This window comes from Lissotriton vulgaris, unplaced genomic scaffold, assembly GCF_964263255.1.
Source record: "Lissotriton vulgaris unplaced genomic scaffold, aLisVul1.2 SCAFFOLD_686, whole genome shotgun sequence".
In the NCBI taxonomy this organism is placed as follows: Eukaryota; Metazoa; Chordata; class Amphibia; order Caudata; family Salamandridae; genus Lissotriton; species Lissotriton vulgaris.
Genome location: NW_028249207.1, coordinates 281,807 through 525,599, shown reverse-complemented (window position 1 = coordinate 525,599; position 243,793 = coordinate 281,807). Strand labels below are relative to the sequence as shown.

Here is a 243,793-nt window from a genome sequence, read left to right as displayed (position 1 = left end):
GCTAGATGTATACATTAATTAGAGAAGTGGAGAGAAGAAAACAACATTTTTACACATCATAGCATTAGACCAGAAAGTACTGTAATTCATCATCAAAATTCAAACCCCTCTCCACCGCATGAACCCTCATTATCCAACGTGCTTCTCGTTGTCTTAATTTAAGTTCACGATTTCCACCCCTTGTATCTATCGGTACCATCTCTATGCCATGAAAGGACATAGTCAGATGTTCCGTTTGTGCCGGGCAATCCATAGCATGTACTGCTATTGGAACTCTGTTGTCCCTGTTTTTAAGGCCTCTGAAATGTTCACGGACTCGGTCTTTCAATTTCCTAATGGTACTCCCAATATAGATCTTCCCACACTTACATAAGATGGCATATATAACAAAGGTGGGTGTACAATCAATGTGGTTCTTAATGTGGTAAATACCGGAGTCATTGTAGTTAAAGGATTTGGTGCCATGTATTGACATTTTGCACATACTACAGTTCCCGCATCTGTAGGAACCCTTGTTAAGAGTATGTAGCCATGATGTTTTCCGGATATTTTTAGGGTAACTAGGACTAATCACGTTTCCAATCGTCGTGCCTCTGCGATAAGTAATGGATGGATGGGGCAGTATATGTTCTTTTAATGAGGGATCAGAAGTTAACATGAACCAATATTTTTTTTAAATACCATAGATTTGTGTGGACCAAATGTTATACCTAGTAACAAATGTAACCGGGTTTTTAGCTCCAGTAGGTTTTGATTTTGTTTGGAGGGTTTCAGTTCTCTTTAGTTTAAGTGCCCTGTTTTTAGCTCTGCTGATTATATCCTGTTTATAACCCCTGGATAGAAATCTATTTTCAATATCATTGGCACATATTGTAAATTCCGTGTCCTCACTGCAATTGCGGCAAGCCCTGTAAAATTCGCCGTAAGGGATTAAATTAATATGTGACTTGGGATGTGCACTACTGCCGTGTAACACAGCATTACATGAAGTTTCTTTTCTAAAAAGTTTACTGCAAAGTTTGCCATTATGTACATAACATTTAAGATCAAGAAAAGTTATTTCAGAGCAGCTGTAGTTAATGGTAAAAGTCATGTTATATGAATTGTTGTTCATATAGTCAAAAAAGTTCAAAAGTTGAGTCTCACTGCCTGTCCAAATAAATAGAAGGTCATCAATATATCTTCCATAATAGTTCATATATTCGTGCCACACGGCACCACCAGGGCCCCAGATATGCGTTGTTTCCATCCACCCCATATAGAGGCATGCGAAAGACGGCGCAAATCTAGAAGCCATGGCTACTCCGCATTTTTGGCGGTACCATTTATCATTAAAGGAAGACGTTATTTTCCAAAATCATTCTAGACATAGTAACATGTTTGTGTGGTCCAATAATTCGACTGGTCTTTTGTATAAAAAGTATTCCAATCCTGAAATACCCATCTCATGTCCAATGTTGGTATATAGTTGTGAGGCATCCATAGTAACCATTAACATTTCTGACTCAATTAAAATCATTGAATACTTTTAGTACATCCTTCGTATCTTTAATATAAGAGGCAAGGCTGGTGACATAGGGGCGTAAAAAGATGTCTACGAACTCTGATAATTTTCAGTAGGCCCCCCAATACCAGATACTATGGGTCTTCCGGGTGGATAAGTAGTATCCTTATGCACCTTTGGTAAGGTGTATAGACATGGGGAAACGTGGGCGGTCCACTGTTAAATATTTTTATTGATTATCCGTTAAAGTCTCATGATGACAAAATTTCAGATAGTCATTAATTTTTGTGACAATTGCAAAGATGGGATTAGAGGGTAATTCAGTATACCAAGCTTGGTTATTTAGTTGATTCAAAATTTCCTGATTATAGTTGGATTTATGCATTAAGACAACATTTCCTCCCTTGTCAGCTTCTTTAACTATAAGGGAGGGATCCTCTGCCAAAGTTTTGAGGGCTGATCTTTCACCTATCGTTAGATTATTCCTATAGGGAGAAATTTTTGATGTAGGAATAATTAATGACTATCTGAAATTTTGTCATCATGAGACTTTGTTAACGGATAATGAATACATACATCCCATAGTATCTGGGATTGGGGGGGCCTACTGAAAAATTATCAGAGTTCGTAGACATCTTTTTACGCCCATATGTCATCAGCCATACCTCTTATATTAAAGATACGAAGGATGTACTAAATGTATTCAATGATTTTAATTGAGAGTCAGAAATGTTAATGGTTACTATGGATGTCTCACAACTTTATACCAACATTGGACATGAGATGGGTATTTCAGGATTGGAATACTTTTTATACAAAAGACCAGTCGAATTATTGGACCACACAAACATGTTACTGACCATGTCTAGAATGATTTTGGAAAATAACGTCTTCCTTTTTAATGATAAATGGTACCGCCAAAAATGCGGAGTAGCCATGGGTTCTAGATTTGCGCCGTCTTTCGCATGCCTCTATATGGGGTGGATGGAAACGACGCATATCGGGGGCCCTGGTGGTGCCGTGTGGCACGAATATATCAACTATTATGGAAGATATATTGATGACCTATTTCTTTGGACAGGCAGTGAGACTCACTTTTGAACTTTCTTGACTATAAGAACAACAATTCATATAACATGACTTTTACCATTAACTACAGCTGCTCCGAAATAACTTTTCTTGATCTTAAACTTTATGTACATAATGGCAAACTTTGCAGTAAACTTTTTAGAAAAGAAACTTCATGTAATGCTGTGTTACACGGCAGTAGTGCACATTCCAAGTCACAAATTAATTCAATAACTTACGGCGAATTTTACAGGGCTCGCCACAAATGCAGTGAGGACACGGAATTTACAATATGAACCAATGATATTGAAAATAGATTTCTATCCAGGGGTTAAAAACAGGATATAATCAGCAGAGCTAAAAACAGGGCACTTAAACTAAAGAGAACTGAAACCCTCCAAACAAAATCAAAACCTACTGGAGCTAAGAACCCGGTTAGATTTGTTACTAGTTATAACATATGGTCCACACATATCTATGGTATTTAAAAAAACATATTGGTTCATGTTAACTTCTGATCCCTCATTAAAAGAACATATACTGCCCCATCCATCCATTACTTATCGCAAAGGCACGACGATTGGAAACATGATTAGTCCTAGTTACCCTAAAAATACCCGGAAAACATCATGGCTACATACTCTTAACAAGGGTTCCTACAGATGCGGCAACTGTAGTATGTGCAGAATGTCAATACATGGCACCAAATCCTTTAACTAGAATGACTCCATTTTTTACCACATTAAGACCCACATTGATTGTACAACCACCTATGTTATATATGCCCTCTTATGTAAGTGTGGGAAGGTCTATATTGGGAGTACCATTAGGAAATTGAAAGACCGAGTCAGTGAACATTTCAGAGGCCTTAAAAACAGGGACAACAGAGTTCCAATAGCAGAACATGCTATGGATTGCCCGGCACAAACGGAACATCTGACTATGTCCTTTCATGGCATAGAGATGGTACCGATAGATACAAGGGGTGGAAATCGTGAACTTAAATCAAGACAACGAGAAGCACGTTGGATAAGGAGGGTTCGTGCGGTGGAGAGGGGTTTGAATTTTGATGATGAATAACAGTACTTTCTGGTCTAATTCTATGATGTGTAAAAATGTTGTTTTCTTCTCTCCACTTCTCTAATTAATGTATACATCTAGCAACATCACCATATGATGAATCTGTGAACTGTTGGGATGTTTGCTGAATGTTAAACTAATCATCAGCAAGTATATACATATATTTTTCCAAAATGATGTTGACAAATTATTAAATTTTCTCATTTGGATGTGCTTTTAATATTATCAAATATGAACTTATATGACCGATTTATATGTGATTATCCTTTCTAGTTTTTGAAACCTTCTGTTTTCTGTTCACCTTACTAATACTGTTCTATATATTTTTTTCCTATCTTACTTTAGATATTTTTATTAGAAATTAACTCTTGTCCTTGATATTAAATCCTGTCGTGATGGTTGAATCAGGACTATACACCCACAGATTGTGTTTCTGCCTTACTGACAAGCAGATGACTTGTTTATATATGATCGGGACCTACTTGTCCATGTTCGCTAACTAGTGCTAATGTGCCTTGATGGTAAAAACTACTTTGTTTTTAACATATTTCGGGTGATACAGTTATGAGCAACGTATGGATTGATACAAATGACCTTGCATCTAATTAGGTAATCTCCTGATATAATATGCGGTTGTACTTTCTATTACGATGTCTGTCTGAACCGTTTCATGTAATTTTTGACCACTGCGAAATGGCGGCGTTTTCTACTACGCTTTTAGAAGTCCTTCTTTAGTTACCCTTTAAGCGCATTTCGTTGTTAAAGAGCTGCACAACATGGCGCTGTTGCTGCACGCCGCTTAATACCGGAACACTGTCTTATGTCTCTGCACTCGGAGGTATGTTTTGTTCAGAACAACGTGTGTGACCTTTTTTATCGGTTATAAGCAAAGATTATTATATGTTAGTACCGGTGGGGGCCGATGTACTTTGGTTTTTGGACGAGGCAACTGATTTGGATCTTGGAACTTTCATTATGTTTATTGCGAGTAAACAGTATTTAGGACCTATAATCGGTACTCTTCTTATGTCGGATTGCATGGACAGAGGCTTTAAATTTATGACACAACCTGTTAAGTTTATCATTACTCGGTGGAAATGATATTTTCCCCTTGAGGATAACTATTGACAGTGAATATGTTTCTACTTTGGTTTTCAGGACAAGAGTGTACTTGTAAATTTTTCACCAGAGTGATTTGGACACGGCTTATTCAACATTACGAACTTGGCTTTTGGAAATGATATACTTATGAGCTTGGAAAACTTTTGAAAGGAGTGAGTGTGACATACATTCGTTACTGATATTTGGGTACTTTAATGACGGTCCGTTATTATGTTTAGTTATCTCAGCACTCCAGGACTTAATTTTTGTCTTGGAGGGTCTCACTTATATGTTAAACAGTGACCTTCTAAATCTTTAATTTCAGCATATGAGTTGTTGCTGACTATGGACTAAAGTATTCCTCTTATTATCTCTACGGAACTTCTCCTTTTTGAATTACATGGTGAGCGATTTTAAATATACGCTGTCCTTATATATTAGTTTGGCTTATATACTATCTCATCACTATCAGATGAGTGACAACGGTTTCGGTTCTGTTATTGACGCACTACTATTCCGGTTCGGTGTCATCACTTATGTTTTGGGTGATTGGTTGTCGTGTATCTATTTCTACAACTTTACACCATTCTGCTCATGTCCCTTGTAGACTAACACACTCTCACTTTATATCACTATGGTCTATTGACTACAGCACTATCTTTTTTTCGGGTTTCTTGCACTGCCCTCTACCCCACTTCTTTTATTCTTGGTTTATCTAATTTTTAAAGGTTGTTGTAAATACTTCTAATGTATATAATGACTAAATAGCGAATACAGTTGCAATCTCTCTGTAAATTGATATAATATATGTGTTAGCATTGGAGGATCAATTTTGCAAAGACCCCTCCTTTTCTGTTTTAAGTCACTACAGCTAGCAAAGCTTTAACTGTAAATCTGACGCCACTTTGTTTCATTTAGGATTATGATTTACATGCTGTTTTTGTGATATAATTCAAGTGGAATGGAATTATGATCATATTTATTGTAACATTTACAGCCCAGACGAAGTCTTTGGTCTTACGACCCAGACGAAACACGTGTTGGCAGCGGTTGTTTACCTCTTTATTGGTGAAGATTGGATTCTATTGAAAATGACAATAAATGAAGAATAATGAAGATAATTTGAAATCTTGGACTCAACATTTGTCTTTTGATATTGATGAACTTTTTTAGCTCAGGATTTATTGTTTATCGGATAACTTTACATTTGTGGCCTGTCTCAAGTCGCATTGTTTGATTCTGGCAGGGTGACCGGAATCTAATCCTTTGAGCTTACCAGATATTGTATTTTACTACTAGTATTTCCTCTCAGCGCAAATTACCCTCATTCACCTGTTCTCTTTGTTGTAAAACAATTCTAGCTAATGAGAGAACACAGCGGCTACTTCTTTCCTCTCCTGGCTAAACTGGGTCACCTTCTTGAGAGGCGAAGATAACATCTCCCTGCAAAATTCCCCTTGGATTGTGCGCAATGCATCTATTTGGATGGAGCAAATGCAGAGAAATGAGGTCTAGGACCCTGCCAGGAGGGTGAAGAGAAGAGGTGAAGGCGGGACTGCAGGACCAAGTGAGCAACACGAGGAGGTTAAACCGGTCACTGGCACTGCTGCTCACCAAGGAAGAGGTTGAGTGAGGAATCCAGAGTGGCGCTGACAGGTAGCCTTGAAGCAAAGCCAGAAAACCATGCAGAGACTCAGTCACTCCAAGAGAGAGGACACTGAATTCCTGACTGTCCCGGTTCATGGAGAGGCTATGGCTACTGGCAGGTATTAGTGTCATGGTGGAGAATTTTGGAATGGGCACACAGGGGATTAAATAGGGCACATATGACTGCATGAGCCAGGGGACGGAGTTGTGGTGGGCAATCCAGTACACGTGGTGAGCATATAGCAGTTTCATTTTGGACCACTAATGTAACCACAGAAGGAGGGATATGGGTGAACGAAACCTAGTTAGCATTCCTCTTAAGTGATAACTCCCAATTGCTTTTTCTGTCGTGGAAACCTGAAGGAAGACTCTCCTGGTGGGTAGGATGAATGGAGAGGCCCTGAGAGAGCAGGAGGTGGATAGTTACGAGGATCTATAACGCTCCAGTTATATTACATGACACATTTTGATGAAATTGAAAAATAAATACTGATTAACTTAAAAACATGGGCAATATCAAGACACATAGCTCTTTTCTTCTGTACCAAACGAGGTCCGGTCATGTATATCCTGTGAAGGATTTTGAGCTGCACCGATCTATAGCTGGATTTTTGAAAGAAGGTGGAATTCTTGCCTATGGCAGCTGAAAAGAGGTTCTGATCTAACAGGTCCCTATGCTCAAATGGTAAAACATTCTGTTAAGGAAAATAAACACCACCCGCTTAGTTTGAGAATAAAGTGGGAGGTGTAAGAACTATGGACTCAGTAAGAAATACATATAGTGCATTATTGGCTCAATAAAGGAGAAACGTGTTGTACAGTGATATTGGCAATAGTGACATAAGACTATTAACATCATGCACATGAACTCTGTTAGACAATTAACATGTTCTGTAGTTATCCAATACCACATGCAAATGACTTGAAACAAATACTACATTAGATGAACTTGAAATGAAACACGGAGACTTAATTTTTTCAACTCTGGTTTCTTTACTTTAAGACACGAAGCTACTGACATTTAAAGGACTCACAAAATGTAGTTCGCTCCGTGTCCGCTAAAATGTATTCAACAGAATGTGCTTTACATTGTATTTACAGCAGCAACGCTGTTTTTAATTACAGTAATAGGTTATAAACAGTGCTCTAGAACTCCCTGCTGTGCATAGGATTCCTAAAGAATTACTCTCTATTGCAGTATGCTTGCCAGCCAAAAGTGCAGTCGGTTATAGCACCTGTAATTTCATAAAAGCTATGCTTTCTATCTCTGGATGCACCTGGAACTCAAGCTTGCCCAGCTAGTGGTTATATGTTGGACCCACTTTTTGAAAGACAAATTCGGATCTCACACAGAATAATGCTATTTTAGGAACATTACGTATTTACTCTAATATGTAATAAATATCAGACATGTAATGCATCAATGTAATTTTCTCACTAGAAAGTAGAAACTGTGGCAACCTGAGAACAAGAATGATTTCTGTAATCCAACTTGCACTGCCTTTTCTCCTTCCGACATTTTCAAAAAGTGTCAAGAAATCCTGGAACCCGTCATACTGAAATGAGTCTTCATCCACTAGGGATGGTGCAGACGGAGCTGCGCTGCCAGGTCCTCTGTGCACTGCAGTCCTATGATGGAAAGGTATGCGACCTGAGTGACGTCCAGTTGCTAAAATGTTTTCAAGCATTTCATCCCTCATCTTTGTGTTTGAATTTCCCCACACTGCCCAAACACTAGGCATATACAAAGGAAGTAATTGTTTGTAGCTAAGGGCATAATTTAGGAACAAGGCTGTGCAATACTGGCCTCTTCTGTGGATGGTGATAAAAGTGTTAACTGTTGAGATAAGTTGGAAGGTTCATTATTGGCTCAGGATTTCGACCCGAATCAAAGTACTAGCCAATGCAGTAATCTCGACAATTCACTTAATTTTGGTTTTTATTTGGATATTTTTCAGAATTATTTACATGGTGACTATGTACACTCTGGTGTGGCTCCACTTTGGTGGACCTACAATGGGTATCTCTTGATTTAACTTTTTCAGTTTACTTATACCGATGTCAGTTTTAAGATAGGACTTGGGGCCACCAAGCCTCATGTTAAAGTTTATTCTGCTGTCAAAAATAGTTATGGTTGTCAGCCATTTGAGCCCAGAGTTAAAGTGCAAATGGAAATTATAAGGGGGAAACACAGGCTAATTAAGAAAGTAATTTAGCCTTTGAGTTTTATTTTTGTGCCCATTAAGTATCAGAGGAGCCATCACGAGAAACCAATAGCGAAAGGAAATAGCTGCACCAAAATGCAGTAGGAATGTCTGTTCTAATTAAAAATGGTGATGTTCCGTTAATGACCATCTCTGAGTCAGTCGCATTATAACCATGCAGAAAACCTTTCTTAAATCGGCCATGGTTTGGAAGAGGCTGATAAATCAGTCTTATAGCAAGGGTGGTGGACACAAGAAAAACCTTCCATTTACAGGTCCTGGGTCTAGAACAAAAGTTTAACATTGATGAGGAATAGTGAATTCTTACACGTACACAGTGGATTCTAAGATACCATGCTGGATCCATGCACATCAAACTGTGCAGGGAAAAGCGAAGAGAACATGCAAAGTCTGTTGCATCATAGAAGGTGGGTCTGTGAACACACTGAAAAGTCTGACAGTCACAAACTTGTGCCAATTTCAGATATTCCATAAAAAAGAGGTAGCATTCTACTTGTTATCTTATAACATCACATAAAAACATTAAAGTAGACTTCCCTAACAGTACTCTAACTAAAATGAAGTACTGGAGTTGCATTCAAGAAAGAAATCCAAAAATGCTGTCAGGCAGTAATTTGCCAGCCCAATTCTAAATAAGCAGCACACTATACAGCGATTGCAAAGTACTAAATCAGGCTTAATGCATCAAGCAATAGAGTTCTTTGAAAGTGTGTTCATTTGTGTGAGATTTTACAGAATGAGGGACTTCAAAATTGGCTCTTTTTTGTGCAATTATATATTAACAGCCTATTTAGAAATTGCAGGTGGGGATTCAAATGTGTTTCAATATGCCCACCTTCGCACAGCTGGATGGAGTCCGTCGCCATAGGTTCAGTTGGGCTCTATGAGGAGAATTCATATTCTAAAAGCACTAGCTCCTTTCAGCACTTGGTAGACATATAACCATGCTTATTTTATGCTTGAAAGAAAGTACAAGTGGATATTGAGGGACCCAGAATGTCACTTCGTATTTTAAAAATACCATGGAAATAATATATGGGCTCTGCAATTGTTAAAACACAACTGAGTGCAGTTCCTATTAAATTGGAAGCTAACGAGAAATGTCTGCTAGCAGGCCATGGTTTGTATTTTATGTTCCTAATTAAATTAAACATGTGAAACAAATGTTCTAGGGTGGTTCCCTTTTTGGACATTTTAACAAGCAAATGTAGGATATGTGTTTTGCTAATAAGTCTACGATTTTATATCTATTTGTATTAAGACATTATTTTCTAGCAAAATTACCACCGTAGCTCTTTATCTAGGTGATCTGGCCCACTTACTTCTACAAACTTTGAACATAGGTAACTTATCCTAAGTTTTCATACAATGAATATAACACAGCTGTTTGTGATTGGTCATTTATAGATGCTTGATACATAATTATCAGCCAAAAGACTCAATAATAATACCATGCAAGATGTACACTGGGAAACCTTTGTTCAGTTCATCACAATAGTGAGCGAATTTCAAATGCACAGATGAAAACAGGTTAAAATCAAAATCAGGCTGGTGAAAACTTATCTATATTTGATGAGCTGAAAGCTAAAAAGTAGCACCACCGTCTGATAAAATGACAGGCTGAAAAAAAATCTTTCCTATTTCATAGCACATTTAAGATAAAGAACATGGGTCTGTGGACGAAAAGTAGCAAACCTCAGGGATTAATTTAATAACCTATAATAAGTAAACGATGAGGCATTCTAATAAAATATTCAACACAATAAACCATCTGTATGTAACTTGTTATAGATTATGATTATTCTACAATGCTAGTCATTTCTGGCATTGTAATGAAAAGCATACATTATATATGACCTGCCTAACAATATTTTCGTATTTGAAGATTTTAAAATAAAGAAAGAAACCACCCGCCATTCTATTAAAAACACTGAAACAGAAAATCAGTTTGATAAATCAGTTTTTTGATGTTTTTAATTTCCTGCGAAAGTAGTCGGGCGCGGCCTCAAAGAGCCAGTCGGCATCCACCAGGCATAGGTCCCTCATATAGCACTTGGAGGTGTGCAGCAGCTCATTGTAGACAACGCAGGCTGGCTTGCAGTGGAACAGGACCGAGGAGGGGTGGATGGCTACCGGCTGATGGGTATCGATAGTGGCATATGTGCCATCGGGCTGCAGCTCTGCTGTGTTCATGAAAAGGCCATGCGCCAAACACTGGCGGATATTTCCAGTATCTGTCCGGGATGACTCTATTGGCATTGAAAGCTGTCAAAATACACAAGGTAAAACAGAGATGACCAACAAGCAAGTAAGACTACACAATACTTTTTAATAATCCCAATAGTCACATTACACTGGACCAAGAGGATTTGCCTCACCTCCCGGTTTTGAGTTAACACACAACATAGTTTTGTGAAATTCAATAAAACAGGAAGGGATACTTTTGTAGAATACTTTAGTACACTCGTGATGCAGTAGTCTGCATGTCCGTACATGTATGTAATTCTAGTGCTTTTAACCCAGCACTTACACAGACATATTAAATTGGTTATAAAAAAGGGATTACATTACAAAACAAATATACTTCATAGTATACACCGAATGAATGCAAGTGCTCCCCATCTACGCCTCGCTGCTCTTCTGCTAGCTGCAGCACCTTCGTCTGGTGTTTACTAGGCTTTCTCTGGTACTATGTGGAGAATCTGCAGTGACCCGATTCAGTTAGAAGGGGGTCCTCTGAGCTGAAGAGCTGGTCAGAGTGCTGGCTTAAGCTGCATTGGACTGAGTGAATACAGCACATGATCCGTGAAAGGCTTGAATGGAATGTCCGAGGTTATGACATGAACAACCTGTTTACCAAATCTGGTGAGATCTCTTCTATATTCTCTCCGTGGGCCAATCAGGGGATCAATCCCTGGAAAGCTTCAGTTTGTAGTCTGGCAACTTCCATGACTAGAAGGTGGAAAGGCAAAATCGATGGGGTCTAATCATAGTACTCCAGCAGTAGGATTTTACATGCTCTTAAATACCTTAATGAATTGGTCCAAAACGTCTAACACGGGAATAAAACGGGAATATCCATACACAGTTAGTATAAGCAGAAATAGCTGTGTACTCTTTGAAGTCGTACTACAAGGGAGTTGGTTGTTTTGGGGCTGATTCACAATGGCATGAAAGAGTGTGCAAAAGAGTAGCCCTGTAGTATTGCTTCCAGTACTCAAATGCTTATTTATGTGAACCAGACCTCAAATTTTAAGTTTAAGTTATTTTATACAAGTATTCACTGCATACATAAAACAAACCAGAAATAATAAACTCTCCACCAACATTCAATTACTTACAATACATTTGGCTTTATACCACATGCAACCAATAGAAAACTACAACCTATACTATCCAACGGTCTACACCCTTGAGACCTCTCCAGTGGGTAAACAACCATAAAGGAGGAAAAAGGAAAATGTAACTACTTGTGCAAAACCATTTTCCTCTGGTGATCCACCTTCAGATGCACTGGACACCCAGGAGAAGCCTAACCTTAATGTTGAGTCCCTTTTAATGTACAGTAAGGAATATTTCCTTATTAATGTTTCATGGCTCAAGCCTGGGAAGACTGGGATGCAGAGATCACTATTCGTGACAGTTTTCTGGTGAATCACTAACCATAGAATCAAGACCATAATTTCCGAGTATGTCAGCTCAACCATCGTTCGGCCCCTACTGCCCTTTCTAGACTTTGGCCCCCTTCTAAGCCCTCTTTTCTAAGGTGCCTGGTCTCATCACTCGCTGCCTTCAGTCACTATGCAAGCACTTTCTCCATTACCTATTGGAGTTGGTCAGCAGGAATCTCGGGTGGAACACCCAGGTACCTCTGAGACCTTATGCCCCTCTGCAAATTGTCAAATGTTTCCATCCTGGCTCCCAATATATTCAGGTATCAATTTATTTTAAAAAAGAGTTCAGAAATGCTTTGTTCCATCTTTGTATAAGCTCCTTACAAACCAATACAAAATTCTGCCCATTCCTGCGGCTACTTTTCAGTAACCTTAACAACCTCTAAAATAGATTCAGTTTTTCTGAAGTGGCGACTGGGTTCTCCGGTGATCCTCAGCTAACACTATTTGACCACTTCGACCTGGGCTGGGGGATTGGGTGCAGTGGTGCTTGGTGGTGTCGGGTATATGGGGGTCTTAAGTCCTCACGGTTCCCAGGGTGCATGCATGATGCAGGGGAGCAGCTCTGCTACTCCACAGGTGTTCCTTGAATCTTTATTGAAGGCACGCCATCGGAAATATTTCACCATCCTCTCAGGTTTTGGAGGCACGGCAGTTTGCAGGATGTAGTCGACTTTGGCGCAAATAGACGGGGAACAGCAAACAGACAGGTAGGGCTAGTGCCAAGCCAGTTGCTCTTCTTCGGTCTTTGCTTTTGAAGCTCTTCAGTGTCCTACTTTGTAGGTAATTAGGATCTGCTTTCCTGGTGCCAGTGGCTCCCCTAAATACTGAAATTAGGAGTGTTAGGGGAGAGTAGGGTAGTAGCCAATAGGCTACCTACCATTGGGGTTACTACACTCCCTATATGACCACTTCCTGGGTGATGTGATCATAACATGTACCTGAATTCCTGATTTTGCCATCACCAAGATGGGTATCTTTGAAAAGCTGCCCCCACTTCAGGTAGCCCACCTTAGGGGTTGCACTCTCCTGAGGGTGGACATGCCTATCTGACTAGCTAATATTCCCGCCTGTCCAGGTGCCAAAGGGCTCTGGACAAAGGGAGTCTGTCGGTTTCTTTTCCAGTGAGAGAAGCCAGATTGCCATACCACAGAAGGTGGGCTCCTTGAAGCTCCCCTCCCTTGGAATGCTAATCCGCTGGTCATTCTGGGTCGGTGGGGGAGTCGGAGGGGGGACAAAGGCCTTCACCCTTGGGGGTCAGAAACCAGTATCTGGTGGCAGGCTGACAAAAAACAAACTATAAGCACGTGAGTAACTGATGGGTTTTTAAGGGGCACTTCTAAGGTTACCTCTGTGTACATGTATTAACATTAAACTGGCATCAGTGTGGGTTTATTATTTTCGAGATGTCCGACACCAAACATCCCTATTTTCAGTAAAGCCATCATGTAGCTGGGGAACCCGTTTGTACCCATAACCAGCATATGCTTTGAAATGGCTCCCCTGTTCACTTGAGCAGGCAGTAATGGAACTGTCCAGCACAGGAGAATATCTGCTCATGCAGGTAAGTCCTAAAATGTAAGACAGGAGGCTACATTATGCATTAATCCTTTAATGCAGCTCACAAACAGCCGCTTACATCACAAAGACTAGAATAAGAACAAAGTGACATCATAGTATCCATAAAAGGCATGTGCCAGGGAAGATCAGCCTCTTTTAAATGCGGCTCTCAAACAGATAAGTTGCCTTTCTTACTGAAGTCTTCCTTATATTTGCTTATCTTCTTTATATTTGCTTATTGATATTGCTTATTGACCATAAGTTTATACCTAATGTTTAGAGCGTATGCCATTAGCCTTTAAGCTTTGTGGAAATTATCTCTACTTATTCTCCTATTATCAGCGTTTCCTATGTTTGCCATACTTAAGTCTTTGAACCCTCTGATGTGGCGTTACCCTCTCCGTAACCCCCCTCCCTAAAGACTTCCAATTTATGGTTGTCTTCCCCTCACCTTCGTGACGCTTGTCTGTATTTTTGTTACTTTTTCCCCCCTCTCGCCCTCATCTCCGCGCCCTGCGTGCTTACGCAATCCTGTCAAGGAAATATACATAATAAATTAATCCCTTACCTTGCGCCTACCTCACGCGATCCTTTTACTCCAAAGGAAATATACATAATAGAGTAATCCCTTGCCTCGCGCCTACCTCGAGCGATCCTTTTGGCCCATTAGCGAGAGCCAGCTGGTTGACGGGAAACTGTCTCCAGCTTAATGCCACTAAGACAGAGGTTATGATTGTAGGAAGGGGAGCGGAACTATGGGGGGATCAATGGTGGCCGCCAGAGTTGGGACCAACTCCAACTCCGGTGTCGGAGCTGAAAAATATGGGGGTCTGGTTGGATGCTGGTCTTACCTTTGTTGGTCACACCAAAAAGACAGCTGCCTGTTGCTTTGGCTTGTTGAGAGGCTTACGACCTGTTCTCAAATTTTTCGATGCCCCAACTAGGCAACTGGTAATCCAGGCCACGGTCATCTCCCGCCTGGATTATGCTAGTTCTCTCCTGGTTGGGGCCAACCAGGTGGAGCTCACCCGCCTGCAACGGGTACAAAATGCTGCGGCCAGAGCGATTGTCGGCCTGCCCAGATTCAGTCCGGTGTCAAGTGTCCTTCGCTCCCTGCACTGGCTTCCAGTGAGGAAGCAAATTCTCTTCAAGGTCCTTTGCCTGACCTTTAAAATCTTGAGAGGTATCGGCCCTGAGATTATGTCCACCTTTCTTTCTTTTTATGTTCCCTCGCGCACTCTCCGCTCTCAAGGCCAGGCTTTGGCTGTGGTTCTCAGATACAGGCTTTGCCGTGTGGGGGGACGTTCCTTCAGCGTCAAAGCTGCAACAACGTGGAACTCTCTGCCGGTTGAAATTCGCCTGTTGGAGAACCTCATGGCGTTCCGGAAAGCCATTAAAACTTTTTTGTTGTAGTCTGCCCCTTAGGTTATGTTTAGGTTCCTGTTATGTTATGTCCTGCCTTGTCAATGCGCCAGGACGCTCCTTAGCTGGAGCAGCTGTGCGCACAATAAAAAACAATAACATAACATAACATACATAATAAAATAATCGTTTGCCTGGCACCTACCTCGCGCTCCCAACAACCGGTGCCTCGCGCGTAGCACATTCATCCCCGCACTAGAGGAATGACCCTCGGCAGCGGCGGCGTCACGCACCCTGCCTCCCAAGGGTCATTCCTCTTTCCTTCGTGGTTCCCTTTCTCGAGCGCGTCAGTTGCTCCAGAAGGCTCCCCTCACCGACGATCAGCTGTTTTTTCGATCGCTTAACCTTGCTAAGGCAAACGGAAAGCCTTTTTTACCTTATTTACACGTGGACCATTCTTGGAAATACATTATATAAAAAATATATAAAAAAAAAAAGGGGGGGCATTTTAAATAGAGAGTACATTTGATTGGAGTCCTTAACTGGTACATTTCATTACTAGAACTCGGATTATATTGATTAACCTATTTTTAGGTCTCGGCTAAAAGACGCGCGTAAGCGCGTCTCCGCCGAGATCTTATGTCAGGGACGATGCTTCCCAGGAGACAGGGTCTGTCGCGCGCTTTGCCTCTCTGGAGGCGATTTCCGCTGGCCACGCGCTCGCGAACGCGCTCAGCTGCTGTCTCCTGGGAAGCAGCTACACCACACGCGCATGCGCAGAAACAGCGACAGACACACACGAGCGCTCATGCACGCACGCACCCACACATACAGCGAACCCAGCGTCGCATGCATACACACACACACACACACGTGCACCGAGCATCCCCCCCCACCCCTCCGTTGTCGCACCCCTCCCCTCCGCCGTCGCACCCCGCCCCCCACCCCTCCGCCGTCGCGCACACACACACGCAGACATACAGGCATTCTCTCCCCCCCCCCCCGCTCCGCTCACCGGTCAAAGGCCCTCCGGACACGCAGACATACAGGCATTCTCTCTCTCTCTCCCCCCCCCCCCCCCCCCGCTCCGCTCACCGGTCAAAGGCCCTCCGACCGCGGGGCTCTCCCTCGGTGCTCCTCCAGGCACTCCGTGGGCGCGGGCTTCACAAAACGGAAGTCCCGCCCCACGATAGGTTTCGTTTTCTCAGTCCCGCCCCACGTTAGGTTTCGCTTGCAGCTCGTTGGGTATAAAAGCTTGTCGATCCAAGTGTGTGTGTATTGCAGATGTTATCCCTTTTTACAACAAACCTTGACCTCACCAGAGATTCGTAATTGTCCAAACATTCCTCTATCTTGGTTAGTTTTTGTGTAATAGGAGATAGCAAGGTAGTTAAAATACTCTCAAATGTCTTCCACTGTTCTAAGTCACAGTTCGAGTTAATACCATTTCCCGCTGCATAATTGGTATCACCATCAACCAAATCGGCATTAATTATAGGACTGCCCTCCTCGGGTGAGACACTGTCACGGGTTTTGTTCGACCTTGCCACTTTTGCTCTACAAGGCTCTACAAGGCCTTTGTGGTCCTCCTCCCCGCTTCCTTTTTACTGCCGGTTCCAGAGTTAATCATTTGGTAGAGGTTTTTTTATTTGGGGATGTGGCAGATGCACGTGTAGAGACGCTGGCTGTAATGTTACTTTGGGTCAGTGGCGATTTTGGGGAATCCTCTAGTGTTCCAAGGGGATATGGAACTTCAACGCCAACCTCAATATTAGTCGATGGTATAATAATGATTACATCTTGATGAGCTGGCGAGCGAGCTGTAGCTATAGTCCCTAGGGAAGATCTCCTATTTAATAACTGGACCAGAGACAACAGATGCTCGGTACAGAGGTCCCCTAAGAATAAACTGATCAAGCGTCCCCACCACGCTGCCACCATGAGAAGTACCTAGGTATTTCCTTTCCTGTTTGCTCATCTTTAATAACTTAAGTGAACTTAAGCCAACTGGTAATGCAGAGTAGTGAGTAGTGAGTGCAGAGTGGTAATGCAGAGTAGTGAGTGCAGAGCAGTGAGTGCAGAGCAGTGAGACCAGAGCAGTGAGACCAGAGCAGTGAGTGTAGAGTAGTGAGTGCAGAGTAGTGAGTGCAGAGTAGTGAGTGCAGAGTAGTGAGTGCAGAGTAGTGAGTGCAGAGTAGTGAGTGCAGAGTAGTGAGTGCAGAGTAGTGAGTGCAGAGTAGTGAGTGCAGAGTAGTGAGTGCAGAGTAGTGAGTGCAGAGTAGTGAGTGCAGAGTAGTGAGTGCAGAGTGCAGAGTAGTGAGTGCAGAGTGCAGAGTAGTGAGTGCAGAGTGCAGAGTAGTGAGTGCAGAGTGCAGAGTAGTGAGTGCAGAGTAGTGAGTGCAGAGTAGTGAGTGCAGAGTAGTGAGTGCAGAGTAGTGAGTGCAGAGTAGTGAGTGCAGAGTAGTGAGTGCAGAGTAGTGAGTGCAGAGTAGTGAGTGCAGAGTAGTGAGTGCAGAGTGCAGAGTAGTGAGTGCAGAGTGCAGAGTAGTGAGTGCAGAGTGCAGAGTAGTGAGTGCAGAGTAGTGAGTGCAGAGTAGTGAGTGCAGAGTAGTGAGTGCAGAGTAGTGAGTGCAGAGTAGTGAGTGCAGAGTAGTGAGTGCAGAGTGCAGAGTAGTGAGTGCAGAGTGCAGAGTAGTGAGTGCAGAGTGCAGAGTAGTGAGTGCAGAGTGCAGAGTAGTGAGTGCAGAGTGCAGAGTAGTGAGTGCAGAGTGCAGAGTAGTGAGTGCAGAGTGCAGAGTAGTGAGTGCAGAGTGCAGAGTAGTGAGTGCAGAGTAGTGAGTGCAGAGTAGTGAGTGCAGAGTGGTGAGTGCAGAGTAGTGAGTGCAGAGTGCAGAGTAGTGAGTGCAGAGTAGTGAGTGCAGAGTAGTGAGTGCAGAGTAGTGAGTGCAGAGTAGTGAGTGCAGAGTAGTGAGTGCAGAGTAGTGAGTGCAGAGTAGTTAGTGCAGAGTAGTTAGTGCAGAGTAGTGAGTGCAGAGTAGTGAGTGCAGAGTAGTGAGTGCAGAGTAGTGAGTGCAGAGTAGTGAGTGCAGAGTAGTGAGTGCAGAGTAGTGAGTGCAGAGTAGTGAGTGCAGAGTAGTGAGTGCAGAGTAGTGAGTGCAGAGTAGTGAGTGCAGAGTAGTGAGTGCAGAGTAGTGAGTGCAGAGTAGTGAGTGCAGAGTGCAGAGTAGTGAGTGCAGAGTGCAGAGTAGTGAGTGCAGAGTGCAGAGTAGTGAGTGCCGAGTGCAGAGTAGTGAGTGCAGAGTAGTGAGTGCAGAGTAGTGAGTGCAGAGTAGTGAGTGCAGAGTAGTGAGTGCAGAGTAGTGAGTGCAGAGTAGTGAGTGCAGAGTAGTGAGTTCAGAGTAGTGAGTGCAGAGTAGTGAGTGCAGAGTGCAGAGTAGTGAGTTCAGAGTAGAGAGTGCAGAGTGCAGAGTAGTGAGTGCAGAGTGCAGAGTAGTGAGTGCAGAGTGCAGAGTAGTGAGTGCAGAGTGCAGAGTAGTGAGTGCAGAGTGCAGAGTAGTGAGTGCAGAGTAGTGAGTGCAGAGTAGTGAGTGCAGAGTAGTGAGTGCAGAGTAGTGAGTGCAGAGTAGTGAGTGCAGAGTAGTGAGTGCAGAGTAGTGAGTGCAGAGTAGTGAGTGCAGAGTAGTGAGTGTGCAGAGTAGTGAGTGTGCAGAGTAGTGAGTGTGCAGAGCAGTGAGTGCAGAGTGGTGTGTGCTGTTGAGTGCAGAGTGGTGTGTATTGGCAATGTAAATGACAATGCCATTTATTTATGATTTAAAGAAAAAAAAGAAATGTCATAAGCAATGCCAATTGCTCTACCTTTAATGATGCCGAGACCATTGCATTGCAAATGCTTGTTTAACATTAGATAACAATCCTTTGTACCACTTTATTCCCTTTATATATTATTATATATCAGACATATATTGGCATTATGTCTGACTTGGAATCTGACGACGCTGTCGCAAGCTCCCCTACCCACACTAGCGATTCTTTTAAGAATTTTCTTAAAAAAGAGATGAGATCATGCATGATTAATACTCTAAAAGAGGTCAGGTCTCGTAAAAGAGCGCTAAGTATTGAAGGCGATACAACACATGATCCTTCCCTATCCAAAGCCACTAAGAGAGTCAAGCACAATCTAGGCACTACTGGTAATATTCCTAACCCAGTTGACATGGGAGGTCCTAGCACCTCACACAGTATGGGAGGCCATAGAGCCTCAAAAGGTGTTGGTGTCCCTTGCGGCACAATAAGGATGGGTGCCCCTGGCGGCACAGTTTTGGGAGGTGCCCTCAGCGGCACAATTAGTGAAAGTGCTTGTGCTGACTCAGACTCCTACTCCGATGTAGAAGAAGTATATGATGAGCCTTATGACGAGTTCGTTTTTGATCTTGACGATAACGACTTGGACGACATGGATCTAAATGCGCTTTCTGAGGCGGACTCCTCCCCTTCCTCTAAAGACGCAATTCTTAACTCTTTAGGTGGAGAAATGTTCTCCCCTAACAACATCTCCCGCCCAAATAGCTCTAAATGGTTCCCTCACGACCATGTCGCTAAGTTTATTACAAAGTGGCTGAGGAATACTCTTGAAAGAGATACACGCAATACCATGCGATCCGAATGCCCGAGACCATGGATTGACGATAAGGTCTGGCAGACCCCTAATCTAGACCCAGACCTAATAAAGTTTTTATTTAAACTGGGAAAGGATCCCAGGAAAGGCCTGGAAAGAGCCCTTGAGGCTTGCCAAGACCGCCTCCTTGATGTCCTCGGCCCACTTACCAGAATCCTTGATTTAGCAGAGGAATCTCATATTTTGAATACTCCCCTTGACATTGGGCTAATAAGAGGTTGGAGCCAGAGGGCGATTGTGCTCCTAGGGAACGCTAATTCCGGTCTTAACATGGAAAGAAGGAAAACTATCCTCAACAGGATTAACCCCAAACTTGGGGACCTCGCTGAAAAAGAGCCCTCCAATAAGCCTAAAGGTCTCCTATTTGGAGAAGATATGATCAAGACAATCGGGAAATATGTCGCCACCTTCACCGCTTTAGATAGGGCCCAGAACAACATGAGAAGAGTCTTTCCAACAAATGTTTTTGGGCGGGCCGGAAGAAGGGGCCGCTCTTCCGGCCCTTCTCATCCGGCAGAGGAAGAGGTGCTACCGGTAGAGGCTTATACCCTTCCAACAAACAATTCTACCCTCAACGAGGACGCGGTTCCCGTGGCAGAGGCTTCTCCTCCCGTGGAGCATCAAACAACAATTCTCAAAGTAAGTGCCCTTTCGTCTCTCTCACCTCCCAGGGTCGGGGGAAGACTCAAACTTTTTTTTTCACGTTTGGAAAAGATTTACTCAGGACCCGTGGGTTCTAGAGACAGTTTGGGGATTCAGGATAGATTTTGTAGACACCCTTACCAGACCACTACACCCAAACCTCTAGACCTTCCTTTAGAACATCTAGCAATCGTCAGGGAGGAGGTTTCCTCTATGCACAAGAAAGGTGCCATTATCGAGGTACCTTGGTCCCAAAAGAAATTTGTAAGTACCCTCTTCTTAGTCGAGAAGAAGGACAAAGGTTGGAAACCGGTGATAAACCTACGGGAGGTAAACAAATACCTCGTTTATCGACACTTCAAGATGGAAGGAATCCATCTTCTCAGGGACCTTCTCCTTCACGGAGATTGGCTGGTCAAATTGGACTTAAAAGACGCCTACTTTACCATCCCTATGGCCGAGGAACATCAACCCTTTCTCCAATTTATTTGGGACGGTCACCTCTTTCAATTTCAGGCTCTCCCTTTCGGTCTCTCATTCGCCCCTTGGTGTTTCACCAAGGTCATGAGAACAATCGTTTCCATTCTGAGAGCAAGAGGTATTAGACTAATTATCTACTTAGACGACATCCTCATCATGTCTCAAACTCATGCACAAGTCTTAGAAGATCTCAAGGTCTCCATGGACCTCATAGAGGACCTTGGCTTCATTATAAACAGGGAAAAATCCATTCTGACGCCCTCAAAATCCCTAGAATTCCTAGGTTTCACTGTGGACACCTCCAGTTGTCTCCTCTTACTTCCCAAAAAGAAAATTGCCAAAATTCGGAGAGAGATCAGGTTTGTTCGGAAACAACAATCTCTCTCTCTCGGAGAATAGGCCAGGCTCCTGGGTCTACTTTCTTCTTCGATCCAAGCTATCTTCCCAGGTCCACTGGATTACCGTGCTCTCCAGAGGGTGAAAGCCAATGCACTTCGTTCCGGTGTTTGGAACGGGGACCATGTTTCTCTAGACCAACAAGCAAAACTGGAACTCTCTTGATGGCTGGACAATTTGGACGCCTGGAATGGAAGGGCTATCTTCGGCTCGACCCCGGACTTTGTTTTGGAGTCAGATGCCAGCCTTCACGGTTGGGGAGCGCGTCTCCTCGACCAAGACACCGGTGGAGTATGGACCCATTCAGAGTCTTCTCACCATATACATTTTTTAGAATTGACTGCTGGTCTCTATGCTCTTATGAGTTACAGACACTCCCTTCAGGGTAGATCTGTCCTTCTGAAGATGGACAACGTTTCTGCAGTCTCTTATATCAACCGACTCGGTGGTACGAGGTCTGCGGACCTATCAAATCTGGCCAAGAAACTCTGGATGTTCTGTCTGGAACACAAGATTGCTTTGAAGGCGGAATATCTCCCAGGGAAATCCAATATCTCCGCGGATTGGAACTCGAGATTCCTTCAAGATTTCAGCGATTGGAAACTAGATGTGACAATTTTCAATTCCCTCAATCACTTCTGGGGTCCTTTCGACGTGGACCTTTTCGTCAGCCGGTTGACCTTCCAACTCCCTCAGTATTTCAGCTGGATGCCAGACCCGGGTGCTCTGGCTGTGAATGCTTTTCTCCAGCCTTGGGCTCCTCTTCGCCCTTACGCATTTCCCCCATTCGCAATGATTCAAAGGGTTCTGCAGAAAGTGAGACAGGAACAGTGCTCTCTTGTCCTGATAACTCCTTTCTGGCCGTCTCAAGCCTGGTTCCCCACAGCTCTGGAACTTTCTTGCGACGTTCCCTTCCTGATTCCCGCAACTCAGGGCCTCCTCTTAAACGCAAACAGAGAAGATCATCACCTGGTTCTTTCAGGGAGTTTGAACCTTCTTGCTTGGAAAGTGTCAGGCAATCTAACCAATTGTCTGGACTTTCGTCATCTGCTCTCACTCTCCTTGGTGAATCATGGGCACCAGGAACCCACTACAGATATAATAACATCTGGAAGAAATGGTCTCGTTGGTGCTTGGAGAGGAACTTGGATCCCGTGGAGGCTCCTATCGTTAACATAGTTAACTTTTTGGTAGAACTCTTCGACAATGGTCTCTCCTATAGATCAATTAATTGCTTTAGATCTGCAATTTCAGCGGGACATTCTCTTGTCAACGGTAAGACGGTAGGTAAGAATGTTATCATTTGTAGAGTACTCAAGAGTATTAGACTTAAAAGGCCTCCTCGCCCTAAATACCAATCTGTTTGGGATGTTAAACTTCTGCTTGACCTTTTTTGTTCATGGCCTGACAATTCTCTCCTTAACAGGAAATGTCTTTCTATTAAGCTTGCCTCTCTTGTTTGTTTAGTTTCTTGTCGCAGAGTTTCAGATGTTAAAGCTCTGGACATCTCCAATAGATGTTATGACATGTTTGGTGTTAAATTTGAAATCTTTAGGAGAACTAAAACCATGTCTGACTTTATCTTCTATCCACGTTTTGATTTTTGCAAAAAACTCTGTGTGGTTGATTGCATGAAGGAATACGACTCCAGGATGTCTAATCTTCGCCCTCCTGATGCAAATCAACTTCTTGTTTCCTATGTCAAACCCTTTAAAACCATCTCATCCTGCTCTATTGCAAGGTGGGTTAAATTGGCTATGAACTTCGCTGGTATTGACCTTTCTAAATTTCAAGCTCATTCACTAAGAAGCGCAATGGCCAGCAAGTCATACTGGTCGGGTGGTAAGTTGGATGCGATCCTTAAGGCTGCTGATTGGTCTAATGCCTCTACCTTTGCCCATCATTATTGTAAACCAATTGAACACGTTTCTGACGTTGTGATTCAAGGATACCAACATGCATAATGTAGCCTCCTGTCTTGTAATGAAATTGCGATTCTCCTATTAACATGACCAGAGAATCTGGATTTCATTAAAGACACGGAGGCTAACATTATCCCTCCCGTCCCTCCCTGGAGGGAAATTGAGGATTGATTTGGTTTACAATGTTTTCAATGTTTCATGCCCTTTTAACCTTATGTTATGCTTTTCTTATTGCTTCTTCTGAAGGTTACTTTGTGCCTTTCTTGATTTGCTTTATTTTCTTCCAGACAATACGAATTGATGAATCTCCATGGATTTTCCAAGGTTGGACAATACTTCGTTCAAGTTTTAAGATGTATTCTTCGTTTGCAGCTTGACCTGTCGTTCGAGGCATTTAAAAGAGGCTGATCTTCCCTGGCACATGCCTTTTATGGATACTATGATGTCACTTTGTTCTTATTCTAGTCTTTGTGATGTAAGCGGCTGTTTGTGAGCTGCATTAAAGGATTAATGCATAATGTTAGCCTCCGTGTCTTTAATGAAATCCAGATTCTCGGGTCATGTTAATAGGAGAATCGCAATTTTGCCATCACCAAGATGGGTATCTTTGAAAAGCTGCCCCCACTTCAGGTAGCCCACCTTAGGGGTTGCACTCTCCTGAGGGTGGACATGCCTATCTGACTAGCTAATATTCCCGCCTGTCCAGGTGCCAAAGGGCTCTGGACAAAGGGAGTCAGTCGGTTTCTTTTCCAGTGAGAGATGCCAGATTGCCATACCACAGGAGGTGGGCTCCTTGAAGTTCCCATGCCTTGGAATGCTAATCCGCTGGTCATTCTGGGTCGGTGGGGGAGTCGGAGGGGGGACAAAGGCCTTCACCCTTGGGGGTCAGAAACTAGTATCTGGTGGCAGGCTGACAAAAAACAAACTATAAGCACGTGAGTAACTGATGGGTTTTTAAGGGGCACTTCTAAGGTTCCCTCTGTGTACATGTATTAACATTAAACTGGCATCAGTGTGGGTTTATTATTTTCGAGATGTCCGACACCAAACATCCCTATTTTCAGTAAAGCCATCATGTAGCTGGGGAACCCGTTTGTACCCATAACCAGCATATGCTTTGAAATGGCTCCCCTGTTCACTTGAGCAGGCAGTAATGGAACTGTCCAGCACAGGAGAATATCTGCTCATGCAGGTAAGTCCTAAAATGTAGTATAGTGCCTTAGGGTTATAAGGCCTGCTGTAGGTGTGGCTTTTCTATACTGCAGTCAGTGTCTGCTGGCATGGCACACAGGTTGTGTGCCATGTTGTATTTTCACTTTTGCCTGCACCAAGACAACACAGTTTTGTAAGATCATAGTGAGGGATCCTTTATGCTGCTGTCCTTGGGGACCCTCTTTAGTACCTCAGGCCCCATGTACCAGGGGTATCCTCAACTATGGACTTACAGAGGGTGCTGAAGGTATTGTCCATTGGGGTACAATCGTACAGTGTTTGGGAAAGAGATCTGGCACTGGGGACCTAGTTAGCAGGAACCCAGTGCACTTCCAGTTGAAACCACATCCTATACCAGGCAAAATGTGAGGGTGACCATGTCGAAAAGAGCACTTCTCTACAGGCAGCTTGACTGGAGGACCGATGCTCATGCTCAACAGCTCGGGATACCAGACTCTGTATTTAATCCGCAGCCACAAGAATAATTTTGAGCCTGGTTGTTACTGATCTTCTTGAGAACTCTGGGCAAAAGTGATATTGGCGGAAAGGTGTACAGGAGCCAGAGCTACACAAGACAAAAAGTGTCAGAGCGAGAGCCGCTATTGAAACTCCAGTGCACAGAACTGCTAGCATTGCGCTTTACCTGCAGGGGCGAACAGATCTAACCAAGGCTCTCCGCACTCTACAAAGAGACCTGGCACCACCCCCGGATGGAGAAGTCATTCGTGAACTGCTAGGCATCAACAGCTAAGTTTGTTTACCTTGGAATTAAGAGATCCTACCAAGTGCTGAGCCAACAGGGAGATGCCCTGCTGTTCCAGCCATGTACAGAGACATAGAACTCCCTGACAAAGGGTCCACTTCTGCACTCAACTTTGCTTGTTGCAGCATAAACACCTGCAATACCCTTCCCTTGATGGAGGTTAGAAAGGCATTCAATGCAAAGTGAATCGCTCAAAGCTCCATCAAGTTTATGTGGAGCCTGGACTCTGCCAGAGATCAGAGCCTTCCGATTTTCACCTCCCCAAAATGGCTACCTGGGCCCAGGAGTAACACATCTGCCAATACAGTCAATTCCGGCTAAGGAAAGGAGAGTGCTCTGCATTTGATCCAAACTTGGTTCGTCAGCCACCACTGCAAATCTGCTGCAGTTCCCTCTGAGATCTGGACCTTGTCGGAAAGACTGCCCCAATGCTGAGGCCATTAGAACTCAAGTCCCACTGCAGAGCAAACATAAACCAGCGAGCAGGTTACACTAGCAGGATGCAGGAGGCTATGAGGCCCAACTGCCTCAGAGTCTGTCTTACAGACACTTAGTATAGAGGTTGAAACATTGGTATCATAGCCTGAATATCCTGGACTCGCTGTTCGTAAGAATAAGTACAAAACTGCCTTGTGCCCAGAACAGCTCCGATGAAAGAGAGCGTCTGAGAGGGAGTCCGGTATGTCTTTGACACATTGATAGTGAACATGAGGGAGTGCAGGACGTACGCCATAGTCTGGAGGTGCGAGACGATTTCCTGGGGTGACCCCATCTTTAACTGCTAATCGTAGAGGTACGGAGAGACTGGAACCCTGGACATCCGCAGGTGTTCTGCAACCAGCGCGATCATCTTGGTGAACATCCAAGTGGCGCTGGTGAGGCCAAAGGAGAGCATAGCAAATTAAAAGTGCTTTTGGCCCAGAGTGAATCACAGTTAACGTCTGTGGGCAGGCAGGACGGGGATGTGAAAGTATACACTTTGCAAGTCTAATACCACCATTCAGTCTCCCGGATCTAGGGCACACAGAACTTGAGTGAGCATGAGCATTTTTAATTTCTCCTATTTGAGGAAGAGATTGAGAAGAAGCAGGTCATGTATAGGACGGAGGCCTTGGTCATTCTTGGGCACCAGAAAGTAGTGGGGATAGCAACCACAACCTACTTTTGATGCTGGCACCCACTCTATAGCTCCCTTGGCCAAGAGAGCAGACATTTCCTGGCAGAATAAGGAATGGTGGTCGTCCGTCAACTGGTCGTAAGTGGTTGGCATAGGTAGAGGGGTAACAAAAAAGGGGATGACTTTAGCCCCTTTGTACAATTTGTAGAATCCAACGGCCTGATGCTATTGACATCCAGGGAAGCAGGTGATGCTGTATCCTCACAAGATACCCGCAATGGTGGAACCGCAAATTAAAGGTGCTTGGAGGATACGACTGCCAGGGGAGTGGTGGACTGCAACGACCTCTCGCTACCGGTCTCAAGTGGTCTGTGGGAAGTGTGTCCTAGGCCACAAAACGTAATGGAAGCTTGCTGGCCGTGGTGGATAGGAGGGTACTGACAGTTCGAAACCCCTTCTGTGGAATGGGAGTGACGAGGGGTCATAGAGAGGATCAAGGATCTGCCCGTAGTTCTGGAGTCCTTTAAAGAGCTTTAGCGATGAGTTAGCCTTCTCTCCGAAGAGTTGGGTGCCATCAAACGGCATGCAAATAACCGATGATTGGACATCAACAGGTAAAATAGTAGTCTTCAGCCATGCATGGCACCGAAGGGCCACCAACAAAGAAAATGCTCTGCCTAGCGAGTCAGTCCTGTCCAGACACAACGAATTGCGAACTTTGTTGCGCCTCTCCTGTTTGTAATAACCTGAGAGAGTATGGCTCTGGCCTCCTTCGAGACCATGGGCAACACTTGTGCAGCTGAGTCCCAGATCGTGTGGGAGTGATGGCCCAAGAATCACAGGGTGTTCAGTGCTGCAGTGCTAAGGTAGCAGAGCACAACATTCTCTTTCTAAGGTATATGACCTCTTGAATTCCTTATCAGGGAACACGCCAGGGTTGATTCTGGAAGTAGAGGATTCCTGGACAACCAAGCTCTCTGGGGTATAGTGCTGGGTGAGGAAACTGGGATCCCCTGGAGCGGGGTGTGGTGGCGGGCAATCGTCCTGTGCACAGGAGCCCCAGTGCAAGGCTTGGACAAGGTCCGAGGAAGATGTCAGTGAAGGCTTTGTTAAAGTAGAGTAAGGGTACAAATGAGGGCAGCCCTCCGCTGAAGCACCTTTTTCAAGACATTATAGTGAAAGTATCGCCGCCTCAGTAGGAGGGGAGACCAGGTCAGTGTCAGGTGAGGTGTCTAACTCACTGGCATCCACCAGATCCTCATACCAGGTGTTTTGGGTATCATCTAATTGATGGCGATATTCATCAGGATAGCCATACCACTCCCCTTCATCCCCTGACCAGGCCTGTCAAAGAAAAAAGGCCCTGGCTCCGACCCGTAAGGCATGGCGCTGGGACTTACATCGCACAGTGTTTGTCCTGCGCCGTGTCGGAGTTAAGGACGAAAGGTATGGCGTCTACGGCGCCCTGGGCGTTGGTACAGGAGAGGGCATCAGAGAATGTCTCAGTCTATCACGCAGGCGAAGCTGTTTTGGATCTAGCGTCGGATCCAAGGGTCTTGAATGACACAGAGAGCGCACCCACCGGAGGGAATCTAGTAGAGGTCACTACCAAACCCATGGGGCCTGTAGGCACTCTGGAGGTGACTTACCTGACGACTGAGATGACAGTTGGTTGAGAATTGTCCAACCGTCAGTTGACCTTCCATGCGACTGAGATCTTGATTGTGGCAGGGTCGCCCGACGTTGGGTGGAAAGGTCCTTGAGGGAGCGTTCCCTCAACACCTTTGGGTGCCTCGGTCAGCAATCCTAGCAGGCCTTCAAATCATGGTATTTCTTGAGGCACCACAGACAGACCAAGTGGGGGTCTGTCACAGACATCTGCTTTTGGCGGGTACTACATGGTTTGAAATCAGATGGTTTCTTGGGGATATCCCGTCACACCAGGAGAAAAAATTCTCTCAAAAAAGTAGTCAACAAAAAGTTTTAAAAAAGCCAGTCAAAAAATGACTGAGGGGTAACTCTTCACGGATCTGTGCTATCTGAAGCGCAACCTATAAAGGTACCGCGTACATCACATGCGGCGCTGACACAAAGCCGAACACCACCAACTATCAGTGGGCAGGGGTATTGTGTGAAAAATCTGCAGATAGAAGTCTTTATCGGATAGAAAGTCTCAACACATCATGTATGATTTGAAGTAATGATCAGATAAAAAACTGTTTATTACCTTTATACAAATGTCCCTGAGTTGAGATCGAACCTCTGACACCAGCATCATATTTCTTCCATTCACAAAGTTCTCTCTGCACCATTCCTGCAGTACAAAGAAATAAAAGCTTTATGGAAAAACAGGAAGTCCTGGTCAATTCACAAAAGTTTTCATTACCATTGCTATTATACACAGCAACAATTTTGCTAAAGGTTTTCCCAGTCATGTTTCCCACTTTAACTCTGCGTTTTCCACAAAGCTATGCAACAATGACACGGGTATCAAAAGATATATTATTTCTATATTTTATGTAGCGTACTGTCAAACATTTCATACTCAACATGCCTGGAGCAATTTTCTGTTGTGAGTCACACACTGGTTTAAGAAATATTTGAGGGGGAAGAAGTGGTGGAGCATTCACCAAACAGACAAAAATGTGCTGAGCTGAGAGAGAAAAGAATTAAAATTAATATAAAATCTTCTGTCCTTTGCGTTTTGAGCTCTGATTGCATGGTTCAACTAGGGCATCAAATGCTGACCTTTTGAAGAGTTCTCTTTTCTCACAGGTATGTGCATCTTAAAAACTAACAACAATAGTTTGCCATGGATAAATGCCACTTGTGAATAATTAGCATCCATGCTCAAATTGAAAAGGTGATTGCAGTCGAGGACAGACAGTCGGAGGGCTTTCCGCCCGACATCCAAATCGGGACCATAGTTTTGAACTGTTTTTAGTGTATTATTTATATGTACATTTTATATTGTTTATTTAAATGTTAAATGAGTTTCTATATTTTAAAACGTTAGCTATACTTTAAGCATATATATCGATATATGTAAATTATATATTTTTTTCAAATATATATCGATATATGTAAATTATATTTTAAGTTTCTTATTTATATACATTTTTATTGTGTCTTTTTTCAGGGTGTTGGGTATTGTAGGGGATTAGAGTAGGTAGTGTATTACATTGTATTAGATCTATTTTCAGATGTTTTTAAAATATAGAAATGTAATTTTGTTATTTATTGTTTAGGTTTTTATAGGATCTAGGGTGGATAGTGTACTAAATTGCTAAAAATGTTACTTATTTAAAATTTTTATGGTTTAACTTTTGCAACCGATTGTTGTAATTCATTTTGGGGATGTTGGTTATTTCGGTGTTTGGGTGGGTGATTTATTAAATTAAATTTTTTAAATGTATTTGATTTAATTTTTATAAAATATAAAATGTAATAATGTAAATTTATGTTCAGGATATTAGGATTTACAAGGGTTTGGGTGAATAGTTTAATAAACTACTTAACTTTTTCTAATTTTGTTTGGTAATTTTAATTTAAGTTATAATTAATTTATTACATGTACTTCATGTTATTAGGTTATTAGGCTGCAGAGGGGGCTTTAGGTGAGTATTGTTTTAAATGCATTTAAATCAATTTCAAAATGTATTATTTTAATATTTACGCAGAATTCCATTTAGTGTTTGTATTTTTGGGAGTAGTTGGATATTTTGGGTGGGTAATTTATTATATTGTATTAATTTAACTTTAAAATTGAAGTTTTAACTTGCTTATTTCTATAATGGTTTATATTGTTTTGGTCGTTGGAAATTATAGTGGTTAGGTGGGTAGTGTAATAACCTGCATCATGTATACATGTACAATTTTTAAATTTAAAAAATATAAAAACTATATGTTGTTTTTTAGGTTAGATGGGCAAGAGGCATGAGTGTTCCACTGGTTTATTAATTATTTGTTTAGGGATAGAAATGGGTATTGCACTGGGTTAGTAATTTTTTTTTTTTAGGGAGCAGGGATGGATGTTGCACCAATTTAATAATTACTTTTTAGGGTGCAAGGATGGGTATTGCACCAGGTTAGTTATTAGGGCAAAAGTATGTATGTCGCATCGCGTTAGTAATTAGCTTTTAGAAAGTAGGGATGGGCTTTGCACCAAGTTACTAATCTGTATTTAGGGCGCAGAAAAGTGTTACATCAGGTTAGTGATTTGTTTTAAGGGTTCAGGGATGGCTAAAGCACTGGTTAGCGACTAGTTTAATGGATATGGGGTGAGTATCATACCGCGTTCGTGATTATTTTTCCAGGCACAACGATAGGTCTTGTTATTTTATATCGATGTTTAGTCCAAGTTTTGATTTTCAATAGTCGTTACTTTTAATGTTAATTTTAAAAGTCAATATTAATTTAGTGTATATTTTTGGTTTAGATATTGTTGTATGATCTTATCTATCTTAGGCGAAATTTGTAGAGCGCACGGACACCATAAGTTTCTTGGCGCTGAGAGAAAGTGTAGAGATTGCAAAGGGCAGGCTAGCCGGGTTTTCAGAAGTTTCCTAAAATTCAGTAAGGAGCAACTTGACTTGACTGACAGGGAAAGAGGATTCCATAGTTTAGGGGCCAGGTGGGCAAACCTGCGGCCGCCAAACTTTTTAAGTTTTACTGTATGGGCGACCAGCAGGTGAAGGTGAGCCGACCGGAGATTGCGCACCGGGCGGTGCTGCGTGATCAATGTTTTGAGGAAATCAGGACTAGTGCAGTGGAGAGCCTTGAAGGTCAGGCAGCCGATCTTGAAGGCCGCCCTTTGTTCAACAGGCAACCAGTGCAGTTTGGGCAGTAGTGGTATAGCTGATTGCCACTTTGGAGTTTTATGGATAAGTCTGGCAGCCTGGTTTTGTACAATTTGAAGACGGCGGAGCAGTGACTGTGGGAGTCCATGGTATAGGGAATTCGAGAAATCGAGGCGGGATAGTACCAAGGAGATCACAACCTGGACCAATGCCGCATGCGGTAGTAGATGGGCTATTTTGTGGATTTTACGCAGTTGGAACATACTGGAGGAGATCAAAGCCCCTACTTGAGCCTTGAGAGAGAGCTCCGCATCAATGACCACCCCTAGGCTCTTCACCGAGCTTGCAGGGGCAGGGGGGGGGCCCAGCTCCTTGGGCCAGAACTGGGGACCCCAGTATGCTGGGCTATTTCCAGGAAGGATAAGCTCCGTTTTCCCTGGGTTTAATTTTAATTGGTTATGGTTCATCCACAGCTGTATGTGGATCATCACCGCTTGAAAGCTTTTAGCAGCATCGGGGGAGTCGAGAGGGAAGATGATCTGCAAATCGTCAGCATAGTTAAACACTGATATCCCACCTCTTGAGCGAGTGGATCAGTGGCCGGAGGTATAAATTGAATAAAAGGGGGGAAAGAGAGGAGCCCTGAGGGACTCTGCAAGTTATGGGTGCCCTGGCCGCCGTGAAAGGGCATAGACGAACGGCTTGTGCTCTGCCAGAGAGGAAAGACTCAATCCAATCAAATGCAGGGCCCTGGATGCCGGCCTGTCCGACACGGTGGCGAAGGATGTTATTGTCCACCGTGTCGAAGGCAGCCGACAAGTCCAGTAGCACGAGGGCCTGAGGTGTCCCTTTGTCAGCATTCCCCCTCAAGGCGTCGAATACTGCCAAGATGACGGCCTCGGAAGAATGGTCCGTCCTAAAGCCGGCTTGATTAGGTTCAAGATAGCAGGAGCTCTCGATGACATTTGAGAGGCATCGGGTAACATGAGCCTCAAGGAGCTTGGACAGGTAGAGCAGGAGAGAGATGGGACGATAATTGGAGGGATCAACAGGATCCGCAACTGGTTTCTTCAACAGGGGCACTAGAATGGCCTCTTTGAAGCAGCTGGGGACCGTGCCAGTGTTGAGGGAAGCATTCAACAAGGGCAGTATACAATCCAGTAGAGTGAGACAGACGTCTGAAGGACTGAAGCAATCATTAGGGGACCCTGATTTGACACGGGCCGCGAGCTCGGCCAGGGAGTTGGGGTTGAGGATAGGGAACTCAGTGAGGGACAGTTGATTGATGGGAGAGGTGTCCGATAGCCTCGCAGAGTTAAGGGGAGGGATGGAGTTCTTGATATTGACTATTTTCTCGATGAAAAAGGAGTTCAGAGCATCGCAGGTCTCTTGTGTTGAAGCATGGGTGGGAAGTGTTCTGTCGTCCGTGGTGAGCTCATTCATGATTTTGAAAATTTCTTTAGATTTGTTATGGGCAAAGAGAATTCTATCAGAGACGTGTATAGATTTTGCCAGGGAGATCGCGCCTTTGTAGTCTTTGCGGGCCGCCACAAAGAGCAATCTATCGGTGTCGGAGTAGTTGCGTCTCCAGATCCGTTCCAGCTGACGCATCTTCAATTTCTGTTCTTTGAGGGCGCTGGAGAACCATCTGTGTGAGTTGCTGTGTCTAGTGCGTGGAAATTTAGTGAAGGGAGCAAACTAGTCACTGGCCATCTTTAGCCAGTTGCAGATGTTGCCTTCCATTGCCTCGACACTGGCGACGATGTCGGTGGTAGGTCGAGTCTTGGCCAGGGCAGCGAGGAAGCCTTGGGTGTCGTAAGAGCTCCATTTGCGTGATGACCCACCTGCCAGGATAGGGTCCTTGACCCTGCCGCTGACAGCAATGGTGGTATCAATTAGATGGTGATCTGACCAGATGCAAGGGGAGATGACTAGACAGGATAATGCTAGCTCGTGAGTCCAGATATGGTCGAGGGTATGACCCTTGATATGAGTGGGCGCGGAGATTTGTTGAACAAGATTAAGACTGGTTAGGGCTTCGAACAGTTCCGTGGCGTGAGCGCCAGCTTTCTCATCGTTAAACCAATAGTTAAAGTCGCCAAAAAGAGCGATTCTGGCATGATGTGTCATTAAATTTGCCAACTGTTCACTCATGGAGATAGGGAACGAGGGCATGGGATGGGGGGGCCGATATAAGAGTATAAGTGTAAGGGCACAGCCTCTGTTTCTAGACTGATGACCAGGTTGTCCACCTCTGGAAGAACAAGAGAAGCAGTGGAGATAAATTTTAATTGTTTCAGTATAATGGCTGCCACCCGCCCCCAGTGTGGCCTGGAGGGCAATCAGCATGGAGGATGTAATAATCTGGGGGAGGGGCCGCCAGGATATCGGGGTGGGAGTCAGTGGTGAGCCATGTCTCTGTAATTAGTAATATATCAGGTTTTTCAGTGGTAAGGAGGATAAAGATGTATAAATGGTGCTTTACCAAGGAGCGTGTGTTCAAGTACATCACACGAACGGATGTCTCACTCCTTACAGGCCCCACAGCATACTTACGGCTGTCAGGAGTGCTAGGTGCCCTACGAGCGATGCCAGCGGAATTAATCTACCTCACTGCACCAGGGGAGAGTGGCAGATGCGTAGTTTGTAGCTGTCTGAGGATGTTTGCTGAATATTAGAGGAGTCGACCAGCATCACTGGCCCCTGGGCCCGGCCTGGCCCGAACGGGCGCAGACGGGCTTGCCTTTGGCATGCCCCCGGCTCGCCCGCTGCGCCCTTCCGCTGCGCTCCCTGTAAGGGGAGACCATTTTGTAGTTGCTGGGGCGGGAGGGGCCGAGCACTAGTCCGCTCGCCTGCTCCACACCCAAGATGGTGGGCGCTAAGAGACCGAACCCCAGGCAGCGCCTAATCGGCTGCGGTGGGGCTGAAGAAGCAGAGACCGGGTAACTGGTCAGGTAGAGGCAGGTCAGTGCTGCGCAAGAGTAACTGACATTTGTACAGATGCCACAAGTTTAAACACGGAGTTGTGTGCAAAACGAAATGATGATATTTTGGATTCAATATTTTTCCTACTTTAATTATAGGATTGTTGGAATAACGTCTGCCTATATTTCGGGTTCGATATTTTTACATTAATCAATAGTACAATCTTATTTTATCTCCATAGACTTCCAGTACAGATAATAGAAAAAATACAAAAGGGAGAAAGAAGGATGAAGAGAACAGAAAAGTTGTGGCAAAGTGACAAAGGAGGAATTGCAAGCGTGAGAAAAAAAAAGGCATGGAGTTCATGGTGGTAGATTAAAGAGGCAATTTAGTAGAATCAAGACTTTGCAGCCCTGATGTTTGGCGTCCTGACCTCTGATAGTGCCGCTCTGGGGTTCCGGAAAAAAACCTCTGGGCTCCCAGCACTTATTCTTTTACATTTTAAGTGCAGGTTTTCATACAACAAAGACTAAAAACAGAAGACCATTCCTTAATTTACAGGTTTAAATTTGACGGAATATATGACACTACTCATTCCTCTAAAGTCCAGTACTAACCTATGTATTTATTTTACTTGTAAAGCATTACCCTATTCATGCTATCCGTGACCAGACCGTTCCATGGGGCACACAAACAATGAAAATGAATGAAATCTCTGGGATAAATACAAGGATAAATCTGCTACAAAGAGAAGACAAATAATCAGATTATTCTGGGGAGCAAGACAGACGTGCTGCAATTAATGTCTAAAGGATAAACATATTTCACTTGAGGAACAAGAGTAAATGACCCAGGTAATGGTAGGAGCAAGCATACTATATATATATATATTTATATACCTTATTTTTGCCAAGAGTTTTGAAAGCTCTGTATATGTTAAGCAGAGTGATGTGATCTCCCTCGCTGGAGATAAACTTCTTCCTGACTGCTTGTACATCATCACGTCGGGAAGGGGGGTTGTGCAGAACATTGTCGACGGACAGCAAGGAGACTATAGTCAGGACCTCCTCCGTGCAGTGAAACTTTGGAGAAAGTAATATAGTCTGAAAAGAAAGGAAAAAGGAAACATATTAAATCTGAAGGTTTAGATATAAAGTCTAATTCCAGAACAACAACCTGAAAATGCAAGGGTCTTTTATACCACATAACTGGTTTAGAATATAATAAATGTGTCTCTTACTTAGGTGGTAGAGCTCGAATATTGCATTTTTTAATATTATTGTCTGTTTTCACATGTAAACAGCCAAGTGCTCCTTTCCTATGCTGTGTCACAGCGGCCTTGTCTTGAAAGGCGGAAACTGGCAGTAAACCTGCGCAGTTCATTTACCGTGACTTTACAGTGGGCGAGTCACCACTGTTGGGGCTCACCCACAGGAAAAAGGTCACATACCAGGTAGTCAAAAAGCAAAACATCCAAGAACATTTGATGGGCAGAACCCACTGCCTTACGGGGAATAATTAACCACTATGCATGGGTATTCTCTGCCTAGTCAGTGATAAATGACGTGGCGGTCTGACCAGATACCTTTCTTGCCAGCTGTCCACTACCCAGACACCTTATGTTGGCAGTCGGCCGCCAGGACCACATACCTCACCCAACCATGAGGCCAACTTTCCCAACAGGGAACCCAGACTCCACTATGAAGCCTGCTGGTTCTAGGCTGGATGCATTTAGGACACTAAAGTCCTATATGGACGGAGCAGAACTAGGCCTACTCTTTACCTGGTTCATGCAACACTAATCAATCAATCAATCAAAGACATTTATAGAGCGCGCTACATACCCGTAGGGTCTCAAGGCGCTTGGGGGAGGGAGGGTGCCGCTACTGCTCGAACAGCCAGGTCTTCAGCTTCTTCCTGAAGGCGAGGTGGTCTTGGGTCAGGCGCAGGTCGGTCGGGAGGGAGTTCCAGGTCTTGGCGGCCAGATAGGAGAAGGACCTTCCTCCTGTAGTCGCTCTTCGGATGCGGGGGACGGCGGCGAGGGCGTGGTTGGCTGATCGGAGGTGGCGTTTGGGAGCGTAGAAGTTGATCCGGCTGTTGAGGTAGCTCGGGCCTTGGTCGTGTAGGGCTTTGTGTGCGTGGGTGAGGAGGCGGAAGGTGATCCTTTTGTTGACGGGGAGCCAGTGGAGGTCTCTCAGATGTCCGGAGATGTGGCTGGTTCGTGGGATGTCGAGGATGAGTCTGGCTGAGGCGTTCTGGATCCGCTGGAGTCTCTTCTGGAGCTTGGCGGTGGTACCGGCGTAGAGGGCGTTGCCGTAGTCCAGTCGGCTAGTGACGAGGGCCTGGGTGACGGTCTTCCTGGTCTCGGTGGGGATCCACCAGAAGATCTTCCGTAGCATGCATAGGATGTTGAAGCACGCCGAGGAGACGTTGTTGACTTGCCTGGTCATGGAGAGGGAGGAGTCCAGGATGAAGCCCAGGTTGCATGCATGGTCTGTCGGTTTGGGTGCGGTGCCCAGGGCGGGAGGCCACCAGGAGTCGTCCCAGGCGGAGGGTGAAGAGCCCAGGATGAGGACCTCCGTCTTGTCAGAGTTCAGTTTCAGGCGGCTGGTCGTCATCCACTCGGCTACCTCTTTCATCCCTTCGTGCAGGTTGGCTCTGGCGGTGGCGGGGTCGTTGGTCAGGGAGAGGATCAGCTGGGTGTCGTCGGCGTAGGAGATTATGCTGAGGTTGTGTTGGCGTGCGATGGCCGCGAGGGGGCTCATGTAGACGTTGAAGAGGGTGGGGCTCAGAGAGGATCCTTGAGGGACGCCGCAGATGACTTCGGAGGCCTCTGACTTGACGGTGGTAGGCGGACTCTCTGTGTTCTTCCGTCGAGGAAGGAGATGATCCATTCCAGCGCCTTGTCCTGGATTCCGACGTTGCTGAGGCGCTGTACTAGGGTGCGGTGGCAGACAGTGTCGAATGCCGCGGAGAGGTCTAGGAGGATGAGGGCCGCTGTTTCTCCGTTGTCCATCAGGGCTCGGATGTCATCGGTGGCGGCGATGAGGGCGGTCTCGGTGCTGTGATTGGCTCGGAAGCCGGACTGTGAGGGGTCGAGGGATCCGTTCGTCTCGAGGAAGGCGGCCATCTGCTTGTTGACGGTCTTCTCGATGACTTTGGCTGGAAACGGGAGGAGCGAGATGGGGCGGTAGTTTTTGAGTTCGGTGGGGTCCGCTGTTGGTTTCTTGAGTAGAGCGTTGAGTTCGGCGTGCTTCCAGCTCTCAGGGAAGGTGGCGGTGTCGAAGGATGAGTTGATGATGTCTCGCAGGTGGGGTGCGATGACAGCGTCGGCCTTGTTGAAGACGTGGTGAGGGCAGGGGTCGGTCGGTGATCCGGAGTGGATGGAGTTCATCGTGCGGACTAAGCCCACCACACATTCTCTGCTAAAGGTCCAGTGCGCCTCAACACTGATGCATTTACACTAGAAAGCTCTAAACCCTATTGTAGCGAGGTGGGGAGGGAGCCGACCCCTGATGACTGGTGGGTCGCTGACGCTGCATCCCTTCCTTCCCTCCAGAGAGACTGGGAGCCCTGGCAGAGCGACGTCGACACTGCTGAAAAGGAGGAAGGTGCCTTTAATTGGGCGTTCTCTGACGAAGACGAGACCACGCCCCCTGATGACGTCCCCGAGTCCGAAATGGTCAAGAGCCAGGAAATCCTCTACTCATCGTGCAACGTCACCCCGGAGGAAGAAGGCAGTCGGAGAGGGGAGAGTGGAGGACGGAGTTCGGATAACGTGAGAAGAGGCGAGGAGTCCCATGAGCGGAGGAGTGAAGGAGAAGACGGTGAGATACAGCCAGGAGGCCAACGTCCCCGCGAAGCGCCGTGCCACACTCCCGATGGAGGAGTGTGGCTTCAGCAGGTACGGCGGCGTTTGTCGGCCTGGGTGGGAAGGAGAGGTTGCCCTCTTGTGTAGATTGTGTATATATTCTTCCCCGTACCCGCGTTCCATTCCTGTGTCCCTTCCCCCCTACGTTCCTACCCTCCCTTCCCTTCCCTTTCCCTTCACACTTCCCTCACGCTGCCCCATCACTGTAGATAGCCTGTAGAGCACTTTTCAGCGGTGTCCCCTGCACTCCGGTCTCCCCCCAAAAGGGCAATCAGTGTTAATACATTGAACTAACGGCGGTCTCTCTTGTTGGTTCTCTTTTGGCTGGATGACGGGAGGTGAGGAGAAGACTCCCGAAGACCTGCCTACGGCCAGCAAGGGTTCCCCACACCAGAACCGGCTAAACCCACCGCAGCCACGGACCAATCCGGATTCGCCAGGGAAAGACTGACCTCTCGCAGCAGAAGTGCCTTGTTAAAAATAAAACCCAGTTTACCCAAGAAAAGTCTCCGGTCTGTCCCTGACCCCAAACCCACGCTACACCTATCTGGCTGGCCTCCCTCTGGAGATTACTCAACCCAATACCTTCTCTTCCGGGTCTCTACATACTGGCGATGCAGACGCCTTTGACGCTCACCCACAGCGCTAACGCTAGGGTCTATAGCGGTCACCACCCTTTCGGGAATACAGTCTTACCTAAAGAAAGTAGTGCCCACTCAACACGTGGTAGCTCCTAGCAGAGAAGCTATTTAAGATAGGCGCCATCTGGCCTGGTTGTGTCACTGAAGGCCAACCTGCCTTCTGCACCTTGCTGGGGGCTGCACCAACCAGCTAAGTCACCTCAAGGGTCCCCAGGGATTAACACAAAGGCAGTACACTTAAAGTGCACCAAGCAGGAGTCTGCTAAGACAGAACTTCGGCACCCTGTCCTTCTGACAGATCAGAGCGTAATTCCTAATAGACGTGGTTTACTGCTCCCGCGCCCCACATCCTGAGTTCTGACCTCACAGGATCACTCAGCCAAACACCAAAATAACACTACTCGAGGGTGTTATTCTTTACTCTCCTTGGGCAGTCACCTATCCTAACCTGACACCTCAGGGTCCACTACTAACCCCCTTTCTAGAATCTAGGGAGTCCACCACCCCCACTCACATCTCCTCAGGGTCAGCCACTTAGCCCACCTAAGGAACCTAGGGGCTACCATCACACCACCTTTTTCGGGAACCATCCTCCTCTGGGCCCACTCCTAGGTAGCTCACCCTCTTCACCATTAAATGGACTGATAGTGGTTTAATATAGGTCTACTTGGCGCCACTTAGTAGGTGTCACAATATGTTTTCTGATGAACTATTCAACGGTGCTAAAAGGTGGAAGGAACCACTTTTATCCCCCCATAAAAACGGCTACTGCCTTCAAACTGCAATGCTCCTTAGCACACGTAAATTACAATAATGCTATATATGCCAGTGTTTCCACCAATTGTCCCAATATAGTAAAGATGAGTTCTTGTGCTTGTAATTCAGTTTCAAATTTATTCCCGTTCACTGGAAACTCTCATACAGCCGACACGTGTTTCGTCGTATATGGGAATGTAACCCACGACTTTTTCAAGGCTGTACAGTTTGAAAAAAGAGAAAAAAACATATCGCCATATGTATATGTACTACTATTCGATAATGGAAAACAAAAAACATAACACATCATCACTTCCTTTGTTAAAAAGAAGTTGCCCACACCGTGATACGATACGATATTGTGGTAAACAGTAGGAACACTGGTGAAAAATCATGAGTTTCAACAAAGTGTCTCATAAAATAGTATACATATAACACAGAATGTACCTCTGTTAATTTCAGAAGGTCTATGAACCTGTTATGAGATGGAGAGACCAAGTGCCACTTATTAATCCTATTTGGACGTGAAGTAGTAGTGATTTCTAGGAAAATACCAACTAGTATTTGACACCCTACACAAAATCCAAAATAAGGGGTGGTGATTCGCTAGATTTAAAAAGGCAGTTTGTGCGCGAGTAAAGTTGTTGCAAGTGTTCAAAAGTCGTGAAATACCTATTTCCAGATCTGTTTTTTCGTTACTGTAAGGGATAACAATGGAAAGTGTACATAAGCAACTCTTATTGTCCTTATTTAAATTCACTTAGTGAGTGATATGGCTAAATCACTTACGTATAATGCGGTGATAATTCCAACCCGCATATGGGTTCTACAGGGGTCATCCGTTGTATTTACTCCTTGTAAATTATTTGTTTAGTTATGGCTCCAGTATCGTCAAGGTGGCTGAAAGGATATCAATATTATAATATCTCAAAATAAAGTCAAAGGGTCTTATAGTGTGCACAGATGCATGTCGATTGTTTAGAGTCGCAGTGATATAGGAGTGCTATTCACTCTTAGAAAGAATCCGTACAATTATAACCTATTTGTTTTTAACGTAACCAAATCTGAATACTAGAGTAGTCTCTAGGCATATTCCAGAGCAGTCTACCTCATGTATTATATTTTATTTATAAATTACCGTGCTCTTATATCTCAATGTTCTTTGTTAATAATAGAACATTACGCGTCATTCAAATATAGAGTCCCAAGTTCCCAGTCTTAGATCGCAGTTATAAGTGTGAAATTATTGTTTTGCGGTTAAAATTGAAAAGTTAACGTTTCTACTATGCCCAGGGTAGAATGCCCCTTTGAGTCCTTAATCGCCTACCTTTCGCCAGTCCAAGTATCCTTTAGGAGTCCCCAGTTCATGAGCAGCGTGTCCGCTCGAGTACAAGTCTATCTGCACGCCGCGTAGTTAAATCTTGATACTTCCGTGTTTCTGCTCATCACTGATTGGGTGGGAGAACATGTGACCTTAGTCCACATGAATGCTGAGTTAGCGGTCTGAGTGGCGGCCATCTTAACGTGTATTAAAAACATCAGATGAAAGTATATAGTCTGGCCGAATCGAGTATGTAACCATTAGTTCGTTGTAAAGTCTAATTATATCTGTCTAAAATGCATATACCTACGACATTATATATTAATTTCGTAATTTACACGTCGAGATTTTGTTTACCATCTCTAATGAAAAACATGTAGATACAGGAGTTATATCAAAGAACGGATTACATATGTTTCTAATAATCCTTAATTCGACATAATTTTGGTTTAAAGACGGCCCGCTTATTCTCTGTCTGTGTTCCAGCCTCGTGAGCAGTATCCCACAGTATCTCGTAAACTGTAGTTAAAGCAGCGGCCATTTTAAAGTGTCTTATTTAAAGAGTTTGTATCCTAATGGGGTTATTAGCATAGTTTTGAATTTGGTAACTATTCCATATTATTTATCCAATCATGATGTAATCGGCAGATATTAAATATAAGAATATTAAACAATGGGTCCTTTTCTGCCCGGGGATATCACTTTTGTCAAAATAGACACACAGCCAACGCGTTTCAGGCACAGGAGCTTCCTCAGGGCTAGAGTGGAATATTTAATTCCACGTTCTTGCGTGTAAATAGGCAATCCTCCACGATTCAGTGTTTATTCTGTGATCCTTGTCATTGTAGCTTTATTGGCGAGTTATCCAATGTTTAGAGGAGGGCTTATGTAAAACTGTCCTGATCTCCAAATATTCCAAGCGGTATGCACCCAAACGTCCGTTTATTCCATATTCTGCAATCTTCACCACGTTCGGCGGAAACGAGCTCGTGTTTTCGGACTTTGGTCGATTATCAGATCGCCGTTTTCGCCTACGTGGTTTTGGCTCTGAACCAGATTGGTCTTTGGAGCCTGATGATTTCAGATCCGAAGCTAATTTCAGCCGACTCGGTCCCAAGTTGGAAGGCTTGACGGTTTATTTCGGTGCCAAGCTGAGAGGTGGGGCGTCGGAAACATTGTCTCTGTGCTGACCGTGGCCAGAAGGCAGAGGTGATGGCGTAGCCTTATGAGTTTTGGAAGAGGATTAAGGGGGCAGGGGCACCCTGTCCTCGAGGCACATCTTCGGACTCCAGCTCTATCTGTAGCTTCCAATTGGACTCTGGAACAAAGAGGACCTCTTCTTCTTCCGCAGAAGCTTCGATCTCTTCTTGGTTGGATTCTTTCAGGAAGATATGCGGAGTGTGTTGGATGCTTTGGTGCTGCAGCTCTTGTCGTAGAGCCCGACCATTGCGTAGAGTCTTCTTGGACCAAAACGACTTACAAGCACTGCAGTCTTCCTCCTGGTGCTCCTGAGAGAGGCACAAATTACAAACCTGATGTAGGTCGGTGCGAGGGTACTTGGCGTGGCACCAAGGACAGAATTGGTGCCAAGGACAGATTTGGAATGTAGTCTGTTCATCGGCAGAAGGCAGGCCCAACGTGGCAAGGCACGACGGCCGCCCATGAGGTTTTCGAGCGAAAATGGAGAGTTTGTGGAGCGATTCAATACGCAGACAACGGCAAAACATGTACGGAAACAATACCGTCGAGGGTAAAGTGGATTGTGTACAGAGGGGAACCCGAAGAACGGTTTTCGAAACGGAGCGCAGCAATACACGTCAGAACCCGATGGTGGAAAAAAACAATCTAACAATTGAGTCGATGCCCATGCACACTATCACCGAAAGGAGAAGGCACCTTACCTTGTGACTGGAAATACTTCTTAGAAGAAAAACACATTACAAACATCCGGAACGAACACTAGATGGCAGGAGTATACAAAGCATATGTATCTACAGCACACATCCCACGAACACACAGTTACAGTCTATGGATTACTGGGTCAGCAAGTATGAATGACTACCACAATTTGTTGCACATCTGGAAAAAAATTATTTAAGACATTCACAAATATTTCAAACAAGTTTGTGCTTCTTTTTCAGGGGTATTCAATGCAACACATTTGGAGTGAATGTGAAAAAGGTTCACAGTGGCCATACTATATTTTAGTTTCAAACCTCCTGCTCCCAAAAATACCATCCAAACTCCTCTATAGTTTTCTTGTGGTCAAATACATGGTATATCTTCTCTGCCCTTTCACACCCAACCCACCCCAATCAAGAGTTGGATGGATCGAATCTCTCAACCATGCCACGAGGCTTATCTTGCGATGCCTCCTCAGTTATACCTCACTCTGCCCCCTTTTTGTAACCAGACTTGCTCAGACCCACCCAACTTCTTCCTTGCCCCTTGACAGACTCTTTCCAGTCTCATCCACCCGCTGTGCTTTCATGTTTTTTAAACTTTGCAGCTTTACCCACTGTTATTTGTCCTCCTTTTATGTCTCTCATCGGTCATGCTTCAACCCATTCATTGTCCCCATACCTCCCACTGCACCAGTCACCTTTCCTCTTGTTCCTCTCTTCATGTTCCCTTACACTCTCAGTGGCCACGATGTCCTAGAAGCACTAACACTTTATAGAGAATGCAGAGAGTGCACAGAAAGCAACATGACAGCGAAGAAGTACTGTGAAGAAGAACTCTCTCCATAGGCCATTGAAACAAATGGAGTGACAAGGCATTATTACAGTCATATGTCTGCAGTAGTAACAACTTCAAGACTTGCTCAATAAAACCATTACCTTTGAGAATCTTGGATCCAAGGGGAACGCTGCCATCTTTCTTCCCAAAGAGGTGAGAAGGATTTGATCCTCCTTCTGTTCCACAGCACCTAACAGGCTCAACTGTTCAATGGCTGCTCGAATGGCATCTGTCACAACGATTAGTCAAAATACTTATTTTGGGTCTAAATAAGACGTTTTTGCAAAATTAAAAATAGAATCCGTAAAGCAGCTTTCATAGTGTGATTCATTTAAAAGAAAAAAAACAACACAAAGTGCGATTCTTTATTGGAGAACACTTTTTTGCAGGTACTTCTGAGAAGTGTTGGCGGCGCCCGGCTAACAACAGAGTCTTTCCATATTATTGAAACATAAACCATGCTGCTGCGTCTACAAGTGCAATAAATCTGACCATCCACTGAACATACTCAGTGAATTGTGCCTCCATTAGTGGAAATGTGTACATAGTCTAATTAATTTAATGTATACCCTCATAATGGATAACTAGGATGAAGAGTAAGTACCTATTCCGTCATTATCATGTGATCTTCACTAACAGTCACTAAAAATTAGACATGCTCATCAGTAGCACATGGGAGTAGGGAAGACAGGAGGACTGGTAAAATAGGTGAAATGTATAAAGATAGTAAACAGCAAATTAAAAAGATCCTGCAGAGAGGTCTAACCACTTGCATATCTGCGTTAAGGCAGCAAACATATGAACTGATGAACATGTGTCTTCCCCAAAAATGTCATTATTTGATCACTACTAAGCAAAGCAACTTGATACTGTTCACCTCAAATTGAACAGCTGCTAGACCAATTCCAAAAGAGACTGGTGGCCTTTTGGTAACATAAGGTGATAGATGAGGTTATCAATATTGTTTGACTAGTGCTAGGCATGTGTTAATAGCAGCCTATTTAAACAGCTGCTTTGTTTTTCTAATAACTTTGGTTCTGATAAGTTATTGCGGAAGGGCTCTTTTCACATCTAGAGTGTAAACTGATCTTTTGGCTAGGAAAGTAAAACGGGAGAAAAGATTTTGATTCATATGAAAGCCCGTTAGAATTGAAATTAGTTTGAAAATGCTTTATTTTGTAAGAATATTTTAGAAAAATATCAATTTACAAGTGTTCTGGAATCCTGCACATAGATGTAGATATTCAAGCATTTATGAAAATGAATGAAGATGCAGGGAAACAGATACAGGCATAGGTAGATAGATATATGTAGTTCAACGACTACATGTTGTTTGCAAAGCAGTGTTCAGGACTAGGTACAGATTTTAGCATGCAGTCAAGAATGCGCTAGTGTACACACACATATATAGCTCAGGAACATGTCTATGCTCAGATACAACAGCTCTAGGATACTATGAAACTTGGATACACATCATAACCAGACCCTTTTTTTAGGTAGTGATATAACCCCACTGCATATCTTAAAGAATAAAGCTACACAATAATCCATGTTCAATAACATTTTTAGATCCAATCAAACCTCACATGAAGCACCATTATAAACACACACCTTCATACCCTCTATCCTTTCATTCGCGCATAAGCTCACCTGGAGATGGTTTGGACATGAAGTCAAACTTGAGTATATTTGGAATTCGTATGGCTAGGAGTTGCAACATCACACTGGCTAGGTTACATCTAAAAAAGGAAGGGCACATTGTAAAATTTCCTTGGAACATTCTTTAAAACAAACAACAACAACAAAAAATAGGACATCATTTTTATCTAGACCCGTTTCTACCATGATAACAATAAAAGATACATTATTCGAATCCTTACAGATAAGAAACTTGTAAATGTATTGAGCCCTACAGATTCCGGGAGACTTTCACTTATCACGGTATGGTGTGCTCATCATGCACATAGGAGTGTTATGATCAATTGATACGGGGGCGAGGCTAGCCGGCCCTGACGGCGGTCGACTGCTGATAGAGCTCCGGAGCCTCCCGGGGAAGTCATCCTGCTGACGGGAGCCTACGGGTGCCTGACCCTGATCAAAAGAGTGGGACATGGTGCTGGCGCTCCTGTGCCTACCTGGCTGGACCCACAACAGATCCTAAGCGGCTGTAGCAGCGTGGGGCCTACTGCGGAGCCCTGTGAGCTGAAGCCGGGAGCTGAATTGCATATGGAGGCTGGGGATCACAAGACCGCCCCTAGGGGAGCGACTATTTGGGTCGGTCACGGGACACCATTTGCAGAGCTTGAACGCTGGTTGGATGACCAGGGAAGATACATTTTGGTGAAGGGCACTCTGGATGTGAATTTGATAGTCTTAGGAAGCATATATGCTCCAAACTACGAACAAGACAGGTGTTTACACAAATTAGGTATGGCACTGACGGAGTGGGTTGGGATGCCCTGGGTGCCCGGGGGGATAGGAATGCAGTTTTAGATTTAGGCCTGGACAGATCACACCCTCCTCTTCAGGCCTCCTGGCGACCAAGTTGACCGACCTTTTTGCTTCCTGGGTGGATGGTTGGACATTGTCGGATACATGGCGAGGTCTGTACCCTACTCACAAGGAATATTCTTTTTATTCCCCCTTGCACAACCTTCAAACTAGGATTGATCGGTTCCTGTGTTCTAGATCTATAGTCACTAGAGTAGGGAGATCGGAATACTTAGCCAAGACCTTTTCTGACCATAGGCCCCTGACACTCACGCTCCTCTGGGGTAGAGTACCAGCCCCGGTACCCACCTGGAGACTCAACCCGCTTCTTCTAGAAGACACCCCCTTTCGCACATCACTGTCTAACACCATCACTGATTATTTCAGGGAAAACTGGAAGTCCGCCTCCTCGAACCTGATTGAATGGGACGCCATGAAGGTAGTAGTCAGAGGGGCGGCGATAGGGTAATTAGTGGGGGCCAGACAAGAGGTACATAGGAAACTTTGTGAGGTAGAGAACCGATTGAAGGTACTTGAACGGGAGGCGGCTCTCGACCCTGAGAGGAGCGGAGAGTTGCGAGTAGCTTATATTGATTACGCGGAGTTGTTAGAAACGTTGCGGAAAATAGATTATAAGGCATACCTACGCCGACAACTCACCGAAGCTGATAAGTCAGGTACACTACTTGCTCAACTAGTACAAGACCAACCAGACCCACCGACCGTAACCAGATCTACACCCAGACAGGCACCCTGGTCCATACACAAGTGTAGATTAACGCGGTGTTCCACGATCATCTTTGAACACTCTATGCGCCCTCCGGCCCGGAGGACTATGTACAGATTGCAGAATTCTTGCAAGATCTTCCCTTCCCGGTTCTACCGGCCGATACACAGAAGGCCATCGATGGCCCTATTACCCAGCACGAGATACGTGCAGCGATCAAGAGCCTCAATCGTAACAGAATGCCTGGCATGGACGGACTCCCTGTGGAGGTTTATCTGACCTACTCGGATATCCTAGTGCCAGTACTGGAGATGGTATATAGAGTCGCATTTGAAGAGGGTCACTTGCCGGAATCCACTAAGCAGGCACTGGTTACATCTATACCTAAGCCTGGCCGAGACCAGCTAGACATGGCTAATTATACACCGCTCTCCTTGCTCTCCACCGAATATAAGATCCTTAGTAAGGCTCTGGCCAATCGTATACAATCCCACTTTCCCACACTCATACATCAAGATCAATGTAGTTTCCTCCCCGGGCGTAGCACATCGCTGAATACGCGTAGACTGCATGCTCTAATGACGGCCACTCCAAGGGAGTTTCCCCGGGCGGGATGTATAGCACTTGTTCTGAAACAAGCATTTGATTCTTTATCCTGGGCATTTATGTTCGAGTCTCTGAAATGCTTCGGCTTCCCAGATACCTTCTTAAATAGGTTTGTTTATTATATACTAATCCCACAACTAGGGTGCGTACGGGCCGACACATCTCGGACTGTTACAAAGTACATAGAGGTACACGACAGGGGTGCTCCCTGTCCCCGATTTTATTCGTCCAGGCCCTTAAACCCCTGGCTCCGGCCCAGCGAAGCAGAGCAGACCGCGAGGGCATCCCTATAGACGGGACGCAACACTTGATATCTGTCTATGCGGACGACATTTTGTTGTACCTGCGTGACTTGATCACACTTTGATGTTTGCCATTTTTGAGAGGTTCGAGCTCGTCAGGCCTAGCGATTAACCCGGAAAAGTCAGTTGTTTTTTTCTTCAGAGAGGCCCCACATTCTTCCCATATATGATTTGGTACATATCCGATTCCGGTGGCCCAGACCACTTTTAAATATCTGGGTATACAAGTGTATAGGTCACCAGAAGACCAAATAAGATGGCAATATCAAATGCGCTATAACACGGCTTCGCAGCAGCGTAGGGTTCTGGACCTCCCCACCCCGGTCAGTTACGGGCAGAATGGCTATTTCCAAAATGATTGTGCTTCCTCCCCTTTTATATTATTTTGTGAATTTACCAGTGATTCTTCCCTAAAATATTTTTAATACACTGAATACTATCCTGAACAACCTTATCTGGGGTACCGGTCGGAGACTGATTAGCCTTCGTAAACTCCAATTGGGGACTAGGTCGGGTGGCTTTGGGGTTCCTGATTTCCGGGGCTACTACTATGCTAGCCAACTCCAGTGGCTTTCTTACTGGGCTGCGGGCAGGAACCTCCACGAGATCGACTTCACAAGAGAACGATTTGACCGAGGAGAGCTCCACTCCATGCGACTGCCCAAGGCCCGGATACCCCCGGACTGCTCCCCATTACTACGTACGGCCTTGTTATGCTGGAGGAAGGCCCTCTCTTATACTTGACACGTCAGACGCTGAGCGAGCGTCACTAGCAAGTAAGCAAAGAATGAAGTAGCTGAATTGAAAGGCAAGCACCAAAAGAGTCCCGGACCGAAGAACGTCCGGCGCCCCTCCCCTCAGCTCGCTACCTCGTCAATTCTTGAAGAATCCTCATACCCGAGTGGCAATTCCTTACAGCAGTGGTCTATGATGCAACACACAGTTTTGGCTACCTCCAGTCCAGGTCCTGGGGAGAACCCGTAAAACTACACTGTGGTTCGAAACGCGTTGACCCCGAGCCTGGGAAAGAGAAGAGGGGTGCCGCTAGGGTTATTAAATATTAATATTAGTACACTTTTCATCCCTTGTAGTGCAACCCCAGAAGTATCAATCTAGTCTCTGGCTCAGTAAGACAGGCAGGCAGTACCAATTAACTGTTTTGTCCGCCTGTCTACTTGTATATAATATGAAGGACTGGTGCCTTGTGATGAAATTATTGGAGTCATTGTACTAGTGTGTATTTGGTGTTTATTCTAACCCACAGTATTGATTTTGTGTATATTGTACATTGGTGTTTTAATGTCTGTATGTGTTCATTATTGTTTGATGACTGTTCTTTTTGACATATGAAATTTTTTTTCTCTAAAAAAAGACAAAAAGACTAAAATAAAATAGTCGTACCACCTAGAATTGTTTGGCTAGGTGTGATAAAATTAAAAAAATAAACCTGTCTGGCTATTTTTTCTGTTAAGTATATTAGAGTGGTCTAGGCCAGTCAGAGATAGGACCCAAACCTTTCCGTTTCCCTCTCTTATACTTCAGCAGTGCCTCCCTAGCGGCGAATATTTCTTTATTAGGCATCCCTACACCACAGGGTAGACTCACGCGACATAAACTTCGCCATTGGAGGGATAGAGGAAGTAGGAGCCTTTTTCGGGGACGAGACCTTACTTGATCACAAATCCTTTATGCAGACTACAGGTACTCCCCCACGACTGCACCTATTACATGCCACAGTAACACATTACTTTAGGACTACATGGGCACCACAAAGGCTCAAACCTACACAGCACAAACTTGTACATTTATTGTACTATATGGGAGCAGGTGGGCATCTTGTGTGCTGGCTATATTCCGGAGTTAGGGAACACACAGCAATCTCGCTTATGACTCTTAGAACACAATGGACGGAAGACTCTGATACTGAACTGACAGATAAGGCATGGCAGCTTATACTAGAGCATCCTAAAAGAGTATCGCGTAATGCCAGGTTCAAATGTATCCAGGCAATGGTGCTCCATAGATCATATCTCACTCCCAAGAAGATACATCGTATGTTCCCGGATCCCCCCCATTGCTGCCCTCGTTGTAAAGGGGATGAAGCGGACTTTCTACACATGATGTGGTCTTGCCCACGGCTGCGGGGCTACTGGGCCGAAGTTTGTCAGGTGCTCAATACTGTGACAGTTGCCGGTTTCGGCCGAAGCCCTACCTTGCCTGGTGGGATTACGTAAAAGGTCAGGGAAACAGAAAGTTAAGTTAAAATTTTTGGACCTTGCTCTCATTTTGGCGATCAGGGTCATAACGATGAGGTGGAAGTCCGCTAGGTCTCCTATGGTGACTAAATGGCAGACAGATCTAGTGCAGTGGGGACGAGCGAAGGGAGCAGCCCTCAGGAGGGAGGAGGAGAGAGGTCACCGGAAACAACCCATAGCGTTAGAGTGGGAAGCCATGCTGTTGGAACTGGAAGTGACAAATGCAAAAAACAACAGGTGATGGACAGAATGCAGAACAATGTCAGTTGGAACTGGAAGGGCTCGACTTGGTCCCATCTCAGGTGACGGGGTCTCAATAATATCCACGATCTAGAGGGTTCTATCTAGAGGTGGGCTCCCGTCTGCACGTAGTGGTGCGAGATATTTGCTCCCATGCTCTACAGACTGACAGCCTACTCTGAGGCAGCTAAATCACTGACAGCAGATCGACCAGGAGTGGGTGGGGATGGGAGGGGGATTGTTGGGGTGGGAGTTTATTAAGTTTCACGATGATAATAGATCTCTGTTATTTGAAGTGTGTTGAATCATCTATTCAATGATAGACCAACATATGTCTAGGACGTTTAACCTACCCTTTAATATGTCTATTTGTAATATGTATGGGGTGAAGATATCCAACTTATACACTGTAAGAGGGAAAAAAATCAAAACAGACAGTTGTGATTGCATATATATGATTATACTTGCAGTCAATAATAAAGAGATTAAAAAAAAAAAAACAATAGGTACACACCAGGGCCCATAGTACAAATTTGGTGCACTGTCCTGCTTCTACAGGTCAGTTCACAATGAATGTGCTGTCCCCAGTGCAGCTGAAACTTGTGTCTGCCATGGTGCAGGGTATTAGTCAAAGGCAGACTGCCAGCTTCAAATAACCAGTCCGTCTTTCACTAATTGTTTGTCTGTACATATAGCAACCTGCATGCTATTGTAGGCGGGTGCACTGAGTGAATGGATTTATATGGTGTGGGCCCAAAGGGGAGAGACAGACAGACAGACAGACAGACAGACACACACACACACACACACACACACACACACACACACACACACACGTAGAAATGGGGCTTCACAAATAAGGTCACTGTGATCTAGAGATTAAAAAACACAAAAGTGTTTTAATACTGCCCTCAACCACAGAAATCTGTGGCATGCTTCATCATAGGGTTGCTAACACACCTCCGCGCAGACCAACGCTGGAGGTGGAGCAATAGCGAGGGGAAGACATAACAACAGATAAAGAAACAGTGCGGGATCAGGGGAAAAAGGTGCAGAGAAGCAATTAAAACTGACAATGGGAAATCCAATAATGCCCTTAATTGATGGCTTCCCTGGTCAGAGTAAAAGGTCATTTTTTTGTGAAGCCCCATTTCTACGTGTGCATGTAGGTTATTGTAAGAGATCAAAGTGGGGCATTTTCCTCCTACCCCTTAACTACTGTGTGTGTTGACCATCCAACATCTGCATCCCCTTTTGCAATACCAAAGTGCCCTGTAACACAAACAGCAGGCGCGTATGCCTGTCACACCTTTGGGCCACTTTTGATAATACACCTCATGGCTACATCCTATATTACACTATCAAAAATAATAACCCGGATCACCGTTTATGATTCACATCAACAGGCAGGAACGATAAAAGGTCTTTTACAGGAGGGCAAACCTTTTATTTCACTTTTATATGCTAAAAGTAAGAAAAGTACTTGTCTAACTAAAACATTAAGATTGCTTAGAAGAAAAGTGAATTTAGCCATATGGATCATCCATGTTTAAATGAGATTTCTACACTTCTTTTTAGAAAATGAAACTTTTAAGTAACATTCTGCAGCCAATTAAAGTTAATCAGGAAACGTATATTAAAAAGGTTTTTGCAGGATTTCATAAAGGCAAGTGTTTCCACATGTTTATTCAATGGATCTAAATGAACTACACGGGAACCACTTGGCAAGCACCGAATTAAAATCGGACCAAATGATGGAATTGGTTTCATTTGTTAAGGTTTATTTTATAACTAAAATGCTCCTGTTTACAAACAGAATACATATGTGTCCTATCCTATTAATTAATATGGTGAGCCAGATGTTTTTGCTTCATTTTCCATTTAAGAAAAATCCTTCACGCCAACTTTTTTTTAAAACATTCTGCATATGATAACGAAGAGAAACCTGTGACAATGTGAAATCTTTCTCACACAGACCACATTCAGTGGCCTTTCCAGGAGTACCCATGGCAGACATAATAGAACCACATACAAGGAAGAAAAGGTTACTTCTCGTAACCCTAATTCATCCGTTTAAAACTAAAAGGAAAGAAACTAAAGCAGAGAGGCAGGCAGAATCTCTAATGCAGCACTGACTAGACCTCTGTTCATTTTGTTACGGTAGGCAAAATGTCCTCATTATTGTTCCTGGCGTTCTAGGGGAGGTGGATGAGTTGGTTATGAATTGTGGACAACTAGATTTACAAACACGTCCTTCTCCTTAAGGGATTTTCTTTAATATCCATACACACTTGTATGGAACAGCAAGTTTCAAGTGGTTAGAAAGCTAAGATAAACAACGAGGAGGAACATGACATATGTTAATTTAAGAGGCTCACTATTGTCTCTCCTTCGGAATCAGAGCCTAGGCAGCCGTATACCATGTATGTTTGCAATTGCTCAAAGTGCTGCTTTCACAGTTTAAACCCAAGCAAGGTGTTTTGCTTTGCAATAAACGATTGCAAAAGAAATTTGCACAGTGGCCACACAGAGGTTAACCCATACATATATCCACCATGACTGTCTGGATTACTGCTTTTCAGACTGCTAAAATCATCATTCTATGGCTACCAGAAAGTGAAAGAATATTTCAGATTCCCTCAACAAGATCCAGTACATCACACCTTCAATCTTGTAGAAATTCTACATAGCAGCCATGTTGTCTGCCTGCACCATGACTGTTGCAAATGTTATTTTAGGAAGAAAGGGACTAAGGGTTAGAAGGATCACCCACAAAACCAACATGATGAAGAGGAAATGCGTTACTTACCTGTAACAGCAGTTATCCAGTATTGGTATCTTTCATAGATTCACATGCCTGAATCATTCCCCGTCGTCGGGGTAGGAGTCCCCGGTAAATAACAATAGTAATGTCACATAGACATATACTTAGTACTAGGCCAGTGGCCTCACATTAGTAGCCTATCTAGGTCCTTATGTAAAAAGGACCAAACTTTGGCCAGGAGCCAATCAGCTACCATCACCCTTCTCACCTTCCTGGAAGGAGCCCTAGTCCCTCAGATTTTCGTAAGCACAGTGCTAAGTAGTACCTACTGAGAGGGAGAAGGTGAGCCCTTCCAGGGGAGGCGGGTGGGTTGCATGTGAATCTATGAAAGATACCAATACTGGATAACTGCTGTTACAGGTAAGTAACGCATTTCTTATCCAGTATTATGGGTATCTTTCATAGATTCACATGCCTGAATCAGAATAGCAAGCAATAATGAGCACATTTCGCATAATACATTCGTAAAGACATAGTAATCTTATCACAAGTTGTTACACAGTTTACATGATACTCACAACCTGATAAGAAATGTGCGATAAATTACCTGGAAGGTGGGATGATAGGAAGAAGGCTCACCACTAATGAAATAGATGACGTAGGACAGCCTGCCCCACTGCTGCATCCTTCATAAGTTCAGAGTCCAAGCAGTAGTGCTTGGTGAACGTATGTGGTGTCTTCCATGTCGCCGCTCTGCAAATGTCGACAATGGATACCCCAGCAAAGAGCGCCAAGGAGGTGGAAACCGCTCTAGTGGAGTGTGCTCGTACTTTTGAAGGCAGAGGGTGGCCCGCCTGTTGGTGACAGAAGGCGATGGCCGCTGAAATCCATCTGGAAATGCTCTGTTTTGTTAAAGCTAAGCCTTTCCTGGGTCTGCTAAATGCAACAAATAATTGGTTGGACTTTCGAAATTGCTCCGTCCTGTGAAGGTAAAATTTGAGACATCGTTTGAGGTCCAATGAGTGAAGAGATCTTTCAGCCGCAGATGATGGATTCGGGAAGAAAGATCGTAGGACAATAGGTTCGTTGAGATGGAAAGAGGACGGAACCTTCGGTATAAACTTAGGGTTAGTCCGTAGAATGACCCTGTCGTTCTTGAACTGGATGAAGGGGTCTTGCACAGAAAAAGCCTGCAGTTCACTCACTCTCCTTGCCGACGTGAGCGCCAGCAATAGAGCTGTCTTCCATGACAAATATTTTAGATCTGCTCTGTGGATTGGCTCAAACGGGTGTTTCATTAGTTGAGTTAGTACCACATTTAGTTGCCATGTAGGTGGAGGTGCTCTAACTGGAGGGAAAGATCTGAATAATCCCTTCAGAAACTGTTTGATTAGTCTGTTGGTCCATAACGAAGCTCCACACGAAGATCGTCTGAACCTGGAGATGGCCGCCAGGTGGACCTTTATTGAAGCGTGTGCCAGTCCAGAATTGGCTAAGTGGAGCAAGTAGGGCAGAATTTGTGCTGGAGTAGAAGTGAACGGATGCAAATTCTGAGCTCTACACCACAAACAGAACCTTTTCCACTTGAGGGAATACGTCTTATTAGTACTTTCAGCCCGAGCCCGGGCTAAGACGACCCTGCATTCCTGTGGAATATCTAAATCCTGGAACTCTCTGAACTCAGGAGCCAAGCTGATAATTTTAGAGATGTTGGATCCGGATGCTGGACTTGTCCCTGGTTCATTGTGAGGAGATGTGGGCATGTCCTGAATAGAATTGGAGGTTCCAGCGATAGAAGGTGTAGCTCCGTATACCAGTGTTGGCGCGGCCACGCTGGGGCTATCAGGATCATGGTACAACTCTCTGCTTTCAGTTTCCGCAGAACCCTGGGGATCAGGGGAAACGGTGGAAAAGCGTAAGCAAAGACGTTGCACCATGTCATCGAAAAGGCATTCCCTAGGGACCTTTTCTGGGGAAGCCAGCTTGCGTAATGTTGGCATTTCGCGTTCACTTTCGTCGCAAAGAGATCCAGGTGAGGTTTGCCCCAACGGGAGAACACCGAGTCGAGCGTCTGCTGGTCGAGCTCCCACTCGTGGCAAAGTGAACGCTGTCTGCTTAGCGAGTCTGCCAGGGTGTTGTCTACTCCTGGGACATACTCTGCCCGCAGAGAAATGTCGTGTTGTACCAGCCAGATCCAGATTTGCTGAGATTCTCGAGACAACGTCCTGGATCGAGTACCCCCCTGCTTGTTCAGGTAGTGCATTGTGGTGGTGTTGTCCGTCCTCACAAGCACTGGGGAGTTCCTGATACGGGGCAGAAATGCTCGAAGTGCCAGGCGCACTGCTCTCAATTCCAGCAGATTGATGTGGAGTTGTTTTTCTGCCACTGACCATTGACCGTGTACTTGCAGTTCCTGTAGGAACGCCCCCCATCCTTCCAGTGAAGCGTCTGTGGTTATCACATGAGGAGAGACTGGGAGAAGAAAAGGGAGACCCTTGTTTAAGTTGTCGCCCAGAAGCCACCATCTCAGAGCTTTCTTCATGACCTGAGTGATCCTGATCCAGTCGTCGAAAGACCCTGTAGATTGGATCCACTGATTTGTTAAGGCTTCCTGTAGAGGCCGCATGTGTAGGCGACAGTGAGGAATGAGAAAAATGTTGGAAGACATCATTCCTAGCAATGATTTGAATAGTCGAACTTTGACTCTCTGCTTGGCCTGAATGTGGACAGCCAGAGTCTTCAGCTTGATCTGACGTTCTCTGGAAGGAAAGGCTTTCTCTTGTTGTGTATCCAACGTTGCTCCCAGGAAATTGAGACGTTGTGACGGTTGGAGAGTTGACTTTTCCTGGTTGAGTGTTAAGCCCAGATTTTTGAATAGATGAAGGCAGGCCGAAGAGGACTTGGCTGCGCCTATCCGAGTCGGAGCTTTGATGAGCCAGTCGTCTAGGTAGGGAAAGACTTGGTGATGATGCTGGCGAAGGTATGCCGCTACTGGTGACAGACACTTCGTGAAGATGCGTGGAGCTGACTTCAGGCCGAATGGTAAAACCCTGAACTGGTAGTGCCTGCCTGCCACTGCAAACCTCAGAAATTGTCGATGACTCTTGTGAATGAGGACATGAAAATAGGCATCCTGGAGGTCTAAGGATACCATATAGTCTTTTGGATTGAGTAGGTGTAATACCTCCTGGAGGGTAACCATACGGAAGGACTGCTTCTTGAGGTATATATTTAGGTTTCTCAGATCCAGTATTGGTCTCCATTGCTTCTTCTCCTTTTTTCTGACCAGGAAGAATCGGGAATAGAATCCTCTCCCCTTCTGACCTCGAGGAACTCTCTCCACTGCTCTTTTCTGGAGCATTAGAGAGAGCTCCTGTTGAAGTAGGCGTAGATTCTTGTGCTGCATAGGACATGGTGGGTTCGGAGGAGGATGTTCCACAAACTCCAAAGTGTGTCCGAAGCGAACTAACTGCAGCACCCAACGATCTGTTGTAATTTGTTTCCAATTGTGAAGGAAGTTGGTAATTTTTCCTCCAACTGCGAATTGTGGAGAAGAGGTGGAGGTATGCTGGAGAAAGCAGTCATTGGCGTCTGTAATTATCCTTCTTTCCTCCTTTCCCTCGAAAGGACGACTTGTTGTAGGAAGCTCGTCCTTGTTGCTGTCTCTGCTGATATTGAGGCTTGTACTGCTGAGAAGAGTTATAAGCGGACTTGTAACCTTGATAGCTGCCCCTATTCTGCTGCCCTCTACCTCTGGATCCTCGAAAGGAATTAGTTTTGTATTGTAGGGTGCCTAAGGCTTTCGCCGTGTCGGTATCCTTCTTAATACCTTGCAGCATATCATCGATATGTTCACCGAAGAGCAGTTCGCCATCAAATGGCATGTCTAGAACTTTGGCTTGCACATCAGGCCGGAATGCTGTGGCTTTTAGCCAGCCCTGGCGTCTCAAAACCGCTGCTCCTGCCAGTTGACGAAATCCTGTGGACGCGATATCTAAGGCCACATCGATCATCTCTGAGGCAGAGCGTTCGCCCTCCAGCAAAATTTTCTTAACCTCTTCTTTCTGGTCTTCTGGGATTGCCTCTAGATATGGAGCTATATCTGCCCATATCTGTCGATTGTAGCGACCTAGTAATGCTAGAGAATTTGCAGCCCTGACTGATAGGGCGGACATAGAAGAAAATCTTTTGCCGATGGCATCAAGTTTTCTCCCCTCTTTATCAGGAGGCGCTGTTATTGCCGCTGACGGGTTGCTAGACTTCTGCTGAGCGGCCTGTGATATAACTGAGTCCGGTTTAGTCTGGCCAGTTAAGCATGCGGGAGCAGTGTCTGGGGCTTTGTACTTCCTTTCAAGTCTAGCCGGCACTGGAATGAGTGAGGAAGGATTTTTCATAATTTTAAGTCCTTGCTCCCATATATAATCGATTACTGGGATGGATCGAACAGATCTTTTGAAGGATTCCTTAAAGTCATGGAGGAAACAGTCCTGCGTTTCCGAAGCTATTTGGATGTTGAATCTCGCAGCCGCTCTCCCTACTATATTATGGAATCCCCCTAAATCTTCAGGGGGAGAATCATCCTGTACTTGCTCTGGGGATGCCGGATCCTGGTTGTTGTTATCATCAGAATCCTCATCATGTATTTCACCTTCCTCATCTTGGACTTCATCATGTCTCACTTCTTCCTCATATTCATCCTCATCAGAAGAAATTTGAGGAGGCAATTTCTCATGCTCAGGATGCACAACCAGCGGAGGTGGTCGCTGGCGACGTTGAGGTGTTGGAGCTTCCTGCTGTGCTGGCACTCCTGAAGCAGGAGCAGAAGACGGAAATCTTTGTTTATAGTCTGAAATCAGAAACTGTAGGTCAGAGACAATTGAAGCCGGGAGGCATACCATAGGCTGAACAGTGGTATGCTGCCGAACTTCTTCTTGAATTGTCACCTCTTCGAGATCTTCACAGTCTGAACTCTCATGAACCTTAATGTTAAGATGAGAGGGACTGGATGCTATGGGAAACATGTTCTCCACGTCAGGGTCTTCTGCCTCCAGAAATTGCGTTGGCAGCAGTTGCTGGACTTTGCTAGGTGAAGTCATCTCTGGTGTCACCATGCATGATGACATCTTAAAATGGGTATAGGAATACTTCAGTGACGGAGAGCCCTTTGATTGTAGATTCATTGTAGCGTCTGATGGAGCGTCTACAATAGTTGACATGTTATCATACATTCTCATCGTCGACTGCATCGACGTCGATGATGTCCTCGTCGACGACAATGCCCTCGTCGACGGCGGCGTCGACACTGCAGAAATCAACGACGACGACGGCTTCGTCGACGGTGTCCTCGTCGACGGGCTCGACGACGATGGAGTCGTCGTCGACGGTGTCGTCGTCGACGGTGTTGTCGTCGACGGTGTCCTCGTCGACGGTGTGCTCGTCGACGGTGTCCTCGTCGACGGTGTCGTCGTCGACGGTGCTGTTGTCGTCGACGGTGCCCTCGTCGACGGAGTCCTCGTCGACGGTGTCGTCGTCGACGGTGTCCTCGTCGACGGAGCCGTCGTCGACGGTGTATTCGTCGTTGACGAGGAAGTCTTCGTCGACGGTCCCGATGTCGACGGTGTCTTCGTCGACGGTGGCTTCGACGACGACGAAGTCCTCGTCGACGATGAACTCGACGATGGTTTCTTCATAGACGCTGGAAGCCTTGTCTTCGTCGACGATGAAGCAGACGTCGACGGGAGCGTCCTCGGCGGTTTTGTGAGAGGAATAACAGAAGGTATTGACCTACCCATCGTCGACGACGTTGTGGCAGTGGAAGCCATGGAGAAAGTAGTCGCCGTGGATGTCGAAATGGAAACTGTTGACATCGTCACAGGCAGGCCAGAAGATACCACCGCAGGCTTTTTGAAGGCTGTCATCTGAAGAGAAGGCTTGACCTTAGGATGACCCTCCACAGATTTCGGCTTCTTGTGAGGAGGCACAGCAGACTGACCTGGAGATGTCTGTCGAGGCCTTTTAGGAGAGGAGTGGAAACTTCTGAAGGAACACTCACTCTCACCTGAGGAGACTTGGTCCTTGTTCCTCAGTTTCTGGAGCCACAGAAGCAGTCGCCCTTCCCTGTCTTTCAATGTCTTGACCGGGAGAGTGCGACAAATCTTACATTCCTTGGCAGAATGCTGAGGATAGAGGCAATACAAACAGTCCTCATGCTTGTCCTCTATGTGTAACCTCATTTTACTACATGAGGCACATGGCCTAAAAAGACCTTTTTTAGGAGTAGTAGACATATTAAATACTAATACTCCTTTTCCAACTGAACTTGAAGAAAAAGTAGTCAAAAAACCAAAGATATAGGAAAAAACCTGAGCAGAGCTCAGTGGAGACTCCTCTGCACGACGTGCGGTAGAAAATCTGAGGGACTAGGGCTCCTTCCAGGAAGGTGAGAAGGGTGATGGTAGCTGATTGGCTCCTGGCCAAAGTTTGGTCCTTTTTACATAAGGACCTAGATAGGCTACTAATGTGAGGCCACTGGCCTAGTACTAAGTATATGTCTATGTGACATTACTATTGTTATTTACCGGGGACTCCTACCCCGACGACGGGGAATGATTCAGGCATGTGAATCTATGAAAGATACCCATAATACTGGATAAATAATACTTCTCCTTTTATGACCTAGAGCCACATGTACCTAGAATTGGTTGCAAAATATAGGTATTTTGAAATTTTGTGATCAGTATTTGTGTCACCAGTGTGGTAATTGATAAACTGACTTGTGTATTAATAGGTTGGTTCGCAAATTACGGATCCCTAGTGGCTCGCAACTCGACCTACCTCATGTATATTAATGAGGTAGATCGAAAATTGTTGAAGTGCTGCCTCAATACTGCACAGCTGTCAAACACAAGCCCAAGAGAGAGATTAAGCAAATCTTTATAGTTTCAATCTTGGCAACAAACCTACCGCATTATTAAAAAATAGGTATTACTCACCTGATGTAAGCAGAGTCGACATGTTTCCATTCATGTATCTTACAAACATCTGGTTCATGCATCTAAGCAAAAAAACATACTTTCTATTCATATCACAGCAGTGCTCTTCAAGGAGCTTCTGTCAGTAACGCTAAGTGAGATAGGAGCACACCATCCTTCTTACTTATATATAAAGACTAAGCTGCTGCCTCCCAAATATCAAGTACAAGAACTACCTTGGCCAAAAACGTTGCACCCATACCACTTGTGGCTAATCTCAAGCATGAAGTAAGCTCATCCTTAGCCAAAGCATAACTGCTTTCTCAAAACCACCAAACAATTGGTTTTCCACCCTTTAATCTTAGCACTAGAGAAGTTTAGTTATCATTTTTGCATCAAGCCTTTGCAGCTATTCATCGTCCTTGGATGGGTGAAGAAACAGAAAAGATGAGGAAAGTGTTATATTGTGACCAATATGGACTGGCGACTATTTTAGGGAGGAACAACCACATTGAGCTCTTGCTTTGCTTATCCTGAAGAAAACTGCAATACATCTTTCACTTCTGCCCACAAAGGATTCAAATCATACCTCAAACAACAGTCTGCATATAAACAGGTGAAAGAAATTTATGATTATCGTGAGAGGTCTCCTCACAGCTAACATTGTGCTTTTAATTAATCAGGCATTGTATAGGTCTTGAGGTTTATCATTTTACAAGAAGTGCCTTTAGCACCCCTGTAAGTCCCTAGTAGATAGTACCCTTTGTTACCTTGGGCAAGGAGACTAAAGAGGGTCCCTGAGGGCTGCAGCGTGTATTGTTCCACCCAAAGGGACCCCTTAGCACACTCATGCAAACTGCCATTGCAGGCTGCGTGACATGGTGCATAGAACAGTGAAGACATGACATGGCACACACCCTAAGTGCCATGCCTGCAGACACTGCATGCAGTACATTTAAGAGACCCTTACAGCAGGCCTTACATCCTTACGGCAGGGTGCATTATACTACATATGTGGACATATCTGCATGAGCAGATATGCTCCGTGATGTCTAAGTCAATCCTTAGATATTACAAGTGAACTGGGAAGCCATTTTAAGTACATGTGCTGGACTATGGTAATTAAGAGTTCCCCAGCTACATGATGGCTTCACTGAAACTAGAGATGTTTGATATCAAACATCTTGTATTAATAAACCCCCACAGATTCCAGCAAATAATCAGCAATCAAAGATTCATACTTCGTATGACAGCCATGACCCGCTGCACCACCTTGTGGTTTTCATTCCTTTGTATCGGATAACGCCGGAATAAGCGGCCCCTCCTCACGCAGGTTCAAGTAATTGCTCCAATTGCGCTGAGTTCCTGCAGCTGAGTAACTACAAAGAACCCTGACAGACTGTCAGCCCTTCACAAATTGCCAGCAATCTCCCTTGGAGTAGAGGAGCCACTCCCCTGCAGTCAGCAGGCATCAATGAAGCAGAGTCGGGTTTAACGTGTTCCCGTTCCCCAGCCAGCCCGCACAGCAGCCCCCCCAGGAAGGGGTACCTGTGCTCCAGAAGGTAAGATCTGTCCTCCCAACTGAGTGAAAGGACACCAGGACCAGTCAGAGAACGACAGCACAAATACCCAGGCTACCGGTACCCTTGCAGCATCAGTGTAAGTCCAGTCAGAAGTTTAAAGGCACCGAGACCGAGCTGCCGCAGAGGGATGTCAGCACTGCAGAGACCCGCTACCAGATTGGCCCAGCTGCCCTAATTTCTGCACCCTCAATGGGCGAGACTGACAACCGCAAGTACCTAGGACGCATACAGCCCAGCCTAACTTGTCACTCTGCACCCAAGAACCTCAGCTTGGGTACCGACAAATCAGCTGTGCCAGGACCCTTGTGACCCGAGCCTCTGGTTGGGAGCTGTTGGGACGTGTCTGCAAGTCCCAGTTCCGCTCTGCAGGCTGTTTCTAGGTGGCCCCTGTTAATTATTAGAGGAAATATTTGCCATTCTTATCACTTAAGAACAATTGGATAAGAATTAAGACAACCACTCTAGGGTTTTACCATGCACGCTAACCACCTGCAGTCTTTGGCGCAGAATACTATGTGAGACTGTACCAACGCAACAACAAGTTACAACAGAATCAAATGCCGTGCTGCATCTGCCATCTAATAGCATTTTCAGGTCTTCCAAAATCGACACCAGAGTGGTCGCAGTACAGTCGACTGGTCTGACATTTACTTGTATATTATCAAGCACTTTGTTGATCTCTAAATGCTTTTTCAATCATCTATCAATATTTTATTCTAATACTTTTGCGACATAAGGTGATTTCAAGATAGGCCTATAGCTTGACAGCTGCAGTAGGTTTGTTGATCATTTTTACAATTAGCAAACTCTGAGCATTCTTCTGTTGTTGGAGGCAGACTGCTGAGCTGATAAACAGATGACACAAATCTGATAGCACAAAGTGGGGCAGGGGTCTAATGGAGAACCAGACTTTATTGGTAGTAGAAAAATTTCACTGTATTAACCTGTAGTCGTTCGAGGCATGATAATATAGAATGTGGTGTAGGGTAGCCATCTAAAAGTGCATCAGTCCATCCTCTCACTGGAAATCAAAATCAAAATATTACTTATCTTTTCATTAACGCCACAAAGGATTCGCTAAGCTCTGTAGTCCAACCTCCCTTTTAGGGAAGGAGGGGAAAAGCAAATCTTACACTACTTTGAAGAATTATTGGTCTGAGTTCTCTGCCGCTAAGATTTTATTAGAGTAAAAAAAACGTTTAATGCCAGCCTGCAAAGTTTTCCTTTTTAGGTCTCGCACCTGCGATACAGAGCGAAAGCCCTGTCGCAGCGCGAGACCTATAGCTGTGGCTCTGCTTACAAGGAGCCAAAAGGGAGACAAGAGATGTGCACGGGCAGCATGCCGGAATTAGATTAGGTCGCGCGCGTGAACATGCGCTCTGATTCCGGCATGCTGTTGACACTCACAATGGGGACACACAGACACACGCAGACACACACATACGCACACACAAGCACACACACAAGCACACACACACACGCAGACACCCCTTCCCCCCCACTCAATGGGCTCTTTCCATTACAGGCTCCGTCACATCACCTGGCACACTCTCTCTGCGAGAGGGCTCCATGCCTCCATCACATGGGCTACAACACGCGGGGCTCCCTCAGCTCATGGGAGCCCCGGACACTGCCGCGCGTTCCATGCCCCAGGCAAAGTTGGCCGCACGCATGCGCAGTGCGTAAGGACTGCGTGTGTGTGTGTTCCTGTGAGGTCGCGCGCTGGTCCGACGTGGTGGGCGTCCCTTGTTTCATGATGGTTAATGAGGTACTATCGTTCTGTGTCCCCAGGAGATTTTCTGAACTAAAACATTACAGCGATGAAATGCAGTCTGTCATATCACACCTCCTGCGAGTCCACGCTGTAAGTATGTCCCTTGTGTGGTGTTATGACAAAGTACAATTGTAGCAGGCAGCGGTCCTTATTTGGAAAGACAGCGCCGCATGCACAACATCTGCGCCATTGTCCCCGGGTTCGGGCGCTGCTGAGAATGACGTCATTCCGTACGGCAGCCAAAGCCGCCCCTTTCCGAGGCGTCGAGGATATGGTGGAACGTTACCAGATGAGGGAAAAGCGTACTAACGACCCGACTTGTATTTTCATGCTGATGCTTTTGCCTTAGCGAAGTGCTTGAGAAGGCGGGCACAGGGCACGCACCACTCTCCTGGTGCTCTTGCATGTTTCGCGAATCACAGCTCTGATCGGAAGCAATAGTTATACTTCCTTGTGCCACTTGTTTCGCGATAATAAACACGCATGTAGAGGGTAATATAGGAGTGTGTGCTGGAACAAAATATTCAGCAGTAAAATTAGTTTGACGGGCGGGTTAATGGCCAACATGTAATTGTGGAGAACATGCACGTGTAATTGTTAATTTATGCACTCACACGTTAATACATGTAAGCTTGTATTAGGTAAAAGTAGAAAGCACCTAGGGGAAATACTGGCATGTTTATTTTCAAGAATATAGATGCTCTAACGTGCATGTGCAGGATCAGTCAATCAGGGATTTGTGAAGTGCACTACTCGCCAGTAAGGGTCTCCAGGCACTGGGGCGGGTGATATTGGGCGAATTTGATTAATCTGTTATCTTTTAGTGAAAAGTAAAATGATCTTCGCGTCATGTATGTTCCCTCCAATTCATATATGTGTATTGGTGACTGGAGAACATACGTATTTGTGTTGGCTGATAGAGGTGTGTACTTGTACATCTGTGTGCTGGGTTATTCGTGCGTGTCTGCTAATATGTAAGTGTGTAGACTGTGAATACAGCTGTCTGTGCTTAAATAATATTTCTGTGCGTGCGAGGCAATGAGGCATGAGTGCGGTGGAAGAATATTAGAGGAGTGGAATTGGCCTAACGGTCAGAGCTGCCCTGCCGACTTGGAAGCTGGAGAACGAGGTCCGGGTCTCTGTGTCGGCTCAACATCCTGGGATTCTGGGCAAATCATTTTAATCTCCCCGTGCTACAAAAAAAAAAAAAAGCATTTGCAATGCAATAGGTCTCGCATTTATGCAAGTTTGAGCTATTGGCATTGTAAATGACAATGCCTTTTATTTTTGTTTGGGTTTTTAAAACCTAAATAAAAGCCATTGTCATTTACAATGCTAATAGCTTAAACTTGTGTAAATGCAAGACCTATTGCATTGCAAATGCTGTTTATAATAAGTTTTCTATTAAAAATGTTAGACATTTCCATCTTCCACTGCATATGTAATTCACCATTTACGTTGAAATGTATTGCACCACCTCTTAAGTCATCAATTCTGTCAGAATACCAAGGAGGAGAAGGATGCTACCTTTTTTGGGATTTTACTTTTACTGGCCCTATCAAATCTAGAGCTTATGTAATCCTTCCATCAACTCTAGTCACAAACTAGGTGATCTCCCCAGTGTGATCCCTACTTTGCATCGGGCGGCTCCACAGGATCTTGGTAAATGAGGCCTGTGTGACCTTTGACCATGAACTAAACAACGCCGTACCCTGTACCATCTAACTTACATTGGTATATTACTATCTTTCGCGATTCGTGATCCACCACTGCAATTGTCGTGCAGTGCCCTCAGAGATCTGAACATGATTGGACAGGTTGCCCTTACGTTGTGCCAACTGGAACTTCAGGTCCCACTGCAGAGCCCGCATATGTCATCAGGCATGTGTCACCAACAGAATGCAGGAGGCCATCAGGCCCAGAAGCCGGAGGGTCATCCTGACCGAAACCCAGGATAGAGGCTGAAAGGTCGGAAGCATAGCCTGAATATCCCGGACTCGCTGTTCGGGAGGATAAACCCGAAACAGCGTCGGATCCGATAAAGGGGAGCTTCTAAGAGGGACTCCGGTGCGACTTCGGTACGTGACAGTGAAACCCAGCAAATGCAGGAGGTCTGCCGTAGTCTGGAGGTGCTTGACGACTGCCTGGGGGGAGCCTGCCTTCAACAACCAGTTGTCGAGGTACGGGAAGACTGGCACCCCTAACCTGTGCAGGTGAGCTGCGACCACCGCCATCACCTTCGTGAACACCCGAGGGGCACTGGTGAGGCCGAAGGAGAGCACAGCAAACTGAAAATGCTTGTGGCCCACCATGAACCGCAGGTAGCGCCGGTGGGCCGGCAGGATGGGGATGTGAAAATAAGCGTCCTGCAAGTCCAATGCTACCATCCAGTCTCCAGGGTCGATGGCAGACAGGACCTGAGCCAGAGTCCGCATTTTGAATTTCTCCTTCCGGAGGAAGCGATTTACGTCCCGGATGTCCAAGATGGGGCGCAGGCCCCCCTTGTCCTTCTTGAGGACCAGAAAGTAGTGGGAATAACAACCACTCCCTATTTCCTGCTCGGGGAACGTACTCTATGGCCTCCTTGGCCAAGAGGGCCGTAACTTCCTGTCGAAGAAGGTCCAAATGATCCCCCGACATACAGTGGCACCGAGGTGGCATGGCTGGAAGGGAGGACTGAAGAGGAAGGGAGTAACCTTTGCAGATTATCTGCAGCACCCAGTGGTCTGATGTAATGTCGCGCCAGTGGTGGAGGTTGTGGCGGGCCCTGCCACCCACCGGCATGGAGTGCTCCCTGAAGCTCGGATTAGGAAGGCTCGGAGGTGGAAGGAGCGGGGGTAGAGGTGGACTGGCCCGCACGCTGGTTCCCAGACCCGCCACTGCGGAAGTCACGGCCACGCTGAGGCTGGGTCTTCACAGGCTTGTTGGAGGAGCGTGCCTGGGTGCCTCTGCACTGTCCATGAAAGGAACGAAACCCAGGAGAGGCAGGGGTCTTCGTAGAGAGACCCCAGAACTTAGCCGTGGCCGTGAGTCCTGAAAACGCTCCAGTCGGCCTTATCGCCAAAGAGGCGGGAGCCATCAAAGGGCATGTCCCTGAGCAAGCCCTGGACATTAGGCGAGAACCCAGTTGAACGCAACCAGGCGCGGCGCAGCAATGCCACAGTCGTGGAAACTGCTCTGCCCAACGTATCAGCTGTGTGTTCAAACCACACCTGATGGCAAACTTAGCCGCAACCTTGCCCTCAGTGATCGCCTGGGAAAGGATAGCCTGGACTTTCTCAGAACACTGAGGCAAGACCTGGGCAACGGAATCTCTCACTGTGTGGAATAACGGCCCAACAACCAGGAGGTGTTAACTGACCGCAGCCCTAAGTTGGCCGAGGAGAACAACCTCTTACCAAACTGTTCTAGCTATTTAGAGTCCTTATCTGGGAGGGCAGTGGGAAAGGCACTCTGCCACGTCGAGGCCTGAATGACCAGGCTCTCAGGCATAGGGTGAGTGGTCAGGAAGGCGGGATCGCCAGGTGCCGGGCGGTGACGCCTGGTGACGTTTGTATCCACCGGAGCCCCGGTGGCTAGCCGCAACCAAGTGCCCAAGAAGACTTCAGTAAGGGCCTCATTGAAAGGAAGCAGAGGCTCCGACTATGTGGACGCCGGCTGGAGCACCTCTGTATGGAGGTTGGTTTTGCGGGCCACCATCGGGAGGTCGAGATTGAGAGCCCCTGCAGCCCAACGGAGCACCATGGTGTAGGAAGCACCATCCTCCATAGTAGGTGGAGGAGAGGCAAAACCCGGGTCAAAAACATCGAGTTCACCCGCGTCTTCCAGGTCGTCCACCCAATCTTGTTCGGAGTCACACTGCCAGGCAAGAGGGTCCTCGGATCCGTCCCCGTCATCGTCAACCTCTGGAGTAGAGGGAGTCTGTCGAAGGGACGAACGGCGTTGTGAACGGCGCCGAGAACGGCGCCAACCAGGCCCGGGCCGGAGTCACCTCCCCATGTGGATCCCAGGCTGGAACAAAATTGTCCTGGAACCAGGGGTGGGGTGGGATAAACGGCACCCAGTGCACCCCCGGGGGTGGATCAAAGGGCAGAGCTGGGGCCGGAAGCGCTGCACCTCGTGGCACCGGAGCTAGCGGCGCAGGATCCTGTGGCATCAGGGCTGGAGCCGCCGGGTCAGCAGGATCTGGACACAGGACCGCGGGCCCGAAGGCACGCCGGTGGGAGCCCAAGGCCTAAAAAGGCGGTCCATGGCAGCAAGATACTCTTGCAGCTGTTCGGGAGACACCAACGGACCCGGGTATAGTGGGTAAGCAGCGGGGCTCCCCGGCATCAGAGGCATAGGGGCGGAGCCCCTGTCCACCCTCGTCCGCCTCGGGGGAGACGTCGGAGAGCGAACACACTTCTTCGACTTCTTTTTATGGTGTCGCTTACCGGAATCCGAAGACTTGGAGCCAGAGGAGCGACGGCTCCTGTCCAGTGAGCGGTCCTGGGAACGACCTCTACACCCGGAGCGGCGGCGTGACGAATGCCGGAACTCCAGCAATTTCCTACGCCGCTCCCGCAAGCCCTTAGGGGCCATGGCTCGACAGTCCCGGGAGTCGTGGTCAATCTCCAGGCAGTAGAGGCAAACATCGTGGGGGTCCACCACCGACATATTACGGCGACTGGCCTCACAGGACTTAAAGCCGGGCATCCTTACTTGAACCAGGAGAAAAATTGGTGGAGACCAGTCTCAAAATAGTAGTCAAAAAGTGACAAAGGTACGTGCTCAATCCGGATCTGCGCTTGCTGGCGCGACAAAAGAAAGAACTGACGTCAGCGCGCATGGGTGGCGCCTAAGTACTCTCCGTGACATTATCTCGGCGCGACGGCGCCAGTGGCGGATGCAGAGAGGCAGTACGCCACCTATGACGCGCAGGGTTACTGCTAAGCAAAACTTTCCGGATCCAGTCTGACGCCTCAGGTTATTCTAAGGTAAGGAATCTATCACTACCGTGTCTCTTTCAGATTCAAAGGATGGAATGCCTAGAGGGCTAAATGAACTGCTCGCAGCTCTAACATATTTATATGATAGGTCAGCTCCTTGCTCGACCATATGCCCAGAGTCTGAAGTTGACCCAGGTGTGCCCCCTGAAGAGATGCATCCGTGATCAGGGATTGTTTTGAGGCTGATGGGTTGGGACTCCCACTAGGATATTCTTCGGCTGAGTCCACCAGACAATGGACCTCTTCGCTGTTTGAGAGAGGAGAATTCGGTCTTCCGAATGTCCAGAGGATTGCTCCTATTTGTCCTCGAGATCCTGCTGCAACGGTCTCATTCCCAATCTGGAGTTAGGTATGAGAAATATGCAAGAGGCCATCGACCCTAGTAGAGATGCCAATTGCCTCACTGAAGGTTTTTGTGCTTGAAGGATGATATTGCATTTATTTCTCATCGATAGCAGTCTCTCCTCCGAAGGAAACACTTTTCATAGGCCGGAGTCCAGGGTAGAGCCCAGATTATGGAGCATTTGAGCGGGCATATGAACTGATTTCTCCATGTTCACATTAAGTCCCAAGCGGTGTAGACATAGGCAGGTGCAATAGTGTTTCTGCACCATGTGAGGAGATGAACCCTTCCACAGCCAGTCGTCAAGGTATGGATACACAAACAGGCCTTGGCGATGTAATGCTGCAGCCACCACTGCCATGTATTTTGTGAATACCCGTGGCGCAGATTTGAATCGAACAGCAAGACTCTGAAAGGGTAATGCTTTGCGCTTACCATGAATCACAGGAACTTGCGGAGCTGTGGAGCAATTGTAATGTGGAACTACGCATCTTGGAGATCTAGCGAACACACCCAATCCCCTTTCTGTAGATGTGGATATATTTGATGGAGCGCCAACATACTAAACTTCTCCTTTCGGATGACCTTGTTCAGAGATTAGAGATCCAGGATTGGTCTGAACTTGTACGCTTGGTCTTTTTTTGGTACAAGGAAATATGTGGAGTAGACTCCTTTTCCCCGTTGAGCAGGAGGGACCAACACTTCCTGACGCAGCAAATCCAGGTGGTGAGGACGTGAACTTACTGCAGGAATGTCTCTTGGAGGTGCGCAGAAACGTAGCGCATACCCATTGAGCAGTATATTTAGCACTCACTCATCTTTGGTTATGTTGCACCACTCTTTTATGCAATTTGAGATACTTCCTCCCACTGGAGTGAGCAACGGTGCTAGAGGAAGAGGAAAGTCATTGCTTGCCTAGAGTTTTGGCTGTGGAGGATTGCTGCTGATGTCCTCCTCAACGACTGCCTTAGATTGCTGCTTCTGCAACCATTGAGGGGTTTGAACGCTCTGATGGTACTTCTGGCGGTTATAAAGCCTGTAGCGACGCCTGAACTCCTTTTTCTTCTCTAGGCCTACAGCCTTCAGTGTATCCAGCTCGGCCTTTATCCTGGCCATCTCCATCATGTCGAAAGATAAACGGAGGAGATTTTTGCCTCTGTGGAGAGCTCCTAGGTGATCTTCTTGTCTGGTCTGTAGACTGAGTAGAAGAGCTTATGGGCGTTGAGAGCACCTGGGGAGATCTCATAACTGAACCAGAGGACTCTCCGCGGTCTTTGGAGACTGGGCGGCATCTTGAGAAATTATGTGATGTCGATGGAGAGTGTCTCGACATCGACAGACTATGTGACACCAGAACTGGTAAACCTTTTAAAAAGGGATCTTCTCTTCGACATAGACCTTCCCTCTTCTTTCGACGTTGAATGTTCTGACGTCGAACATCTGGACCTCACTGACTTTGCCCTCGACGTTGAGCGTCGGAGAGAACCCAACGAAGTGCGAATCAACAGAGAAACCCTTCTCGACATCGTGTCCTTCGACCTCTCAGATCTCCCTCTCGACGCTGAGCACCTAATGGAAGCCTGCGTAGCTGAGATCAGGGCACTTATTGGCGTCGATGGAGACTGCTGCCTCGACGTCAAACGCCGTCTTGTATACTTCACATTGGGTATCGACGTCAAATCCTTCTTCGGCGTCGATGCAGATCAAGACCTCGACGTTGAACGTCGCCTGGTTGACGACAACGGAGGCGTTCGCTTGGACGTTGAATGCCTTGCCTCCGGCGACAGCGAGGCACGTCTCGACATCGACCGGCGCTTGGTTGACAGTAACGGAGACGCTTGCTTCGACGCTGATCACCGATGCACCAGCGGAGCATGTCTTGACGTCGAACGCCGTACTGACAACATCAACAGAGACTTATCTCTCGACACTGGGCGAGCCCGCACCAACTCCTTCAAATCGATCGTCGCTGGGTTTGTCCACGACGGACGATGCAACGTACCTGTTGTCTTTGTCGATGACAGGTGTTCTCGTCTGCGAGCCCGCCGTCGATGGTCTTTTCGTCAACGTTTTCGCTGCCGATGAAGGTATTTTGGGCGCCGAGCTGGCAACTCTTGGGAGTATGATCATTAGGAAAGCAAAGGATACAGATAAGATGGGAGTCAATTTTAGCCTTCTTTTTGCCACACGAAGGGCAAGAGTAAAAAAGTTAGTAGGAACCTACTTCAACAGTAAAAAGACGTCGAAGTAAAAAGCTTTTGACAAAAAAATGAGAAATAATTTCTGACAGAAATCAGAGAAAACTGAGAGCTGAAGTTACCAGGGTCCTGACAGAAGGAGCCGTGAAAGAACAACTTACCTAACTGTCACCCATGAGACATAATGGGAAGCTAGGGTTCCCGGCTGCCTTAAAGGCACGTTGCCAGTTCTAGTTTATGTGGGTTAGCTTTTCAGCTTTCTACACTAATGTTTCTGCAATGCAGCCTATGGGCTGGCAATGTTTTGCATTCCTCTTTGCTTCAATGCACAATAGAAATCATAATCCTGCAGTTTTCAAATGTTTTTCCTTTCTCCCTTCTTTATTGGAATTGTATATATGTGCAAAGGAAATTCTTATAACATTGCTCAGCCTTTAGTGTATGGAAGGCTGCATTGTGTTTATTGTTATATACATATATATGTATTTAGAGCTACATATATGGTTCCAATATATGTTTCATATGTTTCCGGGGTCCCGCGTCTGGGTGGGAATATTCATGAGCTTATGACTATTGATGAGGATCGCCTGAAAGAGAATTACAGTGATACATACATACATGTCTTAGCTGTTCAATCTGTGTTCATTGATTACTGTTCACAGTTGATTGCATTCCAGACAACCCCGTAAAAATGTTGACATGACTTTCATATTCTTTTATTTGGAAGGAGGCTAGTGGGGTGGGGCAGTTTAAAATGCACTGCTATATATTGATACTGATGAAGCCTGAGTAATGGTGCAAAGGTGGTATATTTATTTTAAGGACAAAGGACCCTCACTCCAAGTGGTTGCATGATTCATCACTGGGCTAGCTCCTCGCCCTGGGCCTGGTGTATTTATTCTAGGGTGGGTTCCTCAATGGAAGTTCTTTTTAGAGGAGACTTGTTGACTACCTAGTGTCCATATGGAAATGTATACAAATCCCTGTCCTAGTGCGCTATCCTATTAATCTCCATAAGTTGCAATAGGATGGAGGTGGGGCTTTACCAGTTCAAAATTACCTAAAGATAGACCACAATTTCACCCTAAGGCGACTTGTCTGGGCCGCTCACATTTAGTCTAAATTTAGTCCAGTTTTTGGAGTCCCTATGAGGAAAATCATTAGTAGCCCAATTGTCAAAGTTACCATAGTCTTCCATTCACTGATAAGGTCTAGTGAACTCTAATAAACACTCTTGATACCAAACACCACTCAAAATTGTGCATTTGTTTGTTGGGCTAAAGTGTTCAGCCAGTGGTTCATGAATGCAGTCTGTCCCTCTTTTTGACAGTTTTTAAAATTTTAAGACAGGTCTTTGGCAATTTCTGTGGAAGTTTTGAGGCTGCATCCCCAAATCAAGGGGGCATCACAGGACCTGTTGCCAGTATCTTAATCATCAGATCTAGCTCAGTTGGTGTAATCTACTATTGCTTCTTTTGCAAATGCAGTATTTTTTGGCAACTGGCAACCAAGTTGCCTGGAATGGCATGGAACCACTATCTGGTCTAGCTGTTAGTATGTATCTTTCTAGAATTCTCCATCACAATAGTTCGTTCATGCCTACCAGAGACTGAAGTAATTTTAAATATGTATTAAATGGCTTTACAAAAAACATCAATTTAAGAAGAAAGTGAGCAAGATGAATTGAAAGCTCATGGAAACTGCAGCTTTTTGAGACTAGGTCTTGGCTCACATGAAAGCTTGAATCATCTGGCACGGGGAAACGATACATATGATTATCATGCTCTGCTAAAGAACCCAAAAGTCTTGTAGAGGAAGGCTGGCATCTCTCCATCTTGTGTTTTCTATACCTTCTTTTTAATGGTTAGACGAAGATCGCTACCTGGAAGCTTTCCTCTTCTAACAGGATCTAGATTTGCCCCATGATGGTGATGTGGACTTCGATCCCTTCTGATTTGCTTATGCTAAAATAATTTACTTACTTACTCGCATTCTATCTTGTGTGGTTTTGAGTGCATAAACATTAACTTACCACAAAGGAGGAGAAGTGTCCCCCCAAACCACCACATACAAAAAGAATGAAACTTGAACATAATGTATTTTTTATTTTTTAATTCATACGGATATGTGCTATTACAGTAAAGAAAATGCTACTTACCAGTATGCATCTGTTCTTGGCATGTAGGGCTGCAGAACCACACACTGTTGCATAGTTCACCATCTGGTGGTGGGCCCGGATGATTACACTTTGTTTTTGTCTTGGAAGACTCCTCCTGTAGATTGTAGTGCGCATGGGCATCGACTCCATCTTCAGATTGTTTTCGCCATTGGGCAAATGATGGAGTTGTATGAGTATAGATAAGACTGTCCATATATTGTGTATCTAATGAAGATATTACTGGAACAGATATACGTAGCCGGGAGGCGGGTGGGCGTGTGTGGTTATGCAGCCCTACATGCCAAGAACAGATGCATACTGGTAAGTAGCATTTTCCACTCAAGGCATATGGGCTGCAGACCACACACTATTGCATCGATTGCACAGCAGTTCTCTCCCTTAGCGGCGACCACATGTATCTGTTGCAGTAGTTTGAAATAATGTTTTGAGTACAGCCTGGCCCACAGTAGTTTGTTGTTTTGCCTGCACATCTACACAATAGTGTTTTGTAAATGTGTGCGGTGTAGACCATATAGCTGCCTTACATATATCATCTAATGGTATATTTCCAAGGAATGCCATAGATGCCCCTAATTTACAGGTAGAATGAGCCCTAGGGGGAATGGATAGAGTGCGTTTGCGTTTTGCTTTCTGGTAACAGATTTGAATACACTTAACAATCCACCTTGCAATGCCTGATTTTGAGATAGGATTGCTTTTGTGTGGAGGAGAAAAGGACACAAATGTTACATAGTCTTGTAAAGCGCTCAGCTGCCCCAGCAAAGGGGCGTCCCGGCGCTATTTCAAGAGTCAAAATGGTCGTTAGGAGCTCAGCAAGGCAGGCTTACAGAGAGGTTAGTTAAGGGGAAAAAGATAGGTTTTAATTGCTTTCCTGAAGTCTGACAGACCTTCCATTTCACGAATTTGGGCTGGTAGGGTGTTCCATAGTTTTGCTCCTAGAAAGCGGAAAGAACGTCCGCCCGCTCGGCTGCGTTTAATCCGAGGTACTTTGACCAGGTTTTGACCAGCCGAGTGGATGCACGAGTAGGAATATACATGTTCAGCAGAGTACCAAGAATTTTGGGGGTAGCAAGTCTTAGAATTTTGAACGAAATACATAGGGTCTTAAACTGTATCCGCTGAAATACCGGAAGCCAATGGAGCCTCCGGATGGTAGCAGAAATGGAACTAAACCGGGGACGGCCAACTAAGGCTCTGGCCGCCGCATTTTGGATGCATTGCATTCGGGCAATTTCTGCTTGGTTAGCACCTAACAGCAGAGAGCAGGCATAATCCAGTCTAGACAAGACCGTGGACTGGGCGATTAGCTGCCTCGTGGCTGGGTCAAAGAATTTTAGGATTGGTTTCAAACTACGCAATATGCCAAAACATGTGGCAGCAACTTATTTTGTGTGAGTACAAAAGCTGAGAGAAGAGTCTAGCCAGACCCCCAAGTTTTTAACTTCGGTCTTAGGTATAGGGGCTTTACCCAAGGTAGTTTGCCACCAATGATCTCCCCATAAGTGAGTGTTCTTTCCAACCAGTAACACCTCTGTCTTAGTAGCATTCAATTGTAGACAGTTAGCTGTCAACCAATCTGCCAAGGCAGCCAGGCCAGCTTTGAATGTAACAGGATCAGGGGTAGTACCTTCGATAAGGGCAACCACCAGCTGCGTGTCGTCAGCATATGAGACGATGGTAAGGTCCCATTTTTTGGCGACCGCAGCTAGTGGCTGGACGTAAAGGTTGAATAGAGTGGGGCTCAGTGCCGAGCCCTGAGGAACACCCTGCTCAATAGCATGGTTAATGTTGTTATTTGTGCAATACAACAAACCTTTTCCACTTGGCTGTGTAGCATGCTCTAGTGGTGGGACGCCTTGCTTCTTCTATGACATTCATACAATCAGGCGGAAGATTGAGGTATCCGAATTCTAAGACCTCAGGAGCCAAAGCGCTAGATCGCTTGAGCTGCATTGGGTCTGGATGCATGATCTCTCCACGGTTCTGTGTTAGCAGATGTGGAGAGAGTTTTAATTTTTGATGTGGTACTACTGATATCTCTAGTAGTGTGGTGTACCATGGTTGCCTTGCCCACGTTGGTGCTATGAGAATCAATGTGAGGGAAGGTTGCTGTAGCTTGCGTATCACTAATGGAATTAGCGGGAGAGGTGAAAAAGCGTACGCAAATTTGTTTGACTAGTTCATCCATACTCCATTGCCTTTGGACAATGGGTGGGGGTATCTGGCAGGGAAGCTTGGGCATTTGGAGTTGCGGTGAGTGGCAAACAGATCTATCTCTGGTAGTCCCCATTTGTGAACGAATGGCTGAAGAACCTGTAGATGAAGTTCCCACTTGTGTATCTGTTGTCTTTGACGACTTAACAGATCTGCAGCTTGATTGTGAACTCCTGGTAGATGTTCTGCTAATAGAAAGATATTTTCAGGAATGGCCCACCTCCATATGCTCTGCGCCAGCCGGGTGAGCTGCACGGAGTGTGTTCCTCCTTGTTTTTGGATGTAGTACATGGCCGTCATATTGTCTGTACGGACTAGTTCAGCCTTTTTTGATAGGTAATGTTGAAATGATTTTAGAGCTAGGAAGATTGCCGACAACTCCAGATGATTTATGTGGAGTAACTTTTGTTGCGGTGTCCATGTACCTTGTACTGTATGTTTCTCTAGATGCGCTCCCCATCCTGTGAAAGATGCGTCTGTGGTTAGCACCACCTGCGGAACAGGCTCTATAAACAGCCGACCCTTGGAAAGGTTTTTGGTGTTCCACCATTGCAGAGAGTGATATGTCCGGTCGTCTACCACCACCAGTTCTGTTATTTGTTGTTGAGCCTGATTCCACTGACTTGCTAAGCACTCTTGTGTGGGACGCATTTGTAGTCTTGCGTATGGTACTATGAAAATGCTAGATGCCATCATTCCTATTAATTGCATGAACACTCGAGCTGGTAGTGAGTGTTGTGGTTGGAATTTTTGTATCAGAGCTATTGTCTTGGAGGTATCTATTGTGGCACCCAGATACTGTTGAGATAGGGATGGTTGGAGGTGTGACTTCTTTTGATTGACTGTGAACCCCAGCTTGTGCAACAGAGCTATAGTCTGATGCGTGTGCTGTACACATTGGTGGTATGACTTGGATTTTATTGACCAGTCGTCTAGGTATGGGAAGACGTGAATGTTGTCCCTTCTCAAGTGTGCTGCTACTACTGCTAGACACTTTGTAAACACTTGAGGTGCTGTAGTTACTCCGAAAGGGAGTACTTTGAATTGGTAGTGTTGACCTTCTAGCACAAATCAAAGGTACTTTCTGTGAGACTGATGGATAGGAATGTGAAAGTAAGCGTCATTGAGATCTAATGTGGCAAGGAAGTCGCCTTGTTTCAACAACGGTAGAACCTGTTGTAACGTGACCATATGGAAATGGTCGGATTATATGTACAGGTTCAGGGGTCTTAGATCTAGTGTAAGTCTGAGGGATCCGTCCTTTTTGGGTATGAGAAAGTATAGGGAGTAAACTCCTGTGTTTTGATGATGTTTTGGGACAGGTTCTATTGCATTCGTTTGTAACAGAGATGCCACCTCTTGTCTTAGAAGTATGAGATGTTCCTGTGACATAGGACGTTCTCTGGGTGGTATTGTTGGAGGAGTGGAAGTGAGCTCTAGGCAATAACCCAACTGAATTATTTGTCTTACCCACCTGTCTGTGGTGATGGAGTTCCAGACAGGTAGGAATTGTTGTAATCTCCCCCCGACAGGAGTGGAATGGTCTGGGGGGATGGGAGGGAAGTCACTGTTTGGCAGTAGAGGCATTGCAGTTGTTGTTGCCGCTGCCTCTGCCCTTACTGTTGTTACCTCTATATCCTCCTCTGTAATACCCTCTGCTGGTGAGGTTTGGGTAGGCGCTTTATAAGAAGAGGTGGTGTTGTCAGTTTGAAACCCATTAGAGGCGCCTCTATATGAGGAGCGACAAAAGGACGCTCTATGGGTCTGAGTTTGTAAAGCTCCCATGGATTTTGCTGTATCTGTATCTTTTTTCATTTTCTCTAGTGCATTATCGACTGTTGGACCAAAGAGATATTGCTGGTCAAAGGGTTGATTTAAGATACTGGCCTGTACTTCTGGCTTGAACCCAGAGATGCGTAGCCTTGCATGTCTATACAACAGTACTCCCGTATTTACTGTTCTAGAGGCTGTGTCTGCAGTGTCTAATGCACAGCGGATTCAGGTATTTGTAATAATCTTGCCTTCTTGTATTAAGTCAGAAGCCCTGGTCTTGTATTGCTATGGCAACTGTTGCATTAGTGATTCTAACCCATCATAATGAGCTCGATCATATCTCGCTAACAGAGCTTGAGTGTTAGCAATTCTCCAGATATTGGCTGCTTGCGAGATGGTGCGTTTGCCTAAAGCATCTAAAAGCTTAGACTCTTTATCAGGGGTGGAGCATCCCCAGTTTGTGAGTTAGCTCTTTTCCTCGCATTTGATACCACTAATGAGTCTAATAGCAGCTGACCTTTGATGTATGCTGGGTCAGTTGGAGCCGCTTTATACTTCTTTTCTAGTCTGAGGTTAATTACTCTGACGGGGTCTTTAAATACCTCTGGTGCATGTCTCACCACTCCACTAAGTATTGGTAATGTGGTCGTGGTTTTATGTGAGGACAGTAGTGTATCCACCAGGAAGTCTTGTTCCACTGGATCTGTGTGTAAGTCTACTCCATGAAAAGTGGCTGCTCTATGAATGAGCTGTGTAAACCCAATAGTGTCATCTGGGGGAGATGGTTTAGAAGGGTATGCGTCATCTTGTGGCAGATCTGGTGCATCTGGCGCATTATAATCCTCCCAGGGATCATCTGATGGTCCGGGAATATTGTCTGGGTCATCTGTGTCATCCATGTGATGCTCACTTTCTGTCCTCATCATCATCATCCTGCGGTATGAGGCTATGTGTGCTGGATGGTGAGTGTACAGGAGAAATATCTGTTGGTATTTCTATCAATGGTTAAGGAATTCTTATGGGGGAAGTTTGAGCATGTTTTGAGAGGAATTGGAGGTGGTTTAGGATAGTTCATTTTCCTTTTTACAGGCACTGTAATGACATGTCCAGTCTTAGGATTAATACGCTTTGGGTCTGGTTGGAAAAGCTCTTCTGCTGTAAAATCCTTTTTCGGTGCCGATTTATCTTGTCTGAGACCTAAATGCTTAGGTTTAACAGTGTATATTGTCTTTGGAGCGGATTTTGCCTTCAGTTCCAAAGACTTGGTATCTTTCTTTCTCGGATCTATGCTTTTTGGATCCGGAATTTTTGTTCCCAAATCATTGGGGCCCACCACCACATGGTTATCTATGCAACAGTGTGTGGTCTGCAGCCCATATGTCTCGAACATAGTTTTCCTAAACCCATTGATATCTGTGAAAAATTAGAAGGTGGGGAATCAGCATGAAGAAAATATCCATGACAACCACAGCATTTTCTCGGGATCGCTGAGTCAACCTGTTTGCACCTTCCTTTTCTGTCTTTCAATGCCTATCAGACAGTCATTCTCAGTGTGACTCTCAGCAAGAGAAATCATGCATAAAGCATTTTCCTTTTGCCTTTACTTTTTACTTTCACAGGAACTGAGGAGGCAAGCAAGATCAAAATATATATCCTGCTTCACAAAAATGGCTTAGAAGCCTAGTAGATTCCAAAAAGGTGTCAAATGAAGCAAATCAAATCTACTTCAAAGTTTTTCTTTAAAATAAAATACAATGACAAATCCATACAGCAGACAAATAAACTGAGTGTGGTCATTAAGATACAACCAGTTGTCTAAGAGAGGCACTTTCTTAATGTTTTATTATCATGTATTTACTTTTCTTTCTTTCTTACTTTTTAAAGGGAAGAAGATAAATATGTAATACATTTAAAAAGATGCTTAGTCACATTGTCATAACAACTATACTGTGAAAGAGAATTCTTTTTATAGTAAATATTCAAGGATCCTGCACATAGGTGGACGTATCAGATTTATGATGATTAGTAACAATTAACTGATAAATATATCCAAATCAACATACCTTTGTATTTCTGGAACGGTCATGCTATCAAACTTCTCAAACTCGGCTTCTGTGAAGAGGCGGTAACACTTTCCACTGTCTTCTCGCCCAGCTCGGCCAGTTCGCTGCCATGCTTGGGCTTTTGACACTCGCTGAACAGCTAAAACTTCAAGACCGTTTCCTAGGAAAATAAATTACCGACTCAACAAAAACCATGAAAAAAATATTCACGTTTTTTAGCACCTTTATTGAAACTCACAAAACTCCAATGTGACGCAGGGTTGGTTTAACAGATAAAGCGGCAGCAGAACAAGAATAACGAAATGAAAAGAAGATACTTTATTAGGCAAAAATAATGCAATAAAAGGAACAGGACATGTATAAGGGGACTGTGTAAAGATTGTTTATTACCGCTTTCTGTTAAAGTCCTTTACATTCTGAAAGTTGGCGACTGGTTTGCTTAAAAAGGTGACTATGTTTCAGCCAAGAAATAAAAGGAAGAAAAACTTTAATTCAAATGCGAATGACAAGTTGTGAAGAAAGTACATTCAATACAATGGGGCCATCATAGGTGAAATTACTTTAATTCCCCGTCTTATTAGTCTACTTGTTCCTGTTTGGCCCAGTAACCATTGGCTGATCTATAGGAGTAGGAATTTGCTTTAAAGGCAAACATGCTGCTTTGTGTGTGGGATTTTCTGCATTTCGCTGTGCCACTCCCCGACTTGCTTAATTTGCTTCTAAGTTTGCTTCTGTGTGAAATTTTTAAACATCATGGGGATGTGACACTGCTCACAGGTTATTAAACGAGTTGGAAGAGCTATAACAGGGGCCCGTGCCTTTCACAAAATCTTAGAGGTAGTGCTGGTCTTTATATAATTGCTGGCTTGGGGTTTAGCCTATACATAAGGAGCCTTAGAGCCCCCCCCAAAGAGGTAGTTGCACTCAAGATTGAAGCCACCCTTAATGACCTTTTGGTGTCTCCTTCCTACTTTGCCCTGGCTCCACCATAACTCTACCTAAACAGTGAGGTCAGTGGGACGCAAGTCTATATACATCTAAATCATAGTTTGGGTCGGAAAAACAGTAAGCCTTACCAAACAGTGCTATTGAAAAGCCTGGGACAAAACAACACAATGCCAAACAGTACCCGGCAAGTGGCAAAATGTAGCATTTGCTTCTTTTCCTGTAGGACTTACATCATTCAGGGAGTAATCCTATACACCAAAATTGGCAAATGGGTAAATACAATGTATGATTGTAAGAGAAGAAAGAAGCAAAATGGAGCAGTGTGGGAGAGAGCCAGAGGCAGTGGAAATATTTGGCTAGTCAAACTCATACCACAGAGATAAAAGCTACTGGCTTACTTCCCTATACATGCCTCGAAGCCTGCTGCTTTTTTCTCCCAAATTCTGCTACAATCTAGTTGCTCTTCTCCGTACAGCCGAGACCTAGCGCTAGAGGAACCATACTGGACAGACGCGGAAAATATGTTCGAAAATTTCCAATCGTCTCAAGACTCCGAATGCCAGGTACGCCTGGCGCAAACACAGAGGTTGGAGAACAGGCTGGAAGAGCATACAATCAATATGCAACATACCACGTGGCATGTGTCCTCTAAGGCACAGCCTGCCTCCATCAAGCCCAGTAGGAAGAATTGTTTAATTGTCACTCTTAAGTAGCTTGATGGTCAACTTAATAAGAAAGACTTATAAGGTAACCAGCATGGGGAGGAGGTGGATTTAGGCGAATATGATTTTGTGGTAGCAGGGGTTTAATGTCATCAACAAAGGGAAGAGGACAAGTTAGGTTTGAAAGATAAGAAGTAGGCGTCGATCACCATAGCATGAAGGTGCGCTTCGATGATTAAATATATGAATGCGCATAAGTGATCTTATGAAGATAAAAGTGTTAAAATCACTTTTGATCATCTCAGAAATGAGTGGGGAGCAGGTTTTGAGGTTTCCCAAAAAGGCAGTATGTTTTGGTGACTGTCAGAGAGATGTCACAGCCACCCCCAAAGGCTGTTGTGGTTTGGTGCTTACCAGTGCAGGAAAGGTAGCCTGGCACAAGAGTAAGAGAACTAATCCAAAGAGGACAGTGCATTTTTGGGTGAATTTGTGAAAATGATAAAAACACAAATGACAAAAAAGTACGGCTGAGACAGCGGTGTTAGGTATATATATGAATTTCAACAGCCAGCACATGGTATTTTTGGCCAATTAAGTGTGCTTATTATGAATCCATGCCATTATCACAAATGGGGTCACCCTATAAAGTCAAAAGGACCTGGGTATCGTATGGTACAGAAAAACAATGGTCCCAGACTATTGTAATTTATAATTCCAAACTGATTTTTAGTATAGTCAGTAAGGCACATAGGATCATAGGCACACACAGAAAGAACACTTCCAAAAGAGGACTGATACCATAGGTTTATTCAGTCACAAACATCAGCGAGAAAGAAGTACATGGAAAGTTGGTGCTCATGTGAGAGAATAAAGGGAAAAAAAGGAGGGAAAGGTTGGAAATTCAAATGTTTGCGGATACACAAAAGGGGCCTATAATAATTGAGAAACCGTCTCCCTTATAATATTGCAGCCTGCCCCTATAGGTACAGTAGCGTACAAAACGTTAGTTAAACTTGTTGTAATTCACAGTGTAACTTCATCTGTGAAACAGGAGTAGGGGGCAGAAATAGGGTGTAGGCTTCAAAAAATGCGTCAACGTTTCGACCCTATAGCGTAAGGGTGGGTGTAGTCCTCAGCAGCGGGTCTTATTCAGGGCGGGGGTAGGGGGTATCATGATTCACAGTAAGGTGAGTACCAAGGGCTGTGGCCTCAAGGAAAGGAAATTAACGAGTCCTGTAGGTTCATCAGGGAAGGAGGGAACATGTCCCAACACCGCTCTTGTAGAGATGCGGTGTTCCATCGATGGATACCGCGCGCTACTAGATTTTCAAGAATCCTAGGAACTACGGACCTATCATCTAATACATGAACCACTCATGCTACGTTTTGCTGTTCAGACCTTAGGACAGCTTACATTTACAGTTCAGGAACACTGCATCTCTACAAGAGCGGTGTGTGTTCCCTCCTTCCTTGATGAACCTACAGGACTCGTTAATTTCCTTTCCTTGAGGCCACAGCCCTTGATACTCACCTTACTGTGAATCATGATACCCCCCACCCCCGTCCTGAAGAAGACCCGCTGCTGAGGACTACACCCACCCTTACGCTATAGGGTCGAAACATCGACGCCTTTTTTGAAGCCTACACCCTATTTCTGCCCCATACTCCTGTTTCACAGATGAAGTTACACTGTGAATTACAACAAGTTTAACTAACGTTTTGTACACTACTGTACCTATAGGGGCAGGCTGCAATATTATAAGGGAGACTGTTTCTCAATTATTATAGACCCCTTTTGTGTATCCGCCAACATTTGATTCTCCAACCTTTCCCTCCTTTTTTTGGCCTTTATTCTTTCACATGAGCACCAACTTTCCATGTACTTCTTTCTCGCGGATGATAACCACCAAATGATGTGTATTGAAATGACTAATTGTGGTTTAACTGATATATTTTCTGTTTGTGACTGAAGAAACCTATGGTATCAGTCCTCCTTTGGAAGTGTTCTTTCTGTGTGTGCCTATTATCCTATGTGCCTCACTGACTATACTACAAATCAGTTTGGAATTATAAATTACAATAGTCTGGGACCATTGTTTTTCTGAACCATATTATGAATCCATGGTTGTATCATATTGTTTACAGGTTTACAAATTGTAAAAAAAACATGTAAAAGCAGATCTTATTTACTCTCTGGTGTTAACTCTCATATTCCACAAGACTGGAATATGAAAACGTGTCTTTCCTATTCAAATCATCAATTACTAACCAAAAGTCTGAAAGAGTTACTTAATAACAAATAAATGATTTCCTCTAAAACCTTACTCAAATATCCCCTTCCCTAACTCTCAACACTTTTTACGGGATTCAGGGTACACCTTATAGGTCAGTCTCCTTTATTCAACATATACATGGATCCATTATGCCAGCTACTTTGATTGCTTTGTGTTAGGATGCACAAACAAGTGGAGTTGTTTTTCTGTCCAATTTTAATGTGTTTAGAGACTGCTTTAATGGGGTTTTAAATTTGTGGTGCAGCTTGGTTTCCAGGTTCTAGTGTTACCTTGCTTGGAGGCATCTTCGGATGATTTACCTCTTGTTGTCAATAATTAATACTTTTCAGAATCTGATGAAGTTGAGCTCGTCACAGAGGGGGATTTGATATCTGTACCACCTACAAAAAATGCCTGAAAGCACACCACATTCCCACTATTGTTTTCTTGCTTCATGTTTTGGCAAATATTCTGTGGTGAATGTTTGATCGAAGGAGACATGTAAGGATGTAGAAAGGGTTTCTTTCTTAGAGATATTGGACATATAAGGATGTGTAGGAATTTGAGAATTGAGACTGTGGTTTTGAATTTGATTTGCTACTCACTTTTGAGCCACAAACTTTTGAGGTGCCCATTCCAGCTTTAGCAGCCAAGCCTACCCCTTCCTGCTTTGGTAGTCAAAACTGGCTGAAGACACAATCGTTTGATTTATATATCATATGATATCCTACCGTGATATAATTAAAAACTGGAGGCCATAGCTTTTCATCTGATGACTCTTCTTTGACTGTTTGTTCCTGACTGCGAAGGGGGCCCTCCCTTCCACTACTCTAGTCCCAATGTCAATATCTCCAGGCTTTACACTATGCCATCATCTCTGAATACTCAAGCAGATCCACAAATTGACTCAAAGAGCTTCTTATTAATTGCACTTGCTCTACAAGCTAATACCATGCAAGATATCATCCAAATTACGAGTGGACGTTCATAATTCTCCTACTTGGTGCTTCTCTTAAAGGAACCCTATTTCTTCAAAAAACGACCCCACACCACATCAAACACCTCATCTATGGCCTATGTTTAGCAGCTTGCAGCAAATGTCTCCTCTGTTAGACATTTTCAAAACAGAAATCTTACGATAGGAAGGTTCCGGTACCTTGAGTGAACATGTACGTTACTGCCTATTTTTCCTTCTTTGTTTTGGTCTCAGAACACACAACCACCATGTGTGTGTGTGCTAAAAGCTACTGTAGCTTGAACTATAAAATGCAGTGACCCAGAGAGATGCATGAAGCATGCCTTCTGTGGAGAGTGGGACTACTGCCCATTTATCAAATGTTAAGGTACAGATAGGGGTGTCAGTGGGAAAGGCCAGTAGAACAGGCCTTTTTCTTGATACCTAGAGAACTGAGTGGTCTACCATCCTTGTTGCGTAAGTTGTACATTCAATTGAGTAAACATGTATCTTAGACCACATCCCTGTTTGTAAGCGTAGTGGCTATGTGGATGCTAAGTGCATACCTTCAGTGCGATGATAGAAAAGTGTAAGGAGTATGTGTGCCACATTAGCGTATGGAATCTAAAGAATTAATTTTGATTCCACTGTTGGGGTATTGGATACCAACTGGAGTATGGCAGTAACATTCCAGATCGGCAATGTGGCTTGCAGAACCTTGACTCAGACCTAGCATTTTGGTGGTCAATGAAATCACTGGGTGTTGAAGGTAGTGGTGTCTTGGAAGTGCAAAGTGTTCCCTGGGCATACCCAGTTGCGCCCCCCCTACCGCCAAGGCCGGTAGGCAAAATCTAGCCGATTGGCAAGTGTGACTGCTGTCCCCTACTTTGTGTGCCAGTCTGTTGGAAAGCCTTGAGAGAGAGCTTACCATACCCACAAACCTTCCTGCTACCACCTAAAGAATCAAAATTGTGCACGTATTGGCTGGACCCAATATACCAAATGTTGGAACGTTTGAGAAATCTTTGTGAAAACAGACACAGACTCATTAAATAATTGGAGGACTGTATGAAAAGTAGCTGGAGCTTGCACTCATGGTTACAGGACTTTTCATATGGGAGGCAGCTGTGATCTACATTTAGGGTCTCAGACTGCCAGATTATAAATGGGTGGGTGAAGGACCATCACCCTAGAAGAATAAAACCTACTGCTGAGCATCAGCTTTGGAATTGGGACTGCTGAGCTGAGAGAAGGCCCATGGAGCTGTCCCTACAAAGTGTCTGCATAGGGAGAAAACCCCAGAAAGAGCTGCCAGGTGTGTGGTCAGCTAGTGCGTTGTGTCCTGAAGTGCTTGAGGCCCTGTCCCATGAGGAGCTAAGGTGTGCAGCAAATTTGCTAACACAGTGCTAGTGAGCTAGTGCCCTGTTTGAGAGCGCACAATAGAAAAATGAAGGCCCAGAGCAATCGAGTCACTCTCATAGTTGTGTTGCTTCATCATTTACCTGGACATGTTGCTGACATGTTTGTGACCCACCAGGGCTGTATGCTTCATTTTGTACCTACCATACTGCCAACATCGTTAAGCCCCTGCGCGGCTGTGCTACTTTATCATTGTAAGAAGCTGGCTTTTTAAATAGTATAGGTATTCTGTATAGAGAGTCTAGGCATCGCTTACGAGTGGACAGGACTGGCTCTAGAAATCCCAAGGTGCTCCTTCTAGGGTAGTGTGGTCAAGCAGCATTAGGCTTATCAGAGAGGTGTGTCAAGACATTTGTTGCACACACAGAGTCAATAAATGATGCACACACTTAAAAAGGAGATCCAAAACAATTAAGAAAAATAACAGGTATTATATATATTTTGAACCAAGAACTTCGTAATCGTGTAAGTATTTTTTCGCAATATACTTTTAGCAATGTTAACCAACAGTGAGTTTTTACATGTAATGCTTTCCTATGGGAGAAAGAACATTCACTACATACAGATACTTGCAATGCATTTCCCTAGGACCCCTTTTGATCGTGAGGTGGGAGAAGGTGGGCGAAGATCTCCTTGACCACTGAATCGTCCAATTCCCATTCGTGAGAAATCGCTCATAGGCGACTTAGAGTATCCGCCTTTGTGTTGTCTACACCTGGCAGATGCTCTGCCACAAGCGTGATGTTCTGTAAATTCGCCCATTCCCACAGCAGCTGAGCTTCCTTGGACAGCTGTGACGATCTTGTGCCTCCATGCTTGTTGACATAGTGCATGGCCGTGGTGTTGTCCGTACGCACTAGGATGGATGAGTTCGTTATCCTTGGGAGGAAAGCTAACAGAGCCAACCGAATGGCTCTCAGCTCCAGAATATTTATATGTAGACGACGTTCCACCGGCGTCCAATGTCCACTGACTTGGAGGTCTTGCATGACCGCTCCCCATCCTTGAAGGGATGCATCTGTTGTAATGATGCGAGGAGCCGGAGGCATTCTGAAACGGAGACCCACCGAGAGGTGAGAACCTTCTATCCACCAGGCAGCCGCCTGCTTCATCTGTAGGGTGACCTTGACTTTGTCGATGAAAGAACCGTCCACTTGCCTCCACTGAAGGTCTAGTTGCTCTTGTAAGGGACGCATTTGAAGCCTGCAGTGCAGAATCAATTGAATACAAGATTAAATCGACCCTAGAAGAGACTTGTACATCCTGACTGACACTGACTGCTTCTTTCGCAGTCGACTGGCCGAAGAAATGAGTCTTGCTTGTCTTTCTTCTGATGGGAAAGCTTTGCAAACCTGCGCGTCGATAAGAGCGCCCAGGAATTTCACCGAATTGGCCGGCCGAAGGACCGATTTCTCTCTGTTGAGCTGGAAGCCTAGTTGATCCTGCGGCTGCTTGATAACTTGGTGCCTTCAGCAGCCAGATGTCCAAGTACGGGAAAACTTCTAGCGACTGCCTTTTCAAAAAAGCTGCCACCGGGGCCAGCACATTTGTCAATATCCGCGGCCCTGATCTCAACCCAAACGGGAGCACCATGAATTGGAAGTGACTCTTGCCCACTGTGAAGCGAAGGAAACGTCTGTGAGCTGGGTGGATCGGGATATGGAAGTAGGCATCTTCCAGGTCTAACGTAGCCATAAAGTCGCCTGGATTCAGGAGGCGCAAGATGTCCTGGAGTGAGATCATCCGAAATGAAAGTTTCATGAGATAGGTGTTGAGCTCCCTTAAGTCCTGGATCGGACGCCACTTGTCCTTTGTTTTTTGAATCAGGAAAAACCTGGAATAGAAGCATTCGCCTCTTTGCGATAGAGGGACACGTTGGATCGCCCCTTTTGAAGCATTTGTTGAACTTCCAATTGCAGAAGGCTTAGGTGTTTCGTATTGATGGCGTGGGGAGCTCTGTACGGTGGAAAATCCTGGAATTCTAATGTGTGCCCCTGACGGATGATGTTCAATACCCACTGATCCGATGTTATCTGTTCCCAGCTGCTCAGATATTGAGAAATCCTGCCGCCCACTGGTGACACATGGGGCAGAGGAACAATCGGCAGAGTCAGGAGGCCACTATTGACGCTTGGAGGCGTCCCTGCCTTGACAACCCTGTCGCCCACGTGAGCTTTGGCGAGAGAAAGATTGCAATTTGCGCCGATAGTACTGATTACCATACTGAGGCCTGTACGATTGCGATTGTTGAGAATAGCGTTGTTGTTGGTAACCACCTCTTCCTCTTGCCCCACGGAAAGGAGTCTTCCTATATTGCAGGGTGGCCAAGGACCGAGCCGTCTCCGTGTCCTTCTTTATCCCCTGTAGAGCATCATCAACATGTTTTCCAAACAGCATGTTTCTGTCAAAGGGTAAGTCCGGGATTTTATTTTGGACTTCTGGACGAAACCAAGTCGCTCGCAACCAACCCTGTCGTCTCAGAACAGCTGCGCCACCTAGAGCGCGGAAAGCAGTAGTAGCGATGTCCATCGCGCAGTCTATTATTTCCGACGAGGAACGTTGTCCCTCCTCCAGGAGTTTCTGGGCCTCAGCCTTAGGATCGTCAGGGAGCTGATTCGGGTATGGCGAGACGTCACTCCACATCTGACGGTCGTACCGTGCTAGGATTGCTAGGGCATTGGAAGCCCTGACCAGCAAAATAGCAATAGACTTCCCATATGTGGTCCACGAGGGGAATGGAGCGGACAGCCTTGCGATACGACTCCTTGAAATCATATAAAAAACACTCCGTGGAAGTTGAAGGCATGGTGATTTTAAAACGTGCCGTGGCTCTATCCATCAAATTGTGGAAACCTCTCACGTCCACCGGAGGCGAGTCTATCGGGTCCGGTATTGGGGATGCCGGATCTGGAATAACAAATTGATCCCATTCAACATCAGGATCTTGAGCCTGATTATCTCCTTCATCATCCTCTGAAGTGTCAACATGGGTAGGCTCAACCCGCTGAGGAACCTCTACAGCCTCCTCTACATGCGGGGGCAGTGAAGAGCAAGTAGCCGACAATTGTGGTTGCTCCTGCGCCTGTCCTTGCACTGGACGCGACGCTTGCCTGCTACGATATTCTTCCAACATAGCTCGTAAGTAGAGTAATCGGCATTGAGACCATACCCTGCTGATCCGTGACTTCCTGGTATGCTACACGATCCTGCTGCTGCTGTTGTTGCTGATGATAAAAATATTCATTCTCTGGCTCAGAGTCATGAAACTTTAGGTGCAATTGTGATGGACTATACGCATTCCCAAAGTCACCATCTTCCTCATTCGAGTACTCTTCTTCGTCAAACAATAAGGCCGGAGGTAACAGAGCTACCTTCCTCGGCGAAGTCATATCCGGTGTAATACGTCTTTTCCTAGGGTTCTCAGCCCTCACTAACGTCGACCCTTCCATCGTCGACGGTGGCGTCTTCGACGACAGAATTGGCATTGTCGAATTCATCATCGGCAGGATTGTCATCGTCGACGGGATTGTCATCATTGACGGGATTATCATAGTTGACGGGATTGCCGTCGTTGACAGAGTTGTCGTCGTCGACTGAGTTGTCGTCGTTGACGTGGTAGTCGACGACAGAATTGGCATTGTCGAATTCATCGTCGGCGGGATTGTCATCGTCGACGGGATTGTCATCGTCGACGGGATTGTCATCATTGACGGGATTATCATAGTTGACGGGATTGTCGTCGTTGACAGAGTTGTCGTCGTCGACTGAGTTGTCGTCGTTGACGTGGTAGTCGTCGACGACAGAATTGGCATTGTCGAATTCATCGTCGGCGGGATTGTCATCGTCAACGGGATTGTCATCGTTGACGGGATTGTCATAGTTGACGGGATTGTCGTCGTTGACAGAGTTGTCGTCGTCGACTGAGTTGTCGTCGACGTGGTAGTCGTCGACGTCTTCGTCGACGCTGTTGTCGTCGACGTCTTCGTCGACGGTGTAGTTCTCGTCGCCGTCTATGTCGACGGGAGCTTCTTCTTCGTCGATGGCAAAGGAGATGACGTCATCGGTGGTAAACTCAACGACGATGTCGTCGACAAAGTCTTTGATTCTTTACTCTTGGCAGCTGAAGGAACCTCCACAGCTGGCTTCTTGAAAGATTTAGAACCATCAGCCTGATGGGATGGCCCAGCCGAGCCATCATCTTTCTTTGACTTTGGTACCTGAGGTACCGGCCTCTCCCTCTCCTTTTCACTTCCGTGAGGAGATTCGCCAGGCCCAGGCTTGCCAGACCGGTCAGAGGTCCCACGCACAGCCTTCAAGGGGGGTTCCGAAGAAACTGAAGCAATGACCTACCCCTCTTCTGTGACCTTTTAGAAGAAGTAGATGAAGCAGCATCCTCTTCATCACTAGAAATAATCCTATCTCTCGTCTTCATCTTCTGTAACCAAGTCAGCAGACGCCCCTCACGGTCACGTAGAGTCTTAGTCGAAAAGGTTCTGCATTTCTTACAGTCTGCCATCTTATGATCTGGGTATAAGCAATATATACAATCCTTGTGCTTATCCTCAGCAAAAAGTAGTTTTTTAGAACATGTGGCACAAGGCCTGAACAGGCTTTTCTTCTCCTTGTCAGCCATTACATAAAGATGTTAACAAATCCTGTAAAGATTTTGAAGAAACAGTACCTCAAAAGAAAACTAGAGCAGAGCTATATGGAGACTCCCTATCACCAACGTGCGGTAGAAAATCTGAGGCTCTGAGCTCTCTCAGGAAAGTTTCACAGGGTGAGGCTGATCTGATTGGTTGGTGCTCTATATTTGGGTCTTTTTACAAAAGGACACCTATAGGCTACAAAATAGTACAAGGCCTAGGCCTAATTTTTCCTCTTTTGGTTTATCTATATCTATCTATCTATCTATCTATCTATCTATCTATCTATCTATCTATCTATCTATCTATCTATCTATATATATATATATATATATATATATATATATATATATATATATATTTATTACCGAGGTTCCCATTCCGACGACGGGGAATGATACAAACTATGGGAATCTATGAAAGTTCCAATACTGGAGTAAGGATGAGGACCAACGTTCCACCAACAGATCGGTATTATGTGCCCTGGTTACTAGTTGGTACACCACCCCCTGCTCACGAAGCGCCGGGACACCTCCTGGAGAGGTAGCTGTTGCGCTATACAAACTTCACTATTATTAGTATTATTATTATTATTAGTCCGTGTGCAAAGGTGCTGAAAGGGTTGGTAGCCTTGCTCGCTATGTGGTAGAAACGAGGGGCACTAGGAAATAGGCTGCAAAGGGGGACTCGGGGACAAGCCGAGAGCTCCCAACGAAGGGCTCGGATCGGGAGAGTCCTAGGAGAACCGAGGAGCCGAGGAGCTGGACAGCTCGGTGCAGAGGATTTGTAGTTGGCTGGCTCTGGTGCATCAAGGCGCTCACGGTTGTTGGTCAGGTCCAGAAAGGGGGGCAAAAAAAGGACAGCTGGGCCAGCCTCTGCGGTGTGGTTATCCCTCACCACCTGGTTGGTGATGTAGTTGGAGTCCGGGCTGGACTTTCAACAGCATTGGCCGCAACAAGGGTACCCTGGGTATTGGTACAGGAGAGGTCCTAGCATCTTCAGGCTTGGCAGGAAGACAGATCTAACTCCTAGAGTACGCTGACCTTCTCCTGGGCAGCTACTGCTCGGTGGACCAGGTGGACAGCAGCTTCTTTAAACCGGACACAACTGTCAGCTTCTGTAGGCGAGTAGCTCTTCTACTCCAAGGGAAATGCTGGGCAAAGTGCTGGCAACCCTCCAGGACCTATGGAGGATGCACAGCTGCAGGACGAGTCAGGTCTTTGCAATTGTCAAGTCTCTATGGAGCAGGCAGGGTTTGGCGCCAAAAGTCCACCGCAGTCTCCAGTTCTTGCGGAGGTCAGCTTTTTAGTGTCCTATTCTTTTCAGTCAGTGGAATCTAAAGTTCTGGATTCAGGGAGCCCCCTAAATATTCAATTTAGGAGAGTTAGGGGAGTGAGGATAAGTAGCCAATGGGCCACCTACCCTTAGGGTCACTACACCCCTTTATGAACACTTTCTGTGGAAAGTGAGCATAACCCTGTCTCAGCGTACTAAATTCTGCCATCACCAAGGTGGCAGAATTTCCCTAGAGCGGGGCACATCAGGCAACTCACCTCAGGCGTGTGACTGACCTGGGAGCATTCCACATCTACTTAGCATACTAATTTCCTGCCTGTCCTGGTGCCAAATGGGCCTCAAGGCAGGGGGTGACATCTCCCAGGTCTAGGTGATGCCGGCAACGCATATCCGAGGCGGCAAAGGCATTGATGCCACCGGCTTTGGTATGCTGATGGCTAGACATCCTGTTTGGAGGGAGTGTAAACACGTCCTGCCAGACCAGGCATTGTTCCTGACCTCAGAGTGGGCTCTGCCCTCGTAGGGGTCAGAAGCGCATCTGTGGTGGCAGGGTGGACTGTACCAGTCAGCCAACACACTAGTGGACTAGTAGGTTTTCTTCTAAGGTATGTATGTATTAATAAATTCATCACTGAAATAAATGTGGGCTCATTAATATAAGAGGCTTCAAACCAAACATCATTTGTTTCAGTGAAGCCATCATGTAGCTGGGGAACTCTTATTCACCAGTGTCCAGTACATATCCTTCAGATGACTTCCCTCTTCACTTGCAATGTCTATGAATCGATTTAGACATCATTGGGGCATATCTGCTCATGTAGATATGTCCACACATGTAATACAAACCCACACAGCCTTAGGGAGCTGTAAGGCCTGCTGACGTACATATATTGACTGCAGTGTCTGCAAGCATGGCACAAAGGAGGTGTGCCATGTCGTGTCTTTACTTTTGTCTGCACCATGTCACGCAGCCAGCAATGGCAGTATTCAGGAGTATGAGGAGGGGTCCCTTAGGATGGCAAAATACATGCTGAAGCCCTTATGGACACTCTTTAGTACCCAGGCTCTAGGTATCAGTGGTACCATCTACTAGGGACTTACAGGGGTGATAAAGGTATTGCCAGCTGGGGAACAATTGTACAGTTTTAGGGAAAGGTCTGGCACTGGGGACCTGGATAGCAGGAACCCAGTGCACTTCTGTCAAAATTGCAACAAATACTATGCAAAAAGTGGGGATGACCATGTCATAAAGGGTCAGTTTCCTACATAACCCCTCCACAAACAAAAGAGAAAGAGACTAAGCTTTCCCAAGAGAGTCTCAATCATCTACGCTAGGAAACCTGGAAAGGCCATCTGCATTTGCATTGTCAGACCCAGGTCCGTGCTCCACTGTAAAGTCCATTCCCTGTAAGGAGATGGACAGCCTCAACAGTTTGGGAATTTCGACTTTCATTTGTATCAGGTATTTGAGAAGCCTGTAGTCAGTGAGTACCAAACAAGTATGGTCTCAACTTCTTCAGGGACCAAACCACAGTAAAGGATTCCCTTTCAACGGCTGCTCTCTCGGAAGAAATATCCTGCTAATGAAAGCAACAGGCTGAATGGTCATCATCGCTGGTCTGGGATAGGGCCGCTCCTATCCCATGTTTAGAGGCATCTGTCTGTACTATGAATGACGTAGAATAATCTGAGCACATTGCTTCATTCAATCTTGTCATGTGGAGCTAAAGACAGCAATATCATCTAGATATGCTGCACTAAAAGCTTCCCACCCAGCAAGGACTTTATTCACCAACTTTTAAAAGGTTGGCAGGGGCATTCTTTAGACCAAATGCATTACTGTAAATTAGTAATGTTCATCTGGGGTCGAAAATGCACATTTTTCCTTTGCTCCAGGGGTCAGACCAATCTGCCAATATCCTGATGTTAAATCAAAAGTGCTGAGAAACTTGTCTGCTTCTATACTCCACACAAACCCTTAGCTCTGTTTTACCACCCTTTGAATGTGGCTCAGGGACTAAGACCACTGGGCTGGCCCAGTGACTCTCAGAGGGCTCAATCACTCCTTACTCCAGAATCTTGCTGAATTCAGTCCTGATGCGTTCGTTCACTTGGCCAGACTGTTTACATATTTTATTTCTTACAGGAATACTATCACCAGTGTCCACATCATGGGTGCACCAGCGAGTCTGACCGGGGTGAGAAAAGCATACTGCTCCAGGACTTGCCTGCAGCCAGCTTGCTGTTGGGAAGAGAGGGTGTCTGAAAAGGCCACTCCATAAACGGACCCATCTTTAGGACTGTGAGAGAGGAGGTGAGGGAGAGGTTCACTCTCCATCCCAATCCTTATCAGTGACCATCAGCATGGCCACATCAGGCCTATCATGAAAAGGCTTAAGGCGGTTCACATGGATGACTGTGTGAGGTCAAGTATGTGACATCCCCTTTCCTTTCATGGATAGGGCAAGGACCACTCAATTCGTCCTGGAGAGCCCTGGGAGCCATAGGCTCAAGTACCCACCCCTTCTGCCCTGGTTGGAACTCCACCAGTGCAGATTTTTGGTCATACCAGAGCTTCTGGAGCGGTTAGCTATCCTCAACGTTTTTGGATGCCTTCTTCATATACTCAGCCATCCTTGAATGCAGGTTAAGTACATAGTCCACAATATCTAGCTTGGAGTCTGAGAGGTTTCTCCCAGCCTTCTTTTACTAGACACAATGGTCCCCTCACAGATGACCAAACAGAAGTTCGAAGGGACTGCAGCCCATTCCCTTCTGTGGGACTTCTCTGTAGGCGAAAAGCAAGCATGGCAAGAGGGCATCCATCTCCTTATGAATTTTTAGTGAGCCCCGCGATCATGCCTTTCATGGTTTTGTTGAATCTCTCAACTAAACCATTGGTTTGTGGATGATATGGGGTAGTGAACTTGTAAGTAATACCACATTTATTGCACATGGCTGTTTGGTAACCAGACATGAAGTTACTACCTCTGTCTGACACCACCTCCTTAGGAAAACCCACTAATGTAAAGATACTGAAGAGGGCTATGGCAACTGCAGAAGCAGTGACAGTTTTAAGTGGAATAGCTTCAGGGTTCTCTTTCCCTGGTGTGGTGAGGGGGCATTAGCAACCAGTTTCTTTTGGTCACGCCCACCATGTGACATCTTCGACCCCCTAGTCTCGACCCACAGGTCAGCCTTCTTTCCCAATTCTTGGGGAAAACCTGGAAGTAGGTCTACCAAGTACTGACACAATTTTTTGGAAACACCGTTCCTTAACAGATGCTCTTTAATAATCAAATTATAAAGCCCAGCACATAGCCTCGCACCTGGTTAACTTTCAACCAGCAACCCAGTGTTTTGACTGAGAAGTAAACAAAATCTACTCAGGTCTGACTCTAGGCTCTCCGAGTCTCACTGAATTTAATCCTGTACTTCTCAGTTGTGAGTTCAAAGCCCTAAATCTGGGTATCTTTCATGAGGTCATATGACTCAGTATCTGCCTCATTAAGCGTCAGGAGTCTATCCCTGCTCTTTCCCGAGTAGAGAGCCCTCATACTTCTAGCTATGTTTTCTCATCTTACAAGCCCTCTCAAAAGCTGTAAACCATTTGGTGATATCATCACCCAGTTATCTTGGGACAATCCCTTTGGGAATGTTAGGGTCAAAAGCTTAATCTTCCTCCCTATTTAAAATCTGTTGGAGGTACTCCCAGTAGGGAAATCTGAGGATTCATCATCACCCTCACAGACAGTTCTGTACCCTATGAGGTTTTCTCACATTGCCTTGTTACTTTCAGATGTTATTTGCAATGATGATCACATTTTATAGCTATGCTGTTTACCCTGAGGCTCACACCACTTTAGTAACAAGATGTGTTACTACCACGGATTTATAACTGCCGGTCCCACTCTAAACTAAGCACCTCACTGCAGATAAAAAAGCATGTTGACCTTCATGGTAAGCAGGTGGGTCCATCTGCAACCCCAGCCCCAAGCATGACATTAATAAACAATTGACAGGTTTGAAGGATATCTTCAATAAATGTTAATATACATTGCAAACAAAACACAGATTAGTCACAAAAAAACACACATGCACAAATGTGAGCATAAAGGGTTTTTCTACGTCTCCATTGTGTCCTGATCTTAGACACACGGCATCCAGTAGTTCTTACCTGGGTTGTACTTCTTTGCTTTAACCATGCCAGTATCAATGACATATTTTATTCCTGCAATGGTAATGGAAGTTTCTGCAATATTTGTGGAAAGGATCACTTTGCGATGACCCTGAAGAAAGTAAGAAAAGTAAGCATGTTGATATATTTCCAACTAAACACTCAGCTGTGAATGTAATGTTTTATGATAAACTCTTTTTAACATTCTGCAGCTTCATTTCTGTCATGCTATAGAAATGTGTTAGGGAATCTCACTAAAACTTTGAGCAGTCCCAATGAGCTATATTTTCATTCAATAAAATGTTTTTTAAAATGTTGGTTTCACGAATCAATAAAGGATTCTTTGAGGCACCAAAAGAGCAAATTAGTTAATAGTCAAGAATCAGAACACACTAAAACACATCCAACACAATCACAGAAACACGCATGTAACCAAAAATATACGCTCTTGCCTATTGCTATTACACAAATAAGGCATTTCAAAGAGAATTTACTAAATCCTGTTCTGTGTATTATAATCCGACTTTCAGAGAAAGTTAAGATTGAATCAACCCTCATTTTTATGCAACAAACACTAAGCTGATGGACTATTTGATACCTTTGATTGGGATCCTGCATAGTCAATGGTTACTTGGACTATCCTAAGTGGGTGCTGTCAGTAATGCCCCAGGTGCACGGAGGCGGTTGTGGATTTTTATAGCACGGGGTGGGAGATTCAGGTGGTCTTTGAATTTTGGAAGGAAGTACTGAGCAATGTCTCAGAGGTTACTAGCACACATCTACCATATGATCCACCTGACTGTCTACTGGAGATAGGAGTCAAGTCGAAAAAATTAAGTACTTCACACTCTAAGCCATGGCACAGCCAAAATGCTAAATAGCCATGGCGCAGAAGTCCGCCTCGGCTCCCTTGCTGTCAGACGGCGTAGAATGGACACACGCCTAGATTACTACATGGGCGCCATTTTGGATTAGTACTCGAGTGGTGGGTGGGTAGATATACCAAGTGGGACATGCACACCTATAAACTGGAATGTAAGTCAGGTGACTATCCCCCATTAAGCACACACAGAGTAATCCTGCAATAACACTTATGTAAAATGATACAGAGAAAGGTCCATGGGTGCAATTAGACTCTGCTGTTCTAGAAGATGGGATTTCGTTTTTCAAAAATGTACTTCTTCCTAAAGCAAGAATCCGATGTGGTAATTTGACCAGGCAGAGTTCATAGATGTTTAGGTGCCTTAACACCCGCTCAGTCTCCTGTGGATTTGGAGCAGAGTACCCTTCACCGTTATGTTCATTGCTGTTGGACCAGACATCCTTGGAATGGTTTTTCCCTAACCTTGCCTTCAATCCTCCTGTTTGTGCTGATCTTCTTTTTTAGGACTCTGCACACATTAGCACTGCTACTGCCTCCACTACTAGTTCCAATCTCCTAATTTTCAGGGAGGTGGGAGGGTGGCATGTAGATCAAGAATCAGACGCATGCTGTGCATAAATTCTGTAGCAGTATTGTACCTTCTTGAGAAGCTGGTTTGAAATGATAGACCTGCATCCCTCCTGTGCTTCCTTGTTATCTTGAATGTCCATATTATATTGTTTTGTGAACGGTATGTGTTGATGACCATGTAGCTGCATTGTACATGTCACTTATTGAAACGTTTGTGATAAATACCAAAATGGGTACCTTTTTCCTTATGAATTTAGGTCTTGCTACCCCTCTACCCTAACGCCCTCCCTCCCCCTCCGGCCACTCCAACTGTCTTACTACATGTTTGGATTGTTTGCACTATCACTTTTGCAATAGTCCCCCTGGTGATTGGTGAGCTTAGTTGCTAATTCAAGGAAAAATAATTGCCTCCTTTTTCAAATTGGTTGGGTTTCTTGCTGGTTTTTCATAAAAGCGCCCTAACATCTAAGGTATGTAGAGGCCTTTCGGTTTGAGTTTTTGAAATCCATAAAAAGAATGCATTTCTTCTCTGCACACAAAAAACAAAAACACACCTGAGACGTGAGTACCAGGTAAATATCAACTGGCTTGAAAGGTTTCCAGGCCAGCAGTATTTCTAATAGTTCAAATGGACACTGTGGCTTGCAAATTAATTAATTTGCTACAAAGGTACAAGGAAAGATCAGTAAAAAGATACCCAATGTATCACACAGAAAGAACATCTTGTTGCTTCAGAGGAGGAATCACAAACCATATGGACACACAGTTCGTTCGTTTATTTGTTTAAGGACTGACCTCCAACCGTCCAACTCCACCTAGGAACTTGTTCCACTGCACAACTGTCCACAATTCACCATTTAAAACTGTTATTTCTTGGCAGGGTCAAAATTTACGTTTTTTGTTTTGGAGAACTCAAGTGGTTGTCTCATTTTTTTAGGCTGGCAAGTACCCACCTGTCAGAGGGTTCCTTTCACCAGGGTACCAACATTCTAAAACCTTTTTAGTGTCCACCTTGATGGTTGCTAGTGCTTAAATAGCCTCTCTACAAAGTATTATTACAAGGCTGTAGCAGGAACCTCGATGTACACAAAGTATCCAATATCCCTACATTCAGGGATAAAGGAATTCATATTGAGATCCAGTTTCACACACAGTGTCCACATGCTATTAAGATAGAAGGAAACTATCCTTGACCTTTCTGCCTAGAACTTCTCAAGCTTCGTTTTTATCTGTTTTTCTCACCTTCCACCCCTCAGCTATGCTGCAGTTGGACCGAGAAAGATAAGTTCTGGGCCACCTCAGTCAATACTTCCTCCCACACTATTAATGTTGAAATCAGCAAGTGGTAGGGTGATCACAACTAACAGTCTCTCACTACTAACATGACAAATCCTTAGTGAAGAACTCTTAAAGTGACATGGGATTCACAAACCTTTCAGCAAAGGCAGTAAGACTTGGATAAATATACACTTGTAAAAATCAAAGAACAGGACAAGATGCAATAAGATTTGTGGAGTTATTGAGAGGACTACACTAAAAACAAAAAATGTTTCAATTGTAACTGCAGGGCTCCAAACTAAGGTGCGTGATGCTAAAATTACGCAGTAGTGATCTCTTAAGTAACATTTTCAGACATATGAATGAAGCTTATATATGTGCAAATAAAACAAGAGACATACTTTTGCTCCTTAATTTAGTACTTTTTGACAAATAAATAGTGCCATGTGTTTTAGCAACTAAACAGTGAATTGGAGTAGTAAACAATAGTAGTAAATAAATATTGTATTACTGTGGGTGCAGTCTGGAAGACCCGGAGCTGTTGAGAGTGTGGGAGGGAAGCATACAGAGGCATCACAGTCATCTGTGGACAATCATCTGGTAAATGTTTTACAACATCCCTGCATGTTTTTGCCATGGCTTCAATCTCTTCTTGTCCTGTCAAAAATACCAGTATGTCCTGAGAAAAAGGTGCTTCCTGTGAAAGGAAAAAGGAAAGAATAATAGAGATAATGAACAACTCTTCATTAGCTTTCGGTTTTGTAGGATGCCAACACTATATTAAAAATGTCAAAAAAAGCCAGAAAAGAAGTGATGCAGAATGTAAGCCTCCTTCTTCCATTTATCATGTTCCTCTGCTTCTCTCCTTACTCTCTGCAGTCTACCCCCACCCCTCTCAAAAAATAACTTTCCTTCAGAGGTGAAGAAAATAAGTAGAAAGATGAGCCTGGCAGTAAATTTTTATTCAGCTAGATTTTTTTGTAGCTAAGCAATGCATGTGTTTACAGTCTTTTCTCATTCACTGCACACATTCGCTCTCATTTTTATCATGACCCAGGACTCCAGGCGAAGAAGACTGACACAGGCGAAGAAGACTGACACCGCGTAGCATCCCTCCCACCCGCTGACTTGCCACTTTCAACAAACTCCACCGCCTGCTAGCCTCCTATCCGCGCTTTCACCTCACTAGACCCCATTCCCACTCTCGCTATCACTCCATCTCCATGCCCTTCAGCCTCCTACTTCCACCGTGCAGCAGATTCCATCTCCCTCTTCCATCCCTCTACTATCCGATCGTGGTCATATATCTTTTCTACGATTCTTGGAGGCTGACTGTTATAATCCCAATCCCGCCTCGTCCTCCTAACTTCTTTCCGCACACGTTTCAAGCCTAACACCTCCTTGCTTTTCTTGCATCCCCATCAACAAGAGATCTTTGAACAAAAGCCACCTTACCTAACATCATGTTTGTAGAGTTTTGTGCTACAGAGGAGGACTACATATAATTTTTGTTCTCCTTCAGACACAACCGCATACTGTTGATCGACAGACCCCTTCCCCTTGCAGTCAGACGCCTTCCTTAACTACTGCTACCATCACCTTTTTTTTTTTTAACAATTAGGTTTACACTGTATATATCAAGGCCTTGGCCTGAAGGATACATTTTGATGAAAATATGTGACAGTGTATACAGCTGATGGTAACTTCTGGAAAACTTGTATACACAACAATAACATTGCGCAGTACATCTCGAATCCCACAGAGTTATACATGAACAATTGGATATACGAACTCGAAGTCTTAAATAAAATTCCTGGTTGATCAATCTCATCAGGGTTCTGGAGTAACAAGGGGGGTAGCTCTATGCCCCGGTAATCCGCCCAACGCTGCCATATTTTCCGATGCTTTTGGGGGCAACCACAAGCTTGAAATACAACAATCTCAGCATTCATTCATTCATCAATGGCTTTTGTCCACCTACCTATCGTCGGAGGGGACACACTTTTCCACAGCTGGGCAATATCCCGTTTAGCAAAGGTGATGGCTAAAAACAATAGGTGCTGCTTGTACAGGTACCTGCCAATACCCTCACTACTATACAATAACAGTAGTTTCGGCTCGAATGGAAGATCCTGCGACAACACCTCGCTCAGGCATGCCACAATCCTCCACCAGAATGTTTGCAGTGCTGTGCAGTCCCAGACAGTATTCATGAAGGTCCCGTCTTCCATCCCACATCTTAAACATATAGGGGACTGAATGGCGCCCATCTTCCAGAGTCATAGTTGGGTGTAGTATATGCGGTGTAAATATTTAAACTGTGCGAGTCTGCAGTGCGTTGAAACCGCCGCACCTCGAGCGCTAGCTAAGGCTTCAGTCCAATCGTCATCAGTTATGCCTGGTATCTCCTCTAACCTATTCCTGCCTGGCCTTATGTAGTGTGGTGTGGTTGTGTGTCGTCAGTTTGATATATCTAGCTGGTCTTGTGGGCATCAACCATCACTTTTGACCACAGCAACCTGCTCACCCTAAGTGACCTGAACAACTAGCTTGATGAGATTGATCTAGTGCAACCTTTACCTGCCCTATGAAACCTAAACGTGTTAAACATGTGCTCGCTTATAGCAACCCCACCAGTCAGCTGGACAACCCTCTGGAAGCAATCTTGGCATCTCCTGGAACTATCACTATCAAATGAAACAATGTACTCTTTTCGAGTGACCACCATTCTATCACCTTTCACCACAACCAATCTTCCGTACAAATCACCACACTACCCTGAATTACAAGACCCTGGAGAAACTCCACTTTGATGCACTTTAATTTCCTCTCTCCAATTACAGGGAAAACATACAGAGAAAATGGTTGAAGGAGTTTGACCTGTGGCTTACAACATTTCTGGAAACCGATGGAAGATTAGCTGGTTCTTAAAAGAACAGAAAACAGAAAAAGCCAAAAACAGAACACTTAGAAACTTAGGGAAAATATTACAACAATGACAAATTGCATTGCTGACTCAATTGTAGACCATACCAAGTCATCAACAAGAAATCACCCACTACTACACAACAAGCATCAAAGCCATCTACACCTCCAGAGACCTCCACAAAATCATCACAACAGTGACACTGAAAGCGCCTCTCCTTGAATTACCAATTCTGAAGCCCTTTGTAACTCATATCCAGCCCATTCCATTACCAAAGCCATAGCTCTCAATAACTAATTTTCACCCGAGATCCTGGGACAACTCTCACTCCCATGTCTCCCTCAGATAAACCAATCTTCCCAATTTTATTGATTTGGCCATTCTTTAAAAGCAAACTTTTAAACACCAGTGGTAGAGCTAGTTCTCCTTCAGACCTCTCCCTCCCAGACATCTTCAAGGGCATCATCACCTCAATGGCACATCCAGTCAGAGACATCAACCATCAGATCATATCTCTGGCTCCTTCAACTAATTCATGACGTCTTACACTTGCTCAAGAAACTGGTTTTGAGCCCTTTGACCCATCAAACAGCAGGTGTGTCACTATCTGAGCACTCTTACGCAAGATAATTGACCAAGCAACTTTTGTACAAATCTGTCTTCAATAAAGAATACATTCTATTGAACTATCTAGCCAGATTCTGCTCTAGCCCTTGCACAGAAACATTACTAATCACCAGTGAGGTCTCGGATCAACCACAGAGCAGACTGGCAGGCCAATGCTGCTCTACCTGAGCTTTCCACTGCCTTTAATGCGGTGCACCACCCCATCAGACTACAGAGACTGGGCTACCTCACAATACAATTGACTGATTGGTCTTATTCCTCAACAAGAGATCCCAAACAACTTTGCTTTGTTTCGATCCAAAACATTCATCAATGCAACAGATCTCTTCCTAACCTCCATGATTGCTCTTCTTTTCTTCAGTGCCTATCACTGACATACTGCAGTTCTCAAATCCTTCTACCTCTCCTGCTGTACTACAACCTTGGAAAGTATTAATTCCTCGAATCATGCTCCCTGGAGACTGGCAGCTAACAGGGAACCAATGGATGGTAAGTAACCAACAACAGCTCTACTCAAAATCAGAGATCTTCACTTACAGAAAAGGATACTTTTGCTGCCCAGTGCTTAATGTCACTTGGAATTAAGAATTACCCTGTGTGAACTATCAATGATGAGAACCTTAGAGTAAATATGGACGTCAGTCTTTCTCTGAAAGCCAGGGTCAACAAGGTTACCAATACCTTCCTTAATCTAAAGCGACCATGCACAGTTGTTCCCATATCCTTAGTTCAAGCTAAAATCACCCTTAGTTCTCCCTCACTTTGACTACACTAACAGACTGTTTCTTTGTTGTGCAGACTACGGCTTTTGGTCCTACACAGACTACAGCGTCTTCAATATGCCACCATCAGACTTCCACCACATCTTTAAAGGAGAGAACACATCTCTCCTGCTATTTAAGCTAATTCACTAGCTTACCATGGACAGGCATCTCTTAATGGCCTTTATGGTGTAGGGTGGATGGTTTTTGCAACAGAAACTCTTCAAGTACCATCTAAAACGGCTCTCTGATGAAAATTAGTATCACTTCTACTGATCACCTATACATAAAGTCCCACATCTGCCATGTTCTGGATCACCATCCCAGCACAATATAAAAACCTCTCTAACCACTTTCAGTTCTGAAGAGCTTTAACAAAATAGCTGTCACACCCTGGCTCAACTCACACCCACCTTTGATCTCAGATGTCCTTCTATTGTACACATCACAAATAAACCAACAAAGATGTACTGACGGAGGCTTCAACAGGAATCGGTTGAGTACCAACAAGCACAATCCTTTCAACCTCATACTCTTCTGCATTCCTGCCATATTCATACCATCAAGTTTGCAGTAACAAAAGTTAAGCGCTCCTTTTGCCCACTTGCATGACTCAAAGTGCCTCCCCATAGGTCAGATTAGAAACTCTGTCCCAGTCAAGCGTACAGGGCAAAGCTGTCACAAATAAGACAGGTAAGGGACAGAACTTCAGAGCCATGCTAGAGGCCATATTACTAAAACACTAAGGTGACCGGTGGTATTCTTGCAAACATCTTAGCCACATGCAATTATTTGAGGCCGCAATCAAGTCAATCATTTTTTGCTTGCTATGCTACTCCAAATACGGACCACTCTTATAAAATCAGACATGGCTCAGCTCCAACAGCGAAAGATTCAGCCTAAACTAATATGCGGGGTCCCCTTCTAGAAGGAAAACCAAGCGACAGGTGTGAACAGACTCAGGTGCAATGGCTCACTGTGCCACAGAATTCAATCTGCACCGCCTCGAAGAGGCTGAAACTGGTCTGAGGTTGTTAGAGCAGGGTAGAGTGCCAACTGGAGTGGGTTGACCTTACACTACACGGGGTTAGAACTTATACATTTTTATCATACATTTTCCATTAATGCCTTGATGGTACCGTTTCAAGTGGGGTCCTGGTGAGAATATCAATTGGATGTACTATTTGGTCATATTATTAGAAAGGTTGTCAAGTTGAATATCATTGTTTGCTACCTTGGCTTAGATATTTTATTCTTATTCATGTATGGTATGATACGAAATAGTATTGACAGTGAGCACTCATGTTTCATTCCTATATAATGATGCAAATGGTAAATAAAGTTTTTTAAAAAAACTGGTCCGAGGTTTCCAATAAGTATTCCCATGCAGGTTTCATTTAGAACATAGGCAAAACAAGTATGCATTCATCTTGGACTGCAAGCATGTAGAAAAACCCCTGAAGTGCAAAAAGAAAGGATGTACATCTGGTAGTGTCCTTCGTAGGTGTTACAAAGAAGCAGCTTAAGACCTACACAAATTATCCAAAACATCCATATTTCTATATACCATAATATCTAGGAGGAAACAGTTCATCTTACTCAATTCCACTATCAATCTCATCAAACATGGTAGGTAAATAAGCTGCACAATTTTACATGTCTGCATACATCTTTTAATCAAAAAGTGTTTTATAAAGTGCTTTATAATAAATAACAACTGCCATTTAAGTACTTTGGACTAGAGAAATAGCAAATACCTGATGGATCTGAAAGAGTGTGACCACAGCTGCTTGGAGGTAATCACTCTGCGACTGTTTGGTGTAAAATATCTGGATGGGATGCTGTCGGCCTTCCAAGTAGAGTACTGGTGCCTTATTGAAATACTGTGAGAAAAGATCTACATCCATGGTGGCGGACATTACAATCACCTGTAAGGACAGAAGCATCAGTGAGATCTACAATTCAGTAGTGAGATGTGGCACACGGGCCACTCATGCTAAAAGTAGCAAATGTCAAAGCAAATATTGCTGCAGTGATTCAGCTATGAATAGCTTTAAGCATCTTGTAATTTAGCAGCATACACAACAGAAATGAAAACAATGTACCACTACAACGGAATTTATTAAATGCATATATATATATGGACTGTTAAAAAGAAGAGTTCATAAACTCAATCACCTTTCCGGAAATAAGTTGTTTCTCTGCGTAGAAGCAGTATTCCTAGCTAACTAATGTTACTTTGTCTTAAATCTAAAGTCAAGCCTTTACAGCCCAGCTGGTACTAATTAAATTTGTCCTCATAGGAATGACTTACATGGTCGAATAAATGTACGTGGTCAAAACACTATCCACACCTGTGCATTCACCCTAGAGACTATATGGTCCTATTGAACAATTTGTTATTAAATAAAAATACTTTATTCTAATTTTCATCACTGTCCCATAGTAGTTTGCATATTCTGTATTTGCCATTGAGAGCACTTGCGTTTTCACATCACAAATAAACCAAAAATCCTCCGCTTTTCAAATCCGGATAACATCACCCAAAAGGCACTGATTCCTGAGACAGACCAAATACTAATATGTAGGAAAATAAATATGCCAACCAAAATAATGAAGAAAAAAAGGATTTTATTACAGAAAAAAGGTGCTTTAGGGCATGAAAATGGTGGTCTGTCTGAGTAAAGTAAGCTATGTTTACTATATTAATGAGAGAAAGAAACTTGAAAACTTTTAGATCGGAATTAGTGGAATAAGATGTATTTAGTTCAATTGAATAAAGGCTGCAACTCGATTTTTTTTATATGGAACAGCAGGATGATAACAGTTGCATACAATTATGCAATGCTTCATCAGTAAATGCATCATATACATATGTACTTTCCACTAAAGTTGGACTACCTACCATGCCCATTTTTGACTGCGCTTGTCACAGTAAATTAAATCCTGGTCCAATCACCAGTATATATAATTTGTTCCTTAAACTTTCTTTAAATAAAAAAAACTCATACCCTCTTCAGCAACTTTAATTGCATCTAAATCTTGCAGTAAATAACTCCAAGCGTAAATGAAATTAATACAATAAATTTAGCATCCCTGACCTATCACCAGACCTCAAGAAACCTACTCGCCTCTCTCGCTATTACGAGTCGGATTTTACTATGGCAAGATATTTTTAGGGCCTACCTCCCTGGTCTGGCGAAAGAGCTCGAGTTAGCGAAGAACAGGTGTTCTGTTGATTCAGAAAATGAGTGAATAATAAAGTTGCTTTTACATAAATAAGGTGTTTCAAATGATGACAAACTAGAGAAAATAAATGAAGCTAAATAACGGACTTGGCATTGCTGTGACTGATATGTGCGTACAAACTCAGACTGGCAATCGGGGTACAATATTGTTAGAAAACCATGTTTATCCTGAGTAGAACTCCTGTTGTGATGTTGCATGAATTATAGTCATTGCAATACTCGGGAGATGGCCTTTTGGGCAATGTCTTAATGTAAGACAAGGTGCTTGTTATTTCATAAAGTTTCCAATATTCATTATTAATTAACAGGAACACCAAAATGCCCGATAAAACTATGCGAGTGATATTTATGAACATATTTATGGCAAGTACACGGTCATACAGAATGTGTGTTCTTGATTGTAATATTGTAGTAGAAAAAAATCCAAAAACAATTTGAAGAACCAGTACAACAACCGATTTAAAATGTTCACTAAGTCAGATTTTCATGGTCACTCAAATTACGCCGCAAATGGACAAAAGTAGCTAATTACAGGTTACTTTGTGCAGACTTGTCAACTAAAAATAAATAAATCACCATGTGAAATGGGAACAGAGCCTTGGCGAGGTAGGCACGATGCCGAGAACTGCCAAAGACGCACCCTTGCCCTCTCCTGACCACAACCCCCTCCTAAAACAAAATTAAACAAAACGTTTCTGAGGCTAATTTCTAATTTAAAACATTTATAAAGCGCAGCGTGCACCGTACGGTTTCTTGGCGCTAGAGGAGATCTCAGCAACAGAGACAGAATAGAACCTGTCGTGGAAAAGGGGGGGAATTACACGGAGAAGGCCTGTTTGAAAAGAAACGTTTTTAAGTCTTTACGAAAGGAAAGGTAGTGAGTGGCAGAGCGAAGGTGATCAGGAAGGGAGTTCCAGAACGTGGGGGCCAGAGTAGAAAAGTTGGTTCCACCCCACTTTTTACGTTTGAAACGTGGGATTTGAAGAAGAGATTTGGAAGAAGAACGAAGCTCTCTGGTGGGGATGTATTCTTTTATTAGCGAGGAGATGAAAGCGGGGGCAGTGCCTTGACGGGCCTGGAAGACCATGCAGCCGGTCTTAAAAAGGGAACGTTCCTTAACAGGAAGCCAGTGAAGCTCCCTGAGGAGAGGTGTGGAATGATGATGACGTGGGAGACCATAGACCAGCCGGGCCGCCTGGTTCTGGACCATCTGGAGTCTCCGCAGGCTGTATGCCGGAATGCCGTTAAAAAGGGCATTGGCATAGTCCAGCCGCGATATCACCAGTGCGGCCATGATCAACTTTAGTGCCTGAGGGGAAAAGAAACGGGAGACAGTGCGGATGGTTCGGAGGGTGAGGAAGCAAGAGGAGACTACAGCACTAACTTGTGAATGAAGAGTAAGCTGGTTGTTCATTTTAACCCCCAGTGTTTTGACTGTGGTTGAAGGAGTGGGGGGGGACCAAGAGAGGAGGGCCAAAAAAGAGAGTTCCAGGGGCTGGACGAACCACCTGTGAGAACCAACTCGGTTTTGTCCGGGTTCAATTTGAGATGGTTGTGGTTCATCCAGTCCCTGATGAATGTCATGGTAGACTGAAAATTAGAGACAGCGAGGGGAGAGGAGGATAGATCAAAGATGAGCTGGAGGTCGTCGGCATAATTGTACACGGTGACCTCCAGCTGCTGAAGAGCTAAAATAAGAGGGAAGATATAAAGGTTAAATAATAAGGGGGAAAGAGAGGAGCCCTGGGGAACACCACAAGTGACGGGGAGTGGAGTGGTCGTGAAGTCTCCTAACCGGACCGCCTGGGTGCGGTCCCTCAGGAAGGAGGTAAGCCAGATCAGGGCTGAACCCTCAATTCCAGCCGCCTTGACACGGGACAATAAGATGGTGTGGTCCACCGTGTCAAAGGCGGCGGAGAGATCGAGGAGTACCAGCGCCTGATGTTTGTTATTATCCATACCCTTCCTGAGGTTGTCCAGGACCGAGACCACAACTGATTCGGTCGAGTGCCTAGGGCGAAAGCCAGCCTGGCGGGGAGCCAACCCCCCATTAGCCTCTACGTGGGCGCTGAATACCGCGGTGGCATGGCGTTCCAGCACCTTGCCCAAATAGGGCAACAGGGAAATGGGGCGATAATTGGCTGAGATAGACGGGTCAGCGCCAGGCTTCTTTAAAATGGGCACTATGATGGCTGATTTGAGCGTATGGGTCACTACTCCCTGTGCAAGGGAATTGTTGAGGAAAGTAATGGGGGATTCAGGGCAAGAGGAATAGATATGTTGCAGGATTCGTGCCGGACAGATATCTGCCGGAGAACCCGACTTTACTTTGGGGAGTATCTCCCGGAATCGTGCCTCTGTAAGGAGAGGGATAGAGGTAAGATGACATTGAACAGTGGGAGGGGAGGGATCAACAAAGGCGGAGGAAGGGGGGGGGGATGTTCGCTTTGATAGTGGCGATCTTCTCCAAGAAGTAAGTGTTGAGTTGGTCGCATAGTGACTGGGATGGGGGGATTTGGGGTGAAGCTCTATCGGAATAGGCCAGGTCATTCACTATGCCGAATATTTCCCTAGTTTTGTTTTCAGCTGACATAATTTTTGTAGAAAAATAGGTGGTTTTAGCGGAGAGAATTACAGTTTTGTATTCGGCAAGTGATTTTAGGTAAAGGGTTTTTAATGAGGGGCAGTAATTTTTTCTCCACTGTCTCTCTGCCTGTCGAGTGGTCAGTTTTAGCTCCTTTAGGTGGTCGTTGAACCACCTGTTGGAGCCCTTAGGTCGCCGGATGGAAATGCGACGCAGGGGAGCCACTGAGTTGCAACCTCCAGTCAGCCAGGTATTAATAGCGTTGGCTTGAGCGTTGGATGAAAGACCAGACAGAATCGGGGTGGAGTTCCGAAGCAGGGAGGACAAGGAAGGAAGGTCGACTCTGTTCCAATTCCGCGCCCAGGTATTTTTGGCGTGTGGGGCTTTAGGTACAGGGTTGTGGGAAATGGAGAAAGAGATAAGGGCATGGTCGGACCAGGGACAGGGGGATACAGTCACCGAGGAAATTGGAAGATTGAGGGACCAAACCTGGTCAAGTATGTGACCATGAGAATGAGTGGGAACAGTTATGTGCGGGACGAAGTTCAGAGAAAAAAGGGATTCTGTGAACTCTTTCGAGGCAGTGCACTCAGAGGGATCCGAGGGCCAGTAGTTAAAATCCCCTAGCACCAAAACCGACGCGTAGTTGACCACCAAGTTGGCCAGCAGGTCTTGAAATGCCGGTAGGAACAAATACGAAGACTAGTGGTGGACGATACATTAGAAGACAAGTAATAGGGGGAGAAAAAGAAAGGGAACGAACTACAAGGAACTCAGTAAGGGGGATGGGGGGAGAGGGAAGGGTTTGAAAGTTTAATTCCGACCGAGCGATTAACGCCACACCACCACCAGCCCTGCCTGCCGAACGATCGGCACATAGGGCAACGTAGGAAGGGGGGAGGGTAGCCAAGAGAACAGGGAGGGAAGAATCACAGAACCAGGTTTCGGTCAAGAGCAGTAGGTCAGGCTTCTCAGTATCAAGCAGGACAAACAGCTCGTGATGGTGCTTGACCGCTGACCTGGTGTTGAGTAAAAGAGCAGATAGCGAGTGAGTAGGGGGGAGAGGATCAGGCGGGGGAGAGCAATGTGGCGGAGAGGCCGATCGGGAAGGCGGCGATGTAGGAGTAAAAGGAGGGACAAGCCCTAATGAGGCGATGTGCCTACGGACGGTTTCTGAGAGAGGCCAGTGGCCTTGGAGGGTGGTGAGTTCCTCTGAAGAGTAAGATATAAATTTGGCATGGAGTCGTGCCCCTGGCCCCGGCTGCGGACGGGCGCAGACGGGCTTGCCTTAGGCGCGCCTTTGGCACGCAAACGGCGCTCCCGCTGCGCTCGTCCGCTGCGCTTCCTGTGAATGCACATATCTAGGGTGGGGGGGCGTGGCCTCAGGGGGCGTGTTCTGCAAGCACGCCTGCGGTGATGGCGGCCGCTGTCTGAAGGGCGTCACAGCGTTGAATCCGCTGTGCGCGAAGGGGAATGTTTGATGGCAAAGTGCTTTAAAATACACAAGTAAGTGACACAACACAGTTTAAAAATGCTGCCAAAATGCAATTTCGTTCGTACCACCAGAACTCGGCTTCCGCCTCAGGCCTGGGAAAATGAGATCTGCGGGACGCTAATAGTCAGCGTTATTTATAGGTTGGGCGGGGGGCGTGGCCTCAGGGGGCGTGTTCTGCAAGCACGCCTGCGGTGATGGCGGCCGCTGTCTGAAGGGCGTCACAGCGTTGAATCGGCTGTGCGCGAAGGGGAATGTTTGATGGCAAAGTGCTTTAAAATACACAAGTAAGTGACACAACACAATTTAAAAAATGCTGCCAAAATGCAATTTCGTTCGTACCACCAGAACCCGGCTTCCGCCTCAGGCCTGGGAAAATGAGATCTGCGGGACGCTAATAGTCAGCGTTATTTATAGGTTGGGCGGGGGGCGTGGCCTCAGGGGGCGTGTTCTGCAAGCACGCCTGCGGTGATGGCGGCCGCTGTCTGAAGGGCGTCACAGCGTTGAATCGGCTGTGCGCGAAGGGGAATGTTTGATGGCAAAGTGCTTTAAAATACACAAGTAAGTGACACAGCACAGTTTAAAAATGCTGCCAAAATGCAATTTCGTTCGTACCACCAGAACCCGGCTTCCGCCTCAGGCCTGGGAAAATGAGGCTGCAGCCGATTTGTCCTGGGGTATTTTCACACCCTTTACAAGTCATCAGGCAATCAAAGGCTTGAAAGACGAGCTGAAAACTCACTCACCGCAGTGGTTTCCCGAGCTTGTCTTCCCTACAACCATGTGATTTTGGCTCCTCACCGGGTGACTTGTGAAGGTAGTGTCGCACGTATAGCACTGTGCGAGTTTGCAGGTCTCCTTGTGATCAGAACAATACAACAACCAAGAAATTCAGAGCAGTGTACAAGCCTCTTAAATAAATAATATTTTGCATGCTATGCAAGCACTTGCACCAGGAGCCACTGAGTGAGAGGAAAAGTGTAGAAATACTTGGTTAACTGCATCAGTATTATACTAGTAAATGGGCTCCAACTGGACTACACGGTTCTTACAGCCAGTGATTGACAGTGAAGATAGAACCTTTAACATAGCACTACCAAACCTGAATACATATCTACAATAAGGGCAGAGGGGAGATATTAAACCTCTTCTTATCACACTAACAAATGCATAGGTTTGTTGACTTTCTTAGGGCAGCCCAGGAAAATCTAATTCCCCTTTATTTTCCCCAATACTTCGGAGGTTTAATGCTACCCCATCAATGTACTTGCTTTAAGTGGCACTTTCCCCAGCTCCTTCCGTTTCTTTTGCGCCATTTTCACCACTCCAAAAAGCACATCTGTGTGTATAGTTCTTTCATGCGCCTCATCTAAAAGAACAATGCTGTATTTGCGTAGCTGAGGGTCTCCAATCGCCTCCCGGAGCAGCATTCCATCTGTTAAAAACTTGATTCTGGTCTCATCGGAGGTGACATCTTCGAAGCGAACAGTGTAACCAACCTGCAAAAGAGGATTTATGCACAATCAGAAGCAACTCATATCTTCATTCTGCTGATGTTAAGGAAGCGATTTGACATTTCCATTGCACGTCAACTAATCTCCTTTAAAAAAAAAAAGGTTTTATATAGCGCTTTACATGAGTATCAGATCATAGTTACAGGTTACATTGTTACAAAGGTTACACAGTTATTAGAGCATGGCAACATAGTTACTTGTAAGGTCAAGATAAACAATAAGCAGAAATACGTACGGTGAAAAGCAGGCAAGGGGAGAGATGCAGGGGAGGGGGGTAGGAGCAGGGGAAGTAGACAGATAATGAGGCGGGAAAGAAGGAGGAGGGTGAGAGACACTGCATGGAAAGAGGAGGGGAAGGGCGGCGGGGACACAAACCGGTAGACGAGTCAAAGCAAAGTCCAGTAAGCTGTGATCCCAGGGGAAGTGGTATCACTTCCCTATCTTTGTTGCGAGAGGCTCCCTTTACGCAGTGGACTCTCTCAGAGGGGTCTCTGAGACTCAAAGGCCTACATACTGGATACTTCCCCAACAAGCATTTGCAATGCAATAGGTCTCGCATTAGGAAAGTTAGAGCTATTGGTCTTGTAAATGACACATTTTTTATTTATGCGTTGGGTTTTGAAAATAGCGAAATTAATAGCTTTGTCATTTACAATGCCAATACTTTTATCTTTTGCAAATTTGACACCTATAGCATTTGTAATGCAACATGTTTTGTATTTACGTGACTTAGATGTATTGATATTACAAATAACAATGGCTACATTTTTTTAAATAATACTTAAATAAAAGTTATTGTAATTTATAATGGCAATAGCTTAAACTTTTGTAAATAACTTTTGTGAAGATTATGTTCAGTGTATTTTATTGCGACGAAAATCCAAGAACAGAAGTGAAATATTAACATCTTTTTGTGACATTTGTAATAAAGCTTGAAACATTGAGAGAACATATTTGAACCAGTTGTTGAATGGTTGCACAGATTGATACTGTGGTGGCGACGAGTGATGTTGTGGCGACGAGTGATGCTGTGGCGATCAGTGATGCTGTGGTAGCGCATAGTGATGTTGTGGTGCCCCTGAGTGATGCTGGTGTGACCCTGAGTGATGCTGGTGTGACCCTGAGTGATGCTCTGGTGCCCCTGAGAGATGCTCTGGTGCCCCTGAGAGATGCTCTGGTGCCCCTGAGAGATGCTCTGGTGCCCCTGAGTGATGCTCTGGTGCCCCTGAGTGATGCTCTGGTGCCCCTGAGTGATGCTCTGGTGCCCCTGAGTGATGCTCTGGTGGCCCTGAGTGATGCTCTGGTGGCCCTGAGTGATGCTCTGGTGGCCCTGAGTGATGCTGTGGTGGTGCCATAGATAGAGTGAGGGCGATAGATAGCTAGAGGGAGGGCGATAGATAGCTAGAGGGAGGGCGATAGATAGCTAGAGGGAGGGCAATAGATAGCTAGAGGGAGGGCGATAGACAGATAGAGAGGGCGATAGACAGATAGAGAGGGCGATAGACAGATAGAGAGGGCGATAGACAGATAGAGAGGGCGATAGACAGATAGAGAGGGCGATAGACAGATAGAGTGAGGGCGATAGACAGATAGAGTGAGGGCGATAGACAGATAGAGTGAGGGCGATAGACAGCTAGAGTGAGGGCGATAGATAGCTAGAGTGAGGGCGATAGATAAATAGAATGAGGGCGATAGATAAATAGAATGAGGGCGATAGATAAATAGAATGAGGGCGATAGATAAATAGAATGAGGGCGATAGAGTGAGGGCGAGAGATAGAGTGAGGGCGAGAGATAGAGTGAGGGCGAGAGATAGAGTGAGGGCGAGAGATAGAGTGAGGGCGAGAGATAGAGTGAGGGCAAGAGATAGAGTGAGGGCGAGAGATAGAGTGAGGGCGAGAGATAGAGTGAGGGCGAGAGATAGAGTGAGGGCGAGAGATAGGGCGAGAGATAGGGTGAGGGCGATAGATGTGTGTGGTTGTGTGTGTGGTTGTGTGTGTGGTTAGGTGGGTGTGTGTGGTTGTGTGAGGTTGTATGTGTGGCTGTGTGTGGTTGTGTGTTTTGTTGGGTGTGGTTGTGGGTATGTGTGGTTAGGTTATTGTTGTGGTTGGGTGTGTGGTTGTGTTTGTGGTTGTGTGTGAGATTGTGTGTGTGTGGTTGTATGTGTGTGGTTGTGTGTGTGTGTGTGCGTAGTTGTGTGTTGTATGTGTGTGGTTGAGTGTGTGTGCGTGGTTGTATGTATGTGTGTGTGCGGTTATAGAAGGATGTACGTGGAAGAGAGCAGCAGATCAGCAAGGAGAAGAGAACAGGGAGTTAAAGAAGGAGGCGGTGGAAGAGAGCAGCAGATCAGCACAGGAGAAGAGAACAGGGAGTTAGAGGAGGAGGCGGTGGAAGGGAACAGCAGATCAGCACGGGAGAAGAAAACGGAGTTGGAGAAGGGGGCGGGTGGAAGAGAGCAGCAGATCAGCATAGGAGAACAGAACAGGGAGTTAAAGAAGGAGGCGGGTGGAAGAGAGCAGCAGATCAGCACAGGAGAAGAGCAGAGAACAGGGAGTTAAAGAAGGTGGTGGGGTTGAAGAGAGCAGCAGATCAGCACAGGAGAAAAGAACAGGGAGTTAAAGAAGGAAGCGGGTGAAAGAGAGCAGCAGATCAGCACGGGAGAAAAGAACAGGGAGTTAAAGAAGGAGGCGGGTGGAAGAGAGCAGCAGATCAGCACAGGAGAAGAGACTAGAACAGGGAGTTAGAGAAGGATACTCTGTGCACTGGCTGAACTGCAATGACTGAAATGGTCTGAGCCATGATCAGGAGGCGCTGTACACTGGTTGAGATCCTCAGTGCAACGGTTGAGAAGTCTTGTGCAAATGTGAGATTTGTGCAGTTGTGAAGATGCTCGGTGCACTGGCTGAGAAACTAAGCGCAGTGATTTAAATATAATATATGATGATCAGGAAGATCTGTGCAATGGTTGAACCCCTCTGTGCAATGATTAAAAAGCTCTGTGCACATGTTGAGGTGATCAGTACAACGTGCAACTGCATATGTGCAGTGGTCAAATGTCCTGTGTAATAGTTCAGATGCTACGTAAAGTTTGGAGTGCTCCATGAATGGTGGTTATGCTATGTGTACTGCTTGTAATGTTACGTGCAACGGCTGACGCGCTATGTGCAATGATTTAAATACTCTGTGCCATTATCAGAAGACACTGTACAAGGGTTAAGATTCTCAGAGCAATGGTTGAGAAGTCTTGTGCAAATGTCAGATCTGTGCAGTTGTCAAGATGTTCTGTGCACTGGCTGAGAAACTATGCACTGTGCTTTAACTACTCTGTGTGATGATCAGGAAGATCCATGCAACAGTGAGAAGCCTTGTGCACATGTGATCAGTGCAACGTGCATTTACAATTGTGCAATGGTGAAATGTCCTGTGTAATAGTTCAGATGCTATTTTTAAAGGTTAGAGTACTCAATGGAATTGTGGTGATGCCATGTGCACTGCTTGAGGTTCTATGTGCACTGCTTGTGGTGCTATGTGCACAGCTTGAGGTTCTATGTGCACTGCTTGAGGTTCTATGTGCACTGCTTGAGGTTCTATGTGCACTGCTTGTGGTGCTATGTGCACTGCTTGTGGTTCTATGAGCACTGTTTGTGGCTCCTTGTGCACTGCTTGAGGTTCTATGTGCACTGCTTGTGGTGCTATGTGCGCTGCTTGTGATTCTATGAGCACTGTTTGTGGTTCCTTGTGCACTGCTTGTGATGCCATGTGCACTGCTTGAGGTTCTATGTGCACTGCTTGTGGTGCTATGTGCACTGCTTGAGGTTCTAAGTGCACTGCTTGTAGTGCTATGTGCACTGCTTGTGGTTCTATGAGCACTGTGTGTGGTTCCTTGTGCACTGCTTGTGATGCCATGTGCACTGCTTGAGGTTCTATGTGCACTGCTTGAGGTTCTATGTGCACTGCTTGAGGTTCTATGTGCACTGTTTGTGGTGCTATGTGCACTGCTTGTGGTTCTATGAGCACTGCTTGTCGTTCCTTGTGCACTCCTTGTGATGCCATTTGCACTGCTTGTGGCGCAATGTGCGGTGGTTGAGTTGCTGTATTGAATGCGAGGCCCCTTGTGCTGGCTCAGATGCTTTATGCACTGCTTGAGATGTGAGCGCTAATTAAGAGGTCAAGTGCTTGGTTCAGAGGCTCTTGCAATGGCAGCGACGCTATGTTCAGTGTTTGCAATATTTGAGACCCTCTCTGCTCTGACTGCGCTCATTAGTGCTCCACTAGGATGTTCTTCACACTAATTGAGGTGTTGCAGACATTGCAGAGATTAATTGTTCAGTGGCTTTTGCGTCGGCTGAGGAGCCCTGAACAATAATCGTGATATGGCTCGCACAGGCTATAAAGCCACCTAAAATGACTGAGATGTTCGGTGCAGTAGCAGAGTGGTCACGTGCACTGAGGTTGTGATTCCGTAGCTTGGTATGCTCTGTGCTCTCGCCGAGATGATGCTCTGTGATCCGGATTTTATGTGGTGTTTTTGAGGCTCAATGTGAATGAGCAACACTTGAGATGGTTTGTTGACGACTCTTGAGTTCGGACTAGCCGTTGTTTCTTTCAGTACGTTTTCTGTGTGATATGGATCAAGTGATGGATTATTCTGAAAGCATACAGGCGGCTCTCCCCTCTTTCACGAAGCGCGTGCAGCAGGAAGACGCGCGAGTCTGGAACGGCGCTGACCGCACCAGCCTCAAGCTTCGATCCACTCCATCATCCCTGCTGACGCGCCGCTTCCACATATAGAATCACTGCACACCAGGGTGTGGGGGAGGCTTCAAGCTCACAGGCACGTCCGGATTCCCGAAGCGCGTCACAAGGCCGCGTCTGCAGCCCGTGCACCTGTGTGTCAAGAATGTGTGTCAGGAACACTAGTCTAAGGCACTGTAATTCAGACGCGTGTGGGAGGAAAGGGACGGGTAACAGTAACACCAAGTAACTTAAACACCAACGGGCTAATGGAAACTTTTCACAAGCGATCCTAGCATCCACTTATCAACAAGAGCGCCTACTGTATGCCCCACAGTAAGATTACTCTGACACCGTGGAACATCGCAGGAGCAGGCAAGATTGCATTAGAGCCTGAACAAGAAACCCACTTAAGATCATTTGATAAAAGACGTCTCCAGGAGACCTGGAGCTGTGGAGAAACACCACTCATGGGTTACTCAAAATTCTATAACCCAACTGTAAAAATTGGAGCGGAAGGCAGGCAAAAGGCGGGCTAAGCATCTACGTGACTCTCAATAATGTTTTTAATATAACAGAGTTGAAAACAGATTCCTCATTTATGCAAGCAGCACAGGGGAACAAATGCAAGAAGAGATCAAAAGCTTTCTGGGAGCATACAAATGGCAACGGTTGTTTCAACAGCGTTTGGCCAAAAATAAGTGGTTCAATAGCGCACTTAAATACCAGAAATGTGTATTAAAAGCAGCGAAGGTAAAGCAACACGCACAAGCATCCAGATTTCATTTGCTCATATTCATAGAATCAAGGCTAGAGCACAACAAGCTCTTGGCATAGCTGTGGGGAGGGGGGGAAGGAGAAATGCGAGTCACGGCCGCCAGGCCGTGAAGTTTGAAGCAGTGGGCGGGGAAGTAGATCCCTTTGAAGCTGCTGCCTGCTTGTGGGGACTGGGAGGCAGGGTGACGAGACGCAGGCCCTGCAGTGAATAATTATGGGAGGAGAGGTGCTGGCCTGAGGCAGAGCGCACCATATGGAGAGGGAGGGGGGTGGGCCGAGTGCAGGAGAAATGCTGCTGGCAGGGGGAAGGCTCGGGCAAGCTCGTGCATGAGGAGCTTGTCACGTGATTCTAATCTTGTGAACTGTTTGAAATCCGCCTGTTAGGAATTTTCTGGTTTAGCAGTAATAGGTTCGAGTAAACTCGACCTAAAAAGGGGAGAGCGAGTGCTTTGGTAAGGGGGTGCCATACCATACCTCAGCTGTGAGTGGCTCCCTAGGCGCAGTGGACTCTCTCAGTGGGTTTGCTGAGACTCCAGAGTATAAATATTGGATCTTTCCCCAACAAGGGGAGAAGGAGTGCTTAGTCAAAGAGCACAAAGGACAGGGGGTTAGGCAGAGTAGCATGCAAGGAGAGTGATTCAGGGGAGAGGGGATAGGAGCTAGGGAAGTAGACAAAGAGAGAAAGCGTACTAAATGGGAAAATATTTAATTAATGAGTTAGTATATAGCACTCGCTAGACCCGAAGGAATCAGAGTGCTTAACATGAGGAACAATAATGTTGCAATTAACACCAGTTAAAAGTTACATAAGTATCAAGAATAGCATTTAAAGAACATAGGGGACAAGGTGAATGGAGTAAGGAGGGGTAAGGAGATAGGGTAAAGGGGTAGGAGGAATATAAGATGTAGAGACAAGGGGAAAATCTGCTCAAGGTCCGGCTGGGTAGGTGACGGCGGGAGTCCATAACCCATCTCCTCTTTAGTTATCTGGTAGTTCCACCGGGAATCAGCACATAGGTGAGTCGCTGGTCTTTCTCCCACTGTTTCTCGCTGCTTATATTCACTGGCTTTACATTCCTAACAAGTAACTGTGCGTATATCAACTGCACGGCCCTGGTTCGCCAACGTTCCGGTTCTCTTGCCCTCTGAACACTGCTGCGAAGTTGTTCCCTTCTGGCCTTAGGATCAGAAACCTCCCTCCTGGAGCGCGGCAAAGATGAGGAAGATAGGGCACTCACCAGATTCTGTTGCAACATTGCTCAACCGTGTACCTGTGCTTCCCTGTCGCAGCTATCGGTGTCTGTAGGGGCATAAGCACTATCCGCTGTATCCAGGGAGCTCAATCTCCAAGCAAGCTGGTCACCGTGGGTCTGGAGGGGACTCCAGTGGTGTATTATTTTTGCAGCATAGGGCATCCGCTGGATGCAGACTGTTCTTGAGAGGATGCTCCTGGGAGAGGGGTAACACACAGGGGGGAAACAGACTCCGTTCAGTTGGTGCAGGGAGCCCCCAAGCCGTTCGCGCCCTCTTTCATTCTGCTGCGGACTAGAGTGTGGGGCGCCATCTTAGGGTCAGGCGTGGGGTCTTTGAGAGCTGAGAGTCCCTTGAAGGCCACAAGAATCACCGCCCCTGTGCAAGCACGTGTAGTGGGTGCCTTGATGATCCTCGGTTGAGGTGTCCAGCTCCCAATAATTAGTGGTGCTGTCCGAGCGCATTCCCCCACCGCTGCTCACGGGACTCTCTGCGCCTCTCGCCTCGACCTCATCCTTGGAACTGGCGGCGCCAGACACGACTCAGATGCATCCGGAGCCGGCATCGAACTCTGATCTGGAGGCATAGCCTGAGTCGAACGAGGTCGAGCGGACGGCGCCGGAGATGAAGGACACGGCGTCGATGTCCTCGGCGCCGGGAAATGCCAAGTCGGAGCTGCTGGTAGAAACGGCATAAAGGGAGCCTCAGCATAAGCCTGAGGAAACTCCAGGTTAAAGGCCATAGGACCCATGGGACCCAAAGGCGCTCCAGAGGGGTACATAGCTCTAGTAAAGACTCCATACATTGCGTTTAAGTAATGTGATGGATCCGTACCCGGGCCAGGGAAAGGTGGGTAGGCCCCGGAACAGTCTCCGGCTGAGGCATTACCGAACTCAGGCCAGTCGGTGCCGATGGTGGAGCCAATCATCCAAGCCTGATTCATCAGGGACTGGAACTTCATCCACCGGAACAGGAGTTTGAGCCAGCGTCAGAGAATGCGCCGGTGAAGCTTCAGGCGAAGCCGATCGAACAGGAGTACCTTGATTTGAGCCTGAAGGAGATGGAGAGATTAAGTCCTTACGACGCTAAGGAGCTGTTGATGTCTACTTCGGAGCCATATCCTTGTCTGTACGGCGTTGAGAGCCGTATCTCTTCTTTTTTTGTGCCTCTTTGACTTCGAAGCATTGCCCGATGTCAACTTCGTTCTCGACCTTGACCTGGACCTCGATCTTTATCTTCTTCAACCTGTCTTCTCTTTGCTCATCTTTGCCATGAATAGTTTGGCCTTTCTCTCCTTCAAAGCTTTTGGGTTCATCTGGCAACAGTAAGAGCAACCCTTGACATTGTGATCAGACGATAGGCATCAGACACAATCCTCGTGGGGGTCCGTGATGGACATATGACCCCCACACACTCTACAGGGCTTGAAACCAGACTTCCTCGAAGACATCGTTAGAAAAGAAACAAGAGAAGCAAGCCAAAAACACAATGTAACTACAAAACCACAGAGAGTCACAAAAAAACGTTAGCGTCAATGGCGCGGAAAAAAGTGAACCAACGTCATCACGTTCAAGCCTGCATAGAACATGACTGTTGTATTCTTTAGAAATTGAGATTCAGGCATTCCAAGCCTAATGTGTGAATGGAGCAAGCTTAAAAAACAAATCAAAATACAATGTAGCATTTGTCAATAATGTTTCAAGTTTAAAGCTTACTAAGTTGACTATATATGTTGGCACAAAATAAGACGTGATGGGAAGCATCATGTAGAACATAGGAGTCTTATTCAGGATGTTCCATTTTAAACATCTTAATATACTTTTAGTAAATATATTTAATTTCATTTTAATAAACAAAAGTGAAGAACAGATTAGTTATATTTCTAGTTGCCATTTTTGAAGTTGTGTCAAAATTCCAAATCTTAACTTTTGGAAGCCATTCCATGCATCTTAGGTTTGCGATATGTGGGGGGAAAAAACCAATGTCAATAGTTAAGAAAATCAAGGGAGAGAACAGGAAAGCAAAGCACCCAACAGAATGGGCAGGACTAGCAATCCCAATAAATTATAAATTAGAGGTCAGCCAGGTTAAAAATATTTCCAAGGTTTCAAACCTAAAGATCATATTTTTAAATAAAATGCCGTGTATTTTAGTCTTTGAATTCTTGACTCCTTTTTTAAATGTTATAGATGAATTAAATATTTTATCTATTGGACTAAAGAATATCCATAAAGGAACTGAAGCATTACGTTTCTTTAATATAGCATAAGAGATCAAGACCAAAAGTATAGCAAGTGTTTTTCTTAAACATGACCATAGGCTAGTTACATTAAATGGTATAATTTTCTGACAGACACTTAACATTCCCTCATTTGGAAGGACTCCTTGGATGTCAGAATCGAATTAGAAATTGTAGATCAATTCATCAAAACCTTCACCAGTCCCAGAGTCACCAAAGTCACCTGCAGAATTGATGCAATGACTCCATACGAGTGCTACCTTCACTGCTAATGTCAATTCTGCTTTTTTGCCTTACCCCGCAGAGGTCTGGACAAAAGACCAGAGCCAAAGGTATTCCTATCAGAAAGAAATATTATCCAAGAAAACTATCTTCTTAAGGAGAAAGATTATTATGTAGAATTAAGAAAATAAAAGTGATCATAAGAAATGTGATATCAATTGAATACTTTTCCCATGCATTCTCAACTGAGCAAGGTAGAAACAAAGACATGGGTGGAGGGTTTGTTAACTGAAAATAAAGTTGTTGCATCAAACGCCACATAATATTATTTTGTGCAAGTGGCAAATGTCAACAATGGGTATTACCCTCTCTAGAGAATACAATCCTGCAACAAGCGAAGCAGAGTTTTCAGTTTCTGCACTCCACAAATTACTCCTGAAAAGAGCCATGCATAGATCCTATAGGTGAACCTCCCCATCCCTACAGGTAAGCATATTGACACATTTGATTCTGTGGCCAATCTCAACACATTCTGTGCAACTGACAACCAAAGAAGATTGCTGTACACCTTACTCTGAATCATCAATAAATTATATCTAAACTAACTCCGCTGGGAACTGAGCCACCATTAAAATGGGCTCACTGAACAAGAAGGTTGCAAGAGGTTATCAGTCCCAGAAAACAAGAATGGAAAGAGCTATAACCCTGTACAGAGGTGAAATTGATAATCTATGTACCTGATCTTCTGAATTCTGGTCACTAGTGGGTAGGCTTGACCCTAACAGGGTATACATACTGGTGGCAACTACATGCAATCTGGATCTGAAAGGCGATTCCACAAAGTCAAAGAGGCCATGAGGACATTTTGCAGTTTGTACATGAGTGATTATATTATATGTACATGAGTGATTATATTATATCCTAACAGAGCTTGATCAACCAATAGGCCACATATTATCTCCGAAAGCAACTTGCCACAACTAACTTGCCCTGGACAAACACTTCCATGGCCTATTATGTGCCAAATGATAGCGCACAGAATACTTTTGTCTACAACTAACACCCTCCAGTCTTGTGACTCCGGCACCTGCAAGATATGTTCCACCATTTTGATTTTTTTGCTACCTTCAAAATCTGCTCTTGGGTACATGTCAGGGAAGAGGTATGGTGCCGCGGTCAGGGTGACTGACGCTGGAATCTGGGGGCCACAGTCGATCCCCGGCGCCAGGTGAGCCCAGCACCATGGGACTCCGGGCAATAGCTTGCTTAATCCTCACGACGGCCCCCAACGCCGGGATGCCTCCGGGTAACTGCTCGCGCTTTACAAATACTGGATATACATTTATGTCCAAAATGGTCTCCAGTCGAGTAAGAGGTAAAATTGAAACCTCATAGTTACAGCTAAAATATAGTGGCTACAATGTCCCTAATGTTTGTTGTATGTGTACATGTCTTCTGTGTTCTCTAAATTACAGGCACAGTATACCTCGCCCAGATTAGCAGTGGAACACAAGACCCACTGTAAGTAGCTTCACAAGTTGTGTAAGTACTAAAATTCTTGTTCTGATGAATGCACCATAGACCAGGCTGGGCATAATGGGGCAGAAACATGTCGATTGAAAAAACAATTGTATGTATGGATTTAGTTACACGATCCATATCTATACATCACTAATTTTAACAATTTTTTCTCATCCTTTATGAATTAAAAGTTTTTTTGGGGTGAGCAAAGATTTTTTAACTCACTTCACCTATGAGCACTGTGTAACAATGGTCTCTGGACACTACAGCGTATCCAGTGGTTGCCTCAGGCTTGAGGCATGCATACTACAAATAAAGACCCGATGATGATGCACTAGCGCATTATTACAGGCGGAGAACCAAGATATACCGCCATCGATTTCAATGCGTGTATGAGGGTTTTTTAAGCAAGAGAGAAAACCTTGGTAAGTTGTCCATCCCTCCCCATTTTTTTTATTATTAAGTCCAGTTGTATTGGGCCTAAATACTCTGAATAATACTCTGCATGAGGCACTCATTCTACAATCTACTTCTTCTAGCAGATTAAACTTCTGTTTGGCAAGAGGTTTAAGTGAGCTGAGAAAGGATAGGTGAGAGCAGTGAAAGGTGGGATCCTTATCAGAGAATGCCAAAACACCTTTTGTGTGAAAACGATTAACCTCAGGGTTAATTAGAATTCTGTGCTCCCCATTTACAACAAAAACTTGGATGCTCAATAGCCTCCAGTTCTGTAACTGTATTGTAGTGTAGTTCCTATATTCCCAATAGGCTCTGCGCATTGGAATATTATACACTATAGTTTTGACATAGGACTGAGGTCAGTATGTCTCTATTGAGTATATTAAACTTAATTGTTTGTGTGCCAGCTAGCTCAAGGGTCACTAGAAACTTTCTTGAATAAACAAGAAGAGATTAATCTCTGACAACCGCATAAACATGACAACTTTTTTCCCCTAGAACCGGAACAATATCTTCGTGGAAACAATAGATAACTATTTCACTCAGTCAATCGTGCATGCTTCATTTCTACAGAGTTGCATAGAAATATAGAGATGGGTGTTTCAATAAAAAGGGTTTATTGAACAGTCTTCTTTCTCATGCAAAAGATATGAAGTGCTACAATCGTTAGACAGAATGCAAAGTATAATGCGTAAACAGTAATATAAAATAATACTGTAATAGCATTGTCTGTTGCTATGACATATATAAAAATGCAAACATAAATAACACAGGCTAAAATACTCAATTGGTGCTTCTAAAATACGCCTACCCCAGTGTACCTAACCTAGGTCTAGTACAAGGGAAGAAGTAGGTGCTGGTTTAGCATAGGTTTAGTTTTGCCAAGAATTGCCAAAGGTTTTCTCTAGGTTCTAATCCGCTCCATACCTTAGAATGAGAGAGATTGGTATCTCTTTCTCTGGACTCGATTTCCCCAACACCCCTCAAGGGGAGTCAGAAACACTGGAGCTGGATTCTCGGCAGGAGGATGACAGCGACTAGTCAGTGCGTCAGATGGATAGTTGGCTTCCTTCGGTACTTGCTGTAGCGAGCTGCGTTGTGCAAGTAGGTAGTCGAACTGCACCGAGCCACCGTGCTTTGCCATAGCAAGTGAAGGTATATTTATACCATGAAGGTGTTTACTAATGCCAGTATTGACGTAAAGTCGGGCATATGAACTTCATGAATGAACCCCAGGAATAGATGTTCATGCATAATAAATGAGTTCTTGGAGAAATCAATATCCAAGCAAGGGGAAGCCCCTAACGGCTTAAGAGTCTGGTTTTCCAAGAACTCGTTGTGACGTACATGAACGGATAGAAGTAGCCATGCCTGTATTTGGGTAGAATGGACTATGCCTAAATAAGGACTGGATATCTATGCCTATATACGGGCAATGTGAAATGTACCTATATAAGGGCATGAATCAAAGAAATTCATATGGAATCTAAATCGACATACAACAGTATCTGCACTGCACCCCACTCTACTAAAGCTGTATGTGACATCACTTGCAAACTCAGCAAGTGTTGGTATATGAAGAGATCGAATCTAGCTCAAGAACAATTGAGCACTATCATCTTAGGTGGATTATGGTACGAGAGCGTCTACCCCATGGCTTGATGGCTTCTCCCGTAAATATTCTGTGTTCATGACACAGAAGGCCATAGCTTCATTACAAAACAACAGGTCGATGATGGTGTGCAGATTATGCAGAAGAGAGTAGTATGAGAATTCTAAACTGTCGGGATGCATACTACGCCACATGTCAGAGTGGGTTGTCCCTGATCCAAGAGGCAAAATGACATAAGATTGCCTGGCTCCCCGTTGCCTTATCGAGTCCAATGTTTTGCACACAATTGAAATCACCACCCCATATACAATGGGCAGACAGGATCTGCACCAATGTGGGGAGAGGCCATCAAGAAACTGTGAATGGTTGTTATTGGGGGCATAAATCGCACTAGTGACAGTGGTTCCCTATCTAGTTCTCAACTACTTACACAGCTTCCCACGCAGCAGGCAACGTGCCTTACTACTGTTATACTCCTGCATCCCTTGTCCAACTGCCTAGGATTCTAGCTTTGTCATAATTAACTGCTAAATACCGGACAACCATGTGGGCTACATGTTATCGCTCTGCGGTCCTTATTCTTGCGCCCCTTTCCCTTCCTGTACCAGGGTCCCTAACTCACCCACTGCATTGACAATATTGTGATTTACCTCCTGTGTAGTTTTGCCATTCTCCCCTGTAACATTTTTATTTGTTACTGTTTGCATTGCAACTCTTCTCCCTTCTGGAAATGCAGCGAGCCCATCCAATATATGTAACATTCAATAAAATAAATTCACAAAAAGAGTGTAGGACGAGAATGTCCTGTGTATGACTAAGTCCCCCTCCTGTTTTGAGTGTGCGGTCTAGGTGTTAGATGTGAAAGCTATCATGGATGAGGATTTCTGCAATGTACTCACGGAGAGCAGAGTGAATGAGGTTTCAGTGATGAAGACAATCTAGGTTTAGTTGTGTGATAATGTTGGGGTTGTTTTGAGTACGTAGGACTACAGTGTGACCTAATAAACATCAACGGAGTGTGTTGTGGCAGGGGTCTTTGATTTAGCGAAAGGTATGTGGATGAGGTTAGACTCATCAGTGTTCAAACACAGTGAATGTGCTTGAGTGGTTTGGCTGCGAGAACGCGAATGGTGCGAAATGTGAAGCAAGAGATAAAGTTGGTTTATCTGGAGCAAGGCATCATAACCTAGGTAATAGCAGTTTGAGGCCCTTGCCTGTGTCTGCCATTAGCTGGAGAGGCTCAGGCAGCGATAGGCCCTAAAGTGTGGACTAAATTAGCTAAAGAAACAAGAAATTACAGATGGCAACAAATGATGTCAGATTCTGGATGGGCATGGCTAGGACGCCGATACAACATGATGCCCGCCGAGAGTGCTCTCGCTCCATATGAGCTGCAGCTGTAACCTTCCAATGTTCCGGGGACCGGCCAAACACAGCAACCGGCTGTGGAAGGTGAGGAAAGGAGACTACTGGTGAGACTTGAACTCCTGCAATCATCCTATCCTCCGTGGAGCAGAATGCCCAAGATGGCGGCCGGACTTTTCTATAACTCATTGGCACTCCCACTGGCTTGACGTGGACTGCTCAAATAGCACTTTCTCCACCCCCAACCACCCACTATCTCTACAGAGACGGTCATTAGTGAGGACTGGTGCCCCTAACAGATATTCCACTTAATGACCCACCGCCCATGGCCACAGGTGGATATGCTGGGAAGTATGCATACAGGAGCGCTGACGAAATGGACTGCCCAACAGACACAGGTGGCTCAGCCGGGGACTATCAGTGCCCCACTCTCACTTTGATCAGGGTGGACATCAGGGAAGATCTCAGAGTGTGTGACTGTAGCAGAGGCCATCTTGAAGCGCCACTCGGGGCCCATCAAAACCCTGACAGCAGAAGCTGGCCAAATAAAGGAAGTCACCAGACATCTTCACACCAGGGCCGAAGTCGCAGAGGGCAGATTCTCCCACAAGAAGTCTGCTTCGTGGAGCTACAAGAAAAAGCAGAGGGAACAGATCTTGGGAAATTCACTGAAGACTTACTATCCACCAGGGTGAGCACCAAAGAGTTCTCCCCTATATTCCTGGCAGAGCAGCCCCCGAGTAGCGGGGGTCCAGCCGAAACCCAGTACCTGACCGAGGTCAATAATAGCTAAATTTCTCAACTCTAAAGATAGAGACACCGTACTACAACCGGCCCACCAGCAGGACCTGTTCCTCTTTGAAAAGCTAAGGGCGTGGACTTCCCTCACTTTACGCAGGAGGTAGAGGCACGATGACTGTCTTTCGATAAGGTAAAACAGGAACTGAGAAAACTCAACCTGCAGTACTCTATGTTATACCCTGCAAAACTGGATATTAGATGGGGCAAAGCCTGGTTCTGGGCTTCACCAGAGGAGGCCATGGACTGGCTGGGCATTTGTTGCCTAGCCAGGGTAGGCAGCAAGGGAACTCCTTTGTGCCTCACCATCCCCAACAGAGAGATGACTGTTGACACACGAGCTGGCTGTGACAGTCCTGTCCTTACTTTCCGACACCTGAAACTACAGGGAGAAATGGCAGCTGAGGGGCGAAAACTAGGCCTTATGTTGCTCTCATGGAATGTGAACAGGATGGTGGAGTGAACTTGAGAGGGGTGGTATTGTGCTTTTTGGCAAGACCGAAGCCGGACATAATCCACCTACAGTAGACCCACTTAGTAGGTAAGAGCTGTGCACTCCTGGCGAGGGACTGCTACACCATTCAGGATTCTCCATGGGCTCCTGGGGCATGTATATGTTAGTCAAGAAGTCACTTCCCATACTGGTTTGGAAATCCTGGACCAAAACGGGGGCGTGAGGGGGGCTGCTACTCGGCGATCCTGGGAGAATGGAATGGAGAACTAGCAATTGCCTCATGGTATTTTCTACTTTGATTCAAGAGGGACATGCTCCGAACGGCCAGGGACTGGCTACTGTAGATCACACAGATGAACATGGCATTGTGGCGATGGGGTTGGATGGAGGGAAGGGAGGTTGGTGGGGGTAGTGGGTCTTAAACTGTATAATGAATGGGGAATCACGTGGGACCAGAGTTATTGTGGAAGGAATACTCTGCTATTGGCTATGGGAATGCTGGACATCTGGTGGGAGTCTAGCCTACTGATGGCCTCTACTCGTTCTCCGCTGGGACAGTGGGCTCTATGTCTAGTTTAGACAATATTCTGGTACCCCCAGATTGAGGGAGGGAGATCCAATGACACCAGCTATCTACCCAGGGGCATTTTGGATTACTCTCCAATATTCATCAGACTGGGGGAGTGATCCAGGGGGCTGGGGGACGAGAAAACTGGAGGCTAGACCCTTTGGAACCAAGAGACTGCAACACTAGAAGGTTCCTAATGTCCGTCACAGAGCTTTACTTCAAAGAAAATGTTGGGCCGGTGTCCTCTGGCATAACCACTTGGGAGGCCTACATGGCCGTCCTTAGAGGAGGTCTAATATTCCATGGGAAAGAAGCAGGAAAGAGGTAGCTGATCTTGAAGCTCAACTAATGGACTAGGAGGGAGAATACTCAATGCAACCTTCTACTGCCCTCTGGCACTGCATTGCTGTTCTCAGGGAATATCATAGTTTGGTGGAGGAAGAATGGAGGGTTTAATACCGATCTCAACTACAGACTCTAAAAAGTGGGTCATAAAACAGGGAAACTGATTACCTAATTAGCGCTTCGGGTGGAGCCAAGGCGATAGAAACACCACATTGTAAATAGAGATCGGGAGCCGCAGTACACAGCAGGCAAGCTGTGATGGCATTCACAGCCCACCTGACAGAACTTTATAGCTGTGGGATGGGTCACTCCAAAGCGGACCTCCTAAGGGTTCGTGGATGATCTCGCTACACTGATACTGGACTGCGATGGCTTGCAAGTCCTAGATAGGGAAATCAGGGTAGAGGAGATTGAAGAGCCCATTCCACAACTCTGAAGAGGAAAGACTCTGGGGCCCAATTTCTTCGCCCCAGAACTTTTCAGATGTGTGAACCACTTTGTGGCAGATCAGATACTCTGTAAGCTATACGTGGCTAGGAAGGAGAAAGTCCTGCTCAAAGGCCTGAGAACCATTGTGCTGATACAAAAGGAAGGGAGGCCCGCAAAGCAGTGTGATTTATATAGGGTTATGTAGTGCTAGTGACACTCCTATGGTTTGAAACCACATGATGACATGTGACTACCATTATTTTAATTGACTTTTGGTATTTACATCATTTTTCCTGCATGTGCCTTCCTTGCCTTGAAGATTTCTTTTGAATTTCTTTGTAGTTTTAGCAGAGTGGGAGCTGTCACAGAGTAGATTCGCCTTGCTAAAAATAGAACGTGTGGGATGTGCATTTGAAAGCATATGAGAGAGGTGCGGGATGTACTTCTTGGTCTCGAATTGGTGTTATGAACAGTGGTGCTCGAATGTGCATTATGTTGTTACATTGGGAGATGAGGTATGCAATGCTATAGGCAGTGGTGCACAAATGTTTATTGTGTTGTACACTGGGAAGTATTATGAAGTTCTTACTATTGGCTTTGACGTGCCCTCTTGTCATCTTGAATTCTGACTCTGTTTTGCTTGAGCTTACTGCACGCAAAGGGAGGTCCCCAGATTATTCAAGTTGTTTAGGTTATTCACGTTCAAGGTTGCTTTGTTTTCTGTGCTTTTGGAGATTGATGAATGTACTCCCTGAGACTTTCGTAAGCTTTGTTAAGATAAAAGCTGGAACGTGTAAGAATGCAGAAGGAACGTGAGAACTCCTTTGCCTTTTGAATGCTTGCATGGAAAGTTGCCAATTCCAGTAGGTTTCCTTGGCACAGCAGAACGCCTCTCAGAAACTTCTAGTGCGTTATGAGACTATAAAGCTGGGGTTTGTCAACTTAGAAACTGGGCTTGGAATCCGAATGGGGACGGACGCATCTACTTCGGCAGAACCCCGGTTTGTTGTGGCTCTTAAGCCCGGTTGTATATTTCCCAGTGTGGAGTGGGATAAGATGGGCTTTCCCAGATTTGACATCTGAGAAAGCCTTTCTGATAGTTAGCGTCACATAAATAAAACTGCAAGCCTTTTTTTGAGAACAGTCTTTGATGTGCTTCATTTTATAAAGTGAAATCCCTTTACAGGTAGTGTTGTGTTTATTGCTTCGTCGTGTTTGAACCTCTGTGTGGGAGAGTGGTACCCTCTATTATCTGGGACTGCAAAGCAAGACAGCCTATCACTCTACTCAACGCAGAAGTTAAAATACAAGGGAAGGTCCTAGCTAACAGGCTGATGCAAGTGATTGATAAATTTGAGAGAGAGGTCCACCAGTCATAACATGCAGTGACTTTTTGGCTGTCTTGCCTGCAGGCACGACGTAAAAGAACCAGCCGTGTTATCGGCCCATGACGTTCGGAAGGACTTCGAATCAGTTGAATGGGACTTCCTATGGGCGATCCAAGACAAGAGGGGATTTGGAAGAGAGTTTGTATCCTGGGTATGTCTGCTATATACGACGCTGATGGCCGGGGTACGGGCGAATCGGGTGCTCTCTAGCCGAGTTTTTACCTAGGATGTGGGACAAAGCAGGGATGCCTGCTTTCTCCCCACACCCTAGAGCCCCTGGTTTATAGGGAATAAGATCCAGGGAATAACATGGACAACGGATTGGGTGGATATTATCTCCCTCGATGTGGACAATGCTAATGTTGTACTTAGTCGATCTCCTAAAGTCCGTCTCCAGAACTCTTGAAATTCTCAATACATACAGTAAATACTCAAGGGTATGCAACAGCTAACAGAAATTGGTCATGTTTACTTAGACTCCTCCGGAGGCTTGGGAGTACTTGCTGCAGTGGTACCTGAAGGACATTCGATAATTGGAGATCCAGGTTACAGGTGACGCCTGGAGAGTCCCTGAGGCACAATCTAGGCTAAGTCCTGGGCGGTTATAGAAGGGACACAGGACAATGGAGGACACTCTCCCACCTCTATGTACTTCAGAATTCACTTTTCGAAGTCCCAAAGGATTTTTTTTTAAATCCGGGGACGCAATGACTAGATCCCTTGTATATGATTGCATCGTATGGGACCCTGGTCAGGGCCTGCAATGAGATGCAGTAACCCCCCGCATTGCAAGTCCTAACTAGAGACCAATACAATGAATGACCCAGACTTTTGTCTGTACTATTGAGCCACACAACTACTATTTTTCAGTGGCTTTGCGTGTGCCCCACAGGAGAATCCCTCTCTAAAGCAGACAGAAGACTGCTGGGCCCCCGATGATAATTGGAAACTTTCTGAAATACACAGGCCACTCAACACCTTTCCCAGGCAGACTAAGTGATAAAAATACGGCACAAATTCCCTGCCCCCGATCAAATGGAAAGACAGGGAAGGCTCATGTTAGAGACTCCACTATGGGACTCAGCCCTTCTGGAAGCCTTGCTGGGGATTGGACCGTAAGCACCCGTGGGACATGACTGGGATATCGAAAAGGGGACATATGTGGGGGCACAAGGTATGCTCCGTTTCTCTGATTCACAGTCTCAATATTAGCTTGCGACATCTCATCATTTCCAATACTTGAAGTCCCCGACGAAGCATCGCTGGAGTTTCGGCTACCATCGCCCCTCGGAAGAGCCACACTATTTCCCTTGCATGAAGGACACTGGTGGCCAGCTGCCAGCTTTCCCTGGATGTGCTTGCTGGGCGATGGGAGGTGGACCTAGGGGTCCTGATAGATGAAGTTGAGGGAGGCGTGTCAATACCTCTACGAGGTGGCCATCAAAGCTGGCTACTGGTTGGTACAATCGAAAATCCTTCATCCTACATTCCTCACCAGAATTAGATTGCCACAAATGGGTAGGGCTGACAAGGACATGTGTCTGCGAGGATGCGGCTATTGCTGCTATTGCAGAACCTTTGAACACAGTATCTGGGACTGTCCACTCATCCAACCATTTTGGACACAAGTGGGGAGGTGCCTTTCCACAGCACCTTAGAGCCATGGGAAGGGGGGCACCTAACTATGGGCATACACCCACTATTGTTCTTTAACGTAGCCCTTGTTATAGCCCGATGAGACATTGCTCGTAATTGGGGGAAGTACAGACATACCCACACTATCACAATTGCAGGAGGAGATAAATTGGTGCATTCAGGTAGAACGCACAATATATAAAGGCAAGGGATGCCGTCGAAAATTAGAAAAGAAATGGGCCTATGAAGGGAATACAGGGATCTCGATTAATTGCTCAAATTATCAAACGGTCATCTATAAATCCAAAATATATGAATCACTGATTTTGATCTGAGTGCTATTTCGGTGTCAGAAGTTGCCCGATATGTTTTCCGTTCACAACATAATAAAATTATTTCAAAATGTGAGCTCCTGCAGAGATGGATTCTGGGAAATGTAGCAATGGATTCTGAGAAATGCAGTATGTCACTTCTGGTGGTGATGAATGCTGGGGCATCGGGAGATGGCTTCCTGTTGAGATATATGCTGGACAGTGAAATTCATTAGCCTGGCATCTTCTTTCAAAAACGTCATACAAGATGTCAGTAAAGTCACTTTCTGTACAGATGATTGCTGGGAAATGCAGTTAGTTCACTACTTCATGTTAAGGAAAGTCTGAGTGATGCTTGTTGTATGAAAACATGTATTTCTAATTCGCTGCTCCCTGTGGCAAACTATGTTTTTTTACTTTGGAAAGGTTCATAAACCCCAAACTTTCAAGCCTTGTAGCAAGCAGCCTTAAATGACATCAGGTTATCGCTTAATGGAGGCGATGTCACCGTACTGATAGTTTTGGACTAGGTTACCTGCCTACACTGGTCTCCAGTGTCTGTGACCTCAATGTCTTGTATGACTCTCACCTTTCCTTTGTCTCCCAGATCAATAAGGCTAATTTTCTCCTCCTCAGGACTCGACAAAACACGCTCCCCATCTATGTTTTTTACGGCTATCATCTTGTCATTCATGCAGACATTTTTTCTAGACTTCACTATGTCAATGCTCTATTTCTGGACGTGCTCAAATATTTGCTTGACACACTCCAAGTTATATATAACAGGGGCCAGAGGAAATTGCTGAAATTGACGAGCTCTCTTCTCACTTTGCTGAACTCCACTGGCTACCTATATCCAAAAGGGTCTCTCATAAAGCACTCTGTGTGGTGCTATGGGTCATCCAGTGTAGGGTCGTACCTATGCAAAGGAAATGCATGCCTTCCATTTCAGCACAATCTTTTTGCTCTCTCTCTAAAACCCTCCAGCAGATATTCAGCTTAAGACACATCTGTACTTGTGAATGTAGTTTCTTCTTCTATGCTTCTTCTATTCAGAATCAGCAATTAATCATTTTACTTTTATAACCTATAGAACCGCTGGTTGTAGATCAGAGATAATCGTCTTCCGCCTCAAAAGAAAGATTACCACTCTTCTGTCTTTTGGATTGTCCAGCATCCTACTACACACCTTAAAGCAGACAGATGTGTATAGACTGAAAAGTGAAAAACGTTGCTGCTGCTGGCATCCCCATTCAGGTTTCTTCCTCTAACAGGTGCAAAATACGTGAGGTCTTGTACTGGCAGGCCCAGTGAAGAAAACATAGCCTCTTAATTTATGATGGTGCTGAAAGAACTGCCTTTTTGGTGAAGGCTAGATCCAACTTAAGAGTTGTAATCATTCTCTGCTTGAAATTACTAAAGGAAATTGTCAGTGTACTCGCTATCAAACAGAACATCTATCATTCTAGATTGGATGCTTCCAGAAAGAAAAACAGAAAGCATACACCAAACAATGAGGGCAGATTGCCACCGCATCCACAACCAAAGGGTCACTGCCTTCAAATGTTTGCAAACCACTAACTTGGATAACGTCATCCTATTCTAGACTACCTGAGCAACGATCATCCAGGACACAGAAATAAAGTCATCACAGCCCCACCCACGGCAACTATTTCCATATTGCAAAGCTAGTCCCTCTAACAAACTGGGGTTGCACTGGAAGATTTATGCCATAAACTTTACAAACACTAGGTCAGCTCTCCCTGCATGCCTGTCCCTTTCATGAACTCACGCCACTGGCTTCGTAATGCAAAGCTGCTGCTCAACTAATGCATATTTGTAAGGTAAGCAGATGCACTTAGATGAGTGAATAAGTCACCAGTTAACTTCAACCAATTTTTGGAAAACACTAAAGAACTGGGGATCTTCTCAAGATATCCAACTCTGGATGGTTACCAAATATATGATGAATTAGAAAGGAGACCAATAGAATGCAAATCAAAAAGGTCAGGTTGAACAGAAGCGTTCTGTAGTGGTGGATGTTGTTTGTGTAGCGGAGAGAAATCAGATAAAAGGAGAGGGATCTGTGAAGAAAATGAGTAACTAACAGAATGGCTGGCCAATAAAGAAATGCAGGCAAATTAGAAGTCATTTAAATGAGCAGTCAACAGTAAAGTCCTTTTCAACACTCTGACAGATGATGCAGAAAAGGTAGATAGTGAGATGATAACGGCAGAAAAGGTAGATAGTGAGATGATAACGGCAAGAGACTGAGTGAGGATTAGCAATATAGACTAATTGGATTAAACAAATACTGCAAGAAAGAAAATATGGCATAAAGAAGTGCTTGGGTGTACTGTGAAAAGCAGAACGGAGAAACACAATTTACATACAGCTTGTACACAGATAAAAAACTTCTTAAGAATGCTCCCAGGTTGCTTTCCCCTTGTTTATTTATTTATTTATTTATTTTCCCTTGTAACTATGAACGGCAGAAGCACAACATACATGCCATGGTTGTGTTAGCAAGCTCTATTTCTCATGAACAGTAAATTCTGATTTTGGATCTATATGACAAATCATTTCTCAACACTCATCCTCTTGCATTTGCTTGTCTTTTAACGTAAGCAAAGCATTAACAGTAAACATCAACAAGTGGAGTAAACTTCAAATATGTTCACATACAAAGTTTGAAGTTATTGTTACTGGTTGATATGAATGTGATTCAGATAAGTATACTTGATCATGTTTAGAAGGTGTCATACCAGTTTTCCCAATTCGGTTTTCTTTTCCTCCGCCACTCTCGTTGCCAGTGAAATGGCAGCTACTCGACGCGGTTGAGTCACAGCTATAATGCCTTGGCGGCCAATCCCAGATTCATAGAGATATTGTGGGATTTGTGTGGTCTTCCCTGATCCGGTTTCCCCTGGAAAACAAGAAAGTGGGCAAAAATTCTTATCTGTGTGAAGAACTAACAGAAACATAATGTTGATTGCAATAGTGAAACATCAAAAACACAAGATGCTGAACTATGCAGAGACTACTTCAATTTGGGGGTACGCCTGGTCACAAACATGCTCTCTCCAAAGCCAAGATTTGAGTTGGTTTAGACATACTTGAATTTTACAGACACAGTGCTCTGTTTCTTATCGGGTAGAACACTTGGAGCTTGGCAGATGTAATGCTGAACATGATACAATGTGTTCATAACCGTGCCAGTGAGACAAATGGATCAAACCTTTAGGTGAAGGATGCTATCTATCCCCGAGGACCCTGATGGGGACTTAGTGGAGTAGGATGAGCTCCATAATCATGAGTATTTTTAAAATCATTTTGCCCGTTTATCATGTTTTTATAACAATCACATAGTGACATGAGGGTTAGCTGGAACGTTAACTCTAAAGGAGGTGGGAGGCAGAGAATTCTCATACAAAACAGTATGGAAAGGGGCGACCATTCGGTCCCCCCCGAACGTATGGTGGAGTACCACGATCCCCCCCGGGAAGCCATTTTGGGCGGGAGGCGAGTCTCGGCTGGTATGCCCGAAGCGGCGTAGCCGGGGCGCGCCTTTTCCCGCCCTGGAGTGGGTTGTCCTAGACACTGACGCGGCCGGCCACGCCCTCGGAGGCAGGCGGGGGCGGGTTTACGCCCGCCCGAAGACGGATAAAAGGAGCAACAAGCCAAGAAAGCATCCTCTTGTTCCTGTGCTCTGAAGCTGCACCTCCCCGCTGCACGTGAGCCCGAGACGGAACGAAGAGCCAATTTTGAGCGTTGTAATCTTTCTTTTTGTTTTGCAGATATCTTCGTTGAGAATGCCAGGCAAGAAGGTCGGAAAGCGGGTCGGTACCGATCAGATGCTCCGCATGCTCATAAAGGAGGTAGCCGATTTGAAGAAGCAGATGGCGGCTAAGAACGGGGAGGGAGGACCGAAGCGAGTCATCGGACCAGCTTTGCCAGGAGTAGTCCCTGGTGGGAGAGGCAAGAGGTCCAAAAGGGGGGCACTTGGGGGGGAAACCCCGGTTCCCGATACCCCACTTGAGGAGCCAACCCCGGTTCCGAAGGAGGGGCATCCGATCCCCGTGGTGGTCACCCCCGTGACCGGGGAAGATATGCCTCCCGAGTTAGCGGCGCAATTAGCAGCGTGGTTGGGAAAAGATAGTAAGGGCACCACGGCTGACGACGCCCGGGCAAAAATGAGACAACTGCGGGAATCTAGAGAGGCCGCGAAGGCACCATCTTCTGTTACCCCGCCAGTTCCGGCGGCGGAAAATGCAACAGGCCCAAGTTCGGCGGCAAATGCAGCATCTGGTCCAGGTAAGCGGCCATTGCCGATCGCGGGGGAGGGGTCTGTACCTTCGCGAAGGGAGAAGGTGGCTCAGCATGTTCCACTGGAAGTTAAGGAAAAGATTTGGGCGAATAAGTATGTGAACATTTTTTCTTTGCTTACCGACCATTACGAGATGGAGCATGTTAAGAGCCAAAAGGAGCTCATGCATCCGAGTGTTTGGCGCGCAAAAATGGCCGCCTTTAAGGTTGATGAAAACATAGGTACTTGGGGCAGAGCGTGGGGCATTTTCACCTCCATCATGGGCGAGCGCAGGCCCGAGTTGCTGACCGAGTTGCCTATTTATCAGTCACGTATCATGGAGTATTCCGTATCGTACGGGGGCAATCAGTGGTTCTGTTATGACAATATTTTTAGAAAAGCTAAGGAGCACGACCCAGATCTGACTTGGGATTGTTTCGACTCCGTTTCATGGCAAAAAATGGAGAGTTCAGGAATGTTAAAAGTGCCATTGTCAGGGAGTAACGGGGGTGAATTTACCCGCCAATCCTCTGGGACACCCTTTCGGACGGGTGCAGGTAACGAGCACCACTCGAAGTCGAGTGGCAACGCAGGAAAAAGGGGGATTTGTTGGAATTTTAACAGGGGAAAATGTACGAGGCCCCAGGGGTCATGCAAGTTCAGACATGAATGTGGGGGGTGTGGGCAGCCATCTCATCCTGAGTCCATGTGCAGAGCCAAAACGGGTGATAACGGTGGTAGGGGAAGCGCCAAACAGGTCTGAAATAGTCCGAGGGGCGCCTTTACCTACTCCGATTGATACCATGGCAATGATTCCTTGGCTCAACGAATACCCGGATCATGCTTCCGCTGGGGTGTTGCGAAACGGGTTTTCATATGGTTTCCGCATCCCAGTGGGGGATTTTCAGGGTGTAGCAAACTGTAAGAATCAACTGTCGGTCTTGCAGCATACGGCGGTGGTACAGGTAAAGATTGGGAAGGAGGTGACTCGAGGTCGTGTCGCCGGTCCATTTGATTTGCCACCGGTTGCTAACTTTGTTTGTTCCCCTCTAGGGGTGGTCCCCAAGAAGGACCCGGGTGAGTTTCGGCTGATACAAAACTTGTCAGCCCCACGTGGTCTTTCCGTGAATGAAGCGATAGACCCGGAAGTGTGTTTGGTGCGGTACGCATCTTTCGATGAGGCCGTTGCCATGTTGAATCGCCTGGGGCCCGGGGCGCTGATGGCAAAATCAGACATCGAGTCAGTGTTCCGGTTGCTCCCGGTGCACCCAGACGATCAGCGTCTCCTTGGTTTTATGTTTCAGGGTCGCTATTACATGGATAGATGTATGCCAATGGGGTGCTCGATATCCTGTGCCTATTTTGAAAAGTTCCGTTGTTTTCTGCAATGGGTATTCACAAGGAAGACGGGTTTTCAGCATGTTATGCATTATCTCGATGACTTTCTGTTTTTGGGGGCAGCCGGGGATCCTGAGTGTGGACAGGCTTTACATGAATTTTGTGTCTTAATGAATCAATTCGGTGTGCCATTGGCGCCAGGTAAGACTGTGGGTCCCTCGACTTTGCTCGAGTTTCTGGGGATCGAGCTCGACTCGGAAGAAGGTTGTTTTAGATTACCCAGGGAAAAAAAGTGTTAAAATTCAGGATATCCCTTGAAACATGTATTCGTGCAACGAAAGTAAACCTGCATCAATTGCAACAGGTGGTGGGTCAGTTGAATTTTGCCCTGAGAGTGATGCCAATGGCACGCCCCTTTTCCCGCTCGATTGCACAAGCCATGGTCGGCCTGAAGGAAGGACATCACCGCACGAGGCTCTCGGCAGAGGTTCGCCAGGACATGCGCATTTGGTTGGCATTTTTGGCGGATTTCAATGGTCGAATTGTCTGGAACAAACCGGCGGTGTCCTCCGAGGAGCTGGGGCTTTGGACAGATTCGGCGGGGAGTATAGGTTTTGGTGCTATATTTGGTACACAATGGTCGGCTCAAAAATGGCCGTCATGGTGGCACGAGTGCGGCCTGACGAGTAACATTGCTTTCCTTGAACTCTTCCCTATTTTGGTGGCCTTGAAGACATGGCCGGAGGGGTTTCGGGATCATTCTGTGGTGTTCTGGTCTGATAACATGACTGTGGTTGAGTGTATCAATAGTCAGGCAGCACGTTGCAAATGGATTCTGAGACTGCTCAAAGAAATTGTGTTATTGTGTATGCAGTTGAATGTGCTCTTTAGGGCAAGACATGTCCCGGGGGTACGGAACCAAGCGGCTGATGCGCTTTCTCGTTTCCGTATGCAGGCCTTCTGGGGTTTTCTGCCCACAGCGGACCTGGTGGCAGCACCCTTTCCCGAAGCTCTCTGGTCTCTCGGTGCCCCGAACTACAAAACCTCGTGGGAGAGAGTTTAGCACCCAGGACAAGGAAGGCATATGAAGGGGCGTTCCGTTCCTATTTGTCCTTTTTGGGTTCGGCTGGGGGGAAGCTTTGGGGACAGGAATAGCTTGTCGTAAAATTTCTGCTGTCTTACATCAGGCAGGCAAATCAGTAGCTACGGCCCAGAGGCATCGGGCCGCCATTTCCTTTATGGCAAGGGCTCATGGGATCCAGGACCCAACAGCGTCTTTTGTGGTGCAGAAAGCGCTACGTGGGTGGCAACGCCTTGAGGGTCGCAGAGTAGATGAGAGGCACCCGATAGGTCTGGATAGGTTGACCCTGTTATTGTCCGTACTCCCGGCAACGTGTTCATCCCAGTACGAAGCAGTGTTATTCCGAGCTGCATTTGCGCTAGCATTCCATGGGGCTATGCGGGTAAGCGAATTAGTGGCGAAGAACAAGCAGGATACGATGGGGGGACTGTGCCGGGAGCACATTCAGGTCAGGGAGGAGACGATGACGGTCTCGTTTGTTAGGTCCAAAACCGATCAGGGTGCAATTGGGGACTGCATAATCATTCAGGAGGATCCCCGGGTCTTCCATGTGCCCTGTGGTGTGCGTAGAGGAATATTTAGCGCAGAGGGTGGCATCATGGGGGGGGACCTTGTTGAGACACGCTGACGCCACCCCACTAACGAGGTTTCAGTTCCAGCGGGTGCTTGCGATGTCGATTTCGGCCGCGGGCTTGAACCCCGGCGAGTTCGGGACCCATTCCTTTCGGATAGGGGCTGCTACTGAGGCTACAGCCGGGGGTCTGAGTGTAGAAGAAGTAAAACGTTTGGGGCGTTGGTCCTCGAACTGTTATAAAAGGTATGTGCGGTTGCACATGTTGTGAAGCTGTAATAATGTACTCACGCTTCTTGTTTTTGTTTGGCTTTCAGTTGCGCAAGCTTACGAGGCGGGGCAGACTGTGCAGTCGACCCGACACCTGGGGAACAGCGGTCAGACATCACCGGCTGCGAGAAAGGAGGTGTGGGTCGTGGGCCACTCATACGTGAGGCGTGCCGCGGACGTATTCAAAGCAGGTGACATGATTCACGTGGCTGGGGAATACGGGTACAGGGTGTCCTTCTACGGAAGGGGCGGGCTCTGTATTGACCAGTTTCAATCCTTTTTCGAGGGTTTGTTAGGGCGGACAAGGTCACCGCCGTCTATAATCATAGTCCATCTTGGGGGCAACGATTTGGTGGCCACTGGTAGACGACTTCTTCTTGAGGCAATGCTTTCCACAGTAAGTTGGTTGGCAAGAAGAGTTCCAGGGTGCACAATTGCATGGTCCCATATGATCCCACGGAAAGTGTGGCGGGGGGCTATTTCGGTTTCTGCTCTGAATCATTCAGTAAAGAAAATAAATAACAAGTTGAGTAGATTGTTTCGTTCAAATACACTGCATTCTGTTTCGCATGGTTGTATCAAAGGGGACAGTATGTATTTGGGGGATGGGGTTCATTTGTCCCGGGTGGGGAATGAGTTACTCATAGGAGACCTCATAGCTTGGCTAAAGAGTTTAAAACATGACCTTTAGGCAGGAGTTGTTGTGGGGGGTCCGGATAGCCGGTCAACTATCCGGCCTGTGGCGGTAAGGTCATGATCGGTGAGCAGTAATTGGAAGATCCCTATGGGGGGGCGTCACCCATTACGGATGGGAGCGCTCGGGGGAGGTGGCCATTGGCCCCTCAACGGGGAGGCGGTCCCTTCTAAGGATAGGCCGCCGGAAGGAAAGGAAAGGTGGTCAAGGCCCCTTCCTGGATAGGAGGGGCTACGGGCCCTCCTGGGGAATTTCCCGGGGCCAGGACATCTGCGACGGCAGATGGGGTAAGTTGTGTGGGGTTCGGGAGGGGGTTTACGCTACCTTTTAGACACCTCACACGAGTCCTCGGACGACCGTTAAATGGCGTCGAGTTCATTGGGGCCCCCGTCAAGTCCAAGGGAAATTGGTAGATGCACTTGAGGTACGCCTCTGTGCGGTCGCTCCCCTCACAAGTGAGGGGGGGATTTCTGGTTTAGGGATCTGACACCGGTTACAACCTTGCAGTTGGCCCTTAACGTTAGCATGTACAATTTCAAGTCAAATGTTTTGTAGGATGTTAGTTCGGCTAGGAGAACCTTTGTATTAGAGATCTGTTAAGGTTAGCCAAACATCGTAATGTGGAAATGAAATTGTACATAATATGAAACTGTTATTTTAATGTTTTGATTTTGTTTCATATTTTAATAAATACGGCCGGGAGGGTCACTCCCTCCCGCCTTCCAAAAGTTCAGAACCGTTTCCGGTTTCCCATCCTTGGGGATTGTGTTGAGAGGGGGTGGCGGGTATCTCAGCCATATGGAAAGGGGCGACCATTCGGTCCCCCCGAACGTATGGTGGAGTACCACGATCCCCCCGGGAAGCCATCTTGGGCGGGAGGCGAGTCTCGGCTGGTATGCCCGAAGCGGCGTAGCCGGGGCGCGCCTTTTCCCGCCCTGGAGTGGGTTGTCCTAGACACTGACGCGGCCGGCCACGCCCTCGGAGGCAGGCGGGGCGGGTTTATGCCCGCCCGAAGACGGATAAAAGGAGCAACAAGCCAAGAAAGCATCCTCTTGTTCCTGTGCTCTGAAGCTGCACCTCCCCGCTGCACGTGAGCCCGAGACGGAACGAAGAGCCAATTTTGACCCACCCACCAGCCCCTGAGGACAGCTAGTTGTTTTGAATAAAGTTTTGATGTGGTAACTCTATTTCTTGCAGGTTGTGATGATTGTCGTGATATTTTGAGTATGCAATAAAGAATGGTCATTTTCGGTATGTTTTTCAAATAAAGTAATTCTGCACTAGTGTTGATCAGTACTCATGCTTGTAATAGTTATGGTTGTTTTGTAAATTAGTAAGTTAGGTAAATTGTCGTATTTATTTTGGTCGGGCGGTAAGGTCATGATCGGTGAGCAGTAATTGGAAAATCCCTATGGGGGGGCGTCACCCATTACGGATGGGAGCGCTCGGGGGAGGTGGCCATTGGCCCCTCAACGGGGAGGCGGTCCCTTCTAAGGATAGGCCGCCGGAAGGAAAGGAAAGGTGGTCAAGGCCCCTTCCTGGATAGGAGGGGCTACGGGCCCTCCTGGGGAATTTCCCGGGGCCAGGACATCTGCGACGGCAGATGGGGTAAGTTGTGTGGGGTTCGGGAGGGGGTTTACGCTACCTTTTAGACACCTCACACGAGTCCTCGGACGACCGTTAAATGGCGACGAGTTCATTGGGGCCCCCGTCAAGTCCAAGGGAAATTGGTAGATGCACTTGAGGTACGCCTCTGTGCGGTCGCTCCCCTCACAAGTGAGGGGGGGATTTCTGGTTTAGGGATCTGACACCGGTTACGACCTTGCCGTTGGCCCTTAACGTTAGCATGTACAATTTCAAGTCAAATGTTTTGTAGGATGTTAGTTCGGCTAGGAGAACCTTTGTATTAGAGATCTGTTAAGGTTAGCCAAACATCGTAATGTGGAAATGAAATTGTACATAATATGAAACTGTTATTTTAATGTTTTGATTTTGTTTCATATTTTAATAAATACGGCCGGGAGGGTCACTCCCTCCCGCCTTCCAAAAGTTCAGAACCGTTTCCGGTTTCCCATCCTTGGGGATTGTGTTGAGAGGGGGTGGTGGGTATCTCAGCCATATGTAAGAGTCATTAAAAAAAGTGAGTTTTGACTCCTTTGGCATGCTGGTTGTCCTTGTGCTGTCAGTCTGGGGATACTTCCTGTGTATGCATTATGCCTTTAACACTATTCTGTACCTACAAATAATGGTTGAAGTATAAGGGACCCTGTACCTGGTAGACAAATGAAGAAATTCTGAAATCTTCTGGGAAGGCAGGGGAGAGGTCGTAACATGTACATAGTAAAGCCACCACCCGTAAAAAAGCATTTCTCGCAGTCAAGTTTTCAGACTTCCTGCCAAAAATGTCCCTCATGGCCATTCTTGCCTAAATTATCATAGAAATGCCCTCATCCCTGAGAACCAACGCCAGATTTCAGCAAGAAATTGGCAAGTGGTAGGCAAAGAAGCCACAGGCACAACACTGGTTTCTCCCCAAATCTCCCTGGTTGCTTCAGAAATTTGCACTTGCTGTCAAACCTCCTTGTTCCAGAATTTGCATTACCTGTGAGAGTTTCTGGTCTTGTTCCTCCTTGTTTCTGCCCATACCTAATAGGTCATCCTGAAAAAACAATAAGTCCTTAATCCCCTTAAATAGTTCATACATCAGTCTTTGGCACAAAGCCGCCTCAGAGGCCAAACTAAAAGGAACCCTTTAAAATCTGAAGCAATAAAAGGGGGTAACAAACAGTCAGGCTCCTATCAGGATGTAGTGGAAAACTAGTTGTAGGCAGCAGTCAAATTTACTTTAGTGAACCATTTTACAGACTCTCCAGCATTGCGCAAAATCAGCTAAGCAGCGTGATGAAGGTACTATTTACCATCTTGACTGCAAAAAAAGGTCTCACAGCAGATAGCAAAAAAAATTGTGACTTCTCATTGGCTGTAAGCACACGTCACTACGGGCGCCCTACAGCCATAATAGCTGCTTCCTCCTGCATGTGTTTATTCAGTGCATCTACTGGCGGTCACTGGCGGACAAGGAAGAAAGTCACATCTCGTACTTTCAGTGGATCTGGATGTAAACCGCATGCTATATTATTTCAAAGGCTCGATGGCATTTATTTTCTCAAGGTCTCAACAGTCGATGGCTTACATTGGATGAACAGGACAAGTGACAGAAAGGTTGCACCAGCCCATCAAACAGGTTCAACTGATTGAAATAAAGAGCACCAATGATACCTGGCTTGGACATTTCAGGGCCGTAAATTTAAAAGGATAAAGGTGCAAAAGGATTTTAAAAGCACACTCATTCGCACCGGAATAAAACCTGGAGCAAATATTAATGTTGAAATGAAAATGTATCCCTGCTGTTTGTAAACTCGTATTAACAACTACAGGGTCAACCCAACAAACCTGAACCAGGGGCAGTCAGTGTATAGTCCTAACAGTGGTTCAAGAAGCAGATAACTTAAGAATATACTAGCAACTAATAATTAAAATCACAAACAAAACAAATATATAACAATGTCAGAAAAAACAAAGGAACAGTTAAGGAAGAAACCCATATGCAAAAAGAACTGTATGTATGGAAAAATTACAAATTTATTTACATATTATAATACATTTAAGATAATGGCGCTCAAGACAAACATGCTGGTATACAGACAAAATATCACACAAACCAGACAGGTGGCAAACGAGAAATACACATTACAAAAAAAGGAACAACATATACAGAACTAATGTGTCCTCTATAATTGTTGTCCACATAGGCGTCAACGGCGTTTCGACCGCTGTATAATTACTAAGTATGGGCGAATTTGCGGTTCGCGAATTTGCGTATTCACGAATACGCAAAATCCGCGAACTCTCGCAAATTTGCGGATTTTTTATTTTTTTTGTGTTCGCAAGGGTTTCTTCCAGTTCGCAAGGGTTTTGTACCAGTTCGCAAACGCGAACTTACTTGTCGGGTCGCGACCATGTTGTTTCTACGTCTGGTTCATCACAGCACCCTCTGGTACATCACTGCCACACTCTGGTTCATCATTGTATATTATGGGGGAAAGCGCACGTGCCCTGCACTGACATGAATGAATTAGGGGTTGATTAATGTGTCATTGAATTTGAACTTCCAGTCTGGCACCTGCTTCCTTATCTGTAATTGCCTTCTGTTGCAGTGTAATTTTTTTTATTAGGACCTTTGTGGCATACTTGCAGCTATTCTCTGAGCCTGCTGTGAGGGACAGAGCAGGGTCATAGAATAGTTGCAAGTAGGCAACTAAACTCTGGAGGGGCCCCTCAGGAAGCACTACAGCGAATGGTTACTCATAAATAGAGTTTGAACTTTTGCACGTGCTGATTGCTTTCAGTTTAGCAAAAATAGTTTTTCTGCAATTTCGCGGGATTCACAGGGCACGAATTTGCACGAGATCGAATTCGGAAGCCGCGAATTTGTGCGAATATGCGATTTGGTTTTTTGAGGCGTGTTAGTTCGCAAGGTTTTTTGCGTTTTAGCGAGCCGCTTGTAGCGCAACGGGCGAAGTTACCCTCACGGTCGTACATGGGAGCGGCCATCTTGTTTACGTGACGTATTTCCGTTTCCGGGCGCTATGTGTAATCTCGTAGTGAGCGGCTCGCTAGTACAAGTTCGCGTGTGATCGCGAGGGAAATCTTGCGCGACTTACCCACGCGGTCGTGAACGGGCGCGGCCATCTTGTTTCTCATTCATTGCTATGGTTCTGGGCATGCTTTCTGTATCCTCCGTCAATCTCTGCCATCCTTTGCTTATTTGAAGTTTTTTTTTAATCTATTTTACTTATTATCTATCCCTCTATTTTTCTAGCTCTATATTTTTGTGTTTTCTGCTACTCTTGGTTAATTTTAAACTACTTTTTAAACTCTTTTCTTTTCTTCTTCCCTATTCTATTTCTTATTTATTATTTACCTTCCTTTCTGCCCAGACCATGGTAAAGGGAGCCGGGAAGCAGCCTGAGAAGGGGAAAGGGTCCCGCACCCCGTGGCCGATTCCCGTGCGGGCGTTTGAGGGGGGAGCAAGTCACAGCCCGGGAGATCTTTAGCGCGGAGGAGGTGGCCGCACTAGTGTTTTATGTCCAGTGCTGCCTCCCCAGGACCATCATGGCAGGCGGCAAGATCGCTAGCGGCTACGGGATCCGGGAGCGCCTGAAGCGGTGGGAGAAGGTGTGCCGGGCCATGTATCAACACTCTGGGGTCCGGAGCACCTACAACCAGGCCACCCACCGTTGGACGGATTACCTGGACCGGGAACGCGACTTGGTCGACCTGCTCGGCCTTGAGGTCCCCGGGCTTGGTGAGTAGTAGCTATTTCATCACTACTCTGTTTTCTCCTGCTCTGTGTGTTATTATATTGCAAATTTTTGTTTTTTACCAAGAACAATAATGCTGCCGATTACATTGTAGGTAAATTTAGAGTTCAAAATCTTCTGGGTTTTCAGGTGCACTGCTCTCCTTCTCAGTAGCGTTGCTACTATGCTTATTTGTTTTCGATTTTGTTTTCGATTTTGTGTTCATTTCATTGGCCTGAGAAATTATGTATGAGTGTAGTTTAAAGAACTTGGTAATGCTAGACACTAAGGGTCAGATTTTCAATTACCGGCGCATCCCTTCAAAGTAGCAGGGATACGCCAGTAATTGTGCACCACGCCACCACCACCCATGGTGCGCCGCATTTACAATGCGGCGCACCATGGGCCCAAAACGTCACCGAAGCATTACGCATCTATGCCGTAAAGGCGGAGCATTTCTGGAGTTGCGTCGCTACTATGGCGCAGCTCCAGCAATGCTCTGGGGCGCCCTATCTCCCCAATGTTGCGTCAAGCCGTACGTCTGCTTCAAGCAGGAGCAGGGTTTGAGTCACGCATCATTGTCCTAAAAGTGACTGATTGAAATCTTGTAGATTTCCCTCAGCCACTTTTAAATGCGTTCCTGCGCAGGTCCCTTGCGCCGGAACGCCCCCTGATGGCGCAGGGCTTTACAACGTGATGCATCTCCCATATGCGTCATGTTGTTAATATACGCCGCACCATGGCGCCTCTTTTGTTCTGCCGCTGCGTCACAAAATTCAAGCAACAATGGAGCAAAAGAGCCGCAAGGGGCTTGTAAATCTGCCCCTACAGACTCAAGTCCAGTCCTTCCTTTGTACACCTGGCAATAAGAAGAAATAGTGGTGGTGGATTGATAGTTTGAGTATTTTAATGACTGGTTAATGTAGTAGGAAACTTTTGTGTTGTCGCTGATCTGCACAATGGAGTTTGTTTGTCACTTTGCCTGCTGCAGACTGCTGCCTGCCAGTCTTAGGCGAACCTTTTTAGTAGTTTGTTTAGTGAGTTACATAACTTTCTAAGTTGACGGTCCGCAAATCAAGCAATACTGATATCGTAGTAGACCACATGATAGACAACTATTCCACGGGATATATTGACCTATTTGCTATTTCGCCAAAATATTTTGTTATTGTTCTTTTGAAATGTTTCATTTGGTTGACAACAATCATCCATGTTTTCGGGTCTTTCTTTCTTTCTTTCATGTTGTACATCAGCTCCCCCCAGGGACAAGAGGACAGAGGAGGAGGGGTTATCGGATGCTGCTGCTGTTCAAGGCCAGGATCGGTCAGGCGGGGCTCCTTTGCTGGCCCCGGTAAGTTTTAATTTTAATATAGAGTACCTATTTTTACCTAGCGTTCCTCATTCGATTTTTTTCTAAATCGTCTTTGATCTTCTTGTAGACTGTATCTAAATTCTTATCCTGCTACTATGACTCCCTGTGGTATTACTAGATTATTCTTATTAGTCTGTCTGTGTGGCTAACTAAGATTAAACATTTGGCAAAAGGTGTTACACTAAACTCCCATTCTAGTCAGCAATAGCTCTATGCACTGAGTGCAGTCCTCTGGTATTGTCCATAATGTCTTTTCAAGTCTTCTAAATATTTATTCTTTGACAATTACCAACAATAAAAAGGTGAATGACCACCAAGAAAGAATAAGATACTACTTTACTTTTGGTTTGGATAGGAGGACAATCCATACTACTACTGTTGCAGGGACAAATCTGTACAAACAGAACTATGGACACTAAATAGTGCATTGTTTATCAATTATAATAGGCGCAGGTAGACTTTCCACATACCTCAGTGATATCAGACTTTGAAGAACCCCCAATCTCCTTACTGACTAGATAGTGTGGCAGAGTCATTTAGCTCCCGAATTCATCGATGATTGATCCCCAAAGATGATTATCCAACGCAGGACAAGAGTACGGAGTCAGGGTCCAGAAGTGTCAGAGGCACGGACTCATGCTTGCAAATTGCAAAACCTTTTGCTCATTCACTCTTGACCAAAAACCACAGAGTCTATTTAAGTTTTAAAGCTTTATTAAAAGTAAAAATATTTATTAAAATCAAGCTGGTCATAAACATAAACGGTTGATTAAAAATGGAAAAGTGCTTAGTGATTTATTTAACACATTTATTGTGGGCGAGCCGAGCCCTCACCTAGGTTGAACTTTAATTTTTCTTTTTGGTGCTGAATCGTTGGTCACTCCGTCCTAGTGAAGATGATTTGTTCTTAGAAGTGAAGCTTCTGTCTGTTATGAGAAAAATGGTGCGTGTTAAAAAGCAAGCATTCATCAGTTGTGCCAAAAAGTGCAGCAAGACAACACCCTTCCTTGGAAAAAGGGACATTTTTACTTTAGAGTAGACAGTCACAAATTATTAGATTGGTTTCTGTATTCACATTTCTTCATTCCTAGACAAAATACTAGTGAGTGGTGTATGTCTATGACATCTAACATTCTAGTGTAGATGTAGGTGGAACATCTGGTGCTGGGCCCAGCGCGGAGGTGGAGGAGGAGACTTCTGGGGAGGAGGCGGTGCAAGTGCCGGACGAAACTGCTGTGCGGGTTACCACGGTAGTGGCGGGCAGTGTAAGCTCTTATATTCCTTACTTATTGAGATTGCAGACTGCATAGTTTGCTCCCCGTGAGAAAACGTAAGGTTTGTCCAGATGAGAGACATGAAGAAGAATGATTGACATAGTTTGAATGGATGGATGCCTGGATCATGGTACTATCTGACTCTTAGATAGCATATGTGTATCTAGAGAAAGTAGACGGAAACTGGATGAACTAAGTGTTACTTTGAAGAGCATGTAACACCGCACCCGCACGTCCGGCCCAGTGTAGGAAAGGCAAGGAAAAGAAGTTGTAATATTGTCCGAATACTACCATGAATAGTAGCAGTAGTTTGTATTGCAAGCACAGCATATATCCGGCTATTACGATGGCCACTCACTACCTCTGTTAATAAGTTTAGTAGAACTCGGTCATTCATGTGTGGATGTATCACTGTTCACTCAATAAAAAGCAAAGCACCTAAAGTCATCCCATATGTAAGCAAATACATACCATGTGCAGTGATAGATAATCAGATTATTTATCTTCTTCATTTTCCTTTTCTAGTATTCATTGGCACTGTATGGTGAAAGTTAAATTAATTAAGCAGTAGCCCTTGTAACAGAGTATTCTCCGTGCCACCCGTAACAGAAAAGTAAGAGCATCACCACCTGCATGTACTGGACCGGTACAGTAACGCAAGTCTGTCTCACTCATCATGGCGGGCGTCTGTTTTTCTCGGGTGCAAGTTGACTGCGCTGGCATTATGCCGGTTTGCAGAAGTTAACGTACCAATTTTGCTAAACAAGAGAGAAGAAGAAGATTAAGACTGGTGTACTGTCATAGTCGACTCTAATGGAGTGAGTCCATAGTGCTCGTAGAATTGATTCCTTAAACACCCACTAATGTTAGAGCAAGGATGAAGAAGTGGGAGAATAGATAGATACTGGCCACAATAGTTATGTACTGCGCTTGCAAGTTGGTAGTTCTACTGTGACAACTTTCTGCTGAATCATTTTGTGTTAATCTTAAAGAGCATTGGTTACAGACTATGTCTTTCTTTCTTCATATAGATGCTCCTTCCAAACCAACACGGAAGGAGCTGGCTAAAAGGGCCTGGCAACGGAGGCTGGAGGCCACTGTCGCCGAATATCGGCGGCTGGTGGCCCAGGAGCAGGAGGATACAGAGTACGTCGACAACATCCACAGCGACACCTGTATCCTCCTCCGCGCTCCCTGGGTCAGCCGGTCAGCGCAGCAGGTCTCCAGCGGTACGAAGCCGGGATACCGCAGCCACCCGCCACCGCCGAGCAGCAAAGAAATCAGCTGCCCCCCACAGCAGTTGCAAAAAAAGGATGCACCGCCTTTTCCTCAGGGTGTCCTACCTCGAGCAGGAGCTCCTCAACACCAAAACCCTGCTCGAGACCCTCCGCAAGGAGCATGCCGACCTGGCCCGAAAAGTCAACAGCAGCCAGCAGTAGGAGGAGACTGTCCCTTGTCCATTTTTTAAAGACTTCTGGGGGTTGGGAATTGGGAGTTGGGTTTTCTACTTTTTTGGACTTTGTTTTCACGGACATTCGTTGGGGTTCGTGAGGGGGAGTGGGTTGGGTGTTGCCGGAGATTATTTATGTTAGGGATATATAAATATACTTTAAACTTTATCTTAGCATACGTGTTTTTTACTGCTTTTGAGGCTGGTGGGTGGGGGTTTAACAGTCCTGAAACTTAAGTGGCATCTTGATTCAAGTTGTGTAAGTACTAATGGCCCAAATGTTTTCAAAAGTAAGTGCCTCTCACAGAGTAAGTGAATTCAATAGTCCTAGGACCGTCAGTCTCTCGTCTCTCCTAATACTCCATTATACTACCTCCCCCAAAACGCTTATCTTACCTGTAATTTGTGTTTGGAAATAGGGCTAAGCACAGGGCTGGCTGCACGCGAAATGGGGATTAAGGTTAGCAATCGTGGGCGGATGAAATGTCATCATTGCCGTGGTACTTGTGGTGTTACACAGTGGCAGTTGCAGCATCTGGAAAAAAAAAAGAAAATTAAACCTTGTTTGTCCTTACCGTAGCATTAGAACGGTACGATAGAGAATATAGCAGGTGACAGTACACTAGAACAGTGCCACAATGTAGCCTAACAAATGGTAAAGTATTGAAAGTATAACTAGTACTTGCAATGAATTTCTTTGACATTGGCTACTACTATAAGAAATAGTACTGAAGGTGAAAGACACAGCAGCGTAATAATTTGCCACGTCTAGGAGGAGGATGTTCTTGATGACCAATCAAGTTGATGGCGCACATGAAAATCTGCTTTCATTTGCCAATAGTGACTCAGTGTTAAGCTGAGTAAGAATATATCCTCGGATTCCTTCACCAGCCTGTTGCTATGACCTTATCCTCCCCAGCAAGTGTGTGGAATTATTGCTGTCATTTAGTCACACATCAATCAAAACCACACAGCCCGGGGGAAGAGGGTAAGGGTTTGGAAAATGGATGGGAATGGGGGTTTTTGGGAAAGTTTTGTTGAAAGAAAAAAAAAAGCACAGCATGGACAAACAATAATTGAAGATAAACAAATCTTTGGGTACAAAGCTAACCATAAATCTTTTAAGTGACATAAAGGAAGTGCATGCACTACTACATGCATCGTTACTGAAAAGTAAGTAGTACTTTCGACAACCGTGAATGAAAGAATGCAACAGTACAGGGCTGCAGTAATAATTATGCGTTTTCACTTGCACTCTGCACTCAGAGAAACACTTCTTACAAAAATTAGGTTTAAAAAATAGCAGAAGTAAAACCTATAGAATGGCTCTAGGGATGAATTTAGAAGCAGAGATCAAATAAATGCAGAGTCACACTCATAGAAGTTCACAGCAATAACATCACTTAATAGATAATTAGAAAAGAACGGATACTGTATCTGTATGTTGTAGTTGTCCTGTTGAATTTGGTAAGTTGCATGCATCCAACCATTCCTCTTATTAGCGGGACTCCTCCATTCCATCTGACGCTCCGTCCATCAATGTTGGTGACCAGAAGACAGCCTGTCTACTACCTGCCTAGCGGATGCTGAATTGCGGCTTGCTAATGTGAAGCCTGACTTCATCCTTTTTTTCCCATTGCACAGGCTGAAACCCGGCCTGTAATTATTGATGGAAAAAAAGAAAGTGATATTAGAACACCACTGACAAATAAATATAAGGTATGTACGCTGTGTAGTACAAAAAGTCACACTTTGAGTTTCCTAATAGACAGTACAATATTTTTGAAAGTGCGTACTCTGAGTATCCTTTAGAAGGATAAATAAGTATGGGCGAATTAATTTAGCGGATCTTTCCCCTCAAGCTAGGTGTACTGTAAACTGTGTTTTACAACAAAATTAGACCTTCCCAGCAGTGCTCCCAGACCCTTACTAAACCCAGTCTCAAAAATGTAGAAGACCCCCAATCAGATCTCCAAAATCGAGGCCTAGTAGAAAATGGTGACAAAACGTACTTTGAAAGTAAAGTAGGCCCAAATCCCCCCTTACACACCATGGATTGTATTCAAACCACTTGCAAGCAAGCAAAAGTATCCATACCCAGCATCGCTCCAAGACTCGCAAACCCCCCCACCCAAACACATGCAATACAATACTGCTAATCCTAACGAGCCCTAAGTTAAAAATAGTGGCAAACGCTTTCTTTAACTAGGCCAAATCCCCCCTTTCCCACCATGGGTTTTCTTCAAACCACTTGCAACCAAAATTACACATTCCCACAAGTGCTCTAAGACCCCAGAACTCAGTTGCAAAAATCTAGAACACCCCGAAACACATGCAATCCTACTGCTAGTGCTAACCCTAACGAGCCCTAAGTTAATGTGCCAAAACGCTTTTCAGCATGGATTTTCTCCAAACCACTTTTATCCGGTATTAGACCTTCCCAGCAATGCCCCAAGACCTGCAAACCCACCCACAAAAAAATCAGAACACCCCCATACAGGCAAAAAGCAAAAATGGGCCTACTACCTGGAATTCAGTACAAATACGCTGTGCAGCTAGGCCCCAACTCCCCTTTTCCACCATGGATTTCCTGAAAAACAAATGCAATCAACATTAGACTGTGCCAGCAGTGCTCCCAGACCCGAAAACCCACCCACAACAACCTAAAAGCCCGCCAAACAGCACCCCAAAGACAGGCAAGTGATCAAAAGCGCAAAATCTTTTTCTGCTCCGATTTTCTCCAAACCACTTTTATCCGGTAATAGACCTTCCCAGCAATGGCCCCAGACCCGTCAACTCACCCGCAAAGAAGTAGAACACCCCCACAAGTGCAGAGTCTTTCTTCATTGGGCGTAATCCAGCCATCTGCTTTGAGGGAAATAGGAGTCTGGAGGAGGAGGATAGAGGAGCATGTTCTTGTGAACTTGTGAACCTGAGGAATGCAGACTGCGGCACCTTCAAATCAATAAGCAAACAAGTGAAGACAGTTCTGCTGATGGGCTTGTTTTTGTGATTAGGTGATTAAAGTTTTTTTTTATATAGATTTTGCAAAACAAAGAAAGACAGACACACAAGAATAAAAGTGAATAAGGACGAAAAAGAAAGTTCGTGATTCATTGACTCATTTTCAGGGATCGGTGTCAGGGAAGAAGAGCTCGTCCTCATACTCTGCGAATTCAGGCAGGAGTAGGTCATCTAACAGAGAAGAACTTCCCTCATCTAAGTTGGTGTTGGTGTCCTCATCGTCTTCTTCCTGCATGTATTCTCGTATTTTGTAATCTGGTGGTATGAGGTGCTGATTCATTTTGATCATTGTTAACCTCTCCACATTTTTGGGCGAGAGGAGGGTCCTTTTGCAAGTTACAATACCACCAGCAGCACTGAAAACACATTCAGAAGACACGCTTGCGAGTGGGCAAGACAAGTAATTTATAGCCAGGTTGGTGATCTCTGGCCACAATTTTCTTTTCCCATGCCAATATGCCAATGGGTCATCATGAACATAGACCTCTGTTGAGTCATTCAGATAGTCCTGCACCATCGACTCAAGGTTCTCCACGGTTCCTCCACTTTGCTTACTTTTTGCTGGGACCTTTTGAGAAGCAAACCCAAGCTGAGTTAGCCAATCCTCTTCTTCACACAATGTTACAGTTGTGTCTGGTGCAGATGATCCGGTTGCTGGTGTCTAACGGCTGAGAGGGAAAATCACTCACTTCTGCCACAGCCACAGATGCAGAAGTGGATTCTTTTGACTCTGGATGGCCTGCTGATGCTGATGTACTGCCTTTTCCTTCAATTTCCTGCCGTTCTTTTTCAAACCTCCTGGCTGCCACAGCTAGACAATGTTTTTACTTTGTAACTTCTGCGTCATCAAAAGGAAAGAATACTCTGCCTGCCAGTGCCTTTTTGTATCGTGGATCCAGAATAGTAGCACAAATCTAATGCTGTTCTGTGTGGATCTTTTGAAGACGTTCATCGCAAAGTATGCGCTCTAATAACTTCTCCGCCAACTCAAATGCTTGTTCCTTTTCTTCATCATTTTGAAACGTAGAACACACCGCCTTCAGTTGGTGCTCTAGCATGCTCAACAATGGGATAGCTTTCCCCAAATTACAGTCCTCCCAGCTGACTACACGCGTGAAGACCTCAAAAGGACGAAGCATGTCTGTCAGGCTTTGAACTGGCTTCCATTGCTCCACATGTTTCCTCAGGTCCTTCATAGCTGCACCCTGTGTAAAGAAATACTGATCGACTACCGCACACTGCTCAAACAGATGCTTAAGCATGTAGAAGGTTGAGTTCCAACGTGTTGCCACCTCCTGGATGAGTGCTTTCACTGGCAGTTAATGTTGCAGGAAACTCAGCTGCTTCCGGGCCTTAAAAGAATGGTTGAAATGTGTGCACATTCTTCGGCAGGTGGTCAGTAACTCGCACACTGGACTTTCTTCACTCAAGAATTTTTTAACAACCAGGTTTATACAGTGAGCCAAATACAGCACTCTGAAATAGTTACCCATATCCATGGCCTTAACTACATTGGCGCCATTATCCGTGGAAACATAACCAATCATGCGTTTTCTTGGGGACAGCCATTGTAACACCTTTGTCTTAAACGCATGCAAAATGTTTTCTCCTGTATGACTTTTCTCCATGCCAAACATGGCTAGTGTTGCATGTCTCCGAGCAGCTTTAAAAACGTTGTCAGGGTCAACACCTGCTCTTAGCTTTGCTTTAACCCCTAAAAAAGAGACCCAGTGTGCAGTGATGCACATGTAATCAACGGCTTTTCTACGTTGTGCACTTGCAGCACCACTAATTGAGGAAATGGAGGTCGAGGCGGATGGAGGTCCATTCTGGCGAGAAAATATGGAAGCGGTAGGTGGTGGTGTACTAGTTGACTGCATTGGTGGTGGTCCCATTGCCACGTCGACAACATCACGCTCAGCAGCATTTCGGGCTAGGGTAAAAATGTCTGTTTGCTGCATGCCCGCTGAGGCTGGAGTGGCGTGTATGATGACTGCGTCGTCGTTGTGAGAGTCTTCATCAGCAGGAGTACGCGACACTTCTTGTTCAGCGTCATCATCACACTCCATAAGTACGAGATTTTCGGGGACCTTCCTTTTACGCTTAGCTACCTTTGTCAGATCATGGTGTGCCTCACTCTCAGACGGCTGTGGTGGTTCCCAATTGTCATCCATATCATCAGAAGGAAGGGGGCTTGAAGAAGATGTAGACAACATCCTTGATCTTTTCCTTCGTAGGGATCTGGAAGACAATGAATGATCAGGAGGAGTGGCTTCTTCAAATGATACCTCAGCTTGAATGTCGATTTCCTGATGTGCCCCTACTTCGGGAGGAACAACTATTGTGGGCACTTGTGCCGCTCCATGCACCTCTGCTTGCGCATCTCCTTGCGCTGCCTCTCCTTCCACATGTACTTGGGCTTGTACTTGCACATGTGGTTGTTGTTGCGGCTGTGGTGGTTGAACACTTGTCAGATGAGTTACAACAACCTGTGTTAATTGAGGGATGCTGCTACTCTCTTGCGATGAGCCAACATCACTGGTCGATGGTGATTGAACAACTAGATTGGCTGCCTCTGCAGCACTCAAGGGCTTGGACTTAAGTTGGCGTGGTGGTGGTGGCACAGTCCAATGGAGCGGGGGTGCTGCTCCCAGCTTGGTCCCCAGCAGACCCCGCTGCTGCTGAAGGCGTACTATTTTTTTTCCCCAAAAAATGCGGCGGTCGGCACACCAGTCTCTTTGGTAAGTGGCGCCACTTGCTTCTTCTGCTCCTTTCTGGCAACTTTCTTGCTAGAGGAGCTACGGGCAACTTTTTTTGGGGCCATCTTCTTCAGATGTCAGAACTTCAGTCCGCAGTTGCACAAGTTGCAGAGTTCTCTGTGGCCACACGTGACATTGTGCTGCACACACCGCAGCAGGACTTGTTCCTGGCACTGATGAGGAACGATGAGGCTGATGATTCGTCTTTCTGCACCTAAAAGCAAACGAAGCCAGAGGAACATCAGTTAAATAAATGTTGCATATGTAGCGCTTCAATTAATAGTTTGCAAGAAAGCATTTTTATTATACCCACCCCCCAAAATGGAAAGACCAATAAAATGCACCACTGACAGAGTACCCCTGGGCATAATGGATGAAAGCATGGCAGACTGGGTGCAGGCCTATTGCACAACAAAGCACACTGCCGGGCTTTAAAATGGCCCCTAGACCCCCACCACATGGCTAGGCCCTGCCTGTACCAGTCCTCAAAATGGCCCCCACCCACATGGACAGGCCCCATCACCACCCCCAAAAACTGTAATGCCCCAAACAAACTTACTTGTGAAACTTCTAATCCAAAAGTGATCTAAAGAAAGTCAAAAAGGCCTCAAATCCAAATATCCAGCAGCATCCACAGAAAGTAATCCTTCCAGTTCAAGATCCAAATCAAAGTGACCAGCACATGAAGAAAGCACTGGGAGGAGCCTGCTGGACAGGAACAGGAAGTTGGAGATTGTGGGGCACATCCTTCCTCCCACACCCCAAATGGACTCCTTGCAAAAAAACGTGCAGGCAAATGTCAACCTGAGGAGTTATTCTGATAAAAATCATCATTTTCAGAAGGTTTATGCTGCTTGCTGGTGGATTTTTTGTGCAGAATTGCACATTTTGCAATTTCGCGAGTGCGAGATTGTTGCTGCCCGCCGCATCTACGTGTTCGCAATTGCGAGCTCCCGCGATGCGTGATCACAGCGTACTCGCGTTGACAAACTCTCGCTGTGCAAGGTGGCAAGCCATGATGACGGATCCCGCAGCAAGATCCAAAATGGCGCAGCACACGCAAAACATGGAGAAAAACAACTCTGCAAACGCTGAATAACGGTAAGTGAACGCCGCGCGCCGCAATATTGTATCACCAAGCAAAAAAAATCCGCTGCGTGCGAATTTGCGAACTTTCGGCAAATTCGCGGATTGCAAATTTGCCGAAAATCCACAAATTCCACGAGCGGAACGGATTTCATACCCATGCTTAATAATTACGCAGTCATCTTCAGGACTCAGAATTCCAATGAGCGTCACAAACAGTTCTATTTACAAGCACTTACGCAGCGCTGAGATGCCCCTGGATAGCCATGCGCTATATAAGAGCATATCCATATCCATTTGAACGTTGAAGAAAATTCCGAGCAGTATGCAGAAGAATTTCCAAGGATTGTTAAACAGACAAGTCAAATTTATTCAAATCCACGAGGATGCCTTAAATCAATTCTCTGCATCCATTTTCATGGGGAGGAAAGTGAATCCATCAGCGGTGAACCAATCACCAAAGGACTTCCATCCAGCAATAGGCAAAAATATCCGTATTGGGTCCGCACAGAAGCAGCGTTTGCAAACTCTTAGGCAAAACAGTTCAATCCCCCCATTATTCCTTAAGAAAATAAATGAACGAGTGAGAGCATGCAAATGAAGGTTTTCGTGGTGTCAGTTTACCTAGAAGCAAAATGCACATTTTACTGAAAATCAGATATATTACCACATCCCGACGTTTAAATAGCCTCACCGGGGAGCAGGCAGCCGAGGAATAAGCACACAGTACACGTGTACCCTTCTCGTCAAATTACACACACACTTAATATGCAAGACTGCCACCACATTCATTAAGCAGTGTTACCTGGATTCTACCTGGGACATGTTTCAGTCAGCGTACTGTTCTTTTAAGGTGCTCACCATTTTTTTCGAGACATGCTGTATTCAGAATATGTGAATGAAGCTCCGCCTCTTTCCTGCCCATCTTTTTAATTGGCTCCTGTCCCTGTCCTTTGTAAATGATGGCTTTTCATTGGTTATTAGGCTTTGTAGTGACTCCCTAGTAACTCCCTGTGTCTTTTTGTTAACTCCCATGAGGGCACCCCCATTACATGTGTTTGTACTCCATAGGATTTAATTACAACCTCAAGGCACTATTAAAGGCCTTCAAACTGGTCACTCACTTGGTCCTAAAGAAGGTTTACTTTACTCGCTAGCACATTTCACATTTATGTTAGACCTTCTATAAATTTGCCTTCATTCACTCCACATAGAGTACAGCCTAATCCAGAATTAATATAATAATTATTTTGTCATATTTCAAAGCTACTAATTGTATATATTGATGTACTGTGGTACTGTCTTCCATGCAATGCATTAGGGGTTAAGTGAATTTACCATATCTTCAAAGGTTATGAGGCTCACTAGGGATATCTAAGCACAGCTTGCAGTGCTGCAACTATACATCTCACATTTATATTAGACCTTCTATACATTCCCCTTCATCATCTCCACATAGAGTACAACCTAATCTGGAATTAATATAATAATTCTTTTGTCACATTTCAAAGCTACTAATTGTATATATTTAAAAGTACTGTCTTCCATGCATTGCATTATGGGTAGGGTGGATTTACCATATCTTCAAAGTTTATGATGCTCACTAGGAACATCTAGGCGCAGCTTGCGGTATTGGCAGTGCTGGTGCCTTCCTTACTAGGGACCTCTAGGAGCAGCTTGCGGTACTGGCAGTGCTGGGGCCTTGCTATCTAGGGACCTCTAGGAACTGCTTGCAGTACTACACCCTACCAATCTTACATTTATATTACACCTTCTATAAATGTATGTACTGTCTTCCATGCAATGCATTATAGGTAGGGTGGATTTACCATATCTTCAAAGTTTGTGATGCTCAATAGGGAAATCTAGGTGCAGCTTGAGGAACTGCACCTACACATCTCACATTTATATCAGACCTTCTATAAATTTCCCTTCATCCGCTCCACATAGAGTACAACTTAATCAGAATCAATCTAGGTGCAGCTTGTGGTGCTGCACCTACACAACTATGTTAGACCTTCTGTAAATTTCCCTCCATCAGCTCCACATACTGTACAACCTAATCTGAAAAGAATATAATAATTATTTTGTCACATTTCAAAGCTACTAAATGTATATATTGAATGTACTGTGGTACTGTCTTCCATGCAATGCATTATGGGTAGGGTAGAGTTACCATATCTTCAAAGTTTACAATGGTCACTAGGGACATCTAGGCGCAGTTTGCGGTACGGGCAGTGCTGGTGCCTTGCTTACTAGGGACCTGTAGGAGCAGCTTGCGGTACTGGCAGTGCTGGTGCCTTGCTCACTAGGGACTTTCAGGAGCAGTTTGCGGAAGTACACCTACCACATCTCACATTTATATTAGACCTTAAATACATTTCCCTTCATCAGCTCCACATAAGGGTACAACCGAACCTAATCTGGGATGATTATAATTCTTTTGTCACATTTCAAAACTATTAATTGTATTTATGAACATAGTTATATGAATATACATATGGTACTGTCTTGCATGCAATGCATTATGGGTAGGGTGGATTTACCATATCTACAAAGTTTATGATGCTCACTAGGGACCTCTAGGAGCAGCTTCAAGCAGTGCTGGTGCCTTGCTCACTAGGTAGCGCTAGGAGCAGCTTGTGGTACTGCACAGAGACATACATTGCTGGTCTCTGGATCACTATGCAATAATTTGCAATGCACTAGGTCTTGCATTGCTGAAAGTATGAGCTATTGGGATTGCATTATTATTTGCAACACCAATACCTCAAACTATCAGTAATGCAAGACCTATTGCATTACAAATGCTTGTTATTCATTGGGGTTGTTTCATGTACCCTGTTCAAAGGCTACTGCCGAACACAAACACACACCGCTTAAAGACCAACAATGGCGCAGTATTTACTTAGCGAAGGCTGTTCATCATTAATGAAATACACGCACATCATAGGATGCCCATCAGTATTGGAAGTATGCCCCTGTTGGGAAAGCTTACCTCGTTTAGCGGCTCAGCCAGTCAAGAATTTCAAAATTTCCTGTATGTCCCTGTCGCTCTAGTGCAACATCTACTGCTAAAGCCCGGAGACAAATTAGCTAGGTGCACCATACACACAAAGTCATTATTATTAGCGGAGCTGCTTACTCTAAGCTGAGACAGCTTTGGCCAGGAGGTGCTTCTTGGACTCATAGCACATACACAATACCACCCAGCTTATGCCCGTTTCCAGGTGGAATAGTCTGCTAAAACAGTTTCCATTTATTTACGGCTGAAAAGAATGACTACGAGTAAAATAAAGTGCTGCAAAAACGAGGCCTGTGACGGTTACTTGGCAGCCTTCTCTTCCACCCCAAATACTTTCTCTATTGATGAGGGAAACTATCCCGAAACCCGGGCCATGCCTTGGGTCTAGAGATCTTGGGAACAATAAGTACTTACTTACACCAACCTTGGTGTACCACTTACGAACTTTGTGTCAACTCTTCATACTTCACGCACTACGAATACCAGAGTGCAGAGGGGAGATACGGAGGAGGGGCTAGCGGTGTGCGATCCATCTTTGTTTTCTACTAAAGGGCTCCCATGAGCCTATTAATAACAAGCCCATGTTCGAAAATTGGGGTTCCCTTGTTTTCTCATTATACGCCAACAAAAAGCAGGGCATGAATTAAGAGCAAAAGAAAATACAAAAGTGGTATGCTGGAATCTTTTCCAATACTTTTGTTAGTCTCCAGCACTCCTGCCTTCAAATGTATGTTGATTTTTCTATTTGTTACTCAACCCCTGATCTCTATTTTCTTTGTTTTGTGTTCCGTTTTGGGTAAAGCCCACAGATCACTAGGTCCTTGTAGAAACCTTAATTTGCATATGGCCCACAAGTGGGGAGAAGAAAATTGTGAATGAAAGAACCACAAGTCAATGGAGGAAGGGAACTAGCTGAAACCCCTCAAGTGTATTATACATATGATTTTAGTAAAATCAAAAGGTTTGCAGATGTGCTCCTTATAAACTAGCAGAATGCTGTCACTCACAGTAAAGTTAGACAACAATTGAAAAAAAGCTAACCCACTGTCCCACTCAATGTGCTCTAGCCCATTCAATATGCTGTAGCAGGCGGGAGGAAATTTGAATGACACAATCACAAACTACCGGAGGAATTTAAACTTGCTGAAAGCCGCTTTAAATCAGTGAAGTATGCATATAATGTTAGTATAATCAAAAGATATCGGCTAGCACCAGACATGAGATTATTCAAATAAAGAAGTAATATAATACAAAAAAACGTGCCGCAGATTTTGCCTTTTCTTGCCGCATAATTTGTTAAACCCTGCCCCATAATTTGGTGCTCCTATTCGTCCCTCTCACCTATGAGTACGGCGCAATCCAGCCCCCGCAGTTGTGCCAGAAGCTGCGGCCGAGCATGAAAAATGGGCAGCTGCCTGCGCTGCACCTCCAGGGGCAAGGTGGGCGGCTTGCGGGGGGTGCCCGTCTGCATGGCCGGATGGCGGGGGAAGGTGAACAGCGGGGAGCCCGCCTTGAACCTCTTGGGCGGAGGGAAACCCGACTCCTGCGGCATGTTCCCAGAACACCTCAGCCCGCTCACCTCGCGGCACCGGGTGTCACGCGAAGCCGCGGCTGAGCGGACCCTTCCGGGCCGCGTCTAACACACTCCGAGGTAAACATACTGGCCATGTCTGGGACACGTGTCCCGGGCTTGTCACTGAATGATGATGTCATCATTTTCCCCACAAGCGTTTTGCAACATAATTTTGTAGCCAGATTCACATGAGAATCCTTATTTCATAAGAGCCCTTTATTCTGCTGAATAATAACGTACTGTAGATTCGCTTGTATGACGAAAACCTGAATCTTTGTGTTTCAATGTAAAGTACGATTCTCATTTAAAGTATGTTTTTCCAACTTCATAAACACACTGTACAGAAATCTAAACGTTTAGACCGTATATTTACAAATTAGAGCCCAATTCAGGCAAGTCTTTATGCAGATCTATGAAATCACTTATTGAAAGATGGCAGACGGAAAGAGTGTATTATGCAGCGCTGCGGCCATCTTGTAATGGTGAATGGACATTCTTTCAGGCGATGTGATGCTAAGGGGAGAGTGTATGGAAACCTGGGGAAGATCATTTAGGGGCACTAACTTCTTCATTTCGGTTGTCCAGAAGAATGTAGTAATTTTGGATTCAGGTGATGTTTAGAATACATCTCGTTTGGTCAGAATCACTAATAAACACTCTCGAATTTCACAGCGAGTTGCTGCTATCGACCATCATGAAAATGTTTCTTGCAACCGAAGTTCTGACAGGATTATAAGAAAACAAAGATGGCATGATGATTATTTAATGTATTCTCATTAGTCCATTTATGTAACTTGATTTTATTTTTACCATCTGACAAGATTATAAGAAAACCAAGATGACATGATGATTATGTAATGTTTACTCATTAGTCAATTTATGTAAGTTGATTTTATTTTTACCAAAAGTGTTTGAGTTATTAAATTCTTATGAACACCTGTTTTTAGTGGAAATTGTGTATATGTGTGTGTGTGTGTGTGTATATATATATATACATTGTTTGTTTCCATTTATCATCATATAGGGAAGGAGATATGTTATGGTAAAGTATAGTCATTAATGATGTAGGTATGTTCTACATTCTACCACTGAATGTTCACTCATGGAATGTGATCTGGCAGTTGCAGCTAGGTCGAGGTCCGTGAGGGTTGCAAATTAATTCTCTTGAATTAAACCTAGATTTAAGCTAACTTGCTTCCGGAGAACTTACTTTTTATCACTTCTAACCTCAGTCTGTGGATACTTTCGCTGCTCCTGAAATCACCTGAGCTATTCAAGCCACTTGCGTTCATGAGGTCACAGGAATCATTGATGTTTCCAGCACCACTCATGTTTCCGGAGGCTTCACATTCTCTCACCTCACCATCATTCATTTCTTTTATATCATCTAACATCCAAATCTTGTTACTTTGTTCTTGCCAGTCTGTATGTTGGCCTTAATCCCCTCATTACACCTGGCCAATTTGCTGAAATGCCACACATTCGCATCAGTGTGTTTTTAGCTGAATTTGTGAGCAATTTGACAACCTGAACTGGACCCACAAACTTCATACTGCCCTTGATTTTCTTATGTGACTCCTTAACCATAACCCAATCACTACAGTTTAACTAAAGTGCCATTATTGCTTACTAACGTTATAGGAATTCCCTCAAGTAAAAATATTGAATTGAAAAATCTTGTCAATGCTTCTGAGGTTACCTCCTTCAAAATGCATCTTCAATGAATATAAAAGCAGAACAATGTAGCAGGTTATGTTATTGGTATTCACAATAGGTCCAAGAATATCAATAGCTAATTCTTCCCACGGCCTTCAGGACACTTGCTAGGCAGTGGTAGGCTAAAAGTGACCTGCACACATTCATGACAACTCCTAACCAATCATCCAGTTTGAATATCAATACCTGGTCACCAATACAAATTTGTAATTCTTTTCTTATTTTGACATTCCCTAAATACCCTTCATGATTAGTTTCTCAAATGTTCTTCCTCAAATTTGCAGGAGGTACCATAGATTCTCTCACTTCTCATTCAAAAACCATTATAATCTCAAAATAGCTCTTTCTGGATTTCCAGAAATTGTCTTATTCCATCTTTCATATGTTTTAGACAGGCCACCCATTAGATAAGTAATTGCACACTTTGTTTAAAACAGAATCCAATTTATGTCCTTCCACCCGTTCTTCCTTAGATATAGCCTCACAATCCACTTTGTCCAATACAGCTACAGCGTAACCATTCCATCTGTCATAAAATGCATTTAAATCAGTCTTCAGTGGTCCTCTGCTCAAATAAGCCAGAAACCTGATTCTTCACTTTAGGGACGTATTCTACCCTGTAATTATTATCAAGTAGATGCAAGGACATACGTGCCAATCTTGGTGCAGTGACATTTATTAGTGCTGTAGTAGGAACTTTAGTGAGAGGTTTGTGACCTGTCCTGATAACAAATTGGGAACCACACACATATTGCCTAAACTTACCAAGCCTCCACACACACACTAGCATTTCTCTTTCTGTAGTTGAATTTTTTTCTTCTACTTGGGTAAGGGAGCGAGAAGCAAATGAGATGGTAGATTCAATATTGTACTTATTCCTTTGAGACAAAACTGTCCCAATACCTTTAACTCTAGTATACATGATAGTGATGATGACATAATTGGGGTCGAAGCCCTGGATAGGAATGGCACTACAATTGTCAATTTTAATGCTAATAAAACACAATTGATGGATCTCTTCTAAAACAAATGGAACATGTTTTTTCAATCATTACCTCAATTCGAATTGGTAGTGAAATCCTTGACAATTTTTTAATAATCTTCAGTTAATCATAGAAAGGATCTTCCTTTGTCCTAAGAAGTGGGAAAAGGAGCATTGCGTATATCAACTAAAACAATTATTTTAGAGAAAAATCTGTTTCTCACTGATTTCATGCCCCTGGTAAGTCACAGCATTACCAAGAATTGTGCACTTTTCTAGATCTGCTGTAAGACCATTCTAACTAAGTATGCGCAGCACATCTTCCAGCCTAAAATCATGTTCATGTTTGTCTTTTCCCATGATTAATATTATATCCTGTAAAAAGACTATGCCATTAAGATCCTTGACATGCTGATAAAATAACCTGTGAAATACTTCTGCTGCAAGCGCAAGCCTAAACAGCATGGGTTTGAACTGGAAGCAGCCCAAGGGGTTATGAAAGCTGTGAGGTGTTCGCAGTCTGAGTGCATGGGAATCTGATGGTATGTTGCTGTTAGATCCAGTGAGGTGAACCATTTGATTTTTTTCTACTAATAATATATGTAAATTAAACCACTAAAATTTGTATGAATAAAATGAATTGCTTTTAAATGATTTATGGTAGTACACTGAGCCTGTGTTGATATCATTTATAATGTATAGGGCTTGATTTTCGCTTGATCCTTAGTTGCCTAAGAATGTTATTTTAATAAGAATAGTGAATTAAAGACAAGGGGGCTGCTGTTTTGTAAATCTATAATGACCTTGAAATTTTTTAGCAAGAAGATGGGCAAAAAACCGATTGGGGAACTCTTAAGCGTTTATAGAGCGACTTGTGTAGCAATCGCCATATATGGTGCAGGAATATGGGGATTCGCAAACGTGAAATCATTGCAGGTGGTGGAAAACTTTTTTATGAGATACCTTTTAGCAGTCCCGGATAGCGTCTCCACGTACGTTTGTCATGCTGAACTTGGTCAACCATATATAGAAGACATCATTAAGGTAGCACCGGTTCTTCTATGGCATAGGGTATGGACTACCAAGGAGTGTGTTTTTACCCGTTCTATTTTGAGGGATGTGATGGGTCTTGATAACACCAGCAAGATGGGATGGTTATGCTATGTAAAGATGATTCTTACAAATATAGGCCACCATGATTATTATGTTGATCCCTTATTAATGTGTCATGTATCTAGAAAAGAACTTAGAAATGTATGTATGATGCACTTGGGAGACCGCAGAACTGATGATGAAATGACAAAAAAGACTGTGGCTGTGCATCAACTAATAATGACTGTAGGAGAGTAGGGTCTGCAATCCTATGATCACCCAGATTTTTTGCTTTTGTTTCACTGGTTTACGACTTTCTCTGGCTGTGGGCCTGCCAATCAGACCCACAGCCTGCCTGTTCTCTCTCTAAATTACAACGTGTACCCTAGGTGCATTTACCAATTGATACTGGGCCACCTTATCAGACCCTGTAACTCAGGGCATAGGTGTACCCAGGGCCTACCAGGGGCTGAAGCATGCATTATGCCACCCCTGGCTGGCCTCCTAAATTTGACACAACTGGCTGCATGACAGCTGGGGCAAAGTCGTGTAATCACCCTTTGCTGTAGATATAGTATACCTATATCTAACCCTAAAAATGGACACACAGATTCCTATCAGTCACTCCTATGGCAGGCCTTGACAATCCTGAAGGCAGAGGGCTTGGAATCGTGTGAGATGGTGCTCTGGCATGAGCTGAGCCTGTCTGCAGCTTGCGGAACCAAGTCCTAATAGCTGTTCCATGATAACGCATACCATATACTCTTAAGTGCATTATAATCCTCGCGGTTAAATGCTATCTTTGGTATTGCTTTATCAAAACATGTCGAGTAAGGTGTCATACAAATTGGAATACTAACCCCTCGCCAATTCTGGCGACGGGGTTAGCATTCCACCCTTCTAGAGGGGCACGACATGTATGTAACTGTGAACCCCGGTTAAAGTTAAACGAAGCCTCAGCTCCACAAAATGGATGCTGCCACCACAGACACGAGTCTGACCCCCTGCAGCTGGGAGTCCTTCCAGCGAGGGGAGCCTGGACAAAGGGTTTCCTGTCCGGGGCGGTGCTAGCACCATCCCAGACAGGGTTTTGTGTATCCTGGGTAGGCAGGGCTTTACAGGAAGGTGACTGCTGAGTGGCACCCCGGTGCTCACTACGCATAGGCCGGTCAGAACCAGTTCCAGGGGCACACCAGCCCCTGAACCTGGGGAAAGTCCGGCATGAGAGAGGGGTGTAACCACCCCCCTCCTAGTCCCACCCATAGGCAGGACCTAGTCACCGGGTCAGCCCCTTTTCTTAGTATAAAGATAGGAGCGGGCCCCCTGTTCAAATTAGATCATCTTTGGAATCAAGACACGACTTTCTGCGAAAGGACATCAAGATTTCTTCTTCAAGATTCTCCCTTGTGGCTAAGGAGTAGTCACCCTGCATCCGCAGGCACCATCAAGAACACTGCGGTCTGCTGCAAGTCCTTCCTCAGGAATCCGACGACACAGCTCGACGAGACCCGGCTTCCCTGGCACCTCTGACCTCTACTCACCTCTACAGCCAAGCTGAGAACCGTGAGTGCGACGAGACCTCGAGGGACCGACGATCGCCAAGACTGCACGACTTCTGCACAACAAGCCCGCGGAGTGTCCCACTGGTGAGTGCTTTGGGGTCCGAGAAGCCCCGACCCTGAGCAGCTCCAGCACCGAAGATCAGCCCTCCAGCATCTCCACGATCTGCGTGGGGCCCTTCTGCTTTTTGCTGCTCACCGCGTTGTTTGGCTACTAGCCCGCTGGCTTGTGGCCTTCTGAACGACGCCCGACGACATCACTGCTGCTGGTCTGGTTGCTCCAGACTGGCCCTTGCTTCCTTCTTCAAGAGAAGCACCCCGGACCCTCCTGGTCCACTCCAGACGCCATTTTGAGTCCACCGCGTGGGCTTGAATTTGCCAAGGCTTTGTTGCCCAATCCTGGGTCCAGCGACGCCGACAGCTTCATCCATCGTGGGACAGCTCGCTCCTCCATCCTGGTCGCCGACAACGCCTCCTGGTCCGTGAGATCTGCAGAGCACAGCGTCACCCACTCACCTAGTCGAGGTGACTACCATCCGGTGCCCTCCTGGTGCCACCTGACTACTGGCTAGTAGTCACGAACTTGGTCCCTTCTGCTTTCAGGTGTCATCTACCATCGATCCAGGCTTGGATCCATCGAACTTTCTTCACTGGTCGCCTGCCAGCAACATCTTTCTTCCAGGCTCCTGGTCCGTCTACGAGGATTCCCGACGTCTTTTGAGACCTATGCAGCTGCAGCCCCTGGGCTAGGTAACTTCGGCATTTCGGTGCCCCAGCATAGCCTCACTATCCAAGGGTCAGAATCCACTTTCGTTTTCCTCCTACCAGGTCGGGTTCGCCCGAGAACACTAACTCTGTGAAATCTAGCTACCATAGACTTTGTCCCGCATCACGCGTGAGAGTGCACACTCTGCACCCGAGCCCCCTGGGTCTCCTAGAAGTAATCTAACGATTTTATAGTCAAGTCCTAGCGATTTCAAAGCCTATTAGTACTGTACTTACCTGCTAGTAATTTCGCATTCCACTTCCAGAGTATATGGTTTTCCGTGCCCCTCGGGCATTTGTATATACTGTGCTAACTTAAGTATTTTCGAAAGAGTTTTGTTTTGTGCTTAGTACCCTGTCCTCATAAAGAGTACAGGGCTGTTGTGATTCTTAATAAATATACTGTTTATTTTCATAACACTTGTGTGGTGTCCTTTCACTTGGTGTTCAAGGGGTATATGTGTGGTATAACAGCTGGCTTAACACGCCCTCTCGAGTCTTTAGCCTTAGACTGCACGTATCCACGCTACTAGGATAGCTGGTCTATAAGGTTGACTTACAACCAATCATCAATAAGGGTTGCTGGACTGATACATAGTGTTCACTAGAATAGTGAGCACTGCATATCAGGCCACCTTCTCACATTGGTGAGCAGCGGTTGGGATTTGAGCTTGCTGTTGTTCTACCACACGTATCCTAAGAATATCTTGTTGAAAGATCACATAAGTACTTCAGGTACATATAACTTAGCTTAGAATACTCTGAGTTCTACTGAACCAGCTGTTGTAGCTCCTCAAGGGTTAGCACACCTTGGTTACAACTCTTAGCAAGGGATCAGTAGGTAAACACATAGTGTAGGTAGGTGCATCACTTACACCACACTAGAATCAGCATGTTGTGAAAGTTGAAGAAATTGATGTACATAGACAGCATTCATTCCCCTTCTTCTCCCACTCCTCTCCCTGTGAGCACCATGAATACCGTAAACCCTTGACCGTATCACTCTGCCAGTAAGAGCCCATACCCCTATGCATATGTACAGCCATTCTAGGCACCATGGCCTTTTACCCATTGAAAATCCCCTGGCTTCCCTCCTGCGCTATCCTAAACCCCCTCTCTTATGCGTAGGCCATGAAACCCTCTCCCCCTGTGCGACCCCGCTGCGAAAGGCGACTCTCCTGCTTGACCCGCACAAAACTCCCCCATTCCCCCTTGGAGAAGCATCCTTCGCCCTGGCTGACGTAGCCCTCCCCAGCTGCACCTGGCTGCCCCCGCTCTCTCATGTACTGGTCATCAGATCTCTCTCTCTCTCTCTCTCTCTCACTCTCTGTGTGACTCTGTCCCTGTGTCCACCCTGGCTACCCCTCCCTTCTCCTCACATGGGCAAGTCATAAACCCTCTTCTTCTGCAAGGCCCTGTCCTTGAGAGTCACGGCCGCGCCTGACCAACACCTCCTTCCCTTCCATGAATGCCCCTCTGTTGACAAGCCTTCCCTCCGCGCTCGATTGTCCACGCGGCATGAATACCACTCCTTTGATGACCCCTTCCCCCGAGTCCGGCTGACCACACATGTCCGAGGCCATCGCCTGAGCCAGGAGATACCATTTACTGCCCTTATTGTATGAAGTCACTCCTCTTCAAAGGATCCTCTATTGGTCTTAGCCACCCCACCCCCTGGGCTATGATCAGGCGTACGAAACACTCAGCTGCGTGATTGCCCTCCCCTCTTATCAGCAGGTCAAGGGTCCCCATTGTGAATGTATGTGGGGTAGGATCACCACGAGGATTATAGGGATGTCTTTCTTTTGCGTCATACTGACCTGATTGTACTATCAAGTGTTTTGTAGGATATAAAAGCAAGAGTCTCAGCTCACTTGTTAGAGCACCTCCCGAAAGACACTGTGTTTCGTGTCCGAAATGACTGGCTCTCCTCATGAGAATTAAACTCTGTTCTTGATTCCTGCTTCCAGCGCCCGTCTCTTTATTTGGTAATTATTCAACATGGGAACTAAGAGGCGGTTTGCGCCAGCGGCCTGGGCATCGATAGGATTATGGGCTCATTTTCCACAATTGGCGTCCCAACGCGGGGTCCATCAGTGACATAAGGTTCGGTAAGAGAGATCCAGACGAAGAAGTGAACATCTAGAATGATCGGAGTATACCTGCCTTGAGAGGGCCCTAGCCCGGCTGCCGATCAAAAGAACTTCACCAATTCTGAACTGACCTCTCTTGAGTGACCTATTGTCCTGACTGGAATCCCACAGGAATGCTACATGGAGTAAGAGAACGATCGGGCGCTGGAGGAGGAAGTCGAAGAACTGTCCGTATGGTCCGGTCCGGGTAAGATTAAGTAGGGTGTTTTTACGCCTGATTGGTAGGGTGGCTCTATCCACCTGATTGATTGATTGTTTGTATTGGAATCGGTATTTGTATACTGATATTGTTGGTATTGGTTCATTTAGCTTTGAAGGCTACTTGACATATTGGTTCTCTTCTGAGAACGAGACATTCTCTGTTTGCAAACAGCGGCGAATAGGAACGTCGTCCCTCTTTGCAGATAGAGAAGGGTAGGTAATGCAGACTTTTGTCCCCGTTGTAATTCGTCATGCCTACTTTTCTCCCCACTGGATTGTTTGAAGTCGATTAATAATCGATTGTTGTTCTTTGAGATCTTCCCTGTCTACAAACTGAGACGAGTAGAAATATTCTGTCTTCCTTTTTGGATAGCGAAGGGCAGGTAATGCAGACATTTGTCCCCGTTGTAATCCGTCATGCCTGTTTTTCTCCCCACTGATTGGTTGGTTGCCTGGACACTGTTGTTCCAGGAATTGTTTCGTTTGAGGTATTTTCTGCCTGCAAACAACGTGGAATAGAAATATTCTATCTAGTCTTTGCAAGTAGTAAAGGGTAGGTTATGCCCCTTTGTGAATTCGTCAGTCCTACCCACTCCCCACTGTTTGGTTATTTGGGGGGTAGCTCGCATGGTCCGCCCAGGAGACTACCCTTATGGAGGACATATGCTCCCCGCTCATGGGCCATTTAGTGGAAGTAGACCATCTGGTCCGTCCAGGAGGCTACCCTAGTAAGTGGAAGTACATCGCTCGGTCTGTCCAGGATGATACCCTAATGAAGGAATATATGTTCCCCTTTTGATCGATAATCTAGTTCCACCCCGGACCATTTATTGGAGGGAACTCGTCTGGTCCGTCCAGAAGTACCCCCTAGTGAAAAGGACACATAAAAAATATGAAGTGATCACCGTTCCCTACTAACAGAAAGCTTTAGCTCGAAACACGCTAAGGAAGAGAAAGAAAAATAAAAAGAAATCAGGCTAAGTCAGTAACCCCCTGATGAGCTTTCGACTTCACTAAAAATAAGAAACATTAGAAATAGTTCATAATAAGAAATATAAAATGGCGAAAAGTTTGGCAGCAAAAATAGCCACGAGGTAGCTAGGCTTCACTGCCTGTTCCTGCTCCCAACATGCCTGCCTCATTGCCCGCCACGCCCAAATAACGGTCACATGAAATAGAAACAATCCAATAGGTACCTACCCCCATTCCGGAAGCTCCCGAAGTGCAACAGGCTTGCGGTTACGCCCATCCGGAAGGCGAGGCCTCGAGGCACGAGGGGCTCGCCTGGCCACGGTCAGGAGGAGATGATGTTGGGCAGGCGGTCCAAAGAATGACAGAGACCTCTCCTTCTCTCCTCTTCTGCTGCCCTGCAGGCCACGGGGGGGGGCTGTCTTGCCTCAGCCACCGACCACCCCCCCCCTTCTGTCTCTCGCCTGGTCCGATCCACGAAGAAGGCCGAAGCCAAAAGCGAGAATGGCGGCGCTTGCAAGTAGTCCCGCCACATGTCGAATTCCTGGATAGTTACAGGTAGTGCCGCCACATGTCGACGCCTGGACAGTTCCAGGTAGTCCCGCCACATGTCAAGAGAAAAGGGGGGGCTGTCTTGCCTCAGCCGCCGACCACCCCCCCCATCTTCAATAGCCAGCACGGCCAATATCGAAGCGACGGAGCCGAGGAACGGCGCGGGGTCGCTGGAAGGGGGTGGTGACGCGAACGAGCCTCCCCCACCTCCCTCCAGGTGGAGGCTTCCAGCGACACCCCAATGCTCTTACTTAAAGGGGGTCAACATCAAAAAGCGGTCTTTTGCCCAGGACGGGCACGCACCCCATGCCTTCTCTCCTCAACCTTGAAGATTCTATGAGAGCCGGGGGGCACCCCGATCCCTCCGCATGGGCGCCCCCGCCCCCCTCACTGGGAACCACGACATCGGTGCAACTCCTGCCGGCACCAGCCTCGGATTGGAAATGGCTAAAATGCAGCCACGGCACAGACTTGTTCAGTTCCGGAGGAACACCAGGATGACCCGGTAGGAGAATTGTTGCCGCCCTTCCCACTCTTTGACTCATGGTCCATATTGTTAGACTGTTAACCACATAGCACAAAACTTTTTGAACTGCCAACGGAAGGTTCTGAGCCAACCATGCGAGACTAGAGACATTCTGACTGTGCTGGAACTCGCCTGACCCCACCCAAAATGGCGCCGACACAAAATGAGACTTTTGAATAAACTTTATTGCACCCTGACCACGCAGCTTTTTGCCCCGAGATATGTATGTAGTTTTCTTGGATAATGAAAGTAGATACGAAGGATATTGAGTATGTGCTTGGACAATGAACTGACTTAGGGTGGGTACTGATTATGATTTGGAAAATGAATTGGTGTAATTTAGGTAATGAATGAACATTGGATAATGAATTTATGAATTTATTAAAGATGAATTACTGACATGCATCATGCTTGCTCTATAGGGAAGTTTTAATACGATTTTATTGCACTGCTGCACTTTATGCAATGAACTGCCACCAATTTCGTTTATTAAAAGTATTTTGAAAAAGAAAGCATGGTTGTAGCAGTTGCCTTAATGAGTTTTGGATGTCTTACTACTGTGAGCGAAGAATAAGTATGATGAAGGATGTAGATCAAAAGGGATCAGATATTTAGCAGCTACATTATGTATCGCAGGCAGCCAGGAAAAGTGTTTTAGACACCCTTAAAACGACACCACAGAAATGCCACCTGGCCGTCACCCTTGCACCCGACAGAGAGGGTTACGACCGAGTAACTCATGTAGATATGTAGATCGTCAATGATCATCTATCTGACATTACTGGTCCCTCTAGGCTTAAACGCCGAGATGGTAAAGAAATGCAGTACGCGGAGATAGGTCGAGTAGGTGGTAGGTAAAAACATTTTTGGACTACTACATGCTGATGTACTTTGAATGCTGCCCCCCCCCACCCCTTCTTTTCCCTCCCTTCTGCAGGTCACGTCAGAACGTCGGCTGAAGTGTGGAAGAGCGACGGTCGGACCACCGACGAAAAAGGGAAAGAGGGAATATGTGTGTAGTCGTTATAACGATAAGTTTTTAAAAGACGTAGGCTTAACATGACTGTTCCTCCTTAGGACATAGCGACTGAGAGGATGGACTGACATAGAAACTGGACAGGTACTGAATGACGAAAAATTGACTAGAAATAACGTGTTAAATAATGTAACTGGACGTTTGACTAGGTAGGGAAAGGACAAAGAAAAATTATACGGGTAAGGGTTGCCACGGCACCACCCGTCTAGGAAGTTAGAAATGTTGCTGATGTTCAAAATGGACTACCCCCTTTCTCACACTCTTATAGATACAGCCAAGCTGTCCGACTGTTCTCCCGATCAATACTTGCCGTTGCCTCAGCCTGGAGAACTTCCCACCAAAGGAGGGAACAGAAAAATGGTTTAAGATCCAACCATGGGTAACTAGCACGACCAGGTTAATTACTGATCGACCAACCGAGGTGTGAGTATTGGTAATTGGGAACGCTCGCAGGCGTGACAAGCGAGAAGGAAAAGGAGGGAAGGGTAGAAAGAGCTAAGCACGTAGATAAATAGGATAGTAAAGATACGTAGGATATATATAAAAACAGATCTTGTAGGCTAACAATTGTTTCCTGTCTTGTCGTGAATGTCTTGTATATGTGTAATACATGTGCCGTCTTCCCTGTCTGAGTTTGTGTGTGTGTAATGTACGAATTTATGTCTTCCCTCTGTCTGTATCTGCGTGTTACCTGACCTTTGCTGTTCCGTGTTGTGAGCGCACTAAATGACCTATTTTCGTACACGTCTCTCTCTCTCTCCACCCCCTTATCTCTCTCTCTACATGTCATACGTGTACCGAATGGCTCGTTTAGATTGCGGACGACTCTCACTCTCTATGAGAGTCTCCCTATTTTCTCTCCCTCTTTTTGGTAAAACTGTACCCCACCGGTACCAGTCTGATTTGATACATATTGAACGCGAAGGTGTTCAGCGAAATTGACCGAAAACTAAAATGACTGTATCTCGCCATATTACTGCCTCTCCTTTCTGCAAAATGAATAAACTTGAATTGGCTGAGAAGGAAAGGACAGGTAAGACGACTAAAGTCCCCCAAATCTGGCCATTTATAGGGGAACTGTATGTCAATGGCACCTTATGTCTGTTCTTCAGAGACGAACGCCAACGTCTAGATTGACCCCCAATGCCCAGATTGCCCCACCCCCCTTTTGCACCGAAGCGTAAGCGCCCGAAGCATCCCCGCCCCATTTTGATAGAACCCAGTTGCTGTCCCGGATATAAACATGATGACCATGAGTAGCTGTTGACCCTCGAGAAAATATTGTTTTACCTGACTGTCGATGATGGCACCCCCGCCCTGTCTGAAAATGTTAGCCAGTCCTGAAGGGAAATGCTCCGTAATGTTGAATATGATGTAACGCACAGTTGATGGGAATCTCATTTATCCTCACTTGAGTTATAAACAGGACAATGAATAAACCTGCCATAAACTCAGTAGGAATGCTGACACATGCACTGCTTGGTAATAGGACCTCTGACTGTGACCAATGAGCGTATCTCCCAAATGCGTAGAATTGAGGGAGGAATTCACATGCGTAGATATCTTCTTCTGCCATTTCTCTAAAACCTTGTCTTGTACCTATTCAAAGATTCACGATCACCGAAGGAGATGGGTCAGATGTGGCGTACAGCCTGACTGCGGATCTTGGGACTCGTGTGACCTCGACCAAAGGTGGAGCCGCAGAGCAACAGGATACGGGACGAGACCGCAATTTCAACGTGGAAAGTGAAAAACGGTGGGCCGCCTCGAAGCCCCCCGCCTGCTAACCCACGTGTGCCTGGAGTCTCCGTCCCCCTTCTTTGGGCCCGATGGATGGGCCTGCCTGCTTGTTATCCTTTGCTCCCTTGGTCCCTTTTGTGTGTCCCAGGAACTCTGACCCAACTCCGCCCTCTCACCTATCGACTATTTGAACCACACTCACCCTCTTTTCCACGTGACTTTTTGCCAAGGGAAAGAACCGCATTCCACTGGGAATAGGGTGCTGCCATAGAACTATGGGTGCCGAGCATAAGGCGCCACCAACCGGATTGTTTAGGGAACAGGACTGTGGTCTAACAGCAGAGGACTGACCGCACCCTGCAACGCGAAAGGATAGGACTGAGCTGGACCTATAGCTCCACCGCCGGTGCTCAACAGTGCCAACGATAGTACACGGACTAGAGCCTACCAGTGATGGCTCAATAATAAAAAGACACTGTGACGAAGAAATCTTGTGTATTGAACTGAATTCCGCTCTCAAACTACCTGGTCGAAACTGTTCATTGGTCACATTTTTAAGTTAGAAAGATTTATGCTATGTAGTGCGTTTATTGTCAGGAACACAACGAAAATGCAATTTCCTATGTGCTGCATTCTGCCCATCACCTCGACTGTCTATGATTGTACGCCGAATGCTAGTATCGACAAAATGCTAATTCATCAACGATGCCTGTCTACCTGTAAACTCATCAATTGCAAAAATGACTGCTGTTATGTAAAAAGGGGCGACTGTGAAAGTTGAAGAAATTGATGTACATAGACAGCATTCATTCCCCTTCTTCTCCCACTCCTCTCCCTGTGAGCACCATGAATACCGTAAACCCTTGACCGTATCACTCTGCCAGTAAGAGCCCATACCCCTATGCATATGTACAGCCATTCTAGGCACCATGGCCTTTTACCCATTGAAAATCCCCTGGCTTCCCTCCTGCGCTATCCTAAACCCCCTCTCTTATGCGTAGGCCATGAAACCCTCTCCCCCTGTGCGACCCCGCTGCGAAAGGCGACTCTCCTGCTTGACCCGCACAAAACTCCCCCATTCCCCCTTGAAGAAGCATCCTTCGCCCTGGCTGACGTAGCCCTCCCCAGCTGCACCTGGCTGCCCCCGCTCTCTCATGTACTGGTCATCAGATCTCTCTCTCTCTCTCTCTCTCTCACTCTCTGTGTGACTCTGTCCCTGTGTCCACCCTGGCTACCCCTCCCTTCTCCTCACATGGGCAAGTCATAAACCCTCTTCTTCTGCAAGGCCCTGTCCTTGAGAGTCACGGCCGCGCCTGACCAACACCTCCTTCCCTTCCATGAATGCCCCTCTGTTGACAAGCCTTCCCTCCGCGCTCGATTGTCCACGCGGCATGAATACCACTCCTTTGATGACCCCTTCCCTCGAGTCCGGCTGACCACACATGTCCGAGGCCATCGCCTGAGCCAGGAGATACCATTTACTGCCCTTATTGTATGAAGTCACTCCTCTTCAAAGGATCCTCTATTGGTCTTAGCCACCCCACCCCCTGGGCTATGATCAGGCGTACGAAACACTCAGCTGCGTGATTGCCCTCCCCTCTTATCAGCAGGTCAAGGGTCCCCATTGTGAATGTATGTGGGGTAGGATCACCACGAGGATTATAGGGATGTCTTTCTTTTGCGTCATACTGACCTGATTGTACTATCAAGTGTTTTGTAGGATATAAAAGCAAGAGTCTCAGCTCACTTGTTAGAGCACCTCCCGAAAGACACTGTGTTTCGTGTCCGAAATGACTGGCTCTCCTCATGAGAATTAAACTCTGTTCTTGATTCCTGCTTCCAGCGCCCGTCTCTTTATTTGGTAATTATTCAACATGGGAACTAAGAGGCGGTTTGCGCCAGCGGCCTGGGCATCGATAGGATTATGGGCTCATTTTCCACAATGTCAGACAAAGGAGGAAACTCTGAGTCTCCCCTTGTGTCAGTGGACCCTCCACAGGTCACTGCTTCCAGATATGCTGCTCTTAGCTTCCAGGAGATGAGACAGTTGTGTACCTCCAGGAAACTAAAACAAGGGGCTAACCCTACAACTCCCATTCTGATTGGTCTCTTAGAGGCTTATGATGCCAGGAGGGCTGGTAACCCAGGCCCTTCTAATCCAGATGGGAACATGCCTCCCCTAGAGGGAACCCGAGGTGATCCTGACCTCATCCACCTCACAGTTGAGTCTGATGAGGGGGAAGAGGATGAGGATCTCTCAGGGGATGAGGCAGAAAAGGGACAGGTAGAAGTCAGCAGACTAACCAGGTCCAACTTAAGCAGGCATGAGAATGGTACTAGGGGAACCCTGGGACCCCTCTCAGGCCAGCTTAACATTGGGAATGGACGAGCTAGGTCTCTATCAAGAGGCTCTGGCAGATCCATTCAAACCAATGGCTCTCAGAACTTTGCTCTGAGGAGGATGACCTCCCCTCAGAGGAGAGTGTATGAAGCTAAAGAAAGGGCAGCCAATCTGAGGATTGAAAGGGAAGAATTTGCCCTGGCCAAAGAGAGGCTTGCCTTTGCTAGAGAGCAACAGTTAAGTGGGGTAGTCCCCACTGGTGGCAGCATTGTACCTAGCAATAGGGAAAGGAGTTTTGATACAAAGCACCTGAATAAGATAGTGCCCACCTTTAAGCAAGGGGATGACATCCACAAATGGATTACTGCTTTGGAGAGGGCCTGCACTGTGCAGGGTGTTCCCCAGAGTCAGTGGGCAGCTATCTTGTGGCTCTCCTTTGAAGGTAAAGGTAGAGATAAGCTCCTCACTACTAGAGTGGAGGATGCTAACAATTACCAAGTCCTGAAAAATACACTGATTGATGGGTTTGGCCTAACCACTGAGCAGTACAGGTTGCTGTTCAGGGATACCCAGAAAATTCAGTCTCAGGATTGGTCTGATTTTGTAGATTGTGCCACTAAGGCTTTGGAGGGCCGGTTGCTGGGCAGTAAGGTTACTGATTACACAGGATTGTATAATTTGATCATGAGAGAACAAATTTTAAACAATTGTCAGAACCAGTTGTTGCATCAGCATCTTGTTGACTCAGATCTGACCTCTCCCCAAGAATTGGGAAAGAAGGCAGACAGATGGGTCAGAACAAAAGTTAAGCAGAACCAGGGCCAGAATCAAGGTGGTCAGAAGAAAGCAGACCAGAAGGGTAAAGATTCTAAGGGGGAACAAAATGACCAGAAGTCTTCGACAGGTCCCCAACAACCCAAAGAGGGTGGGGGTCAGGCTCCCCAGAAAAAGAAGAATCAAGAAGGCCAATCTAAAAGGTGGTGCCAATACTGCAAAAGTAAAACTCACTGGTTTAGTGAGTGCACCAAGAAAGGAGGAGGGCAGACTCCTGCCACTGCAGCCCCTAAGGCACCTGTGCCCCCTAGTACAGTCAGCAGTGGTAGTGCACCTCCCAAGGGTTTAGTTGGGTTAACCATGGGTTCTGAGGGGTATGACAACTTAGTTGGCACACTCACTCAGGCTGTCCTTGTCTGTACAGGGGATGTGGATATATCCCCTGATATAAGTCCCAATACTTTGGGCAAATACAGGCAGACACCTTTCATTAATGGAAAAATGGCTCAGGCCTATAGGGACACTTGTGCCAGTGTCACAATGGTGACACCTAACTTTGTGGACCCTGGACAGATCATGCCAGGTACAGATTTCCTGGTGACCAATGCAAGCAATGTCACTACCAGTCATAGTATGGCAATTGTAGCTTTCTCCTGGGGAGGGGTAACTGGCCAAAAGAAGGTTGTAGTTAGTTCAGACCTCCCAGTGGATTGTTTGTTGGACAATGATTTGGAGTCATCACAATGGTCAGAAGTGGAGCAGAGGACTCACATGGAAATGTTAGGCTTGCCAGCACATGTGCTTGCTGTGACTAGGTCACAGGCCAGAAGATGCCCCACTGAACAGGTACTGGATCCTGGAACAATGGACCAGACACCTTCCAAGAAGAAGAGCAGTAGGGTTAAGGCATTGCCTTCCCCCTTGCCCCAGGTTGTGGATCAAGTCTCAGAGGAGGCTGACCTACAGGAATTGAAGGAAACTGAGCCTAAAGAGTTTGAACTTGATCAAGTTGAATTCCTGGGCTCAGGGGGACCCTCAAGGGAAGACCTGGGGAAGGAACAGTTAGACTGCCCTTCCCTTGAACCCCTCAGACAGCAGGCTGCTGCTGAGGCTGCTGGGAACGCCACAGGTACCCACAAGGTATACTGGGAAGATGGACTCCTGTACACTGAGGCAAGAGACCCCAAGCCTGGCATGGCCAGGAGGCTGGTTATCCCCTTGTCTCAGAGAGGTTTCCTCCTTACCTTGGCCCATGAGATTCCCTTAGCAGGTCACTTAGGCCAGACAAAGACTTGGGACAGGCTTGTCTCACACTTTCACTGGCCTCACATGAATGAGGATACCAAGGAGTTTTGTCGCTCCTGTGTCACTTGCCAAGCCAGTGGTAAGTCAGGTGGCACAACAAAGGCCCCCCTTATACCAATGCCTGTGGTGGGGGTGCCCTTTGAAAGAGTGGGGATTTACATTGTTGGTCCAATGGAACCCCAGACAGCATCAGGGCACAAGTTTATACTGGTGGTAGTGGATCATGCCACCAGGTATCCTGAAGCTATTCCACTTAGGACCACTACAGCACCTGTAGTGGCAAGGGCCCTAGTTGGAGTGTTCTCCAGAGTGGGCTTCCCTAAGGAGGTTGTCTCTGACAGAGGTGCAAACTTCATGTCAAGCTACTTAACTGCTATGTGGAAGGAATGTGGTGTCAACTACAAGTTCACCACACCCTATCACCCACAATGCAATGGGCTTGTTGAAAGGTTCAACAGGACCCTAAAAGGGATGATTCATGGACTACCTGAAAAGCTCAGGCGTAGATGGGATGTCCTGATTCCCTGCCTTCTGTTTGCTTACAGAGAGGTCCCACAGAAGGGGGTTGGCTACAGCCCTTTTGAACTTTTGTATGGGCATCCTGTAAGAGGACCCCTGTGCTTGGTGAAGGAAGGATGGGAGAGACCTCTCAAAAAGCCTGCAACCAGCATAGTGGACTATGTACTTGGTCTCCGCTCCAGGATGGCTGAGTATATGGAGAAGGCATCTGAAAACCTTAAGGCCAGTCAAGAACTACAAAAAGCTTGGCATGACCAAAAGGCTGTCCTGACTGTTTACCAGCCTGGACAGAAGGTGTGGGTGTTGGAGCCAGTGGCCCCAGCAGCACTCAAAGACAAATGGTCTGGGCCCTACACCATTCTTGAGAAAAAGGGAGAGGTCACCTACCTGGTGGACCTTGGAACTCCCAGGAGCCCCCACAGGGTGCTCCATGTCAACAGGCTCAAGGCATATGTCGACAGGAAGGACATGAGCTTGCTCATGGCCATAGATGAGGGACAGGAGGAAGAGAGTGACCCTCTCCCAGACCTGCTCACTCAGAATCCTGATGATGGGTCAGTAGATGGTGTTGTCTTTTGTGGCAGCCTCTCTGAACATCAACAGAAAGACTGCAAACAGGTTCTTCAGTCTTTCAGACATATGTTCTCTCTGACACCCAGTCAGACCAATTGGTGTACCCATGAGGTTGACACTGGTGACAGCCTGCCAGTCAAGAGTAAAATCTACAGGCAGCCTGATCATGTTAGAGACTGCATAAAAACTGAAGTGCAGAAAATGTTGGAGTTGGGAGTCATTGAACCCTCAGATAGCCCTTGGGCTAGTCCAGTAGTTCTAGTGCCAAAACCTCACACCCAGGGTGGTAAGAAAGAGATGAGGTTCTGCGTAGACTACAGGGGTCTCACTAAGACTGATGCCCACCCAATACCAAGGGCAGATGAGCTTATAGATAGATTGGCTTCTGCCAACTACTTAAGCACATTTGACCTGACAGCTGGGTATTGGCAAATCAGGTTAGCTGAGGATGCCAAGCCCAAGACAGCATTTTCAACCCCTGGTGGGCATTATCAATTTGTGGTAATGCCCTTTGGTCTGAAAAATGCACCTGCCACCTTCCAAAGGTTGGTGAATCATGTTCTCACTGGGCTGGATGACTTCTGTGCAGCATATCTTGATGATATTGCTGTCTTTAGCTCCACCTGGGAGGATCACCTGGTCCACCTGAGGAAAGTGTTAGAGGCTCTGCAAGCAGCAGGCCTCACTATCAAGGCCACCAAGTGCCAGATAGGGCAGACACAGGTTGTGTACCTGGGCCACCTTGTAGGTGGAGGCCAGGTTCAACCACTGGAGAGCAAAATACAGTCAATCAGGGACTGGGCTCCCCCAACCACCCAGACTCAGGTTCGAGCTTTCTTGGGCCTGACTGGTTACTACAGAAAGTTTGTCAGGAACTATGGATCAATGGTGTAGGAAGGTGGCTACCTGACTATGGTTACCCCAGATTTTTTGCCTTGTGTTTAGCTGGTTTTCGACTTAGTTGGCCTGGTTCCCTGCTAATCAGGGCCCCAGGCTATCTGCTCTCTCTGTAAAATGGATTCCATGTACCCTAGGTGCATAACTAGATTGGCTTGGGTCACCTTATCAGCCCCTGTACAGAGCACTATAGGTGCCCAGGGCATAGGTGCATCCAAGGCCTACCAGGGGCTGCAGCATATCTTTTGCCACCCCTGGCTGGCTATCTAAAATTGACACAACTGGCTGATCACTCAGCTGGGGCAAGGTGGTGTAATCACCCCTTGCTTAGATATAGTATGCCTATATCTAAACCTATATGGACACATATAAACCTGTGAGCCACTCCTATGGCAGGCCTTAACAATCCTGAAGGCAGAGTGCGTGGTTTAATGTGAGATGGTGCTCTAGCATGAGCTGAGCCTGTCTGCAGCTGTCGGGACCAATTCCCTTAGCTGTTCCGGGATAATGCCAAACCATATACTATTAAGTGCATTATAATCCTCGCGGTTATATGTCAACTTTGGTTTGGCTTTATCAAAACATGTCGTGTAAGGTGTCATACGATTTGGAATACTACCCCCTCGCCAGTCCTGGCGACGGGGGTAGCATTCCACCCCTCTAGAGGGGACGACATGTTACTTTTGCTAAAACGCGGTTGATTTTTAAAAGAGCCTCAGATCCACAAAATGGATGCTTCTGCCACAGACACATGTCTGACCTCCTGCTGCTGACCGAAACTCAGCAGAGGAGGCCTGGACAAAGGATTTCCTGCCACAGGGAGGTGTGACACCACCCCAGACAGGAGATAGTGGATTGTAGCAGGGAGGTTTGAATGAAACCAGACAGTGCCTGGGGAGCACAAGGCTTCCCCTTGCATAATCCGGTCAAACCGGTTCTGGGGCAGCCCAGCCCCAGCTCCAGTGAGACCTGGACAAAGGAAAGGGGGTGTAACCACCCCCCTTCCTGGTCCCACCCATAGGGGAGGGACCTAGCAGGAGATCCACCCCTCAGATTGGAATAAGAGGGGGAGCAGTGCCAATGCAACTCAGATCATCCTGAAATCAACTTTAAACTAAGAAGACGACTGGACTTCGACATTCTGATGACAGAAGACTGAAGAGCATCTCCCTTGTGGCCTAGGAGGGGCCACCCTGTGAACACAGGCATCACCCAGCACCTCGACGTCTGCTTTGCCGCCGCCTCCCGCCGGAGCCCGAGTGCAGAGCCTGACAAGACCCAGCTTCCCAGACTTCTCCCAGCCCGATCCACAGTCCCTGCAAAGAAGGGACCCGTGGAGGCACCGAGAGACGTGGGAGCGGCCATCTTGAAAGACCCCCGAGACGCTGACTGCGCAGCACCCGAGGCACCCTCGACTCTGTGCTTTGGGGTTTGAGAAGCCCTACAACCGAGCAGCATTTGCACCAAAGATCAGCCCTCCAGCATCTCCACGATCTGCGTGGGGCCCTTTTGTTTTGTGCCACTCGACTCGCCATCCCGTCCGCTTGTCACGTGGTCAGCGGCCATCTTGGCGACGAAACCTACGATTTACACTGTGGGTCTGGTTGCTCCAGACCTGCCCTCGCTCCTGTAGAAAGGAGTACCCGCTCTGACCTTGCTGGTCCGAGTAATAAGCCTTTTTCACTTTCCCCGTGGCTTGCGTTAGCCAAGGCTTGTTTGCTTCAATCGAGTTGCCGACACCGCCATCAGCTAGAGCCTTCGAGGGACAGCTCGTGATTGACTCCTGGACGTCCTTGACCTCTTCGTGTCCACGTGGCTGCAGAGAGAAGCAACCCCTGATCACCTGTTTGCACCCGACTTTGCCTGGTTCCAATCTGGTTCCACGGTGGTCACTGGTCAGTGACTTTGAACATTGTCCCCTCTGCTTTCAGGTCTTCACCACTTCGATCCACCCTTGGATCGCACCGGACACTTCTGCTTCCCATCGCCTGCAGCTGCAACAGCTCCAAGCACCAAGAACCTGCGTGTCAAGACCCGACGCCACTTCGACCCTGTGCACCCACGGCCTGTGGGTGAGGTAACATTGCAACGCCGGTGTACATGCACTGGTACACACCTCTAGGGTCTGTGTCTAAAGTTTTGTTCCTCTAGGTTCAGCGGAAGTATCTTTTAATTCACTTTATCTAACTTTTACGCACCATTGACATTGCATTGGTGCGAGCCGCACTTTCCGTGCTGCACCCGTCTCCTGTGGGCTACTCCCGACTTCAGCATTGCTAGTCCTGACTGCTCCCAGCGAATCTCTAGGCCCTAGGCCTAACCACTGTTCGATAAGTGTTACTTATACCACTTTTTTAGTATATGGTCTGAGTGGCCACCCGCCCTCATCCATAATTGTGCAACTTTATATGTTTTACTGTGCTTTTGATTTAACGCTTGTGCCCCTTTCCTCATAAAGAGTACTGGGGAGTAATTTAGAAATAAATACATATATTTTTATAATATATACTTGTGTGGTGTCCTTTCATTTGATTACAGGATTGTATGTGGTAAAACAGCTCGCTTAACACGACCTCTTAAGTTAAGCCTTTAAGGCTGCTTAGTCCATGCTACCACTAGGATAGCTTGTCTAACAAGGTTGACTTACAACCAGACATCTTTGGGGTTTGTTTGGACTGATACCCAGTGGTTCCAGAATTGGAAACACTACATATCAGGCCAACTTCTCACAAATGGTGACTCCATTAAATGAACTGACAAGTAAGAAAATGCCAAAAAAGGTTCAGTGGACAGCAGGCTGTCAAAAAGCATTCGATGACCTAAAGCAGGCCATGTGCACAGCACCTATCCTCAAGAGTCCAGACTACTCCAAACCATTCATTGTCCAAACAGATGCTTCTGAGTTGGGTGTGGGAGCTGTTCTATCTCAACTGAATTTTGATGGTCAAGACCAGCCCATTGCTTTTATAAGCAGAAGGCTGACCCCCAGAAAGAAGAATTGGTCAGCTATTGAGAGGGAGGCCTTTGCTGTGGTTTGGGCCCTGAAGAAGCTGAGGCCATACCTGTTTGGCACTCACTTCAAGATTCAGACCGACCATAAGCCCCTCTTGTGGCTAAATCAGATGAAGGGTGAAAACCCCAAACTGCTTAGGTGGTCCATTTCCCTACAGGGGATGGACTTTACAGTGGAACATAGACCTGGTACTGATCATGGCAATGCCGACGGGCTCTCCAGATATTTCCACTTAGAACAAGAAGACTCACCTGGTCAAGGTTAGCTTATTGTCCCAAAGTTTGGGGGGGGGGGGTCATGTAGGAGAGTAGGGTCTGCAATCCTATGATCACCTAAGATTTTTTGCTTTTGTTTCACTGGTTTACGACTTTCTCTGGCTGTGGGCCTGCCAATCAGACCCACAGCCTGGCTGTTCTCTCTCTAAATTACAACGTGTACCCTAGGTGCATTTACCAATTGATACTGGGCCACCTTATCAGACCCTGTAACTCAGGGCATAGGTGTACCCAGGGCCTACCAGGGGCTGAAGCATGCATTATGCCACCCCTGGCTGGCCTCCTACATTTGACACAACTGGCTGCATGACAGCTGGGGCAAAGTCGTGTAATCACCCTTTGCTGTAGATATAGTATACCTATATCTAACCCTAAAAATGGACACACAGATTCCTATCAGTCACTCCTATGGCAGGCCTTGACAATCCTGAAGGCAGAGTGCTTGGAATCGTGTGAGATGGTGCTCTGGCATGAGCTGAGCCTGTCTGCAGCTTGCGGAACCAAGTCCTAATAGCTGTTCCATGATAACTCATACCATATACTCTTAAGTGCATTATAATCCTCGCGGTTAAATGCTATCTTTGGTATTGCTTTATCAAAACATGTCGAGTAAGGTGTCATACGAATTGGAATACTAACCCCTCGCCAATTCTGGCGACGGGGTTAGCATTCCACCCTTCTAGAGGGGCACGACATGTATGTAACTGTGAACCCCGGTTAAAGTTAAACGAAGCCTCAGCTCCACAAAATGGATGCTGCCACCACAGACACGAGTCTGACCCCCTGCAGCTGGGAGTCCTTCCAGCGAGGGGAGCCTGGACAAAGGGTTTCCTGTCCAGGGCGGTGCTAGCACCATCCCAGACAGGGTTTTGTGTATCCTGGGTAGGCAGGGCTTTACAGGAAGGTGAATGCTGAGTGGCACCCCGGTGCTCACTACGCATAGGCCGGTCAGAACCAGTTCCAGGGGCACACCAGCCCCTGGCCTGGGGAAAGTCCGGCATGGGAGAGGGGTGTAACCACCCCCCTCCTAGTCCCACCCATAGGCAGGACCTAGTCACCGGGTCAGCCCCTTTTCTTAGTATAAAGATAGGAGCGGGCCCCCTGTTCAAATTAGATCATCTTTGGAATCAAGACACGACTTTCTGCGAAAGGACATCAAGATTTCTTCTTCAAGATTCTCCCTTGTGGCTAAGGAGTAGTCACCCTGCATCCGCAGGCACCATCAAGAACACTGCGGTCTGCTGCAAGTCCTTCCTCAGGAATCCGACGACACAGCTCGACGAGACCCGGCTTCCCTGGCACCTCTGACCTCTACTCACCTCTACAGCCAAGCTGAGAACCGTGAGTGCGACGAGACCTCGAGGGACCGACGATCGCCAAGACTGCACGACTTCTGCACAACAAGCCCGCCGAGTGTCCCACTGGTGAGTGCTTTGGGGTCCGAGAAGCCCCGACCCTGAGCAGCTCCAGCACCGAAGATCAGCCCTCCAGCATCTCCACGATCTGCGTGGGGCCCTTCTGCTTTTTGCTGCTCACCGCGTTGTTTGGCTACTAGCCCGCTGGCTTGTGGCCTTCTGAACGACGCCCGACGACATCACTGCTGCTGGTCTGGTTGCTCCAGACTGGCCCTTGCTTCCTTCTTCAAGAGAAGCACCCCGGACCCTCCTGGTCCACTCCAGACGCCATTTTGAGTCCACCGCGTGGGCTTGAATTTGCCAAAGCTTTGTTGCCCAATCCTGGGTCCAGCGACGCCGACAGCTTCATCCATCGTGGGACAGCTCGCTCCTCCATCCTGGTCGCCGACAACGCCTCCTGGTCCGTGAGATCTGCAGAGCACAGCGTCACCCACTCACCTAGTCGAGGTGACTACCTTCCGGTGCCCTCCTGGTGCCACCAGACTACTGGCTAGTAGTCACGAACTTGGTCCCCTCTGCTTTCAGGTGTCATCTACCTTCGATCCAGGCTTGGATCCATCGAACTTTCTTCACTGGTCGCCTGCCAGCAACATCTTTCTTCCAGGCTCCTGGTCCGTCTACGAGGATTCCCGACGTCTTTTGAGACCTATGCAGCTGCAGCCCCTGGGCTAGGTAACTTCGGCATTTCGGTGCCCCAGCATAGCCTCACTATCCAAGGGTCAGAATCCACTTTCGTTTTCCTCCTACCAGGTCGGGTTCGCCCGAGAACACTAACTCTGTGAAATCTAGCTACCATAGACTTTGTCCCGCATCACGCGTGAGAGTGCACACTCTGCACCCGAGCCCCCTGGGTCTCCTAGAAGTAATCTAACGATTCTATAGTCAAGTCCTAGCGATTCCAAAGCCTATTAGTACTGTACTTACCTGCTAGTAATTTCGCATTCCACTTCCAGAGTATATGGTTTTCCGTGCCCCTCGGGCATTTGTATATACTGTGCTAACTTAAGTATTTTCGAAAGAGTTTTGTTTTGTGCTTAGTACCCTGTCTTCATAAAGAGTACAGGGCTGTTGTGATTCTTAATAAATATACTGTTTATTTTCATAACACTTGTGTGGTGTCCTTTCACTTGGTGTTCAAGGGGTATATGTGTGGTATAACAGCTGGCTTAACACGCCCTCTCGAGTCTTTAGCCTTAGACTGCTCGTATCCACGCTACTAGGATAGCTGGTCTATAAGGTTGACTTACAACCAATCATCAATAAGGGTTGCTGGACTGATACATAGTGTTCACTAGAATAGTGAGCACTGCATATCAGGCCACCTTCTCACAATGACCACTAGTAATATGCAACCATATGTTAAGCTACACATGAGTGATTTTGAAAGGTTCCTATTAACGCGTTTTAGGTTAAATCGTTTAGTTAGATTTTTTAGTTTCCCGATATGAACAACTGGTCAAGGCAACTTAGTAAATGCCCATGTGATGATTTGTCTGAACAATCAGACATTCATCTCCTGCTATTTTGCAAGTTTTATACAATTCCTAGGAAAAGATGGATCGTGCCCATATTGAAGATCATGGAAGTAAATCAGTGTTGCCCTGCTTTTTTAGCTATTCAAAAATTGGATAACATATTAACTGTTGCATCTGTCTCTGTTTTTTAAGGATGTATGACGGTACAACGCGTACCGTTTCAACACGTGCCTTTACAAAGCGTCTTTAACAACGCAAGATAGTAGGGAAGGTGTTGGAATAGTAAATATACTATTCTTTATCCTTTAGCGCCCTCCAGCGCAAGTCGTGGTTACGACTTGCTTTGTAAAGGACGCGTCGTAAAAGCACTGCAGGATAACATCCGCGTTGAAAAGGATGTTTCCCGTTTAAAAAAAAAATGTTTTTAGAGGGGGGCGTGACCAAGATGGCGGCCTAGACGGTCGCAAGTCCCGTGAGCTCCCCGTCCCGCCGCCACCTAAGGCCGATTGTAGACGCAGTGTCTCCCCCTCCCTCCCCCCCCAGGGACACCACAGAGGCTGTGAGGACAGCTGAGGCAGGGGGAAACGGCGTCATCGGAGGGCGATTGTTCCGACACTGTAACTAGCACAGCAGCCCGCCAGCCCAGACCGCACGGTGAATATCGGCGACACGCGGTCCCCGAGGCGGCGGCGGCACCCCACCGTGAGCGCCCGAGGCGCGCTGATAGTGGCGCCAGAGATAGCGGGCGGGAAGAGGCTCCGGCGCCCCCACAGAGAAGATCGGGAGGGCATCGGGCTGCAGATTGGGAGACGAGCACCCCTCCCCCGGCCTCGAAGCGGAGCACAAGCTACTCTAGACCGGGGTCGTGAGGCCTACGCCGCAGGCGGCCCTTCCCCGTCTGGCTCCACCTCAGAGAGCAACGCCCAACAAAGCACAGCGATCAGAGGTGGCCGGAGAGGAGGTGAGGGGTGCAAGGGGTGCTGGAGTGAGGGAGGAGGCCCCAGACCCAACAAACAGAGCCAGCTAGCAGGGAGGACACAGAGCAGGCCCAGGAGCATTCCCGAGAGGGCCCCGAGACCCCGGCGGCCTCGGACAGCAAGGTGACAGTGCTGGGGGCCTCGCGAACACCTCGCCGGCAGCCACCGGCATCAGGCGGCGCAGGGGCTTGGGGGGGCCTCGGTCACTCACGCACCTGTGCATCAAGACCCCCAGACACGTCGCACGGCACCATTTATGAAGAGTCAGAGCTGAGCAGGCCTAGGGGTGGGCCGGAGCAGGGCCAGAGCCTACGATAGACTTGAGTAGACAGGCATCACCGCTAGAGGCCTCATACACATTTACAGGGCAGCCACTGACCAGACAACAAAAGGGCCCCAGCACTCCACCGCGAGGACACTGGGCACTCGACGCACCGAGAGGCGTCATTTCGAAGAGACACTACGGAGCAGGCCCAGGGGAGGGCCAGGGAGCCCTAAGCCGGGGGCAGATCACAACACCCAAGACGCGGCGCCAGGAATACCCGCGCGTCTTTGACTGGCACCCATCGGGTCCCGGCAGTGCGGGAACCACCCTGGGACAGCAGAGAGCAGCGTAGGTGGAGGCCGAGAGGGCACAGCGAGCTCGGTGGCCAGCGAGATCCGGGGAGGCCCGCCTTGTGGAATACCATCCATCAGGCCCGGCTAGAAGGTTCGAGCAGCAACCCCGGCAGGCCTCGCTGGGCGGCAGGTGCAGCTCAGTCCCAGACGGAGGGGCAAGTGGGGAGGGGGCTGCAGCGGGAGTCCCTGCGCCGGAGAAGCGAAGAGGCCCACCGGTTCGCCGGACAAAGGTACGAGACCGAGGACAACGCCGGTTCATAGGAGAGACCCAAGCACGCCAGGACCCAAGCACGGGAAAGACCCGAGACGTCGGGGGGCAATAGATGGCGGGCCTCTGGAAGAAAGGGGATCGCACCCTTCCCGAGATGCTCGCTCAAGGCCCGGCGAAATCCGACAAAGGGCTGCCTTCCTGGAGTCCTTGTTTAACTCTCTCCGAGAAGATTTTCAATCGCTGAAGCATGAAGTGGCCGGGGAAGTCAGGGAGATCCGGCAGGACTTGGACGGCCTAGGAGAGCGCGTGGCCGCTATCGAAGAAGCGGATTAGGCCAGGAGCAAAGAGATCGAGCACCTACAACAAGAAGTCATACGTTTGAAGGACCAGCAGCTGGACCTACAGGCACACGCAGAGGACTTGGAAAACCGGTCCCGTCGGAACAATATACAGGTCCGGGGAGTCCCTCTCAAAGAGGAGGGGGCGGACATCAATAGCTACCTACAAACCCTGTTCCGGGGTGTCCTGGGGGAATCGGCAGACTTCGAGATTAGAATCGATAGGGCCCACAGAGTGGGGCTCCCGCGACGATCGCCTGCTTCCCGCCCCCAGACATTCTGGCCTTCCTACCAGACTTCCCCCTCAAAGAACGGATTCTCAGAGAAGCTAGGCGGAAACAGCCCCTTCACTGCCGAAGCCATCCTGGAGCCCTATACCAAGATCTCACAGCTATCACCCTACAAAAGCGGAAAGCATTTAAGGTGGCCACGAACTTCCTGCACAAGAAGGAGATCCCCTACACCTGGGGCCACCCATTCCGCCTGATATTCAAATGGAATGGGGCCCTACAACAGCTGAGATCGCTTCAGGACACCTGTGCTCTACTCGATATAGAACAATAGGAGGAGCTCGCACCAACGATGTCGTCACGGGGCCCATCTGGGGGAGGCTGGCAGAGAGTCGGCCGAAGACGCTCCCCTGTGGTGCACGCGAAGCCGGAGGCCCACATCATCCCACAGGAAAGGGCCACCGCCATCCTGGAGGTTGCCAGGGAAACGTCGTCCTCTGAATGAGTTTGTACTGCAGGGGCGACATCTTAGCATAATTGCATACTAGGCCTGGGGGGACGGGTGGGGGGCCATGGAAGCCGCCGGTGGAGATCGCTCCACCAGGTACTACTACCACAGCCCTGCGCTCGATAGGCAGGACTGGGACACTGACTATTTGTCAAAATTTCGGTGTTGGGGTAGGGGTGGGGGGCGTTGGGGGGAAAGTTGGGGTCAGGAAGTGTGCGCAAGGGGCGGCAGGAGTTGGGGATTTGGGGGTGGGGAGGGCAGTGGGGGGTCAGGGAGGGGGTGGGGGGAGTGGGACGGTCGACGGTGTGTTCCATCCAACAGTGGCAAAGACGGGGCACACAGAGACAACGATTACTCAGGGCACGGCGCGACACACTTTATATACAGCCATGGCTGAGGCGACACTTCAAGTTATCACCTTAAATGTAAAGGGGCTTAATAACCCCATCAAAAGGAGGGCGGTCATATCCTATTTGGAGAACTCAGGAGCGGCCATATGCTTATTACAAGAGACACATTTGCTCCCCAAGGACTGGCATCGCATGCGGTCTAGAGCTTTCCCTCAGCAATACTTTTCCTCCACCACTGAGAAAAAAGCTGGGGTCGTTCTGCTCTTTGCATGCCACTTCAAGGCCCGGGTGGGAGACAAGATTGCAGAAACCAAGGGCAGACTCCTAGCATACAATGTCCTAATAGGGGAGTTGTCGATAACTATAGGGTCAATATACGCTCCCAATACCAAACATGAAGCCTTTGTCACGGGGGCTCTGGCAGATGTCATAGCATCTAACATGAGATACACGCTGGTGGGAAGCGATGTTAACTTGGTGATGGACTCCGAGAAGGACAGGTCGGAACGGCGGTTTGGCTTTACAGGGGCAATTTCCAGGGAGGGTGGACAATGGCTGGCCAGCAGGGGGTTCCTACATTTATGGAGGGGAGCCCACCCCATCACGCCGGGGTACACCTTTTACTCACATGTCCACCACACATACGCCCGGATCGATCACTTCTTTGGGTCTACGGACCTGGCCCCCATGGTCAAAGATTTCGAGGTTACCCCGGCAGCCCTTTCTGACCATGATGCAGTTATGGTCCAACTGGAAGTCCCGCGCGTAAAGACGCGTAAAGGCAGATGGCGCCTAAGGGAAAACCTACTCCAACGTAAAGGGGTCAGACAACAGCTCACCAAATGCATCACAAACTACATGCGCATAAACAACAACGAAGAGGTTGCAATGACAGCGGTCTGGGGGGGACTCAAGGCGGTGGTACGAGGGGAATTGATTGCGATAGCTGCGGCAGAAACCTGGGAATGTAAAGAAAGACGTCAGGTGCTATCGGAGCAGGTGCTAGAGCTTGAACGGGCCCACAGTCGGACAGGGGCCCCCAGGATATGACGCAAGCTCAAATCGGCCCGAGCCCAACTCGCGAGCCTCGACCTCGACCGCGCAGCGTTGCGCCTCCGTCACACATATTATGTGGGCGGTGACAAAACTGGGCGTTTGTTGGCTAGCAAGCTCAAAGCCAAGGCCCTCCGCTCCAAAATCTCCGCTATCCAGGACGACAGTGGTCAAGCGGTCCAAGAGGACGATCAGATAGCAGAGGCTTTTCGAGCATTTTACGCCTCCTTATACGTGGCAGATTTGACCCTGGATATAAGAGCCGAGAAAACATACAGCGGAGAGGCATCGGTCACGGCCCTAAAAGAGGCCAACACGCGGTCTTTAGATGCCCCGATACGGTTGGAGGAGATAATCTCCGCGATCGCACGCCTCAAACCGCTGAAGGCAACGGGCCCGGACGGCTTCTCAGCGGGGTTTTCCAAAACATTTTGCCCCTCCTAGCTCCAGTACTTGTCAGACTGTTCAATTCCTTCCAGGGACCGGGCTCCATTCCCCAAGACATGTTAGAAGTGGATGTTATCGTCCTGCCGAAACCGGGCAAGGACGTGACCCAATGCGCGGCCTATCGACCAATTTCACTGCTAAACTTGGACCTCAAATAATTTACTGGGATCTTGGCTGCGAGGCTGGGCCCCTGCCTACCGGGCATCATAGAGCCTGACCAAGCAGGTTTTATACCTAACAGACAATGCGCTGATAATACCAAACGCTTGCTACATGTCATTGACAAAGCCCACTTTAATGACTCGAACGTGGCCCTCCTGTCGGTTGACGCCGAAAAAGCGTTCGACAGGGTGGATTGGAGGTACTTAGATTGGTGAGGTTCGGCTTAGGAGAGCGGTTCCGTGCATGGGTCGCTAGTTGTTATGCAGCCCTCCGGGCGACTATACGGGTTAACAGAGTAGGATCGCGACCCTTTGACATCCAACGCGGTACCAGACAGGGGTGCCCACTTTCACCACTCTTATTCGGCCTTTACATAGAGCCATTCGCACAACGCATAAGAGACAACCCGTCTATCACCGGCATCAGCTTTGGGGGGGAACAGCGGATCATAAGTCTATACGCAGACATCCTGGCGGCCGTGGAAGACCCCGCAAAATCGATCCCTGCTTTCCTGGAAGAAATGGCTACCTTCAGGAGGGTTTCTGGCTTTAAAATGAACTTCGGAAAGTCTGTGATCCTGCCCCTGGGGCGTAACGCTCGTACGACCAACAGGGGCCTGCTGCAAATGGGGGGGCTTTCCTCCAGCATGTCTCTGCCCTACTTAGGAATTACCCTGACACCCAATACTGCCCAAACGGTTGAACACAACTACACAAAGCTCCCTACTCAAGTGCAGGGGGACCTGCAGAGATGGCGACAGCAACCACTCTATTGGCTAGGGCGTGCGGCAGCAATTAAAATGTCCCTGCTGCCTAATGTGCTGTACCTCTTCCAAACTATCCCGGTCACACCACCTATAAGGATGATTAGGAAATTATAAGATGCAATCAGGCAGTTTGTCTGGGCTGGGAAACGCCCCCGACTCTGCCGGGACCTGGCTAGGCGAACCCCTGCGGAGGGCGGCCTAGGCATTCCTGACCTCCAGAGGTACTTCCAGGCGGCACAGCTTCGATATCTCCTAGAATGGTCCCGTCTGGAATCAGAAAAACACTGGTTATTCCAGGACCGGGCAATGGCCCGCACGTCGCTGTGGAAGGTCCCTTTCCTGCAGCGACCGGACAGGCCGGCGTATATTAAAAAATCACCTATCACCCGCACACTGATCCAGGTGTGGGATGCGGTGGCGGTCTCTAGGGGCCTCACTTCGTTCCCGTCACCGATGACACCACTGCTGGATAACCCGGCCTTTCCGCCGGGGATGACCCCCGGATCATTCCCTCAATGGCGACAATCGGACTGCAGGTCGGCCGGTCACCTTTTCGACACGGAGGGCTTCATGCAATTAAACACAATACAGGAGATGTACAATGTGGAACAACCACAGCGGTTTCAATACTTCCAGTTCCGGCACTGGCTCACGGGCAGGGACACATTACCACAAGTCAGCCAGCACCTCACGGTGTACGAGAAATGGCTCGTCACAAAGAACACCGACAAACGAGCGATCACGGAGCTGTATAAAATGCTAGGCCCTCCCCCACTTACTACACGCTCCGCGGGTCAGAGACGATGGGAGCGAGAGTTGGGACGCTCATTCACAAATAAGGAATGGCAGTATATTTATTACAAAGCCCACCACACGGCCAGGAACGTAGTGAGCAGGGAATCGGACGTTAAAATAGCATATTATTGGCGTTTAACCCCGGCGCGGCTCCATTAGGGTAATCCGCGCCGCGATTCTACATGCTGGAGGGGGTGCGGTCAAACGGGGACCATGACATACCTTCTGTGGGACTGCGTAGAGGTGCAAGATTACTGGGACTAAGTGCTTCACGACATAGACCAACACTTTGAAACGGAGATCCCCCGCTTTCCCGCTTACACGATATTGGGCCTCCCCAACAAACTCACGTTCCCACTCAAATCATTGCGAGGGAGGCAAATGGGGCTGGCAGTAGGGGCGGCGACGCAACATATCCTTTCACTATGGGGAACCACGAGAAAACCCACACACACAGGATGGCTCCACAGACTTTGGTACGTTATGGGCATGGAACAAATTCAGGCCTCCCTCACGCAATCGACGGACTCCTTCAATGACACATGGCAACCACTGGTCTCTCTGTTGACCCAGGAATTCAACGAGCTGACATGTCTGAAATATCTCAGGGTACTTCGCCTTGTTGTTGACTTCCATAAGCCGCCTGCAGCCACACGTTAAGGCCCATGCTACCACATTTGAACAACACCATATAGAGGAAATGGGGAACACACTGGGGGGGGGAATGGGGAGGGGGGAAGGGTGACGGGAGAGGGGAGACTGGGGACAGTTGAGTTTTGGGGTTGTTGATTGCATTTTTTAAGAAACATAAAGCCTACATTAGCTGGCATGGACACATTGAACCAGCCCAGGAACAAGGCTTAAGGGGGGAGGTCAGCGAGGGAGGTGGGAGAGAACTCAAGATTTTGCACTTGTCCAATTGTATTATGTGCAATGCCACTGAAAATAATAAAAACAAATTTGATTAAAAAGAATGTTTTTAGATCCCGAAAATCAATTTATGTATGACATGTAATAAGCTCATTTTTATTGTGCTATGACTGTCTTTTATATATTTTAAATGTGATTTATTAATTGTAATTTTATGTTTTTTTTGTATAATAACCGAATAAAGTTATTAATAATAATAATAATAAAAAGAAGAAGAATTGTTTCCCAGTCCTAGGAACTCCTAGTATCTTCAGGGGGTCCTTGATTTTTTTAGTCAATGCACAATCGGACTTTGCCATTGGCCTAGGGAACTATAACCAAAGGAACTAACCATTTGCTCAATTCAAAGCTCTCAATAATGTCATTCACTACGAGGTTCTCCAATTCGAGTTTCACACCTCTTACACTGAACGGAATGTTCCTTGTCTTATGTGACACTGGTGTGCACTTGTCTTTAAAAAAGCTCTTATGTAAGAAATACATTTAAAACCCCCACCTTACCCAAAAAAACATTAGGAAAATATTCTAGTAACAATTGAGAAAGTTTAGGGCAGCACTCTGAAATTAACACTTTTTCTGTATTGTTAGGATTCCATGTGATACCAAACCTCCCCTGATCCATCCACCCTACTACTGAAGGACCTTTTTTCTGCCACACACAGTTTGCCCACAGCTTTTCTTTCTTTAAATTCCAACCTTAGTTTACAATACCCCACCAAGGGTATGGGTTCGCCTGTCAAGGACACCGGATGTACATTGGATGGTACCAAAACACTGCCCAGAATTTTTTTTAACTTTTCTTTCCAGACTGTGCGATTTATGGTGGTGAAAGGCAAGCCTGAATAAGACACAATCTCAATCAGAATCCCTCCTAGTATAATAGAATATTATGTTTTTTTCTTACTATCATTATACTGCTGTAGTACATCATAATCTATACAAAGGACACATTCTGTTTCAACATCCCCCCAGGCTGACGAATCAGCGTTTACCACTCAACAAATTAAGGGAGATACTCCTTCTTTATGAAACACTCAGCCAAAGTGTTCCATTTGACCACATGTAGAACCAAGTTGTTTCAGGACTGGACAATGCTTAAAGCATGCTAGATAGTCTTTGCTCCCACATCTATAACATTAGTAAGTGATTAACAGGTTCTCCTTATGGTTCAATACTTTATGCTCTCTATTAACAGAAACATCTGATGACAACAGCACACACAGAATTCTCTTTTCTTGTGTTATTTAGAGCTGTTTTGGCACATAGCTTAGACAGTTCTACTTTTTTTCGCAATAGCTGTGGCTTCCTTCAAAGTTGTTTCCCTATAAGCCCACAACTGTTCATTCCTGTAAGTAGAAATTGTTAGAGTGCATGACAATCTGACCCATTATCAACTCATCGTGTAAGGTTCTAAAGTTGCAGGAAATTGCCAAACATTTAAAATCTGCAACAAAGTCATCTATAGACACCCTGATGCCTTTGAAATATTTTAGACCTGTCCACAGAAATACATACTGATGGTGTGAAATAGCTGTCTAAATCTTATATTGCATGAGCAAACACATCAGTGTTATCTGCAGACCTTGTTTTTTCTACTTTTGACCATAAATTCTTAGTTCCTCTAGCCCTAACATGTGTAATAACATCTTCCATTTCGTTCTTGCTGAAAATTCTTCCTCAGAATCATCCTCAATTGTGGATATGAAATTGAGGAAATAATCTTTCCACTAGCGCCATTTCATCAGAGGCTCCCCTGAAGACACCAAGAGGTCGATTAGGATGGCGGTTGGAAAAGCATACCGCATGCCGTGGTAGCGGAAATCAACCATCCACATGTACCGCAGGAAACTGGCGAACAGATTAGGATGAACCGCCTGAAAAATCTGACCGCAGCGGACGGATTCCACGAAATCCGCCGGGACCGTTGTACAGTCATCATGTGCCCGGGGCACCTCCCAACTTTTTGCTGAATGGTACTGGTGGTAACTGACTCTGAGTGACCCAAGACTCTGCCTAACCAGGCCCAGGGCCAGTTCTATGCTGAAAGAGACACATTTAGAATACAGTTAAAACACCTACATACACTAGGATACACTAAGTATTGTGGTAACCCTATGGTTGGCATGACCTACCCTATCAGACCCTAATAAATATTAGGGCAGGGGGATTAAAACTACCTGAAGTCCCTAGCCCACAATAGGGCATGGCAGTTCGGAGGGCAGCAGCCTTACGGCAATTGCATGTGTGCACTGCTGAAGCCTAAGGTCAGTTTTAAAAGCCGCCATGGGTCCCAGGACTGCTTTTAAAAAGTAAATTGTGCCCAAACTCGACTTTGGTGTTTGGGGCACTTAAGAATGGATAACCTACAATGTTATGGCATATTAGGGACCCCCAGGGTCTCCCATAGGTGTCCCTGGGGTGGGGGGGGGGGGGCAGGTATCTATAAGGTAGACCCTTATGAAAGGAGTACTATATGCGCTGGGTTAAGTGAAATTTCACATTTCACTCCCCACATTGTGATAAAGTGCGGCCAAATGTGACGTTTATGCTAGGAGCACTGTGGAGGGAGGAAAGACCTATGCTGAGTCCTACCATGTGTTAGTGACCTTATTGCCAGTGGCAGACCTACATATTGCCCCTACCAATAACCCACTTTCCAAAACCGGCGGACAGATTAGGATAAACCGCCTAAAAAAATCCAACCACGGCGGACGGATTTCACGAAACTCCACTGGGACTGTCCGGAAGAGGTGAAAATTCATCTGCGGCAGCCGGATTTGCTACAGAAAGAATCAAAACCGATGTACGACAAGCGGAATGACCGCACATGAATTTACAATACAATGGCGGTGCCAGCAGAATGATCAGTTGTTTCCGACCGCCGCAATCGTAGGAAATGATGAATGGGAGAGCAGGTGGAAAGACGGTTGCATTCTGACCGCCGCGGTCGCCCAGGAAGAGTAATGGTGGTCGAAAGCAAACACACAACAAGGCTACCAAGTGTGGCTATAAATCTGGCTCAGCCTCAAAAAACACCTTGCACACCCCAAGGATACATCCTCATGGCAAGTAAAAAATACAAATCCCAGGTCAACCCACATAACACACCTGACATGAATACTCAATTCTGATCCACCCACATAGCTGAGTATAAAACCAGCCCCTTCCCTGCCCAGAATCATTTGCAGAATGCTACAACTGAAGGGCCCAACCCCACAGCTCAAAAGAGAGGCAAATCAGCACACATCACACATCACAACCACACACACACCACACACATCACCACCACCTTCACACCTTCACTTTGTATCCATTTGCACATCACACACCATGTCACAGAAGAAGATGCCCAAATTCACTGACAATGAGTTGTCAGTGATGCTAGATGAGGTAATCAGAGGAGAATCACATTTGTTTGGAAGCATAGTCCAACAGACACCATTAGCCACAAAAAATTAAATGTGGGCAAGGATAGTCAACAAAGTCAATGTAGTAGGGACCAACCCGCACACCCTGAAGGACATCAGGAGGAGGTGGTATGACCTCAAGACCAGGGTGAAAGAGCATGCCAACAAGAACCTCGAGGTGGCTCAGAGGTCTGGGGGTGGCCCTCCCATTCCACTACTAAAATTCACCTAATGGGAAGGGAAGTTGCTTGCCACACTGCATCCAGAGAGTCTCACAGGAATACCCGGGGGAGTGGAGGCTGGTAAGTACCAACAAATGTCTGCCATTACACTGCTATGTATTGTTTTGCACAACTACAAAGGTACACTTCCTAGACACAAATGCACTACGTACAACACACTCTTCCCAACACATGATTCACAGATCTCACATTCCCTTCCTCTGAATCACCCCAAAGGTAGCTAGCAACATTTCCATCGGAGCATGCGTACAGGCAGCCAGCACTACAACTCCCACCAGGCTAACCTTGTCCCACAGCTGAGCAAGATGGAGCACTCCCCCTTCACCCACAACCATGTGGCAGACATTCCATTGCTCACCTTCACCTAACAGGTAGGTAGCCATCTTAACAGGGAGGGGTGTTTGTGGGTGAGATGCCAGCCCTCCAACTCCCACCAAGCCCCCTTGCCCCACAGCTTAGCAGGATTGAGCCCCCCCCACCCAGAACTATATGGCAATATTGCATTGCCCTCTTCAACTTACAGGTAGTTAGCCATCTTAACAGGGAGAGGTGTTTGTGGGTGGGAAGCCAGCACCCCAACTCCCACCTGGCCCCCTTGTCCCACAGTTCAGCAGGATGGATCACAACCCCCCGCCCAGAACCATGTGGCAGACATTGCATTGCTCCCTTCAAACTTACAGGTAGGTAGCCATCTTAAAAGGGAGGGCTGTTTGTGGGTGAGAAGCCAGCATTCCAACTCCCACCAGGCCCCCTTGTCCCACAGCTGAGCAGGATGGGGCACTCCCTCCAAGCAGAACCACGTGGCAGACATTGCATTGCTCTCTTCAAACTTACAGGTAGGTAGCCATCTTAACAGGGAGGGGTGTTTGTGGGTCGAAGTCAGCACTCCAACTCCCACCAGGGCCTCTTGTCCCACAGCTGAGCAGGATGGAGCACTCCCCCCACCCAGAACCATGTGGCAGACATTGCATTGCTCCCTTTAAACTTACAGGTAGCTTTCTCATGCTCTTGTGTCTCACCCCTGGGCTGGATGGAAAACTCCCTCCCCAAGAGCCATGTGTAACCTATTCCCTTCCTCTGCTCCACTTCACAGGTAGGTAGCCATCTTAACGGGGGTGTTTGTGGGTGGGAAGCCAGCACTACAACTCCCACCAGGTCCCCTTGTCTCACAGCTCAGCAGGATCCAAAACTCCCCCCATCCAGAACCATGTTTCAACCATTTCATTGCTCTCCTCAAACTTACAGGTAGGTAGCCTTCTCATGCTCTCTTGTCTCACCTGTGAGCTGGATGGAACAATCCCCCGCCCCCAAGAGCCATGTGTAACCCTTTCCCTTCCTCTGCTCCAGTTCACAGGTAGGTTACCATCTTAACAGGGAGGGGTATTTGTGGGTAGGAAGCCAGCACTACAACTCCCACCAGGCCCCCTTGTCCCATAGCTCAGCAGGATGAAGCACTCCCCCCACCCAGAACCATGTGACAACTATTTCCCTCCACTGTGTCACCAAACAGGTAGGTAGACAGTGCATGCACCCTGCCACCCTTCTCAAAATGCATGGAGCCATATTACCACACCAGCCCACACATGTCATCCAACTTGGCATTGATCCACAAGCCACATCCAGTGTGCAGACAGCTAAGTGTACGTAACTGTCACAGAAATCAAACTTTGAACCACCAAGTCACTTGTTGAACAAATTCAGGCCCCAATCATGCACAGCACAGAATACAATGTGTGAGTGCCACGGTGTCAGAGCATGAAGGCCCATATGAATACATGGTCAATTTAACAAACTAACTAAAGAACATGACAAAGGTATGTATGATATCACAGTGGCTAGTCCTTGCTTAGCTGAAATTGATTCCATGAAGAGCAAACTAAAAAGACGCATCACATAAAGTTGATGTGCCGCAAGTCGTTAGATGACGCAATGTCCCTGTATTCCCACAATCTGTACGTGGTACATAATTTCTATTTACATGGCACACCATGGACAAGTAATGTAAGTACCCCAACATCATGTCATGGTGTTCAGTATCTTGTAGCCATACCAAGTAATTGTTATATAAAGTGTGTGGTGTATCACATGTAACATCCAAACGGTGAACACCAAGCTTGTGGAATGCACTTCAATGACCATTTCACCTTTGTTCAACAGGAGATCCACAAGCAACTGCTGCAGAAGACAACACCAACCTGCAGAGCCAGTCCCCCCCCCCCCAGGAACATGAACTCTCGGATGCAGACTCCATATGTTTCTCGGATGAGGAGCAACAACCTGGCCCATCCGGACTGCCAGGGCGCACCACAGCTCAGGTTCTCATTGTCCCCATCACCAACAACGCCACCACAGCAACAACAGCGCTGACCCCTGCTGGAACGACCTGTGCAGCCTCATCCATCACCACTACTCCTGCTGCCTGCAACAGTCTCCCTGCCTCAGTGGTTACCAACACCACCACTCTACACCACCACACAATCAGAGGAGACCAGGGAGAGTTTGCGGGTGCGTCAAGTGTCAATGCAACAGATGGGCAGATGGGCAGGTGGGAGGGCACTGGGACCGAAGTCCTGGCCAACATCACCAGAGTCCTTGGGGCATATGAGCAGACTCAGGGACACATGGGCTAGGTTGTGGAAGAAGTGCGTGCCCTCCGCCTGCTGCTGATGTCCATGGACAAGCGTATAGGCCAACTTGTGGACCTTAAGGGCCAGCTTGTGGGTACTCTGAGGGACAGACATGTGGCACAAATGACAGCTCAACCCCCTCCAGTGACCTGCTTTCTGATACTCCCACCACCTCAGCTGCACCACAGAGTGGGGTGAGCTGAAACAAAATGACTCCTCAGACACCCTGAGCCCGCAGCAGAGGCCCCCTGCCAAAAGCACAAGGGTTCGTCCGAGAAACACCAGGGTAGGATCACCTGGCCATGCAACATCCAAACGCTAGTTCCCGAGCCAGCCATGATGGCACCTCTGTTCCCCTTGACATTGACTTTGTTGACTATCCTTACCCACATTGCCATTTTGATGGCAGGAGTCTGTTGGACTGTGTGACTACATCAATGTGGTGACTACTCTATTTGTCTCATTTGCCATTACTGACAACTCATAAATTCACTTAGAACCATTTTGTAAATGTTCACTTCTCTGTCACAAATACTTATTATAAATAAACACTCTTTACACACCTATGTCTTTGTGTCAGCTCCATGGTTATCACAGTATGTACAATTTCAACTCCGAATCCAATGTACCACAAGCTCAGACTGTGACGAGGGATTGAGAGGGTGAAGGGACTTAGAAAGACACAAGAGGATGTCATTTAGGTGTCAGTGGAGGCCATTACAGGTAGAACACACTTCTAGTCATCAAGGTACACAAGCCAGCACACATAACAATGAGCAACAACATCAACATAGACATGAGGCACCTGGATAAAAATACCCTGTGCCACACACATCAGCCATTAGCACAGAACCAAAAATAGCCGGCAGTCAAAAAGGTCTTCTCTGCTTTGCCACTACCATCAAAGACTACAGACAATGTCACTGTTGTACAATGTCACTGTCACTCAAGGGAAGTAGTTGTTGATGAGCTGTTGACGTTGGATCAACCCCTTCCTCTTCTCCAGTATCGTCATCACTGGCAATGTGTGGGTTTGCAGGGGGGGCATCTGCTGCTCATCATCATCCAGGAGCAGGGGGATCTTAATGCACAAGGCCAGGTTGTGGAGCATGCAGTATACAACTATGAGCTGACACACCTTTTGGGGAGAGTAGAGTAGTGCAACTCTGCTCTTGTCCAGACACCAGAATCTAGACTTCAGAAGCCCAAAAGTACTCTCCACCACATGCCGTGTCCTCCCACGTACATCATTGTAGCGGACGTCACCCGGGGACCTTGGATTCCTCCTTGGGCTCAGCAACCAAGGCCGGTTGAGATACGCAGAGTCACCTAGGTGTGAGATTCAGAGAGCAATTTAATAATATAAACAGTAGCTGAGGACAGCATGTCACACATACAGTATACTACTTGACTCTACGTACTCACCAACAAGCCACTCATACTCTGGAAGAAGATTTACCATCAATTGTGGGATGATGCTGTTATGCATTATGTAGGAGTCATGGGCAGACCCGGGACATGTGTGATAATCATATCCGTGTTTCATACCACTTTCACATTTATGGAATGGAAATGTTTCCTTGCCAACATGTGTGCAGTCAATGGCGCCAACAACATTAGGTACGTGTCCAAGATCATAAAAAATTACCCTTCACACCTGCCAATTTATGACTCATTGGGAAGTGGATGTAGGTGTCCTTGTATGTCATCATTGAGGACAGGACATCACGTAGCACCATGCTTAACATAGGTTGAGACATCCCACCAGCGATGGCCACCGTTTATTGAATCAAACCAGTTGCAAAGAAATGCAGGGCCGCCATCACCTTCACTGTTGGCATCCAATCAGATGCAGAGGTTCTGTGAGGCCTCAGATGGGTCTCCAACTGACCACATTGGTCTTGAAGGGTAAGGTAATCCAGATGGAATTTCCTTATGATGTCCTCACATTCCATGTTCACCAGCACTGGGAACAGACAATGCACATTAGGTCATCTCCTACATAGGGGACACATGTCAATTTAATACACCCATGAGATGTATTAAGCATCTTACATCTTGACTGATGCAGCGCCAACAATGACTGGACTGTAAAAACTGCTTAATGCACAAGTCACATGCAGAGACATCTTGATCACATGTAGGTCAGTATGTACATACTGACTACCTCCAAAACAGATTCTGACTATGTGAATGCAAAACGGTACACTCATACTCGGGCATTGTGGGATCTGCCCTGGACTGGTTCGCCTCTTTTCTCTCAGAGAGGACTTTCCAGGTGATGCCCCCACTTTTTCTTCCCTGATCCATGCTATTAAACAAGGGGTGCCACAGGGCTCAGCACTGAGCCCAACGCTGTTCAACTTGTATGTGCAACCGTTAGCAGCTGTGGCCAGGAGCAGAGGGTTTACTGTAGTATCATATGCTGATGATACACAGTTGGTATTGGCACTCTCTGACAACTCCACGCAGGATGCCCACAAGTTTCGGAGCAGTCTTGCAGCTATTGCTGAGTGGATGACTGCAAACTGCATCCAGCTTAACGCCAGCAAGTCTGAGGTCTTGCTGGTCGGGAGAGACTTAGAGCTGTGGAGTGGATGCTGGTGGCCTGCAATCCTGGGCTGTGCACCCGCCAACAAACAGTTGGTAAGAAATCTTGCTGTCTGGGTTGATTCAGCCCTGAGTTTCCAGGACCAAACCAAGAAAGTGGCAGAGACCTGTTTCGATGTATTGCGGGGACTCAAACCGTTTCTTGGTTTCTTTGATCATCCCATCCAGCAAGTCATTATTCAGGCCTCCATTCTGTCCAGTCTGGATTACGCTAACTTGCTCTACTTGGGAACAAACAAGACAGAAATCCTGCGATTGTAGAGGGTTCAAAACGCAGCTGCTAGAAGTCTCCTTGGCATCCCTAGAACTTGCGCTACTACTAATGCCATTCGCCGACTGCACTGGCTGCCGGTGGCTATACGCGTAGAGTTTAAGCCCCTTTGCATTGCTTTTAAAATCTTGAATCTCTCTACTCCTGGCATCTTGGCCAATTTGCTCTTACCCTATGCACCCACCCACCAACTCCGCTCTAGGTCAACATCTGGCAGTTGTTCCTAGGGTAAGGATGGTGTGTGCTGGTGGGTGCTCTTTCTGCACCCTGGTGGCCAAACATATCTGCTGCATGAATAACATCCTGACATTCCATAAGGCTATCAAGATGCACCTCTTCCCTCTGCTTTAGGACTAAGCATGGGCGGAAAATCCGTTCCGCTCGCAGATTTTGCGGATTTTCGGTAAATTCGCGATCCGCGAACGCTCGCGAATTTACCAAAAATCCGCAAATTCGCACGCAGCGGATTTTTTTTTCTTGGTGATACAATTTTGCGAACATGTAGGTGCGGCGGGCAGCAACAATCTCGCACTCTCGAAATTGCAAAATTTGCAATTCTGCACAAGAAATCCACTAGCAAGCAGCATAGACCTTCTGAAAATGATGATTTTTATCAGAATAACTCCTCAGGTTGACATTTGCCTGCCCTTTTTTGGATTTGAGGCCTTTTGACTTTCTTTGGTTCACTTTTGGATTAGAAATTAACTTTCACAAGTAAGTTTGTTTGGGGCATTACATTTGCTGTTCTGCAGAAAAACGAGTTTTGCTAAACTGAAAGCACTCAGCAGGTGCAAAAGTTCAAATTCATCATTAATAACCATTCCCTGTAGTGCTTCCTGACTGGGGCCCCTCCAGAGTTCAGTTGCTAGTTGCAACAATTGTATGACCCTGCTCTGACCCTCACAGCCGGATCATAGAATAGCTACAAGTAGGCCACAAAGGTCCTGGAAAAAAAATTGCACTGCAACAGAAAGCAAATTACAGATAAGGAAGCAGGTGCCAGACTGGAATTTTAAAACAGTGACACATTAATAAATCAACCCCAAATTAATTCATGTCAGTTGAAGCAGGGCAGGTGTGCTTGCTTTTCCCCCCCATAATCTACAGTGATGATGATGAACCAGAGGGTGGCATTGATGTACCAGAGGGTGGCATGGGTGAAACAGAGGGTGGCAGTGTTGAAACAGAGGGTGCTGTGAACCTGTGATGATGAACCAGACGTAGAAACAACATAGTCGCGACCGTTGCGTGCCGACAAGTAAGTTCGCAATTGCGAACTGGTACAAAATCCTCGCGAACTGGCAGAAACCCCTGCGAACACTATAAAAACAAAAAAAACTGCAAATTCGCGAGAATTCGCGGATTTTGCGGATTGCGAGTTCGCAAATACGCAAATTCGCGAACACCAGATTTGCTAAATTCGCCCATGCTTATTTAGGACCTGCTTTCTGCTAGTAGCCTCCCAATTTCCTGCTGTCAGCCCTGGGATGCCCCTTTGCTGGGGCAGCGTTGCACTTTATAAAAGTTATAGCATAACATAACATACATCTTCTTTCACCTGCCCTGGGTGTAGGTGACTGTCGGGTATTGGGATCGCTACCAGTATGGAAGGCAGGCAAAATGAACGAGGAGTGATAGGGTTCCACACGTCTATTTATTTATATATATGTGTCACAATTTTCATATGGCAGGTTTCCTGATTCAAGTTGAAGTTCAAGTTCAAGTTCAGTAATTTGTATAGCGCACTACTCACCCAGAGGGTCTCAAGGCGCTTGGGGGAGGGTGGGAGCATTACTTATCGAATAGCCAGGTTTTAAGCTGCTTTCTGAAGGAGAGATGGTTCTGTGTAAGGCGGAGGTGAGTGGGGAGAGAATTCCAAGTTTTGGCCGCTAAGTAGGAGAAAGATCTTCCGTGCCCGCAGCCCTAGGAAGGGTAGAGTCTCCTTCCCCCTAGTCACTGCTGCCCCCGCACCTGTCTCCCCTGCTGCACTCAGTGTTGAGGCGGTGATTCTTTTGCGCCAGCTGTGTGTGGGTCAGACTGCTCTCCTGAATACCTTCCAGGATCATGACAAGAAGTTGGCACAGGTAGTTGCCTTCATGGAGAGGATTTATTTTGACATGGGTGGCCTACACCGAACTGTCCAGTCTTTGTCCTCCACAGTGACGGCAGCCATTCAGCAGTAACAGGCTCCCAGTCCAGCTCCTGTGCCTTCAGCAACCACCCTGCCAGTGGCGCCACCTGATGAGATTGCCCACACACCCGAGCCCTCAGGCACCAAGTCCTCCACACGCAGCACACAACAGTCATGCTCCAAGCGGACTAGACTACAGACACCATCCCCACAACACAAAACAGGCATACAGGGGCGCAAATCCAAAAGTCCATCACATAACATTCATGGGCATCAGGCTAAGAAGCAGGCATCAACATGACATTAATCAAAATCATCCCCATCCAAGGGTACTCCCATCCCTACACCTGCTCCCAAAGACAAACAGTTGCCCTGTCTGCTGTGAACCTGGTGCCTGCAACGACTAAGAACAAACACTTCTCTGAGCTTCACCCACAACATCAACTCCCACCCACACCTCTGTGAAGCTGGCACAGGAGAGCAAAAGTGGGGGGTTTACCTAGACAACAGGGGATGCAGGGGAATAGGCAAGGCCACCCCAAGTGTACCACCAGATCAAGCAAATCCCCACAAGGAGAGCCACCGGCACCTGATACATATTTGGTGGGAAGTGAGGCTGTTGTGCCCACCCCACTTCCCACTCCGGCCAAGACACTTGTGGGCTATCGAATCCCAAAGCAGTTGAAACCCAGACCTCAACATTCACCCTCACACACTGTGCTTCCACGCAGCATGTCTCCACCTCCCCGTGCCACCACACCACCCGGTCCAAGCAACCCTCAGATTACCACAGCCACAAATGCCTCTACCTCAGTCGGTTCTCTCTCTCCCAGGTCCAGTCCTCTAACTGGCCCCCACAATCAGCCACCTCCCGGTTCAACTGAAAGCCAAGGTTGAAGCAAAGTCCCCCTCCCCACACCATTTCTCCCACAGCGGTGCCTGGACTGCCCATTTGTAGCCCCTGAGCTGGGCGATTCCCATGGCAATGTTACCCATTTCAGTGCAGTTTCTCATGCACACATGTGTGGACCAGAACTATGGACTGGCCAATGGCCTTGATGTTTGTCACTTTTGATGCCCATTCATTGTGCAGTGTATCATGCACACATGTGCATACTTTGAATTTGTACTGGCCGTATGGCCTTGCTGTTTGTCACTTTTGATGCCCATTCCCTGTGCAGTTTCTCATGCACACATGTGCATACTTTGAATTTGTATTGGCCGATGGCCTTGCTGTTTTGTACTTTTGATGATGCCTATCTGGGTATTATGTAATAAAAACTGTTACTCCTGTGGTCTGCTTTGCCAATGTCCTTGCTAAATAAAAGGTTTTCGATATGGGTATCAGTTCATGTGACACATGCTCTGTATGCCACTTTAACATTGCCAAATGCTTGTTTTACTTTTTCAGAGGTTTCCAGAGGTAACAGGCACTTTTGTTCTTCTTCAGTCTGAGACTTGAGGGTGCAATGATGGTTGTTTGTGATGATCTACTCTTCTCCTAATCATTCTGTGCTCAGGTTTGATGCATTCTACACATTTCATGTTAGGATGAAATACCAGAACAGAGGTGAATGCTATCCACATGATTACTTGCAGGGCGGGAAGGGTCCGGCATTTCTGTGGGCTCTTTCTTGATGTGTGCCCCGCAGTGTTGATGTGTAGTCATCTAGTGTGGGCCTGTCTTCATAGTCACATGTGTACATTTGAATAAGTGCACTTGAGTAGTCAAACAGTATGATTGGCCTGTCATCCTCAGTAGTGTTGATGCGTATGTGCCCCTGCACAGGCCAACTTCACACATGTATGATCCAGGTAATGTGTGCCTGTTTGTTTACATTGTCAGAAATGTGCTTCAGATTGTGGGCACACGTGGGAGTTGTAGGTTGAGCACCGTGCAGTGTGTCGGTGTGTCCTTGCACTTTTGGGGGACACCTACTTGTTGTAGCTGTCAGTTGTGAGTATGCAGAATGTGTCACTGCAAAGTCTGTGTTGTGTTTTGTTGATCAGTCATGTGTCTTGTTAAGTTTGTGCTCACTGTGCTGACCTGCTCTGCCACACTGACATTATTGATGAGTTTTCTCATGCATTGCTGTCACTTGACACATTTTGGGCTCGAGTATGGTATGGGGTATGAGGAGTCATACCATCCCCTATTGGTGCTTCTGATGCCTACACATTGTGAGTTACTCCTCTATGTGTTTGTGGACCGTACACTCCTCACCTGCCCACTATTGATGTACACACCACTTCAATCTCATGTCTTCCACCCCATGCCTTGCCAGTGTGTGAGCCTCCCCACCACTTCATAGTGTTACACTATACTGTGGGAGGATGATCTGTGTCCGACCAATGTGCCACTCAGGACCGTTTTACAATTAGTTATATGTAGTTTTCTTCTACTAGTTTGCACTCATGGTTGGTCATGTGCAGTGCATATGTTTGAGCAGCACAGTCCTCTAGTCATGTTGTTTGCATCTGGGTTTCACTGAGTTGTGCATCTGTGGGTGATTGCTAAGCTGTATGTGTGTTTGCTGAATTACTGCTACCCTTCCTGAGTATGATGTTATCTGTGTGCTGTGATGGTTTGTGTTGTGGGAGTTCATGGCGGGGCACTCAGATATATGTGCTAATAGTTTGATTAGTGTGCACACACTGCTTGGTGTGCATGCAGTGCTATCAGTGTATGTTGGCTTTTACTTGCCTGATGTCCAGCTGAGTTTGCTATGTGATGGATTGGTATGTGCATCTGTTGTGTTTATGTTGTAGATGGATGCAGTGTTTGGCCGGTGTTGGCTCCCTACTGACAGGTGCCATATGTGTGTGATGTTCTATTTGCATGACATTGTGTGCGAGTAGTTTGTGCATTGTGTTACATTCAGGTGTGTGTTGCATGTGTAGTGTGCATTTATTGTGTGTATGTCACATGCAGCAAGGTGCACAATAGTGGTTTTGTACTCCTATTTCTAACCTGTCACTTGTCTGGATTATGCATGTGCATGCATGTGCATGCTTGTGGTACACCTTGTTCACTTGATGACTGGTGTGGTGTCTATGTCTGTGTTGGGAGATTTGTCCCATTGATCCCAGTTGGTGTTCATGATTAGCATTTGATGATGCAATTCTTGTTTGCGTTGGGGTATGGTGTCTGTGCATTGGTCCAGAGTGACAATTTTGTGTATTCCTGTTCTGTCTAGGGTCCTATTGCCTTTCCACTGTTTGGATGCACATGGCTGGGCTTGTTGGACTTTTGTGGATGTTGTTTGTGAGATTTGTGTTTGGCTATTGTTTTTGGGTCAGCATTGGTTCAGACATCCCTGAGTGTGAGTCTGACATTTGTAGATGCACACCAGGGTGTGTTATTGGTTGTCAGTAAACTCACAGGTGTCCACAACTAGGAGCCAAATGGGGTGAGAACAGGAACAGGTCGCCCCCCCCACTCAATAACTACACCTCCACAAAAGACCTGCTCCTACTATATGTATGGACAACGATCCACCATATGACTCTTAAAGTAGACACCCAATTTTGAGTGTCACTGCAGTGGATCTAATTATCACAACTGCCTCACAGTGTCCTAGATCACACCTTCAATTAAAATATTTGGTACTGTGTCTGCTAGTCCGCCCTCCCATCAATGTGCGAAGGACCTCAAAGAGGAGAAAAGGGAGAAAAAGGTGAGGGAAAGTTGGCAGAGCCTCACAGGTGTAACACCATGGGAGGTTTACAGGCTGGTACTCGCCTGTATCCTCACGTTCTCATCATTAGCATCTGCCAACTGTGGGAAATAATAAGTAGATAGTTCAGAGAAAGAAAAACCCAAAAGTGTGGTGTGTATTCTAAAAATGACCCTATAGGGGTTCCGGGATCTGACGTAGGAACCCGGTGTGCCCTAGTTTAAAAACGAGCTAGGCAACACTGGCTATTCTGTTTTATTCCTTGTGTGTGCCTGCTCAATTAAAAGCAACATGTTTCATTGCCTTACAGAATTTGGAGGCAATTTCATCAGGGTAAGTGTCGGCGTCTTCACTGCACCTCGTTTCTCCATTTATTGTACCTGCAGAGAAACAGCATACCACATTACATCAACATATACACCAGACAAGCATCAAATTAAAAGGATATATCTGTGGGGAATCAAAGATACCATGTGTGATCTATTTACAGGGTAGTTGCCACTCATCTGCATACCTGAAACCCCGTAGGAGAAACTGATACACCCCCAGTAAAATCTTTGCAGGCCTCGTTATGGTCACTGAAATAAGTCAGTATGTGTAGGAGAGATAAAGAAATAGTTGCCAGTCTGATCAACCTCCTTCAATATTCATAATGCCCACAATACTTTGATCGTGCCCTCAGGTCAGGGTGTGCCGAGCGCTATATCTTATGCTGTTAGTTACTACTCTGTGCGTGTCTCCCATATGTCGGTCCGTGGCCCTTCATACGCTTGCTGCCCCATGGTTCTCATACAATAATACTGGGCTACCCTCTGTCTTTTCTGGCCATATCCCCAACCTTTAATGCGTTCTACGCTCACTCACAGCCATTTATAGTGCTCCACATTATATGTGCACCCCTGCAAGGCTCTCTTGTTCAATAGCGCACACTCCGCCCGGTGCTATCACGCTCTCTGATAACCCGCTATGGGCGGAATCAACTTTGTTTTGTTAAAAAACTGGATGCCTCTCACATATATTCAAATGGACCCGGTATACCCCTCCTTACCGTCTGAGTGCAGGTGTGCAGCCGAAGCTCAATCCCTCGCCTGCATCTGGGTGGATGAATCTATAACAGCAACAGTCCCCGGAACATCCGCCTCTCAAACACCGCCTACTTTCATTTCCTCGCGTCTTCCACAGAAACGATCTCACTCGTTCCTGGCGGCCATCTTAGAGTGTATATCTGCTAGCTAAACCTGTCTATTTGGTATACTCGTGTAAGCATCCTAACTAGGGTGACCAACTGGCATTGGTGCAAATTCAGGACGGTGAGTGTAAAAATTCAGGACAAAGGGTCAAAATTCAGGACACAAATTCAGGACAGGAGGTCAAAATTCAGTACAAAACTTTAGGACAATAGGTACGTTTTACAGACACATCAGAGGTCGCGCAATAGTATATAAGTAAGCCCAGCCATTTCCAAACATATTCAACCATTTGCAAACCTATCCATCATGTATCCTTCCATCTATCATTTCACTCATCCATCCCTTCATCCATCCCCTCATCCATCCTTTCACTCATCCTCCATTATCCATCCATCCATCCACCCTTTCACCCTATCCATCTGTACACCTATCCATCCACTCTTCATCCCATCCATCCATTCACTCATCCATTCAGCCATTTACCCTTTCACCAATGCAGCCATCCTTTCACTTACTAATCCTTCCACCCATCCACTCTTTTAGTCATCCATCCATCCTCCCTTTCTCTCTCCATCGACCCTTTCACTTAGCCTTCCTTCCATCCATCCATCTACCCACCTATCCATCTACTCATCCACTCATGAATCCATCCATTGCCCCTATCACTCATCCATCTATCATTTCACTCCTTCACACATCTATTCATCCTTTTGTCCATCTACCCTCCCTTTCACTCACTCATCCATCCTTACACCCACCTTTTCACTGTTATGTCCATTCATTCACCCTTGCACTTATCAATCCATCCATCATTTCACTCATACACCTACCCCATCATCCACCCACCCACCATCCACCCACCCACCCATCCATCCTTTCACCCACCCACATCCAATCCACTGATCCATCCTTTCACCCACCCACCATCCACCCACCCATCCATCATTTCACCCACCCACTCATCATCCATTCATCCATCCTTTCACCCACCCACCCATCATCCATCCATCCATCCTTTCACCCACCCACTTATCCATCCATCCTTTCACCCACCCACTTATCCATCCATCCTTTCACCCACCCATCATCCATCCATCCATCTGTCCTTCCCCTCATCATCCATCCATCCATCCCCTCATCATCCATCCTTCCCCTCATCATCCATCCATAATTTTCCCTCATCATCCATCCATCCTTTTCCCTCATCATCCATCCATCCTTCCCCTCATCATCCATCCATCCTTCTCCCTCATCATCCATCCATCCTTCCCCTCATCATCCATCCATCCTTCCCCTCATCATCCATCCATTCCCTCATCATCCATCCATCCATCCTTTCACCCTTCCCCTCATCATCCATCCATCCACCCACCCTTCCCCTCATCATCCATCCTTTCACCCACCCCCTCATCATCCATCCATCCATTCATCCATCCATCCTTCCCCTCATCATCCATCCTTCTCTCATCATCCATCCATTCCCTCATCATCCATCCATCCACCCTTCCCCTCATCATCCATCCTTTCACCCACCCCCTCATCATCCATCCATCCATCCATCCTTCCCCTCATCATCCATCCATCCTTTCCCTCATCATCCATCCTTTCCCGTCATCCATCCATCCTTCCCCTCATCCATCCTTCCTTTCATCCATCCTTCCCCTCACCCATCCATCCATCCATCCCATCCATCCTGCCCCTCATCCATCCATCCTTCCCCTCCATCCTTCTCCTCATCCATCATCCTTCCCCTCACCCATCCATCAATCCCATCCATTTATCCTGCCCCTCATCCATCCATCCTTCCCCTCCATCCATCCCCTCATGCATTTATCCTTCCCCTCATCCATCCATCCTTCCCCTCCATCCATCCATCCTTCCCCTCCATCCATCCATCCTTCCCCTCATCCATCTTTCCCCTCATCAATCATCCAGCTACCCTTCCACCCATACTCCAGCTATTTACATGTTCTCTCCATCCTTCCCCTCACTCATCAATCCATCTATCCTCTCTCATTATCCATTTATTCAATCTTTCATTCATCCATTCACCCTTTCACTAATTCATCCAGCCATTCACACATCCCTTCACTTACTCACTCACCCACCTTTCCATATTAATTTTGAGCTGAGCCCTTTTGAGAAGAGGCCCATCAAGAACTTCACCCTCGCTGCAGGGGCCATTCCAGGACTGGGACAGAAGCCACCCAGGGCGGAGACAGGATCCACCACAGGGGGGGACAAGAGCCATCACAGGCAGGGGGGGGGGACAGGAGCCACAACATGGGGGACAGGAGCCATCACAGGCGGGGGTGGACTGGAGCAACAACATGGGGGACAGGATCCATCACAGGCGGGGTGGACTGGAGCCACAACATGGGGGGACAGGAGCCATCACAGGCGGGGGTGGACTGGAGCCACAACATGGGGGACAGGATCCATCACAGGCGGGGGGGGGGGGGGGTGGACTGGAGCCACCACATGGGGGGACAGGAGCCATCACTGGGGGGGGACAGGATCCACCACAGGGGGGGGCAAGAGCTATCACAGGCGGGGGTGGACTGGAGCCACAACATGGGGGACAGGAGCAGGAGTCATCACAGGAGAGGGAACGTGATCCACCAGGGTGGGCACAGGGGTGGGCATGCAGTATTCTAGTATCATCTTGGGCTTCTCGCCCCCTCCTGCACAAGACAACGAGAAGACAGGCTCTCCGTCCAAAGTGCCATCCCCCACTGTGATGTACAGTACTTACAGGAGATAGTCTAAGAGAAATGATTGAACTGATTGTCCTCCATACTTCGTTAATCAGTGTGGGTGCGATTGTGCCATTTCTTTATTTTCTTACATTATAGACTGCATGTTTGTAGAACCGAGGTTTGCTCACAAATTAGTGACAGTAATTAAGCACGGTGAAGAGAAGCATGTGCTGCCTCTGTGTAATCAGGGGTGTAATCTGGCCGAGTCTAGGATGTTTGGGGCCCTGGGTAGAAATGGAATGTGTGAGCCCCCCTCTAAATAGCAGATACAAGACGCATTCAGGGCTGTTTGCATGTGAATGAATGCCCCTGCTCCTGAACCTGCAGCCCCTCCCGCTGTCACCTTCGAGCACCTCTTAACAGCTCATCAAGGGCTGGAGGTGTGAGGCCATCCCGCTGTGCCTCTACAGTGCTGCTGGGGGTCTGAGCTTTCATACATCATCGGAGTCAAGAAGGGAGGTGGGGGCAAGCTGTGCCCGGTTAAAATTACGGACAAATGGCGTCCGTTAAAGAATCCTTCACGGAAAACGGACAAACGGCCGAAATTACGGACTGTCCGTGAAATTTACGGACGGTTGGTGACCCTAGTCCTAACATAAAACTGCACACATTCATCACTATTGTGCATTATTTCCTATTTCATCTTAGGTGTGTCAAATAGTACATCATGTTAATTGGGGAACTCGTTCTTACTCATTCTGGGGAGCCCCCCTATACTCAAATCTGGCGTCTCTGTCCAAGAACAGGCTCTATTTTGACAGGCATCTACGCACGTGTATCATAGCCATAGAGAACCAGTCAAGCAGCTGCGTTGGCACCCAATTGAGGCAAGCATTAGGTTTAAATCCTTCTGTATTTCTCATTGGGCCAATATATAACAAGGGCCCAGTAAAACTCAGAAAGTTGGTAACCACTTATGTTCCAACTAGAAACCTGAGATTCTCACATTTTCATTTCCTCAGTGCAGCCAGGAAGATCGTTTCCACAAATAGTACTATTATGGATCCAGTCTCCAGTCTCCAGTCACCCAGTCTCAGAGCACTGGAAAATGAACTTTCCTTCAGGAAGACACTTAAGACATGGCTGTTTTCCCCTTTAATGTACTAGACACCCTACTCTCAGCACAGTACCCACCAGTGCGGGGAAGCCTTCAGGTAGCCATGCGCTTTACAAAACATAAACATACCTGTATAGCAGAGTATGTGTCTAACCGTCTGCACTTGCTTGCAGAGTGCCGCTCGGAGGTAGACATTTGGCGAATCCTTGTTTGGGGCATTGCGTGGAGCACCGGTGGAACTGCGAGGACCGGCAGCCCATGTGGCAGCGCTCCGTCTTCTTCCCGCCCCCACCGCACCTGGCAGTATAATTCAGCGCCTCGCGGCCCCCGCTTCGCGGTAGCCGCTCGGAGGCAGACATTTGGCGAATCCTTGTTTGGGGCATTGCTTGGAGCACCAGCGGGACTGCGAGGACCGGAAGCCCGCGCGGCAGCGCTCCGTCCTCTTCCTGCCCCCACCGCCATTCCTCTATATTACTGGCTCAGCATATCGCGATGCAGGACGCTCACGGGCGCGTGCCGGGCGGAGCCTGGGCCAAGGGTGGGCCCATTCTAGCCCGTTACAGACCGAGCAAGACTGGACCGGGCCATCCCTCTTGGTCCTTGGCTGCATGCCCTTGAACAATGCTTAAGATCTTTATAGTCCTAGCTGGTGATCCTACTAGGACCAGGACCAGGGATCATGGCAACAAGGGAACCCAGAAGTAAAGCCACAGCATCTTCTTCTATGGTGGCAGGTACTTTGGACAATTTTCTTATTAGAGCAAACTCATTGGTGGCAAATGAACTAACGATAATTGAAAGAAGGCTCTCGCAGGGGATTGAAAGTATCAGAAGGTCCTCTTTGGGTCTAATAGCGAATGCCAAAACCCCTGACAAGGCCGAGGACTCACATAATGCCCTTCTGGACAGTATTGACCAAACAATATCATCTGTACTGCAAGAGTTATGGTCTAGCCCACCTGTGCCCAGTGACTCTTTACCGGCTATCCCCGAGGTCATTTCAGCCTCATTGTCTGATAATGGTTTAATATCTGGAGGGGTGCATGACTCTAGCTCCCCTCAAGCACGAGGGGTGAGGGAAGGGGCTGTTCCTAAGAGGAAACGAGGGATGCAGACAAAGGGGGGAAAAGGCCTAAATTAGATCCTCGCCCTACCGTTACTGAGACTACGGGTCCTATAGTGGACCAGGTCTCCCCTTCACTATCTAACGATATCAGCAGCTTGCCTCCGCAAACTCTGACAGTAGTACAGCATGCTGCCTTCAGGTTTGGGGAGGGCTCTAATGGGGAGGAGGATAACCTTATTCGCACCCTCGGTGAAACTATGAAATCTCTGTTAGTCCCCATGGGGGTTAGACTAGATGGTATTGAGCATAGGTTACAAGCATTAGAAATGGCCACCGGGAGCATTGGGGAACTTGTTAAAAGTTTGGGGACTACCCAGAGAATTTCTAGGGCTAATGGGAGGGCTTCTACTCAATCAAACCCCTGTAGCCTAGCAATCCCCCGCCCACCTAACCCTCCTATAGTTCTTTCTCCTAATCCATCTGGCTTAGTAACTACTCATCCCCCTAAACCCCCTCCTGTAGCCAATACCCACTTGCCTACTGCCCCCACTGTAGCAACTGTCCCTGGGCTACCTACTCTTCCGAGCACAGCGCAGAGATCTGCGCCCACTATTTCTGTGTCCTCCGACAGGCTGACTAGGAAAATGGTGGTGTCGGGAGACCGGCCTGTGCAAGACGCAAGTAGAATAAACTTGAAAAATGTACTTAATTTACCACCTGAGGCTGCTCCACACGTAGTGGTTTTAACTGGTGTTCCTGAGCTCAGTGATCCTGCATTGGAAAACTTTGCCTCCCTGAAAAATAAAGTGGCGAGTTGGTTGAATATCCACAGACCCCCCGCCTAATATTAAAACTGAATTGATGATGGTTCGAAGAGTCCCGTGGGTGGGATTCACCCCAAAGAAAACAAGGGGGACTGCATCCTGGTAAATTTTAGGAATCCAGTGATTGTCTCACACATCTGCAACTGGTTAGGCAGTACGGGGGATACAGTAATTCAGCCACTCCCCTTGTCCTTTTTTTATCCACCCTTAAATTCCCCACGGGACCCAGGGTTTGATGATGGGTGGACTAGGGTGGGTCCAAGGGGTCATACCAGAGGGTTTAGGTCAAATCCCTTTGAAACTTCGAGGCCTATTGATTACTTTAATACTAATAGGTACAGCTGCCTCGATCAGGTAGACTGACTCCACTGGGAAATAGGCTCCCGGGGTAGAACTGGGGGGTCAGTCCCAATAACCCAGACTAACACCCGGGAAATAGTCTCTGAGAGTAGAGTTCAGCTGGGAGCAGGGGCAGATGCCACAGTTATCCGGGTCCCGCAGCAAGTAACCACGAATCTTGACCCAACATATCTTAGAATTAAGGAACCCTCAACGCAACCCAGGCCTGTTCTCCTGGTCCAACTGTATTAAAAATACTCTCCTGGAATGTGGCAGGTCTTAGTAATAAACTGGCCTGTCCTGACTGGGGCTCTTTTATAGATATGACCGAAGTCTGTCTATTCCAGGAAACGTGGGCACAGGAAGAACAATTCCGAATAGGGTTTGCCTCATACTCAGTCCCCGCAATGTGGGGGGAAAGGGTAGACCGTCGGGAGGGTTAACGATATGGATAAGAGCTGACTTAGGCTGTACCCTCAGGGTCATGAACACGGCATCAGAGGATGTCCAATGTATGATCCTGGAGTGGCGGAATGGCGACAGACTTGCCCTGGTTAATATTTACTCCAGACCTGTGAGTGCTACCTCTGAGTTCAGAGCCATTGAGGAGCTTGCCTCCTTTTTAGGGGAGATTCCGGAGGGAATGACATTTGTGATAGGGGGAGATCTAAACTCTCACTTCAAGCCAATCGTGGGTCTGATGGATGGTGTAAATCAGGAGGAGGATGATGTGTGGAAAATTCCTCAAGTGGCGGGGCAGCCGGTAATGTCATGGGCGCCTCTGGCAATACAAATAACCACCCTGACGTTGAATTATTCAATCAGGGCTTGCAATGCCAGGGTGAAATCAGACATCCCTCCAATGAATACTTTTAATAAATCAGGGAGGGAGGCACGCCTTCATTATATCTTAGTCGAATGTAGTGCCTGGCACAGGGTTCTAGATTTTAAAGTGGTTTATAGGGCAGAGAGTGACCATAATGCACTGATCCTTGATTTTGCCCTTCCCACTGTACCGAACCGCAGTTCTACATCTGAGGCTGGTCCAGCCAACAGGGCCTTACTTTCAAACAACAGACGTAGGGTTAGATGGGACAAGTTGGTCACTCACTCAGATCAGGTGGCGAAGCTATATGCTCGGCTTGTCCCAGCACTTGAGGTTGCTGCCGCCTTAAAGGCGCAACACCCCTCGTACGAAACCTACCTTAGGCTGACAGAACTTAATAGGGAATTACTTGCTAGCCTGGCGGAAATTCTAACCCCCCCTGATCACAGAGGGAGTAGGGCAGCTGGTATAATAGGGCCCGTAGAATGGCGAAAAGAGAACTCGTTGAGGCACTGAAACAAAACAATGATAGGGCACGCATAAAACTTAAGAGGACAACATATTGGCAACTAATCCATCATGCTAAGATTGAGTGGGGGAACGATAACTGGGCAAAATTAACATCTGCCCTAGTAGTGAAGGAAGCCCGCAAGTTTTGGCAAATTATATGTACAGGTTCAGCCGAACCCGAGTTGGCAGTAGCACCCAACTTTCAACTGGGAATTTACCCATATGTGGCATAGAGCCTACTCCTGTCCCTGTTACATCTGAGCACGAGTTCACTGAGGGGGAGGTCATGAATGCTATCGCTAGACTCCCTGCTGGTAAAGCCCCGGGGCTGGATAAGGTCCCTGGTGATCTTTTTAAACATGAACCTGGGATATGGGCACCTTATTTGACGTTGGTTTTTAATGCTATTTTAGGGGGTATGACGGTCCCAAGTACTTGGCTGGAAGCAGAGATAGTCCCTATCTATAAGAAGGGATCACCTCTGCTCCCAGTCAACTACAGGCCGATCAGCCTAATAGATGTCTCACAGAAACCTTTTGCGAGGCTGATCCTAGACCGCCTTGAGGGTTGGATCGAGGTGTTTGAAATTCTAAGCCCATATCAGGCTGGTTTTAGAAAGAACGTCTCGACCACGGACCAGATTTTCCGACTAACTATGCTTTTTTGGAAAACTGTTAAAATTAAGGGCGGATCACTTTATACTGTTTTCGTGGACCTTCGTACGGCCTTCGATTTGGTCCCACGCAGGAAACTGTGGAATGTGCTCTCAGATATGGGCATTCCTGCCCCTCTTTTGCACAATGTAAACCGACTCCACACGGACAATTTCGCGCAGGTCAGGTGTGGGAGAGAAGGCAAATTGTCATGTAGCTTCCCCGTTGGCAGAGGGGTGAGGCAGGGGTGCGTCTTGGCGCCCACTCTGTTTTGCCTCTACGTCAACGGGGTAATTGCCCACCTGAATGCGGTCCCCAACAGAGACGCTCCAGGGCTTGCTGGGGTTGGGGTCTCCGCGATCATGTTCGCGGATGATACCCTACTCCTCTCGAAGACTCCCATGGGTATACAGCGAGTCCTGGACGGTTTTGTTAATTTCTGCCACGATCGGGGGCTGGAAAAAAATACTTACAAAACGAAATTCATGATTTTTAATCCCCCGAAAATAACGCGTCCATGTCCTGTGATTGGAGGTGTTAGGCTCGAAAGAGTGCAGACGTTTGAGTACTTGGGTCTTACTCTCAATGAAAGCATGACCTGGGCTCAACATCAAATAAAATCTCATTTAAAGCTCACTCAAAAGGCAGGGGGCATCCTCAAACTTTTGAGTAAAGCTACAGTTAAGCCAATCGGACCACCACTAGAGATCTATAAACTGCAGGCACGAGAGGCGGTAATTTATGGCGGCGAATTGTGGGGCCACAATTGTGCACATGTGATGGTTACCGCGGAAAATAAGTTCCTCAGGCAGTTGGTATCACTGCCACCAAGTATGCCACTGCTGCCCCTAAGGCTGGATCTGGGCCTCAGACCTCTGGGTCACTCCAGAACTGCCTAATGCGTGGAAGCTCTCCTGGTTAAAATACATAAGACAGGAATTTGAGAGGCTGAGCCTCCCTCTTATGTGGAGTAACCCGGAGCAAGCATGTACAAGTATATCACGCAAGCAGCTGGCTAATCTGTATTTTGAATATAATTTAACTGCCCGTTTAGTGAATGCCCAAACAGGAACTTTAACTAACACATTCCTAATCATGAAAGACCACTATAAATTGGAGACTGTTCTGAATGATATCATCCCCCCAGGCTACAGGAAGCTCTATCTCCAGTGGAGACATGGCTCTCTGCCAATTAGATCCCTTACAAGTAAATGGTGCCCCCCTACCCCAAAGAATTGTCCAGGCTGTACTGCGGACGCAGAAAATGAATTGCATGTAGTCTTTTTCTGCCCTGGATATCAGATCCCAAGGAAAAAGTGGATAGTTCCAATCTGTAAAATTTGGGGGATCTGACAGTGCTCTGAATCATTAAAAACTGATCTCTCTCCAATAATCGTTTTTGCTGCAACAAAATTCTTAGCAGCGATGTGGAATAAGAGACAGAACTATCTAAAGGTTTAGCCCAGCGGGAGAAGGTAGATACATGCATTTAGCCTTAGAGAGTTTAATGAATTCCCAAAGCAATGGTGGGGCGAAGTGACGATCATGTTTTAAATGTTTCTTTTATGGATTTTGTATTTCACAGTGATGATATAGCTCAATAGATATGCCCTGATTGATGTTTTTAATCCAATGAATTGAATTGAATTGTGCTAATTTATATTGTGGAATGTAATGTGACCTCTTTTATGACAATGTTGTCGAAATAAAGATGATAAAGGAAGGCTTGCAGAGTTGCTGCTGACGCATAGGTTCGGGGAGAGTTACTTGCAACGGTCGCTTCTGATAGGATGCCAATAAATGTTGTAAACCGCTTTAGACATGCGTCATGTACGCAGGGGTGAAACTGAAGCTCGTCGCCAACTTTTCAAAGAAAGCAACAGTGTCTGTACAGAAGTACAGTTTTTTCCAAAATAAACCCCAGCCAACTGAATAAATATATGGATGTCTGCTCAGCCCTTGTCATTCTCTTTAACTGTCACAGCATGTAGCCTGGAACTCTTCAAAATAGGCATTCCATACTGCACGCAATAGTAGACATCACAACACCACAGGGCACATGGAGCTGTATGTATTAAGGTTATACAAACAGCACCACCTCTCTCACTTTTTTCCAGCCTAGGAAGGTCATTAGGATGGCGGGCGGACTTTGCCCGCCCGCCATCCTCACGGGGATTGGGACCGCCCGCCATAAGGGCGGGGGTCCCGTGGTGGGGATTAGGATGCGCCCGCCACAGTGGCGGGTGCATCCCTCATTTTTAACAATGCTAAAAATGCATGTATGCATTTGCATACACGAAGTGGCGGGTGCATCCCTCATTTTTAACATGGCTAAAAATGCATGTATGCATTTGCATACACGAAGCGGCAGGCACCGCGCGGTGCCTGCTGCTTCGTGTATGCAAATGCTGGGGGGTACCCCCCACCTCTCCTTCACTCTGGGGGCCCACAATGGGCCCCCAGAGTGAAGACCACATGCCTTTCCGTGGCGGCATCGCCTCCACAGAAAGGCATCTAAATAAGCCCATTGTAATATGGCTGGCGGTGTCTAATAGACACCGCCACCATATTAATCCTTTTCTGCCCCGGCCGCAAGGTGACCGGGGCGGAAAAGCGGCGGACGGTCTTTCTGTCGCCGCGGTCCCCCCGCCATACTAATACTGCGGGGGAAATTTAGGTGCGGATGGCGGACGGATTGCCCCCGCCAGGCCGGCGGTGGCTACCGCCAGCCTGGCGGGGGCAATCCACCTGCCATCCTAATGGGCCCCTTAGTGTCCCTGGGCGCTTGCTTCTTTCAGTTTAAAGTGGTATTATTGATACCATAGAGGGGATTTTTAATAGCCCAGCCCCCTTCCTTGCCCTCCCTACACCTATCACTCCTGCTGTCTCACACCAAGACCCTCCTCATCGCGGTGCAGGTAAACTATGGGTGATTTTGGTGAGCTGTGGGAGGTCTTTCACTTCTCAGACAGGGTTTGACTGATGAACACAAAAGGGGCCATCTGCTGCCTCATTGTTTTCCCTATCATCAGCAAGGGTGCCAAATTTCTCTCCGACCAGGGCGCTATCATAGCAAAGGCCAGCTCTGGTTTTCGCACACTGCATGGAACCTTAAATTTCCCATTCCTTCAATCACTAAATACCAAACCTTGCAGCAAAAAAACAACTTGTTCAATCAGAACAATCAAATTGTTTTACCTCAAGTTGTGTGCAGGTCATTCAAATAATTCTCTTTATTTTGCACTTTGGTACTTAAAGTTGTCCATTTATAATTGCATACTTATTTGATACAAGTAGCAAAATGCAAACAACCTTCTGCTAAACCAATTTTGTGCAAACAGTTGCTGGACATACAGGAAGCCAGTTACTACAGTGTGAAAACACATTGCATGGTATACATATTGCTACATTTATATAGTGCTTACTCCGCCTGAAGCACTTGCCTACATGGGTTGTATGCAACACCGTGTTGGCTTTGTGGCTCGAAGTGTGTTGTCTTTGTTTTGATTCCATTTGAGAAGTGTTTCCGTATCATTCATGTGTGGTGACCACTGAGGTGTGGTTATCACTTTAAGGGAGGCAGCACTAAGCAGTCTGATGGATGAAGAAGTGTGAGAGAGAGGCGCACAGCTTCTGCTTTTCAGTAAGCTGGAAACTTTAAACAGCTCTGCAGGTCCCTTTATGGTATTTCTTATGGTCATAGTCAGGGCCACTGAAATTAAGTCATTGTGTGTCCATGGCATTTTTCTGCCAATTATATATTTGCCACATAAACCACCATCTGCTGAATATTAAAGCGCAGTGACATGTGTTGCAGCGCAGTGGAAGGCCCTTTGCAGAACTTGACTGTTCACCTTTCCGTTGCTTATAAAGCGCAACCTATGCAGAGGCGTCTTGGTGCTAAAAACCAATGCGTCAACTAAGTTGGGAGAAGAGTTACTTAGACTTAGGGGAAAACAGCCAGGTTTTAATCAAGTTCCTAAAAGAACGTCTGTTACATTGAGATCTAATAGAGGAAGGCAAGGCATTTCAGAGGGTATACAGACAAAATATTGAATCAAAAATATAGAATAGCACAAATATCGAAGTCAAAATATAGAATGGACAGAATATAGTCAACATAAATATCGAATTTAAGGTAAGTAATTTAATATCGAATTTCATGAATATAGAAAGTCAAAATATCGAAGTATATAATATAGGTATTAAATATATCGAATTTTTAATAATATCAATTTTTTTAAAGTGTTTTGTATGTTAGTATATGTGTGAAAAGTGTATATTTATTTATTTATTTCGACTTATATAGCGCATTATCACCCAGGGTCTCTAAGCGCTTTGTCGGGTACATACCAGAATTCATACAGCCAATCATCAAATTACAACACACCCCATGCTTGCTGGAAAAGCACTGTTTTTAATTTTCTACGAAAAGGCAACAAATTGGATTCTTTGCGCAGTTCGATTGGTAAGCTATTCCAGACTGCTGGACAGACATTAGAGAAAGCACGACCACCCAGGGTGGACAATCTAAAGCGCAGTTGGGTTAAAAGGGTTAAAAATATGATTAATTAAATCCTTATGCTGGCCAGTTTTAAACCCTGGAGCAAGAGAATAGACAAAAAAACAGTGATTACACTAGTCTCCACATACAAGGACAGGTTTCCTGCCATCCACTAGAGTAGAGAGTGGAGCTGGATTCTTAGCAATAGATAACAAGGGAGAGCTACCTGGATGGCCTCCAGGGTAATCATTTCCAGACAGTGACTGCTATCCTCCCACTCCTTGCATCTAGGGTACATATGTGAGTTTCAAAGCAAAGGCTTCAATTGGAACTTAGTCCTGGACAAAGCCGAAATGGCCATGTGCAGCGCCTGGTCATAGTAGGCTTGGGAAACCAACTAGGAAAGTGAACTTGTGAAGAACAGGAGTATCTAATTAGTCTGAGAACGGTCTCAGTCTTCGTGATGACAGACGCCGCAAGATGGACTGATCAGAACAGTGAAACCCACATCAAGACATACATTTGGCCAAACAGAAGATATGCAGAGTAATTTTGACAAAATTATGTTCTTCTCTGTATGACAGACAAAAACTCAGAATAAATCAAATGCTTCTTACAACACAGCTGCTTTACATTATTATCTGGTGTATTAAACTACTATGTGTCTGATTGACAATTCCCGGTTATATGACCATTCGTGTCTAAATCTGTCCATGTTGTAAGAGCCATAGGTAACCTGATGCTACAAACGAGAGCATAGAATAAACTGCACAAGTCTTATTACACACAGGCTAATACTATGGATCGCTTTGATGAAAGAACAAACCACAGTTTTCTAATGTTTATAAGAATCATTATTAGGAAGGAACTGTGAACCTAGCAAGGTGTGTATATGCACCATGATCTATTGGCAAGCAAAGATATGTGTCCCAGTATCAGCAGCACCACGGGAAATCAGAGAAATCAGATGGCCCATTCAATCTTCTGCAGGGCGTATGACTTTTTGCATCAATGCTGGACTTATTGGTTATTCATTTGGGGAATGATACCTCATAAGTTAACTGAACCCTATGCAGTTGTAAGCAGCTACATAGATGGATATCAATCTCCTCACTCTCCAACTGGTCTCTCTTCTCCACGCTAGCCAATCTTCATTTTTCCTTGTGTTCGATAAGTCCCTTGGCGATCAGGTCTGGAATTTCGACTGCTAACCAGGGGCCCAACCCTAAAGCCATAATGTGTGCCAGGCCAAACTTTGGAACATTCCTCGCCCACAAGGGTTTGAAGTGATCAGTCAGACAGATCTTTCCACCTCTGTACATTTTTGCCGTTTTCCCATCCAGTTCCGATACTGCAATTTCTGGAGCCGTGGAAGGATATGTAACAGGAATATCAAATTCCACTTCAAATTCATACTTTAGAAGTTCATGAATGTACCAGCACTTCCCGAACCACCTGGTTCCTTCTTTGTTGGACTCCAGCCTGAACCAATTGTTGTCCTAATTCTTGTTGTTCTCAACATACTTCATGAGCTCCTGGTATTCTTCCTTCAGCCGCTGAACCCAAAGTTCTTTATCCCGCGGCCCGCGTTGGTTTTCAAGAGGGGTATCTCAGAAATATTTTATATTATATTATTATTATTATATTATTATTATTATATTATATATTTATTTTATAATTTATTTTAAGTGATGAATTTTATGTTATTTAAATTTTTGCGTAATTTAATTCTATAGTGGGTTGTGGGTTTATAGGGGAATAGGGTGGGAAGTAATTTAATTATAATTAATTAAATATTTAAATTTATTTATTGGAATTTATTTTGAATTAATTGTTAATTAATTTTTATTTGGTAAATTTTAATTGGCAATTAATTTTACTTAATTGATTAATTGATAATTATGTTAATTTTATTAATTTATTTTACGTAGCGGGTAATGGGTTTATAGGGGAATAGGGTGGGAAGTAATTTAATTATAATTAATTAAATATTTTATTTTATTTATTGGTATTTATCTTGAAATAATTGTTAATTCATTTGTAATTGGTAATTAATTACATTTTAATTGATAATACATTTTTATTAATTGATTAATTGATAATTATATTAATTTTATACATTTATTTCCCATAGCGGGTTGTGGGTTTATAGGGGAATAGGGTGAGAAATAATTTAATTGTGATTAATTAAATATTTGTATTTATTTATTGGTATTCATTTAGAATTGATTGTGAATTAATTTTTAATTGTTAATTAATTAATTGTTAATGGGTAATTAATTTGCATTAATAGGTAATGCATTTTAATAATTAATTTTTATTTGTGTTTTTAAATGATTAATTATTATATTATATTAAATTAGTAATTACTTTTATTTAATATTTTATTGGTATAAATATATATATATTTTTTTATAATATATGAAGTATTAACTTTCCCTACTGTTTGCCCTCACTGGAATGGGAATAGTCATATTTACCCCTGCGCTATCCAACGCTTTCCCTACTGTTGCACTCTCTGGAGTGGGAATAGTTATTTTTACCCCTACCCTATCCAACGCTTTCCCTACTGTTGCACTCACTAGAGTGGGAATAGTAATTTTTACCCCTACGGTATCCAACGCTTTCCCTACTGTTGCACTCTCTGGAGTGGGAATAGTAATTTTTACCCCTTTGCTATCCAACGCTTTCCCTACTGTTGCACTCTCTGGAGTGGGAATAGTAATTTTTACCCCTACGCTATCCAACACTTTCCCTACTGTTGCACTCTCTGGAATGGGAATAGTAATTTTTACCCCTACGCTATCCAACGCTTTCCCTACTGTTGCACTCACTGGAGTGGGAATAGTAATTTTTACCCCTACGCTATCCAACATTTTCGCTACTGTTGCACTCTCTGGAGTGGGAAGAGTAATTTTTAACCCTACGCTATCCAACGCTTTCCCTACTGTTACACTCTCTTGAGTGGGAATAGTAATTTTTACCCCTACGCTATCCAACACTTTCCCTACTGTTGCACTCACTAGAGTGGGAATAGTAATTTTTACCCCTACGCTATCCAACACTTTCCCTACTGTTGCATTCATTGGATTGGGAATAGTAATTTTTACCCCTATGCTATCCAACGCTTTCCCTACTGTTGCACTCTCTGTAGTGGGAATAGTAATTTTTACCTTCCCGCTATCCTACGGTAAAAATATTGTATATTCTTTTATTAATATTATCTTAATATATATATGTGTTTAGATAAATAAAGTTGTATGTTTTTTTATAACTTAAATTAATTATTTAATAATTTTAAGGTTATTTAAGTATTTTTAAGTTTATTTTAGTTAATTATTTTTTATATTTCATTAATTTTACATTATTTTTAAGACATTTAAAAAAATTCGATATTTTGACTACCTATATTTTTTGAAACTATATTTTTGATTCGATATTTTTGTACTGACCTGTTTGTAGATAGGAATTCGATATTTTTGTATTCGATATTTTATCTTCGATATTTGAGTAATTCTATATTAGTGTAATCGATATTGTTAGACCTGTCAGCCCTATGGTGGTCTTTCCCTGTGATTTTTTGCCCTTGCCTCATTTTTCCCACCTTCTTTTTGTTGGCTTTAGGACTCTGGGCACCCTCCCATTGCTAATCAATGCCAGGGTGCAGGTGCTCTCATCCCCCAACATGGCTGCCACTGACCCCTGCTACTGCAGCGTGGTCTGTATAGGCGCACTCTAGTAGCCAGGAGCTGGCTGGAACCCTTAAACAATGTTGCCATACCAGCCTGCCAGCCTGCCTATAGCTAGAATGAGGGAAGCTCCTGGAACCTTCCAGAACAGGGTAGGCGACACCAACTGCCACTGCCAACTGCCAACTGACACTTGGGACATCACTGACCTGGGGAACCCACGCAGGAGTTTGAGGCGGGAGGGCCTAGTGAGGGACCTATGCTACTGGGAGTGACAGGATTTAGGTGCTGCCTCTTAACCTGGGTGAGGTGTCCAAAGCTAGCCCCCTGATCTGGCCAAGTGGTAGGGAACCCCAGGGCCCATCTGCAGTGACTGAGGAGAAATTCTTCAAGCCTTCAACTCATCACCCCCCCCTCTTCCACTTCAAGAAACAAGCAACCAAGGGTGCAGAACCATCCTAGCGCCAAGAAAGCTGCTTCTTCGGACCAGGTACTGGACTGAGCTGCCCTGCGCATCCCCTGCCTTCAACTGGGCCTACCTGTCTCCCCCTGACTGAACTGTGTGACAAGCGCTATCATTTGTCCCCATCCTGCCTGCAGTACTGGCTGACTAACTTGCAGAGCGCTGTAATCTGTCCTCCTGCCCAGCGCTGTGTCAGAGGCCCCCTGCCCTGAGCTACCAGTGCCCTTGTGACTCCAGCGCTGAAGCCCCCCCTCAGGAGGCCGGCTGCCTGCGAGGCGCTGTATTTGTCCTTCAAGCGCTCACCTGACTCGGCGTCGGGCGCTGTATTGTGCCCCCCTCAGGCGCCTGAGGAGGCCCCCACGTCATCGCGGCATCAGCGCCGCCCACGCGACGCCTCTAAGGCGCTGCCGGCCTGCCCTGGGGCTGCCCGCCTTTGCGCCGTGACCAGCGCCGTGATTGACCCCCTCTCGGCGGCCCTCGATGCCAGGAGAGGGCCGCCGCATCGAATCCGCCAGGCCGCACTAGGCCTGACGCCTGCCTGGGCCAGTGTCCCATGACGGGGGAGCGCCGCCGTGTCATCGGCCGCGCCCCCCACCCAAGCCGCGCAGCTATTGGCTGCCGGGAGCGAGCCCCCGTCCGTGAGGCCCGGCACCCGGGGAAGTTCCGATTTACCGCGGAGGGGGGTGGAGGATCCCGAGAGCCCCCTCCGCCTACGCACCGCACCAGCTCCCCCCTTGGGTGCCCAGGAACCACCACGGCACCCTTTGCCGCCGAGGCCCGAGAGAGAGCCCCCACCTCGTCCCCAGCGCCGGTGCCCTGAAGCTGCGCCTGCACCGTGCTGGGTCAAGTGGGGCCGTTGGAGGGTCAGAGCGCCCTCTCCTCCCTTGAGATCAACGTAAGGGCCCCGGAGGGCCGAAGAAGTTAGGTAACCCCCTGGGGAGGAGGGCGGTAGGCCGGGAGAGGCCCGAGGTCGCCCCTCCCCCGGGGATAACTAAGACTGGGCCCTGTTGGCCCCCTTCTGAATGTGCCTCGAATATTTGGAGACTTGAGGGTCAGACACGTTCCTCAATGTATCAAAGTGTACCATATTTACCAGCCTGATATGTTCAAGGTGTGCCATATTTACAAGCCAGAATTATACATCGTGCACCAGATTACCAGCTTGTTAATGCGAGGGAGAGTCACTTCACTGTACTGAATTTTCTTGCAGAGGTGGGCTTCCATCGTATTCTGATGATCTGATCTATGTCGCATGCCGACCTGTGTTCACAAGAAGAAAGGCTTGTCACTGATGACTAAAGGCTGTGTTCTTTGGAGTTCCTTGTTAGATTGATAAGTACTTGCCGATATGTTTTATTACCTTCTAGGAAAAGCATCCATGAGAGGTTTGATGTGTTACTTAAACGCATTACTATAGTCGCTTCTTGTAGGATCCTCCAGGTTTATACAACTACCCCTTTGCCTGTCAAAGAGTCTGATGTGGCAGGCGGGGTTAGTTAGTGTTTCATTGCTAGATGAGCTGGTTATTATTTTAATGAAATATTCACCCATTCATAGGAAATGCAACCTGAACGTGATTCATGAAATGTCTTAATGAAATGCTTACCTTAAATGCTAATGAATTAATAATGCATCGCTCTATTTGAAAGCCTATATAAAAGATCTTGATTTCTTTCAAATACAACTACTGGTGTGTTCTCCATTATTGCGCCACTGTGTGTTTCATTGGATGAGTGTGTTAAGTAGCTGCTTTACACGCAAGCCCCTGGCTGCCTTCCTGCTCGAGCCATGCTACCCCCTTGAGAGCTGGTGGTCCCAGTTCTTACAGATATTATGTCAGTGATCCATTTCAAAGTGTGGCCGCCCGGTAGAAGAGTCTCCTGCAACCTCACTTAGCCTTTCTAATTCTGGGGATGGGGACAAGACAAGCATTAGCAGACCTTAACTCACATTGGGGGATATACCAGACAAAATATTTCAGGAGGCCGCGTGGCCCACCACCATACAAAGCCTTGTGAACCGTACAAAGAGCTTTACATTAAATCCTCAGTTGGACTGCGTCCAATGGAGGTACTTGAAACTGCTGGATATAGAGCTGAACTTTGGAATTTTCAGCCACACTCAGGCTGCAGCGTTCTGCAGAGACTGTCATTTTGACTGCAAACATTTGCCAGTTCCAAGATAGAGAGCATTACAATAATATATCCTGGACAGAATCAAGGTAGCTATCACAGTTTTTGCAACTCTAGTGGAATAAAAGGCAAAATCTTTCTTTAGATTTTTAGAAGGGAAAAGCATGAGGATGTGATTGATCTGTTCTGAAAAACAGAGTTGGTTATCAAACAGTGCTCCAAGGTTTCTTCCTTTGTTTACAGGATCGGGCACGTACCAGCTTCATACCATTCCCAAACAATATCACCTCCATTTTATCTGTGTTTAGCTTTAGGTAATTTCCATGCATCCACCTAATAATAATTTGGCTGTCAAGAACTGTGTTTTAAAAGAAATAAAGTTTGGATTTTGGCTACTCTACGTGATTCCTGTGGACAAAGAAATTGTGTCTGTGCGTGCTTACAGCACATGGTTGAAAGAGACTTTCTGTGATGTGCAATGATGTTATTGTGTCGCATCCACCTAAGAATATGCTCCAGACAGTTGTTAAACTGTCTTGCCACAGAGTTTACATCAGATGTAATAGATATAACTATCTGCGTATCATTCACATAAGATATGACAGAGAAACCATAAGCTGGAATGTGTTTTTCCAAAGGGGTGACATAAATGTTGAATAATGTAGGGGACAGCGATGAGCCTTGAGGAACTCCACAAGGGAGGGTAAATGAGTCGGAGGTGAAACCTCCCCAAATCAGCTCCTGCTCTCTGTGAGAGACAAAAGAGGTGAGCAGGGTTAGGGTAGCCCCTTTTATTCCTATTGTGTCTAGCCACCTGATTTCGGCTGAATATCAGGATGCAGAGGGATTTTTTTTGCAGCGTTTTGTAGTTTTCTCTGGGGCCAATTGTGTCACAGCAGATAAGATCAAATTATTAAAATTAGATGCTGGGGTGTTATTATTTGTGTCCAATATAGGGCTCTGCCTGTATAAAACAGACTCTAGCTCTGTTTTATAATTTTTTTGCTCAGGACGAGTTTTAATAAAAGAGCAGTTGCTAATAGAGGATACTTCTTCAACTGGGAGAGTCAGTTAAAAAAAATGGCACTGAGATCTGTCCATGTAAGTGGAAGAACTTTAATCAAGGTAATGTCAGTATTGTTGGTGGGAATCCCATCTAACGTGTGGCTGGCCTTGTGGGTGGGTTCTGTTACGATCTGTTTCAACCCAAAACAGGCCAGACATTTCACCAAATGATTAGTTTCATTGCTGTCCATGAGGTTAAGGTGAAAATTAAAATCACCTAACAAGATAAAAGTGGGGGAGTCCACACATGACTGCATAGAAGTTTGAATGGATGGTACGAATCGATCTCTGGGGCCTTGCGAGCGATATATTAGCACCCCACGGAAAGTACTGATGTTGCTGAATTTAAAAATGAACAGCAGGGTTTCTCCTTCTAAATGCCGCTAAACCGCCTGCGTTTGTCATTGGTATTTTGAGTGTTGAATTGTAACTAATGAGGCTCAACCACTGCCCAGACAGTGTTAACAAGTGTAAAATGATAAAATGATGATGTACTACTATCATAAAATGTCCTGCATTGCGCATGACCTTCTAGGTGGTGCACTGTCAGAGAGCCTCCTGAATGACAGCTTCTTTTCCTCTGCGCCCACGTCTGTAATACGGCGCGGAGGCAATGCGATTCCTTCATTTGCATGGAGCCACGCCCCCATACAAATGAGGGAACATCATCTGATGATAGCGCAGGCGCTTTATATGTGCCAGCGCTATCGATATTACAGAAGGGGAGCCCAAGCATCTACGACACCTTCTGTAATATCAAAGTGCCTTGAGGTTGGGCAAAGCTGGCGCTAACGCACGTTGTGCCCCCAGAACACTTTGGTATTACGGCCTTAAGATGACCAAAATTCACCAAACGGTTCCAGAGATATAGATTTTTAAGTAAAATGCACATTCAGATTTTTAGTCCAAAGTGCAGACAAACGTTGGTAACTGTAAAGTTTGTAAACTTTTGAAAAGTTTGAAAGAGTTGTGCTTGGCTACTTCGTCCTGGACTGGGCAACCAATTCCAACACGGAGAAGCTCAGAGGGCATATAAGGAGCATTTGGGCAGTTACATGGTCACCAGAGCAGTCTTGAGTCCAGCCCCACACTTTACATCAAGACCACCGCAGACTTCAGTGGAGTGGGCCTGATGCTGAGGATGCTGAGAGATGCTCCGGGTGCCATGTGGTCGACAGGGTCCTTCCTGAGGATATTCCTCGGTCCACAGGTAAGGTGTGGCAACTTCTCGACATCTCGAATGTTGCCCGCAAAGGTGTTTTTCTAGCTGCACATGCTTTTGCAGGTTTTTTTTTCATGCACTCTGTGAGAAGTTGGCCCGATATGCAACGTTCGCTATTCTAGCGACCGCTATGTATCGTTCCAACGACCCTTATGGTGTTTGGTTGTAAGTCAACCTATAGACCAGCTATCCTAGTAGCGTGGATACGAGCAGTCTAAGGCTAAAGACTCGAGAGGGCGCGTTAAGCCAGCTGTTTACCACACATGTACCCCTTGAACACCCAGTGAAAGGACACCACACAAGTGTTATGAAAATAAACAGTATATTTATTAAGAATCACAACAGCCCTGTACTCTTTATGAGGACAGGGTACTAAGCACAAACCAAATCTCTTTAGCAAATACTTCAAGTGCACGTTTAAACAAGTGTCCGAGGACACGGGAAGGTTAAGGCAAGTCGGAAGCGAGGGACTCGGGATCCTAGAGTAAGGAGGCTATGCAGGCACCGAAATGCCGAGTTACCTAGCCACGAGGGCTGCGGCTGCACAAGTCTTACAGGCGTCGGGGTCTTCGCTGACGAGCCAGGAGCCGGAAGAAAAAGGAGTTGCTGGCCGGCGACCAGTGATGAATAGTTCGTAGAGATCCAAGCCTGGATCGGAGATTGATGAAACCTGAAAGCAGAGGGGACCAAGTTCGTACTACTAGCCAGTAGTCAGAGGGTACCAGGAAGGCACCGGTTGGCCGTCACCTCGACTAGGTGAGTGGGCGACGCTAGGCTCTGCAGTCTCACGGACCAGGAGGCGTTGTCGGCGACCACGGTGGAGGTGCGAGCTGTCCCACGAAGGATGGCGCTGTCGGCGTCTTGGGTGGACCAGGAGGGTCCGGGGTGCTTCTCGAAAAGATGGAAGCAAGGGCCAGTCTGGAGCAACCAGACCGGCAGTGATGATTCTCGGATGTCGTCACAGAAGGACACAAGCCAGCGGCTAGTGACCAGACAACGTGCTGAGCAGCGAGCAGAAGGGCCCCACGCAGATCGTGGAGATGCTGGGAGACTGCACTTCGGTGCTGGAGCGGCTCAGGGTCGGGGCTTCTCGGACCCCAGAGCACTCACCAGAGAGTTACCTCGATGGTCGTGCTGGTTTTTAAGAGCGTGCAGGTTCTGATGATGGCCGGTCCCTCGAGGTCTCGTCGCACCCACAGATCACAGCTGAGCTGATGACGTGGGTAGAGGTCAGAGGTGCCAGGGAAGCCGGTTCTCGTCGAGCTGGGCCGTCGGATTCCTTGAGGAAGGACTTACAGCAAACCGCAGAGTTCTTAGATGGTGCCCGCTGATGCAGGGTGACTACTCCTTAGCCACAAGGGAGAAATCTTGAGAAGAGTCTTGAAGTCCTTTCGTAGAAAGTATTCTTGATTCAAAGATGATCTAATTTGGAAGGGTCCCCGCTCCGGCCTTTATCCTAAAGAAAGGGGTGGGTACATGACTAGGTCCTGCCCTAAGGGTGGGACCAGGAAGGGGGGTAGTTACACCCCTCTCCCCTGCCGGACTTTCCCCAGGCCAGGGCTGTCGCCCCTGGAACTGGTTCTAACCGGCAGATGCGTAGTGAGCACCGGGGTGCCACTCCGCAGTCACCTTCTCGCAAAAGCCCTACCTACCCAGAATACACAAACCCTGTCTGGGACGGTGCGAACACCGCCCTTGACAGGAAACCCTTTGTCCAAGCGCTCCTCGCTGGAAGGACTCCCAGCAGCAGGAGGTCAGACTCGTGTCTGTGGTGGCAGCATCCATTTTGTGGAGCTGAGGCTTTCGTTAACTTTAACCGGGGTTCACAGTTACGTACATGTCGTGTCCCTCTAGAAGGGCGGAATGCTAACCTCGTCGCCAGGGTTGGTGAGAGGGCAGCACCCCGATTCGTATGACACCTTACTCGACATGTCTTGATAACGCGACACCGAAGTTACCGATGTGGTACGCGTTATCATGGAACAGCCATTGGGTCTTTTCTCCGCAAGCTGCAACCGGCTCGGCTCGTGCCAGAACACAGTTCACACGAGCCCATGCACTCTGCCTTCAGGATTGTCAAGGCCTGCCATAGGAGTGACTGATAGGAACTCGGGTGTCCATTGTAGGGTTAGATATAGAACTACTATACCTAAAGCAAAGGGTGATTACACGACTTCGCCCCAGCTGTCATGCAGCCAGTTGTGTCAAATTTAGGAGGCCAGCCAGGGGTGGCATAATACATGCTGCAGCCCCTGGCGGCCCTGGGTACACCTATGCCCTGCGTTACGGGGTCTGATAAGGTGGCCCAGTACCAATTGGAAATGCACCTAAGGTACATGGAATCCATTTTAAGGAGAGAGCAGTAGGCCTGGGGTCCTGATTGGCAGGATCCCAGGTCGACTATGTCAAAAACCAGCTAAAACACAGGGCAAAAAGTTGGGGGCAACCATAGTCAGGATGTACCTTCCTACACAACCCCCCCCCCCCCAAACGAAAGGAGATAAGGCTATCCTTGCCCAGGTAAGCCTCTATTACCTAAGTGGCCATATAAGGAAGGACCAGCTCTGGCTTGGTTTCCCCCTGTGTCATGGTCCACTAGGCAACCCCTCACCCTAAGGGTATCTGAGGGTCTCCACCATAGGGAATCTCTGTCTCTGGTGTGTCTTGGGAAAGAAGAAGGCTGATGCTGGGATGGAATACTGAAGTGAGGCTCCTCTACCTTTGGGCTCAACTTCCTCCAATCACCATTCATCACGTGTGCCTTCCTTTCTTTAGCTGAGATGCACTGAGCTCTCAGGGTCAACCTCTGGCTACCTAAAGCTGGAGGCTGAGTCCCTCTGTTTGGCTTACTGGAGGGACAGGTCAGGTCTGGGGTTTTTAGGCCCCATGTTTGGCTGTGCCCAACAGTGTCCAGCTGTGGGAGTTCCCTAACTACTTTTAAGGGGGATCCCTCAGGAGTCTGTTCTATTTTCACTTGGCTAGGTTTACTAGCTTCAGTGATCCTAATCTGTTGATTAAGGGGTTCTTTTGGACAGGGGGCCCTTTGGGGTCCACCACTGGCCTCCCTGATCTCTTCAGCCCTGGGCTGACTGAGACAGGGTAGAGAGGTGCAGGTTACCTGCTCCAGACTGGGTCCCACCTGGGAAGGGTCCACTGCCATCAGGGGCTCTGCCAGGCTAGGCCTGACTACCTCTGAGGCAGTTCCTTCAACAGGGGTAGAGTCAGTTCCCTGAGGAGGCTGGCTCTCACCTAGTGTCTGGGAGGGGAAAGACTCTTCTTCCTCCTCAATGCTCTCTGTCTGAGTGGAGTGATCCATTGTTTCAGGCCTCACAACCTCACTATCTGTCTGAGTAGAGGCTGAGACCATTTCAACCTTGCCAACCTTTTCAGGAGGGCACTCAGTCTGTGTTTGGGCTGTGACTGTCACAGCCCTCCTATCCTGTTCTGGAAAGTCTGTCTGAGCCTGGGCAGTGGCTACCACTGCCCTTCCAACCTTTTCAGGGAGGAATGGTGCTTGGACTGGGGCTGTAGCTATTACTGCCCCACTAACCTGTCTGGATAGGCCTATCATTCTGGAGTGAGTTTCCTGCTCCACCTCAGCCCATGCTGAGAGTTCCAGGTCATTCCCCAGTAAGCAATCTACAGGTAGGTTATCTGTCACTGCCACTCTCATGGGCCCTGTGACATTACCCCAGCTGAGCTTGACTACTGCCATGGGATGCCTTCTCTTCACTCCATGAATGTCTGTCACCTGATAAGTAAAACCAGGGGTCAGTTGAGCAGAGGGGACCAGATGGTCACTCACCATGGTGAGGCTGGCCCCTGTGTCTCTGAATGCCTCAACTTTCTGACCATTCACTAACACTTCTTGTCTATACTTTCCCAAAATGTGGGGTCCAGTAGTGAAGTTGGCAAACCCCATGCCAGTCTCACAGACAAGAGTGTGGTCAGGGAACCTGGCTAGGCCATAGTCCTCCTGATTGCCCAAAGTAATGCCCACCACATTCTTGGGGGCACTCCCACCACCTGGGGGATTACCACTAGTGGTAACAGGAGGTCTGGGAGTGTTACTTGGGGGTATGTTTTCCTTATTGCTATTTTTAGGGCACTTGGCATCACTTTTGTAATGGCCCACCTGTTTACAGGTATGGCAATAAGGTTTCTTCTGTTCTGAAGGAGTGTTCTGGGACCCACCACCCTTGTTGGAGTTTTGGGGCCCTTGGGAAGTCTTCTCTGTGGATTTATCCCCACCCTTCTCTTGAGGCTTGGTTGATTCCTTTTTCTGGTCACCACCCTGGTTTTTAGGCCTAACCCTGGTTCTGACCCATTTGTCTGCCCTCTTACCCAATTCCTGTGGAGAGGTCAGATCAGAGTCTACCAGGTGCTGGTGTAATAACTGGTTCTGACAATTATTTAAGATTTGCTCCCTTATAATTAGATTATACAATCCTTTAAAATCAGTAACCTTACTACCCAGTAGCCAGCCTTCAAAAGCCTTAGTGGCACAATCAACAAAATCAGACCAGTCTTGAGACTGCGTTTTCTGGGTATCCCTGAACAGCACCCTGTATTGCTCAGTGGTTAGGCCGAACCCTTCAACGAGTGTATTCTTCAAGACTTGGTAATTATTAGCGTCCTCTACCCTTGTGGTGAGGAGCTTGTCTCTTCCTTTTCCTTCAAAGGAGAGCCACAAGATAGCTGCCCACTGACTCTGGGGAACACCCTGCACAGTGCAGGCCCTCTCCAAAGCAGTAATCCATTTGTGGATGTCGTCCCCTTGTTTAAAGGGGGGCACTATCTTCCCAAGGTGCTTCGTATCGAAACTCTTTTCCCTATTACTAGGTACATTGCTGCCACCAGTGGGGACTGCCCCACTTAACTGTTGCTCTCTAGCAAAAGCAAGCTTTTCCTTGGCCAGGGCAAGTTCTTCCCTTTCGATCCTCAGATTAGCTGCCCTTTCCTTCGCTTCGTACACTCTCCTCTGAGGGGACGTCATCCCTCTTTGAGAAGAGTTGTGAGAGCCATTGGTATGAAGGGATCTGCCAGAGCCTCTTGACAGAGATCTGGCTCGTCCATTCCCCATGTTAAGCGGACCTGACAGTAGCGCCGGGGTTTCCCCAGTACCACTATCGTGTTTGCTTAAGTTGGACCGTGTTAGTCTGACGACTTCTACCTGTCCCTTATCTGCCTCGTCCCCAGAGAGATCCTCATCCTCATCCTCCTCGCCATCTTCGTTCTCAGTGGCGAGGTGTATGAGGTCAGGATCGTCCCGGGTTCCCTCGAGGGGAGGCATGTCTCCTTCTGGATTAGAAGAGCTACGAAGTTTCTCAGCTCTCCTGGCATCATAAGTCTCCAAGAGACCAATCAGAAAGGACGTTGTGGGGTTAGACCCCTGCTGAATCTTCCGGGAGTGACACAGTCGTCTTAACTCCTTGAAGCTCAGCACAGTATATCCTGAAGGGATGACCTGTGGAGGGTCAACTGACACAAGGGGAGACTCAGAGTTTCCTCCTTGGCCCGACATACTGTTTCTAGTGTGGTGTAAGTGATGCACCTACCTACACTATGTGTTTTCCTACTGTTCCCTTGCTAAGAGTTGTAGCCAAGGTGTGCTAAGCCTTGAGGAGCTACAACAGCTGGTTCAGTAGAACTCAGAGTATTCTAAGCTTTAGTTATATGTACTAACAGTACTTGTGCGATCTTTCAACAAGATATTCTTAGGATACGTGTGGCAAAACAACAGCAAGCTCAAATCCCACCGCTGCCACCAATGTGAGAAGTTGGCCCGATATGCAACGTTCGCTATTCTAGCGACCGCTATGTATCGTTCCAACGACCCTTATGGTGTTTGGTTGTAAGTCAACCTATAGACCAGCTATCCTAGTAGCGTGGATACGAGCAGTCTAAGGCTAAAGACTCGAGAGGGCGCGTTAAGCCAGCTGTTTACCACACATGTACCCCTTGAACACCCAGTGAAAGGACACCACACAAGTGTTATGAAAATAAACAGTATATTTATTAAGAATCACAACAGCCCTGTACTCTTTATGAGGACAGGGTACTAAGCACAAACCAAATCTCTTTAGCAAATACTTCAAGTGCACGTTTAAACAAGTGTCCGAGGACACGGGAAGGTTAAGGCAAGTCGGAAGCGAGGGACTCGGGATCCTAGAGTAAGGAGGCTATGCAGGCACCGAAATGCCGAGTTACCTAGCCACGAGGGCTGCGGCTGCACAAGTCTTACAGGCGTCGGGGTCTTCGCTGACGAGCCAGGAGCCGGAAGAAAAAGGAGTTGCTGGCCGGCGACCAGTGATGAATAGTTCGTAGAGATCCAAGCCTGGATCGGAGATTGATGAAACCTGAAAGCAGAGGGGACCAAGTTCGTACTACTAGCCAGTAGTCAGAGGGTACCAGGAAGGCACCGGTTGGCCGTCACCTCGACTAGGTGAGTGGGCGACGCTAGGCTCTGCAGTCTCACGGACCAGGAGGCGTTGTCGGCGACCACGGTGGAGGTGCGAGCTGTCCCACGAAGGATGGCGCTGTCGGCGTCTTGGGTGGACCAGGAGGGTCCGGGGTGCTTCTCGAAAAGATGGAAGCAAGGGCCAGTCTGGAGCAACCAGACCGGCAGTGATGATTCTCGGATGTCGTCACAGAAGGACACAAGCCAGCGGCTAGTGACCAGACAACGTGCTGAGCAGCGAGCAGAAGGGCCCCACGCAGATCGTGGAGATGCTGGGAGACTGCACTTCGGTGCTGGAGCGGCTCAGGGTCGGGGCTTCTCGGACCCCAGAGCACTCACCAGAGAGTTACCTCGATGGTCGTGCTGGTTTTTAAGAGCGTGCAGGTTCTGATGATGGCCGGTCCCTCGAGGTCTCGTCGCACCCACAGATCACAGCTGAGCTGATGACGTGGGTAGAGGTCAGAGGTGCCAGGGAAGCCGGTTCTCGTCGAGCTGGGCCGTCGGATTCCTTGAGGAAGGACTTACAGCAAACCGCAGAGTTCTTAGATGGTGCCCGCTGATGCAGGGTGACTACTCCTTAGCCACAAGGGAGAAATCTTGAGAAGAGTCTTGAAGTCCTTTCGTAGAAAGTATTCTTGATTCAAAGATGATCTAATTTGGAAGGGTCCCCGCTCCGGCCTTTATCCTAAAGAAAGGGGTGGGTACATGACTAGGTCCTGCCCTAAGGGTGGGACCAGGAAGGGGGGTAGTTACACCCCTCTCCCCTGCCGGACTTTCCCCAGGCCAGGGCTGTCGCCCCTGGAACTGGTTCTAACCGGCAGATGCGTAGTGAGCACCGGGGTGCCACTCCGCAGTCACCTTCTCGCAAAAGCCCTACCTACCCAGAATACACAAACCCTGTCTGGGACGGTGCGAACACCGCCCTTGACAGGAAACCCTTTGTCCAAGCGCTCCTCGCTGGAAGGACTCCCAGCAGCAGGAGGTCAGACTCGTGTCTGTGGTGGCAGCATCCATTTTGTGGAGCTGAGGCTTTCGTTAACTTTAACCGGGGTTCACAGTTACGTACATGTCGTGTCCCTCTAGAAGGGCGGAATGCTAACCTCGTCGCCAGGGTTGGTGAGAGGGCAGCACCCCGATTCGTATGACACCTTACTCGACATGTCTTGATAACGCGACACCGAAGTTACCGATGTGGTACGCGTTATCATGGAACAGCCATTGGGTCTTTTCTCCGCAAGCTGCAACCGGCTCGGCTCGTGCCAGAACACAGTTCACACGAGCCCATGCACTCTGCCTTCAGGATTGTCAAGGCCTGCCATAGGAGTGACTGATAGGAACTCGGGTGTCCATTGTAGGGTTAGATATAGAACTACTATACCTAAAGCAAAGGGTGATTACACGACTTCGCCCCAGCTGTCATGCAGCCAGTTGTGTCAAATTTAGGAGGCCAGCCAGGGGTGGCATAATACATGCTGCAGCCCCTGGCGGCCCTGGGTACACCTATGCCCTGCGTTACGGGGTCTGATAAGGTGGCCCAGTACCAATTGGAAATGCACCTAAGGTACATGGAATCCATTTTAAGGAGAGAGCAGTAGGCCTGGGGTCCTGATTGGCAGGATCCCAGGTCGACTATGTCAAAAACCAGCTAAAACACAGGGCAAAAAGTTGGGGGCAACCATAGTCAGGATGTACCTTCCTACACACTCTCATTACCCTCTTAGGCACAGACACAATCAGGCACTCATAAATGTGAAGCCATGATGCTAATGAAGCTGCGGGCTTTCTGAATAAGCTGTGGACCTTCACAAGGTTTAGGAGCTGGGACCGTGCCATGTGCCCACGAGAAACAGGATCCACTCGTGGCCATGCGACAAAGGAGCTGGTATTCGCATGACTAAAGCTGCCCACTCGAGTGCTGCGGCCAGTGCGGGAGAGGAAAAACTGAAAAGGGGAGGAGAGGCAGGTAAAGTGAGGGAAAGGATGAAGACAGGTAAAAAACAAGGGGGGCCACGGCCAGGGAGCACCGCAGAGATCTCCCTGCAGAGCCACACAACCGGACTCGGCACACAAATCCCAATAGACACCCATGGGGAGAGAGCAGGGATGAGAACGACACATCGGGGGTATGTTGGGGATGATGAATGGGAACAGGAGGAGCAGTGATAGGAGGAAAAGTGCAGCGGGTGGGGGCAACGGTGGAGGGGATGGCATGGCATGGCAAAAATCATGCCGGCTTAAGCACCTTGTTACCCCACCTCTAAAAACCAAAAACTAAAAACCAGAGGCAAGGACACTGGATCTAGGTCAAATGGATGCAGACCATTGGATGGAGGTGCTGGCGTCTCCGCGTGGCGCGGCAATTGCATCTCAGCTACACCTTATCCAGTTTAAGTACTTACACTGGGTATATTACACCAGGCAGAGGCTGTGGAGGGTGGAACTAGTGGGATCACCAGCGTGCCTGCGATGTCGACACGTTGAAGGCACCCCTATACAATATGGCATGTTATGACACTCACAAAATTTTGGTGGAGCGTCACGATGTGCTTATCATAGGTATTTGGGTGGGACATTCCTATTTCACCATGCTTGGCAATATTGCTTATCCCAGAGGGGATCAGAGGTAACATTTATAAGCATCATTTACTGTTGTTGGGCCTTAATTTGGCTATGAGGGATATCGCGAAGCTATGGAAGGCAGCCTCCCCACCATCACTGACTGCCTGGAAAAAGGGGCTAGATCACTGCATGGGTATGGAGCTTCTGGTGTTTAAGGCCAGGGGATGCCCGCTGAAACACACCAAAATCTGGAAGAGATGGGCAGATTACTGGGGCCTTTATATAGAGCCCATAACCCCCGACAGGAATGAACCCAACGTCATTGAGACCTTAGGAAGATAGATAATGATGGAAATTAGAGATCTCTTCATACCTACAATACTGAAGCTATGGGATATAAATGCGAATGACAGTAATACAGGTGCAACACACTGGCTTTGGTTTCGAAATGGTTATGATATATTTTACTATATAATTTCCCTTTGTTGGGAATATAAATCAGATGTCAATATCAATGATGCATGGTATAATGTATTGCAATCGCCACATAAATTTAGTCGATCTGAACTGTATTTGGCTGTTGACACAATAAACTTTGTTCTTAAAAAAGAAAACGGAGGTAAGGCAAAGTAAGTAAATAGTCCATAGAAAGTAACCTAAATGCCCTGTAAGACATGTATGAGGAACATTTGCATGGGCGTGAACCAAACCATGAAACGAGGGACAAATGTGATCGATTGACCACACAAAAAAAAATGGATTTAGAATGTCACAGAAAAGAATCATTAAAAAGCTAGGGGCATGCACAAAGTCCACACAGTAGAATCAGCATGTATCGAAGAGACAGTGCATGTGCTGCCTGAACGAGACCTATATATGTGCTTTTCTTTTGAATAATTCAGGCTAACACCATTCATGTACCTTAGTGGATGTCCGGTTGGGCGGGACATTGAAATTATCAGAGCAAAAGCCCTCACCCACCCCAATTAGTGGCCCGCTTCATCATCTGGCTAGCTCCTTGTTGGGCCGGCGCTGCAATGCCCAACCTGCCCCTGCATAGGGGCTCTGTGCCGTAGTTCTTTTCTAACGTGTGCCTTCAGAGACTATGGTATGAATCTCTCAGAAATAGAATTTTTCCTGAATCTGTAGATTGGTAAACCAGAAATAAAAATTAACTAGGGTATCCGTCTGAAAATACTTTATTACAAAGGTCCCTGTTAAAAGTAAAAAAACAATGCAGGAATATAATGGGAAGTATTGTCCACCTATAGTTACCTAAAGGATCTACTTGTTTCTTGCCTTATTAGCCTTCGAAGATCTATGTCAATTCTTCAGGATCAGATCACCTAATCTTCGAATAGCAGGGTCCTATGCTAAATCCATAAAGTGCCCCCACACATTGGATCGCCCTAATCAATGAGGATACAACTATATGTCTGGCATGCTGTGGGGGCGATTTTGCACCTTAAATCTGACCTAATCCCTATTCAAATTGAGTCCCCTGGGACTAGTGGGATCTTTAGCCACTTGTAGCTATTTTCTTTGGGTGTTGCCCGTGACCTACCCCATCTTCACGATCCTGGATAATTTCAATATCATGTCTAACCTGATAAACCACTAATGTACAAAAATCCCGTTAACCTGAATTATCTGAAGGAAAAGCACATTTTATTTCTGGGGATTATATGTTGAGTGTGTGTGTATGTGTGCTAGATCTCAGTTACTCTAAGACCTTCTATTTTTGTTGATGACTTAAAATATAACCCCATAGGAAATGATGTTAAATAAATTCATTCATTTAGACTTTTAAAAAATACACTTATTTAATATTAAAAAGTTTATATAAATACAAAATAAATTACGTCATGACCTTTTTTTCATAACCTTTTTATTTGAAAATAAATGTAACTTAAATTAAAAACAATATATTAAAATTAATTCTGTAAAGGATGTTTTGTAATTTTGAATACCTAAGGTAAACACTTTACTGTAGGTTTTTTAAATAAAAGTTTTTTTATTTAAATATATTTAAAATAATTAAATATTTAAATTTAATTAATAGTGCTGTAGTACTTTTTGCAATTTGTTCTCCATTTAAACTAAATATATAAATTAATTTACATCAAGATTTAGCATAACATATTTTACTGTTTTTAAGGTTAAATTAACTTTTTTAATTATCCCTATACTTTACCTTAGGGATATTTCCTCTCCGGTGGCAGAGAACTCACCCCGACATGTGAAAGGTTACTTGTAGTAACTTTACACTAATAAATGTGACTCCACCCCAAGGGTGGAGACATGTAAACCTACACCTTGTGGTAAATTTACACTCAGAAATGGCAAATAGTCAAAAGTAGTAAATTTACAACAAATCAAGAGTCAATTTACACTTGTATATATCATGACATGTAAATTTACCTTTGTAAATAGCCCCCAAAGTGTGTATTGTAATTCCATTAAAAGTTACATACAAATTTGCAATTTTGCACATTCTACTTTTTCAGGTAATGTAGAATGTGGTCATGCCAGAGTATGTAGAAGCTCTGAACACAATCTCATTCCACCTTGTAGGGCCTTGTATGGTGGCCAAGTAAATTGTGTTGTGGCACCATTCATAGTCTCTTCATAAAACTCCCCCTTGTCAAGAATCTGCTAGGTATCAACATACGCCAACCGCTTCAACAGTTAAAATAACAGTTGAAAACATTTCTGTGTTACTGCAAGACAGCCATCCCAGACATTAGTTGGGATACCAACCCCCACCATTCAAGTTCAATGAATAGTTACAAAATTTTTACTTTGCTTATGTGTGACATTTCCATGCCTGCAGTGTGCTTATGTTTGACAGTGTGCATTGAGGTTTTGGTGCTGTAAATGTGGCACAAGTGACACACTTTTGCTAGCTGAACAAGGCTGTTAACATAAGTGTGAAGAGAATAATTTCAGAAACTACTTAAAATTGTGAAACTGGATGGTCTAGAAGGGGCCTTAAGAGAACTGCAAAATTACCAAAATTCTTATGCAAGTTATTTGTCAGGACGCAGATCGAGCAGAGGTCCCTTCATTGCAAAACACTGGCAGTATTCTCAGTTTGGTACATTTAGACATAGGTGATCACTGTGATCCAGCGGCTCACCAGCAACAGGTACTCCAATGTTTATGATTTAACACCATCTCAAGATTAGTTACCTCTTTATTCTCAACTAATCTTTCACTTATCGAAAACTTCTTTCCTCTGGTCAATGGACCATTAGTTGAACTTGATGATGAAATGAAATGAAATAATCTTCTTACTTTTATAAAATGACCACAGACTCAGGAAATAGTTTAAAACTTTATCTAAATTAATTTCATGTGAACCACTTATAAAGTACAGTACAGTCTCCGTCACTCATAGAAAGGAAGATCGATTAATCAACTATCGAACTCATACTTTATATCTTGCAATGATTATTGCTCAGAAAGGAGAGGATAGAGAGAAAAGTACATCTGCACATTCACAGAAATAATATTTACCTAGGATGGTGTGAAAACAAACCCACTGGCCAAGGAGCTGGGAAGACTCCCCCGGGAAAGTTCAGGCGACAAAGGCTTCAGGACAGGAATCAGGACAGATGACCTCTCTAACACAGACGCTTGCGTAGCACCCCTCTATGACACTCTATCCTCCTCGAGATTCTTCTGCGATCTTCTTCTAAATCAATTAATTTTAAGATAGATGGTTCTGCATTCGATTCTTTAT

General features: G+C 46.3%; 1 protein-coding gene and 1 pseudogene across 1 annotated transcript; both read right to left on the bottom strand.

Annotated features, from left to right (window-relative positions):
• Positions 1 to 7,373: 7,373 nt before the first annotated feature.
• Positions 7,374 to 160,640, bottom strand: DHX33 (DEAH-box helicase 33). The gene is made up of 12 exons (XM_086950277.1): positions 160,271 to 160,640; positions 134,082 to 134,242; positions 110,967 to 111,194; positions 104,129 to 104,299; positions 98,569 to 98,754; positions 95,327 to 95,438; positions 78,951 to 79,110; positions 45,131 to 45,219; positions 43,582 to 43,709; positions 35,052 to 35,255; positions 28,656 to 28,742; positions 7,374 to 10,890 (listed from the first exon to the last, which is right to left on the bottom strand). Exons 1-12 carry the CDS (start codon positions 160,479 to 160,481, stop codon positions 10,582 to 10,584), a joined length of 2,046 nt encoding a protein of 681 aa, XP_086806403.1. The 5' UTR covers positions 160,482 to 160,640; the 3' UTR covers positions 7,374 to 10,581.
• A 61,910-nt stretch (positions 160,641 to 222,550) lies between these two features.
• Positions 222,551 to 224,076, bottom strand: LOC147663665 (ubiquitin-fold modifier-conjugating enzyme 1 pseudogene; annotated as a pseudogene).
• Positions 224,077 to 243,793: the final 19,717 nt, after the last annotated feature.

What these genes read in the sequence shown, in the direction of transcription:
- DHX33 (XM_086950277.1), bottom strand. Translation starts at nt 160,481, where the DNA reads ATGCCGCAGGAGTCGGGTTTCCCTCCGCCCAAGAGGTTCAAGGCGGGC. An exon ending in CACTCTTTCAGATCCATCAG is followed by an intron (nt 98,755 to 104,128) that starts GTATTTGCTATT and finishes TTCCTTTCACAG; the next exon opens with GAAGCACCTTTTTCTCAGGA. An exon ending in AAACTCTTGGCAAAAATAAG is followed by an intron (nt 28,743 to 35,051) that starts GTATATAAATAT and finishes TTTGTACTGCAG; the next exon opens with GAATGGTGCAGAGAGAACTT.